The sequence below is a fragment of the Sciurus vulgaris genome (assembly GCF_902686455.1).
Source record: "Sciurus vulgaris genome assembly, chromosome: 13".
Classification (NCBI taxonomy): Eukaryota; Metazoa; Chordata; class Mammalia; order Rodentia; family Sciuridae; genus Sciurus; species Sciurus vulgaris.
The window spans coordinates 78,100,835-78,346,878 of NC_136474.1; the positions used below are offsets into that span (position 1 = coordinate 78,100,835).

Here is a 246,044-nt window from a genome sequence, read left to right on the forward strand (position 1 = left end):
GTGTGAGTGTGTGTGTGTGTGTGTGTGTGTGTGTATGTGTGTGTTCTACTGAAGATAAATGTGCCATTACACAGTATCACTAGAACTTCAGCATGCAAAGCAAGTGTCTGTCATGAGTTATCAAGCCACATCCTAGTTTTTAGTGCTGCATAGGCAATATGAAACTTCTAATACAAAAATAAAATGACTACAATTCATTGGGTATTTACTATTCTCCCAGTGCAATACTAAGAGTTTTTTTATGATTTAACTAATTTAATCCTTACCATATCCCTGGAAGAAAGTACTGTTAGCTTCTTTTTATAGATAAAGTCAGTGAACCTCTAAAAGTTTAAGTAACCCTAATCAAAGGTAGTAAGTGGTACAACTGGGTTTGAAACCTAACTTCAAATGATCTAATCATCTTTTAATTCTGATTTTTCTATAGAAAACACCATACTTCCTTAATTTATAGAAGCCAATAGTAAAAACTTCGTGAATCATTTGGAAAGAGGAGAGATGGAACAAGACATATGACCACCAGAAAATAGGTCCATCAACAACTAAAAGGTACATCTATACCCAATGAACATCCAACTGGGAAATAAAGTGTGCACGTCTCAAAATGGAGAACTAAAATCATTGTTCCTCATTTGGAGAGACTTTGATACTTTGATAAAATAGCTAACTCATGCCCAGCCCTCATTCAAATGTCCGACCTCAGAGATGGAAGGCTTGTTACTCAACCTCTTGATCCACTTATCATCAGCCACCCATCCCATGATCATAGCCAGAACAGCCCCCTCCAGAATCACTACCCCAGACAACTGTCTGATCCCACCTCTTCTCCATGTATCTGCTCCTCCTTCAACCTCCAGAGGATTGATCCATCTTCTCTTCCTGATCCATAAGCCCTCTATTTTCGAAACTTCCCTACTTACCTAGCTTAGATTACATTGCTTATCCCTTTGATAATACCCTTGAGAGGACTCAAGAAACCTTGCTTCTGTCTTCTATTGCATTCATCTGGCAAAATCCAATCCCGGATGAACACAAGTACCCGTTTTACCCGCACCTAGACCCAAACCCCTGAATGCTGGAGAAAAATCTTCCACCGCAAGGTGCATCAATTCCTCTATAAATTCATGATCACCAAACTCTAAAGCAATCTCAACTCTGCCCATCAATCCTATCATGTTACCCTTCAAAGTCCTATTTTGAAATTTCTTTGCTCACCTCAAAACTCTGAACTGGCCCTTCTTTGTTCTCACCTCCTACTCTATGGAGGAATTAGAAGCCATCCGCCAAGGATGCGCTCCTCATCCCCAGAGCAGATTTGCAAACTGGTCATAACCTCCCTCTCTTTTCCATTCTCCTCTCCAGCCCCCATCCCTGCTCCAACTTAGTTACAGCCACATCTCTATTGGATCCCATCCCCTACCACTTTCTCAGGAACTCCACATAATAATTTGTTTTATCCTTTATGTAGACGATTTCTCCCTTTATAATTAGATTCTCACCCATCCATTGGCTTTAAATACCTTCAGTTTTCTCCCATTAAAAAAAAAAAAAAAAAAAACTCACTACCATTATCACTTCCCCACCCCAACTCTTACCTTTGTTCTTTGCTTCAAACTCTCAAAATGATTCTCAGTCTTGCTAGCTCTATTTCTTCATCTCCCACCCACTCCTTAACCTGTGCCAATCTGACTTCAGTCCCACTACCCCATGGAAACATCTCACAAAGGCCATGTGACCACTTTTTCCTATTTTCTAAGCCTCCAAGCATCATTAAAGTCCTCCCTTGTTTAAGCACGGTTTCTTTGAGGAATGGAACACACACCTTTTCAGCTTTTCTCCTAATACTCTGGCCATCTCTTTTCTGTATTCTTCTCAGATTTTCCTCTCCCTGACCAAACAATATCTGTTTCTCAAGATGGCGTCCAGGTCTACGTTTTCTTCTTCCTGTATTTCCTCTGTGGGTGATCACATTCAAGTGCACGACTTTAATTACCATCTGCAGGCACAAAGTAATTCATTATTTTCTCTCTCTACCACCAAAGAAACTCTCCAGTGAGTCCCATACTGTATCTCTATATGCCAAATAGACATCGATACTTAAGTGTCTTAAAAGCGCGTCAGACTCAATTAAGTTCATGTACGTTCTCAATAAATCTTGAGTTTGTCCAGTGAATGTACAACCTGGCAATACCCATAGAAAATTCTCTTAGTGCAGGCAAATTAAGCCCAGAAGAGAGACAACATACTAAAAAAATTAACTGTTAAAGCAGGTGACCTCTGGGTGCAGAAATGAGGCTAGAGATTAAATTGAGTAATATATGCACACCTCAATTTTAACAATAACAAACTGATAATAAACATAATCTTTACTGTGATGTAAAGAGAAATGAATGTCTGAATAAAGAGCCTGAACCGAGAGCAAGTAACAGTGCCCAGTGAAAGATGGAACAGCTTACTGATGTTCATCAGTTGATAATCAAGAGTGAACAGCCAATTAATGTCAATCAACTAATCATGGCATCCCATACACTGATTAGAAACAATTTTCATAGTGTTTCATCTTTTTATAAAGTTAATAGAGCTTCCTCTTTCCTCTTCCCTTTTTCTCTGCTATTTGCTGAATGTGGCCAGAAGGATTTGGAGCCAAGTAAGAAAGACTGTCTGAGAAGGTGATATCTCCACATGATCAAGAGTTTGCTTACATGCAGCTGAACTGGTCAAATATGTGAATATGTTTAGGTTACTGAGAGCAAAATGCTTTGCTGTCAAAGAAGGCGGTTACAAATATGGAAATAAACCTTCTGGTGTTGAACTGAAACTGGAAGTAGTAAAGCAAACTCATGGTTTTCAATACATATAGAAAGATATAGAAATAAATATGGATATAGATACATATAATATATACATAAATGTTCTGACATGTGCTTAAGTTTTAAACCCACTCACACACACACATAAGTGAATGAGTAGTTTTAAAACATAAATGTGCATCATCAGAATCACTTGGAGAGCTTAATAAAACACAAATTGTTGGGCCCCACCTCCAGAGTTTCTGAGTCAGTAGGTCTGGCATGAAGTCTGAGAATTTGTGTTTCTGGTAAGTTCCCAGGTGGTTCTGATTTTGCTGATCTAGAGGCAATATAACCACTTACTGTGTACACAGACCCACATACACACACACATATGCAGATACACACATATATTCTCAAGCTCTATCCACAGAGAGGGCAAGAGTAAGAACACTAACTTTTCTAGTTCCCATATCTTGTTTTATTTAAAGATAATTCATCACTAAAAGGAATGGAGACTTCTTAAAGAAATGGCTGGCTTGGACATGAAAGCTAGGAAAATAAAAAAAAAAAAAGAACCCGGAACACTCTCTTATAGAAAAAAACAAGGAGGTGTGCTAAGAATGATGGGACATGTCAAAAGCACATAGAAGTCAGCCCAAAGGAGCTCCCACTGGCCAAAACTGGGACAATTTGAGCAAATAAACAATGATAGTAACTAATCATAACCTATTGAGCAATTTGGAACCCATGAGTATATACTGATACAGATCTATCTCATAGTTGAATCTAAGCTAATATCACTTACTTATTAACAAATATAAGGTACTTATTAATGAACTTCACAGTGGAGAAACATGAAAGATACCATCTTAACTAAAGGATAAAAGTTAACATCACCAGAAATTTAACACGGTGTCCCTGAAATTGTGTAAGATGGTCATATTTGAAGTGTTCCCTACAAACATGCATAACATGAGGAAATACCCGATGAACCCAAACTGAGGAACACAGTGGCCCTACTTCCTCTTCAAAAGAGGCAAAACCATGATAGGTAAGACCAAGCTTTTCTACACTGAGGAAGACTAAAAAGATATCATAGCTAAACGAAATGTATAAATCTGGATTGGATCCTGGACATCAATAGGACAAGTAGAAAAAGTTGCATGAGTTCTGCAGACTCTATGGTGAGAGTGTGCCAATGTAACTTCTGACTGATGGTTGTACTATGATAACATGGAATAACCTTTGTAGGAAATATTCCCCCAACATGGCCAAGGAGTAGCTGTGACTTATTCTCAAATGATTCAAGGAATAAGATGGTGATAAAATGTATATATGTTTCAAGAAAGAGCCAGAAGGATAAAGCAAACATAAAAATGACTACAGTCAAGAATCTAAGTGAGGACTATAGGTCACTAAGAGTTCTTCACAACCTTTCTGTAAGTATGAACCTTTCTGATTCTTTCAAAAAAAATCAGCCTACAAAATTGATATGAATAGAAATGTCAACCTCCAGTTTACTCCCAGATACATGGTCCTGTTCTTGAAGATATTGTGTTAAAAGACACATTAAGAGATAGAGCTAGGTTTGCGTGTGACCTTGACATTTCATGGAAGGTGTGAGTTTAAAGCAGAATCCTGATGCAAACTTAATTTCTTTTAATCACGGACTGATCTCTTCATACCTCGATTTATTTTCAGACAGAACTGTTATTGTCATTAACATTTAAATACTTACCCTTTCCAACTGTGAATTAAATTCGAAAGAAATTTTTCTTTCACACTTTTTCCCCTTATTAACAGTTTAGTTTTGTAGTTGAACATGAAACATGTTGCATACAGATGGAGAAGTCATTTCCACTGTAGGCAGAGAAAACACCTAATCTTCTCTCAATTTTGGCAATGTTATCATTTAGATTTTTCTTTCCCTTTGAGTAGAAATAAATATGTTTCTGAAAAACAACTAAAAAATGCACAAGCCGCCAACTCCTCTACATCTTGATGATTTGCTAGAGTTTTCTCCTAATCGTGTAGACGAATTTGTTCATTCTGCTTGCCAAAATATAGGTTTATTATGACTTGTAATGTAGTAACTTTCATGAAAAAAAAAATTTACAGTCCTACCTAACCATATATCTTTATGCACCAAGCAGCAACATTAATCAGTGTCTAGGGAACCACTGCACAAATAGAGATATTAACATACTGGGTCACAGATGCAATTGACTTAAATGTTCTTTGATCTGCCTTTTAGATCCTGCCCTCTTTCTTGTGCCCTTGTGTCTGTAGCTCACATTTCTAAAAATTTTACTTCATAGCATATACCCAAGAATAATATATACAGATGTATAATTATAATTTACTAGAATCACATGTCAGGTGAGAACATTTTTTCCATGGTGGTGGTGGCTGTTATTCTTAAGCTAATAGGAGTAAATGTTTTCATGGTACTTAATACACACTGAAAAGTCTCTATATCCCCAAACATTCTCCTCCTATGTCCTCAGTCTCAGCAAATTTTTCTAGTTGTCCATAAAGGAATTTGGGAGTTGCACGCATTTTCTTCCTCCCTCCCTGTTATGGTTTAGATGTGGTTTATCCCTGCCAAAATTCATGTTGAAATTTAATTGCCAGTGTAATAGTATTGAGAGATGCTGGGACTTTTTAAAGTATGGTCATGAAGTATCAACCTCATGAATGAATTAATGTCTTTTTCAAGGGTTTGCATTAACCTGGGAGTATGGCCTGGGCTGAGAAGAATTTGGCACGCACAAGGCACAGACAAAATATGGGACAGAGCTAGGGACTGTGCGAAGTCAAGAACCAGGAAACTGATAGAAGCCATTGGCCAGAGGCGGCCAAGACAGAAGCTTAAGGACAAAGGCTCCTCTTGGAATGGTAGCTCAATCCTGCCCAATACCTTGCCTCAAATATGCTTCACCTTCATGGAGCCAGGGAGCTAATCACCTTCAAGAAGAGAAACTTTAGCCAGGTGTGGTGGTGCATGCCTGTAATCCCAGCAACTGGGGAGGCTGAGGCAGGAGGATCGCAAGTTCAAACCCAGCCTCAGCAACTTAGCAAGGCCCTAAGCAACTCAGGGAGACCCTGTCTCTAAAAATATTTATATATAAAGGGCTGGGGACGTGGCTTGGTAGTTAAAAGACACTGGGTTCAATCCCTAGTGCACCAAAAAAAAAAAAAAAAGAATAGCAGCTTCACCCTTGGAAACTCTTCATGCTTTGATGATCTGATGTTTTTAAAATACAAAGTTATTCAATGCCAAGTCTAGTGAATGTGATGCATCACAAGTTTCACAGACACTTTGGACCAGAAACAAGGTATGATGATAAAAGACTAAGACTGATTTTCCTCTTTAGTGCTAACTCTAAAGGGATCCTCAAAAGAAAATTTCAAGAAAAGCATCCCAACATCTTAATATTTAGACTCACTGAAATGAATGAACAGCTTCCCAAGGTGACATCTTCCAATGGAAAAGAATATTGGGGATTTTTTCCCCTTGTTTTTATTGGTACATGACAGTTGTATACACTGATGGGATTTGTTGCTACATATTCATATATAACAATATAATTTTGTCAATATCACTCCCCAGCACTTCCCCTTTCCCTCCCCACATCCTACCCTGTGGTCCCTTTCCTCTGCTTATCTCCCTTTGATTTTCATGAGTTATGCCCCCACCTTGGAAACGAATATTTTTGAATACACATTTTATATGTTTGCTTAAAAATCAGTTGCATTACTGTTAGGATCTGCACCCAGCAAATATACAAAAGAACATTCACTCCATTGTATGGGTCAAAAAGAATGTTTCCCTGCACATATTTGTCTGGGAAACAATAATTTAAGTAAAGTCTCTTTCCTCGTGTTCTTTTCCTTGTCTTGTATATGCTGATGCACCTGGGACTCTTCCCATGAAACTAGGATGTTTAGTTGGTCATTTGATTCTTTCACAAAGCATTTCATAGGGCTGGAGCCCTGTAAGACACTTGTTAGTGAAGAACTCCTATAAAAGAGAAATGGTCTGTGTTCCATGTTTGTTTTAGTTAAGCAGCTTTCCAAAACCTAAGTCAAAATTAAGCACAAGGTTTACAAAAATTATTTAGCAAGCACATTACTCTGTGCCTTGTTTCCTTATTCAATAAGTGAAATAATAGCACCTGCATTGTGGGCATATTGATGTTTAAGTGAGCTGATGCACGCCAAGTACAGTGCCTGGCAGAGAGTAAGTGCTTAATAAATGTTAACTATTTTTATTTCTGCTGACAGTAAGGAGAGCAGAGGAGAGATTCAAGATTGAAGAACCAGAAGGTGAAAGAGAATGCACAATCATGCAAGGAGAAAAAACACGAATGAGAACACAAAGGTAAAGTGGAAAGAAGTAAGAGACATCAGCCCATCCTGTCCCGCTCATAGATCAAACAATGTTACAACAGGGCCAGAAAGCTAAATTACCTTCAGTAGGAGCATCTCCACCCTTGGACAGTCCTTTTCCAGATCACAGGCTTGGCTGCTGGCTCTTTTTCAGCTGATTGTGGAGATTAATGGAGATCAGTGTGAATTCTCTAACATTTCTAAGCAAAGCCTGCTGAACATAAAGGCATAATCAACATAGGTTAGCCACCAGTTAAAGGGAGATAAACCAAGGCCCACCCAAGCAACCAGGCAGCCCCTGGGGCCTGCCTTTGCAAATTGAATGCCTTCTCAGTTCGGAACTATTCCTTAAAAGTTAACCCACGGGGTGGGAGATATTCCATGGGTACAGAATTGTCAGTTTTATAAGATGGAAGAAATTTCAGGAATCTGTTGCGCAACAGGTATATGTAGTTAATGATACTGTACACTTAAAAATGACTAAGGCAATAAATTTTGTATTATGTGTTTTTCACCACAGTTAAAAAAGGAAGAATTTAACCCACAAGTATCCTCTGACATGTTCAGGCTGAGCCAAATGGGAAACCTGTGTTTGAAAAGAAGATGACTGAATGGAGAGAGAATAAGGGTGCACGCATGGCTCATTTTCCACTCAGAAGAAAGTTCCGTGGAGGAATCCGGGCAGCCAGAAGACCATGCAAGGCTGCTGGGAATGAGGAAGTGGGAAGGGTGGAAAGGCACTTGAAGGGAAGTGGCTAGGGGAGGGAAGGGGTGAGTGGGTTGGTACCTACCACCCTGTGGAGTTGGTTGACCTGTGAAGGTTCACTTCCTTCATCCGTCTTCAGATATGTTCTTGCCAAGCCTAGAGGCTAATTTCTAGTTTGGACCATCATTCTTCAGTCACAGTTAATGGAATAGCAATGCCCTGCTAGGACTTCCAAAGAAACCCATTTGTTTAAATCCACAGAGACATTTTTGGTTTTGTAAGTGCCATCTCTGTGTTCTGTGTTTTGTATACCTTAACTCACTAAATAACAGAATTATTATTATTTACATATTTAGATAAGGAACCAAGATCACAGAAGTTAGGTAAAACTATTCAGTATCACAGAGCTGAGAATTAAGTCCAAATATGTTTTTTTAAAAAGGCCAGAGTTCATTCCAAACACATTATCATTGGTTAAAAATGTTCATTACCTATGACCACAAAGTATTATACAAAGAAGCTTTGTCTTGTGGAGAAAACAAAGAGGCATAAATCAAGCTGAAATATGAGCTAGACACCCATAAGAAGATTGCTCCCACAAATTCAAACCAGTCATTGTTTCATTATGCATTGGCACATCCAGTTGCTTAACCCCAAAATGCAGTAGCCTCAGATGGTCGTCAAGTCTCTAGTTCACAAGAGTGTGAGAAGTGATGTGGACTGGTCAGCTGGGCTAACTCCCATGTCTGTCAGCCAGCATTTGGCCATTCTACAACAGCTTCTGCTGGGATGGCGGCCATCCTGGCCCCTCCTTCAGTCAGCTGCTGACAGTTCTCATGGTGAGAAGAAGGGAAGCAGAGAACCAAGACAGGAAATGAAAGCTCTTCCAAGCCTCTGTGACTTTCCCATTTGCCAAAGACAGTCACGTGACTGAAGTACAGAAGTGGGCTCCAGCTGTGGGTAAGAACGGAAGTCACTTGAGAAGAAGAGTGCAGAATGGAGGCCAGACGGGCCGCTGATGGACCGCAAGAGCCAGTGGTGGCTATAATAGAAGGTCTGAGCTTTTGTGGTGTCAGGGCACCATTCTAAGTTCTTCACACAGTCTCTTAAATAATTTTCAAAGCTATTCTATGAGGTAATAATTACTATCTGTATTTTATATGAGAAAACTGAGGCTGATAGAGGTTAATTACATAGCCTCTGTCAATAAACACCAGAGCCTAATTTAAACACTGGCATATCTAACTCCCAAGCTTTTTTGTTTCAGTTTAGACTTCAAAGAAAATTATTTAAGATACAGTTAAAAGGTCAACTCAAAATTAAGATCCAATTTGAAAAACAATGAAATTTTGTATGAACTCCAATCATAAGCTCTACATTTTCTAAAAAGATGCTCCACAGCTATTCCTTAATAATATTTGACAAACAGATCAAGCCATAGAATATTGTGTTGGGTGTTAATGCATTATCTGTTTGCCAAATTCTTCATATGAATTCATAAAAACAATAGGAAACCTAACATAAATGCCAATTTTTTTTTGGCCTGGCAGCTGGGGAGTTTTATGTTTAGCAAATGATTTTTTAAAAGTATCTGAGAAAATATGCTACCTAGTGTGGTTTTATAAGTAGAAAATCAAGAAGATAGTGTAACCTGAAAAATGAAATTAAAGCTTCTCATGTGGTCAGAACACCGTTGCATCAAATTTAGAAAACCTTAAGTGGTCAGTTGCAAGCCACGCTATTTGCCAACACAGTCCATTACACTTCATTCATTACTACGGTACATTTATTACCAAGAGCAATAAATCATTGAGAGGTACAGGGAAATCTGGCCTCTAAAACAGATGGAGTGGTACAATTCAGTCCATGATTTGATCAAGACAACCTCACACAGCTGAGAAATCGTAACCCACTTTGGGCACTAGTACATTTTGATTTCCTTTCCATCATTTTGTTCCTTCCAGCTCCTATCTGTGATTGTATCACTTAGTTTGTGTTATACTCCTCCAATCTATCTCGCAATAGGCTAGACAGGTGGGAAAAGAGGAAAGTTCTAAGAGCCATGAGTTACAGGCCTTGTACGAAGGGCTAAAGCCAAGAAGCTCCTAGGACCTTCAAGAAAGCAATTCCAGCATTGGTTTCCTGGTTGAATGTCTGCTTGGTAGCAGAAGGGTTGACATGCCACCATTTGGATAGCAGGAGAGAGACATTCTGCTAAAAGCAGCCAGCACTCCCAAGGTTTAGCCCAGCCAAGCGGTAAACAGACATGGTGGTAGTCAGAGTTTTCTTATCAGTACCACATCCAAGATGGATGGTCATCAGGCAAAGAGACCACACTGAAAGAGTCTGTGGAGCAGACCACCAGTTTTGATTGCTCCAAGAGCTGACTGCACGCAGCAAGGAGCAGTCCACAGCTGGGCCTCACAAAAATCTCACTAAATTCTCCAAAGAACTTAAGCATTTACTGCGAAGAACAAGCATTTGGTCACCTGTCACAGACATAGCATTGAACAACCACATCCACATAGGACTGCAATCCCATGCCATATTAAAATTAAAAAAAAAAAAAAGTCCTATTTCCTCTGCCATCAGTCCCAGAAGAGCTAGCCACCCAGCAGAGAGTGTGAGCCACAGCCGACTGCACTTTCTCCCCTGAGTCCTTCAGAAGGACGCCTGGTCCAGGTGAGAGGCAGAGAAGTGGTGAACAGTGAAGCTGAATGAAGACAATATTGGCCGAGACTGCACAGGAGCTGCCAGTAACCAAAAGTGACCAGAAAGCTATGGGATAAACCTGGGATGTCATGGAGGCAGAGAAAAGGGAGTTTCAGCTGAGCAGAGTTGAAAGCAATGATTGCAGAAAAATAGTACCGTTTCATCTCTGGTCCCTTCCTAAATCAGACTCTTCAATAAACCCATTACGTTTACCTGAGTCTCAATATTTTCTTCTGAAAATTGGAGCACTTGCACGTCTGACATTCTCTAAGAACCAGGCTCTCCGTCTCACTTGCCAGGTTTTTCAGGTGACAACTGGATATTCTAATAGTGTGCACCATGTGAAAAACAGCCACTTTCCATGTTCAATTTCAGGTTCTCCTATAGTTAAATAAAAAACACCAAAATTAATATTCAATACCATCAGAAATGAGTACTGAACTTTTACCAGCACTGACTTGATCATCCTGGACCTGACCCCCTTAGAGGGTGAGGCTCTAGTCTGGTGTGAAGCATGATTAGCTTTGGTTCTACTCTGGAAAAAAATTAAGTTCATTAGTTTCTCTCTCTTCCACCCAATATGGGCAGCCAGGCTTCTAGCTGTTGTTTTACAGATGTAGTGAAATTATGTAATATTCTGTTTACACAGCTAATAACACTTCCTGTACTGAGATTTTCTTTTGAGGGTGTTTTCAGTTTTTCATGGAAGGAAACAATAAGTCATTGGAGATGGCAGGAAGAATAGGACTTTTTTATTTTTTAATATGTCATGGGATTGCAGTCCTATGTGTGTGTGGTTGTTCAATTGGTGTCCCACTAGTAATTAACAAACAACTCGATCATTTCCTTATAACTATTTCTGCCTTTATTAAACAATGGTGGCAGAAACTTTGTTCTGAGTTGCAGTGGAAGCCTTTCACAGGTGAGAACATACAGCTTTTGTATAAGTGTCTAGAAAATTTATCCAAGAATCAAGTACATACATGCATGTATGTGATTAAAAGGAATCACATGTGAAATCACTTTATAAAGTAAACCATTCCTGGGTTATTTTCTTTCCTATAAATTCTATTTCTTAGTCATTAAACTGGCAAACAAATAAGCTCAGCTTTTTTATTTTTTGAATGCTTTGTTAGTGTTTGAGCTAAGTAATACCAACACCCCAACTGCAGAATGGGTTGTTATAAAAGCAGACACCTGCCCACACCCAAGGCTCTGGGTGGAGTAAATAGCATTGAAAGGATGAGCCTGAACTACATTTGCTCTCCCAAACTATCGGGAATCCATAGTACTTTGGAAGAGGGAAGTCTTTTGGGCAGATACTCTGTGAGCAAGAAGTAATTGAAAGAGGTGGCTTTAGTTAGTTAAGTGACCTAATAGTTCAGCCTCTCATCTAAGGCAGGTATCAAAGCATTACAGGGGCTACATCATAGAGGAACCCACAGAATGTGGGAATAAATGGGCCATTGCCTTTACTCAACCACAAGCAGGCTAGAGATCATATAGTATAAAATAACTGGTTTATAGGATGATGTGACTTTTTCTTCCCTACAATTCCTATCTTAATTATGCATGTTATATAAGTGGACACTGAACAAGTGATAATAATAAATGTAATGAACACTAAACAAGTGGCCATTTGAACACGTGATAATAATAGATAGACCCTCAGTATATTTTTATTGAATGAACAGTTCACCCAGTCCTGGACCCTGGACCCTGGACCCTAAAACTGTTTGCAATGGTAAATAATGAAAAGAACTGCTTTCCACAACTGTAGCTGCTGATAGCAGGGCTCCCAGGGGCTCACCCGGCACTCTCGAGGAAAGACTCTAACCCATCACAGAGCCCAAAAAATCCATGTGGCTCAGTGAGTTTTAAAAATATTCCAAACATGTAGCTGTGACAGATACAATACAGAAAGAAATAATAAGCTTAGTACTATGCTCATTACTAAAAAAGAGTTCGGGTACAGTAGGGGTTAAAAAAGCTCTCCAACCTGTACATGACCTGCGGTTTACTGTAGTAAGTTCTAAGGATGTTTTCATCCAAGAGCAGCAAAGGTTGTCAGCTCAAGGTTGTTCTCTGAATCTAAGTTTTCCTGGGTCAGGTTCAGGAACCACCTGGAGAGCATTAGCACCTCATTTAGCCTATGGTACCCAGGTGCTATCTTCCAATTACCATAGGTGACCATGTAGATTGGAGTCAGGTAGAGAGACAAGCAGAAAGAAAGGAGACAGACTGTGAACACAGGGTGAACCAAAAAGATGTTGTTCCCTAAAAAGTAACTTTTAAAATGATCAAGACAATATCACAGATCCTAAAAATTGATACAGCTGCTAAATGTCCACTAACATGCCATATTATTGCTTCTGAGACTGTGGCTATTAGATAATGAGACCGTGTCCACCACCGAAGTCACTTTTTTCTCTGAATGCAGCAACAGCCCCATCAAGTGGCCCTTCCTGCACACTGTTGGGCAATGGGATCCTTGCTTTCTGGAGTGGTGATGGCTGGGCCTGCCCCCAGGACAAGGGACCGGCTAGTCTCCTGGGCTCTCTCACTTCCCAGCTCAGAATGCTTCCATGCCATGACTATCCATCTCTGCAAACACATGTGTTATTTAAAACCAATTTTTCAAAGCTTCTCATTGATTTTTCAAAGTGAAACACAAAGAATAAGCAGTAAACCCATCATTTATCACTGGTGAAGCCTACAGGGAGTGTCACATTTAATCTGTGTGAAAGCTACACTTTAGTGGTGTCTGGTATGAGTTGCCAACAACATGGAATCAAGTTTTAGAGATGGAGGGAGCATCCACGTTTCACAGCTGAGAACCCTGTGCTTCACGGGGGTGAAGAGGTGCAGGCCACGAATGCATTGTACAACTAGAACTTGAATTTTGGCTTACATGCACCCACCTCCAAGTCCCTGGCCCCATTTCAGGCTGGCTCGTCCATGCTCAGGTTTCATCTACCTCCTGCTAGTGGAGATACTATTCCACGCCTTCACCCTGCCCTTAAGTATATACCGAGACCTCATAACAGGGTCACCCTCTCTCTCTCTCTCCATTCCCTATAGACATGTCTCCTTAAGGCTGTAGATCAGTACTGATGAGCTGAGATTCAAAGAAAGGTCATCCTTGATCTCAGCCCTCACACCTCATCTGACCTCACCAGATTTTCTCAGGGCTTTTTTGTTTTGTTTTGTTTTTAGCAATACTATCACACTATTTTTTCATTATACCTTGTCTTGTCTTGATTCTTGGATCCAATGAATAAGAATTCTTTTCCTAATTAGGAATCTGATTCCATAATGATATTTCAACAGGTTGCCTCAGGTAACACACCCTGACCTTATGTTGGACTCATCTACCTGATTTTCCTGATACATAGTTTGTGTTTGGTACCTACGAGAGTCGGAATATTTGTGTCTCCCCAGAACTCATGGTCTAAATTCTAACCTCCAAGTGATTTCATCAGGGTGGGATCTTCAGTAAATGATTAGTTCATGAGGCTGGAACCAGAAAACAGGCCCTCACCAGATACAGAGTCTACTAGAAACTTGATCTTGGACATACCAGCCTCCAAAACCATGTGAAACAAATTTCTATTGTTTCTAAGCCTCCCAGTTTATGGTATTTTGTTATAACAGCCCAAATAGACCAAGCTAGTATTGCATCCAGATTGTCTTTACTGGGCTGATCTACCCAATCCAGGTACTAGGAGTATTGGAAGTTGTTGCCTTGGCTGGATAATTACCTAAGAAGAGGAGCCATCTCACCCTTGAGGCAAAGCAGGGAAGAGGGCGAGTCAGTCCAGAGAGAGACTGATTCAGTGAGTGCATAAGGCTAGACCATTCGATTCAATAAAGAACAGCTATAATGCGTCATTTGGTTTATTTTCTTGGTATTCTCTCCTCCAAGGACCATGCCATTTTCCTGAGACCACATCTTACCTCAATCCCTTCTCCTCCTTCTCTTGCTCTTTTCCTGAAGGTGCTTCCTCATTAAATCACCTGCATCAGCATCTTGGATTTTGCATGTATAGAACTCAACCTCAGACACCTGTTCTTATGGATCAGTACTGGTCACTCACTGGAGGCACTAATTACTGGCACGTCAACGCATCATCAAGGGATTTTAATTCAAATTCAAATTCTAGGATTTACTAGATGCCTACATTGGCCGAGCTATTCAATACTTATAAGTTTCACTTTCATCATATCTAGAAGGACATACTACTAGAGAATTGTTGTGAAAATTAAGTTATTATGCTGCTAAAAGTTATTGGAGCAGTGCTGGAAAGCATTTCTTCTGATATGTTAACATTGGTAATAGTAATAGCAAATATTTTTTGGGCATTTACTCTGACCCAATTCTGTTAAGCATATTGCAGTCATTATTTTATTTAGTACTTTCATCAATCCTTTGAAGCAGGTTCTACTGTTACCCCACTTCACAGATAAAGAAACAGACTATAATTTAACCAAAGTCTCCTACTCTGTACATGACACTGCTCAGATTTAAACCCATGTATTCTGGCTCCAAATGACAGTGTTTTACTTCATCTCCAGCAGCATTATATCTGTTTTCCTGCAGCCACATCTTCCCTCTCACCTCCGTTCTAAACCCCTCAACTCCTGCTTCCCTTAGGATGCCTGCTCATTTGTAGCATTTCACAGTTAAATGCCCTCATGCTCTTGATCTCCACCCCCTAACAAAACTTCACGCTCTGGTGTCCAGCTCAGCATTAGCTGACTGATGACCCCGGGCTCATAAGACTGAAGGCAGTGGTTTTATGCACATCCAGCATAGAAAACCTTAGTTCTTTAAACCTGTCCTTCAGTGACATCTCTTCGAGAATTGCATAATGTCATAATTTCAGGCATCTTGTTGGGTCACTCAGAAAAAAATTATTTGTAGGTAAAATGTTTATTCCCAATATTTCACAAATTCTCTCACTTTGGTAATTGCCACCTTCTCTCTGTAAAACATTCTGAGTGGAACCCCTGTCTCAGAGGGATTACCCACCTGATCATTGGAGGATCAATTTTCCATTAGCTCAGCTGGACACGTCCTATTTGGTCATCCCTGCCATCATAAACATTATGTATTCCCTTTTTTAAAGGCAGAAAATATGTCACTGGTTCTGAAGAGCACCAGGGTCACTTCAACTTCTTCCTTACAAGTGGGGGAAAAAGAAAGAGAGAGATTGAAAACAAAGATTAGATCGTATCCTCTTTTCTATTTTGTCCCATTTTATTTTAGTTCACTGGCCCAATTATCTAGATTATGCTTAAGCAGGAAAGCTTCCTTCTTCGCAGCCTCTGCAGACTTTTGCATTAGGTAGAGGAAAGAAAGGTTTAGAAAAAGTTCCCCTGATCAAATGAGCTTTTAGACAGAAACTTTCATTAGGCACACAGTTCGCTGATTCTAATGGGAGAGATTCAAATCGGAGAGGGTCACACTTGACCTCAGCCCTCTTCCACTGAGGTAGAGAGTGGGAGCTCAGCCTGGCCCTCAATTTCTGAATATCAATTAGAGCAGAAATGTTCATAAGACATGCTTACATGGATTGTGCATAATGAAATTGGGCCTTTAAATCTCTTTTTCCTTTTCTACCCCCACAGGGAACCCAGCAAGTTTCCTTAATAATCAGAAAATATGCTTAGCAATTCAAAAAAGCATTACAGGATCACATTTCAGAAATAATGGCTCAAAATTATAGTAAATAAGCCAGAAAACAAGAGTTGCATAATGAAACAAAAGAAATCAGAAGTTAATCACCTTAGATCATTAACTAAAAAGAAAAAAAAAAAAGCAGCCCTACAAAACAGCATAATATATTATTGCATTTTGGTTTAAAAATATATTATCTGCACTAATAAAAGATCTGGAAAGGTAGACAATATAAGATTCCCCTTTTTAATAACTCAGTGGCTATCTCTGAATGGTAGATACATATTTTTTATTTTAACTGTGTCCCCAAAAAGGGTATGTCAAGATCCTAGCACTGGTATAGGCAGTGCAGGTTGTCGCAGACGTCATTCATTAAGATGAAGTCACAGCGGCACGCAGGGGACCTGACCTAGCGTGTCCACTCAGCAGACCTAAATCTAGCACGTCTGCTGTCCTCATAGGAAGAGAAAGAGAGACGGCCTCCAGAAGACTCAGACACACAGGGAGAATGTCATGAGATGACAGAGGTGGAGGCTGGAGAGGAGCAGCTGCCAGCGAGGACTGACAATGCCCATGAGGAGACAGGAAGAGAAAGGAGGGATCTTCCCAACAGGGATGCCACATTCACACGCTGACTGTGACCTTCTGGCTCTCAGGAATAAACCTCTGTTGGTTTAAGTCACCCAGTTTGCACTGCTTAGTCACTGAAACCTAGGAAACAAATACAATAATGCTTTTCAAACTTCTGTTTGTTGAGTTTTTACTTTCAACAAAGAGCATGTTCTAATTTTGTGATTTCAAAAGGGGTTGTTTCATAAAAAGAAGGAAGAGGAGAAGAAAGGAAAGGAAAGGAAGACAAGTTGTGAACAGTTTTTTTCTTATTGTTCAATACTTTGGATGGTGCCATAGAGGACAGTTAATAAAAGAGTAATAAAAATCATAGCTGATAGGAACATGAGATGCCCACCGCCAACTGCTAGAAAAGCACCTCCTGATCAGCTGCTCCCACACCCTCTCCTTCCATCAGTCAAGCCTTATCTATTCTCAGTCCCATTGTCCCAACGCCCTCTCTCTATGTGACATCCTTTTATTTATTCCTCCATCAGTCATTTACTGAGCACTACTCTGGGCCAGGCAACAAGTTGTAATGTAAAAATAAATAAGAACAGTCCTTACCCACACAGAGTTCGCAATCTGGCAGCCCAGAAAGTCGAGAAACAGATAGCTCACTAGAGTATAGGAAGTGACTGGATGTGAGCACCTTACAGGGGTGAGGAGAGGGTGCAGGGAGACCATGGAGCAAAGGTCCCTCACTCTCACTTGGAAGGGTGGGGCTAGGGAAGAAGCCAAATTCGAAGCACATGTAAGTGCCAGCCCAAGAAAAAAGGAGGGGGACTTACAGATAAAGGAATTAGCAGCCCTTGGCTGATCCAGAGAAGCAAGACACCCGTGGTAAACTTGGAGAAAACTTGGGATGTAACTGGGGGATGATGAGAGAACTCCTTGGATGGAAGCCAGGGGCCCAGAGCCCACAGAGCAACACAGGAGAGTCAGAGATGACAAGAGCTCTTGAACTTGACTCTGCAGGCAAGAAAAAGACACCAGCAAATGTTAGGGCAGCGTCACATGATCAGTCTCGGGTTGTAGGAAATATGGCACTGGAGCGGTGTGGGAGACTATTTGGAATTTCCAAGAATGGAGGCAGGTACTATCACTAGGACAGGGCAAGAGTGGGACAAGCTGAGCGACACTGACAGCAGGGCAGCAGGAGAGGACGGACTAGAACAGGAACATGCAGCACAGGGGCCGAGAGGGCACTTCTCTCCCACATCCCAGGCGTGGATCTTAGTTCTGCCACTTACTTTTTGGATAAAGTTGGGCAAAATTGAAGGATGTGAAAAATGACAACAACCAGGAAGAAAGGAGGGCAGTGTGACCTGGGAGGAGGGACAGGACAGAAGGCAAATATTTGTCCCTTCCCAGTGACAAGGGGTCCTGAAGGGAGGAGGCCAATCCTGAGCGCTGGGCAGTGGACGTTCACCCTTCCCCAGTGACGCGTCCTGGAGGGAGAAAGCGAACAGTGAGCTCTGGGTAACAGTGGGTTCCAGAGGAAGAAGATAACGTGGGCTCAGCTGGGCTCTGGATCCTCATCCCTACCCAGGAACAATGAGTTTTGGACTTTTACAATTTTTCCCTGACTGTCCAAACCGACACATTCTACTGCAGTCTCCAATTATTAATTCACCCTCACTGTAACCTATAAAACACAGTCCCCTTCTGTAACCAGCGACCTTTTTCTACCCCAAAAATGCACCCCTCTATGCCTGATGGATGGACTCTGCAGCTTAACAGACAGCGTCACAACAGACAGCGTCACTGAATCCCCTGAAGTCTGCTCCCATCCCAGTTATTTGTGCTTACAAAAATTATTGATCTTTTTGTGCCCCAGCTTTTTCTCCAATAAAAATGAGAACAATTACCAGATTTATCTCATTGGGGTGTGGTGCAGATTAAATAAGCTAATATGTGTCAGGTGCTTCAAAATTATCTGACATATTATGTCTTCAATAAACATCATTGTTATTATTCTTCATACACACACACACACACACACACACACACACACACACACACAAGAGCCAGCAGGACTTTGTAAAGGGAAAAGAGGAAAGAGAAAAAAAATTCCAATGCAATTCTACTTTTAATCTAGGCACTGGTGTCTACCTATTATACTGGCTAACTTCATTCAATCTCTTGTTTGACATGACTTCCTCCAGGAAGTCCCCCGATCACTCAATTCCAGATCAATTAGTTGTTCCATGAGCACCCTGCACTACCCTATCACAACGCTGACCTCATGACCATATGATGGTTCTTTCCCTGTCCAAACCAAGACCCCCTGTGGACTTCAAACTCCATGAGCACAGGGTCAATTCATGGTATTCATCACTGTATTCCCAATGCCCAACTTGTTACTGGTACTTAATATATTTATGATGTATGCATGAGTAAGTGAATAATCAATTAATTCAGATGAAGCAGAGAAAATGGTGAGGTCAGGTTTGAGCAGTCCACATGGAGTTCATTGTAGAATATTCAACTGAGTGTACGTCATAGGTGGTTGGAAACAGGTTTATGGAGCTCAAGGGCATATGTTTGAACTGAAGAGTGAGCATCATTAGCCTCCATAAGGCAACAGAACAATGAGAAGACCTAGAAAGAAATGGAAATCCTAGAAGAGAGTGAGCGAGTGAGTGAGAGATAGCAGGTAAGTGTGATGTCTTTGCTTTCTGAGCTGTAGCCTCACCATTTAGCAAAACCAAGAGCAAATCTTTGATGAATTATGGGAGTTTTCAGAAATTCTTTTTGGAACACTCAAAAAACACTACATGAGCAGCCATATACTCTAATTTCTCAGTCATTTTGGGGTGCTATAACAAAGCACCGCAGACTGGGTGGCTTATAAACAATAGAAATTTATTTCTCCCAGTTCTAGAGGTTAGAAGTCTAAGGTCATGGTGTCAGCATGATCAAGCTCTTGCGGGGTTCGTTTTAGGATACAGACTGCTGTCTTTTCATTGTGTATATAGCAAAAAGGAGGGTTAGAGAGTTCCTATGTCCCTTTTAGGAGCGCACTAATCTAATTCATGAGGGCTCCACCTCAGGACCTAGTTACCTTCCAAAGCCATGCCTCCTAACACCTTCAATACATTGAAGATTATTATTTCAACATATATTCATATTATGTTGAATACGTGTCAAAATGGAGAAACACAAACATTCAGTTCATTTTACTACCTACAGTCTATCTCTAATAGCTAATACTGACTGAGTGCTTACTCTGTACCAGGTTCTATTCCAAATGCTTTACAAGTATTATTTTATTTAATCCTCACAACAATACTATGAGGCAAGTTTCTCATCACCCCCCTTTCACGGATAAGGAAAGTGAGGCCCTGAGATATGGTCCATTATGACTTCCTCTCAGACTATGACGGTAGCTCTCTAGAACATTAGAAAATAAAATTATCTAGCTGCTAAAACCAATTGGTCAGAGGAAGAGGACAACTCATCCAAGTTGACAAGTTCCACATGGTTTGCCTATGAGATCTGAGGTTTTTATCCATTAGGAGCACTGCCCCATTCCCCCCAACCTTAATAAAAATGCCTTTTTTTTGACTGTTTGCTGGCAGGGTTTTCCTGGCACCTATTCCTGGCAGCTGATTGAAGATATTAAATCAGCCCACAGGAATAAGTCAAACTCTATTAGTCACTCTGTAAAAATGCTAAGTCTATTTATTTATTATGAGTTATTCATAAACATCAAGACTAGACTCTATAATTCAATACCACCTGCAATGATTCCTGAAAGTGGTAATATTTTACTACTATGATCTGATTAATTGACCTGTTCAAACAGAGCTCCAAATCAAGCATAACTTCCCTGTGACGAAGTGTATTCATCTTCATCTCAAAGCCAGTCTTCTTGAGTCATCAGGGAAGAACAAAACAGCTCATCAAAGGGAATCAATTAGAATTGTCTGAAGTAATATGAACATTCCACTCAAGAAATACTTATAAACTCTTAATAGTCCCTTTTAAAAAAAAAAAAAAATGAACAAATTGGTAGACATTTTATGATTTCAGTCATATATGCTCAAAAATAAATGTAATTCAAGGTGTCAGAAGTTAGAACAACAGTTTTCCTTGGTGGCAGAGACCGGGAGACCCAATACCTAGGAAAGGGTAAGGGTGGGCACACTGTAGTATCCTGGACATAGTCTGGGTACTGGTGTTGTGGCTGGGTTCACTTTGTGAAAATCCATCACATGCACACTTTTCTTTACATATGCTATATTTTTTTTAAAAACTTGCAAAAAATTTAGAAGGGTAAAATGAATAATTCATACTTGGACAACAATATCAGAATTTTAATTGAAGATGATTCTACCCTAAGTCTTCTGCTTCCTAGGTTCATTTGGAGGGCAAGTCATGTTATAAGCCTCAGCTCGCTCACTTATAAAATAAGAATAATACCTACTACACAAATGGGTTAAATATGACCATATATAAGAATATACATGTGTGTGTATGTGCATCTCTTAACAGAGATATGTCTGAGAAATGCATTGTTAGGAAATTTCATCATTGTGCAAATACCACAGCGTATGTACACAAACTAAGACAGTTATGATATTACTAGGCAATATAATCTTATGGGATCACTATCTTATATGTGATTCATCATTGATTAAAATATCATTATATAGTACATGATTGTCTATGTAAGATGTATATAAGAACCTGAGTAGAGAAGTTAAAATGTTGATCTTTTTTTTTAAAAAGGAAAACATTCCTATTGTTATCAGTCCTTGTAATAGTCAAAAAGTTATGCTAACAACAATTGTGCCACTCTTTCTAAGTCTTGAAATTCCATTGTCCACAGAATTCCCAGCTAAGGCCAGTCTTTTACCTGGACAAATTAGCAGTCCCTAGGCCTTGTCCTTAAATATTCCTGTGTAAGGTTTGGAAAATAGGATCCATTAACATCTCTTCTTTCTTTTTCTCCAGTGCTGGAGCTGGAATCTGGGCTTTGTGCATGCTAGGCAAGCGCACTACCACTGAGCTACAACCCCAGCCCCTGGGCCTTCTTTTAAAGTACTGAATTTTCCAGTCACTCACCAAGGAAGCAGGATCCTGGGTGAAAGGTTGCACAAAAAGGGGGTTTCTATCTCTTGACCATAGGATGCCCCCCTCCCGTTGTTTTTTGGGGGACTGACATTTTGTCCTTTCAGTTCCTAAGTCATTTCCACAGACAATTGCCCTCCGACTGGCCCTCTTTTGAGTGATCGTCATCGCAGTCAAGCAGTTGACATTCACCACCATTCATTCCAACAAGCATCAGCGCGCTGACGACTCTGCTGAGACAAAAGCATCTGCCTGGCACAGCCACTGCAAAAGCGTGGGTGGTGGTCAGTGTGGTACGAGCCGCCAGATCCTGTGGCGATGAGTAACTGTGCCCCTCCCTCTTTCCCCCTCGTGTCTCAGTCTCATCAGACACCTTTAACTCCGGAAGCCTGGGAAGCAGAGACATGGATAAGGGGACCGGGGTCCCCCGGGGCTTCTCGCAAGCAGCAGCATGCAAGTTTTGCGCTTTTGGACACAGAGGCCACAAGTTCACTGGAGCCAACGAGCCTTGAGGGCCCCACAGTGGCCCCACCTGCCTCACGTTCTGGGGCCAATAATAAGTAACTCCAAGAACTCAGGGAATAAAGACAGCAGAGAAGTCTGGAAGAGTCAGAAAGGCTGACTTAAAGGAAAAGAGGCTCCGGCTAGGTAAGTGGATTGTTTTTCTGACAGTTCACCTCAGAGGTCAAGGATGCGTCTTGGCTTTTGTTCTATTAAAACCTTCAGTGTAAACAAGCCAGGAACCAGCAGGCTCCCCAAGGACATGTTTGACCTGTATTGTAGGGAGGCCCTGACTGTCTTGGACCTTTCTAAAATGGAGCAGGAAACTGGGGGTTGAGGGGCTTGCAAAGGAGGGGGGGGTGTGCAAACAAATGTCCTCTATTTCATGACTTTACCTAAAGTTGACCTTGTGGACAAGGAAGTGGCCACTAGGACACTGGATTCCAGAGGGCTGGCCCAGCTCCCATGGTCCACACCCCAACCACGGAAAATAGTCCTCCTCTCTGCAAAATCCAGTTGGTTAAGTCAAGTATCCTGACAAAGCTCATAAAAAGGAAAGAGCTAATTCTTCCCTGGAAAGTACTATTTTCTTACTGAAATTGCTATTAAGCAATTCCAAGATCTTCCAAGATCTCTCATTAATCTACTTGAGGGTTTTCCTAACAGAGACCTTAAAAACTGTCTAGCCCAGAGCTTAAATAACTGTGGACTTCAACCTATGAGTGAATTCAGTGGTCTCCATTTGCCTCTACATGAGTCAGAATGGAATGGAATGGATTGGCAAATATCAGAACATCAAATACAGAAAGAAAAACTTTTTATGAAACTTTTCTTTATGCTTTTGGTATCTACTCATATGTACGTATTCTGGGTTATAATACAAAGTGTATGTCTTCCTGTGAGTTGTAGCCATATGGTTAAAAGGGAGTGGTGCAACTTAATACCCTCATTTTATAGATGGGCAAATGAAACTCAGAGAAGTAAAACAACTTTCCAAAAGATGCATAGTGAGTTAGTAGCAAAACGATAATTAGAATTTAGCTCCCCTGACTTCTTAGTCAGTGACGTTGACTTTATATCAACTATTCAAAACTAATATGACATCTCATTTCTACCTTTTAAAATAGCACACTCCTGCCTATAAGCCTTGTTTAAAGAGGTCTTTTCAATAACTCTCTATCCATTGTCTTAAACGAGACTCTAAACAAAATAGTAATATTAACCTTTGCTAAGATCTGTGCCAGAAAGACATGAAGCCAGGGCCAAATCTTATTTTTTGCCTTGGAAATTTCTTCACTAAATATAACAGAAGGGAACATAGCTGGAAGCACTGTGAAGTCTTATTAAAGAATGTATCTCTTAAATAGGTACTGCTTACAAAATAAATGATACAATCCCATTTTCTCCTTTATGATCTAATTTTCTTGTTGGCAGAGCTGAGATTTCTTTTTCTTAAAAAGAAAAACAAATCATTTCAGCTACACCGGTGACCTTACCCCCAACCAATGAGAGCTGTTATAAATAATAACAACGTGATCCTAAAGGTTTCTAATAGCCTTTAAATTGCATAGAATTCTCTCAAGGGATTTGAATCGGAGGGGAAAAAATGTAGCACTTTCAATTAGTCTGCACACTGGCAAATGTTGCCAGAGAAGAGAAAAACGGATGAGCGTTTTCTTTTTTGTTTCTTCTTCTTTAAATCTTTTACAAATAACTGTGCAAGGAATGTCAAGCTACTTAAATTGAACTCTGAGCCTGCAAAAAATAGTTATGCTCATGTTTCTGAAGATTAATTCTCTAAAACGATAACTGGCACACAGGAAAATATGTGCTGATGGGTGTTTCAAAGATAAGAAATTTTATTTTTGTTTTGTTTTTCACCCCAGGGCAAGTTTGTGAACCCTCCCACATTTTGAAAGAGACCCCTCCCTTTGAGGTGTTGCACATGCATGTTTAATATTAAAATAAAACTGGACTGGGATTGTAGCTCAGTGTTAGAAGTGCTTGCCTCACCTGTGTGAGACACTGGGTTTGATCCTCAGCACCACATAAAAAGATAAAGATATTGTGTTCATCTACAACTAGCATGACCCATGCGATCCTACAATATGTATAATCAGAAAAGTGAGATTACACTCCGTTTATACATGCTCTATCAAAATGTGTAAGTGCATTCTACTATCATGTACAACAAATTAGAACAAATAAGAAATTTTTTTTAATTTTTAATAAAACATATAGTTCCAAATGTGTACAAGGGAGAATGTGGACAGAATGGACCTTGATCAAGATCCCATGGTGCTATCTTAAGTGACAGGATGACTTTCCACTGAAGTGACCACAGGTAAAAGAACTGAGCACCTTAGTGCTCACCTCTCCCTGCTCTCTGGACCCACAGAGCAACCTGGTTGTTTAATATGTCAGAAAGGCTTTGTGTAAATCACTTATAAGGCCCTGACATAACTCCAATAAAAGCTCCAAAACCAACATGTGTGTTTCAAATATTTGCTTTGAATTCCATTATTTGCTGCTAGACTTCCATTTTCCATTAAAAAAAACAGTGTGACATTCATCATCATCATCACAGTTGAATATTCATGAAGTACTTCCCCATGCCTGTCATTCTTCTGATCGCTCTATGTTTTAACCCATTTGATTTTCACAGCAAGTAGATAAAACAAATGAAGATGAGTTCCAAGTGGGCAAAGATTTTTGTCTGTTTTGTCCACGATTCTATTTCCACCATTTAGAAGAGCGTCTGGTACATAAGAGGGCTCAGAATATGTGTGCTGTTGAAATCTCCAGGACACAAAGGAGAAAAGTGGGGCAGAGAGAGGGCTCCTGCCCAAGGTGAGGAAGGTCGGAGAGGTTCTAAAATGGTCTATGACCCACACTTATAGCTGGTAGTGTCATTCAGTGGTGACTTGCTACCGTTGATTTCTAAATGCAAGGTTTTCTAAAACATTCATTTTAAAAATATTCAGGCATTTCTAGTTTTAAAGTTTTCATCATAGAAAAATTCAAAGATATGACAAAATAAAAAATTGCCCTTCACCCCACTATTAAGATAAAAAAAAACAGCATTTCTTTCAGTTTTTCGTTATTATTTTACTGTATTGCATAATAGTGAATACACCAGATGACATTTTCTCAAATGGTACATGAGCCACATAGTAACAGTTCTGTTTGATTCTCCCAAGAATCTCAGTATCATCTGTCATTTGGAGGACTGAGTTTCTTAGGACATCTGTGATGCTCTGCATGAGGATATTGACAATGCCTTTTAGTAAAGAATATTTTGCTAAGTTTTTCTATCACGCATCCTTGCTCAAGGTTTTCACCTTTTTATTCTAATCTGCTTTTCAACACTTGATCATGTGCACAGGATCTGGTTGAGAGATAAGTTCTGTGTGTTCTTATGGGATGTCCACAGAAGGGCAACAGCATATTATCATCCTACCTTAGATGCCAAAGCCAGCTCTGCTTTATAATTATAGTCATCTGGAAAAGAAGAATATGTAGATTTACCACAAACACCAGATAAAACTCTGGTTTGGGACTGGAAATAAATGCTTCAAGATAGTTCTCTTTGATATCACCCATAGTGTCATAAGATGATTATCAAGTGATACGATAAAAGATGTTTTTAAAGAGAACCTGCCTTTGAAAACTGCTTCTAGGCACACCAATTTTTATTGCTGCACCAGACCACCATGTTGCTTCAATCCAGGTCCTACACGACACGACTCCACCCCAGTTAGCATTTTAGAGTACTTTGATATCTTTGACCAATTTGTATGTATTTCATTACTGGAGTGAAAGATGTGATCCCAAAAATTTGCATTCTGAACTTGGAATTGACATGACAGAGCATTCTGTCTGCATTAAAAAGTGAGAATATCTCGTTGTGGTTTTGACTTGTAATCCTCTGATGGTTAATGAAATCTGAGTGTTTTTTCATAAATCTGTTGGAATGGCTATTATCAAAAAGACAAAAAAATAAATGCTGGTGAGGATGTAGAGAAAGAGGAGCTCTTATAGATTGTTGTTGGGAACATAAATTAGTACAGGCACTATGGAGAACTGTAAAAAACTAAAAACAGATCTACCTATGACATAGCTAGTCCACTTCTTGGTGTATGTCTATTTGAATTTATCCTTTGAAGAGGTATCTGTTCATATCCTTTGCTCACTTTGTATTTGATTTATTTGGTTGATTTTTCTTGTTGAGTTTTTGAGTTCCTTATATATTCTGTCTATTAATCCTTTGTCATGTGAATAGCTTGCAAACATTTTTCCCATTCTTTAGGTTGCATCCCACTGTTGAGTATTGCCTTTGCTGTGCAGAAGTGTCTTAGTTTTATATAAACCCATTGGTCTATTTTTGCTTTTGCTTCCTATGCTTGAGTTCTTTTTTATTTTTCCAGCATGTACAACAGTTTATTTATCCAATCTCTCTCTCTTTTTTTTTTTTTTTTTTAGTTTGTCTTTGTTCTTTTTAGTTATGCAGGACAGTAGAATGTATTTTGACATATCATACACACGTGGAGTATAACTTCCCATTCTTGTAGTTGAACATGATGTGGAGTTATATGCTGGTCATGTATTCATATATAAACATAGGAAAGTTATGTCTGATTCATTCTACTATCTTTCCCATTCCCATCCCCCTCTCATTCCCCCATTCCCTCTGTTCAATTCGGTGAGCCTCCACTCTCCCCACCCCACTGTGAGTCAGCATCTGCATTTCAGAGAGAACATTCAGCATTTGGTTTTTGGAGATTGGCTTATTTCACTGCTTTGATTCTTATCCAAAAATATATATATTTTTTATATATACAAAATTATATGTATTAAATATATATAAAATATATAAATATATATTAAAATATAAATATATATTATTTGTATATATAAATATATATTTTATATATATAAAAATATGTATGTATATATATATATATATATATATATATATATCACTGATATACCAAGGTCTTGAGGTGTTATCCCCATTTCCTTCTAGTATTTTCATAGTTTCAGGTCTTACATTTATGCTATTGATGCATGTTGAGTTTTGTTTTTTTTTTTAATAAAGTGAGAGACAGGAGTCAAATTTCAATTTTCTGCATATAAACATCCATTTTTTTAAGAGGATATCCTTCTTAAACATATATTCTATCATCTTTGTCAAGAATCAGTTGGCTATAATGGCATGGGTTATTTTGGGGTGCTCTACTCTGTTCCATTGGTCAGTGTGCCTGTTCTTATGCTGATAACATGCCTTTTTTTTTTTATAACTGCAGTTTTGTTGTGTGTTTTGAAGTCAAATAGTGTGATATCTCAACCCAGTTGGAATAGCTATAATCAAAAACATGAGAAATGATAACTGCTGATGAGGATGTGAAGAAAGGGAACTCTCATACACTATTGGTTGAAATGTAAATTAGTATGCTCACTGTGGAGAACTGTAAGAAACTAAAACAGATCTACCATATGCTCCAGCTACCTTACTTCTGAGAACATATCCAAAGGACATATCAGGATTTCAAAGATTTTTCCTGTATGCCCATGTTTGTTGCTGCCCTATACACAATAACTAAGATATGGAATTAAGTTAAATGCCCTTGGACAAATGAATGGATAAAGAAAATGTGTCATATTTACACAGTGGAATATTATTTGGCCATAAAAAGAATATTCCTATCATTTACATTAAAATGTATGGAACTGAAAGAAACTACATTAAATAAGTCAAACACAGAAAGACAAACAGCACATTTTTCTTTCATATGTTCTCATCAAAATGAGAATTTTAAAAAAAATTTAAAGTTTATTAGAATAGAAAAGTATGATTATTTAGGCTGGGAAGGGTTGGGAAAAGGAAGGTTGTTGACCACCCTGATTTGATCATTAAACACATATGCATGGATCAAATTATCACAACATACCACATAAATTAATTAATTTTAAAAGGCAGTCAATGCCTTGATCAGGATGTTGAATAGATGTATAGTTGTCAATGGTTTGCTGAATGTTCATTTGTAAAAGCAAAGTTCTTTTCTCTTACTGTCAACGCAGTCTTTGAACAACTATTCATGGGTAGGAGCTGTTTTATACAATTATTTTTATATGGGAAAACTATTTTTTTTTTAGAAAATTCAAGTAATGTGGAAATGTTTTAAAGCCCTGAAGAAGGACCAAGAAGACCAGATAAAATAAAGAGATGCCTTACAGATGAGATCATACTGGAACACACTTTTTGACTCCAGATCCAATATTCCTTCCCTTCTGTATTGCTTCACATCAGTACAGGACCATAAGTGCACTAAGGGAATGGGGCATAGGTACATTTTGATGGGTATCAAAGAAGTCAAAAGTTCTAGAGCTTTGAGAAGGTTAATGAATGGCCAAAAACATGAGCAGAGGCCTGGGAAAGATTAAGGTAAAGAGGAGAGCCGAAGAGAACAGGGGAAATATATTGCTTTGTTTCTAAGCACTGATGTCCTGAGCAGGGACCTGAACGTACCTAGCAAATGAGTAGGATGCCAAAGTAACTCCCAAGGCAGAGACAGCACCATGCCACATAGTTCAACTGACAAGGGCCAACCTAAGGAAGAAGAACTGAAATTGATTGACCATGTAACAGGATTCAAATTACCTGGACATTAAGTCAATATCAAGATGGGCACCAAAATAAAAGAAATACATGACGATGTGCAAGATCAAATCACCTGGGACAAAATCAAACTCATGGTCTCCAGATTTCTTTTTTATTCTCCACTATCAGGAAAATGTTTTTCAGCACATCCTTCTAAATATAAGTATTTTTATTTTAATGTATATGTATGTATCATCGTATAATATAAACTCCATAATCCATATGTACAAAACAGATGCTTTTAATGAAATGAAATCAGTTTAAAAAGAAGCATTTGCCTATAAAAATCATTTTTCCTTAGAAGTAGATTTTAATATGAAAGGAAAATGAGGTATGAGCCCCTGATAATACAAAGAGAGAATGCTATAAATCTCCTCTAAATACCCCTCAAAAGAGGACAAAAATAAATAGAATGATGTCCTGTTGGTCAAGATAACATATTTCAAGAGGAGAAAGTTTCAAGATTATCAAATGCCCCAAAGTGATCTTGGAACCTAGCACGACCTTATTTCAGAGAGCTATCCTTGCCTTAAAAGCATCACCTTAATTTTGCTCTTGATAATTTTCAAATTACTTTTTTGTATATCTTTCTTATACATTACTTTAGAATCCTGTAATCAGAATCATTTTACAGAATAAGAAACCTGACAGTGTTACATTGTGTTATGACTTTAAGATACAAATACTGAACTACTCATTCAGAATTCATTACTTTTTCTACCACAATCAGTTGTATTTTACTTATAATGTTTAATAAATTTGCCTTTAGTTAAAATAAGTGATAATATTTTTTCCCAACTACCAATGGATCATTGCACACCCTGGATTATATTCCCCCTTCTATTGACTGATACAATGTGGGTGTGTGTTTTTGTTTTGTTTGTTTGGGTCAGAGCTGAGATTAAATCCAGGACTTCACATGTACTAGGCAAGAGCTCCACTACTGAGCTGTACTTCCAGTCTTTGTGTTTAGTTGTTATGCCTGCTTCTTTACAACTCATGCCATCTGTCTTAAGTGGCCTTATTCATGGTAGTAAGTGAAGTTTATTTTTCTTTTTTTCTGTTCACAACCTTGCATGCTCTAGAATTTTTTTCCACACAGAAGTAAATTAAAGAGCTGGAGACATAGCTCAGTTGGTAGAGTGCTTGCCTAGTATATACAAGTCCCTGGATTCAATCCCCAGCACTGCCACCAAAAAAAAAAAAAAAAAAAAAAAAAAAAAAAAAAAAAAAAAAAGTAAATAAAAGACAAATAATGCCCAAAGCACTGTGCTGGATTACAAGTTCATTTCATATCATTCCCCCTGCCCCCAAACAGGAGAAATTAAGAAATATTTTTTCTTTCACAAAGGAAAGAAATAAGTAATTAACTGCTGGTTCAAAGAGGCAAATCAAAAGAAAACCAGAAATAGTCAATCAAATTATGAAAAGAATAGCCAAAGCAATATTGAAAAAGAATAAAGTTGGATAACTCATATGTCCCAATTTTAAAACTTACTTTTATGCTACAGTAATTAAGAAGTGTGGTGCTGGACTAAAATAGAGGTACTAAGTATCTAACTAATGGAGTAGGACTAAGCATCCAGAAACAAACCCTTATGTTTATGGTCAATTAATTTTCGACAAGGGTGTGAAGACAATTCAATAGAGAAAGAACAAACTTTTCAACAACGAGTGTTGAGACTAGATGTTCACATCTCAAAGAGCAAATTTGGACCCCTCATACAAGATATGAAAATTAACTCAAAATGCATCAAAGTCTTAAATGTAAGAACCAAAATTATAAAAACCCTTTAAAATAATGAAAGGTGTTTAAAATTACTAATAATCAAAAAATAAAAGTCAAAATAAAGAGAAACCATTTATCAGATCTCTAGTTGATGAAAGAAATTCTAAAGATGGGGATGGGCTACAATAAGTAAAAATAAACTGAAGTACACTTGTGATCTTCATGTAAGTTGACTCCTTCTGGGAAAGTCTGGCAACATGAATCAGTATTGGAATGTGAATACACTTGACTCAATAATTCCACAAAAAGGAAATTGTCCTTAACAATAGATAAGGACAAGAACACAAGCAATAATAAGTGTTAGCGTGGATATGGGGAAAAAGGCACACTTCTACATTGCTGGTGGAGTTGCAAATTGGTGTAGCCACTCTGGAAAGCAGCATGGAGAATCCTCAGAAAACTTGGAATGGACCCACCATTTGATCCAGTTGTCCCACGCCTCGGTTTATACCCAAAGGACTTAAAATCAGCATGCTACAGTAGTGCAGTCACATCAATGTTTATAGCAGCTAAATTCACACTAGATAGATTGTGGAACCAATCTAGATGTCCTTCAACAGATTAATGGATAAAGAAACTGTGGTATATATACACAATGGAATATTATTCAGCCATAAAGAAGAATCAAATCATGTTTTTCAGGTAAATGGATAGAATTGGAGAATATCATCCTAAGTGAAATAAGACAATTTCAAAAAACCAAAGGCCAAATGATTTCCCTGATAAGTGCATGATGATACATAATGGGTATGGGGGTTGGGGGGCAAGAGAAGAATGGAGGAACTTTGGATTACACAGAGGGAAATTAAAGGGGGGAGGGGGCATGGGTGTGAAAGATGGTGAAATGAGATAGACATCATTATCCTATGTACATGTATGATTACACAAATGGTGTGAATCTACGTTGTGTACAACCATAGAAACAAAAAGTTGTACTCCATTTGTGTACAATGAATCAAAATGCAGTTTGTAAAAATAAAATGGATAAGGATAAAAAGTTGTATATATAAAATCTCCCATCTGAGTATTTTGAAGAAAAGCAGAAAAAATAAATGCCCATTAATTAGAGTTTGGTTAAAACAGATATATAATGGGTAATAATCAGAAATTTAAATTATTGATTTATATATATATATATATATATATATATATATATATATATATATTTTACTGCCATGAAAAAAGATTGAGAATTTATTAAGGCAAAAGAGTTAGGCCAAAAAATGGTACATTTTGTATAGACCCATGTTTATAAAATGACTGAATCTATCTAAAATCTCAATATGTTAAAAATGGTCACCTCTGGATATAACAATTAAAAGTAATCTCCACCCACCAACCTTGTGCTGAGAATCAAACCCAGGGCCTCATGCATGCTAGGCAAGTTCTCTACCACTGAGCTATATCCCCAATCCCTAAATTTTCTTCTTCTACACATCTTGCATTTATTTAAACGTATGTTTAAGTGTGTACATTTAAAAATACATATATACATACACACATATATATTATGTATACGTAAACACACAATATATATGTACATATGTATGGATGTCATTTGGAGAAAAATCAAGACCTTTCCTTAATAAATTGGTACACAGCTATACTATGTGTACATGTATGATAGACAGCTACTAATTCTTACTTGGTCCCATTTGCAAAACTAACATGTGATTGGAAATATCTCCCTAATATCAACTGAGCCTGAAATTTCTTTAGGAGGAGACAAGACCCTTGAGCTAGATATGAAAATAAAATTACATTTTCCCAGGAGAAGTAGCATATAACTCTTATTCCTACCCATCCCTCTTAAACTTTTTTCCTTATACTTTGTTCACTGATTATCTATTAAAGAAATTAACAAACTCAACCTCTATAATCAATTTTCTAAAAACTGATTTTAGTTGGAAAACATGGGCAGACTGCAAGGACATTGCATACCTAACACAAGAACAAAGAGAGACTCTGGCTGGGGTTGTGGCTCGGTGGTAGAGCACTTGCCTAGCACAGGTGAGGTGCTGGGTTTGATCCTCAGCACCACATAAAAATAAATAAATCAAATAAAGGTGTTGTGTCCATCTACAACTTGTAAGATCAGACAGGGGTAACTTAATCAGACGATGGTAACTGGAGAACAGACAGGTCAGATGTGAATCAAAAAGAAAAACTTTAATGGGACCAGTTCACCAGTCCACCAGGGTGCTGGGTTGGAGAAGTCACGCGTGGCCCCAAAAGGGCAGTGTTTTTATGACCTGGGGTGGGAGAGGGGAAGTTTGAGAACACCACGTCCTCCTAGGATTGGCTGGGAGCCTCAGGTTATTGCCAGGCACCATTAGGAGTCATGTGTCCGCGCCTGATTGGTTGCTCCTTTGGACATGCACTGGCTACGTTATTTCTCTGCGCATGCTCAGGCTGCTTGATGCCCTACCCCCATCCAGTTGCCTTGAACCGCCCTAACACAACAAAAATTTGTTGTTGTTGTTTTTTTAAAGGAAACAATAGAATATTCAGTATATGTTAAAATAATTAATGAATGTGTATATTTTATTGTGATTAAATGAAATGTCTACAACTTATTATTAGAGTTAAAAAAAAAAAAACTTAGAAATTCCCACGCAAGGGGAAATTAGCATGCAGTGGAAACATTGAGGTAATAAAGTTGAATTTTGTGTCCCTCTTTGCTTTTTCATGTATCAAACCTGTCTGTGTACTTTCTCCAATATGATACAGTTTTATTTTTCTCTTACAAATATTTCCAGGAAGTACATCATGTATTCCAATCAGTTCCTTGGATGGAAACAATCTGAACATGAAGACCAACAATTAAAGGCTAATTCAATAACTTTAGATTGGCCAGTAGATGTGGAAGAGTTGCAATGCATCATTACACAGTTTCTTCCTCCCGCTCTAGCCTGTGGCAAGAGGTTCTAATCTTTGGATAATTGGAATTGATGACCCTGAGTTATTGGATAATCCCAATGACTCTAAATCCTTCGATGCAAAAGAAATAATAGCCAACATTCTCAGCTAGCTGGTGGTAATCTTTTGTAGTATAAAACATGAACCAGAGAAATCCTTCCATGTCCACTCTTAGTTAGAACCCTCTGGAGATAGGGCCTTTCTGACCCAGAGAAGAGATATATTTATTCCTCCAAACAAGTTCCCTGGGGACAAGCATCTGTCAATGCAACTAAAGCCTAACTTACCCCAAATGGAGCAAAAATCAATAGCTTTTTTTCCTCTCTCCTTCAAGAGAGTGCTTAGAGCATTAAAACAGCCCATAAAAGATTAGAGATCAGCTATTTTATTACGTGTCAGCTGCTTGAGCTACATTTCATAATTATTTTGGTCACATTTCCAACAGTCACATAAAAAGGTCCCTAGATGTACCACATTATACAGGTGTCCAAAGGATCAGGCAGCTTGTAAAGCCTCAGACTTAAAAAAAAAAAAAAAATGCCAAGGACCCAGTCATCTGTCTCAAAGCTCCCCTTTCTTTCCCCTCCCCACTTAGGCTAAAGCAGGCTCTCTCACCAACTCTCCATCATCAGGGGAGCACAAAGGAATTGACGTTCCAGAGACTCAGTCAAGTTCACTTCTAAAATGCTCAGTTAGATGTAGCTGTAAATTCTTAAAATGAAAAATATTTTTGAAGCTTGAGTATAGTGAATATTCTCATTGTTTCAGTGGGCTTTTTCGCTGCTGTGACCAAAAGACCTGACAATAACCATTAGAGAAGGAAAAGTGATTTTGGCTCATGACTTCAGAGGTCTCAGTCCACAGACAGCTGACTCCATAATTCTGTGCCCAAAGGGAGGGTGGAGAAAGCGCTCAGGACATGGAAATCTGGAAGCAGAGGGATAGCTCCACTCACCAGGGACAAACTACAAAGGCATGTCCCCAGTGACCCACCTCCTCTTTTCACACCCTACCTGCCTGTAGTTACACCCAGTTAATTAATATCAGCAGACTAATGCACTGATTAGGTTAGAGCTCTCCTAACCTGATCATTTCACCCCCATATATCCTGCAACACCTGGCAAGTGGCATATATCCGAGCATCAGGCTTTTCCCAAGGTGGAAGAGGAAGACTGCTTGCCATGTAATTCCAAAAACCACTAATGAGGATGCCTCAGCATTCCATTCTGTCCCATGCATGAGAAATCTGGGGCTCCTAAGTCATTGCTTACACCAAGTTGATCATCTTCAAAGATTTGCTGCATGATATTTTACCTTCTTCTGTATTCTGCCCTTTAAAAATCCTTTTTTGCCACCAACTCTATTTTTGAAATCCAATGGGATATAAGGCATGGATTTTTTAAAAGAGAAGCACGACTTACCAACTGCAAGCCGGAGAGTGAAGTATTTAATAAAGTTGCAATGGAAGCACCTGGTACCAATGTTCTCTCTAACAGGGGATATCCTTTTTTAGCCCTGACTCTAATCACAAAGTCACTTTTTCTGTCAACAACGATGGACGTGAGGAGTATTTTATGAGGAAAAAAAAAGGCAACTAGCCAAAGTCTTCAGAACCCTGGAATAGAGGAGAAAAGAGCTATGGGAACAAATAGCCAGTTACCTGTTCTTGGGACGATGAAAATAAACAAGAGTCTTCAGAGCCTGCTGGAGGTCATAGGTTTCATTAAGAATATGATGGACACCAGGTAAAGAAGCAAGAAAGCAGCACCTATGAACTAGAAAGCAGACCCTCACCAGACACTCAGTCTGCTGGCACCTTTATCTTGAACTGCCAGACTCCAGAACAGTGAGATACACGTTTGTTATTTGTAAGTCAGGCAGTCGGTGGTGTTTTGTTGTTGTTGTTGTTGTTGTTAGAGAAGCACGAACAGATTAAGAACAGAAGAGCCCAGAGTCTATGTATATCTGTAGGTAGGAAACCGACCGTGGTTGCTGAGGAAGGAAAAGAGGGGACTTGCAGATGACTCCGGCTGATGACCACAGTTGAGAGGTAGAATGACAGTGAGATTTTCTGATATGGGACAGACAGGAGGCCTGGCAGGGTCAGCACCACAGAAGACAGCAAAGCAAGAACTCTGCCTCCAGAGTCCTGCGGCCCAATCTAATGACAACTGCTGACCCGTTCTGCAGCCCAAGAGTTCCCATCCTCACAGGACATCACCCCAATCGCTGCCCTCAAAACCAAAATCCCCAGGATGCTTAGAGGAAGAAGGGCCTTGGGTGGAAGCAGTGTTAGGAAGCAGCACATTATTAACCCAAATATCAATTTCCTCCTTCTATCTTTGTATATTGTTCAGACAATATTGTTCAAAGTACCTTATCTCCCTCTTACTCTATAATAACAGGGAGGAGGAGATACAGTCATCTCTCTGTACCTGTGGGTTCCACTTCCATGGAATCAACCAAACACCAAATAAAAATATTTGAGGGGAGCAGGACTGGGATTTTGGCTCAGTGGTAGAGTACTCACCTAGCATGTGTGATGCCCTGGTTTCCATCCTCAGAACCACATAAAAATGAAATAAAGGCATTGTGTCCACCTACAACTAAAATATATATCCATTACACACACACACACACACACACACACACACACATATATATATATATATATATATATGTTTATTTGGGGGGGAAATTACATTAAATTTGAACATGCACAGACTTTTTTCTCCTTGTCCCTATTCCCTGAAAAGGCGGCATAACTATGTAGCATTTACATTGTATTAGGCAGTGTAAGTAACCTAGAGATTGCTTAAACTACCTGGTGGGATGTGCATAGGTTATATGCAAATTCTACCTCCCTTTGTAAAAGGAAATCGAGATTTTGGTATTTGCAGGGTTCCTGGACCCAACCCCACAGATACTGAGGGAAGACTGTACCTCTACACAGTTTTCATTTGAAGATGGAAACAAAGCTACATATGGAAAGCACTTTTCAGAATGTCTACAATATGTTAGGTATTAAACATACATTGGATGTCATTCTTAGCATTTCTTTCTTTTTTCCTTTTTTGAGTAAATGTATTACCAGGCACCAATTTGCTGCTTATCCAGAGAATCTAGAAATAAGTTTTGCTTGTCTTTAGTTCAACAGACTAGGATTGTGTTGTAGAACTGTAATTATTCAGGTAAAGAAAAATTGTCCACCAGGAAAATAGGTATTCAACTGCATTTTGCCAAAGTACAAATGAAAATGAATGAAAACAAAACAAACAAAGAATATGGTGGAGTTAGACTGTAGGTGAAAGGATATTTCGCCTCTTTATAAACACAAAAACATAGTATTTTTTACCAACTGGGGCCATGATAAAAGCAAGTGAAATCTCCAGATACCACAGAATGAGGGAATTAAAACAGGTAAGAAATTCTTTAGGCTAACCATGCTTTTAATGGTGGAAAAAGAATGGCTGGCCTCCACCACAGCAGACCCTAATCTTTACTTGCAGTCATCAATTTCTTAAGAAGGAGGAGGCGTTTCTACCAGCACCCTAACCCATATCACCTTGGATTTGTTGTGTGTAGAAAACTTGTGTGGCTTTCATTCCAAAGTAGGAGTTTGATCACGCCAACTAGTAGGTCCTCAAGAATTTCTGAATTAAGGGCTGTCTTCAAATAGCATGGAAGGGAGACTTAAGAATATGGCAGACCCAAGCCTCAGGATTCTAGTGCCTACAGGGGAAGGTCCCAGCTACAAGTGGAGCATCACATCATTCTAGCATGTCACTCACCTCCTATTATGCTACCTGGGCAGGTTTTTATCTGTCTGCAATGACTCTGTGTTAAGGTTTTAGATGACAAAGATGGGATTCTTTTTAAGCAAAGCCTAGAAAAGGCTTTGTGTGTGTGTGTGTGTACTGGGGATCAAACCCAGGGGCACTCTACTACTGAGGTATATCCCTAGCCCTTTATATTTTATTTTGAGACAGGGTCTCCCTAAGTTGCTGAGGCTGGCCTCGAATTTGCAATCCTCCTGCCTCAGCCTCCCAAGTCACTGCAGTTACACCTGTGTGCCAGTGCACCCAGCAGTAGGGCCTATTTTTAAAAAATTGATCTGTCTGTGTTAACAAGCAATGTTTCCAGCAGAGCTGAGTTCTTTGTGCTGACCTAAGAAGTGACTCAATTTACAATCAGAGTCAGCCTTGGAGATAAATAAGACATACAATGAGACAGTCAAAGCATTGCAATGGAGCAGCCTTAGTTTTCTTTGTCCTCCTCCCCTTTCTCCTCCTCTCTTTTTTTTTAATATTCTTTTAGTCATCAATGGACCTTAATTTTATTTATTTAGTTATATGTGGTACTGAGACTCAAACCCAGTGCCTCACACATGCCAGGCAAGCGCTCTGCCGCTGAGCCACCACCCCAGCCCTCTTTCCTTTGTTCTCCTCTCCCTCTCCTCCTCTTCCTACTTTAGTGCTTCCAGTGCTTCATGGTTATTAATATTCAAATAAAGCCACATTTCCTCAGCCAAATACTAATTTTTCTATCTGATATTTTGGATGAACCCTGTTACCACGGCATCTGTGAACAGAGATAACAGATTGGTGTTTCACCAGCTTTTTGTAGCTGCTTTGCTCAGATGTCAGATTGCTGCACCTTTCTAAAAGGATCAGTAATTGTGCAGCAGAGTTCTAAATTTTCCAACAAGCTCGTGTGAAATGCTCTGAGGTACTCCGCCCTGGGTACGTGGAAATGAGGAAAGCTAAGTCCCTGCCCTCCACAAACCCTCGCAGAGGCAATCACAAGCACGGTTTGCATACGGAAATGGAAGTATTGTAACAGAAATAGGAGCAAAGGCCGTGGGACTGCAGAGGAGGTAACGACAGTAGCAGCTGTTCCCAGTGCATCAGTGATAGGTAATATCTGGGACCTAAGAAATTTTTCTGTCCTGTGACTCAGTGTTCTGTGAGAACATACCTACTTTCTCTGGCATGGTTGTCTTACCAGAGAGGATTTCACAGGCTCAAATCCAGCATAATACCACCCTTACTATTCATAAGGCTGAAGGGTCCTTTTACTTGAATTCGTCCTTAGATGTCTCCTTGGTTAATTCGAATTCTGTGAAGTCTTTGGCTTCATGGCTATGTGAAGTAACAGCATTAAATAGGTTGGTAGATGAATAAAAAGAAGTGATCCCAGATTGTAGACTTAGAAAGCCGAGGATGGAATGGGAAAAAGAAATGAGGAGGGTGGTCAAGAGCTCTTTCAGAACTGTATTAATAACGTGCCCAAAACTACTATCTGTGCAATTAATTTATGTGTTCTATACCTTATATGCCTTCTTAAAAATTGAACTGTGAATCAACATTTGAGTCAAAATTCTATTTCAAATGTACCCCAAGGCAATTTAAAGAAATAATTTAGGAATTTTTCCTGTAAGCCAGCTCTTTTATAATGTGAATAATCTCTTTCTCACTTTCTGTCTTGTAAGTTGGATTTTTATCATGTTTGCTTAATGAAAGGCAAACTGCACCTTATATTATATTAAAAAATAAGCAGTATTGAGAAAAGGGCAGTATGCTGGCTTACTTTATAGGTAGTTTATTCACTGAGTTCATGAGAAGAGTAATTCTAGTCTTGGATAACTTGCACCAGGTAGTCTAGTAGTCCAGAAAATAGCCAGGATTAGGAAGGGATGAACTCTGCTTCCTGGTTTAAAGAAATATGTATATCATCTAAGCTGACATTTCTCAAACTTTAACACACATGAATCACCTGGATTTTGTTAAAATACAGATTCTGATTCAGAGGGGGTGGGGTGAGGCATGAAGTTCTATCTTTCTAATAAATTCTTAGTTGATGGTCCCTGGACCATACTTTAAGCAGCCAGGATCTAAGATAAGGTGCTGAAATAGGTGGTTAGACGCAGGTATTGTACTGTGTGGTTTCTCAGCAACTTGAATGTCCAGGCAAAATGTCTATAAGGTCGCCAGGCACAGTGGCCGCACCTGTAATCCCAGTCAGTCGGGAGATTGAGGCAGGAGGATCACAAGTTCAAAGCCAGCCTCAGCAAAAGTGGGGCCCTAAGCCACTCAGTGAGAACCTGTTTCTAAATAAAATACAAAAATTATTTTTGTATTTTAGGGGGTGTGGCTTAGTGGTCAAGTGACCCTGAGTTCAATCCCTGGCACTCCCAAAATTGTCTTCGACATCTCCAAATCTTAACACTGAGGGGGGAAAGATAGAAAAAAAGAGGCTTTAGAGACAATATTCGTTGTTCTTCCTGTTTTCTCCTAAACATGCCCATCCCTACCCTGCCTTTGCTGGGAGGGCTGTTGGCGTGAGGAGTTGGCTCCCATACCATTTCTGGCACAGGCTTCGTATTTCATAACATCTGTGAAAAAGCAGGGGATACAGGGAATGGTCAAAGGTTTCAGCTTTGATCTCATGCAATATCGTGCCACTGAGCTATCCGTGCTCATTCTTCACAGTAAAATCAATGCAACGCCTTTTATTCTCTCTTTCCCTCTTGAGATGTCTCTAGAACAATAGTGAGGTGCCGGATATGTAAAGTTTTCCTTTGAACTGAGGCAAAGGGAGCATATGAGCCCCAGAGTACCTATGAGCTCTAAGCACTGTGTCAACTTTGAAACTATGAGACTCTAGTTCTGCATTTTTAGAAACACACATTTACAGAAAAATTGCGGATATGACATTGCAACAAAATTTTAAATGCCAGGCTGGGGTTGTGGCTCAGTGGTAGAGTGAGGCGCTGGGTTCAATCCTCAGCAGCACAATAAAAAATAAATTGTTACTTAAAAAATCTAAATGCCATGGCCTAAATTAAGGCACATGAAGAACTTTCCTTTTCCTGAGACTTGGCATAATGTCTATACCTTGGTTTTCTAAATAGTCTGAATAACCCATAATAGGTTGTACCTAACATTACCATTATAAGGTTTCCACTTCCACATGATTTAGAGAACTCCTTAAAGCCACAAATCAGCCATAACATTCACCATGATTTAGCTTCCAATCAACAGAAATCAGTCAGCAAAAAGAATATTCAAAATCAAAATATTTCTACTTAAAAATTGCACATAGCTCTTCTCCAAGCAAGGGAAGAAATCTTGAAGTGGGAAGAAAAAAAAAATCAGTGGATTCAAATTGTCCCTTTAAAGCTATATCAGGCAAAAGTAGCACATAAGGGAAAAATTTATTACAGATTAATTCTACATTTATTTCTTCTTAAAAATCCCCTTTTGTATGATAAACAGTTTTTTTCTTCAAAGGAAAGTGAGGATATAAAAAAGAATTTCTATTGCTAAATACCTTTCTGAATCCATAAACCCACCTTAAGGGAAAGTATAACTATTACAAGAACATATATATATATTTGCTTAGGATATTAATATTATGTATACTAATAAAATGTAGATGCTTTTAAGTATTAAAGCTATGCAGAGAAAAACACAGGAACATAATTTTTAGGTTCCACTTTTACTAATGTGGTCTTTATGTAGAACATACTCTGAGTGTATTGCAACAGACATTGCAATATCTGCCCTCCACTGGAAAGATGGGATTAGCATTTTGGGCTGGCTATTCAGGTTCCTGGAGAGAAATTTTCCTGCAAATGGAGGAACATCTCTGCCAAACTGGCAGAAGAGTATGATTCTTCCCTGACTGGAAATTACATTCATGCTAGAAAGAAGACTCACCCGGGTGTGTCTTTCAGGTTTATTGGGTAGACACTGCAGAGATAAAAGGTATCGGAGACAGAGGGAATGTAGAACACTTGGGTAAGAACTCATCCTCCAGGAAGTCACTGGGCCCATGTTTGGTTGCATGACGGTGTCCTAGAACTCACTGGGAGGGATAATTTTGAGTACTACGGGTACTGTCATCCAGACTTCCACAGACACCATCTTTCTGTACGCCTCACTCCAGCAGGCAAGTGGGAGGAAGAGCCCGCTGGGCGTTGCAGAGCACAGATCTACACTTCTAGACTCCAGACATCTTTATAGGGATTGGCCTGATACAAAAATATGACAAATAGTTTGTCATCAATGACGCTCATTCCCTCTTTCAGCACATCCGTTGCCTTCTTCATTATTGTCTTAATCAGCTTTTTTGCTGCTGTGACTAAACGACCTGACCACCAGCACTACTGTAGAGGAGGAAAAGTTTACTGGAGGGCTCACAGTTTCAGAGGTCCTACTCCATAGAACGCTGGCTCCATTCCTCAGGGCTCTAGGTGAGGCCGAACCCTGAACATCATGGCCGAAGAGTGTGGCAGAGGGAAACAGCTCACATGGTGATCAGAAAGCAGAGAGAGACTCCATCTCCAGATACAAAATATATACCCCATAGCCACGCCCCCAATGAACCGCTTCCTCCAGTCATCCACCTGCCTCCAGTTATCACTCAGTTAATCCCATCAAGAATTAATTCACTGATTAAGTTCAGGCTCTCAAAACCCAATCACTTCTCCTCTGAACCTTCTTGCATCGTCTCACATGTGGGCACCTCATATCAAAACCATAACAATTATCAAAATAATTAACGAATACATGCCGTGTGCTGGACACTAGGCAATTCCACCTTTGCCTCTAGGAACTTGGAATCAAGTGGCAAAAAGGACACCCAAATAATCAAGGTGTACACAACACACACTTTTGAGACATGTGTCATGTGCTAAGGGAACACCTGTTTTCGATCAGTCTGCTTGGATGAGTTGGGGAAGGTTTCCCAGAAGTGACATTGAACTGAATGACCCAACAGAGAAATAGGAAGGAAAGGTATGCCAAATAAAACCTCAAGAAAAATGCCCTGGAAACATCAACTAATTAACTGTGTACAGATCACGACAGTCAAGGCAGCTGGATGTGGGGGAAATGGAAAATACCTGGTTGGAAAGGTGGGAAAGGAGCGAGATAGAGTCTTGAATGACACGCTAAAAGGTTTGGACTTTACATTACGAACATGTAGAATTACAGGCTGGAAAGGGGGTGCTGGAATTGGGGCCTGTGTGCTTTGACTGAGAGACCTATCAGTGACGGGGGGCGGGCAGGACTGAGAGAGAGAAGGAGCAAGAAGGAGGAGCTGAAATGACCTCTGGGACAGGAGCCAGGCCCTCAGGAAATTCCTAGTGTCTCCTCTCCCACACACCGCAGTGTCACCCAGGAATCTCAACAGAATTCCCCATCCCTGCCTGCCATTTCAGCGAGTCCTGTGCTTTTATCCTTCTTTCTCACACACCTCCACACCAGGCCTAAAACTTAACTCCCCTTTGATAGCACAATGAAAGAAGTTAGGAACTTTCATATCTGAAAGACAAAGGCCGAAAGGGCCTAATGGGTAGGAAAAGAATTCATACGCCCCAAACCAAGGGCTCTAAAGGAAATGGAGAGAGGGTGCAGTTAGAGAGGTGAAATGACAGCAGGCCTTTGCCCACCCTAGGAGAACATTCTGGAAGGACAGTGGGAGGGGGCAACCTCTTAGGTTCAAACAGAAAAGGTAAAAAGCATATTTTAAAACAGCACTACAGTGCTAAATTTCAAATTAGAGCTGCCTTTGATTGCAAATGTTTTAAACTTATATTAAAGGGAAATGGCCATCAAGGGGATTGCTTCTGAAGCCAGGCTCAGCATGAAGTAATAGGACGGTTCCCTCATTAGAAAGAGATGGGGACAAAGCTGTGATTGAAACCTTAACAATCCAACTCTGGCCCTGAGCATTTGGCCATTTTTTGCACTGCACTGACCCCTAGAGGTACTCCCTTTCAGTCACAATTAGCTCTGCACTTGACCCAGGCGAAAATAAATAAAATCTGGGACAGTATGACTTCACCTTCTTACAATCAAAAGGAGTATGAAGAGGGAAACGCGATCCCAAGGCCAAGTGCCATCAATTAAAACCACCTTCATAGAAGCAAACTTGGTCCTGAATTCCTCAGGGTCCCAGAGCCAGCAGGAAAGCTTTTCACAATAGCGATCAGACAGACCGGAAGCAAGTGCTCGCTCGCATTTTGAATGTGAATCTTTGATTTCCTCCCTCATGCCACAGCTGAGACCCTAGGCCCGCTGCCAACACACCCAGGCCCCTCTGAACACAGGGAAAGCAGCGGGAAGTCACAGTCCTGTCTGAAGCCCAGGTGGCTTAAATTGCTTTTTCACCTGTCACCTTACTTCATTTCTTACCCAGAGGAGAAAGAGTCCCCAAAGTGCCCTGGGTCACATTAAGTTGAAACACAATGCTATGTGCATCACTGCTACAGGCTAGGGTCAGGTGGGCGTGATGTGTTAGGTCCAGTCCTCACGAGAATCTTAATGGCACACTCTGGCAATGAAAATCTTGATTTTTAACTCAGAGGCCAAACTTGGATCTGCCTCCACATAAAGAGAGAAGAGAAAATCAGGCACAGGGAAGCTGGGAAAGCTGGGACACCTGTCTGCAGGTGTGACTTGGGGGCAGTTTTGAGGGTGGATATCAGGGTTGCATAAAAGACAGTTCAGAGCAGAAAGCGGTCCAAAAGTTTCTGAGACATGTGCTCGAAAATTTAAATGGTCCACATTTATGGTCAGAGAGTCTGCACAACGTCACATACAGGGATGAAGGGAAAATGTAAAGGCCTTTGGAAACAAGAGCTCACCAACGATAGCTCTGTCACTCTCTAAATACCACATATCGCTATTTTTATCCTTGAAACAGCCAACCTGCCTAAAGAAGCCCAGTGCCCTTCCAGGACTATAGCTCTGGCTTTGGAGTGGCTTTGTTTGTCTGGTCCAGCATAGTGGCTCAGGGTTCCCTGAGTGGAACTGGATGAGTTGGCTGATGGTCACGGAAGAGACACCAAGGGCCATGAAGAGTTCACTAGAGTTAGTGGAGAAGCCAGCTGGTGTCTGGGCACCCCGTACCCAGATGGCCTCTGAAGAAGCAGGAGTTTGCTGAGATTCCTCATGGATTTTCCTCTGGGTAGTAACAATCTCACCTAAAAATAAAGCAACCCTAAAGCTACTTTCCTCTGTCATGGTAATCATTAAATCTCAAAGCCAGCTGGTAAGCCTGAAAAATACAAATTCGGGTAGATCTCTTTCTCTCGGTGGACTCTGGAAGAAGCATTTTTAAACCTGTACATGCATGGGTGAATATGCAGCATTTTAAAAGTGAATAATGATGAGGACAAGGAGTTCAGTCTAATCTAGACATTTGATTTGACACCAAAAGTAAAATCATGGAATGTAATTCAATCACTCAGTCCTGTGGCTAAACCAGTTACCTGTTTCATGAAAATTATAGCTGTGCCTTAGACACTGACCCAACAACAACTTCTCTGGAATTTTAGGCCATCTTTACTGCCAATAATCCAATCATTGATTGGGTGGTGATCTGATTTAATGGGTGAATTAGCTGAAATAATTGGATTGACAATTTCCATAGATGAGAAGTTCACTCATACACCATCTTTTGCCCATTAGGATGTCATGCATTACTCCTATAAATTCAAAGAGCATCATAATTATTCACAAAATATTCCAATTTCCAGCTGCAGTTGTCACTCAGAAAGTATGCCAAGACGCTAAGCAAAAGAAATTCATAAATATGTAAGCCCCTGTCAAATGATCCCCCTCACTGTTGGCAACTTCACCCTGAGGAGCTTCCATTTTCACTTACTTACGGAATTCTGATACAGTTCCAAAGCATATAGAGCTATTTATGCCTTCAAATAAATCTTTTCCCCCCACACACATACTGAGTTTCAAAAAAGTATCAAGACAAATACTGGTTGCAAATTGTAAGACTTCATGTCTACATATGTAATTTCCGAAAAACTAGGAGAATACAAATCTTTTCAAATTACAGAAACTTGCTACTTGTATTCACTTTTCTTTTCAGCTGGGTTTTGTTAGTTAAGCAATTTTGCCCAAGGGAATAAAATACTTCATGTTCTTCCTGGATTTGGAAGATAAAATTAAGTGGAGCGAAGGTGGCCCAGGAGCAGCATTAAGGCAAGCAATGACTGTCTAAGCACTGTCCCCACCCCGACCCAACACGAGGCAAGAGGAATTGCTCCTTCAATTTAATCATTTGATCTAGAAATGACAAAATGATCTATGTAAAGAAGTCCAATGACAATACTACACCAGCCCTCGGTATACAAGTGGGATTGATTTCAGGACCCTTATAGATACCAAAATCCAAGTTCAAGTCCCTTATACACAATGGCATAGTATTTGCATATAACCTATGCACACCTTCCTGTATAGTTAAAATCATCTCCAAAAACAAATAATACCAAATACAAGTAAATCCTATGTAAATAGTTGCTATACTGGATTGCTTAGGGATTAGTGACAAGAAACAATGTCCATACATGTTTAGTACAGACACAATTATCTTTCCCCAACATCTTTGATTCATTAGTATTTGAATTTACAGATGCAGAACCGCAGACGCAGAGAGGCCAGGGGAAAGCAAAAATTGTATTAAGAACTTATTTTGGGCTGGGGAGATAGCTTAGTCAGTAGAGTGCTTGCCTTGGAAGCACAAGGCCCTGGGTTCGATCCCCAGCACCAAAAAAAAAAAAAAAAAGAATTTACTTTATCCCCTTTGAGATTTTGCCCTTTGAGATTTTGGGTCAACAGAAAGTGGCTATGACATTATAGGAAGCCTGATAAAGTTTTAAAGATTGTTCTTTATATTATTAAAATGATTACTGGTTGTTATTCAATTTAGAAGCAATTACTATTGTCTATATTCTTAGTCAAGTGGAAGGGCTTAATTTTTTTTTAAAGGTACGATGGTGGAAACACACAACATTTTTGACTGAATGGAGACAGTAAGCATGACTTGCATACACTGCAAAGGTTTTTATTGAACTTTCAAATTCCTTCTCAATGTAAGTTTTGAGTAAAAATGTAAGTTATGTCAACAATAGTGAAGATCATTGATTCTATGGGTGTGAATAACTTGACTTGGAATTTTCATGCATAAGATGAGAAAGGAGAGTCAATGAAGGCTAGTGGTTAGTGCTCTTAAACACGATTACCTGGATATCAATTCTGGCTCTGCCATTTCCTAACACTATTTCCTAAGTTACTTAATCTTTGTATGCCTTGGTTTCTTCACCTGTAAATATTGTCTCCTTCACAGTGTCCACGTGAAGATCAAATGAGTTCACATTGTGAAGCACTTAAAATAGTGTCTAGTACATTGGAAGAACTGTGCAATGAGAGAGATGATAGACGTACACATGCACAGACACATTATGTTGAACACACTGACAAACATTGGAGTATTTTTTTTTTTTTTTTTTTTTTTTTGAGGTACTGGGGATCGAACTCAGGGCCTTGTGCTTGCAAGGCAAGCACTCGGAGTATTCATTATTTAAACAAAAGGCATTGCGAGATGAACAATAAGATAACACTTTACATCAGTATATTAGTCCATTTTCTGTTACTATAACAAAATACCTTAAGTTGGATACTCATAAAGAAAAGATGTTTCTTTAGCTCACAGATATGAAGGCCAGAAGTTCAAAGAACATGGTGCTAGCTCTTGCAGGAGTCCCTTGGCTGCATCATTTCACAGTTCACAATATCATGGAGGAAGCACATGTGGGAAGGTGAAATGGGCATGTATCCTCTTATTTCTTTCTTCTTTCTGCGTCAGCAATGTTCAATAATGGGGAATTCCCCCTCCAGACTTTTTCTAATCCTAAACACCTCTGATGATTACTCTGATGAAGACCCTACCCCCTTATACTTCACAATGGGAATTAAACTCCAACTTGAGTTTCTGAGAAGACAAACCATATTCAAGTCATTATAATCAACCATTAGAGGTTAACTTTTTTTTTTTCACTGCAAACCTGTGTTAGTTAGCTTTTCCTCACTGTGACTAAAAGAACCGACAAGAACAATGTAGAGGAGGAAACGTTTGTTTTGGTTCACAGTTTCAAAGGCTCAGTCTATAGTCAGCCAACTCCATTGCTCTGAGCGCGAGGTGAGGCAGAACATTGTGGCAGAAGGGCATGGTAGAGGAAAGCTCTCAGGACATGACAAGCAGGAAACAGAGACAAAATATAAACCCCAAAGGCACACCTCCAGTGACCTACCTCCTCCGGTCACACCCTGTCTACAGTTGCCACCCTCTCATAACCTGATCATATCACCTTTGAACATTCTTGCGTTGTCTCACACATGAGATCCTGGGGGACACCTCATACCCAGACCATAACAGAGCCCAGAGGAAAAGTAGGTAGCTCATTCCGTAGATAGAACACAGGAAGTCTGGGAGGCAACTTTGGCACGTTTGTGGACTCCAGGTAATCCACAGGCTCTAGATAAGAAGGCTGGCATTAAACTGAAATCCTACATGCAGTGCAAATATTCTGTCACAAGGAACTTGTATGTAAATTCCAACAAATGTCCACATCTAAGATGTGGTACCAAGTATTTAGGATGAGTCAAATTTTGGTTCCCCCAAAATTCATAAGTTGAAGTCCTAATCCCAGTAAGTGTGACTGTGTTTGGAGATATTTCATTTCTTGTGTCAGTGTAGGGATCAAACGCAGGACCTTGCACATGCTCGGCAAGTGCTCTACCACTGAGCTACCACCCACCCCCGGGCCCAGAGTTAGGATCTTTAAGGAGATAATTAAATAAAAATGAGGTCATTGTGCAGCCCTAATCTGATCTTAGAAGAAGAGATTAGGACGCAGACAGACACTAAGAGAAGATCATGTGAATCCCCAAGGAGAAGCCAAGGAAGGAGGCCTCAGAACAAGCCAGCCCTGCTGACCCCTTGATCCTGGGGTCAGGCCTCCAGAACCACGAGGAAATCCATTCCTGTTGCTAAGCCACCCTGGCATACCTCCTCAGGGCAGGCCTAGCAACTCGCGCCTTGAGTGGGAGCAAGGACGGACATGTGCCCAAGGGCTGAAGGGTACCGAAAGTGAGGATGGATGCTGTCCCTGTATGCTTGGAAGTGTAGATACTGGGGGGAAAGATAAGCAGTAAATTCTACTGAAATTGCTATTATGCATTTAACTGGGACTTTGCTTTAAAACACAACATCCTAAAATACCACACTACATTCCTAAAATATTAAAATGAGATAGATACCTTTGAGAATGTCCCAATAAGCCAACAATAAATACAAAGGTTTCCATCGCCTGATACAATCAACCACGGGAAAGACTTCACTGGCAAGTCCTCACAGCATGATCGATGACGTAGGCACTGAAAAGGGTGGCTGCCCTTTTGTTAAAAATACTAGTCAGTTTTGACCAGAAAGCAGAGATTGCCTTTCCCTGTACAATATATATATTTTTTTTAATTTGGATTGCCACAGGTAGCTGGGGGTAAAGGCGGGCTGCCCCTTCAGGCCGACAGCACAAGAATGTTAAGACCACATGTGGGATCAAGAAAATCATTACCTGATCCTGTGAGCCAACTCTGACTGCTGCGCCTCTCGGAACACGTTCTGGAAGGAAGCGATGCTGCCATGGTGCTGGCGGATGAGGGAAAACACAGGAGAGGAGAAAAGGAGAGAAAGAAGGAAGAAAGGGGAGGAGAAGGGAGGGGAGGAAGGAGGGGGAGGGGAGGGGAGGGGAGGGGAGGGGAGGGGAGGGGAGGAAGGAGGGGGAGGGGAGGGGAGGAAGAGCAACGCCACCACACAGGGGCTGCCCTTTGATTCCACCTGGCCAATAATCGCATCCCAGGTCAGAAAAAGCATCAGGACAAGATGTCTGAAAGACTGTGGTGAATTTAAATGGATCCTCAGAAGAGTTCTGTTAGAAATTCAGCAATGACTTTTTAATGGCTGCTTCTGGGAGCACATTTCATTTTTAAGTATTTCACGGACGTTGATGAATGAGTTCGCAATGCCCATCTTAAATTTTCTTGAATAAAAACAATTGAGAAACTAGCTTGCATACATTTATTTTATATTATTTTTAGGAAGAATGTAGCATTCAGGGAAGATATTAAATTGATGACTTATTCTCAAGAGTAGAGAAAGTTTCCCATTTGCCCTGCCTGGGTCATTACCTCAGCTTGGTCCGTCTGAACCTGAGCTACCCAGACAGCTGGTAAAAAATGAAGGTAATGGCTGCCTCTCCAAACGAAGTCGAGGCGTGAGCACTGCAGACACAGAGCAGGCCATCTAAGGGAAGGCGCAAAATGCTGAGGAAGCAATGTGGTCTGAATCATCTAAGTGTAGCCTCGTGCACCGTGGGACTACTGTCCCTGTTTTCTTTCCAACACTGACACAAGCTTTTTTCTTACATTTTATCGTTAAAAAGAAACATTTTCATTTCAAGTCACATTTTTCACCTTTCTCATTCTTTCTCATTCCTGGTTTCCTCCATTTGCCGTTGGCTGGAGATTACATTCTCTGAGTTCTGAGGTGTTTAGAAGAACAGTGCCCTGAAGGTCATTCTCACACTAACACAGCTCATCCCCCTGTAGGGTGACGGTGGTTCCCTCATGCAGTATTTTTCTGAATGTACTAACCTGAGCATGCAGAGACTGGGAGGGGAAGATGGGTCCTCCTGCATGGACCATCTTGATGGCCATGATGCCTGGGGCCAAGCCCTTGCTCTGCTGCCCACCAGCTGAGTGGCTCTAGGCAAGGTGCACTAGGACTCAGTGTTCCCATCTGCAAAGGGGACAGAATAACCCTCCTGTGTAGGGTTAGCATGAGTCTAAGTTGAGATCCTGTATCTGTCTGGCATTATGTCACAAGTCAGCCTTCCGAGGCTCTCCAGCTTGGTGAGAACTGACGAGCCTTTGCCATGGAAAGAAACATGAGAAGGAGCAGCACTCATCACCACATTCCATCTCTAGAACTTTTCATCGTCCTAAACTGAAACTCGGAACTCACCGAACACTAACTCTCTGTTAGCCCTTTCCCTCAGCCACTGGCAATCAGTTTCCTACTTTCTGTCTATACGAAATTGACCGCTCAAGATTCCCAAAAAAAGAAAGTGGAATCCTACAGTATTTGTATTTTTGTGGTTGTCTTATTTCATCTAACATTTAAAGTGCCACTTAAAAGTTAGAAATAAGTGCTTTTTGGTAGTGTTCTAGTCAGCTTTTTCACTGCTGTGACTAAAAGACATGACAAGAACAATTTTAAGGACAAAGTGTTTATTTGGGGGCTCATGGTTTCAGAGGTCTCACTCCATAGAAGGCTGGCTCCTTTCCTCAAGACACAAGGTGAGGCAGAACATCATGGCAGAAGAGTGTGCTAGAAGGAATCAGCTCAAACAGGAAGAGACTCCACTCACCAGATGTAAAATATATACCCCAAAGGCACACCCCCCATGACCTACCTTTTCCAACCACACCCTACCTGCCTTCAGTTAATCCCTGTAGAGGGATTAATTCACTGATTGGGTCAAAGCTCCCATAACACCGTCATTTCATTTCTGAATATTCTTGCATTGTCTCACACATGAGCTTTTGGGGGACACTTACTATCTAAACCACAACAGGTAATATCTGCTTACCATTCATTTAAAAAAAAATCTAGTTTCTCCTTTGCCAAGAACTACGTAAATAAAAATATGTTGTTTGGTCACTACAATCTGGTTATGCAAACGAGTCAAAGAGCTAGGAGTTGTAATGGGAACAAGACTGCATCGAATAACAACTTCAACAACCAGAATCGAAGCCACTAGTGTCATGAGTAGTACAGATAAGAAAAGACCAGAGTTGACTGGTTAAAATGCTAGCAATTCAGGAAGAAAGGCCTTAAAGAGTTGGTTAGTTCTCAGTAGAACCAAGATGGAGAGATTTGGGCCAAGGACTTGAGGAAAACCAGTGCAGATGTAAAGGCAAGAGGGAGAAAAGAGGAGCCTACTAGGGATGGAGGAGTGCAGATTACTCGGTACACCCTGTGCTCCCACCCTCCGTCTCTGCCCTGCCCGTGTCCCAGGACACCAGCCAGCATTTGGTTTTAACACTGGCGACATCCCTGCAAACAGTCCCTTCATTGAGTAATTTTTACTTAATCCCATTGAGGATGACACCAAGTTCCTGCCTGGCCCTTGGTGGTATGCTGGGATGTGTGTTGTACTTACAGAGTATTTTGTATTTTCTATGAAGGTGAGGGAATGCAACTCTCTAAAGCAAAATATAAAATGGTCAAATTGCTTTGCATGTGTATTTGACTTACACTGAATTTGGGGTTTCACAGTATAGAGAATATGAGGCTGCTCTTTTGTTTGGTCTTGTTAACAATAAACAAATCTTTTAAGATGCGTTGTGGTTATTGAGCTTCAATAGTAAACAAAACACGGTAAGGTCCTTTAACAGATGAATGGATAACAGTGAATAAACAAACATTCATAGCAGTGAAAGAATGAACTTATTCTCAAACATTGTGCTAAGTGCAAGAAGCAAAATACATAAGGCTATAACTGTATGGTTCCATTCACACAATATGACAGAAAAGGTAAAATTATAGGGACAGAGAACATATCAGTGACTGACAAGAAGGAAGGGGTTTATCACAAGGAATAGTACAAGGAAATTGGAGAGTGGACTAATTTCTGTAAATTTATGATAGACGATACATGACTCTACTCATTTGTCAACACTTAGAACAGTACACATAAAACACTGAATTTTAGTGCATATAATTTTTAAAAGACACATAACAGAATGGCATGTTGGCCTTCAGACATACAAGAACACTTTAGAGTTTTGTACCCCTCGTCCCCCATTCACCTCTAGTGACTGACATTTACAAAGAAAATAAAATCCTCAGAAATCTCCATATGGCCTTAAAACAACTACAACAACAACAACAATAACACCTCTTTCTTTAAAACAGAGTTTTGGCAATATTGACATTTATGAGGGATATCCCATGCAGTGTAGGATTTTAGCAGCATCTCTGGCCTTTACCCACTTGGTGTCAGTAGCAACTCCACTCCTCTACCTAATGGTGACAAAACTGATTCAATGTTGCCATGTTTCCCCCAGAGGGGAGGGAATATTGCCCTAGATTGAGAGTCACAACTTTAGACTAATTTGAGAATTACTTTGTAGAGTTATATATGCCAACCTATTTATGGTGTACTTTATAGGAGCTCAAGAGAATTTTCAAGAATAATGAAAATTCATTATTGAACAGAAACGAACAGAAAGAAAGGGAACAGAAAGAAAGGGAAAGGGATTTTTTTTTCACTTCTATGTTGAATTTGAAACCTCAGGACTCCCAAGATATGATGACTTCCTAAGTGTGAAGACTCATTCCCCTGTCCTAGAGCCCCATTAGGTTGGTTTATCCCTTTTATGAGTCATAAGATTAGAACCAAGAAAGTTTTAATGCAATGTAAGAATTGGATGGATTTGAAAGGTCTAAAAAGTATTAAAGATAGGGAAGACCTATTGCTTTGAAATTGTTACAATAATTAAGTATTATTGCCAAGGTTTAATGGAGATCATTGCTTTTTCTTACCAGGAGGTAAAGTGTTTGCGAAATTACTCAGTCTATGTCTTTGTTGTTTATTCTTAAACCATTTATCTGCTCCGGATTAAGAAAAAAGAAAGCAATTACATCTTAATTATCTTATATAATTTGTGGTAAAAGGGCAAGAGAGAGATTCTCTTGCTTATTTTATGTGATGTCTGCAAGGAAGTATTCCTGCATAGTAAGAGTAGATTGAAGAAAGTTTCAGTGGGATGACATTAAATGCTAACTGCTCTTTATGTTTCATTATTCTAGAATAGTTAATATGAATTTATTAATATTATTAGTTGATATTAATTAATTATTAATAGTTAATTATTAATATTAATAGTTAATATTAATTTGATTATCAACAGAATTTTGCTGAAGGCCCTAGTAATAGCCAAGTTTCTATCAAATACCAAGACTTATCATGACATGTATATTAGAGAATTTGGCCCAAGGAGAGTACTGGCCTTTGCCCTTGGCCTCTGGCTAGGTATTTTAGGTCATATCTCATAATGCAGTTCTTTTTAGGGTGAGGTCTGGTCACAGGGAATTTTAGAGAGGAGCCAACCATATCTGAAAGTAATAGGGTGGGAGCTGCCTGCTCCATAAAGACCAACCCCCTGATTTAGGTTGAGGGTTTTGGGTTAAGTGCTATTAGTCAAACTGGAGACTGAGATCAATCACTTGGACAATCAATCAATCACACCTACATAGTGAAGTCCAGTAAGAAAACAAACAAATCTCTGGATCGTGAAGCTCAGGTGAGCTTTCCGGGTTCACAAGACCCCACACATGGCCCACACTGGTGCCAGGAGGGCAGTGCTTTCTCATTCAACAGAGAGGACGGTGGATGTTTCCAGAAACCTCCCAGACTCTCCCTGCTATGTTTCTTCAGTGGATGCTAATCTGTATTCTTTCCCTTCAATAAACTGTAACCATAAATATAAGAGTTTTTAATGAATTCTTTGAGTTCTTATACCAAATTATCAAATCTGAGGATGGTTTTGGGAATTCCCTACACTTGACATCGGTGTCAAAGTGAGGGTGGTCTTGTGCCTCGAACTTTCAGTTGACTAATGCCAAGTACTAAGTGGACTAATTCATCCCCAAATTCATTCATTTTAAAAGTCACTGGTCATGTCCTGGAGGAACTTATACCTTAGTTAAGATGAGAAACATTTGAGGAACTGGCATTATGTAGCCATATACAATATGTCAGACTGTCTCATGCCACCAAGACGGGACAGACTGGAAGGAGGAAGGCATTTTACAAGCCCTTAGGAAAGAAATGTGATGTTCTTGAGCTTAAAAAAATATAGGATTTGAGTTTACTATGAGAAAAAGAAACCAGTTCTATACCAAAAAAAAAAAAAAAAAAAAAAGAAAGAAAGAAATTTTTAAAAAGAAAGAAAAGAAAACAGTTAAAGACAGAAGCAGCCACACCACTCCTGAGTGGTTCATCGGTACCACCGGGGGTGGGAATTCCAACCCCCTTTTCTGTGTCAGAAAATGACACAGAATGAGCATGTTATCCAATAGCCAATGAGTCCTGAGGGAGAGTGCTCAGGACAGGAAAGGTATATAAACCATCAGCCAGAACATCATTTGAAGAATTCAGACCTGGGGCTTTGGAAAAAAAACCCACTCTTAGTGTAACCCAGAAAATGAGGTAAAAGATATGGTGGCACTATACAAAATGGAACGAGGGTGGAGAAACTAAAGACAGTGAGAACAGATAGAAAACACTGCAGTTATCCAAGCAGGGGTCTTCAAAAGCCTGCACATGAGTAGTAACACATGAAACCACGATAATGAGGAAAAAAATCTCAACAGAACTTCCAGGGAATAACTGAATATTATTGTTCAACACTGAGTCTAAAGTTTGAGTATGTACCAATTAGCACTAGCTTAAATTTCAAAAAAAGACATGCATTCACCTATTGCTTATTTAGCAAACAGCAGAGAACTATTACTAAGATTTTAGTTCAAGAACTTAAGAAAGTCATTGAAACCTGAATTCTTGTTGGCTTTCTAATCCACCAGCCTGGCAAAATTGGCTTTTCAGCCTCAAGTTTTGTCTTTGATGTCACATAATGACTTTTGAAAATCCAAACTTCAGGTCTTCACTGGGAGTATTCAGATGAATCAGTACATCAGTGAGCTAACTACCTGTTATGTCTGCCATGTGCCAGATGGTTAAACAAGGAAATGGAAAGCTGAGGATGTAAGTCAGAGGTAGTGTCCTTGCCCCGTGTGTGCAAGGCCCTGGGTTCCATCCCCTCCCCATCACCACAAGAAAAAAACATAAAAAGCTAAACATGAGCTTCAATTTTTATTTGAAGGTATGAGTTTTTAGTTTTGTACATTTAATTAAAAAGAGAGCATTACGTGGGCATGTTTGTGGGAGTATAAAGTCCTTCATTCTTATATTTATTTTTTCCCCAAATCTCCTTTGACAACCTATTTCAAGGGAAAATCACCCTGAGAGAAGTTTGGATTATCTTCCTTATTTAACTCTTGCCCATATTTCTCTTGCTCTTCTACTGATGTTTAAGAATATGGCAATAGATCATATGGAACTTTCTCCTTTTAATCAGAAGCACAAACATTGTGACTCCTATGTTTTGCCTTTAGTGTCTTGCCCATATTTCTCTTGCTCTTCTACTGATGTTTAAGAATATGGCAATAGATCATATGGAACTTTCTCCTTTTAATCAGAAGCACAAACATTGTGACTCCTATGTTTTGCCTTTAGTGTCCCTAAAGCATATGTGTTCAAGGACTGGAGCCCTTGGCTCCATTAGGAGGTTGTGAAACCTTTAGGTGAGGCCTACAGGGAGGAAGTTAGGTCATTGTAGGGGGGAAGCATGTTCTTGAAGGGCATATCGAAACCCCAGCTCATTCCTGTCCCTTCTTGGTTTGCCTGCCACCTTAAGGTGAGCAACTTCCTGGGCCGCACACTCCCACCACTATATTCTGCCTTGCCACAGACCTCAAAGCAATGGGTCAACCAATCATGGACTGAAACCTCCAAAACTAAGCTTAAATAAACCTTTCCTCCTTATAAATTATCTCAGGTATTTTGTCACAGTGATATAGAGCTAACACAGTGAGAATTCCCTGAATAAATTTAAAGTTCCAGGAGAGTCAAGTTTGTTTTTACTTCATGAGTAACAATGTATTTTCCCCTCTCTTTATGTATTTTCAGTCTTAGGTGACTAATTCATCCCTTCTCCCAGGAGATTCTGATAAACCAAAATCTGTTGTTGTTTTTTTTCCCAAAAGTCACAATAGTTTTTTTAAAATGACAGTCACAGCTGCAAGGTTGTGGCTCCTTCATTTATGACTTTATACTAAGTGGCTCTGTTAGGAAGACAGGAGGGAAAGAGAAGTTTTTAAAGGCGTGAATGCCCATTAAAGACAGCACATTGTACCATGTTGCTATGTAAACTTCCTCTCAAGTTTCCTAGAAGTTGTTAAGTCTAAGGGTTTTGTATAAACCATACTGTGTCTCAGTCACCCTGAGAGCTTCCCATCAGCCTCTCCAACTCACACACAACTCCCCACTTTGGTTTTTAGTCCAAATAGCCATTCAGTCAGCAAAAATTAAGGCAACACCCCCAAAGCATATTCCAAATCCTAAAAAAGCATCAGGGTTTCTTTGTTTCATTTTGTTTTCTTCTTTGGTTTGGGGGTTATTTTGTTTCTTTAAGAAAGAGTTTGCTACCATTTATGAAATGTGTTATCACATGGGGGAACACTCAAGTTCCTTGTTAGCGTTGATTCCTTAAATCAAAATGGAAAGTCAAGCTACAGATGATCTTGATTCGTATGTGGCGGCCTAAGCCAGAATATGCCTTTGTGAACAAAGTGAAATAATTAGACCAGCCTTCAGTGACTTGTTCTTCCTTGAGACACATTCTCTGTTTAGAGTTTTACAGACATTCTGGGTACTATACTGGAGGAGGGCACATGATCACAAAATTTTGCATATAATGGCAAGAAGTTGGCAGGCTCCTTGATTTCAGGGCCACAAGGATCCAAGATGAGCAGTCCTGCATGGAAACAATGGTCTTTAAACTCTTTTGGTAATAAACCCTTTCGAAAACAAAAGCACAGGTCCTAAATTTATGGATATTTTTCTATAAATTATATATGTGGAGTACCCTACTAATATATGCCTAATAAAACACTTAAAAATTAAGGATGATGTTATGGTTTGGATATGAGGTGTCCCCCAAAAGCTCATGTTTGAAAAAATGCAGAAATGTTTAGAGGTGATGCATTAGATTATGAGAGCTGTAACCAAATCAATGGGTCAATCTATTTGACAGATTAATAACTTGATAGGGGATAACTGGAAGAAGTAGATCACTGGGGTATGCCCTACCAGGAAGCTCTCTGCTCTCTGGCAATCATGTCCTGAGCTGATTTCCTCTGCCATGCGCTTCCACCACGATGTTCTGCCTCATCTTAGACCCAGAACTATTGTCAGCAAACCCTGGACTGAACCTCTGAAACCATGAGCCAAAATACTTTTCCTCATCTAAGCTGTTCTTGTCAAGTCATTTGGTCATGGCAACACAACCTAACCAACACAGATGAGATGAAAACAAATATTAGAAGGTCAAGTATTTTCTTACTTCCAGTGAATGGGTGTATATCTCCCCTATACATAAGCACCTTATTTTGAATATTCTTTCCCAGGGCCTCTGGTCCAGTTGCATCTTGCTACGGTGCAGGGGCACAAAGTTAAAAGTACTAAAATGGAAAGAGGATGCTTAAATGTCCCCTCAAATAATTCCCACCATTCTGTGATTAGGAAAGTACACATGTTCCCACCTCTTACACAAAATAATCTTTGTAAAGGATTTCTCAGCCGAAAAGTTTGCCGGAAAAACTTTTGACTCTTCATACATAAAAAGACCAGGTCTCCTCTAAAGAATCATTCTGCCCTATTGAGGGTTTGAGGCCACAGCCATAATGTACTTGATCAACCAAACTGTGTTGCTCTCTGTACAGAAAAGCAGCTGAAGCCTGGGTGGGGGAGTATTGGCAGACATTCTAGAAACAGAAGACCTCTGCATTCAGATTCCCCTCTCTGCACCTTACTAGCTTGAATAGGTCTTTGGTTCCTTCACCTGTGAGGAGAAGAATATGTACTTATTGCATGGTTAAATTTCAAAGATGACATTAATGGTAAAAGTATTCTGAAAAGAGGATAATAAGGATATGTACATATTGCATAGTAAAATTCAAAGATGACATTAATGGAGGTAAAAGTGTCCTGTAAATTATAAAATAGTACATAAGAGGCTATGAAAGCTTTTATACTCCTGTCATAAAAATAAAGGTTATTGAAAAAGTAACTCTTACTATAAAAAATATATATAATCTCGTAGAGAAATCCATGTGCAAATTGAAGTTCACTCTGGATCCCTTGAGACACGATAGATTGATCCCCCACAGCTCCAAGCCCCAATCCCATCCCACAGTGGATCCTAGCTAATCCTGATGTAACTAACTGATGTAACCTGCCCTACATGGACTCTGGCAACTGAAGTATATTTTACATAGGGGTCACGTATGCATCCCAGAAGTGAATGTGGGCAGAAAGACAGTTATGATAGCCATGCTGGAGACTGGGGCCTCATGAGGTCTAGGGAAACCTCCCCCTGATTCTGTGGAGGACCCTTTCAGTTCTTTCTGTTCCTTAGGCTTGCCAGAAAAATGATTGAGCCACTGTCTCTGGATCAATAAAAGTAGTGTCAATGGATATGCTCTGAAGGCTTTTGGGTCCTGTCTACAGTCTCTTGGTTCTAGGAAAACCAGACCAAAAAGGTGCTTCATGAATTAAGTCACTGAAGATGACTTACACAAACATTTTTAAAGCTTCAAAATTTATTGCTGTACATTTTCTCATAGCATTTACTATGGAAATATTAATAGTGCAAATATTTATTTTGGATTTCGTAGCATTTAAGATCACAAAGCTTTTGATATCTTTTTGCAATCATTGATGAAGATCTATATTATTCAATTCATAGTATCTTTAAATTTAAACAAGTAATTTTATACTCAGAGATTACATAATGCTCTTTAGATCTCCTTTCTTGAGGAAAAAGTAAGAAAAAAAAAAAAAAATACCCTGGAAGCCACCGGGCACTCCCCTTAATAATACATACATCTTCCAACAGTTTTCCAACTGTTTGTTCAATCACAAATTCATTCAGCAAACACTTATCGACAAGCTATCATGTGCCAGGCACTGTGCAAGGTCCTGGGGAACATTAGGATGTAAAGATGAAATCTCAGCTTCCATGGTGCTTACAGTATCGTAGAAAACAGACATGCACAAAATTTACAATACAATACAATAAAGTGCTTCCACAGAGGTATTTACAAAGTGCAGTGGGAACTTGGAAGAGGGAAAAAGAACATCTGCCTTGGAGAAATTAGAGACAGCATCACAGAGGAGGTAGCCATTGAGCTGAGACTTGACCAATAATCAGGAATTTGCCATGGATGGGCAGGCAAAGGTTGTTTCAGGCAGTGGGAACAACAGGTACAAAGACACGGGGCCCAAGGGGAACTTCAAAGCACAAGTGATATGGCTCTTCTTGAGCCCAAAGTATAACAAGGATAGTGGCAGGATGAGGCTAAAAAGGCATTTATCAGACCATGAAGAGCCTTTTGCCCTAAGTTGAGTGCTTACTATGTGCCAGGCACCGGGCTGTGCACTGGAGCTCTGGACAAGACAGACACATCCTTGCTCTCATGGAGCTTACATTCTAGTAGAGAAACAGACAAAAAGTCAACAAATAAATAAAACACAGATTTAGAAATTTCTGACAAAGGAAATGCACAGGGTACTGAAAATAAAGTGGTATGAGTGTAGGGGTTGTTAAGTGTTATCAAGCCTCTTGGAAGTGACATAAAAATGGTATCTGCAGGGACAATAACAGCATTCTCCAATGTGTGAAACCACTGTGCTAAACACTTTATACACGGTATCTCATTGATCCTCACAACAACTCTCTGAGGTAGGCATTATTCCTATTTCACTGAGGAAGAACAGGCTCAAGGAGATTAAACTAACCTGACACATCACACAAATGGCAAAACCAGGATTCTGACACAGGTTCCTAATTTCAAAGTGTTTGCTCTTAAAAATTACTCTAAACTGCATACAAAGTGAGAAATCTTGAGTGGAGAAGGGATTTGATCGCATTTGCCTGTTTTGAGGATCACTCTGATGACTATATGGAGGAGACAAAAGAAAAATTGAGAGGGAAGGGGATGGAAAGGGGCAGTAGACAGGCCCAGTAAAGGAAGCTCCTGAAAGAGAGAAGAGGAGTCACATGAAGGCAGTGGTAGTGGGAGGCAGAAGGACCTACATGGGAGAGGTGTGGGAAAAAATGGAAGTTCGAGTGGGACTGACAGATACCTTGACAGGTATCTCCAGCAAGGGAAAGAACATCTGAGATCACTCCTGGGCTTCTGCCTTAGGCAACTGAGATGGTCTGCTTTGCCCAAGTTGGGGAATGCAAGATGGTGGTAGGTTTGTGGGGATGAGATGATGAATTTAACTTTGGACACACCCTGCAGATATATTGGGAACATCCCGGCTTCAAGGATGGTCCCCAGTAGAACACCATGTAATGGCTTCTTATCTCATTCTCAACCTGAGCAAAGTATACAAGGGGAAAAACACAAAGTTTTATACCATGTATATTGTGTTTTTGCTTTCATAAATCTGTTTAGAAAGCACATATATCTTGATTTAAGTATTATAAAAAGAGTATATGCTCATCAAGGTGAAAATACCCCATGCCTGATTGCAAATGAAGTCATGGGGTTGGGAGAGAAGGAAAAACACCTTTGGATATTCATTCTAACTAGTGTAATATTAGCTCTTAAAAATAAACTCATATTAACTCCTCACTCCCACCCCCCCTTGGGACACTCGGATGGCCCAGAGAAAGGATCCTCTGCCAACAGTCCTTCTAGAAACCGCCAATCTCTGTGCTTATGTACCAGCAGCACAAACTGTGGCCTAGGGATCAAACTCAAATATAAATCAGGAATTTCAATAAGTATTTACGTAGTTTGGCAATAAAGGTCTGGAAACAGCAGCCACATTTAGCAAGTCACATTGCTTTCATTAGCCTTCCTCTGTCCCTCCCTTGGGAATAGAGGTACTGATGATAAAATGTACAGGTGACACTGATGCAGAACTGGTGCTCACATCTTTGAACACATCAGTTTGGGTCTAAATTGTTTAATTTTTATTGAATTTATTTATTTACCTATTTTGTGATGCTAGAGATCAAACACAGGCAAGTGCTTTATCAGGTCTACTTTTAAACAAACTCAAGAGTTAAGAAGTACATATACAATGACAATGACTTCATATCTGCTCAATTTCTCATTGCTTTAATTTGCTTATAACCACTCCCTCCCTTCCTTGGCATTAGATTAATATAAATATGTTCTGATTTTAAAACTCACTGAATAATATAATGCCAGTTTTAGTAACCAGATATCAAGAAATTTAAGTGGTAATAAAAGTTTGGCTTATGAGCATCAACAGAAAAAATTCTTACTACTCTGGGGGCCACATAATGATTAGCAAAGTATCACAGCCTGGTTTATGAAGCAACTCTGCCTAGAACCTTCTTCTCACTATGGCCAAGCTTCTGACCTGTACCTGTTCACTCAGTAACCTAGTGGATGTTAGACACAGCCAAAATTCTAGCAAAAACAACAAACATGGACTTCAAGTAACACTGACAGGGCACCTGTATACCTAATGCATGCCAAAAGAAAGAAATAGCCTGGCTTTTATAGAACTATCAAAAGTACTAGTCAAAGGCAAGTAAAACATTGCACATGCTACCAACAGTGCAATGCTGCCGGTGAAAGCACCCCTTCGGAGGCAGTGCACTGCCCATGCACAAGCTGCTTTCCACCACCTCCAAACAAACCCAGGCCCAGGGATCAAGGCTGCGTGTCCGTCCGTAAAGGATGCTAATGAGGGGCTATTCACTGCGTGTGCTTTAACAGAAAAAAATTCCAATCAGTCTGTGAATATAATCATTTATTTGTCTTTACAGTGATGATGGAAGAATGTACATTGTCCTCTTTCAATAAAGTATAAAAATCTGTTTATATACAGTGAAGTCACAATAATCTTTAATTGGGAAATTTATTTGGTACTCCTGATCTGTTTATATTAAAACTGTGGGGAAACAAATATTTCAGTTAAGTGCTACATTTCCAGTAGATTGCACCTGGCATCAAAAGCTCAGCTTCATCTTAAGGGTCCTGCTTGATATTACAAAAGACTAATTTTAAGTCCTAGGACTCAAAATAAACATCATTTTTTGAATAATAGATATATACATCAAAAATACATCTAAAAAGGCATTGGTTAGTGCTATGAAAAAGCTCTATGTGCTCGGGTACACTTTTTCTTACAGGCAAAACCCAGTGGAAACGTTTTCATTCAATTTCTAGGAATTTGCTCTTGGGGAAAGTCAGTCGAAAGTTACCTGGAAGGAAAAACAAACAAACTTAAGTAATTCAATGCTTTCTCAGGTGAGAAGAAATTTGAAGTAATCAGAGCCTAAATTTCATTTAGTCATGTTTGTGAAGTCTCAATTAAGCATTTAGTTACAGTCCATTGTAAATAATGTTCAACATATTCCCTCATTATTTCAAATGTTTTATTTTGATGATACCCTTTAATACCCATTTCATTTTCAAAGAAAGTATACATATCCCTTTGCATACTTATGCAAATATTTTCTATCTGCAATTAATTAAATCAGCATAAAAAAGGAATTGAAAGAGCATACAAATGAAAAATCATAATAGCAGCCAAATCTAAGCATATTCTGAGAAAACTTCTACTTACAATGATTTATTCTACTTCACAATGATTGATTTTACTTTAGAGCAATTATAGATGATAGATATGTACTTTTTTATTATTTATCCTTTTATCCTGAGTGAGATGGTACTGTGCAACTGCAGACTGAACTATTTGTCTTTGATATATCATTCATTCATAACTAAATATTTTAATACCTTTGTTTTTATAGTTATTTTCTTGCAATCATTCCTAAAATGTTTGATAACCTAGGTACTTCTCTATTGTTGTAAATTTTAAATAGTAAATCTAAATCTATTACTTAACTAACAAGCTAAATAAATAAAAGAAAGAAAGAAAGGTATGGTGGTGCACACCTGTAATGCCAGCTACCCAAGAACCTGATGCAGGAGGATCCATAGGTTTGAGGCCAGTCTTGACAACTAAGGGAGATTCTGTCTCAAACTAAAATAAAAAGGGCTGGGGTTTTAGTTTCAGCTCAGGGGTAGAGTGCCCTCTGTTCAATCCCTGATACAGCTCAGGGGTAGACTGCCCTCTGCTCAATCCCTGATACTACCAAAAAAAAAAAAAAGAAAAAAGAAAAGAAAAAAAGAAAATAAATAAATAAATATATATATATATATATAAATAAATGCAAGTCCACCTAACAAGGAGCATTACAAAGAACTGTGGCATGATGCAGCTGACAGGCCTGAAGGGGAACCACAGGTTAAAAGACTCAGGGTCCATCTCTTACCACCCACAAACCATGTCAAGTTGGACATCTCCCACCCTGTGCCAAACTAAGTTCTACCTATTCCACATGTTATTATGAGCATCTAATTAAGTCATGTGGCAAATGCTCCAGTTTCTTAGCATTTAGGTATATATAGGGCTAAATGAGTGAGATAAATGTAATTTTGATAACTAAGAAGTACTTCTAAATCTTTCACAATCTATATATCTAATGGCCTGATCTAATAATATTATTCTCAAGTTTAGAATATGACATAACATATCATATCTCTCCCTACCTAACACACCAAAATAATTGCCAGTTTTAAGAATTATCAAAGCTCTAATCAATCAACAATTAGTTTATTACTGCTACTACGCATTTGTATAAGGCAACAAGCAGGTGCCAGCTTCTATAAATGGAAAGTGACTAAAACACACACTTGCTTACATAGATTTGAGTGCTGCCTTGATATCAAAATGCAAAGTACTTTGCAAAGAAAGCACAGGTTTAGCCTACAGCCATACCACCCTGAATGTGCCCATTTTCTTCTGACCTCAGAAGCATAGTTTTTAGTAAAGCCTAGACGATATGGACCTTGGTTATCCCAAACTGATGTCAGGAGAAAAGGCTGAGAAAAAACAAAAGCTAAAAGCATAAGAAGGCCTCCCGAGAGTCTGTTTTGACACAATGGTGCAGAACCTGGTACAGGTGCAACAGTGCAGATTCCCTCGCTGCACTCCAGAGACAACATGGTGGAGCCTCAGACAAAAGAAACCTGTTCAGACTTCTCTCTGACAAATTTCACAAATACTACATACGTTCATTAAAGCCCAAACAACATATCCTTGCCAGTTTGGAAAACAAAATACCAAGTGTAAACACAGTGCCTTCCTGTCCTCGTCAGGAAATTAAAAAGACCTAAAAACGGCTGAATTGAATTCAAACATTTCTGTATGATCAAAAAATTAGATGACAGAATGGTGCTGCTGTCACTGGACTTGCAGATGTAAGACACTGTATCTCTTACTTGGTTTAGTTATCATTGTGTCATGAGTCATTCCTGAATTAAAGAAATGTACTCATGCAAAGGGAGGGTGGTGTCAATGATCACACTCATGCCCCTGCCTCCCTCTGCTCCTCTATCACACAGGACTCCCTCTCTTCCAGACCGGGGAGCGGGGAATGACTCATCCTTTCCACTTTCTCAAGATTGCTCCTGATCAATCACCTGCTCACGCCAATTCTATCTTCAAATATATCTCAGATCTGCCCTTTCCTCCTCTCCTCCCTCCTCACTAACAACACCCTGGTCTTACTAGACTCACAGTAGCATCCTAGCTGGTTTCCCTGCTTCCAAACTGTCCATAATCTATGTTTTCCTGCAGCAGCCTTGGGGATCTTGTAAATAAATTTGATTATGCTATTGACCTTCAGTGGATTCCCATGGTATTAATGATCAAGTTCAAGGTCCTTAACCATGACCTACCAGCCCTCTGTGATCAGGTACACTGCCTATACACATTGCTCCTCCCTCTCCAGACATACAACATTCAGATTATGTTGATTTTTCTTTCTGCCTTAAAGAAACCAAGCTTCACCTTGCTGTCCCTTCTAAAAGGACTGCTGAAATTCCCCCAACATAATCCTACATATCTTTCAGATCTAATGTAAATGTCACTTCCTCAGAGAGGTTTTTTTGATCTTTCACACCATGTTAACTAACCTATCTCTTCTCAATTTGGGCTTCAAAGGAAACAAATAACTGGCTTATAAGCAGCAGAAATTAAAACAAGGGATGCCAAGATACAATATAGAAGTTGGGAAGCAAGATGCTACACTGAAGCCTTGAAAATTTGAGTGTAATCATCTAAAGAAAATATATACTAATGAAACACAGACCATGAACTTCATATGTGGATTTAGAGTAAGGTCAAAATTTGGATCATATGGTAAATTATGTATTATACTTGTCAATGTCCTTCTTGTTCTCCCAGCATAGGAGAGTCTATATTAAAGAAAGTCTAGAAAAAGTGAAGAATTTTTGTCTATATTGCTAACATAATTCTAAAGAGGGAACAACATACCCCAGAGGGCTAATGGGGTGAGGATGACAGCCACCTTCCTCTACTATAGCCATTCCTCCCTACCTGACACAGTCCTTTGCTTTTCCTCTACTTTTCTTAAATGATGCATTGGAGATTTTCCACATGATTTTAATAAAGGAAGCTAAAGGATCCTCTGGAGGTGGCTGCAGGGTTGTGAACATCCTCACAGAATGAGAACAAACAGATGTAATAACTTCTATGGCCCTTAAATACAGAGGGGCCAGACAGCAGCATATGCATAACCTATGCAAAGTAGCAGTTTTTTTCATTCACTGCTGAGGAGGCTGCAGACAAGAAAATAAACATTTGAGTTCCAAGTGTGTCTATGTCTGCGTTAGTTTACCTGATCATATTCTTAGGCTTCATCTCCACTGTCCATTTCAATATCCATCTCTTCTGTGTCAGCAGCCCGGGACAGGATGTCTGCCATCAGTGCTTCTTCCAATTTTTTGCGTACTTGTTGTACTCGCTCTTCCTGTTTCCTTTTCAAATACGGAAAAAAACACTAAAAATCTGGCATGTAATGAAAATATGAAATTGCTAAAAAAGTCCATCCCTACTTCAAAATCATTAAATTCCTCAGGAAAAAAATACACTTTCCTCTCCTCTGACTTTGCAAATGTTGCTTCTATACTCATGAACCAAATACACTATAGCCTTGCCAAAAAGAGGGATGGTCAGTTATCTTTTGTCTCAGAGAGAATTCTGGAGTCACTTTACTTTAGTGGCCTCTTCCTCAACTCCAACAATTTCAAATATGGGAAGATGTAGGTTTATTCCTATAAAGAATAATTAGAAATAATCTGGAGGCGGGGATAGAAGGAGGAGGCAACAAGAAGAATGAAGAAAACTGCCTTTCTAAATGAAGCACTGAGAAAGAAATGAAGCAGAGACCGGGTGCGTTGGGACTTGGTCTGGCATTCCCTGGCTACGTTGGGAGAGAGTGCTCTCCTGGGTTCCTAGGTCTGCAGGCAATGGGATCAGCATGAAAAAGCCAGCAATGCATAAGTCTGCATTACCAAGAGCAGACTAAAAGCACCACTTCAACCAAGAGAAACTGAGTACATGAAGAACATGCCACAGGTTTCTTCTGTGTCTTGGTGATTGCAAGGAGGTCTCAAAAGTGAGAGTTAATAAACAAGGCTCTGAACCATCATATAAAGAACAAAGACCAGGAGGAAAAGCTGTTAAAAGATACTTGGTCTTAAAAGCTCTGAGAGGGCAAGAGAGAAATTTACACCCAGAACCAAGTAGAAAGGCAAAAGTTGAAGAAATCCAAGGGAATAGTAAAGACTGGTAGGTAAAGGCCCTGATGAAAATAAGAAGTGAAGAGAGGTGAAAGCAGAGGTAAGTGTGTTAACTACCAATAGAGAACAGGTCAGGCCCTCTCCTGAGAGCAGAGGGAAAGATGGTCAGGATGGATGCAGAGTGGGAGAAGGAGCAGTGCAGTGACCAGGAAGACATAACAAGGAAAACAGGGTTCTACTGGCAAAAGTGATTTTCTAAACCAACAACTGAGGAAGACGGATTGTAGCACTGCCCATCTAGGACAGCAGAAAGGTCCGAGCAGCATGTCACAGAGGATCTCGTCCACAGTCACAGTGTCCTCGTTCCCTGGGGGCTCAGCCAGCTGTATTCACATATGCTGTCCTCCAGAGCACATTTCTCTGGGTTCACTGAGAATATGTCCACGACAGGAGGTGATAAGGCAACATATACTATGTAGCCAAAAAACTTTAGATATCTTTATTAAACTCCAAAATAGCACTGACTTCTACTTTTTTAAATAAATTTTCAGCTTAAGGGGCAGGCAGGGTGGTTACTGGTCAGTCGAAGCTCTATAGTTTCTGTCACATAACAAGAAACTGGAGGTGACAGATTTTTATGTAATGTGGAAGGATTAATATAACATATCTGTTTATTTCTTATATAGTCAGTCTCTTCAGGCCCACTGACTCAAAGCTTATGCTAAATGGCACATCGGTCTCACAGGCAGTGTCTCACTCTTCATAACAGACCACAAGAATATGTACAGCTACCCCGGAGCAATCCCATTAGGAAGACAGGGAAAATGGAACAAATGGTGCTTTTGGATGAAGAACTCTATCTCTTAAAAGCTAACAAAGACCACTGATTTTCTTTTACCTTAAGCATTACTTCTCAACTTTATGATAAACGTTGACCTTAGAATGCCCATCATGATAGGCTGAGTTCTAGGATGTTCCCCAAGCCCTCACCACTCCATATACAATGCCTACGTATTTTCTTCCCTGAAGATGGAGAGAACTTGCAGGTATGATGGGGTTACTAATCAAATGACCTTGTGTTTTAATCAGCTTTTTCCCTGCTGTGACTAAATGATCTGACCAGCACAATTATAGAGGAGAAAAAGTTTATTTGAGGGCTCACAGTTTCAGAGGTCTTAGTCCATAGATGGCCAGTTTCATTCCTCTGGGTTTGAGGTGAGGCTGAACATCATGGTAGAAGAGTGTGGCAGAGGTAAAGGGCTCACATTGTGCTCAGGAAGCAGAGAGAGACACCACTTTCCAGACACAAACTATATACCCCATAGTCATGATCCCAATGAACCACTCCCTCCAGCCACACCCCACCTGCCTCCAGTTACCACTCAGTTAATCCCATCAAGGATTAATTCACTGATTGGGTTAAGACTCTCAACATCCAATCATTTCTCCTCTGAACCTTCTTGCATTGTCTCACATGTGAGCTTCTGGGGGACACTTCATATCCAAACCATAACACCTTGAATTAATCAAAAGAAAGATTTATACAGTGGGTCTCACCTAATAAGAAGAGCCCTTAGTGAGGCTGAGTCTTTTCTGACAGATGCATTTAAGGACAAATGAAGGGGGCCATATGGCAAAGAATTTCAGGCCACCTTTAGGAGCTGAGAGTGGCCCATCTCCTATGCAACAAGAGAACATGGGTCTTAGCCCTTCAGCCACCAAGAGTGAATTCTGCAACAACTGATTTTAAGGAGAATCCTAAGCTCCAGAAGGGAAAGCAGTACAGCTAACACTGATTTTAGCCTTGTGAAACTAAGCAGAGAACCTAGGCTGCTGAACCACAGAACCATGAGCTAATAAATGGATCTTGCTTTAAGCTGCAAAATTTGTAAGCATTTGTTATCAAGTATTAGAAAGCAAGTACATGGGTGGATGAAAATATTATCAAATATACTGAAAAGATATATACTTATTATTAAGATCTTTAGTTGGAAGCTTAATATAAGCAGAATATTGGCTACACAAATCAAGGAAGAGTAACAATCATATTTGCTGTCATTTATTTCAAACTTATACTAATTCAACAAGGAATGTTTGCTTAGTAAGTTCTGCTTAATTATTGTTATGACAATTAAATCAAACGAGTAATTTGATAGATAAATTTGTCTGAAAAGGAAATCATCCAGACCTGGCTTGGAGATGGTGTCCTCTACTGTCAAATGATCTGATGTGGAAGCTGTAGTCATTCTCACGATACCACCTAGAGAACCTCAGTCTACACCCATGGATGATCTGGTAGAATCCCTGCTAACTTGTCCTCATTCCAAGATTGAAAAGAACTTATTTCCTTGAGTAGCTGCCTTCCTCAATGGTAAACAGTCCAAAAGCATGTTAATTACTCAACTTGATTTTATATTTTGTTATTTTAACTTCTTCCGAAATAAAGTTGTTCATAAATCCCATGCAATCAAGGCATATATATGACTAGAACTTTGAGTTGTTTTATACCTTTGCAAAGGGAATTACTTTAAAACTCAAGAGCTCTCCAATATAAATATAGCTAGACTCATGCATTTAGAAATATTTTTGTCAACTTTTTATGATTTAGAAAAAACAAAATACCAATAGAAAACATATTTTTAATTTTATGGTTCAAAAGTGCCATCTGCTGGTTTTGTCTAGGAATAATACTCCAGTAAAGTTCTGATTTACATTCTGAAGACAGAAATAGTGAAGTATACATACTATCATACTTTTAAAGCAAATATACTACAGTATCATTGTGATCATTATGTATCCTTAAGTAATGATGCCAAAGTTCATAAATATTAGACAAAAATTCCTTTGAGGTTTTACTATCCAGAATAGTTTTGTTTCTCCTAAGCAATAGTTTGCTCATGCTATCAATCTAAGTTAGAGGGTTTCCTTTTACTATTTGCTGCTAAAAAACCAATTTGTGGCACACTCTTAGAAACAGATGACTTAGAAAACGATGTTAACGGATGCAGCTAAGTCTCTTATTCCTGGCTCTATCTTCTTCTTTACTCTGCTCAGTTTTCTCGTGTGCTTCTCTTCTTGCTCTATTGTGTGTTTGTACATGTGTGTCTGTCTTTGGAGGCACCTTAAATCTTTACTGAAACAAAGTGAAACAGGTAAATAAAGTTCTAAATTGAGCATAAGTGAGGTAAATACAATCAAGATAACTAAATCATACTTTAAAAACACAATTTAGCTTAATGCAGCATGGCTATCATTTGCTTTAGAAAGACCCTTGTTTGCAGACAAACCAATGCACGAAGCAACCATAAAAGTTATGTCTGGGAGAATGGGGTTTGTCAGAGCAAAAATTCAGAAGCCCAAATTACAAAACTACAGATGATGTGTACAGGATGTCATTGTTCTGAAACCTGTCCTTTGGGCATGGTCATGATGATCCCCCTTCTACCTTTTACAAGCATGTATTTATTGTAACAGTACTTTATCATCATTTCCCATTAGTTTCAGAAAAGCTGTGTTAAGAAAGAAAGAGAGAAAGAGAAAAAGAAAGGACTGATTTTCTAGTGAATTAACTTACAAATTGAGGATCTTTGTTCTGAAATGCTTAGGACCAGAAGTATTTCAGACTTTTTTGATTTTGAAGTATTTGAATAGCATAATGAGATATCTTAGGTGTGGAACCCAAGCCTGAACACAAAATTCGTGTTTCATGTATAACTTATGTACATAGCCTGCAGGTCATTTTATACAACATGTTTTAATAACTTTGTAAATAAAATGAAGTTTCATGGTATGGATGTTTTCACTCATGTTAGAGCTCAGAAAGTTTTAGACTTTTGAGTACTTTGGATTTTAGATTTTTGGATTCAGGATGATCAACCTGTACTAGACGTGACACTGAACCTAATGGGCAACATAAAATTTATCCACAGGCAAAAATCAAGCTTTTTGGGTTATAATAAACTGACTTACCTAATGTCTTCATCTGTGACAATGAAAGCTTTGCAAAGGGGCTGAGATGTGTTAAGCCAAACAGCGGGGTTCTTTTCCACAGCAGCGGAGACTTGTCCCGTGATTGGTGCAGAGCTTGTGTGCAAAGCACTGGCAACAGCAGATAAAAGGGTCTCATCATTACTACCTGGACCAACTCCTGCAATCAGAAATAAGCAATACTTAAAGGAAAATTCTCAATGTGCTGAGAAAATTATGTGACCTGAAACAATCAACATTTTTGTGTTCATGCAGGATCATATGTTTAAAATCAACATGAACCAAAGCAGCAAAGGATGATATCACAAGGAACTGACATTAAAGACATAGTAACAAAAGAGTATAGCATTTTAATAAACTTTTAAAATACATTTTCTAAACTTTTGAAGAGATGGCTACATTTCCTCAGGTAAAGTCAATTATTTGAACAATCTAAGTTTTTTATGAAGGCATTGTATTATACTCAAGTATTCCTATTAATGTATCCTGGAATAATTTCTCCTTATAGCTTTTAACATTAATTTCTAGTAATATTACAATACTTATCTTCCTTGTTTCAGGACTTGAAAGAAAAAGTCAAAGCAAGCATGCTATATTTGCAGCTTTAATAGTTCTTTCAAATGTCTAACTAAATATCCAGATTTACAGAATTAATGACTACACACAACAAAATCAAAATGAATTGCTTTAAGCTCTAAAATTGTTAAAACAATTTTAGCTCTAAAATTAGTTAAAACAATAATTCCCAAGAACACAGAGACAAAAGTTCAACAATAAATTATGAGAATTTCTGAGTAACTCACAATCAAGATTCATAATCTGATTCTAACACTTGAAGGATAAAACTTCTCTCAAACGTGGAGTGGCCATGTGATCTGACAGGTAGATTGGCAACTGAGTTCTCCACCCACATGCCACTAGCTGGCAATACTGAACCAGCGTGCATGTTCTCCCACTGCTACTTACAGCAACAGTTTGGAAAGGGAGGGGCAGAAGAAGAGTTATTAGTTTTTCTTTTGGTAAGAGGATAAGAGAAAGAACAAATGTTGGGGCCCGATGCTGCTAGGAGCTAGAGGCTTGCGAAATCCTATTGCTCATCTGCACTCAGTACTAAACACAGCACATGTGTTAAATTAGATGAAGAACCCAATCTACAGCCAAAGCTTTTACACAGGAATAGAAAATCTAAAGTAATACACTCACAGAGGCATCCCTACAAGGTACAAGTCTTTCATGTATGTCCTCCCTGGATTTACTACAACATAAGGGGTATGCTGTCCATCCAGAGAGACACATGATCCCTTAAAGCAAAGACCTGGTATCATTCAATTCTGAATCCACAGCATCTAACACAGTGTCCGGCACACAGTAGGTACTTAATAAATATCTGCTCAACTAAACTTAGATAATACCTTGAAGACCTTTAGGTAGTTCCATGGTTTTTATAATTTGTTCTGTTACATCTGATGCACTAAGTCCTTGTAGCCTCTTCTCCCAGAAAAGCTGTAAGGCAAAATATCACTGTTAATAGATACATTCTTGAGACAAGAAAGTAGCGCATCGATGCTGTCGAATAATGAAATTTAAATCATGTTGATAGTTTCCTACAATTTTCTCATTTTTTCCTTACAACAAGCTAAATGATATTCTAAACATGAATTATTTCAACACATCATAATTCTTTCAGATCAACATTACTCAAAAAATGTTTTGTTATTTTATGCAAATTATTTATTTGTTAAATTATTATAGATCATTATACCCTGTATACTACATATATTTCTCTATAAGGTATCTTCCAAAGAATATAATTTCAATTTTTTAAAAATTCATTTGGCATGAAATTTTAATGTTAAAGCTTATCAGGGGAAAAAAACAAATAATATTATATATTAGCCCCTTTATTCAATATCATTAGGGGAAGAGCTACTCCACATAATTTTTCTAAGAACTGATGTTTATTTAGTCCTTTACCATATTTAAGGGGGGAAAAGACATTTTTTTAGTGGCTAAAATGTCTTGGTACCACCTTGGTTTTAAACTGGACATCACGTTTAAGAGTGACTTTCTTCCTATTGCACAGGGCCTGAATCACTATAGTCACTCAGTGGCCCCAGCACCATTCTGGGTAGCAGTAAGTATACTGAAAGGCTCTTCCTGCATTAGTGGGCCACTGAGGTATGCAACTGCTTATTCAAAGACTAACTGATCCCTGACAGTTATGCTCTTTTATTTAAATCCTTTTTTCCTTTAGTCTTTTTCCTGTTAGTTATTTCTCATCCATGTCATTCATCTTTTCAGCATATATTTATTGAGTTCCTACTATGTACTGTGGATGCATAGTCAGGAAGACAGACATTGGCCCTGTCCTTGAGCCTTATTTCTTTTCTAGTCTGCTTCATAATTTCATATTTACTGCAAAGAAAATAAGATTTTACAGGGCTCTCCACCTTTAATCCTGGATACCAGGGCCTTTCACATGGTACTGAAAAAATATTTGTGTTAATGCCCAAAAATGGGAAAAACTGGACTCAGCCTAAGGATGTGAAGGACACACACAAAGCTTTATCAAAATCCAACTTTCAACAACCAAGAAATATACGACCTTTGACGTATGCTATAACCTTTCAGAAGCTTCAGTTTCTTCCTCTGCAAATGTGGAACCAATGGGTACCACATTCAATTGGTGTGTTAATTAAATAAGGCAATATATATAAAGCACCTGTCTTAAAATACGCATACAGTTCAGTGTATTTACTTTTAACAAATTGTGCTCACTCTCAGAGCTTTGAGGGCTATATTCTCAATTCAGTGTATAGGTAAAGTATCAGATGACTGTCCTCCAGACACAGGAGAAGATATGGTAGTACAACTCTATTTAAGACAGAACAGTAACAGAATGCCTCTCTCCTCTGAAGACCTTCTTGGAACTTGGCAACAATTGCTATGTCTCCTACAAATCATAGCATTAGTAGAATACATGGCCAATATGAACAAGTCAACAACAATAATAATCATCATGGATATCAAGTAATTAGATGAGGTTAATAACTGGTGAATGTGATAAATGTCCCAAGAAACCCTGTTTGATTTCTATTTTCTCTGTAGTAGAAAAATATCATCTTTATTTTGAATATCATAGTTATAGTAAAAAGCAAAGAAAACAAAACTCAGTTAAATTTCTAATCAGTGCATGCAGAACCCACAGATATGTACAAGTGTGTTCATATACATACATATGTACATACATAGCTCTTTGTATCTCTGAATTCTGCACACACTGATCCAACCAACTAAAGATCAAAAATATTCAGAAAAAAAGTGTCTGAACTAAAAAGTTACAAAAAAATTTTTGCCATTGTTCCCTGACTAAAACAGAACAACTTATATAGTGTTTAAGAACAATTTATATAGTGTTTACACTGATATTTATAAGTAGCCTAGATGTGATTTTAAACATGAAGGAGAATGTGTATAGATTATATGCCAGTATTATACTATTTTATAAATGGGACTTGAGCATCTGTGAATTTTGGTATCAGAAGAGGATCTCAGAACCAATCACCTGAGAATACTAATGGATAACTCTGTGTGTGTATGTGTGTGTGTGTAAATATTTTTAATTTATAAAAATAAGTTAAAACTAGAAAAAATAAAGCATGGAAATTATGGCCAAATTCATTGCTAATTTTTTATATCTAAAAATTCTAATTTTTATATATTAAAAGATAATTTTTGAACCTATCATTTTTAATTCTTAACTTTTAAATTTCTATTTATAAGAAGGAGAACAACACCAAAAATTAGAAAGGAAAATTCTGGAAAATAAACCTTGGATTGACACATGGGTATATGGACCCAGATTACAAAAAGCCCTGGTTACACCACATGTCATCTGATAGTCCTCAATGTCAGCTGAAATCAGAATCTGATAAGCATGGACAAATTTGTACATGTTCTTTCAATGACAAAAGATATCATCTCCAGAATTCCAGGGCAGGAAAAAAAATTAAATGTGTATGCCATGAAAATGGATGTGTGTGTGTTTACCACACAGGATGGGAGGTAGTGAGTGGTCAAGGACACTTTCTCCCTATCTTTCCACCATTCACCCACTCCTTTCACTGAGAACTGACAGAGTCCTCTTAAAGTAAATGTCTATTCACATCTCGGTATGTTCCTAACTTATTTCTTTCCCATCAACCATCTTCTCAGATTCTTCCCTGTTTTGTTGTATTTAGGGTGGGGGTGGGGGTAGAGAATATTTGCATTTTAAAATGCACTTTAAATGTACATATAGCAGGCATTATGCTGAGTGGGAAAAGTTAGTCTTCTCCATACCATGTGATTCAACTGATAACAAAAGATAAAGCTATAGGGTACGGGGGGGGGGGGGGGGGGGGTTGGGGTGGAGGAGGGTCTGGCAACAAAGGGTCAGAACAAGGCAGTTCTTCAGAGTGTTGGAATTGTACTCTTTGGTTTTTAGTAAACAAACTTTATCCAGTCAATACAATGACCGTTGTCTTTTTCTTCCCATGCCCATTCCCAAGGAATGACCAACACACCATCTTCCTTCCTCCAGGGCCACTTCACTAAATCACCCCAACCCCCTTTCTATCCAGTTTCTTCTCAATCTATTCTAAAAGCTAGTCAGTTCTTCTCCCCACATTCTATGATCCTTTTCATTATCTTCGGCCACTTCATAGCCCTCAATGCTTTGGAGGGAGCAGGGAAAGGGAGAGGACATCCTCTGAATTTAAAATTTCCCAGCCTATATTATTTATCAACTCCAGATTTCCTAGGTGATTGTATTCACCTGGGGTTCCTTCCCACCCAACCAAAGCCCTAAGACAATAATATTCAAAAATGAGTCTCCAAACAACTACCATAGCTACCTAGTCTCTTCTAGCACACTTTATGAACACCACTGCTGTCATCAAATCCTAACCTACCTGTTGAAAATCTGACTTCACTTGCCTTATCTCATGGTTTTCTTAGCTTAATCTTCCTATGTGATGTGACATCAAATAGTCACTTAAAGTTTAAAAGTGACTTAATATTTAGAGAAAGCCCCTAAACATGCAATCATCCTCAGTTATTCCATGCCTCTCTAATCCCCACAACCAGATCCCTTAAGTTTCTCTAATATGCTTTTCTGTCACCCTCCAGAATATCAGAAAATTGGATAGCATCCACATGTGCATCGCCTTAAATTTTTTTTTTTATGTAGTGTTGGAGATTGAATCCAGGACCTCATACATGCTAGGCAAGCATCCTACCACTGAGCTACACCCACAACCCTGAATCACCTTTATTGCCAATGGCCCAGGCAATACCCTATCCAAGGACTCAGTTGATTAAAGGGAGAAGCATAGCATAGGCACCAAAGTGCCTAAAATGTCAGCAAGGGTGCAATGTAACTTTGAAGAAAACATGAGCTCAACTCTGTATCTTTTTCTCCCTCACTTTACTAGAAGTACATGTGGGACATCAGTAGAAGCACAATAGATGTATATCTATCTTAGCCTCCCTGAAGATAAGCATAAGCCATGTCACAAAAGTCGCTTTTTTAGTGAGAAAAGTGAGCAAATATATTTACTGGAAATACAACTAACACTGGACTGTAATTGTAGCATTTTTGCCTTTTAACTGCTGTGGATTTAACTTGGACTTTGGGGGATCTATTTACTTATTTTTTGAAGGATATCCAAGAATATGATAAGGAAGAACCAGGAATCACAGAAAAACTCATAGCCACTCCTATTCTGATGCTCTGGGAACTAAATTTGTTATTTTTTATTATTGTCTTCCATTACCCTGAGTTTATTAACACATACTCTGAACAGACTTGTTTTTTTTTCAAAATCAGAAGATAATTTACAAGGAAAAAGTAATTAAAGGATCAATTTCAATTCAATAATATTTTTTGTGTGCCCTTTATATGCAAAGTATTTTGCTGAACACTAGAGATGGTTGTTATTATAACTGGACATCACTGCCCTCCAGGAGCTTTCTATTTGCTGGAAAACAAGCAAAGCTCTTCGAGGCAGACTGCAATAAGGAAGACACAAAATTAACCTTGACTTGGAAAAATTTGGAAGGCTAAAGTCTTTGGAAAAGGTAGCTCTTAAAAAATATGTAATAGTCCATAAGCATGCAAAAGAGGAAAGACTATTCCTATTACATAAGCAAAGAACAGTTTTTCTAAATGATTTCTTATAGAACAGTAACCAAGGTGGCTTACTTAATTAACTGCATATCTGAAGCCTTGCCCTCAAATATTCTGTTTCCTAGGTCTGGGGTTAATTAGTTTTCTTTCTTTCTTTCTTTCTTTCTTTTTCTTTCTTTCTTTCTTTCTTTCTTTCTATTTTTTTTTAATAAGCATCTTAGGAGATTCAGATGCAGTTACAAGGATCCCAGTTTGAGTAAGACTGGCTTGGTTTGGGGAGAGTGAAAGATAGTGTATAATAGAGAAGTGGTATTAGTGATCACCAAGATCCCCAAGTTTTAATCCTAATTATAAGAGAAGATTAAAAATTATTATTCTATCATCTTCCTTGTGGAATACTGGAGCATAACATTTGCCTTCCTATTATTTCCCTGCAGGAGGACATGTGTTAGGTTTAAAAGTCTTCCTAATTGTTTAGGTGTAGAGAAAGGGCTTACCCAAAGTTCTGTGGGGAGGGGAAGGAGGAGGAGGTGGAGAATAAGTAGGACAACTACCACCTGGCCATCAGGGCTTTTCCATAAGCCTGCACAGTACAAGAATTCAGTTACTCTTTCCTACAGCCTTTTGGAATATTACTCCCCTTTCCAGGTAAGGAAACTGAACCTTAGAAAAGTTAAATAATTTACCAGAGATTACACAACTAGTCAGTAGCACAAGTGGAATTAAAATCAGTCAGGGTTATTACACATGCCTGGCTTAACAGGAAAAACTGAAAGAGCATTTACATGTTTGGTTCTGTTAGATCACATGGTACAGGCCTCAGACCCCTCTCTTCATGACATCAAAGGCTGATGATAGAGCAATAAATGCTAAGAAAACTATCAAGTTATCCTTAATCCATGTAAGGATAAGGATCCAATTAAGGAACTTATGTTCAAATCCTTGCTTTGTTACTAAGTAAAAAGTATCATGTAACTTGTCAATTGTAGACAATCTGTGCCTAGTGCCTGCCTTCTCCTCATGCAGGATTAAGAAGCCCAGGGTTGTGATACATTTAGCTAAAACTGGTGTAGATGTTTAAGAAGATACTAAACTGATTTGGGACAGTTCATTATGATACAAAGCAAAAAAATTGGTGTTACATGTATTCTCTGAAAATTAGCTTTCTTGGACTCCACAGCAAATGTCAGCCACATAAAACACCAAATTTTTATTCACTGGATGGAAATAAAAGATTCAGAACCCCCCCCCCCCCTTTCAAGAAAACACTTCCAGCTAAGTGACACTAACAATGTGCACAAGCATTTCATAAAATGGAAAAAGAGGGAGTGGCTTACTAAACATATGTAACAGGATTTTTGAATTTTGTTCTGTAAAAATAGTGTCATAGATTAACAGATTATATTAACAGCTACTTGTCATGACCACATTGAAAAGAATCTACATCAAATGTATCAGTTTTATTTTCATCTACTATTGCAATTCAATTCAAAAAGCACTGATATATCTGTAAAAAAATTTACTGGAGATAAAGATACTGACCTTCCATGTTTACTATTGACCTCAACTTGACAGTCATCTCCAAGGACAGAAATATACAAGTATCAGAGTGAATGGGACTGGCCTTAGACTCAGATCAGTCTATGTTCAAATACTTGTTGTGTCACTAGTTTATAAACTTGGACAACTATCTTAACCTCTATATAGATACCAGTTTCCTACCCTATGGAATGGGAAAATAAAAACAGTCTTAAAAGGTTATGGAAACTAAATGATAAAGTTTGTGTTTTTTTTTTTTTTTTGTTTTGTTTTGTTTTTTTTTTTTGTAGTTGTAGATGGACAGTACACCTTTATTTTATGTTTGTTTTTTTTTTTACTTTCTTTTGTTTTTACTTATTTTTACAGACTGCATTTTGATTCACTGTACACAAATGGGGTACAAGTTTTCATTTCAATGGTTGTACACAATGTAGATCCATACCACTTGTGTAATCATACATGTATATAGGGTAAAAATGTCTGTCTTAGTTCACTGTTTTATGCGGAGCTAGGGATCGAACCCAGTGCCTCACACATGTTAGGCAAGTGCTCTGCCACTGAGCTACATAAAGCCCCAGCCCCACAAGAAAGTTTTATAAATTCTTGTACATGCCAATACATAGCAACTATCAGAGTACTTTTTTATTTCACCTCTGGCTGGTAGCACACCATGGATCATACAACTGTACTGAATAAATAGCTGGTCATTCTAGTAAATTTATTTTAAGTACAAACAATGTGTTAATAATTGACTCTGAAAGGTATTAGCAAGTGAAGAGTCTGAGCACATGCACATGAATCTGCCCGTCTCTCCCAGATTTTCTGCTAGGGATTTCTTGCTATTCTAAGTATTTTGTAACTCTTCCTCTTCTCCCTCTTATCCAAGTAGACTGCCTCACAGCTGGGCTCAAAGTGGTTGGGAATAGTTTGGTAGCAGTACCAGCTACATAATTTGAAAGGCCAGTAGAAAATAAAAATGTGAGTACCCTTGCTTAAAAAGTATTAAGAAATTGAAAGGGACAACTGCAGAGGATTAAACCAGGTATAGGGTCCTTACTTCTATGTGAGGGCTTTTCTAAGCACCAGGTCCTCTGCAACTGCACAGTTCACATGCCTCTGCAGCTGGTGTCAATGGTACAGGACAACTTGGAAATGAGGGAAGAGTAGAGCTTAGGGAAATGCCATGACAGGGAAAATGATCACTGCCAAAGCTCCACAGTACTGGTAAGGAAGGAAGGGAAGCCCAGGGGATGGAAAAATCATCCTGGGGAATAATGAATTGAAGCCTAGAAAAGATCAGAATTTGTTCTATTTCAAGTTCAGTGGCTAACATGGATAGCTTTTAATTACGATTTCCCAAAGCTATAATTTTCTTGTTATTTTTAGCCTATTTTCATGTTGTGATGATAGTAAAGCCCTTAGAAAAAACCTCAAAAGGGCTCTGAGCTTGTTTCAAGAACAGACGATAGGAGAGAATCAGAGAAACAGACTATACTCTTCTGTGCTGTTGTGAATCAAGAAGGAAAAAAAAAAAAAAAACCCTAACCAGCCCCAGGGGCTTAAAGCAGGGTTTCTTAGTCTTGGCATTACTGACATTTGCAGAGTATTCTTAGCAGCATCTTTGGTTTGTGCATATTAGATGCTAATAGTACAATTCCAATTGTAACAATCAAAAAAAAAAAAAATGTGTCCGGACATTGCTAAATATCCTTGGGTGTTAGGAAGTAGGAGAGGCAAAAGCAGGTCTGCTTGAGAACTGCTAGTTCATAGAGTAAGAAGGAAGACAGGAGGGTGGGACATACATAATGGGAGAAGCCCAGACCTCACAACAGAAATAGAAAGGAGAGTCTTCCACTGTAATATGCCAACACTACAACCAGCTGTGCTCCCTTCTTTGAAGAGCCCCAACCCAGCTCCTCCTTTTTGGGTTCTGAGAGCCCCCTAAGTAGCCTGAACTTGATGCCTCTTTTCACTGCCAGACAAATAGGAACTGGAAGGGAATCCAACCAATTGGTCACTAAGGTAGACAGAATTGGGAGAAACATTTTTTACCTTAAATTGAAATTCAATGCATTTCCTGATAAAACAATAATTATTTATGATAATTCAGACATATTTTAAACAGTTATGGGAAATGAGAGGGATGGGGGTATGAAAAATCATGGAATAAGGCAGACATCATTACCCTATGTACATGTATGATTACACGAATGGTATGAATCTACATGGTATACAACAATGAAAGGAAATGATGTGCCCCATTTGTGTACAATGAATCAAAATGCAGTCTGTAAAAAATAAATAATTAATTAATTAATTAAAGAAAAAAAAATTTTAAAAGTTATAGGCTGGCCTAAGATGATAGAACCATATTGTTCCTATCAGAAGATGTAGAGTTCCAAATTCTGAAATATGAAATTTTATATCATAACCCCTAAGTTAGAAAGTGTCTTTATGTACATGCATACATTGGTCTATATGAATAGATTTTAGAAAAGGCTCTCTTATTTACCATAGGATTGGGGATTGTGCACATGTGCCAGTCTGGTTTTGACTACTGAGAAAGGCAGAGCCCTGTGTAGAATGGTCGTAGGTGTTCAAGCACAGGCAGAGCAACAAAGCAGAACTGATAAGCTGGCCTCAAACATGCTGATTCCATAAATGCTTAGCATGTTATCAGTAGGCCTGGCTACTTCCAATCAAAAATCCCAGAGAAAAAGCATCTAGCCAAACAGTCACATGAAAAAGCAAAACTTGCCTTAGCCTTCATAAATCACTTTTGAAATTAAAAACTCCATTAGAACAAAAATAAATTGACCACACAGAAACACACTGAAGTTCCATAATGAAGCTAAGTAAAATTTATCTAAAATTCCTATATAAACTTCTGTTTCTTTTTGTTCATTTTAAACACCATAAACTGAATATTAGCAAACCAACAGTCCATAATAATTGTTGCTAACTAGGAACACCAGATGCTAAAGATCCTGAGCCTGTACAAATCTTCCCCATTCCTCAACTGTCCTCCTACTGCAGGGAAATAAATATTCTGTTTTGCCAAGATTGTCCCCATATTCATGCTCTTGATTTCTCCTACTTCCTCCTCAGTTTCTTTAGTAATTCACAATTTCCATGTTCCCCCTTCTTCTCCTTGGGATTCTCCCCTTGAAGAGCCAAAGACACTTAAATACTGACCACCTAGAACATGTCCTTAATTGCATTACTTCTGCCTCAATCCATCTCTACCACTAGTAAAAATTCTGTCTTACTTCCCCACCTTCCATTCATTCTCTTCCTTTCAACCCAGTTTTAGTCCCTACTATTAAAGTAACACTGACCTTGCTCCAGGTTCCAGTAACCTTCTCATTACCAACTCTATCTAATTCCTGAGTCAAGCCTCCTCTGTCTTACTTCACTTCTGTATTCACTTGCTATGAGGAGACTTATGAAAATTTGCATTTTAGGTGGCTCTTTGTATATTTCAGTATTCTCTGCTACTGTTAAGCCACAAAGTGGAACATAGCACAGTAATTATCAGAGATAAGATCAGAAGCATTTTTACTTTCTAATGAAAAATACTTAAAATGCATAAATTAATTAAGGAAAAAAGTTAATACTTTGTAAAACAAAACAAAAGTGGTCTTTAAAATCTCATTAAGGAGGGGGACAGGAATAGGAAGGACAGTGGAATGATTCTGACTTAACTTTCCTATGTACATATATGAATACACCACAGTCAATTTCCACATCGTGTATAATCACAAGACTGGAATCCTAATTAGAATAAGAACAAAATTTAAAAAATTTTTAAATTTGTTTAAAAAAAATCTCAAGAGTTTTATTCTGAATAGTTTCTATCTTATCAAGATAGACAAAGATGGGCTGGGATTGTGGCTCAGTGGTAGAGCACATGTGAGACCCTGGGTTCGATTCTCAGCACCACATAAAAAAATAAAAGTATTGTGTCCACCTACAAATAAATATATACATATATATAAAAGAGACAAAGATGCTAAGGCAGTTGCTAGCACAGCAACTAGCACATAGCATAGATGCTAACATATAGTTTGCACTCAAATACTAGTGGAATACATTTGTGATTCAGTAGAGGAAGTACAGTATGATAGAAAGAGAACTAGTTTGGCAGCTAAATGCTTTGGTCCTGGCGCAACCAGTGTATAGCTTTGTTGTCTTAGGCAAGTCATCTTATCCATCTGGATATATTTTCACTAGTAAACTAGAAATACTAATAAATATCACATCTATCACTGAAAGTTATCAAAACACTAATAAACTATGAGGATGTTATTTCAAAATACAAATTTTATTAAGTTGCTCAGAATTTTTTTCTAATGTCAGTATTACATAAATTCAATGAATATCTTTTTCACTTTCCTAAGGCATTTACTAGATCTAATCAACAATAAAGAATCTTGGGCCCACAGATGTAACTCCATGGTATATGCCTGGCAAACACAAGGCCCTGAGTTTGAGCCTCAGCTATGTAGAGAAAAAAAAGAATAAAAAATCTTATCACATTCTTGTAGATAAAAGCAAATTCCAGGAAATGTGCATTTTACATTCACTGACTCTTGAAAAAAAAAATATGCAAGATACTAGGTTAGGGTATATAAATGAATGTTGTTTCTGCCCAGAGGGAATTCACTGTCCACTTTATAAACTGCTCTATTTCCAATCAACCCCAAATAATATCTTAGCTGTCTAGTTACAGTCAGCAAAACCAACTTAACTTAAATACCATGGAATGCAAACATCAAAGGTCAAACATGAGCAACCCTTTATTTTGTGCTGGTGTCCTAGAAAGAAAGGGCTAGATAATAACAAGAAAATTATGATGTAAAGCTAAGCAAAGCTTGATTCATGTGGCTGTGCAAATTACAATGTAATCTCTTAGTAAGGCAAAAGATAACAATTTGGACTAAAGAGATGGAGGAACAAAGAAAAAGGCAAAAGTTAGGGTTGATTAAGATGAAGGAGCAGTAACCACCTGCTGTACCTATTTGTCTAAATTTCACCATGAACACTCTGTAACTTACAAGTAGTGGCATACAATATTAGTTAAATGCCTGAAAAGGTACAATTATCTTAAGATGCCCAAGGTATAAGACTATATATAATTCACAGTGCCTAAATTTCTCATGTGTTACTCCCATAGAAAATGCTTCAATAACTTTTTATTAACATATTCGTTACACAGTCTACTTCATCTGCACTTTTCATTTACTTGTAACTTGTCAGCATACTTGGAATTATTTGTTTAGTGCTTGTTTTGTTTATCAGATTCAAATTTTTGTGAGGGTAGGGTGCAGGTCTGACTTCTTTATTTATACAGGATCTATAAAATAATCAGCAATGTATGCTGTTGAATTCATGAATTATTTCAAAACCCACTCATCTTCAGGAACTTGGACTTCTAATAGATAAAGATCTTTTATTAGCTATTTGTCAGAGAGGTGCCCATCACAAGAGCTTACATGAAACTAATTTCAGCTGAATTCATAAATTAATTCCTAACTTTTTAATAGTGGAATCCTAACAAAATATTAAAAACGGTATACAAAAACAGTGACGTAAGATCAAATAGATTTTAATGTCAATACTAGAGTGGTATCATCAATAAAAGAAAAAAAAAAAACCTTAGATCAGATCAGAAAAATAAAACTCAACCATTTTATCCAAGAAAATCTAACAGACTCAGCTAAAAATAAAAAGTAACAAAGAAACAGCAAGCAAATAGACATAAAAAGCAAAAATCCCAATATGCCTATAATTCAAGGCAATAAGTGTCAAGTCAAATTATAATCCGTTATAATAAAATAATTTCTATAACATAAACATTTTCTTATCAATAAGTTTCACAAAATTGGAATTTTCAAGGGCAAAATCACCTATATAAATTGAGTTTTAGCTAGGTCTAACATATCATTCCACCATTCAACATCAGATAAAAAAGTGTCACAACAGATACTAAAAACATTTTTAAAAATTACTAGAAAATATGTAAATGATCTTAAACCATCCATTAACCTGAAAATTATGAAATGCATAGATTTCTAGAAAAACACATTATAAGAAGAAATAGAAAATATAAATATTCATCTATGTACCTATTAAGTGAACTGAATCTATAATAGAAAACTTTCCCAATAAAATATTAGGAAGAGATGACGTCACATTTAATTTTTTCAAAGAAAAATACCAATTTTACCAAACTCTTACAGATAATATTTGGGGAAAAAAATCATCTCCTAGCTCATTTCATACGGTCAGGAAAACCTTGATACTAAGGTATGATTAGAAAAGAACAAGGGAAGAAAATTCAAGTCGATCTCCCTCATGAATAAAGAGGAAAAATATTCTTAAAAATAAAAACAAATCTAAACAAAGAAAACAATGATAATACATCCTAACCACACTGGATCCAGGAATTCAAAGTCTATTTAACATTCCAAAAAAACAAGTAGTAAGATTCATCTTATAAACCAATCACTACAATTAACTGTATTAACAGAATAAATACAAAAAAATTATTTGACCACTTAACTAGGTAGAAAAAAGTTGGTGATATTAAAAACCTATTCATGAAAAATATTTTAAAACTTGAATTAGAAGTTAATTTCCTTAAACATTAAAACATGGAGAAACATTAAAAATATTCTTTGGTATCATGAAACTAAGATACTTTTAACACCAATTCTATTCAAGATTATATTGGAAGTTTTAGTAAAAGAATAGGGAAAAATCAGAAAGTTAAGGATTGGTAAGAAATAAAATTTTCATTGGCAGATGACATGTTTATTAATGTATAACAGGATCACAAATGATTTACTAAGTGAATTTAGAAAGATAAATGAACACAGAGTCAATGTATATAACCAATAAAATCAATATATTTCTTCAGGAGAGAAATTTAAAAGTCTGAGAATCAAGCAAGAATAATGATGAAAACATCAGAACCTCTGGGAACCATGAAGGCAGTTCTAACAGAAACGTTTAAAGCTGTAAGTGCCTACCTAAGAAAATCAGAACGATCCCAAATAAACAACCTAATGATGAAGCTCAAGGCCTTTGAAAAAGAACAAACCAATTCCAAAACCAGGAGAAAGAAGGAAATAATTAAGATCAGAACCACAATCAACAAAACTGAGGATGAAAAAAAACAAAGGACTAATGAAACAAAAAACTGGTTCTTTGAAAAGATAAACAAGAATGATAAACCCTTAGCCAAATGAACCAAAAGGAAAAGAGAAAAGACCCAAAATAATAAAATTAAAGATGAAAAAGAAAAAAATCACCATAGACATCACAGAAATTCAGATAAGTAAGGAATATTTTGAAAACTTTTACTTCAATTAAGTGGAAAACCTAGAAGAAACATTTCTAGACACACGCAACCAGACAAAATTGAATCAAGAGAACAACAAAAACCACAAACCAATTAGCAGTAAGACAGAGGTAATTAAAAATAAAATAAAACCTTAACAACAAACAAAAGCCCAGAATCAGATGAATTCTCAGATGAATTCTACCAAACCTTTAAGGAAAAACTAATGCCAATGCTCCTCAAATTTTCCCATAAAATAGGAAAGTATGAAACACTTCCAAATTCATTTTATAAAGCCAGTATCACACTCACTAAAAAAAAAAAAAAAAGCAAATAAGAACCCATCAAGAAAACCAACTATAGACAGTATTTCTGATTAACTTAGATGCAAAAATCCTTAATAAAATATTAGCAGACAATATTCAACAACATATTAAGAATACTGTACATCATGATGGAGGTGGTTTTATCCCACAGATGCAAGGATGGCTGAACACACACTAATCAATAAATGTAATTCATCATATAAATAGAATAAGGACATAAATCAGTCATCTCAATAGATGTGGAGAAAGTCTCTGATAAACTTCTGCACCCATTCACGACAAAACAAACAAACAAAAAACACTCTGAAGAAGCTGGTATGGTGGTACACTCCTGTAATCCAGTGGCGCAGGAGGCTAAAGCAGGAGGACTCCAAGTTCAAACTCAGCCTCAGCAACTTACTAAGGCCCTAAGTAACTGAGCAAGAGACTTGTCTCAAAATTTAAAAAAATAAAATTAAAATAGCTGGGGATGTTGCTCAGTAGTTAAGTGCCCCTGGGTTTAATCCCTGGTATTTAAAAAAATAAATAAATAAAAATTAAAAAATAAAAAAAAAAATTAGGGATAGTAGGAATCTACAGCAACATCATAAAGATTATATGTGAAAAACCCAAAATCAAAAAAACGTACTGACTAGGGAAAAACCGAAAGCATTTCCTTTAAAATCTGGAGCAAGACAAAGATGTCCACTCTCACCACTCTTATTATAGTGCTAGAAACTTTAGTCAGAGCAATTAGGCAACAGAAGGAAAGAAAAGGAATAAAAATAGGAAAGGAAGAAGTCAAATTATCACTATTTGCAGATGAGCTAATAAGCTCAGTAAAGTATCAGGTTATGAAATCAATATACAAAAATCATAGCTTTTCCATATACCAATAATGAATCTGATGAGAAAGAAATCAGAACAACAATTTCATTCACAATCACCTTGAAAAATAAAATACCTAGGAATAAATTTAGCCAAGGAGATGAAAGATCTCTGCAATGAAAACTACAGAACATTTAAGAAAGAAACTGAAGAAGACACAAGATGAAAATATCTCTCATGTTCATGGATAGGCAGAATTAATTTGTTAAAATGGCCATACTACCAAAAGCAATATAAAGACTCAATGCAATCTCTGTCAAAATACCAATGACATTTTTCACAGAACTACAGAAAAACAGTCCTAAAATTCATTTGGAAGAATAAAAGACCCAGAATAGACAAAGCAATTCTAAGCAAAAAAAAAAAAAAATGCTGGAAGCATCACAATATCTGACTTTAAACTATAATACAGAGCTATGGTAACAAAAACTGCACAACGTTGGCATAAAAACAGATACATACACGAATGGTACAGAATAAGGACAAAGAGACAAACCCACTCAGACACATCATCTGATCCTTGACAAAGGTGCTAAAAACATACATTGGAGAAAAGACAACCTTTAAACAAATGGTGCTAGGGAAACTGGTTATCCATATAGAAAAATGAAAGTAGACCATTATCTCTCACCCTGCACAAAAGTCAACTCAAAATGGACCAAAAACCTAGGAATTAAGACCAGAAACTATGCAACCCTAGAAGGAAATGTTGTTCAACACTCCAATCTGTAGGCATTGGCAAAGACTTTCTCAACAGAACCCTTAAAGCAGGAAATAATGCCAAGAGTTAACGAATAGGATAGCATCAAATTATAATGCTTCTGCACAGCAAAGTAAATAAAATGTTAAGAGAGAATCTACAGAATAGGAAAAAATCTTTGTGAGTTACTCTTCTGACAAAGGATTAATATCCAAAATATACAAAGAACACAAAAAACTTAGTACCAAAAAAAATGAATTAAGTTATTAAGTGAGCAAATGAACTAAACAGATACTTCTCAAAGAAATACATATAGCCAACAAATACATGAAAAAATGTTGAACATCAATAGCAATTAGGGACATGCAAACCAAAACTACACCAAGATTTCATCTCACTCCAGTCAGAATGACAGTCATCAAGAATACAAACAATAACACATGCTGGAGGGGATGTAGATAAAAAGGAACACTTTTACACTGTTCATGGGATTGTAAATTAGTATAACCACTATGGAAATCAGTATGGAGTTTCCTCAAGAGTAGGAATGACCCAGCTGTATACCACACCTTGGTATTTATCCTAAAGAATTAAAGTCATCATACTACAGTAATACATGTACACCCATAATTATAGCAGCAGAATTCACAAAAAACTATGGAACCAGCATAGGTGTCCATCAACAAACAAAGATAGAGGAAAACATGGCATATATACACAATGGAGTTTATTCAGCCATAAAGAAAAATGAAATTATGTCATTTGCAGGAGACCATTATGTTAAGTAAAATAAGGCAGACTCAGAAGGTCAAGGGTTTTAAGTTTTCTCTTATATATAGAAGCTAGAGAGGAAAAAGGGAAAGAAAGGTGTGGGGTGAAGGGACACATCAGGAAGTAAGAAAAGTAGAGTAAAACAAAGGGACCAGAGGAGGGAGGAAGGGAGGGAAAGAGGAAATATTGGGGAATGATATTGGTCAAATTATATTGTTATATTGTGTGTAGGCACAAATACATAACAAATCCCATCAACATGTACAACTATAATGCACCTATAAAATATGGAAAGAAAAATTATTTCTAATATTGGCAAAAGATCATTAGAAAATAAAAATTTTATAACTTTGCCATTTATGGTAACATCAAAAACATCAAATATCTAGGAATCAATTAAAATGTCTAAGATCAGTACATTGAAAAGTATAAAACCTTAATAGACCAAAATTTGTAGATTATAAGTACAAGACTTAATGCTATAAAAATATTAACTCTCCCTAATTGGTCTAGATTCAAATCCTAGCAGGTTTTGTAAAATAAATGAGTCTAAAATTTAGGTGGAAAATGCAGACAGACAAGAATGATTAAGATAATCTTCAATCAGAATAGCAAACCTTCAAAACTTACACTACCAGACATTTAGACTTTTTGTAAAGCTGGAATAAGAAAGATGGTGCAGTGTTAGAAAAAGAATAAACTAACAGAATTTAACACAAGAGAAGAGAAACAGACTAACATGTACAAATAGATCAAAGGAAAAGAACAGGGAGGCAAAACATTGACTTTCACATACATAAGCATTTCATCTATGACAAAGTTAACAATATAAAGCAAAGGAAAAGAATATTCTTTTCAATAAATAGTTCTGGGTCTGTTGGATATCCTTATGGAAAAAATATAATTCCACACATCAAAAACAAAGGTCAATTCCACATGGATTGTAGATCTAAATGTAAAACAAGCATCCAGAAGATAACATAAGGGAGTATATTGAAAATCTTGGACTAAGCATACATTTCTTAAATGTGTCACAGAAAAACAAAGGAAGAGATCAATAAAATATGTTCTTTACCTTTTGCAAATCTTCATCACAATGTTGCATGCAAAAATGTGCAAAAAAAAGTGTACACAGCTCACTAAAGTTTCACAAATAACCATGCCTGTGTAACTACCACCCAAATCAGAAAAAAGAATATCTGTAGCACTCCAGAAGTTTCCTCACCCTCCCAGTCTCTGTCCCACCTCTCAATTTGCTTCAGATTATGAGATCATATTTACCAAAAGACAGCATTAAGAAAGTAAAAAGGTAATCTGCAAATTTGGAACAAGCATTAGGACTTATAACCAAACTACCCAGAGAACTCCCACAATCAAAGAGAAAAAGACAAATAACCTAATAGAAAAATACACGAAAACTTGAACAGAACTTCATAAAAAAGAACCTCTAGATGGTCAATATACATATAATTAGTATCATTAGTTACCAAGAAACTGCAAGCTAAAATAAAGAAATAACCCAAAACACATATTGGAATGTCAAAAATTTTAAAGACTCATAGGACATGAAGAATCCCCCAAAGACTCATGTGTTGAAGCCTGTTCTCAATGAAGCAATGTTCAGAGGTGGGGTTTTAGGGTAGTGATTGGATCATGAAAGCGCTGACCCCTCAATAGATTAATGTACTGATGGTTTAATAATCTGATGGCATTATGGGAGGTACTGGAAATTTGAAGAGGTGGGGCCTAATTGGAGGAAATAGGTCACTGGGGGCATGCCCTGGAAGGGTATTTCTTATGCTTGACCCTTCTCTCTCTCTCTCTCTCTCTCTCTCTCTGCCATGCCCTTTTGCCATGATGCTCTCCCTCACCTAAGGCCCAAAGCAATGCAGCCAACTGACCTTGGAATGAAACTTCTGAAACTGTGAGCCAAAATAAACCCTTCCATCTGTTTGTCTCAGGTGTTTGTCAAATGACAAAAGGCTAACACAAAGATTGAAGACAATACTGACAAAGATTTTAAGTAACCATATACTGCTGGTAGAAGTATAACTTCACATAATCAAGCAAAAAACTGGTAGTATCTAATACAGCTGGACATAAGCACACACTATGATCCAACAATTCTACTCCCAAGTGTAAACCCAAAATACGTGTTACAATGTTTTTACTGAAGCAATATCCTAATAGCCAATAGGACAGACAGAACCCAAAATAGTCAATGGAGAGAACAGGCAATAAACCTAACATCAAATAAAAACATCTTTGTAAGTAACACACAAAAAGAGTTAAGAGTTCATGTTAAATTCATTAAATGAGAACAGCACAATTTTACACATAAATACCATGAAAAAGTCACCAGAAATTTAAAATACAATCACTAAAATAAAAAATATGGAGAACTAGAAATTAAAAATCAAGACAATATCCCAGAAAGTGAAACAAGATGGGAAATACAAAAGCAGATAGGCAAATTAGAGAAAATTCTAAAATGATTAATACCAAATTACACAAAGAAAGAATGGAAAGTTAAGGTGTTCAAGAGAGAAGGGAATTATGAAAGAAAAGACACAAGAATTACCCAAACAAAGGACAGGAGTCATCCATATCACTCACTGAAACACTGAATGAAAAAGGATCTAAATACACACACCACTGAATTTTTTAAAATCATAAATATACTAACCACTCTCCCTGAAGGTAGAGGACAATGAAGCAAGGCCTTCAGAACTCTAGGGAAAATGATTTTCAACTAGATTTCCATCTCTAGACTTTTTTGTGCAAGGTAAATAAAGTCATTTTAATGTGTGCATTCTCAAAACCTTTGCCTCCTATTATATTAGTAAGCTACTGGAAGATACATAACTAATTTAGGAAATATACCAAGATGGAGGAAGACAGAAATCCAGAAAACAAACTCCAACACAGAAGGTCAGCAAAAGCAAATCCAGAGCTACAGCTGCATAGCAAGACCAGAGAACTAATCCAGACTAGGGTAGGAGCAAAGATGACTCCAGAGAAAGCATAAGGAGGAATTTCATAGATTTAAGCAAAAGGACCATATTGCTGATGGCAGGTGGCAGAAATTTTAAAGCACCAGGAAAGATTTACTATAATTATATAGACAACCTAGCATAAAATTAAGATTAAAAACAACAAAGAATCATGAGTGAATGGAGTGGTGACGACAGGGCATCACTTTTCCTACCCACGAATATTTTCAGTCACTAGACTATAAGCCCTGATTATCTAACCTATTTATCTAAAACTGATATAACTATGTTAGGAGCATGATGGCAGAGAGAGAAAAACCACATACAAGTCTACCATTGCAGGATCTCAAGAAATAATGCCTAGAAGTAACAAATTATGCATAGTCTAATAAATGTATCATTTAGAAATACAGAGGTAATTACAAAGGAATATAACTAAGAATAAATACTTTGAGGAAGCTTTAAAAAGACAAAAAAAAAAAACTGAAGTAGTATACTACCACTGTGAAAAATAAGTTTTCAATACATTTTTTTCATCTATATTACTTTTGCTCAGAGAAATAAAAATTTTTAAAAATTCATGGATTCTTCCACATGATAGTCATCATTTTAAAAATGGATTAGAAAAATACATGATGATTAGAGGTGACAATGAATGAATATACAATGGATGCCTTAATTTTTAAAAATCTACATACAATGTTTCCATTGTACCTCCATAAACCATCAGTTTATATCTTAAAATTCCCCCCCAACCCCCATTTGGGACTCCAATCCATCATCTTTTATACCTGGATATCCAACAATTAGTTTAAGAGTATAAATTTTCTAATACTGATTCATATTTTATTGTATTTTAAAAATACTCTTGAGGCAGGAGGATCACAAATGTGAGGCCAGACTCGGAAAGTTAGCAAGGCCCTAAACAAATCAGTGAGACCCTATCTCAAAAAAAATAAAGTGTCTCTGGGTTCAATTCCCAGTACCATAACAAAAACTGAGTGACCCTGAAGTTATTTGCATATTCCCGTCAAAAACAATAACATCATTCTTCCAGTCAACTCTTCACCTGGCCCTGTCAGCTAATTCTAGGATCCTACACAGAGATATAGTTGATCAACTAATATAGTTTGTCAATTATACCACCATAAAACAAGCCTCATAACTTCTGCTTTACTTTAACTTCCTAGAATAGTTTCTTTGATGATCTTCTAGCCCTAAGTCAGTCCTCCTACATACAATAGCCAGCTTAAGGCTTCTAGAATACTCTCCCCACACTTCTCTGCTTTTGAAACCATACTCTCTCATTCTTCCACTGCATTTATCACAACATGATACACTATAAATGCATTTGTCTGTCTCTCTCTCTCTCCCTAATGTAGCAGAGGGTAAATTCCTCGAGAGCAGAAACTGTTTTGTTCACTACAGCATCCCCATTGCTTAGGAAAGTGCCTGGCACAAGTGAAAGGCACAGTAACTGACACTTGGCTAAATGAATAAATTCATTCATTAATTCAAGAAATATATATGAACCCTGACATAGTGGAGAGACTATGCACAAAGAAATGAATAACTGTAATCAGAAAAGGAAAAAGAAGAACACTGAGGACGGTCTCCAAATCTGACTTGACAAATCAGAGGTTTTCTGAACAAAAATGGCATTTAAATTCAGTCTTCAAGGATGAGTAGGAAACAGTCAGTTGAAGATGAAAAACAGAACAGCATGAAATACAATCATGTTACGTAAGGATAAGGGGTGGGTATGAATAGCACATTGAAAAAGCTGAACAAGAGAGAAAGTGAGGTCAGAGAGAGAAGCAAAAACTAAAACAAGAAGGACTTAGTCATGTTAAAGTGTTCTGACTTTACCCTAAAATCTAACAGGAAACATCAAGGGTTTTTAACAGAGTATTAATATCAGGGTGTCATGTCAGAAGAGTGAGTGGCTGCAACATAAAGAAGGAAAACAGAAGGAAAAGAGAAAGATAAAAGTTAGTTACCTGGTGTAGGGATGGAAAAAGAATATTCGGGAGGTAGGGTCAACAGGACTCATTGGCTAAGTTAGCATGAGAAGATGGGAAGAATCAAGGATCACACTCAGATTCCTGGCTTGGGCCAGAACAACGTAGTGAACAGTAGCAATTTCCTGGAATAAAGCACAAAGAAGGTTTGACAAGATGCTGAAGGAGTTTAGGAAGATGAATTAGAGGTACTGATGACAGTTCCAAGACAGCAATATTGGCAGGTGGATTGATAGAAATAAATGAAACTCAGGATAAAGACACAGATTAGGCATCATTAACATAAGTGATAACTAAAGCCGTAGGAATGAAAGAAATCATCCATGGAGGGGTTATATTACAGAGAAGAAAGTATAATATAGTCAAGAAAAAGATAAAGAAAGAAGAACCCAAGATGGAGACTGAGAAAAACCAAGCACAGAGGAAAACCAGAGAGTAAAGAGTCACATTAAAAAAAAAAAGAAAGAAAGAAAAAAGGTGTTTCAGGAGTCTGGGTAGTCACAGCAGTGAATACTAATGCAGGCAGGTCTAATAATTTTAAAACTGAACTTTGTCCATTCAGTTTAACAAAGATCATCATCCATCTTGATGAGAACAATTTCAATGGCATAGTAAAAATAAAAGGTGTATTTCAGAGGTATCAAAATTGAGTAAGCCAGACACAGTGGTACATATTTTTAATCACAGCAACTTGGGAGGCAGAGGCAGGAGGACTGCAAGTTTGAAGTCAGTTTGGCAACTTATGTAGACCCTGCCTCAAAATAAAAAATTGGGCAGCTGAAGATATGAGCACCCCTGCGTTCGATCACTAGTACCACCAAAAACAATTTTTTTAAAAAATTAAAAATAAAATTAAAAATTGAATAAAAGGTAAATAGTAAGCACATACACACAATGCCAAGAAGTTCTGGCTATAAAAGGAAAAGAAGAATAAATCTAAAAGGAAGATGAGGAGTACAATGAATAAGTTTTTTAAAGATGGACAAGATTTAAATATAATTAAATGCTTTTAGGACAAAATCAGATTATAGAAGTTAAAGATAAAAGGTACTTGACTTAATCCATTGGGTGAGCTCTGTGAGAACATATAAAGGAATGCATCTGGGGAGCAGAGACAAGGGAATTAGCTGCAGGCCACGAGGAGATGCATTCAAGTTAAGTTCGAAGGGGTAATAAAAAACCTGCACCCTAGTTCGAAATTCTTTAAACATTTCTCATTTGCAAAGTTAAGCACAAATGTCTCAGTCTATTCAACTATACAAGTATTCACATAAATACAAATTTAAAATGAAACATTCATAAGCTATGGAGTCACAAAAAAAAGAGGACAACCAAAAAAGTATTGAGAATACACAATACCACAGAGGTAAATTGAAACTGGGATGCATGTAAATTGTTGGTAAATCTTTTAACGTGGTATAACCCTTTGGAAATCCACTTGATAGTATGTACCAAAAATGATACTCACAATAGTTACATTTCTTGAAATTTAATCCAAATAAACATTCTAAGATATAGAAAGAAACTTAGAGCATGAAGAAACTCACTGAGGGGTAGGAATGTAGCTCAGAGATAAAGTGCTGACCAAGCATGCATGAGGCCCTAAGTGCTATCCCCAGTATCACACAAAGAAAAAGAAAGAAAAAGCACCAAACTACCACCTAAAATAATTAAATGGTTAAGTAAATCATATGTTAACACAGTAAACAATTGTTGGCACAATATAGAGTATAGTTAACTTTAAAATTATATAAAACAGATAAAATGTGAATAATAAAATGTGGAGTCAAAGTTATTAAAACATATATACAGATAATTATTGTTGTTTCAGAAGAAGAAATACAACCAATCAACAAATAAATGAAAAAAAACGTTCAACAGCTCTAGCAATTAGAGAACTGCAAACCAAACTACACTGAAATTTCACCTCACTCCAGTCAGAATGGCAAGTATCAAGAACACAAGCAACAATAAATGTTGGTGAGGGTGTGGGGGAAAAGGTACACTCATACATTGCTGGTGGGACTGCAAATTCATGCAACCACTCTGGAAAGCAGTATGGAGATTCCTCAGAAAACTTGGAATGGAACCACTATTTGACCCAGCTATCCCACTCCTCAGTTTATACCCAAAGGACTTAAAATCAGCATACTACAGTGATGCAGCCACATCAATGTTTACAGCAGCTCAACTCACAATAGCCAAACTAGGAGTCCTTGAACAGATGAATGAATAAAGAAAATGTGATGTACACACACACACACACACACACACACACACACACACACACACACACACTGGAATATTACTCAGTCTTAAAGAAGAATGAAATCATGGCATTTGCCAGTAAATGCATGGAACTAGAGAATATCATGCTAAGTGAAATAAGCCAATCCCAAAGAACCAAAGGTCAAATGTTTACTCTGATATGTGCATGCTAATTCACAATAAGGGGGCAGGCAGGGGGCACCTAAGGAAGAATAGAGGTACTTTGGATTAAACCGAGGGAAGTGAAGGGAAGGGGGTTGCGGGGGTAGGAAGGACAGTGGGATTAATCGGACATTATTACCCTATGTGCATATATGATTACACAATTGGTTTAATTCTACATCATGTACAACCAGAAGAATGAGAAGTTATATACCATTTACACATGATGTGTCAAAATGCATTCTACTATCATATATAACTAATTAGAACAAATAAAAATAAAAATAATTATTGCTTAAAAATGCATTAAAATATTAAAGAAAACAAACAGTAAAAGAAAATATCATGATTTTATTAGAAAAATTAAAATAGGGGTAATTTTTTCTTTTGCCTATCCCAAATATTAAAGAAAGCAATACCAAAAAAATAAAATAAAGAAAAGCAAATGATAGCATTTTAAACTCTTCTAAAGACTGGCATTTAAAGAAACTTCAACAACATGAACCACACTCTCAACTCCCACAATTTCCCATAAAAACTCTTTCTTCCAGTCAGCTTGTCTCCTTCTTCTTTGCCAATTTCCTAGTAACAGTTCTGTGAAATCTACTCTCCCAAATTGAAACGTCCTCTCCCTCTCAATTGCTTTCCCAACTCCCCTCAATCTTCAAAGTCCAGCATGTGTCTCCTATCTTTTTTAAAGCTTATTCCAAACCTCCTAGCCACATTAACTTCGACTCCTACAGAACTTGTCTACACTATTTATTTGGTAATTTGTACAAGGCAGGTTCCCAACATTCTCCAGAGTAATGCTTTTAAGAAGCACAGGACATGTCATCTATTTTCTCTGCCCAAGCGGTCAAATTTTTCTGTCAAAAAAAAAAGGAGTATAATATCCTTCATGGGATTCTGTACTTGAGCTGATCTATTTCTCAATCATAAAACATTAGGATGAGACTATACTAGATATAACTGTCAGAAGTTAGAAAGAAGTAAAGGTGCTAGACGGCCTGGAATGAATAGTAATTTTCTCAGTTATAACAAGTACATACTGAAATATTTCACAGACTTTTCACATGCAATGTGTTTAAGGTTGCACATAGTTTTTAAATTCATCTTTCATCTGGAAAGTTTCTTCTAATATATTTTAAACCATTCTTTCTAAAAGAGAAGACTGACTTTGAAAGGGAGTAAAGGGAAGTTTCATGTCCTCTGGAACAAGGACTAGAAAACAAAATAAAAGGAAAAAAATCTAAGATCAAGAGGAAGATTCAAATAAGCTTTTTAACTGGCTTTAAATATTTACTCCTACAAAAAAAGAGAATATTTTAAGAAATGTAATTAATATTTGTAGATTATCAATAACATCAAGTCTATCAGCACCTTATATTTTAATAATTAAAAGGAAGAATAACTCAAAGATGAAATTTCTTTGATTTGAGGATAAGAATGAAAAAGAAGCAAACAAGAGTCTGAAAGGCATCAAAGATGACAGCATCGAAGAAATTAAAACCTGAAATGTTTTTCACATATTTAAGGAGGTAAGCCAGGAAAGCCACCCTTAATGCTCAAATCACAATTCAAGCACACTAAAATCTTGGGACATGTTTTAAGTATCTGAGTGAAGAGGAGATTTTAGTGATCCTATTGTTGGGAATAACAATCTGACAGCAGAATTCCATCTACTTCTTTTCAATCTAATGAAAAGATAGTATCAAATAAGCTGATACTTTATATAAAAATTATTAGCTATTTATCATAAGCAGGAGTTAAAATATAATTTATACTTCACAATTTTAATTATAGGCAGAAATCACTATTGAATTCTGTACAGAATTCTACTTAATGTACTTTTCATATACTCTAATTTACACTTTAAGAGATAAGACATTTTTAAAGAATCAATATGTTAAAAACTCATAATGTGTATAATTTACATTAGACTGCCACATAATACTGCCATATAATGACCTGGGCCTATGTGTCTATAAGACAACTACTTTTATGATTGCTTCTTATTTAAATCAATCACTTCAAACCTACTGAAGGTAGAATGTAGATTAAAATCCAGAAAACTAATTGCCGTTCTGGGTCACGAAATTCAACACATCTTCTGAGTGTGGTCCTGGGGACTGAACTCAGGGGCACTCTGCCACTGAGCTCTATTCCCAGCCCTTTTATTTTTAGCTCTCTCTTTTTTTTTTTTTTTTTTTTTTTTTCCTTCTTTTCTTTTGAGACAGTTGTCTCACTAAATTTCTGAGACTGGCTTCAAACTTGTGATCCTCCTGCTCCAGTCTCCTAAGGGGGTGAAAGTACTGGGGTGCACCACCACACCCAGCTTAATATTCAATACCCTTTGGGTGGGGGCAAGAGGTGTAAGGGCACTGAACTCAGGGGCACTGGAACACTGAGCCACGTCCCCATCCCTATTTTGTATCTTATTTAGAGACAGGGTCTCACTGAGTTGCTTAGCATCTCACTCTTGCTGAGGCTGGTTTTGAATTCATGATCCTCCTGCCTCAGCCTCCCAAGTCGCTGGAATTACAGGCGTAAGCCACCGCACTTGGCTTAAAATTTAACATTCTTAAAGGAATTACAATACCACTAACTGGAATATCTTATTAAAAGAATGTGATGTTATAGAATAAAATATCTGTAGGAACCTCAAGAATAGAAACCTCATTGTCTAATTAACTTACTGTATGATAAATATAACTTCACCAAATGGGACAGGCAACTTAAAATTTAAGTGATAGGGTAGCAAAATTGGAAGAATCATTTTTGCCTATGTATATTTTGCTACTAATGGTTGATTAGCTGTCATCTGCCATACGTGTCAAAATAAAATTAAAATTAACATCTTTCCTTTACTAACAAACCTGAGTCTAAACTGGAATAGTCAAGATGACAGATCATGATGTTAAAAGCATTAATACAAAAATTGTCTCTCTGCTACTTTCCTATACATTTTGGAATCCTACTGGTGACACAGTAGTCACATATTACCTTAATTTTTATGTTGAAGATAATGAAGGCAAAAGACAACCAATGTCTTAGTATAATCAAAGCATTCTATAAATACTGTCAGGTAAATATGAAGATAAAGTGAAAAACATCCCAAGCTTTTGGAGAAGTAATCTGCCTTCCTGTCTATGCAAGCTAAAAGGAAGACTAAACCTTCAAAGATCAGCATTAAAATGACATTCCCTTTTTTGCTAAGAGAAAAGGGAAGGGGCTTAGCTTTTGTGACACATTTTTCATTTGAGAATAATCTCATAAACCATAATAAGAGAAGGAAAACTCGAAACTATTTAATATACCAAAGAATAAGGAGCAATTATTCTGGCCTCTTCAGCTTTAATGTTCTAGGTTACCAATATCTCTATAGACAGCAACATATTAAGTAAATATAATTAGTATAGTTTTTAAAATCTGAGACTGAAATTAGATGCAGAAAACAAATTACTGTCAGAATGACCAGAAATTGCTATCCAACTGGTCTTTAAACAAAACATTTGGTTTTATAGAGCAGGCAAAGAAAAGATGAGGATAAAAATCTATTAAATGCTATCTAAGAAAACCCAAATTTCCAATGTAGAACAGTGTTACCAAAGATTATATTCTACCTTTACCTTTTGGGATTTTTGAAGCAAACTGTTTTACCCAATTATGTACTTTCAAAAATTTCAGTTAATAAAAATCTCTGTGAGGAAAATGATTTTTAAATCAACAAAAAGCAAAAAGACAAGATGTTCAAGACTTCAGACAGTATCTGAGAAAGAATACAACTAGGGAATGGCTTTACCTAGATGAGCAAAGTTCAGAATAGCAGAATTCCTTCCATGTTGTAATGAATATTCTGAAACTACCAGTTATTTGACAACTATCCTAGGTGCAGTAGTAAAACAGAAGGGAAAAGCCTCACACAGAAAGCTGAATGGCCCAAAGAAAACCTAAGTGGTGACAAGAACCTAAAGGCACATGCAGGTACGCATCTTTTATATTGGATGTGATACACTTACATGGCCCCTGTTGAATCTCTTGGGGACCAACAGTAAAGCAAGTTTAGAACTTCAAATCTTGAGACATCTATAGCAAGATGCTGATCCAATGTGGCTCCAATTATCTTCTGTTTTCCTGGCTCACCTGAAGAGGAAAAAACACTACAGAGGATGTGGGAACTGAATTTCTTTATGTAGATTCTTCTAGAGCAACTGTCTGAAAGTTTTGGCCCAGTCCTTTGTGAAGTCTGGAGATGAGACATTTGAAGGACTAGTGAAAAACAAAATCCAAATGAAAGGGTGGAGTGAGATATCTAAAAAGGGAGTATGAGAGCAAAAGATAATTGTTGTAGGTAACTCAGTGTTCCTCATCCTTAGGTGGGAGGAGGCAGAGAAAGGAGAGGAAAACAATGCACAGACACTTCTCCCTCCACTCCCTTACCCACTGTTATTGGAACTTCATGGAAATACCTAAGTTTTTGACCACAATTAGGGAGTGAATAAGCAACATTATGTAGAAGGTTTAGCATTTTGTCAAGTCTCCCTCCCCTGGCATTATATTCAGCAGGGAGGCCTTTCAGATAATACCATTTTTTTCTAAGAAAAGACTGGTGGAATACAGCTTGAAGCAATAAGAAAGAGAAAAATAAATTGAATTTGTACAAAAATGGAATTCACAAGACAAATACCATATTTACAAAATTTATCTGATTTTCAAAAAGGGTGGGATGGTTTTCATGAAATAAGAAATCAGAACCCCCTGCCAAAAATAGTAGTTTCCAAGTAACAGAAAATATTTTTTAACTAAGCAACACAGACTACATGCTTCATCCTTCTGTGCCATACTATCCCTAGAAAGATAATCTTTAAAAACTAAGATTAGCAGAACCAAGTCTGATATATTACCACACAAAAAGCATAATACTCTAGACCATGTTATTAATTAGATTCATTTTTAATAAACTTTTAAACTTTTTCCTTAAAATATTTACCTAAATCTTATAATAGTTATTCTCCTGCATTCATGTAATACCCTAGGGCATAAAATATTTTTTTCCACATACATTCCACTTTAACCAGAATTTTCTTGAACTATGTCTGGCAAAAATACCAGAATTTTCTGGAAAATGAGACTGGAGGAAAAATTAGGTCCTTACCTGGCGAGGCTGTTCGTTCATTCGTTGTGGGTCTGATTTCACTTTATTACTAGGATGGTTTGTGACTTTGGTTACTGGTTGTTTGAAAATCGACGCTGTTTGTCTAATTGGCAATGTTGTATTCAAGTCTGGTTTGCCCTGTGAATGAATATAAGTGTTTTCATTAATAAATATTATATATAAACATGATGATTTTTTCTAATTCAATGTTTATTACTTTAAGTCAAATTATTCTAAAATTCTCAGTCGAACTCAGCATTTTAAATACTCTGAAAGTGCACCTAAAATACTTTATGTTGTAAAACAGACATGAATTTTTTTCTCATAACAAATGAAAATCTTTTTGTATACTGGATTGAACCAGTACCACAAAACCACTGAACTAAATCCCCAGCAGTTTCTATTGTGAGACTGGTTCTTACAAAGTTAGGATCTCACTAAATTGCTAAAGCCTGGAACCTGTGATCTTCCTGCCTCCGTAGGTAACTCAGTGTTCCTCTTCTCCCCAGCTGCTGGGATTACAGGCACATACAGGTACATTTTTAAATGTAAGAAAATTCTGTGCATAAAATTCAAAATTAATTTGATATGTTAAGTATTAAGGGTTTTTTTTTTTTAAAGTTATTAAATCTGTTTGGGTTATACAAAAGGAAGGAGAACTTTAAGGACAACAATCATTGGAATAGCAATCATGTCTACATTCTAAGAATAGAGAAAAATATTGGCACTAAATATACTTGGGTATTAAAATATAAACAACCTGATCAACAATTAGGAAGCCACACATAAAATAACACAAATTAAGCTTCCTTTTATATAAAAATGAAATAATTCTTAATAGAATTCAATTAAGAAAAATATGATAAAATAAGGATATACGGGTTGAGCATGCCTAATTTAAATACTTAAAATTTGGGGGGTACCAATGTCATCATAAGTGGAAAATTCCGTACCTGACTGCAAGTGACAGGTCACTGTCAGAACACAGGTTCATTAAAAATATTTATAAAATTACCTTCAGGCTATGTGCAGTGAGCATACATAAAAAATAAATTTCATGTGTAGATGTGGGTCTCATTCCCAACTGACGTATCTCATGCATACATGCAAATATTCTAAAATCTGTAAAGAATGCAAATTCAAAACACTTCTAGTCTCAAGCATAGTGGATTAGGGATATTCAACCAGTATTCCTAAATTTTAACATATTCACATTTAGTCTTTTTACAGAGGAGATTTTAAATTGAAGCTTCAGAAAGTTACGTAACACATTCATCAAATTTTAACCAAGCAGTTAATAAAATGTGAGATGTGTTCTAGTGAGGTCAAAATGCAGCATAGGGTTGTTATTAAAATATTTTGCAATACCTCCCCCCCAAAAAGGGAGAAAAATGCAATTTAATGATTATGCTGATTTTGACCAAAAAAAATTTCATATATATACATACATATATATATACACACACGTACACACCTATACTTGACTATGTACCTTTAGTACATAGTCATTTAATGAAAATATGTACCCCACATATTTATGAAATATTATAGAAAAATGTATAGGATATTTGATGAGTTTTTTAACATGTCCACATAGAAACTATAATATCAACTTCATATTCCCAAACAATGATTCTCAAACCCAAACATGCATAGGACTTGTTAAAACAATGTGGACTGGGCCTGATCCTCAGAGATTCTGATTTAATAGAGCTGAGGTGGGATCTGGGAAATTGCATGTCTATGAAGGACTCCAATATGCTGATGCTGCTGATGCAGGGATCAAACTTGAAGAAGCAATACATCAAAACAAAGACTGCTAATTTGTGGTAGGTACACCAAATCTAAACGATGGATGTGTGTTGTTTACTTTTTGATACCTTCAGTACATTAAGCCAGCATCTAAAAACCTGGAGTCTTCATATAAAGTCCAGAATTCCAGATCCTCACAAACATGGAAAGGTATAGGAGAAATGCTAGACTTTGCTTGGCAACAGTAGGCCCTGACTGGCAATAGTTGCCCACCACAGATGTCAGGTTCACCTTTTGTAACATTTCTCAATAACTCTTATTACCTGCCTGAGCTCTATAAGCATGGAGTTTGTGACCACTGCTTAAAGATTATTAGCATCTAGGAAAGTATGGTAATTATTACAATTATAATATTTGGATCCATTATTAAATGTGCCCTCACCTCTTCCCCTCTATCCATAATACACCTTCTTCTTCTGAATGTATTGGACATTTTTGCCACTCCTTTATCTCAGTTTTCCCCCAATGTATGTGTTTTTATCTTTATATTCATCTCAAATTATTCTAACCATATTATTTCTCTGGTATATATCTTTATCTTGATGGACTTTTAAAAAAAAACAAATCATCTGCAAATTTGATTGATGGGGTACAGAACCACCACCAGAGAATGCATCTTTAAAAGACATGAGGAGCAAGAGTGTACATTTTTAAAAGGTCCCTGGTAATTCTGTATACCACAAAAGGTTTGGACATCTCTGATTTATGCATCTAGAGCACTGTGAAGCCCTTAACAAAGTCATACAACCTACAAAATGGTCAATATTCAGTCCTAAAGAAGCTTAACATAAAAATGCTTATGGGAAATTGTTTCTTTTGCTAATTAGATATAATCAGGTAATTGTTTCACTAAACAAATACCTTGCTTGGTTTTTACGTTTTCTGTTTTTTAATAAAGAACAATGTGCTCTGCTGGTGCTAGAAGAAAAGTAGTACCTGTTTGTAGGAGCAAACATATTGGAGCCTGAGATTATCATTGTTACCAAGGGTAACTGGAGGCAGCAGGGACCCTTCTAAACTGTTCTAAACCATGAACCCAATTCAACACAGGAAGTATGAACCACATAAAACTATTGATGAGTAAGGCTGATGTTTTTGCATTAACTTGTGCTTTTGGTGCACTAAAGAGAAATTAGGAAACTGGCTAAAAGGTTCAAGACATACAATTAACCTCTATTGTTCAATGAGACAGTTTATTCCCTGGTGGCAGAGAACAGGGGACATTATTCAAGCATGTAACATCATTCCTCTCTTAATCTCATTTGGGTTTTAACAATTGCTTCTCTCTTTTAACTGGCCTACAAGCTTGACAGAAATAATTTTTTACTAAATAACTTTATATTCAAAAAAAGTATGAAGTTGAGTCATCTATAAAGCTGAACTAACTGGTTTTCTCAGACTGTCACAAAAACAGTAAATTATATTATCACTCTCCCCTGAGGACTTGAGTCATCATTCACACCCAAATACATGTCAGAATTTCTCTAATTAATAACCAACAGGCCATAAACTTGGAAGTTAAAAAGTAAACTCTCTTGCATGGGACAAGTTTATAGCTGTCTGTATATTTGAAATCTCTTTCAATATTCAAAAAGAGTAAAGCAGTTCTTTACATTACAAAATTAAACTGGCAAATAAGCACATTGTAACATCAGAACTAAAAGTTTGCAAACTTTGTCAACTCTTGTCCCTATGTGGGCAGGTCCTTGAATCAAAGTTTAATGAATTTTATAATGTGTATACTAGACTGAAAGTATTTAAGTTTTTGAGGACCTATTTATCCTCGTTGCTGAGGGGAAAATAAATTTTTATTTTAAAAGAAATTTCTTCTCTTTCCATATATGTGAGGTGGTTCTTTGTATACTCATGAAGGACAGATGTGCAATAAATATTTAATTTTAAAAACGAGGAGGAAAAAAATTCCTTTTGAAAAAGTTAACAGTAATACTAGAGCTGAGTGTCAAATGTGGATCTGAACTTTCCAGGGGCCTAGACAAAAAGAAGCATTCAATCATATAGTTATCATGGTCAGAGAGGAGGAGGTATACAAGTTAATGAAGAAAATAAATGTCCTGGTGCTAAATATAGAAGAAAATCAATAAAGGCATTCAACATCACAACAAATATTAAACAGATTTTAAATGGGTTTGTCTTTTTCCCTTTTGTTCAATAACTTTTCATAAAAGCCAAGAACATAAGACTCTAAGGACAATTCAGTGAGGGTGATTCTGAAAAGGACTAAACCCCAGTAGGACCTCATTATTGTGTAATCTTTCAGTGACCTAACTTAATTACTGAATAACTAAAGGGGTGGAAAAAGATCACGTTTCATAAACCAATGCTTGTCTAATATTTTCTGTATTCCTACTCAAGAGAATTTTTAAAATATATATACTTCTCTCATATTTTAAAGTTGATTATCAGGAATATTTCATATTTTAATTTAAATTACAAATGATACTTACCACCAAGTATTTGAAATACTGACACTTTAATAATAAACTACCATATCACTCAATTAATACAGAAGCAAATCTTTTACTCTTTGAATTAATAATTCCATTCCTGCCAGGCACGATGGTACATGCCTATAATCCCAGCAACTGGGGAGGATCATATTCAAGACTAGCCTCAACAACTTGGTGAGGCTCTAAGCAACACAGCAAGATCCTGTCTCAAAACAAAAGAATTTAAAAAGGGCGAGGGATGTAGCTCAATGGTAAAGCACCCCTGGTTCAATCCCTAGTACCAAACATAATAATTCCATTCCCACAGTTATTTACTATTTTAACTTGAAATCTTTGATTATATTCATGAAAATTTCTAAAATTTTGTGACCATAAACCCTTAGTGATAAAATTTATTCCTGTTAGTATATAAACCACTAAAAATAATATATTACAAATTGTTAGTTTTTTAGAAAAAATATATATATATGTAAAAGGGTTTGTTTTGTTTTTGTTTTTGTTTTCATCCTGAGACAGTCTGTGTTGCCCAGGCTGATCTTGAACTCCTGGTCTGAAGTAACCCTCCTGCCTAAACCTCCCAAATAGCTGAAACTACAAGCATACATACGTCCACCATGCCTGGCCCAAAATAAATTTTTTCTCAAAATAACTTATGGTCTTAGACAAATATTTAGACAAAAATTAGCATCAACTTTATTCCTATTCTTCATTTTTTACAGATGTAGGACTAAACAACCTTGATCACATAAATGAGCAGAACTAATTTTACTGTCATTTATGCAGCTCCTTTTGAGTTATATGTTACAATATCAAAAAATGTTAATAATCAGGTGATGACCACATAAAGTCCTCCAAATTTTTTGAAAGCAAACAGTTGTACTTGAAAAAATTCACTGTTACAGAATGATTACGTTTCTCAACCCAATATTTCAAACTACCCCTTTATTGGTAAACAAATGTTTTGTACCACAGTAAGACAGCTGACAAATAAGAAGTGTGCTCATCTATACGATAGGAGATTGATAATGAAGAATTGAGAGGAAAAATAACAGATACCTTTATCTATAAAGGTACATTTGCAGAACAACTGAAGGAAAGAGTACACTGTATACAGAACTTAAAAGGTATTCTGAAATGGATTCCTTTAAAACTATCCAGGTCAAACTTTCACATGACATATTCTGAACACAAGGGGCTTGCTGTGTATTCTAAATACTGCTTATCTCAGACTGGCTTTGAAAAAAGCTGCATGAGACAGTTCAACATTGTACATATTCTATAACCAAGCTTAGAAAGCTTATTTTATCTTTAAAATTCATGCAAATTTTGCATTTCACTTTAAAAATTAGCCTTGTTTGTTTTAAGGTTAAAATGTTGTTCTACTTGGGCTTGGGTTGTAGCTCAGTGGTAGAGCACTTGCCTAGCACATGTGAAGCACTGGGCGCAATACTCAGCACCACATAAAAATAAATAAATAAAATAAAGATATTGTGTCCATCTGCAACTAAAAATATTAAAAAAAAAAAAAGTTCTACCTACCCAAAGTGTTCAAATAAAACTGACATTTCCAAATATCATTCAAGTATTATTTAATTCTGTGCTTTTATGTACACAACACAGATATATTCATGACCCAGTTTGAGAAGCAAAGACTTTATATCTCAAACATCAATTTCCTTATCTGAAAGGAGGATAACAACTCTTGCAAAGATTCTCATAGGGATCCAATAAAGTAGTGCACATGTAATGTTGTTGCTGCTGCTGCTACTGCTAATGCAGTTTTCAGTCAGTCACTGAACAAATACTGAGTGCCTATCAAATGCCAGGCATTGACTGCAAAATGAATACAGTCATGAAAAAACCAAAGTCAACAACAACAAAAACCCAACAACAAAATCCCTGCATCAGAGCTTTTAATTCTGGAGGTAAGAAAAAGACAACAATTAGAAAAACAGGTTTATGGTTATCGTGGCACATAAATTCTTTTTTAAAAAAAGTTCTCTCTTTCACATTAATTTCATATTGAGTATGCCTTTGAAATTTAGAAACTTAACCTGTTAGGCTTTCCCAGAAGGGAAGTCATCCCTTGGTTCACACACAGGTGTGCCCATGTAGTATCTTTAGATCAAATCAAGACTATTCTCAAAAAGCCATTTCAGACTTGCTCAAGAATACACATAGCAGCCAGAAGTGAACGCTATTCCACAAAACCAAATGTCTCAATGCAAAGTGCCTGACAATCTTTTGTAACCTTTTACAATTCAGATATAATTCACATACATAAAACTCACCATTTCAAAATGGACACTTCAGCAGTTTTTAGAGTATGCACAGGGTTGTGGAGCCTTCCTAAGTTTTTTGCAAAAAGTAAAGTATATCTATCATATCTATTATTTTGTATGGAAAATCCACTTACTCTAATATACTAAGTGAGGAATGAGATTTAAGGAGATCAATGGCATCATACTAAAAAAAATAATAATGGGTGAACTACATATTGAACTCATTTAAAAAGGTCTATATATCTAACAGAAAAGTGGAGGGCTGAAATTCACTGTCAAAAATACTTTTTGAAGAGTTCTGCTTGAAAAAAATAATTTCTTAGAGATTTAATTAATATAGTCATCAAAGGATGTATTGCAAAAGATGCCAATGACTTTCAACCAGATATTTAGCAGCCCTACTTAAACTATGGTTGCTATTGTATGGAACCGTCTCCTTCAGATCTAATTCAACACTAGCTATATGTATTTGTCAGTCAAGCCCAGACCCTCTCAAAAGGATCTATTAAACTAGGATACATTTGAGGCACTAATACTATGATAAACTAATGTCATAATACAGAACCAATTATTCTCATCAGCAAACCTATCTGCTAACATGGCTAAAGCTCTTCTGTTTACTTTTTGTTTCCTAGCAAACTTTATCCAATTACCTAAATACGTGGGTCAAATTAGTCAAAAAGATGGAACAGCACTATAAACTAATAACCTATTATCTTCATTTATTAAAGATGATTAGTCAAAGATAAATGTCCTTTATTTATTCATTTATAAGGATATTTCTGTATATTCCAGGAAACTGTAAGTTATTTGGACAAGAGAACACTAACTAGTTCTAGCGTCCTTTACTACATCTTACCCTTTCTACCTTTACTCATTCATTAAATGAACACTATGCAAGTCACCATCATACTGGACAAATACAATAGCCTCCTACCTGCCCCACCTACCCACCCACCAACTTCCACTTCTACACCTCTATCATGCATTCTTTACTTGCAGCCAAAGTAATCTTACTATCACCCGCTTTGTAAAGCCCTCAACCAGCATTCATACCATTCTTTAGGCTGGTCTGCTTATCTATTTTTTAACCTCACCTAATATCACTCTCTCCCTCACTGAACTCTAGCACCCTGGCCTTCTTTCTGTCATTTTATGAGTGCATTCTGCCTTGGGGGTTTTGCACTAGTTATTCCCTCTGCCTGGAAGGCTCTGCCCTCTGATTCCATGTCATTCAGAAATCAGCCTAAAAATTACCCTCACAGAAACTATTTCTAGTCACTCAATCTAAAACAGTCACCCAGTCACTTTCCATCATTCTTAGTTCAATGCATGGCATTTATTATTTTAAAGTGTTTCAGTTTGTCATCTCATTAAAATGTCATCTCCACAAACACAGAAACTTCCTCTACTGTATTCACGGAATTCAAAATAAAGCCTGAACACACAGAATGTGCTTTAAATTTCTGTGGAATAAGCAAATAAACAAAGTGCTATTACATGTTAGGTGCTGTGCCATGCAGCCCTGTCAGTCTCGTTTTCTGTCTTAAATTTACAGACACTAAGTGGTAGATATTATAATTAAATGTAGCCTTTTAGTCAAAATTATTAAGCCAAGAATGGAGTCATCTGTATTATCTGTCTCAAGCTTAATAATGTAAGAGAAATAATCTCTAAATTTGTTCCATAAATTACTATTTAACATTTAAAGTTATGCTTATAGGTAAACATGGCCAGCATATTCCTCTGAGTCACACAGCCAGCCCTGCACAAGCATCCCATGGGAAAATAATCCAGTCTCCAGATGGTGTTTTTGGCAGTCAGTGTCAACGATAGTGCTATTATATTATAAAATAATGGGAAATAAAGAGTACAAAGAATCTAAAGCTTAGCGGACTGACAACAAGATATTAAGACATCAAAACAAGCTCTTGGGCTGAGGAGATAGCTCAGCTGGTAGAGTGCTTGCCTCGCATGCACAAGGCCCTGGGTTCAATCCCCAGCACCGCAAAAAAACAAAACAAAACAAGTCTCTACATTGGCAGGAGGCATACTGAGTTGCTCCCTGGAAAGCCAAGGTTCATAAAATTGTGTTTCTCAATTCTGAATCTGAAAACTTAGATCATTTCATTGTAGGTAATAAATCATAGTAACTTACTGTCTGTATAACTAAGAAAATAACCCAAAATCTAGCACACTGATTCTACACAGAGGGAACTGGTATGAAGGTTAACATCTTGCTGAAAAATACAAAGTGTAAGGTCAACTAACACAATGACAGGGTTAAGTCATCAAGATGAAGTAGATTATTCCTTAGAGGAGTTGTACAGAAAGTTTAACTGGTAAAGATAATATCAACTTGGAGATAAACAAGGGCCAACCAACCCTGGATACTAATAAACTTTAAAGAGAATCAAGCTTGCCCAAATAGTCAACTATTCTCCTTTAGAGAATTAGCAAAGAAGTAAAAAGGAGCTCATCCTTCACTGAGTAGTTTTATTACAGATTACCATATAAAAAACTAAGAATTAAGGTTAAGAGCAAAGCCACAAAGTCAGTGTTAGTGGAGCTCAGTGTTCCAGACAAGTCCTAGTTACACTAAGAAAGGTTTGTGTACACCACTCTTACAGTTACCAAAACTAATTCCATCACACCTTACATCTGTCTACCCAATAACCAAATGACCACATTTCCTCATTTCTCAGATCATACATTATCACTCACCACTCATCCATAATATTCTATACATCTACCTCAGATTTCCATGCCTCTCGAATTTCCCCTCCCTGCTCCCATGGATATAGTTCACATCTAGGGCCTACTGCGAATCAGGTAAGTGTTCCACCAGTGAGTTATACCCTCAGCACTCCCTTTCTCTCTTGATCCATTATAACCACATATCTAAGGGTCAGGAAGTGGAAAAGGTTTCCTTCTTTCTCCCCATTACTACTTTCAAATCATTTCTCCATTCTTGCTCCTTCAAAACACCAGCTCTTTTAAAGTCCATAGCGTTTAGCTACCATCTGCCCCTCAGTTTTTTCCTTCATTCGTTAGACTTCTTTTCAGCCATCCAATTAATCCCAATTTTTGTCCTCAGAGACCTCAGTACTCATGTGGTCAGAAATCTTTTGACCTATTCCTCTATCCACCCTTGCTTACCTAACGTAGTCACAGGTTTGTCAATGCTAGTAACTATGCCATCTCAATTAAAGCACCCAACTCTGATTTCCACTTCCTTCCCTTGCAGCTCACTCAGGACTTTCATTTTTTGGCCCCTTCTACAGCTCTTGTCCATTGACTATCCTATTTTCTCACTGCTTTTTACCCCTTTCACATTTTTCCCTACCTAGCACAGGTTGCATGTTCACATTATGATCATAATACTGCAAACATGCTTGGCTTTCCTGACTTCCATGGTTTTTTCACTCATGCTATCCATTTAACCAGAGGTTAACCAAAGCAGCATCTCTTTCATCTACCATCTAGTACTCTTCCAGTGATTTTTTTCCTACTGAAAAAAATTTTACTGAAAGAATTGTCCAAATTAACCAATTTTATCTTCCATTTACTTTACCACCCAATCCAATCTGGCTTCTGTTCCCACCAAAACTGTTTCAAGGTAATTAATAAATTTCATGTTCTTAAACTCATGGATATTTCAGTCTTCCTCTAGTTAACCTTTCAACAGCTTTTTTTTTTTTTTTTTTTTTTTTTTAACATTCTCTCTCCACTTTGCTGATTTATTCTACTTTAACCAAATTCTTACATTTACTTCAGGACTTGGTCCTGGATCCTTTCCTGTAGCTGAGTGCTTTTCTCTAATCCATTGCTCAGAATACTATCTATGCCCTAATGACTTTCCAGCTCAGAACTCTCAGTTCTAATACAGTATACCCAACTGCATACATGACACCTCTACTTGGATATTTACTAGGCACCTCAAATTTGCACATTCAAAATTGGATTTTTATCCACCCATATGTAGTATTTTCCTACAGTGATCTCAGTAAATACCACACTAATCCACCCAATCTAAAAACAAAGAGCACTTTTGAATCTTTTGTAATGCTCCACACATAATTCCTTAGCATTTGCAAAAGAGATCTAAAATCTGTCCAATTCTATCTCCGCAGGCACTACAAGTGTCTAGGCCATCATTATTCCTCACTGGACAAGAGCAACTTCCTCTTCACATCTACTCTCTTCATTTCATATCAAATTAACAGAAACCTATACTCAATAGTGGTCCACACTTAACAGATGCCAGTAATCCCTGAGAAGACTTTCAAGGTCTACCAATGTTAAATTTATCACCTGTGATGTATTCACTTCCCTTTTTCACTTCCATGTAGAGAACAGAAGATGCTCCAATCAACAAGGCCTTAATAAACTGACGAGTAGAGCCCCTGTGTCTTCAGAAAATATTTCAACTACTTTACCCATTGGCCAGGAATGTTGGTAGAAGGAATGATGTCTTTCTATTCAGTTTGAATGGAAGACTACTAGGAAGGTAGACACCAAGAGGCAGTTCTTACCACAATATGCCCTACCAGGAGCTACTAATCATCATGTTCCTAACATAAGGCTCTTTAGTGGTGGCTAATTGGTCATGGTATTCCTCAGACAGATATAAGTCAGTCCACTATTTCAATAACTAAAGTCAGACTGGGGATGAAACTCAGTGGTAGATGACTTGGCTTGCCTAGAATATGCAAGGCCCCTGAGTTCAATCTCACCACCATCCCCCCCCCCCCACACACACACACACAAAAAAAAAAAAAAAAAAAAAACAGTAACAACCAAAAAAATACATAGTCAAACAAAGGCGTAATTTGACCTATTGCAAGTAATTTGGTTCCTTACCTATTCCCCCACATCATCTGTCAAAGCCTGTTCCTTCTACTTGAAAGTCAGTGGTTATTAAGTTTTTCAGCTAGATTCAATAAACTCCCTTAGAAAAACACAAACAAAAAATATTGCACACAATTCAAAGGTTCTTAAGAGGTCTTCCTGAGGCACGGACTTTTAGGTTGGAATCCCCATCACACACTTCTCTACTGGTTCCTTAAAATCTGACCTTTGAAGCTTTAAAAGAAAAAGAATAATGTTCCTTATTGTACATTCTCTTCTGAATATTGTCCTGTCTGTTCTACCTGTTGTTCAAGCTTCCTAAGAGGGTAACCTATTTTTATGGAAAAGGGTTTTAAAATTTTTTTATTTTTTTAAAAAAGCTCATGTATAACATGCTTGTAGCTGCATAGCTCTGAAAACAAAGAAACAAAATAACTCATTAACAGTAGTTTCCTTTAGGCAACAATACTTGTACTAAGAGACAGGAGGAAGAAAGACATTTTCCACTGAAAATCATTTTCACTATTTACATACAATACTTCACTAAATAATAAATCCAAATTTTAATACTCTTATAAAACCAAGGAACATTGGGTTTCTAATTTCTCATCTCCCAGAAACTTTCTGGCACCAAAAATATGATTACTGATCCCTTCAGTCTATTGAAGACTGGTTACACAAAGGTCACCTGCTCCTTTCTAATTCTGAAACCCCACTGATACTCAAAGTCTTTATCCTCCTTGATCTATCCATGGCATTTACCAAAAATCTTTTCTAGGATTTTTGTCATACCACATTTTCTTGATCACCTATCTTTCTGGAAGGTACTTTTCACTTTCCACAAGATTATTCATCCGTGAATACTTTTCTTCTATTTGCACCTACACTAGACAACCACAAAGATAAGAATTCTAAATCTCTGAGGATCCACAAGACCCTTTTAGAAATACAAAATACAAAATTATTTTAACCTAATCTTCCTCTCTCTATCCCCAAACTCATTCTTCTTCCTTTACCCTGATCCAACCCCACCTACAAGTGACTGACTTGATTAGTTGTGTGTTATTAAACAAAATACCCAAAGTCCAGTAAGTTATAAAATGAGATTTATTTGGCTCACAATTCTACTGGCTAGAGAATCCAAATAGCATGGTGTCAGCATACAGGTGAGGGCGCCCTGGCTGTATCACAATATAACAGAGCAGCAGTTCACAAGCAGAAGAACATGTGCAAACAAGGAAGCAAAGTACCAGGCAAGGGCCGGCATACTCCTTTAATAACACAGGCGTGTTGGTGCACACCTGTAATCCCAGCAGCTCAGGGGGCTGAGTCAAGAGGATCACAAGTTCAAAGCCATCCTCAGCAGCTTACCAAAGACCTGAGCCACTAAGCCAGATCCTGTCTCAAAATTTAAAAACAAAACAAAAAAGCAAGGGTTGGGGATGTGGCTTAGTAGTTAAGCACCCCTGGGTTCAATCCCTGTTACCAAAATAAATAAATACATACATACATACATACATAAAAACGACCCACTCTCCTGGGAATTAGGATAAGCTCCAACACATTCCACAAGACCAGCATTAATCCATTCATGAGGACAGAGTTCCATCACCTTATTACCTTCCACAAGGTCTCATCTTTTAAAGATTCTACTACCTCAACACCACTGTTCTGGGGACCAACCATCTAACACATGAACCTCTACAGAGAAAACCACATCCAAACCACAGAAGTGAACAAAATAAGAATTTTAGCAGATATTAGTAAAATTCCCTTTCTCTACAATCTTAGTCATCAGATACTTTGAGTCTCCTACTTCTACATCTGCTGCCACATTAATTCAAGCCATCATTACTTTTTTGAACTATAAGTCCAAGTCCCACTTCTAGTTTCATCCCTTCTCAAATAGTCTCAATAGTTCATCCCAGTCTGTATCCATTACTCAAATCTGATTTAATCACCAACTTTTTTTCAAACTGTACAGGTTTGCCCCCAAGATATATCTGAGTTCCCTATAAAATTTTCTTTTTATTACTTAGTGAAGATAATTAAAATAAGTATCTTCTAGATAAATGGTTGAGAACCTAAGATACAATCATATGTAATACACCTTAAATAAAGATAATTCATGAAAAAATGAATGAGATTTGAAAAATTGACTCGAGAATATGATGCTTTTTATTTCTAAATATCTATGATGAAAGAACTGTCTTCCAAGCTTGTTGTTCCAAGCTATTAGTAGGATTGTCAAGCCAAACTCAAATAAATTGTTCTATACCAAATTCATATCATAAGCAATTTTAATTTCTTCAGTTTTTGATAACCTTTATTTTATTTATTTATTTATATGTGGTGCTGAGAATCGAACCCAGTGCCTCACACATGCTAGGCAAGCACTCCGCCACTGAGCCACACCCCAGCCCTCATAAGCAATTTATAAAACACATCATGCGTCACACTAACATTAGAATACTTGAGTTATTAGTTTTGTCATTTTAATTTATAAAATTTTCATGTTGTCAAGATCTGGAGATGCGAGGAATTTGGTTTATATTTACACATCTGAAACATTAAAATAAGAATTTCTATCAATAAAACTAAATAACTTGAAGTTCCCCAAACTTGTCTTGACTCAGAACCACTGTACTCTTCTTTATACAATCCTGGAGTGTCTTCAATTAAATTTCCTTAGAAACTATCATTTTGCCTCTCATCTCCACTTTCTTCCTAAAATATCAAGAGTTGTATCTCTGAAACCTTGAAACATCTCCTCTTTGAAAGGTCAAACCCTACATAAATGCCTAAACATTATTTAGCTTTATTCACATTGAGAGGCAAAGCTCTAGAAGTGTTCTCTACAATACTGTTGCCAAGACACGTGGCTATTAAAGAAAAAACTAAAAATAACAGTTTTTCAGTCACACTAACAGTATATCAAGTGCTCAACAGTCATGTGTGGCTATTGTTACAAGATTTCCATCATCACAGAAAACTTCATTGGATATGACACTCTGTAACTTCTTCCTTAGAATGTGCTCTTAGAAAGCTGCTAGCAACTTAGAATATCAACTGAGTTGATGAGCTTGAAATCTTTCTGTAGTTTCTTCCATTAACCCAATGTAATACCTTTAGGAACTTACTTGATATTTTAACCCACTTTGTCAGATGGTGAGATGGGGGTTACCTAGAAATAATTATAGCTTTGGCAACAAGATCAATAAGATATAATAAAGAATGGAATTGATTTTCAGGGTAAGCTTGAGTTTCAGACTAGCAAAAATGGGTACTGAAAAACAATAATATCTATTAATCAAAAAGAATGCCCATTTCATCCCACCCACCCATTCTAAAATAATTTAAAACCACTTTGCAAGATCTTCAAAAGGTACCTTTCCAATCACACTTGAAAATATTATTAATCACCAGTAAACTCACCTTTGATAATGGAAGATAAAGACCCCAGTTTATAATTACTCAACATAAACTATAATTTAGACTGTTTCACAATTTAGTTGTTGACTACATCTCTAATTCTTTTAAAAATATAAAGAAAAAAAAACCTGAAAAACAACACAATTAATAATGTACTTTGGATAGGCTTACAACTATATAGGAAAACACTACCTCAGATCTCTGTTAATAACTTTAAATCTCCCAGTCTTCTTTATATTGTACTATCATAATTTAAAAAGACATTAGTTTATTTTGCTAAAAATATGTTTTCTGCTTTATAAAGATGTTTAACATTGGTGTTACTCCAAAAGAGAGCTTATTTTAAAAAATGAAAAACTCCATTTTATGACTACTTAACTAAAATAAATTCATATGCAAAAATAAGACTATGCTCAAAAAACTCACATAGGAAGTTTCAGAAAATAATGAAAATGAAAGGCATTTCCAAAATGATGTCTGGTACATTAATTTATTTAATACACATTTATTACCACTATAAACTTTTAGAATGAGGGAGATATTAAACAAACATCAAGCAACATTTATTAAGTACCTACCGTGTGCTAGGCTTTGGACTACATTTACAAAAACAAAAACAAAAACAGACATGGTCCCTGCCCTCATGGAGCTCACAGTCTAGTTGAAGCAGACAAAGTCACAAATACAATGGCAAAGCACCAGGAAAGCATTATGGAAGAAGGAACTGGTTCTGCCTGGAGGATGCAGGGCAGGCTTCCCAGAGATGGAGACAATGGAGCTGGGCCTTGGATGAGGAGTTCACCAGATGGAAGGGAAGGGGGAAGCGCATTCCAAGCAGAGGAAACAGCATATGAGCAAGCAGAATCTTGAAAGTGCATGCCATGGTGCAGGATGATGAGTGGTCCAGCGCAGCTAGAGCAGAAAGGTGCACACAAACTAAAGAGATGAATTAGTTTGGGTTTTTAATGAACCATAACTGTCAGGAAGTAAATCTTCATACTATACTAAGTGTAGCTAAACTGTGATTCTGGAAACAATAGGATAATTTGAAGACACTGTCTTCATTTCCTAAATATGTGAACCCCTTCCATAGTTTCTGTACTGTGGTTAGAATTTCCAAAAGGCAGTTTTAGAAATATAAATCTTATTTTCTTCTATAAATTTAAGAAGCTAAATAACCCCAGAATAAAGAATTTCATAAGCTGAAACCACAGTTTATAGGTAAATCACCTATATACATACATGGTCCCAACTTTTGCTGACTTGAGCTCCCTATAATCCTACCACTATCTTTCATCCTTATTAACACCTTCATAACTATTAACCCAATTAACCCCACAGTAAAGCAATGCAGAAACAACTTAGTCTTCCCTTCCCATTCTGCCTCTCTAAACAAGGTACCTGACAATCCTCTATGGAAATCAATGTAAGACTTCATATGAGGAGACAATGTATTCTGACCTCCATACCAATTTTAGAAATTAATTATAAAACAACTATTAGGCTGAATTATGAATAAAAATAAGTATGAAGCAGAGACCCCATACTCTTCAGAAAAAGTTAAAAATACAGAAGGAAGAGAGCTTAGGTCAGAAAGTTTACTACGCTTGACACCAGGTAACACTGTTTGCCAAGGTGGTTTAATGCTCAAGAAGATGGCAGCTTAGAGAATGGGCAATGGGGAAAGGAAAGGAATTAACATGGGTCAAATACTTGGCTAAATGTTTTTATACAAATGTCCACGTGTTTCTCACAATAATGCTAAGGGAAAACTTTCCTTACCTTGAATTTACAAATGAGAAATCTAAAGTCCTCAGAAGTTAAGAAAGTTACCTATGCCTTCTTATCTGCTAATAAGAAGCAGAGCCAGGGTATGTAAGTCCTTTCTACTCTAGTACACTGCTTCTGGATTCTTATAATGAATAGAGCACTTCCAAGAGTCATGCAGAGTTTTTATCAGTCACATCCAAAGAAAGTAAAACCTGACTTCTCCCTCCATTACTTGCATACCATTGGTGTGAGACAATGGTGATGGCAACAGACATACATACAGATCTCTAAAATTTATAGAAAAACAATTTAATAACTGATAATCAACTTATTAAAATAGTTCAACCATTTACAATGGTGACTTCAATTCCTGGCTCCATACTGATGGAAGTAATCTGGTTAAACAATTTCAGAAAAGGCTGGGGGTATCCTCAGTGATAAAGTGCTTCCCCAGCATGTGCAACAACACCCTGGGTCTGATCCCAGCACCACAAAAAATAAAACAAGAAAAACAATCTCATAAGCATTTACACAAGTCAATGGGTCACTTGTGGGTTATACATGTTTGTAGTTGCTCTTGGAGGAAAAGAAAGATATTGGGTATTTGAATATAATTAAACTGATATCATAATTCTACTGTTTACATTGCTATACAATAAACTATCAATCAAACAGCTCAATAAAATTCAGAGCTAATGGAAAAAAAATCTCCAATCACAGTACTAGGATGAGGATATTATGCCTAAAAGTCATCATCCTCAACATTGGAAGTAAAAATAAAAACTGCCCTTGCTCAAATTCTGAACCTGAAAATTACTAAGTAATTATAAAGTATATGGTAAGAATATTTCCAAACATTAAAACTTTGCCTCTTTTTAGGCAACAAGAAATTTACTGGGGATTTTTTTTGTTTTTATTTTTGCAGTACTAAGGACTGAACCCAGAGGTGCTCTGCCATTAGGCTACATCCTTATCCTTTTCTATTTTTTGAGACAAGGTCTCACAAGTTGCCTGAACTTGGAATCGTCTTGCCTAAGCCTCCTGAGTTGCTGGGATTACAGGTGTGGGCTACTATACCCAGTTAAAAGAAAAGAAAAAAAAAAAAAAAAAGGACAATACTAACAAAGAGATCTTCTGTAAACATAATCCAAATGGATCAAAAGGTGTGATATATATTGGCCTAGGGAAATACTGAAATGTTTTCTACTTTGCATAATGTACTCAGGTTGTCTCTCTGTAGGTTTTGCCAAATACCAGGAAAAAAATCAGATTTATAAGTCTAACAGTTTTGCTGGGAGAAAAGGGGACAAGTGTTCAGGTGGCCACAATTTCAGTGCCATAATTACAACATGAAATATTCTTTGGGGAGCATAACATATTTCCTTGAAATAGCTTATATATGCTATAATAAATTAACCAACCTTATTTTGATTGAGAGGATCATTCCGCAATCTCTGTTTGTTCTTCTGTAATTTACTAGGCATCATCTTTCCAGTTCTGAAGTCGAAACTACTGAGGTCAACAGTATTTCCCAGGTACCTTGCCAACTGAGGTTTGCTTCTGAACTTCTTACCACTTGGACTAGAAGAAAGATAAAGTTAATTGTACAAAGGCAGTAATAATACCCTAGATTTCTACATACATCTTTCCTTCATACTTTCCTTTCTGCCCCTCAACTGTTGCCACATTAAAAAAAAAAAAAAAAAAAAGTTTCTTGCAACTTTCTAACTTCACTATAAGAAGAGATAATGTGTCATCCTAATGTAACGCTCCCTTAGATGTACCACTGGAGCATATAACAGATGTTGCTAAAGATTATCCAGCTAGTCACTGACTCAGTAACTGTCAGAGAACCCAAACAAGCTGCATGTATAGCACAGCATGCACAATGCAAATGTCTTCAAAATTATAAACTTTTTTTTAACTTCTGAAAATTCTGGGATTTTTTTCCTATAAGTATTACATATATATGATGCCAAAAGTAATCAGAAAAAATTTCTGATCAAATTCTGAATTCAGTTACCCTTGTTGAACACCATTCACAACCTCAAGAACTCCATATTATCTGATTTTTGCTTGCAACATGTATAACAGAAAATCCTTGAATTTTGACATTTTAAATATTCCTCCTATAATTATTAAAATGAAAAAAAAAAAAACTCAGGCAAACATCTGTGAACCTGTTATACAATGCTAACATGAATTTTGCCAGCCAAACTCCTGCTTTGGGAGTAAGATATATTGCCAAAGCTGGAAAATTACAGAAGTGTCAGAATTATGAGGAGGCCGAAACTAATCATTTTTGAATAGTTTTTCTTATAAGGCATTAATTTGGAAGAAATGTTTTATAGAAATGCCCCACCAAAGACTTATCTAATAAATTTCCTGAACAAAATATGATAGAATAAACTGTTAAGAATCAGTGTGGTAAGTCACCAGAAAAAAATAGTGAGAATTCTAGTAAAACTCTGAAAGAAGCCAGCATGTCATATTTAAAACCTAACCTTGCACCAACTGATCACAATAAAATAAAAATAATTCAACAGAATGACAAAAAGAAAAAACCCTGGGAAACCAACAATAATTTATTCCCCTGGAAAAATAAAACTCTCCGGGTCAAGTCTAAACCAGTACACACTATTTGTCACATTCTATGATATTCTGTCATCACAAACTTTAAGACAAATGAAGATTTTTATGAACATTGCTTTTCCACAATCACATGACTATTCCTGATACCAAATTCAAGATATATAGAATTCAGTTAACAGGTAAAAGATAAGAAGGGCTGGGAGTGTATCTCAGCAGTAGAGCTCTTGCCTAACATGTAAGGTTCTGGGTTTAATCCCCAGAACTGCAAAATAAAAATAATACAAGTGGATGCAAATAACAACCAGAACATAATAGAAAAAAAAAAAAAAAAAAAAACACAGCAAGTAACAACCAAAACACACCAAGGGATAGAATATAGGATCATATATATTATAGCAAATCTCTAACAGATTTCTAATATGTTCAATACCACAAAATAACAGTTTTCAATATTGTCTAAAACTTGAATCTTCTCTGCCCACCACATACTTCCACCCCAAAACCTGATCTTCTGCATTCCCCAACTTTATTAGCAGTATCAATGTCCACCCAGTACCTAATCCTCCACTCTAGATGGCCACATCACAATCCTTCACTGCTCCATCCATCAGACACATATCCAGTACCAAATTTAAGTTCTAAACGTTCAGAGACTCCTCAGTGCTAACAAAAGTTTCACATTCTTAATAAGACTTAAAAGTTTTCAATCTAATATTTACTTCCCGGATTCTTTTCCCACCAGTCTTAGTCCCTGATTCTAACAAAGTCACCAAAATATTCCATATACCTTTGCTGTTCCAGTCACAACTTTCCAGATAGGAAGATGAGCACAATTAATATCCTGCTTGGCAAAGGACTACTGAGTCCTTCAGGCCCAGCTAACATGTCACTTCTCCTCAGAAGCCTTCTGTTATTCTCCAACTCAAAAAAATAAAAATAATTCTACTATCCTCTGCAATTCTTTTTTTTTTTTTTTTTTTTTTTAAAGTATCGGGGATTGAACCCAGGGGCACTCAATCACTGAGCCACATCCCCAGCCTTTTTTACATTTTATATAGAGACAGGGTCTCATTGAGTTGATTTGGGCCTCACTAAATTGTTGAAGTTGGCTTTGACTCACAATCCTCCTACTCCAGAGTCCTGAGCCACTGGGATTACAGGTGTGTGCCACCACACCCAGCTCACAAGTCTATTTCATTACAATTTCTATAAACTTCCTCCATGATTTCAACAACCAGAAATTATGATGCCACTTTTTAAAACCCTCAAATATCATACACAGGATAGTGCTGAAAAAAGGTAACTTTCTGAGAGCAAGAAACCATCAACTGAATAAGAAAGGATGTGGTTTTCATTTGCAGACACATAAATCCTATGCTTACTTAAACATTCTGCATGAAATTTAAAAAATTGAACTGGAAAACATTTTAATGGTATGTTATACTACATAAGAAATGAGATATTACTAAAGGATCCAAACTAATTAAAAAAGTTGGTGAAAATTACTCTGTTCTTAGGTCACTTACATAATTATAATTAATTTTAATTAAGCCAGAATTCTCATGTAGCCCTTATAAGCAGATGCTCAAGTTACCAGTAAAGAAGATTCTGATAAACTATTTGAAATGCTTTAAAAATGGGGGGAAAAAATCTCTCCACAAACTAAAATGACATTTCTTAATCAGGTTTCCCTCAAAAGATCTCTACAGTGCAATAAAAAGGTAAGCTCAGGAGTGGACCTTGATTCAACTGACAAATTTTCCAGAAAGAAACATTCAGGCAGCAACTTTTACCAAAAAGACAAGCACTAATGATTTTAGGATATAGCTGTAATAAGTAGTTTTTTATGTAACAGCTGAAATATCAAGTACCTACTGCATCCCAAAACCTACAAGAGTTTCACCACAACAACACTGCTCTATGGAACAAAAGTCACCTGAGACAATCCATTTTCGACACCTCTCCCTGAAGCCAAGAAAATGTAAATACCCAAGAACTCAAAGGCTATATTGGGTTGGAGACATAGCTCAGTGGTAACTTAGCACATGCAAGACCCTGGTTTGGATCTCCTAAATGAAAAAACAAAACAAAACAAAGGTTGTATTAATGAAATGTGATTCCATAAATTAATGGCCAAAATTAATAGTTTAACATGGTTTAAAATCATTCCTGTGTTTATTATTTTTAAAAATATCAAGGCATTATTTTTTTTTAAATGCCTGATATATTCACAAATTATCAATGAAGGGAAAAAGGTGCAAGTCAAGTTTTAACTACTGGCATATCCAAAAGCACTGGAAGTCTATGAAGCATTTGTATTGGACAGCTACAGTAACTTGTCATACATTAAACGCTGCCTTCAGAGAAAAACAGAACAAGCCAGGCATGGTGGCACATGCTTGTAATTCCAGCAACTCTGAAGGCTGGGGGAAAGGATCCCAAGTTTGAAGCAAGCCTCAGCAATTTAGCAAGACCCTGTCTCAAAAAATAAAAAGGACTGGGGATACAGTTCAGCAGTAAAACGCCCCTGTGCTCAATCATCCGCAGTACCAAAAAAAAAAAAAAAGAGAGAGAAAACAGAACTAACCATTGTCTATTCTATGACTACTATAACTTGTGTACAGTGCTTTAAAAAGAGTCAACCCCATTAATACTGACAACTCATGTTTTTATGTATCAGTTAAAACTGAATAAAAGAGAAAACAATTGGAAAAAATACAAGAAAAGTCAACCAAGAAATGTTAAAACCAGGGACCTTGCTCTGAAGGAGAAGAAGAGAAGCAATAGAATCACAAGGCTCAGGGAATAGTAAGAAATCTACCCATGGAACTGGGGATGTAGCTTAGTGGAAGAGCACTTGCTAGCACGTGTGAAGCATTGGGTTGGATTCTCAGCACCACATATAAATAAGATCCACTGACAATTAAAAAAATAAAAAAAAAAAAAAAGGAAGAAATCTACCCATGAGACAGACCACCTGCACAATGGCAAACTGACCCTGGAAGTGGCAAACTAAGGACACAAGCTCTGGTCTGACCCAGAATGACTAAGTTACCAACCAACTGCCCCCCAAAATGACTGGTCTATGTCACTTAACAACTGATTGTTACTTATTCTAAAAGTATCAACTCATAACTTGGGGAAATTATTTTGTTGTTGTTGTTTTTAACTCTAGGAGATTGGAGAAGGATATTAGTCATTTTTAGCTTTCTCTGCCCAAAGTGATTAGTTCTAATCCCAGTAATGAAATACTGTTTCACTTTCAACCACACAGAAAAATTCCCTGTCAACTGCCCTTTTGATATGCCATCCCTGAACTAACACCCTTGTGATCACACCTTTAATTTCTCCTATCCATTATTAAAATACCCTAAAGACAAGGACTAATTAAAAATCAAAACTGAGTTGTATTTTTTCAGTTCATATAACACTTGAACCTTGCCTCCTTTCATTTCAATTAAACTGCTTAAAGCAATTCTTAAACTCAACTCCATTTTAGAGATCTTTAAATATAAATTCTCAAAAAGCAATTTTATCTGATGTCAAACTTTCAGACCTAAAAAAAATGCAACTAAGACACCAGAATACTTAAACTAGTCCCCTAATTTAGTGGTATTCACACTTTTTATCACACTGTAGATTTACTGTCATCAGCACTGCCTGAGTTAGACAACTAAGCTTGCCAGTGTATGACATAAAAAGTGTATCTTTAGAAGACCAGCTTTATATATGTGAAATGACAGTCTTTTTATTAAATATTTCTAGTTGTAGATGGACACAATACTTTTATTTTATTTATTTATTTTTATGTGGTGTTGTGGATCAAATCCAGTGCCTCCTGCATGCTAGGCAAATGCTCTACCACTGAGCCACAACCCCAGCCTGAAATGACAGTCTTTTTTTTTTTTTTTTAATTTATTTATTTATTTACTTTTTGTAAACAAATGGGATACATGTTGTTTCTGTTTGTACATGGCGTAAAGGCATACCATTTGTGTAATCATAAATTTACATAGAACAATGTTGTTTGATTCATTCTGTTATTTTTTCCCTTCCCCCCACCCCTCCCACCCTTTTTCCCTCTATACAGTACTTCCTTCTTCCATACTTGCCCCCCTCCCTAACCCTAACTCTAACCCTAATACTAACCCTTCCCTCCCCCCCCATTATGTGTCATCCTCCACTTATTAGCGATATCATTCGTCCTTTGGCTTTTTAGATTGGTTTATCTCACTTAGCATGATATTCTCCAATTTCATCCATTTGCCTGCAAATGCCATAATTTTATCATTCTTTATGGCTGAGTAATATTCCATTGTATATATATACCACAGTTTCTTTATCCACTCATCAATTGAAGGGCATCTAGGTTGGTTCCACAGTCTGGCTATTGTGAATTGAGCAGCTATGAACATTGATGTGGCTGTATCTCTGTAGTATGCTGATTTTAAGTCCTTTGGGTATAGGCCAAGGAGTGGGATAGCTGGGTCAAATGGAGGATCCATTCCAAGTTTTCTAAGAAATGATTAAACCACTCCTTAAACATAGCAGAACACATTTTTCCACGTTACTTTGATAATATGAATAACCATGATGTTTAACAAACTATTATGAAGAACAAACACAAGTATATCTCAAAACCAATTTCTAAAAAGATGGAACTATGGGGGTGACAGTCTTTAGAGTAGAATGCTAGGCAGTGACCTGTGAAAGACAAAGGGCATCAAAGATGACAAAAGGTTAGTTTGTGGTAAAAGGTGTATCATGACCAATTAATATCAGGAAGTACTTTGTGGGAAATAATAAAAGTTCCACCCTAAAAATACAGCAGTCGCAAAGTCTGAGACTAAAGAAACATCAACTTTCTAAATTTTTTAACCTCTTTAAGTGTTAAACCTTACCTGTAGCTTACAAGTTAACTATTCAAAGAAAAGATTTCTCTAACTTTTAACTAATAGTTGTCTCCAGAAATCAAATTTTACATGTCATGAAAAATATGAAATTAAAATATTTTTGTACTTAAATATAAAACCTATAATCAGAAAACCATCAAATCAATAAAAGAATATATACCACTACTTCAAAACACACCCACAAAGAAAAAAAAAATTTAAAAGTCAGCTCCTCATTCCCCCTTCACAACTCTTTTCTTTCAAATGTATGGTTGACCTTTAAATGTATGGTTTTCCTAAAATAGACCATCCTAAGCCCTCTTTATAGAAGCCCTCCTTCTGACATATTTCTTTCTCTGTGTGTGTGTGGTGCTGGGGACTGCACCCAGGGCCTTGTGTATTTGAGGCAAGCACTCTACCAACTGAGCTATATCCCAGTCCTCTATCTATTCTTATATTTGTATGATTTATTTTATGTCATTTCTATCTTCTGTGTTGAATCAGTTATGAAATAATCACCTTTGAGCCCATCCTTCCTTTCTATTGCCACTGTCCAATGCAAGTCCTTATCATCTCAGGTCTAAATAAACCATGACAGACTAGCTGACTTGATATTTGCTAGACTCTTCACATTCTAAGCTATCCACATTGCTCTTCCTAAAATACCACTTTGACCATAGTTCCTCTTTAAAAAGACTTCAATATAAATTTGATTCTAAAAATACATGTATAATGTATGATTACACTACCGGTGTGACCCTGCACCATGTATAGCCAGAGGAATGTGAAGTTATGCTCCATTTGTTTCCACTGTGTCAAAATGCATTCACTGTCATGTATAACTAATTAGAACAAATAAAAATGTATGTATGATCTATTTGTAGTTTTTATATATCAGTTAAAATAAATTTAATTTTAAAATTAATAAAATAACCCTATAAGTATGTACAATTTTATATATTGATTAAAAATTAAATTAAAAAAATAGCCAGGCACAGTGGTGCACACCTATAATCACAGCAACTTGGGAAACTGAGGCAGAAGGATCACAAGTTCAAGATCAGCCTTAGCAACTTAGAGAGACCCTGTTTCAAAATAAGAAATTAAAAACAAAGCTGGGGATGTACTTCAGTGGTAGAACAACCCTGCGTTCAATCACCAGAATGGCAAATAAATAAATAAATACCTTCAACAAACTTTACCTCATTAGCAAAAGGAAGCCAAATATCTTAGCAATTCATCTGAGATCCTTTTCCATCTGGCCTCCTTTTCACCTTTCAACCCTACTTTCCACTACCTAGTGACCTTTGCTCCAGTCATACTGATTTTTTTATTCACTCTATCCTGAATAGGTTGAATGGTTTGTAATGGTCTTTAACACAGTCCACAATATATGACTTTACCTCCAATACCCAAGAATCCCAAAATACCAATCCGTCTAATATCCTATCTCTACCAAAAAGCCTTCACAGAAACAAACAATAGCAATTCTTCCTACAGTAGGCAAATGTTTTCTAGTTCTGCAATAGAGTTACATATGGTTACAAAACTTCCACAAGTTTAAATCTCATCTTCATAGCTATTGAAGTAATTTTTTATGAATGAAATTGTATGCTCAGATTTGCTTCGAATAATGAAGGCTGGGTTGGGTAGTGGATTACTGGGTGAGACAGGGATTCAGTAAGATTGGCCATGTGCTGACAAACAGGCTGGGTACAGTTCTACTCTGTACAGTTCTACTTTTAAATATACATTTGAAAAATTCTACAATAAAATGTTTAAATGTAAACTAAAAGCATGCAAGCTCTTTCCCCTGAAAATAGGAAAGCAGTTTTTAAAACTATCAAGACTTTGGACAAGTATATCTGATCATTAAACAATTTCCTTGGCTATGGTGATGGAGGTGGAGAAGTATAAATTATTAATAAGGAAAAATTTCTTTGGTGGCTAAGATGTGACAGCATTCCTCTTTTCCTTCAACATGGATGTTTAAGGAAGTCACAATTCTACAAGATATAAAAGGCTTATATAAACCAAATTCTGTATCAATATCATTTCAAAAAGTAGCACTTAATGTGACAAAAAAATTACACATAAACAATATATTATTGTAGCTATTTATGTTACTCTGCATCTGATATTAAGAAAGAAAACCAAAAGACCAAGGTGAGTAAAATGTGAAAAATGAATAAATCTAGAATTCTAACTAATTTTATCACACAGCTTTAAGGCTCTTGTTTTCTGAAAATAAAAAAGAAAAATACTGTTTATTTTGAATCTAGGATGAGACACTGCCATAGAAATGTCAGAAATTAAATGCGTTTGAGAATTATTTCAAAATATAGTTGGGGGTGGATAGAGATAAAACAAGATTGGCCAAGAGTTGATAACTGTTAAAACTGAATGATAAGCATAGGGAATTCATTATACTTTCCTGTCTACCTGTACCTATGTTTGAATTTTCCCAAAATTTAAAGCATGTGTCTGAAAACACACACACACACAAAATGCATACATATATGCACAGAAAAATGTACCTAAAAAAGTCTGAAAAACACTGTTGAAATATTAACAGTGGCTCTTTGGGGGAATAAGATGGTTGTCATTTTCTTCTCCAAATTATTTGACAATTTCACTATTTTCTACATGGAGCACAAATTACAACAAAAAAGTGTATTATTTTTTAAAGCCCTGATAAATGTTTATAACCTAGAATTTGCTTGAATCACAATCACACTTTAAAATATATAAAATACTATAAATATTCACATTATTACCAAATACATGTGTCTACTTAACTTGATGGGTTAAATTAAGTGAGGAAAAAGGAACTAACATTTTATTAACCTGACCATCTACCAAATGCCCTACATGTATTCATTTAATCTCAAAACTCCATGAGGTAGAATTTTTACCCTTAATTTATATTTGAGGAATCAGAAGTTTATAGAAAAATTAAAAACATGTTCATGTTAAAGCAGTAAAGAACAATTCAAGTCCCCCTCTTCCAATTCAAAAGTCCCCATTCTTTACTCTAAATCAGGGCTGATTGATGGTCCCCAAATAAGTACACAAGTGCAGGGGAAGCATTTAGAGACTGTGGTTAACTTGACAAGTAAACATATGACTGGAATCTAATAATAAAAAGTTGCAACATATATTTTGTATATCCACTTCTACATTTTTCTATCATTTTATTGTAGATCACTCCACTTTTAACATACTATAACCAATACCTTCACAATTATAGCAAAAGAAATATTATCCTCCCAAATAATTCAAAAGAAATTCTTGATGATAGAAGTTTTTTAAGCAAAGGATAAAAGAATGCTTTTCTAATATTAAAAAGGAAATCAGAAGTTCTATAACTCCCTTCAGGTCTAAAAATCTACATATATTGTATACCAATAAATACTACCTACACACAAATTTAAAGAAAAATAGTATTTACTTCAGCTAAACAATATCTGTATAGCTGACTTAGCACAAGGCAGATGCTATGTAGAGCAAGGGGACACAGGACAGCCTAGATAGTTTATGTAGTCATCTACAGCCAGCATTCACCACCAGTCTCTCAGATTTAATAGAGAAACATATTAATCATTTGCTTCATTCAGCAAGATATTACCAACCTTCCACATACCAGGGACCATGCTAGATAGAAGATACAAAATGAATCCGAACAAGACCCTACCCAAGGAGTTTCAGAATCTGGTAGATGACAAAGATCTGCTAACCAGTTGTTAAAGCAAATATAAGCATTAACAGAATTATACTCAAAATGCCATACGGGGAGCCTATTTCTCCTAATAGACTCTGGGAAAGACTTTTTAAAACGAACATATCCTGCTTAAAAAGAATTTTAAGGATATTCTTCCTTGCTTTATGGATTCTTGCAGTGTAAAAAGAACAAAGGGAAAAAAACACAACAAGAAACAGCATTCAAAATGAAAAAAAAAATCTTTAAAAGGGGATGTGGTTCATCATCTCACTTTTGTAAATCACTCATAATACTTCCTGACAAATGCTAGAGGCAGGCACAGTGGTGCACACCTGTAATCCCAGTCACTCAGGAGGCTGAGGCAAGAGGATCACAAGTTCCAGGTCAGCCTTAGTAATTTAGCCAGGCCCTCAGCAACTTAGTGAGACTTTGTCTCAAAATAAAAATCAGAAAGGACCAGAGATGGAGCTCAGTGTTATAAAATACCCCTGTGTTAAATCCCAGTACCAAAATTAATAAAAATAAATATGACATATGCTAATAAGTTTTTAAATCTAAGTTTAAATTTTATATGCATAGAGATTATGTATATTACATTCCCAAACTGAGTTTAAATTTATATTATAATGAGGAAGATCATAGCAAAATCATGATATCCACAGATAAATTTTATTCTACTCCATACTTTTTATTTTCCTTCATGGGAAATTTAATTTTGAGACGTTCTGATGAAATTAAATAAAAATCCACTTTACAATTTTCCTAGTCAATTCTCAGTAGAAATGGCTCAGGGCAATAAAAGAACAATAAGGAAGAACTACAGAGTATTAATTTCAGGCCAAACAACAAGTCCATAAAATAAGAGTTGCTGGTTTATTTTAATTTACCATGCAGGTCTTTAGAAATTCTCAAGCATGAATTTAAAAATTAAGAATTATTACTCCCACTAAATTTCTTCTAAAAAATCAGTTTCATTTTGCAAATCACCTGCTTGTTATGATAAATTATAAAAAAATTATGACTATATCTCAAAAATAAAATTTTTAAAGTAATTTTAAAAATCATCTATCAATTTCAGTTGAAGATTATTTTTAGAAAGTGTATGCATCAGTTCCTTTGAGCTATGTATTTCCTCTAATACAGGTATTGTGGGTATTGTGGCAGATAAGATTTTGCATGTCAGATTCTAAAAATCAGATGTAGGACAGGTGGCAATGTTGCATCTCAATGAAAATTCCTCTAGCATATCACAAAAGATGTGCTGGTACAGCCGATGGAGAAGCATTAGAGCATAATTCACACCACACTCCTTTCTTTCATTTATGGACCCAAGCCTCAATCACACAATATCAAGAGGAAAAGAACAAAAGCATGCCAAACTGTACATTATAAAACAAGCCTGTAACTAATATTTGATTCCTTTCCTTTTTCTAACTAAAGAACTTGTCTAAAAATTGGTTTTAGGCCAGGTGTGGTGGTGCATGCCTGTAATACCAGTGGCTTGGAAGGCTGAGGCAGGAGGATTGCAAACTCAAAGCCAGCCTTGGCAACTTACTGAGGCCCTGAGCAACTTAGTGAGACAGTGTTCAAAATAAAAAATAAAAGGGGCTGGGATGTGGCTCAGTTGTTAAGTACCCATTAAAAGATCTTTAGGGTACATTTCAACTTTATCTCAACTCTAAAAGCAGTAAATGAACTTCTTCAGCAACCATATAAAACTACTTCATAAGTTACATTTAGTCTACAAGTAACAATTTGGTTTCTTCTAATTTAAATGAAAGCTTTTGAAATGAAAACCTGCAGCTTGTTCTTTAGGGCATGTGTTGCCTATCTGAATATCTGAGAAATAATAGTGTTACTCCCGGGTTGAACATAAATCAGAGACAGAATATTTCTAAACAAACTGATCATACATATTACCCAAAGTATTTCTTTAATTATGTTAAAATACTACTAGTTTTCCATTTTTTTCCTCCAGTATTACATAGTTGGAAGGTAATCCTTTGGTACAATGGCTTCACTATCAAATTTTTAATTTGACATCTTCAGGATACAAGTATAATAGTAAATAATACATTATTCTAGCTGCACACCAAGCTCAATAAAGTAGATTGGACATGAGGTGTTCCAATGTTTGAGAATATGAGTCGAGAACTCTATTCTAGGAAGTACAGAAAAGTACTTAAGAATTCTGGGGTTAAAACACCTGTTTCAGGATTTTAACTCTGCATTTACCTACAGTACAACCTCCAGCATATTACTTCACTTCCCTGTGCCAACTTCCCATCTATAAAATGGAGGTAATTGTTCCCATGCCTTCTAGAGATACAAAGATCCAATATAATTCATGTAAAATGATTCTAATGAAAATACTAATTAATAGCTGACAAAAATTCACAGTGCAACACAGAATACATAAGAGCTAAGGCACACAAGACCCTATGGTATTATACTATACTATACAAACACTGATATTTTGTATCTGTGTACTCTGAATATCCTATTTGCCATTTTCACAATATTGCAAATATTTAAAATCCCAGAAAGAGACTCTGTCCTTATACTATACCCTCACATTAGTGATGAAAATTAGAAACTCAAAAATGTTAAGCCATAATCAAATTCCTCAAAAAATTTCAGCCCAACACCACAGGCAAAAACTAAGAAGTCATTTAAGGCTTATTTCACAAAATTTGAAGTGCAATATCAACAGGTAAACACTTATTTAGCATCTGTGCATTCAGCATCGTGTTTAGGAGGAAGGAACACAGCTATATGGAAAAGTCACAGGTTCCACGGTAACGAATAAGAAAGTAATCCAGTAAGTGCCAGGTTTAACTGTAAAGGAATAACCAGGAAGAATAAACTGGCTAGGCAGGCACAGTGGCACACACCTGTCATCACAGCGACTCAGAAGGCTAAGGCAGGGATGATCAACAAATTGGAAGCCAGCCTCAGAAATTTTGAGAGGCCTTAACCAACTTAGGGACACAGGCTCCCCACCCCCCACAAAAAAAAAAAAAAAAAAAAAGGTTTGAGGATGTAGCTCAGTGGTACAGCACCCCTGGGTTCAATCCCCAGTACTAAAACAAACAAACAAACGAAAGAATATATAGGCTCTTATCCAAAATGCTAAAGACAAAAGTATTTCCAATTTCAGATTTTTTCCGGTTTTGGAGTATTTGCATATACAATGATGACATATCTAAGGGATGAGACCCAAAGTCTAAACATAAAATTCATTTGTTTCATATACACTTTCTACATACAGCCTGAGGGTGATTTTATACAATGGTTTTAGTGCATTTTGACTGCAATCTATCATATGAGGTCAGGAGTGGAAATTTCCACTTATGCTGCCTTGTCTGCAATTTTCAGATTTGATACATTTCAAATTTCAGATTTTTGGATTAGAGATGTTCAATCTGTAATATGGGGAAGGACTTTTTACTGAAACCCAACATGATTTTAATAATAATATATAAGAATTATGACAATTTTCACATTCACTTCCCTGGTCCATTCAACCAGTTTTCTACAAATATTACCTAGAAGACTATTTGGATTTTTGTTTGTTTTTAAAGACAAAAGAAATGATGAAAGTTTTGGTTAGACTTTGACATCCTTGCTGTTTCACAATTTCAACCTTCTAAGCATCATACCAATCTTTAGAAACAAGTGGGATATACCTATACAATTTTTAAGCTTTTAACAGTCCATACAACTGGGGTTAGCTATTGAATTGTTTTCTTAATCAGTCCTTAAACATATCTAAACCTTCAAAAGATCTACAAATTTATATGAGGTACAGGTAACAATTATAGTCATCTTACAGTTATCAAAGGTGGCACCAGTTGTACCTGAGAAGTTAGAGTACCAACTCCACACCCTTTAAGCCCTAGGCTCTGCTGCCTTCCCTAGACTCCTACTTTTTTATTAAGATCACTCATGGGGCTGGGGTTGTGGCTCAGTGGAAAAGCACTTGCCTACCATATGCGAGGTACAGGTTCAATTCTCAGCACCACACACAAACAAAAAGTAAAGGTTCATCAACAACTAAAAATATATTTTAAAAAATCACTCATGATTATATAGATTTCAATCATATTTGCATCCTCTTTCCATATCAAGAAGGTGAAATCATTTTAATTTTTCTTCTTATGCCTGTGCTCCCTGCATTCATTTAATTCTCTGGTTCCACTGGACCTTTTTTTCCAGAGAAGTGATCTTGTACAAAGGCACCATAATTTTGGTAACATACTACTATGTTTTCAATATCCAACCAGATGATATTTTGTGACAGCAACCACAATAGTTTATTATGACCCCAGATCTTAATCCCAGTTACAATCCAGAGTCTAAAACACAAGTTAGGCTTGATTTTAAAAAGGCAAGAGAGAGCTATGCAAGGATTCTATGAAAAGGAAAATATTTCAAAGCTACCAATCAGCAAGTATTATACATGGAACCCAAAACTAGAAATGACAGGATCTAAGAGAACATTTAGAAAATTACTTTTCAAATGATGGGTTCAAATGATAGCAATGAACTTTTTCAGAAACTATAGCAACGGGCTCAATAATTTATCAAACCACACCTTTTTAAAAAACACTTTGGATGATATGTATGAACTGCCATAACACTATCAAGAATCCTGACAGAAGGCATTATTATATTGCTTAACTGCCAACCAGAGGTATGCCCTCCAATTAGAACTTGGCAATTTTAAGAAGCAGCCAAAAAATATTCTACCAAAATGTGAAGCTTTCTCCATGACTTAAATTCAGTCCAACTAACAAGTGTCAGCCACACCCTACATTAACAGGCAAAGATTAGTTTAAATTAATCTCCCCAGGGGCAGGTTAATTCAGGGTTAACATTATTAGAATCTGTGTGAAAAACTGGGTACAGGTAATTCACATTACCAACAACAGAGTTCACTTTTAATAGAGTTCATCTATTTAATATGGCAAGGGCTTTCTGATCTATTGTTTTTTTGTTTTTTTGTTTTTTTCCCAAGAGCGGGGTGCACATGGGTGGGGACACTAGTGTGCAAAGCATGAACACTGTGAGCTGAAAAATAATGTGTTGGGGATGGGATTGCAGCTCAGTGGTAAAGCACTTGCCTAGCACATGTGAGGCCCTGGGTTCAATCCTCCGCACCACATAAGAAAATAATTAAATAATATAAAGGTATCATGTCCATCTACAACAACAACAAAAAATTTTTTTTAAAAAAGAAAAAGAATTTGTCCTCTTTTAAAACAAATAGAGGGCCACCATCATTCATCACAGAAAGCTAAAGTTACAAGTAAAAGTAAAGTCACAAGTAAAAGTAATTATGGTACTGCTGTCATACCATGCTACATATTATCCTACTGTTTCAGAATGTAACCTCTCAGACAAAAATTAAGATAGGGTGTTGACAATTCTGCTGAGTGACTAAGACTTTGTAGACAGTCAATAAACTACAGACAACTCTCTGTCTAGCCCTGAACTAAACACAAGTGGCACAACTCTGTTCAATGGGTCCTTTCCATTTTGCATAAACAAGTAAAAAGCAAATCATTCTGCAGCACCTCATAAAAGACACTTGGAAGACTGGAGTTGTCACTCAGTGGTAGAGCACTTGCCTAGCACTACAATCAATCCTCAGCACTACATGAAAATAAATAAATAAAATAAAGGTATGTGTCGATCTTACAACTAAAAAAAGATTAAAAAAAAAAAAAAGACATTCGGTTTATACAGTAATTATCACTAAAATGGTTTTTGATTTGCCTTAAGATGAATTTGCTTAGAAAGTTTGTTTTAAATTGATTCAGATTTTTCTGCCATAAAATATTTACCAATTTTGTAAAAAAATTTTAATATTCAGCCAGGCAGGGGGCACATGCCTGTAATTTTCAGCTACTCTGGAGATTGAGCAGGAAAGTTCAAGGCCAGCCTGGGCAATTTAGCAAGATGCTGTCTCAAAATAAAAATAAAAATGGTTGGGGTGTACCTCAGAGGTAGATAGAGCCTTTGCCTACATGTTCAAGATACTGGGTTCAATACCCAGTGCCCCTCTCAAACCACCCCCCCCCCAATATTGACAACACATTCAGGAAATGTTTTAACCACAATTTGAAATGTGAACTAACAACCTTTTTATTTTCTTGCAGTGCTGGGAATCAAGCCCAGGGCCTTGAGCATGCTAGACAGCACTCTACCATGGAGCTATTCCCCTAGCCCCAAGTTCTAGTTGTGTTACTTTAGAGAAAAGGGTCTGGCTATGTTGCCCAGGATGGTCTTGAACTGCCTGGCTCAAAAGATCCTCTGTCTCAGCATCCCAAGTATCCCAAGAATCTGTGACTACAGGCATGTCACAGCACCCCCACAGAGGGCACTGGGAGGGAAGAGGAGGGGAGAGAAACACTGCAATAACCAAAAGTTAGTTTGAACAAATACGTCACCCCAAACCAAACAAACTACATCCCAGGAGAACTGCCACAGGAAGTGAAATTGAAAGTTTAAGATGCTCAACTGAGACTAGACCCATTCCTCATGGAGTTCAATTCCAAATACAGAATATTCTTGTCAAACATAATTGCCTACAAGACATCAGCCCACAGTTCACAGAAGGTTATGCAGACTGCCTACTTAGAAAATAGAATGTGCTATAAATGAAAGAACATGCAAAAATGAACAATTGTGAATAGCAATGGAGGAAACAAATGAACTTGGGAAAAGAAACTTTAACTACAAAAACTTCGCAGCATTAAATCAAATATTTAATCATAGGGAAATTCAAAATAATCACTTATATGCTTTAAAAATAAGTTTTTCATTTCATCATTTCAGACTTCAAGGTGAATGGTCTCAAAACAAGTTTTAGTGCAACATGACTTTTTAATTTTTTTTTAACTTAAAGGGGTGAAATAAATTTACAGAAATTACTCATCCATATATTTGACAGCCTTCAAGAATATGTTCAGGGACTGGGTAGACAGTTCACTTGCCTATAGACAGTTCACTTGCTGGGTTTGATCCCCAGCACCACAAAAAAAAAAAAAAAAGTTATCATTCTTGTATGTACATATGTATAGACATTTGTGTAATCTATTTTAAATCTGAGTATCTGCAATTCATAAACATTCTGTGTATACACACATATACACATTTTCCCAGAATGACAGAAGGGAAATTATTCATAACATTATTCTAATGGCTAACTGGCTCCAACCTCAATCACATTCCCTGAAAAAAGCTTCAGTCCATAAACACGGTCCTCCAAACCACTAGATACATGTTTATACCCTCTCCTATAAATGGAAAGTCTTAAAAGAAATTCCAAAAATTTGTTTATATGATAATTCCTCTGGTATCAATAACCACAGTTTTCTGAGTTTTCTGTTAGGCAAACTAAGGACATGAACATCATAACCACAGGACTGCAAGACTACATTAAGGTGGAAAACACAAGTATTCAAACCAGATTTGTCAACCTTACCCTGGTAACATTTGGGGGCAAATAACTCTTTATTGCGGGGGCTGTCCTATGTATTTTAGGACAGCATCTCTGGCCTCTATCCGCTAGATGCCAGTAGCAGCCCCTCCCCAGGTGTGAGAACCATAAATGTCTCCAGACATTGCCAAATGTTCCCTGAGGGGCAAATGCTGATCTAGGCGTCTAACAACTTAGTACAGTGTTTCCGTTGTCAAAAGAGAACACGTTCTGCAACACCACGCAGCTCAAAATAAAAAAGAAACTACAGTCATTCGAAATGGCTACTTCGTATGAAACTTTCCTGGATCCCACGAAGTAAATGAAACCTTGTTCCTATAGATAGCTAATTCTTCTACATGTGCATGATTAAACAACTCTTGTGATGATGAATCTAGGACAGGCTGGGACAAGAGCCAACGGTGACTGTTTTATAGTTTCGATGAATTACACCTTCTTTTAACCCTTCAATGCACTAACCATCCCTGCCAGAGTAACCCCTTCTTCAAAACTATCTTCCCTGACGCCTCGACATAAGACGTCCCTACCTTTCAGACACTGCTTCTCACTACGCTGGGGTCAAATCTCACCCAAGGGTCCAGACACTTTCCACTACCAGGCCTGTCTGTCCTTGCCACATACCCCTGGGGCCCCTGCTCCCATCTTGGCATCACCGGACCTGGCCAGCTCTTGACCCTTGACCCCGGCCTGACCCCGTCGCCCCCTCCCCGCCCTCAGGGGGGTACCTGAAGTAGTAGACATCGCTCTTGCCGGCACTGAGCCCAGATTTTCGGATCACTTCCTCCTTCTTCCATCCGGGGGGGAGGGCCGGGCAGTCCATCCTCTTCCCGCTCTCCGTTGCCCGGGGTCCCCTGGGCCCCGGCCCCGCGCTCCCCGACGGGAAAGGGACCGGCTCCCGCCGGGGGGCGCCGCCGCCACCGCTGCCGACGCCGCAGCCGCCGCCGCCGCCGTCGCCGCCAAGGCCGCTGCCGCCACTCGGGGGACGGCCGCGGCCCCGGCCCCGGCCCCGGCCCCGTCCACGGCCACGGCCCCGGCCCCGGCCACGGCCACAGACGCCGCCGCCCCGGCCCACCTGCTTCCACCGCCCCCGGCCACGGCCGCCGCCCCGAGCGCCTTCCCTGCGCACGCCGCTCACCGGGGACGGGGCGAGCGCGCTGCCCTGGCCCCCCTGCTCTATGGCGGAGTCGCCGCCAGCGCCGCTGCCGCCCGCCGCGCTCTCCCCCTCCTCCTGCTCCGGGCAGCAGCGGCCTCCCCCCGGGTGCGCGCGCATCCAGCCCCCTCCCCAGCCGGCGCTGCGCTTCTTCCGTAACCGAGCCCTTGGAATCCCGGAGACCCGCCCCGCCCGCAGCGCGGCGCGCGGGGGACGCGCGCAAGCATCATAGAGCGGGCGCGCACAGAGCGGCCCTCCCGCCCGGGGCGTGGCCCTGGCCACCGCCTCTTAGGTCCTCCAAGAGCTCGGGCGGCCATGTTGTCTCCGCCTCCTCGGGGACACGCCCCCGAGCCCCGCCCTCTCTGTCCCGGGCCGCGCCTTCCGGCCCCCGCCCCCACGAGGCTCGCGGAGCCCGGAAGGCGGGTCGCCGTAGTTACTAGTGACAGTGTCTGGAAGAGAGTGTTTCCAATACGATTAACCTCCCCCGTTGTTTGGTATTACCGGTGTTTGCTTCCCCATTAATGAACAACAAGCAAAATAGATCCTGCTTTGTATTTACTAACCCAGCTGTTCGTTTAACGGATACTACGGTCCTCTAAAGCCAAGGGTTCTCGGGGAACTCAGAATGAAAGAATGAGGAAGTGTCCTCCAGAGCCCGGCTTGAGGGCCCTTGACCGCTTCTCCTAGGATTTTATAAGTTCGTGGGAAGGAAAACGATAACTTGGAATATTCCCTCCAATCATGAGGTTTACCTCTAGTTTCTTACAATGACTAGCATTTCTGAATCCATCTAAAATTTACCAAATATTCTGGGATCTTAACTTAAAACTTCTTTGTCTTAACACAAAAATCAATGGCCTTTGACTTAGTAAATACTCCGATGTGTTGAAAGTCCAACTATCACCAGCCTTTAGGAATCTGTGTAGAATTCATCAGGGTTTGCTAACTCGTCATTCAGGAGTAGTTATTCAAGAGTAATGGCAAATAGATTAAGGAAACATTTAAAATTTACAGAATTTTAGAATTTTATTAATTTAATATTTGTAGAAATTACTGAAATTCAAGATATGAACTATTTGGAAGACTGAAAAGCATAAAACAATCAGATTAAGAATAAACAAGGGCTTCTTTACAGCTAGGAACTAAAAGTTGAAGACCAAGTTTAATGTATAGAAATAATTAGCTAAGGTAATGGAAAATTGAAATTTGATTTGTCTCTATAACATCTGGTAGGCACAAACTTGTCTGTCTTTGAGCAAGACATTCAGTGTCCTTGATTAGTGATTAATTGGGTGGGGGATATAGCTCAGAAGTGTGCACAAGGACAAAGGTTTGAGTCCCAGCAACACCCGCACACAAAAAAGGAACATTTATTAGAAATATAGTAAGAACTTTCTATAGGAAATCTGTCTGGAAACATGGTCAACAAAGAATTAGATGTTAAAGTCAAGTTATCAGGACAGAGGTTATAACTGGAAATGTGTGCATTTAGGAGTCGTTTATGAAAGTGACAAAGGAGAACTTGCAAGTAAATAAGCGCTCTAAAGAAAAGCTTGCATAATTAATTGTAATATAACCATAATAATAATAGAGGATAAAAAACCTGAATCTTAAGGAATAACAACATTTAAGGCTCAGGTGAAAGTATAAAACTTGGAGAAAAATGAAATGAGTACCCTGATTTCATTCTTAGTTAATATTGTAGACTAAGCATGAGCATAAAATCTTTGTAGAAACAATAGTTGAGACAACAGATGGGAAAAAGATACTTTTGGAAAATTTTACCATTCTATGTTGCATCTAACAAGGCTATATATCAAATATAGAGCAGATATAAGAGCATATTTGAAGGAATAAGTCACATGAATTTAAGGTCATTACTTTGACTTCTATTACTAGATTTCATTTGCCAAATCCAGTAAAGTTTGATGTTCCTCCTATTATGAAAAATCTCATTTAGGTATTTCAAAGCTTTTAGGTCACACTTGAATTTTTTTTGCTGCAACACCACAGAGCAAAGTATAAAAAGGCAGGGGGATGGTTTGATTTGTTCACCCATAAAAAAAGGAAATATAGAATGATTACCTAAAAGCATTGAGAACAGATGCTAAATGCCTAAGAGACAGGCCTCTTTGTTTTTCTTAAAACAACAAATAATAAATCTTTTCTAAGTCTAGGTAAATGCATTTTACATCACTTCTCAAAGCACAGCAACATTGTAAAGTTGTGACCAGATTTTTCAATTTATCTCACTTCCAATGGAAAAGGTCTTGCTGACTTATTTTATGGAAAAAGTGAAAGATAAAAGCAAGACAGGATTATGCATGAAATCTTGCCCATTAAACAAACAATGGAGATTTAACCTGATCGCTGCCTCCCAGAAAGACAGGTGCTAAAACACCAACTGTCATCCCTGAAAGATGATCCATTCTTTCAAGTATTTTTCCCTTCATTGCTTACCACATAAAGCTAAGCTTAAACCATTAAATAAAAGCCTTTTTCAAGAAAAATAGGTGTTGTATTTTTATTATGGAATTTAGAAAAGATTCAGGGAATAAAAGTTAGAAGATCTGTTAGGAGGCAATGGCTGTTTTTGAGATGTGCACATTTTATTGACTAATACATAACCTATCTTTGAGTCTTTGAGTGTAATAAAACACCCAATAAGAGAAAGATTTAAACATTGGGAAACCTTACTTTTTCCAATAAGTATATGTGCATCAAGTGATAACAGACATCTGTTACTGAGTCCAAATAATAGGGTCAGAATTTACCAAGACATGATATACGAGTGAGGACACAAGCAAAAAAAACATTTTCCAACTCTAATTAGCAGGTTTTATGGTTCACTGTTGGCCCAACTACTGTTCACCTAATTCCCAACTAAAAACAAAATTCTGCTGGCACAGCATGTCAATGGGCCAAATGACACTTTCAAGTACATGCAATATTAAAAAAAAATTATAACCTTCTACTTGGAATAACTACAGAGGAATCTTGTACTAAATAGCTCCGACTAAATAGAAGAGTTAATTATCTGAAAAGCAAGCAAATACAAGAAGAGGTAAGTTTTGAACCAATGGGATTCTTTTAAGAAGTGTTGGACTTTTCAAATTTCTGCTAGTTGTAATACTAGTTTAGTCATAAGTAAATATTTAGGTTTAAAAGATAACAGCGATGTTTACTTAATTCAACTCCTTAAAAATCAAAAACAAAATTCTACCAGTAGGGGTTGGGGGAAAAAAAAAAATAAAGTCTTTAGGTTTCAGAGCCCTAAGGTACCTCTTCATATGCTAAACAGTGGTTTTAAACCATAATCCTGACTGCAAAACGCCAAAATGTTAGGACACATGATCCCTGAGAATATGGGTAGACTATGACTGCTGTGCCCAAGCTGGGGGTCTTAGTAACAGGATAAGTCAGGAAACACATCTCACCAGAGTCTTTGTGCCTCTAAATGATGTTCCCATCATCTCTGTCTCACAAGGGGCAGAACTAAGTCCAGAGTCAAATCCTAACCCCATGTTCAGAACTTTGTCTTCTAGGCTGCTTGTGAAAGAATGGACATTTTTTTAAGCTGTCTGAGGTCACCCTCCCAGTTATCTTAACTCCCTAAGGTCACCCTCCCAGTCATCTCAACTCCCTAAGGTCACCCTCCCAGGAATGGGAACAAAGCCCTTAAAACTGTTCCAAGAAACAGCCCCAAACAGAGAATAAAAGGGTAAATTGAGCCAGATAGCCAGATAGTGATCAAACACAATGATTACCAGAAACTATTGACCAGAATCTACGCCCTATTGTAAAACATTGTGAAACATGTTGTATGTTATCAGCAAACCCAGACCCCCCTTTGAAATTTCCCGGCAGCTTTGTCCCCCCTTTTCCCTTTCATGTGTGACCCCTCCCGATGTGTGGTTTCTGCCTTTATAAACCTACAAGATTTTCTGCTAGGGACTCGACTCCTGGAGTTGGGTCCCAGCGCGCTGGAATAAACACCTCTTGCGGTTTGCATCAAGTGACGCCTCCTGCGGTTGATTGGGGTTGCCGTCCATCCATGGGACAGAGTTGGGGTTTCCTTTTTGGGGGGCCTTACATTTGGGGGCTCGTCCGGGATAAGATGGCCCCCCCTCATCCGCGGAGTCGACCTTGGAGGTAAGAAGGGGTACCCCGAAGTTGTCTGTCGTTGTCTTGTGTTTTGTTTTGTTAGTTGATCTGGTTCTGCGAGCGCGCTTTCGGTTTCGGTGGCAGCCGTTCGGTGACCCGTGAGGGTGGCCGAACAGTGGCCGGCAGACGTGCCTGGGGGGCCACAGGTTGCAGCCCTGGGGGACGCCCTAAGGGTGGAAGGAGAGCCAGGGACGCCTGGTAGTCTCCGTCGGTAAGGGCGCTGATGGGGTTCAATTGGTGGATCAGAGATTGGCGCCCGTCTGTATCTGGTTCTGGTTCTGTTGTGTGTTTGTAGCAGAGGTGGAGGAAGGGTTGGAACAACTGGGGGGTTCTCGGCCCGGGCTACTCTCGGGTGGACCCCAAAGGTTCCTTCTCTGGACTCCCGCTCCCAACAGCCCTGAAGGATAACTTAGCAAAGTAGCTTCAGTCTCAAAAGTATGTTGAGGATAAGATGAAAAGAAGCAAACAAGAGTCTGAAAGGCATCAAAGAACAGCATCGAAGAAATTAAAACCTGAAATGTTTTTCACATATTTAAGGAGGTAAGCCAGGAAAGCCACCCTTAATGCTCAAATCACAATTCAAGCACACTAAAATCTTGGGACATGTTTTAAGTATCTGAGTGAAGAGGAGATTTTAGTGATCCTATGTTGGGAATAACAATCTGACAGCAGAATTCCATCTACTTCTTTTCAATCTAATGAAAAGTATCAAATAAGCTGATACTTTATATAAAAATTATTAGCTATTTATCATAAGCAGGAGTTAAAATATAATTTATACTTCACAATTTTAATTATAGGCAGAAATCACTATTGAATTCTGTACAGAATTCTACTTAATGTACTTTTCATATACTCTAATTTACACTTTAAGAGTAAGACATTTTTAAAGAATCAATATGTTAAAAACTCATAATGTGTATAATTTACATTAGACTGCCACATAATACTGCCATATAATGACCTGGGCCTATGTGTCTATAAGACAACTACTTTTATGATTGCTTCTTATTTAAATCAATCACTTCAAACCTACTGAAGGTAGAATGTAGATTAAAATCCAGAAAACTAATTGCCGTTCTGGGTCACGAAATTCAACACATCTTCTGAGTGTGGTCCTGGGGACTGAACTCAGGGGCACTCTCCCACTGAGCTCTATTCCCAGCCCTTTTATTTTTAGCTTTTTTTTTTTTTTTTTTTTTTTTTTTTTTCCTTCTTTTCTTTTGAGACAGTTGTCTCACTAAATTTCTGAGACTGGCTTCAAACTTGTGATCCTCCTGCTCCAGTCTCCTAAGGGGGTGAAAGTACTGGGGTGCACCACCACACCCAGCTTAATATTCAATACCCTTTGGGTGGGGGCAAGAGGTGTAAGGGCACTGAACTCAGGGGCACTGGAACACTGAGCCACGTCCCCATCCCTATTTTGTATCTTATTTAGAGACAGGGTCTCACTGAGTTGCTTAGCATCTCACTCTTGCTGAGGCTGGTTTTGAATTCATGATCCTCCTGCCTCAGCCTCCCAAGTCACTGGAATTACAGGCGTAAGCCACCGCACTTGGCTTAAAATTTAACATTCTTAAAGGAATTACAATACCACTAACTGGAATATCTTATTAAAAGAATGTGATGTTATAGAATAAAATATCTGTAGGAACCTCAAGAATAGAAACCTCATTGTCTAATTAACTTACTGTATGATAATAAATATAACTTCACCAAATGGGACAGGCAACTTAAAATTTAAGTGATAGGGTAGCAAAATTGGAAGAATCATTTTTGCCTATGTATATTTTGCTACTAATGGTTGATTAGCTGTCATCTGCCATACGTGTCAAAATAAAATTAAAATTAACATCTTTCCTTTACTAACAAACCTGAGTCTAAACTGGAATAGTCAAGATGACAGATCATGATGTTAAAAGCATTAATACAAAAATTGTCTCTCTGCTACTTTCCTATACATTTTGGAATCCTACTGGTGACACAGTAGTCACATATTACCTTAATTTTTATGTTGAAGATAATGAAGGCAAAAGACAACCAATGTCTTAGTATAATCAAAGCATTCTATAAATATTGTCAGGTAAATATGAAGATAAAGTGAAAAACATCCCAAGCTTTTGGAGAAGTAATCTGCCTTCCTGTCTATGCAAGCTAAAAGGAAGACTAAACCTTCAAAGATCAGCATTAAAATGACATTCCTTTTTTGCTAAGAGAAAAGGGAAGGGGCTTAGCTTTTGTGACACATTTTTCATTTGAGAATAATCTCATAAACCATAATAAGAGAAGGAAAACTCGAAACTATTTAATATACCAAAGAATAAGGAGCAATTATTCTGGCCTCTTCAGTTTAATGTTCTAGGTTACCAATATCTCTATAGACAGCAACATATTAAGTAAATATAATTAGTATAGTTTTTAAAATCTGAGACTGAAATTAGATGCAGAAAACAAATTACTGTCAGAATGACCAGAAATTGCTATCCAACTGGTCTTTAAACAAAACATTTGGTTTTATAGAGCAGGCAAAGAAAGATGAGGATAAAAATCTATTAAATGCTATCTAAGAAAACCCAAATTTCCAATGTAGAACAGTGTTACCAAAGATTATATTCTACCTTTACCTTTTGGGATTTTTGAAGCAAACTGTTTTACCCAATTATGTACTTTCAAAAATTTCAGTTAATAAAAATCTCTGTGAGGAAAATGATTTTTAAATCAACAAAAGCAAAAAGACAAGATGTTCAAGACTTCAGACAGTATCTGAGAAAGAATACAACTAGGGAATGGCTTTACCTAGATGAGCAAAGTTCAGAATAGCAGAATTCCTTCCATGTTGTAATGAATATTCTGAAACTACCAGTTATTTGACAACTATCCTAGGTGCAGTAGTAAAACAGAAGGGAAAAGCCTCACACAGAAAGCTGAATGGCCCAAAGAAAACCTAAGTGGTGACAAGAACCTAAAGGCACATGCAGGTACGCATCTTTTATATTGGATGTGATACACTTACATGGCCCCTGTTGAATCTCTTGGGGACCAACAGTAAAGCAAGTTTAGAACTTCAAATCTTGAGACATCTATAGCAAGATGCTGATCCAATGTGGCTCCAATTATCTTCTGTTTTCCTGGCTCACCTGAAGAGGAAAAAACACTACAGAGGATGTGGGAACTGAATTTCTTTATGTAGATTCTTCTAGAGCAACTGTCTGAAAGTTTTGGCCCAGTCCTTTGTGAAGTCTGGAGATGAGACATTTGAAGGACTAGTGAAAAACAAAATCCAAATGAAAGGGTGGAGTGAGATATCTAAAAAGGGAGTATGAGAGCAAAAGATAATTGTTGTAGGTAACTCAGTGTTCCTCATCCTTAGGTGGGAGGAGGCAGAGAAAGGAGAGGAAAACAATGCACAGACACTTCTCCCTCCACTCCCTTACCCACTGTTATTGGAACTTCATGGAAATACCTAAGTTTTTGACCACAATTAGGGAGTGAATAAGCAACATTATGTAGAAGGTTTAGCATTTTGTCAAGTCTCCCTCCCCTGGCATTATATTCAGCAGGGAGGCCTTTCAGATAATACCATTTTTTTCTAAGAAAAGACTGGTGGAATACAGCTTGAAGCAATAAGAAAGAGAAAAATAAATTGAATTTGTACAAAAATGGAATTCACAAGACAAATACCATATTTACAAAATTTATCTGATTTTCAAAAAGGGTGGGATGGTTTTCATGAAATAAGAAATCAGAACCCCCTGCCAAAAATAGTAGTTTCCAAGTAACAGAAAATTTTTTAACTAAGCAACACAGACTACATGCTTCATCCTTCTGTGCCATACTATCCCTAGAAAGATAATCTTTAAAAACTAAGATTAGCAGAACCAAGTCTGATTTATTACCACACAAAAAGCATAATACTCTAGACCATGTTATTAATTAGATTCATTTTTAATAAACTTTTAAACTTTTTCCTTAAAATATTTACCTAAATCTTATAATAGTTATTCTCCTGCATTCATGTAATACCCTAGGGCATAAAATATTTTTTCCACATACATTCCACTTTAACCAGAATTTTCTTGAACTATGTCTGGCAAAAATACCAGAATTTTCTGGAAAATGAGACTGGAGGAAAATTAGGTCCTTACCTGGCGAGGCTGTTCGTTCATTCGTTGTGGGTCTGATTTCACTTTATTACTAGGATGGTTTGTGACTTTGGTTACTGGTTGTTTGAAAATCGACGCTGTTTTCTAATTGGCAATGTTGTATTCAAGTCTGGTTTGCCCTGTGAATGAATATAAGTGTTTTCATTAATAAATATTATATATAAACATGATGATTTTTTAATTCAATGTTTATTACTTTAAGTCAAATTATTCTAAAATTCTCAGTCGAACTCAGCATTTTAAATACTCTGAAAGTGCACCTAAAATACTTTATGTTGTAAAACAGACATGAATTTTTTCTCATAACAAATGAAAATCTTTTGTATACTGGATTGAACCAGTACCACAAAACCACTGAACTAAATCCCCAGCAGTTTCTATTGTGAGACTGGTTCTTACAAAGTTAGGATCTCACTAAATTGCTAAAGCCTGGAACCTGTGATCTTCCTGCCTCCGTAGGTAACTCAGTGTTCCTCTTCTCCCCAGCTGCTGGGATTACAGGCACATGCAGGTACATTTTTAAATGTAAGAAAATTCTGTGCATAAAATTCAAAATTAATTTGATATGTTAAGTATTAAGGGTTTTTTTTTTTAAAGTTATTAAATCTGTTTGGGTTATACAAAAGGAAGGAGAACTTTAAGGACAACAATCATTGGAATAGCAATCATGTCTACATTCTAAGAATAGAGAAAAATATTGGCACTAAATACTTGGGTATTAAAATATAAACAACCTGATCAACAATTAGGAAGCCACACATAAAATAACACAAATTAAGCTTCCTTTTATATAAAAATGAAATAATTCTTAATAGAATTCAATTAAGAAAAATATGATAAAATAAGGATATACGGGTTGAGCATGCCTAATTTAAATACTTAAAATTTGGGGGGTACCAATGTCATCATAAGTGGAAAATTCCGTACCTGACTGCAAGTGACAGGTCACTGTCAGAACACAGGTTCATTAAAAATATTTATAAAATTACCTTCAGGCTATGTGCAGTGAGCATACATAAAAAATAAATTTCATGTGTAGATGTGGGTCTCATTCCCAACTGACGTATCTCATGCATACATGCAAATATTCTAAAATCTGTAAAGAATGCAAATTCAAAACACTTCTGGTCTCAAGCATAGTGGATTAGGGATATTCAACCAGTATTCCTAAATTTTAACATATTCACATTTAGTCTTTTTACAGAGGAGATTTTAAATTGAAGCTTCAGAAAGTTACGTAACACATTCATCAAATTTTAACCAAGCAGTTAATAAAATGTGAGATGTGTTCTAGTGAGGTCAAAATGCAGCATAGGGTTGTTATTAAAATATTTTGCAATACCTCCCCCCAAAAAAGGGAGAAAAATGCAATTTAATGATTATGCTGATTTTGACCAAAAAAAATTTCATATATATACATACATATATATATACACACACGTACACACCTATACTTGACTATGTACCTTTAGTACATAGTCATTTAATGAAAATATGTACCCCACATATTTATGAAATATTATAGAAAATGTATAGGATATTTGATGAGTTTTTTAACATGTCCACATAGAAACTATAATATCAACTTCATATTCCCAAACAATGATTCTCAAACCCAAACATGCATAGGACTTGTTAAAACAATGTGGACTGGGCCTGATCCTCAGAGATTCTGATTTAATAGAGCTGAGGTGGGATCTGGGAAATTGCATGTCTATGAAGGACTCCAATATGCTGATGCTGCTGCAGGGATCAAACTTGAAGAAGCAATACATCAAAACAAAGACTGCTAATTTGTGGTAGGTACACCAAATCTAAACGATGGATGTGTTTGTTTACTTTTTGATACCTTCAGTACATTAAGCCAGCATCTAAAAACCTGGAGTCTTCATATAAAGTCCAGAATTCCAGATCCTCACAAACATGGAAAGGTATAGGAGAAATGCTAGACTTTGCTTGGCAACAGTAGGCCCTGACTGGCAATAGTTGCCCACCACAGATGTCAGGTTCACCTTTTGTAACATTTCTCAATAACTCTTATTACCTGCCTGAGCTCTATAAGCATGGAGTTTGTGACCACTGCTTAAAGATTATTAGCATCTAGGAAAGTATGGTAATTATTACAATTATAATATTTGGATCCATTATTAAATGTGCCCTCACCTCTTCCCCTCTATCCATAATACACCTTCTTCTTCTGAATGTATTGGACATTTTTGCCACTCCTTTATCTCAGTTTTCCCCCAATGTATGTGTTTTTATCTTTATATTCATCTCAAATTATTCTAACCATATTATTTCTCTGGTATATATCTTTATCTTGATGGACTTTTAAAAAAAAACAAATCATCTGCAAATTTGATTGATGGGGTACAGAACCACCACCAGAGAATGCATCTTTAAAAGACATGAGGAGCAAGAGTGTACATTTTTAAAAGGTCCCTGGTAATTCTGTATACCACAAAAGGTTTGGACATCTCTGATTTATGCATCCAGAGCACTGTGAAGCCCTTAACAAAGTCATACAACCTACAAAATGGTCAATATTCAGTCCTAAAGAAGCTTAACATAAAAATGCTTATGGGAAATTGTTTCTTTTGCTAATTAGATATAATCAGGTAATTGTTTCACTAAACAAATACCTTGCTTGGTTTTTACGTTTTCTGTTTTTTAATAAAGAACAATGTGCTCTGCTGGTGCTAGAAGAAAAGTAGTACCTGTTTGTAGGAGCAAACATATTGGAGCCTGAGATTATCATTGTTACCAAGGGTAACTGGAGGCAGCAGGGACCCTTCTAAACTGTTCTAAACCATGAACCCAATTCAACACAGGAAGTATGAACCACATAAAACTATTGATGAGTAAGGCTGATGTTTTTGCATTAACTTGTGCTTTTGGTGCACTAAAGAGAAATTAGGAAACTGGCTAAAAGGTTCAAGACATACAATTAACCTCTATTGTTCAATGAGACAGTTTATTCCCTGGTGGCAGAGAACAGGGGACATTATTCAAGCATGTAACATCATTCCTCTCTTAATCTCATTTGGGTTTTAACAATTGCTTCTCTCTTTTAACTGGCCTACAAGCTTGACAGAAATAATTTTTTACTAAATAACTTTATATTCAAAAAAAGTATGAAGTTGAGTCATCTATAAAGCTGAACTAACTGGTTTTCTCAGACTGTCACAAAACAGTAAATTATATTATCACTCTCCCCTGAGGACTTGAGTCATCATTCACACCCAAATACATGTCAGAATTTCTCTAATTAATAACCAACAGGCCATAAACTTGGAAGTTAAAAAGTAAACTCTCTTGCATGGGACAAGTTTATAGCTGTCTGTATATTTGAAATCTCTTTCAATATTCAAAAAGAGTAAAGCAGTTCTTTACATTACAAAATTAAACTGGCAAATAAGCACATTGTAACATCAGAACTAAAAGTTTGCAAACTTTGTCAACTCTTGTCCCTATGTGGGCAGGTCCTTGAATCAAAGTTTAATGAATTTTATATGTGTATACTAGACTGAAAGTATTTAAGTTTTTGAGGACCTATTTATCCTCGTTGCTGAGGGGAAAATAAATTTTTATTTAAAAAGAAATTTCTTCTCTTTCCATATATGTGAGGTGGTTCTTTGTATACTCATGAAGGACAGATGTGCAATAAATATTTAATTTTAAAAACGAGGAGGAAAAAAATTCCTTTTGAAAAAGTTAACAGTAATACTAGAGCTGAGTGTCAAATGTGGATCTGAACTTTCCAGGGGCCTAGACAAAAGAAGCATTCAATCATATAGTTATCATGGTCAGAGAGGAGGAGGTATACAAGTTAATGAAGAAAATAAATGTCCTGGTGCTAAATATAGAAGAAAATCAATAAAGGCATTCAACATCACAACAAATATTAAACAGATTTTAAATGGGTTTGTCTTTTTCCCTTTTGTTCAATAACTTTTCATAAAAGCCAAGAACATAAGACTCTAAGGACAATTCAGTGAGGGTGATTCTGAAAAGGACTAAACCCCAGTAGGACCTCATTATTGTGTAATCTTTCAGTGACCTAACTTAATTACTGAATAACTAAAGGGGTGGAAAAAGATCACGTTTCATAAAACCAATGCTTGTCTAATATTTTCTGTATTCCTACTCAAGAGAATTTTTAAAATATATACTTCTCTCATATTTAAAGTTGATTATCAGGAATATTTCATATTTTAATTTAAATTACAAATGATACTTACCACCAAGTATTTGAAATACTGACACTTTAATAATAAACTACCATATCACTCAATTAATACAGAAGCAAATCTTTTACTCTTTGAATTAATAATTCCATTCCTGCCAGGCACGATGGTACATGCCTATAATCCCAGCAACTGGGGAGGATCATATTCAAGACTAGCCTCAACAACTTGGTGAGGCTCTAAGCAACAGCAAGATCCTGTCTCAAAACAAAAGAATTTAAAAAGGGCGAGGGATGTAGCTCAATGGTAAAGCACCCCTGGTTCAATCCCTAGTACCAAACATAATAATTCCATTCCCACAGTTATTTACTATTTTAACTTGAAATCTTTGATTATATTCATGAAAATTTCTAAAATTTTGTGACCATAAACCCTTAGTGATAAAATTTATTCCTGTTAGTATATAAACCACTAAAAATAATATATTACAAATTGTTAGTTTTTTAGAAAAAATATATATATTGTAAAAGGGTTTGTTTTGTTTTGTTTTGTTTTCATCCTGAGACAGTCTGTGTTGCCCAGGCTGATCTTGAACTCCTGGTCTGAAGTAACCCTCCTGCCTAAACCTCCCAAATAGCTGAAACTACAAGCATACATACGTCCACCATGCCTGGCCCAAAATAAATTTTTTCTCAAAATAACTTATGGTCTTAGACAAATATTTAGACAAAAATTAGCATCAACTTTATTCCTATTCTTCATTTTTTACAGATGTAGGACTAAACAACCTTGATCACATAAATGAGCAGAACTAATTTTACTGTCATTTATGCAGCTCCTTTTGAGTTATATGTTACAATATCAAAAAATGTTAATAATCAGGTGATGACCACATAAAGTCCTCCAAATTTTTTGAAAGCAAACAGTTGTACTTGAAAAAATTCACTGTTACAGAATGATTACGTTTCTCAACCCAATATTTCAAACTACCCCTTTATTGGTAAACAAATGTTTTGTACCACAGTAAGACAGCTGACAAATAAGTGTGCTCATCTATACGATAGGAGATTGATAATGAAGAATTGAGAGGAAAAATAACAGATACCTTTATCTATAAAGGTACATTTGCAGAACAACTGAAGGAAAGAGTACACTGTATACAGAACTTAAAAGGTATTCTGAAATGGATTCCTTTAAAACTATCCAGGTCAAACTTTCACATGACATATTCTGAACACAAGGGGCTTGCTGTGTATTCTAAATACTGCTTATCTCAGACTGGCTTTGAAAAAAGCTGCATGAGACAGTTCAACATTGTACATATTCTATAACCAAGCTTAGAAAGCTTATTTTATCTTTAAAATTCATGCAAATTTTGCATTTCACTTTAAAAATTAGCCTTGTTTGTTTTAAGGTTAAAATGTTGTTCTACTTGGGCTTGGGTTGTAGCTCAGTGGTAGAGCACTTGCCTAGCACATGTGAAGCCTGGGCGCAATACTCAGCACCACATAAAAATAAATAAATAAAATAAAGATATTGTGTCCATCTGCAACTAAAAATATTAAAAAAAAAAAAAGTTCTACCTACCCAAAGTGTTCAAATAAAACTGACATTTCCAAATCATTCAAGTATTATTTAATTCTGTGCTTTTATGTACACAACACAGATATATTCATGACCCAGTTTGAGAAGCAAAGACTTTATATCTCAAACATCAATTTCCTTATCTGAAAGGAGGATAACAACTCTTGCAAAGATTCTCATAGGGATCCAATAAAGTAGTGCACATGTAATGTTGTTGCTGCTGCTACTGCTAATGCAGTTTTCAGTCAGTCACTGAACAAATACTGAGTGCCTATCAAATGCCAGGCATTGACTGCAAAATGAATACAGTCATGAAAAAACCAAAGTCAACAACAACAAAAACCCAACAACAAAATCCCTGCATCAGAGCTTTTAATTCTGGGGTAAGAAAAAGACAACAATTAGAAAAACAGGTTTATGGTTATCTTGGCACATAAATTCTTTTTTAAAAAAAGTTCTCTCTTTCACATTAATTTCATATTGAGTATGCCTTTGAAATTTAGAAACTTAACCTGTTAGGCTTTCCCAGAAGGGAAGTCATCCCTTGGTTCACACACAGGTGTGCCCATGTAGTATCTTTAGATCAAATCAAGACTATTCTCAAAAAGCCATTTCAGACTTGCTCAAGAATACACATAGCAGCCAGAAGTGAACGCTATTCCACAAAACCAAATGTCTCAATGCAAAGTGCCTGACAATCTTTTGTAACCTTTTACAATTCAGATATAATTCACATACATAAAACTCACCATTTCAAAATGGACACTTCAGCAGTTTTTAGAGTATGCACAGGGTTGTGGAGCCTTCCTAAGTTTTTTGCAAAAAGTAAAGTATATCTATCATATCTATTATTTTATGGAAAATCCACTTACTCTAATATACTAAGTGAGGAATGAGATTTAAGGAGATCAATGGCATCATACTAAAAAAATAATAATGGGTGAACTACATATTGAACTCATTTAAAAAGGTCTATATATCTAACAGAAAAGTGGAGGGCTGAAATTCACTGTCAAAAATACTTTTTGAAGAGTTCTGCTTGAAAAAAATAATTTCTTAGAGATTTAATTAATATAGTCATCAAAGGATATTGCAAAAGATGCCAATGACTTTCAACCAGATATTTAGCAGCCCTACTTAAACTATGGTTGCTATTGTATGGAACCGTCTCCTTCAGATCTAATTCAACACTAGCTATATGTATTTGTCAGTCAAGCCCAGACCCTCTCAAAAGGATCTATTAAACTAGGATACATTTGAGGCACTAATACTATGATAAACTAATGTCATAATACAGAACCAATTATTCTCATCAGCAAACCTATCTGCTAACATGGCTAAAGCTCTTCTGTTTACTTTTTGTTTCCTAGCAAACTTTATCCAATTACCTAAATACGTGGGTCAAATTAGTCAAAAAGATGGAACAGCACTATAAACTAATAACCTATTATCTTCATTTATTAAAGATGATTAGTCAAAGATAAATGTCCTTTATTTATTCATTTATAGGATATTTCTGTATATTCCAGGAAACTGTAAGTTATTTGGACAAGAGAACACTAACTAGTTCTAGCGTCCTTTACTACATCTTACCCTTTCTACCTTTACTCATTCATTAAATGAACACTATGCAAGTCACCATCATACTGGACAAATACAATAGCCTCCTACCTGCCCCACCTACCCACCCACCAACTTCCACTTCTACACCTCTATCATGCATTCTTTACTTGCAGCCAAAGTAATCTTACTATCACCCGCTTTGTAAAGCCCTCAACCAGCATTCATACCATTCTTTAGGCTGGTCTGCTTATCTATTTTTTAACCTCACCTAATATCACTCTCTCCCTCACTGAACTCTAGCACCCTGGCCTTCTTTCTGTCATTTTATGAGTGCATTCTGCCTTGGGGGTTTTGCACTAGTTATTCCCTCTGCCTGGAAGGCTCTGCCCTCTGATTCCATGTCATTCAGAAATCAGCCTAAAAATTACCCTCACAGAAACTATTTCTAGTCACTCAATCTAAAACAGTCACCCAGTCACTTTCCATCATTCTTAGTTCAATGCATGGCATTTATTATTTTAAAGTGTTTCAGTTTGTCATCTCATTAAAATGTCATCTCCACAAACACAGAAACTTCCTCTACTGTATTCACGGAATTCAAAATAAAGCCTGAACACACAGAATGTGCTTTAAATTTCTGTGGAATAAGCAAATAAACAAAGTGCTATTACATGTTAGGTGCTGTGCCATGCAGCCCTGTCAGTCTCGTTTTCTGTCTTAAATTTACAGACACTAAGTGGTAGATATTATAATTAAATGTAGCCTTTTAGTCAAAATTATTAAGCCAAGAATGGAGTCATCTGTATTATCTGTCTCAAGCTTAATAATGTAAGAGAAATAATCTCTAAATTTGTTCCATAAATTACTATTTAACATTTAAAGTTATGCTTATAGGTAAACATGGCCAGCATATTCCTCTGAGTCACACAGCCAGCCCTGCACAAGCATCCCATGGGAAAATAATCCAGTCTCCAGATGGTGTTTTTGGCAGTCAGTGTCAACGATAGTGCTATTATATTATAAAATAATGGGAAATAAAGAGTACAAAGAATCTAAAGCTTAGCGGACTGACAACAAGATATTAAGACATCAAAACAAGCTCTTGGGCTGAGGAGATAGCTCAGCTGGTAGAGTGCTTGCCTCGCATGCACAAGGCCCTGGGTTCAATCCCCAGCACCGCAAAAAAACAAAACAAAACAAGTCTCTACATTGGCAGGAGGCATACTGAGTTGCTCCCTGGAAAGCCAAGGTTCATAAAATTGTGTTTCTCAATTCTGAATCTGAAAACTTAGATCATTTCATTGTAGGTAATAAATCATAGTAACTTACTGTCTGTATAACTAAGAAAATAATCCAAAATCTAGCACACTGATTCTACACAGAGGGAACTGGTATGAAGGTTAACATCTTGCTGAAAAATACAAAGTGTAAGGTCAACTAACACAATGACAGGGTTAAGTCATCAAGATGAAGTAGATTATTCCTTAGAGGAGTTGTACAGAAAGTTTAACTGGTAAAGATAATATCAACTTGGAGATAAACAAGGGCCAACCAACCCTGGATACTAATAAACTTTAAAGAGAATCAAGCTTGCCCAAATAGTCAACTATTCTCCTTTAGAGAATTAGCAAAGAAGTAAAAAGGAGCTCATCCTTCACTGAGTAGTTTTATTACAGATTACCATATAAAAACTAAGAATTAAGGTTAAGAGCAAAGCCACAAAGTCAGTGTTAGTGGAGCTCAGTGTTCCAGACAAGTCCTAGTTACACTAAGAAAGGTTTGTGTACACCACTCTTACAGTTACCAAAACTAATTCCATCACACCTTACATCTGTCTACCCAATAACCAAATGACCACATTTCCTCATTTCTCAGATCATACATTATCTCACCACTCATCCATAATATTCTATATCTACCTCAGATTTCCATGCCTCTCGAATTTCCCCTCCCTGCTCCCATGGATATAGTTCACATCTAGGGCCTACTGCGAATCAGGTAAGTGTTCCACCAGTGAGTTATACCCTCAGCACTCCCTTTCTCTCTTGATCCATTATAACCACATATCTAAGGGTCAGGAAGTGGAAAAGTTTCCTTCTTTCTCCCCATTACTACTTTCAAATCATTTCTCCATTCTTGCTCCTTCAAAACACCAGCTCTTTTAAAGTCCATAGCGTTTAGCTACCATCTGCCCCTCAGTTTTTTCCTTCATTCGTTAGACTTCTTTTCAGCCATCCAATTAATCCCAATTTTTCCTCAGAGACTCAGTACTCATGTGGTCAGAATCTTTTGACCTATTCCTCTATCCACCCTTGCTTACCTAACGTAGTCACAGGTTTGTCAATGCTAGTAACTATGCCATCTCAATTAAAGCACCCAACTCTGATTTCCACTTCCTTCCCTTGCAGCTCACTCAGGACTTTCATTTTTTGGCCCCTTCTACAGCTCTTGTCCATTGACTATCCTATTTTCTCACTGCTTTTTACCCCTTTCACATTTTTCCCTACCTAGCACAGGTTGCATGTTCACATTATGATCATAATACTGCAAACATGCTTGGCTTTCCTGACTTCCATGGTTTTTTTCACTCATGCTATCCATTTAACCAGAGGTTAACCAAAGCAGCATCTCTTTCATCTACCATCTAGTACTCTTCCAGTGATTTTTTTCCTACTGAAAAAAATTTACTGAAAGAATTGTCCAAATTAACCAATTTTATCTTCCATTTACTTTACCACCCAATCCAATCTGGCTTCTGTTCCCACCAAAACTGTTTCAAGGTAATTAATAAATTTCATGTTCTTAAACTCATGGATATTTCAGTCTTCCTCTAGTTAACCTTTCAACAGCTTTTTTTTTTTTTTTTTTTTTTAACATTCTCTCTCCACTTTGCTGATTTATTCTACTTTAACCAAATTCTTACATTTACTTCAGGACTTGGTCCTGGATCCTTTCCTGTAGCTGAGTGCTTTTCTCTAATCCATTGCTCAGAATACTATCTATGCCCTAATGACTTTCCAGCTCAGAACTCTCAGTTCTAATACAGTATACCCAACTGCATACATGACACCTCTACTTGGATATTTACTAGGCACCTCAAATTTGCACATTCAAAATTGGATTTTTATCCACCCATATGTAGTATTTTCCTACAGTGATCTCAGTAAATACCACACTAATCCACCCAATCTAAAAACAAAGAGCACTTTTGAATCTTTTGTAATGCTCCACACATAATTCCTTAGCATTTGCAAAAGAGATCTAAAATCTGTCCAATTCTATCTCCGCAGGCACTACAAGTGTCTAGGCCATCATTATTCCTCACTGGACAAGAGCAACTTCCTCTTCACATCTACTCTCTTCATTTCATATCAAATTAACAGAAACCTATACTCAATAGTGGTCCACACTTAACAGATGCCAGTAATCCCTGAGAAGACTTTCAAGGTCTACCAATGTTAAATTTATCACCTGTGATGTATTCACTTCCCTTTTTCACTTCCATGTAGAGAACAGAAGATGCTCCAATCAACAAGGCCTTAATAAACTGACGAGTAGAGCCCCTGTGTCTTCAGAAAATATTTCAACTACTTTACCCATTGGCCAGGAATGTTGGTAGAAGGAATGATGTCTTTCTATTCAGTTTGAATGGAAGACTACTAGGAAGGTAGACACCAAGAGGCAGTTCTTACCACAATATGCCCTACCAGGAGCTACTAATCATCATGTTCCTAACATAAGGCTCTTTAGTGGTGGCTAATTGGTCATGGTATTCCTCAGACAGATATAAGTCAGTCCACTATTTCAATAACTAAAGTCAGACTGGGGATGAAACTCAGTGGTAGATGACTTGGCTTGCCTAGAATATGCAAGGCCCCTGAGTTCAATCTCACCACCATCCCCCCCCCCCACACACACACACACAAAAAAAAAAAAAAAAAAACAGTAACAACCAAAAAAATACATAGTCAAACAAAGGCGTAATTTGACCTATTGCAAGTAATTTGGTTCCTTACCTATTCCCCCACATCATCTGTCAAAGCCTGTTCCTTCTACTTGAAAGTCAGTGGTTATTAAGTTTTTCAGCTAGATTCAATAAACTCCCTTAGAAAAACACAAACAAAAAATATTGCACACAATTCAAAGGTTCTTAAGAGGTCTTCCTGAGGCACGGACTTTTAGGTTGGAATCCCCATCACACACTTCTCTACTGGTTCCTTAAAATCTGACCTTTGAAGCTTTAAAAGAAAAAGAATGTTCCTTATTGTACATTCTCTTCTGAATATTGTCCTGTCTGTTCTACCTGTTGTTCAAGCTTCCTAAGAGGGTAACCTATTTTTATGGAAAAGGGTTTTAAAATTTTTTTATTTTTTTAAAAAAGCTCATGTATAACATGCTTGTAGCTGCATAGCTCTGAAAACAAAGAAACAAAATAACTCATTAACAGTAGTTTCCTTTAGGCAACAATACTTGTACTAAGAGACAGGAGGAAGAAAATTTTCCACTGAAAATCATTTTCACTATTTACATACAATACTTCACTAAATAATAAATCCAAATTTTAATACTCTTATAAAACCAAGGAACATTGGGTTTCTAATTTCTCATCTCCCAGAAACTTTCTGGCACCAAAAATATGATTACTGATCCCTTCAGTCTATTGAAGACTGGTTACACAAAGGTCACCTGCTCCTTTCTAATTCTGAAACCCCACTGATACTCAAAGTCTTTATCCTCCTTGATCTATCCATGGCATTTACCAAAAATCTTTTCTAGGATTTTTGTCATACCACATTTTCTTGATCACCTATCTTTCTGGAAGGTACTTTTCACTTTCCACAAGATTTATTCATCCGTGAATACTTTTCTTCTATTTGCACCTACACTAGACAACCACAAAGATAAGAATTCTAAATCTCTGAGGATCCACAAGACCCTTTTAGAAATACAAAATACAAAATTATTTTAACCTAATCTTCCTCTCTCTATCCCCAAACTCATTCTTCTTCCTTTACCCTGATCCAACCCCACCTACAAGTGACTGACTTGATTAGTTGTGTGTTATTAAACAAATACCCAAAGTCCAGTAAGTTATAAAATGAGATTTATTTGGCTCACAATTCTACTGGCTAGAGAATCCAAATAGCATGGTGTCAGCATACAGGTGAGGGCGCCCTGGCTGTATCACAATATAACAGAGCAGCAGTTCACAAGCAGAAGAACATGTGCAAACAAGGAAGCAAAGTACCAGGCAAGGGCCGGCATACTCCTTTAATAACACAGGCGTGTTGGTGCACACCTGTAATCCCAGCAGCTCAGGGGGCTGAGTCAAGAGGATCACAAGTTCAAAGCCATCCTCAGCAGCTTACCAAAGACCTGAGCCACTAAGCCAGATCCTGTCTCAAAATTTAAAAACAAAACAAAAAAGCAAGGGTTGGGGATGTGGCTTAGTAGTTAAGCACCCCTGGGTTCAATCCCTGTTACCAAAAATAAATAAATACATACATACATACATACATAAAACGACCCACTCTCCTGGGAATTAGGATAAGCTCCAACACATTCCACAAGACCAGCATTAATCCATTCATGAGGACAGAGTTCCATCACCTTATTACCTTCCACAAGGTCTCATCTTTTAAAGATTCTACTACCTCAACACCACTGTTCTGGGGACCAACCATCTAACACTGAACCTCTACAGAGAAAACCACATCCAAACCACAGAAGTGAACAAAATAAGAATTTTAGCAGATATTAGTAAAATTCCCTTTCTCTACAATCTTAGTCATCAGATACTTTGAGTCTCCTACTTCTACATCTGCTGCCACATTAATTCAAGCCATCATTACTTTTTTGAACTATAAGTCCAAGTCCCACTTCTAGTTTCATCCCTTCTCAAATAGTCTCAATAGTTCATCCCAGTCTGTATCCATTACTCAAATCTGATTTAATCACCAACTTTTTTTCAAACTGTACAGGTTTGCCCCCAAGATATATCTGAGTTCCCTATAAAATTTTCTTTTTATTACTTAGTGAAGATAATTAAGTATCTTCTAGATAAATGGTTGAGAACCTAAGATACAATCATATGTAATACACCTTAAATAAAGATAATTCATGAAAAAATGAATGAGATTTGAAAAATTGACTCGAGAATATGATGCTTTTTATTCTAAATATCTATGATGAAAGAACTGTCTTCCAAGCTTGTTGTTCCAAGCTATTAGTAGGATTGTCAAGCCAAACTCAAATAAATTGTTCTATACCAAATTCATATCATAAGCAATTTTAATTTCTTCAGTTTTTGATAACCTTTATTTTATTTATTTATTTATATGTGGTGCTGAGAATCGAACCCAGTGCCTCACACATGCTAGGCAAGCACTCCGCCACTGAGCCACACCCCAGCCCTCATAAGCAATTTATAAACACATCATGCGTCACACTAACATTAGAATACTTGAGTTATTAGTTTTGTCATTTTAATTTATAAAATTTTCATGTTGTCAAGATCTGGAGATGCGAGGAATTTGGTTTATATTTACACATCTGAAACATTAAAATAAGAATTTCTATCAATAAAATAAATAACTTGAAGTTCCCCAAACTTGTCTTGACTCAGAACCACTGTACTCTTCTTTATACAATCCTGGAGTGTCTTCAATTAAATTTCCTTAGAAACTATCATTTTGCCTCTCATCTCCACTTTCTTCCTAAAATATCAAGAGTTGTATCTCTGAAACCTTGAAACATCTCCTCTTTGAAAGGTCAAACCCTACATAAATGCCTAAACATTATTTAGCTTTATTCACATTGAGAGGCAAAGCTCTAGAAGTGTTCTCTACAATACTGTTGCCAAGACACGTGGCTATTAAAGAAAAAACTAAAAATAACAGTTTTTCAGTCACACTAACAGTATATCAAGTACTCAACAGTCATGTGTGGCTATTGTTACAAGATTTCATCATCACAGAAAACTTCATTGGATATGACACTCTGTAACTTCTTCCTGAATGTGCTCTTAGAAAGCTGCTAGCAACTTAGAATATCAACTGAGTTGATGAGCTTGAAATCTTTCTGTAGTTTCTTCCATTAACCCAATGTAATACCTTTAGGAACTTACTTGATATTTTAACCCACTTTGTCAGATGGTGAGATGGGGGTTACCTAGAAATAATTATAGCTTTGGCAACAAGATCAATAAGATATAATAAAGAATGGAATTGATTTTCAGGGTAAGCTTGAGTTTCAGACTAGCAAAAATGGGTACTGAAAACAATAATATCTATTAATCAAAAAGAATGCCCATTTCATCCCACCCACCCATTCTAAAATAATTTAAAACCACTTTGCAAGATCTTCAAAAGGTACCTTTCCAATCACACTTGAAAATATTATTAATCACCAGTAAACTCACCTTTGATAATGGAAGATAAAGACCCCAGTTTATAATTACTCAACATAAACTATAATTTAGACTGTTTCACAATTTAGTTGTTGACTACATCTCTAATTCTTTTAAAATATAAAGAAAAAAAACCTGAAAAACAACACAATTAATATTGTACTTTGGATAGGCTTACAACTATATAGGAAAACACTACCTCAGATCTCTGTTAATAACTTTAAATCTCCCAGTCTTCTTTATATTGTACTATCATAATTTAAAAAGACATTAGTTTATTTTGCTAAAAATATGTTTTCTGCTTTATAAAGATGTTTAACATTGGTGTTACTCCAAAAGAGAGCTTATTTTAAAAAATGAAAAACTCCATTTTATGACTACTTAACTAAAATAATTCATATGCAAAATAACTATGCTCAAAAACTCACATAGGAAGTTTCAGAAAATAATGAAAATGAAAGGCATTTCCAAAATGATGTCTGGTACATTAATTTATTTAATACACATTTATTACCACTATAAACTTTTAGAATGAGGGAGATATTAAACAACATCAAACAACATTTATTAAGTACCTACCGTGTGCTAGGCTTTGGACTACATTTACAAAAACAAAAACAAAAACAGACATGGTCCCTGCCCTCATGGAGCTCACAGTCTAGTTGAAGCAGACAAAGTCACAAATACAATGGCAAAGCACCAGGAAAGCATTATGGAAGAAGGAACTGGTTCTGCCTGGAGGATGCAGGGCAGGCTTCCCAGAGATGGAGACAATGGAGCTGGGCCTTGGATGAGGAGTTCACCAGATGGAAGGGAAGGGGGAAGCGCATTCCAAGCAGAGGAAACAGCATATGAGCAAGCAGAATCTTGAAAGTGCATGCCATGGTGCAGGATGATGAGTGGTCCAGCGCAGCTAGAGCAGAAAGGTGCACACAAACTAAAGAGATGAATTAGTTTTGGGTTTTTAATGAACCATAACTGTCAGGAAGTAAATCTTCATACTATACTAAGTGTAGCTAAACTGTGATTCTGGAAACAATAGGATAATTTGAAGACACTGTCTTCATTTCCTAAATATGTGAACCCCTTCCATAGTTTCTGTACTGTGGTTAGAATTTCCAAAAGGCAGTTTTAGAAATATAAATCTTATTTTCTTCTATAAATTTAAGAAGCTAAATAACCCCAGAATAAAGAATTTCATAAGCTGAAACCACAGTTTATAGGTAAATCACCTATATACATACATGGTCCCAACTTTTGCTGACTTGAGCTCCCTATAATCCTACCACTATCTTTCATCCTTATTAACACCTTCATAACTATTAACCCAATTAACCCCACAGTAAAGCAATGCAGAAACAACTTAGTCTTCCCTTCCCATTCTGCCTCTCTAAACAAGGTACCTGACAATCCTCTATGGAAATCAATGTAAGACTTCATATGAGGAGACAATGTATTCTGACCTCCATACCAATTTTTAGAAATTAATTATAAAACAAACTATTAGGCTGAATTATGAATAAAAATAAGTATGAAGCAGAGACCCCATACTCTTCAGAAAAAGTTAAAAATACAGAAGGAAGAGAGCTTAGGTCAGAAAGTTTACTACGCTTGACACCAGGTAACACTGTTTGCCAAGGTGGTTTAATGCTCAAGAAGATGGCAGCTTAGAGAATGGGCAATGGGGAAAGGAAAGGAATTAACATGGGTCAAATACTTGGCTAAATGTTTTTATACAAATGTCCACGTGTTTCTCACAATAATGCTAAGGGAAAACTTTCCTTACCTTGAATTTACAAATGAGAAATCTAAAGTCCTCAGAAGTTAAGAAAGTTACCTATGCCTTCTTATCTGCTAATAAGAAGCAGAGCCAGGGTATGTAAGTCCTTTCTACTCTAGTACACTGCTTCTGGATTCTTATAATGAATAGAGCACTTCCAAGAGTCATGCAGAGTTTTTATCAGTCACATCCAAAGAAAGTAAAACCTGACTTCTCCCTCCATTACTTGCATACCATTGGTGTGAGACAATGGTGATGGCAACAGACATACATACAGATCTCTAAAATTTATAGAAAAACAATTTAATAACTGATAATCAACTTATTAAAATAGTTCAACCATTTACAATGGTGACTTCAATTCCTGGCTCCATACTGATGGAAGTAATCTGGTTAAACAATTTCAGAAAAGGCTGGGGGTATCCTCAGTGATAAAGTGCTTCCCCAGCATGTGCAACAACACCCTGGGTCTGATCCCAGCACCACAAAAAATAAAACAAGAAAAACAATCTCATAAGCATTTACACAAGTCAATGGGTCACTTGTGGGTTATACATGTTTGTAGTTGCTCTTGGAGGAAAAGAAAGATATTGGGTATTTGAATATAATTAAACTGATATCATAATTCTACTGTTTACATTGCTATACAATAAACTATCAATCAAACAGCTCAATAAAATTCAGAGCTAATGGAAAAAAAATCTCCAATCACAGTACTAGGATGAGGATATTATGCCTAAAAGTCATCATCCTCAACATTGGAAGTAAAAATAAAAACTGCCCTTGCTCAAATTCTGAACCTGAAAATTACTAAGTAATTATAAAGTATATGGTAAGAATATTTCCAAACATTAAAACTTTGCCTCTTTTTATGCAACAAGAAATTTACTGGGGATTTTTTTTGTTTTTATTTTGCAGTACTAAGGACTGAACCCAGAGGTGCTCTGCCATTAGGCTACATCCTTATCCTTTTCTATTTTTGAGACAAGGTCTCACAAGTTGCCTGAACTTGGAATCGTCTTGCCTAAGCCTCCTGAGTTGCTGGGATTACAGGTGTGGGCTACTATACCCAGTTAAAAGAAAAGAAAAAAAAAAAAAAAAAGGACAATACTAACAAGAGATCTTCGTAAACATAATCCAAATGGATCAAAAGGTGTGATATATATTGGCCTAGGGAAATACTGAAATGTTTTCTACTTTGCATAATGTACTCAGGTTGTCTCTCTGTAGGTTTTGCCCAATACCAGGAAAAAAATCAGATTTGTAAGTCTACAGTTTTGCTGGGAGAAAAGGGGACAAGTGTTCAGGTGGCCACAATTTCAGTGCCATAATTACAACATGAAATATTCTTTGGGGAGCATAACATATTTCCTGAAATAGCTATATATATGCTATAATAAATTAACCAACCTTATTTTGATTGAGAGGATCATTCCGCAATCTCTGTTTGTTCTTCTGTAATTTACTAGGCATCATCTTTCCAGTTCTGAAGTCGAAACTACTGAGGTCAACAGTATTTCCCCAGGTACCTTGCCAACTGAGGTTTGCTTCTGAACTTCTTACCACTTGGACTAGAAGAAAGATAAAGTTAATTGTACAAGGCAGTAATAATACCCTAGATTTCTACATACATCTTTCCTTCATACTTTCCTTTCTGCCCTCAACTGTTGCCACATTAAAAAAAAAAAAAAAAAAGTTGTCTTGCAACTTTCTAACTTCACTATAAGAAGAGATAATGTGTCATCCTAATGTAACGCTCCCTTAGATGTACCACTGGAGCATATAACAGATGTTGCTAAAGATTATCCAGCTAGTCACTGACTCAGTAACTGTCAGAGAACCCAAACAAGCTGCATGTATAGCACAGCATGCACAATGCAAATGTCTTCAAAATTATAAACTTTTTTTTAACTTCTGAAATTCTGGGATTTTTTTCCTATAAGTATTACATATATATGATGCCAAAAGTAATCAGAAAAAATTTCTGATCAAATTCTGAATTCAGTTACCCTTGTTGAACACCATTCACAACCTCAAGAACTCCATATTATCTGATTTTTGCTTGCAACATGTATAACAGAAAATCCTTGAATTTTGACATTTTAATATTCCTCCTATAATTATTAAAATGAAAAAAAAAAAAACTCAGGCAAACATCTGTGAACCTGTTATACAATGCTAACATGAATTTTGCCAGCCAAACTCCTGCTTTGGGAGTAAGATATATTGCCAAAGCTGGAAAACTACAGAAGTGTCAGAATTATGAGGAGGCCGAAACTAATCATTTTTGAATAGTTTTTCTTATAAGGCATTAATTTGGAAGAAATGTTTTATAGAATGCCCCACCAAAGACTTATCTAATAAATTTCCTGAACAAAATATGATAGAATAAACTGTTAAGAATCAGTGTGGTAAGTCACCAGAAAAAAATAGTGAGAATTCTAGTAAACTCTGAAAGAAGCCAGCATGTCATATTTAAAACCTAACCTTGCACCAACTGATCACAATAAAATAAAAATAATTCAACAGAATGACAAAAAGAAAAAACCCTGGGAAACCAACAATAATTTATTCCCCTGGAAAAATAAAACTCTCCGGGTCAGTCTAAACCAGTACACACTATTTGTCACATTCTATGATATTCTGTCATCCAAACTTTAAGACAAATGAAGATTTTTATGAACATTGCTTTTCCACAATCACATGACTATTCCTGATACCAAATTCAAGATATATAGAATTCAGTTAACAGGTAAAAGATAAGAAGGGCTGGGAGTGTATCTCAGCAGTAGAGCTCTTGCCTAACATGTAAGGTTCTGGGTTTAATCCCAGAACTGCAAAATAAAAATAATACAAGTGGATGCAAATAACAACCAGAACATAATAGAAAAAAAAAAAAAAAAAAAAAACACAGCAAGTAACAACCAAAACACACCAAGGGATAGAATATAGGATCATATATATTATAGCAAATCTCTAACAGATTTCTAATATGTTCAATACCACAAAATAACAGTTTTCAATATTGTCTAAAACTTGAATCTTCTCTGCCCACCACATACTTCCACCCCCAAAACCTGATCTTCTGCATTCCCCAACTTTATTAGCAGTATCAATGTCCACCCAGTACCTAATCCTCCACTCTAGATGGCCACATCACAATCCTTCACTGCTCCATCCATCAGACACATATCCAGTACCAAATTTAAGTTCTTAAACGTTCAGAGACTCCTCAGTGCTAACAAAAGTTTCACATTCTTAATAAGACTTAAAGTTTTCAATCTAATATTTACTTCCCGGATTCTTTTCCCACCAGTCTTAGTCCCTGATTCTAACAAAGTCACCAAAATATTCCATATACCTTTGCTGTTCCAGTCACAACTTTCCAGATAGGAAGATGAGCACAATTAATATCCTGCTTGGCAAAGGACTACTGAGTCCTTCAGGCCCAGCTAACATGTCACTTCTCCTCAGAAGCCTTCTGTTATTCTCCAACTCAAAAAAATAAAAATAATTCTACTATCCTCTGCAATTCTTTTTTTTTTTTTTTTTTTTTTAAAGTATCGGGGATTGAACCCAGGGGCACTCAATCACTGAGCCACATCCCCAGCCTTTTTTACATTTTATATAGAGACAGGGTCTCATTGAGTTGATTTGGGCCTCACTAAATTGTTGAAGTTGGCTTTGACTCACAATCCTCCTACTCCAGAGTCCTGAGCCACTGGGATTACAGGTGTGTGCCACCAACACCCAGCTCACAAGTCTATTTCATTACAATTTCTATAAACTTCCTCCATGATTTCAACAACCAGAAATTATGATGCCACTTTTTAAAACCCTCAAATATCATACACAGGATAGTGCTGAAAAAAGGTAACTTTCTGAGAGCAAGAAACCATCAACTGAATAAGAAAGGATGTGGTTTTCATTTGCAGACACATAAATCCTATGCTTACTTAAACATTCTGCATGAAATTTAAAAATTGAACTGGAAAACATTTTAATGGTATGTTATACTACATAAGAAATGAGATATTACTAAAGGATCCAAACTAATTAAAAGTTGGTGAAAATTACTCTGTTCTTAGGTCACTTACATAATTATAATTAATTTTAATTAAGCCAGAATTCTCATGGAGCCCTTATAAGCAGATGCTCAAGTTACCAGTAAAGAAGATTCTGATAAACTATTTGAAATGCTTTAAAAATAGGGGGGAAAAAATCTCTCCACAAACTAAAATGACATTTCTTAATCAGGTTTCCCTCAAAAGATCTCTACAGTGCAATAAAAAGGTAAGCTCAGGAGTGGACCTTGATTCAACTGACAAATTTTCCAGAAAGAAACATTCAGGCAGCAACTTTTACCAAAAAGACAAGCACTAATGATTTTAGGATATAGCTGTAATAAGTAGTTTTTTATGTAACAGCTGAAATTCAAGTACCTACTGCATCCCCAAAACCTACTAGAGTTTCACCACAACAACACTGCTCTATGGAACAAAAGTCACCTGAGACAATCCATTTTCGACACCTCTCCCTGAAGCCAAGAAAATGTAAATACCCAAGAACTCAAAGGCTATATTGGGTTGGAGACATAGCTCAGTGGTAACTTAGCACATGCAAGACCCTGGTTTGGATCTCCTAAATGAAAAAACAAAACAAAACAAAGGTTGTATTAATGAAATGTGATTCCATAATTAATGGCCAAAATTAATAGTTTAACATGGTTTAAAATCATTCCTGTGTTTATTATTTTTAAAAATATCAAGGCATTATTTTTTTTTAAATGCCTGATATATTCACAAATTATCAATGAAGGGAAAAAGGTGCAAGTCAAGTTTTAACTACTGGCATATCCAAAGCACTGGAAGTCTATGAAGCATTTGTATTGGACAGCTACAGTAACTTGTCATACATTAAACGCTGCCTTCAGAGAAAAACAGAACAAGCCAGGCATGGTGGCACATGCTTGTAATTCCAGCAACTCTGAAGGCTGGGGGAAAGGATCCCAAGTTTGAAGCAAGCCTCAGCAATTTAGCAAGACCCTGTCTCAAAAAATAAAAAGGACTGGGGATACAGTTCAGCAGTAAAACGCCCCTGTGCTCAATCATCCGCAGTACCAAAAAAAAAAAAAAGAGAGAGAGAAAACAGAACTAACCATTGTCTATTCTATGACTACTATAACTTGTGTACAGTGCTTTAAAAAGAGTCAACCCCATTAATACTGACAACTCATGTTTTTATGTATCAGTTAAAACTGAATAAAAGAGAAAACAATTGGAAAAAATACAAGAAAAGTCAACCAAGAAATGTTAAAACCAGGGACCTTGCTCTGAAGGAGAAGAAGAGAAGCAATAGAATCACAAGGCTCAGGGAATAGTAAGAAATCTACCCATGGAACTGGGGATGTAGCTTAGTGGAAGAGCACTTGCTAGCATGTGTGAAGCATTGGGTTGGATTCTCAGCACCACATATAAATAAGATCCACTGACAATTAAAAAAATAAAAAAAAAAAAAAAAGGAAGAAATCTACCCATGAGACAGACCACCTGCACAATGGCAAACTGACCCTGGAAGTGGCAAACTAAGGACACAAGCTCTGGTCTGACCCAGAATGACTAAGTTACCAACCAACTGCCCCCCAAAATGACTGGTCTATGTCACTTAACAACTGATTGTTACTTATTCTAAAAGTATCAACTCATAACTTGGGGAAATTATTTTGTTGTTGTTGTTTTTAACTCTAGGAGATTGGAGAAGGATATTAGTCATTTTTAGCTTTCTCTGCCCAAAGTGATTAGTTCTAATCCCAGTAATGAAATACTGTTTCACTTTCAACCACACAGAAAAATTCCCTGTCAACTGCCCTTTTGATATGCCATCCCTGAACTAACACCCTTGTGATCACACCTTTAATTTCTCCTATCCATTATTAAAATACCCTAAAGACAAGGACTAATTAAAAATCAAAACTGAGTTGTATTTTTTCAGTTCATATAACACTTGAACCTTGCCTCCTTTCATTTCAATTAAACTGCTTAAAGCAATTCTTAAACTCAACTCCATTTTAGAGATCTTTAAATATAAATTCTCAAAAAGCAATTTTATCTGATGTCAAACTTTCAGACCTAAAAAAAATGCAACTAAGACACCAGAATACTTAAACTAGTCCCTAATTTAGTGGTATTCACACTTTTTATCACACTGTAGATTTACTGTCATCAGCACTGCCTGAGTTAGACAACTAAGCTTGCCAGTGTATGACATAAAAAGTGTATCTTTAGAAGACCAGCTTATATATGTGAAATGACAGTCTTTTTATTAAATATTTCTAGTTGTAGATGGACACAATACTTTTATTTATTTATTTATTTTTATGTGGTGTTGTGGATCAAATCCAGTGCCTCCTGCATGCTAGGCAAATGCTCTACCACTGAGCCACAACCCCAGCCTGAAATGACAGTCTTTTTTTTTTTTTTTAATTTATTTATTTATTTATTTTTTGTAAACAAATGGGATACATGTTGTTTCTGTTTGTACATGGCGTAAAGGCATACCATTTGTGTAATCATAAATTTACATAGAACAATGTTGTTTGATTCATTCTGTTATTTTTTCCCTTCCCCCCACCCCTCCCACCCTTTTTCCCTCTATACAGTACTTCCTTCTTCCATACTTGCCCCCCTCCCTAACCCTAACTCTAACCCTAATACTAACCCTTCCCTCCCCCCCATTATGTGTCATCCTCCACTTATTAGCGATATCATTCGTCCTTTGGCTTTTTAGATTGGTTTATCTCACTTAGCATGATATTCTCCAATTTCATCCATTTGCCTGCAAATGCCATAATTTTATCATTCTTTATGGCTGAGTAATATTCCATTGTATATATATACCACAGTTTCTTTATCCACTCATCAATTGAAGGGCATCTAGGTTGGTTCCACAGTCTGGCTATTGTGAATTGAGCAGCTATGAACATTGATGTGGCTGTATCTCTGTAGTATGCTGATTTTAAGTCCTTTGGGTATAGGCCAAGGAGTGGGATAGCTGGGTCAAATGGAGGATCCATTCCAAGTTTTCTAAGAAATGATTAAACCACTCCTTAAACATAGCAGAACACATTTTTCCACGTTACTTTGATAATATGAATAACCATGATGTTTAACAAACTATTATGAAGAACAAACACAAGTATATCTCAAAACCAATTTCTAAAAAGATGGAACTATGGGGGTGACAGTCTTTAGAGTAGAATGCTAGGCAGTGACCTGTGAAAGACAAAGGGCATCAAAGATGACAAAAGGTTAGTTTGTGGTAAAAGGTGTATCATGACCAATTAATATCAGGAAGTACTTTGTGGGAAATAATAAAAGTTCCACCCTAAAAATACAGCAGTCGCAAAGTCTGAGACTAAAGAAACATCAACTTTCTAAATTTTTTAACCTCTTTAAGTGTTAAACCTTACCTGTAGCTTACAAGTTAACTATTCAAAGAAAAGATTTCTCTAACTTTTAACTAATAGTTGTCTCCAGAAATCAAATTTTACATGTCATGAAAAATATGAAATTAAAATATTTTTGTACTTAAATATAAAACCTATAATCAGAAAACCATCAAATCAATAAAAGAATATATACCACTACTTCAAAACACACCCACAAAGAAAAAAAAAATTTAAAAGTCAGCTCCTCATTCCCCTTCACAACTCTTTTCTTTCAAATGTATGGTTGACCTTTAAATGTATGGTTTTCCTAAAATAGACCATCCTAAGCCCTCTTTATAGAAGCCCTCCTTCTGACATATTTCTTTCTCTGTGTGTGTGTGGTGCTGGGGACTGCACCCAGGGCCTTGTGTATTTGAGGCAAGCACTCTACCAACTGAGCTATATCCCAGTCCTCTATCTATTCTTATATTTGTATGATTTATTTTATGTCATTTCTATCTCCTGTGTTGAATCAGTTATGAAATAATCACCTTTGAGCCCATCCTTCCTTTCTATTGCCACTGTCCAATGCAAGTCCTTATCATCTCAGGTCTAAATAAACCATGACAGACTAGCTGACTTGATATTTGCTAGACTCTTCACATTCTAAGCTATCCACATTGCTCTTCCTAAAATACCACTTTGACCATAGTTCCTCTTTAAAAAGACTTCAATATAAATTTGATTCTAAAAATACATGTATAATGTATGATTACACTACCGGTGTGACCCTGCACCATGTATAGCCAGAGGAATGTGAAGTTATGCTCCATTTGTTTCCACTGTGTCAAAATGCATTCACTGTCATGTATAACTAATTAGAACAAATAAAAATGTATGTATGATCTATTTGTAGTTTTTATATATCAGTTAAAATAAATTTAATTTTAAAATTAATAAAATAACCCTATAAGTATGTACAATTTTATATATTGATTAAAAATTAAATTAAAAAAATAGCCAGGCACAGTGGTGCACACCTATAATCACAGCAACTTGGGAAACTGAGGCAGAAGGATCACAAGTTCAAGATCAGCCTTAGCAACTTAGAGAGACCCTGTTTCAAAATAAGAAATTAAAAACAAAGCTGGGGATGTACTTCAGTGGTAGAACAACCCTGCGTTCAATCATCAGAATGGCAAATAAATAAATAAATACCTTCAACAAACTTTACCTCATTAGCAAAAGGAAGCCAAATATCTTAGCAATTCATCTGAGATCCTTTTCCATCTGGCCTCCTTTTCACCTTTCAACCCTACTTTCCACTACCTAGTGACCTTTGCTCCAGTCATACTGATTTTTTTATTCACTCTATCCTGAATAGGTTGAATGGTTTGTAATGGTCTTTAACACAGTCCACAATATATGACTTTACCTCCAATACCCAAGAATCCCAAAATACCAATCCATCTAATATCCTATCTCTACCAAAAAGCCTTCACAGAAACAAACAATAGCAATTCTTCCTACAGTAGGCAAATGTTTTCTAGTTCTGCAATAGAGTTACATATGGTTACAAAACTTCCACAAGTTTAAATCTCATCTTCATAGCTATTGAAGTAATTTTTTATGAATGAAATTGTATGCTCAGATTTGCTTCGAATAATGAAGGCTGGGTTGGGTAGTGGATTACTGGGTGAGACAGGGATTCAGTAAGATTGGCCATGTGCTGACAAACAGGCTGGGTACAGTTCTACTCTGTACAGTTCTACTTTTAAATATACATTTGAAAAATTCTACAATAAAATGTTTAAATGTAAACTAAAAGCATGCAAGCTCTTTCCCCTGAAAATAGGAAAGCAGTTTTTAAAACTATCAAGACTTTGGACAAGTATATCTGATCATTAAACAATTTCCTTGGCTATGGTGATGGAGGTGGAGAAGTATAAATTATTAATAAGGAAAAATTTCTTTGGTGGCTAAGATGTGACAGCATTCCTCTTTTCCTTCAACATGGATGTTTAAGGAAGTCACAATTCTACAAGATATAAAAGGCTTATATAAACCAAATTCTGTATCAATATCATTTCAAAAAGTAGCACTTAATGTGACAAAAAAATTACACATAAACAATATATTATTGTAGCTATTTATGTTACTCTGCATCTGATATTAAGAAAGAAAACCAAAAGACCAAGGTGAGTAAAATGTGAAAAATGATAAATCTAGAATTCTAACTAATTTTATCACACAGCTTTAAGGCTCTTGTTTTCTGAAAATAAAAAAGAAAAATACTGTTTATTTGAATCTAGGATGAGACACTGCCATAGAAATGTCAGAAATTAAATGCGTTTGAGAATTATTTCAAAATATAGTTGGGGGTGGATAGAGATAAAACAAGATTGGCCAAGAGTTGATAACTGTTAAAACTGAATGATAAGCATAGGGAATTCATTATACTTTCCTGTCTACCTGTACCTATGTTTGAATTTTTCCCAAAATTTAAAGCATGTGTCTGAAAACACACACACACACAAAATGCATACATATATGCACAGAAAAATGTACCTAAAAAAGTCTGAAAAACACTGTTGAAATATTAACAGTGGCTCTTTGGGGGAATAAGATGGTTGTCATTTTCTTCTCCAAATTATTTGACAATTTCACTATTTTCTACATGGAGCACAAATTACAACAAAAAAGTGTATTATTTTTAAAGCCCTGATAAATGTTTATAACCTAGAATTTGCTTGAATCACAATCACACTTTAAAATATATAAAATACTATAAATATTCACATTATTACCAAATACATGTGTCTACTTAACTTGATGGGTTAAATTAAGTGAGGAAAAAGGAACTAACATTTTATTAACCTGACCATCTACCAATGCCCTACATGTATTCATTTAATCTCAAAACTCCATGAGGTAGAATTTTTACCCTTAATTTATATTTGAGGAATCAGAAGTTTATAGAAAAATTAAAAACATGTTCATGTTAAAGCAGTAAAGAACAATTCAAGTCCCCCTCTTCCAATTCAAAAGTCCCCATTCTTTACTCTAAATCAGGGCTGATTGATGGTCCCCAAATAAGTACACAAGTGCAGGGGAAGCATTTAGAGACTGTGGTTAACTTGACAAGTAAACATATGACTGGAATCTAATAATAAAAAGTTGCAACATATATTTTGTATATCCACTTCTACATTTTTCTATCATTTTATTGTAGATCACTCCACTTTTAACATACTATAACCAATACCTTCACAATTATAGCAAAAGAAATATTATCCTCCCAAATAATTCAAAAGAAATTCTTGATGATAGAAGTTTTTTTAAGCAAAGGATAAAAGAATGCTTTTCTAATATTAAAAAGGAAATCAGAAGTTCTATAACTCCCTTCAGGTCTAAAAATCTACATATATTGTATACCAATAAATACTACCTACACACAAATTTAAAGAAAAATAGTATTTACTTCAGCTAAACAATATCTGTATAGCTGACTTAGCACAAGGCAGATGCTATGTAGAGCAAGGGGACACAGGACAGCCTAGATAGTTTATGTAGTCATCTACAGCCAGCATTCACCACCAGTCTCTCAGATTTAATAGAGAAACATATTAATCATTTGCTTCATTCAGCAAGATATTACCAACCTTCCACATACCAGGGACCATGCTAGATAGAAGATACAAAATGAATCCGAACAAGACCCTACCCAAGGAGTTTCAGAATCTGGTAGATGACAAAGATCTGCTAACCAGTTGTTAAAGCAAATATAAGCATTAACAGAATTATACTCAAAATGCCATACGGGGAGCCTATTTCTCCTAATAGACTCTGGGAAAGACTTTTTAAAACGAACATATCCTGCTTAAAAGAATTTTAAGGATATTCTTCCTTGCTTTATGGATTCTTGCAGTGTAAAAAGAACAAAGGGAAAAAAACACAACAAGAAACAGCATTCAAAATGAAAAAAAAAATCTTTAAAAGGGGATGTGGTTCATCATCTCACTTTGTAAATCACTCATAATACTTCCTGACAAATGCTAGAGGCAGGCACAGTGGTGCACACCTGTAATCCCAGTCACTCAGGAGGCTGAGGCAAGAGGATCACAAGTTCCAGGTCAGCCTTAGTAATTTAGCCAGGCCCTCAGCAACTTAGTGAGACTTTGTCTCAAAATAAAAATCAGAAAGGACCAGAGATGGAGCTCAGTGTTATAAAATACCCCTGTGTTAAATCCCAGTACCAAAATTAATAAAAATAAATATGACATATGCTAATAAGTTTTTAAATCTAAGTTTAAATTTTATATGCATAGAGTTTATGTATATTACATTCCCAAACTGAGTTTAAATTTATATTATAATGAGGAAGATCATAGCAAAATCATGATATCCACAGATAAATTTTATTCTACTCCATACTTTTTATTTTCCTTCATGGGAAATTTAATTTTGAGACGTTCTGATGAAATTAAATAAAAATCCACTTTACAATTTTCCTAGTCAATTCTCAGTAGAAATGGCTCAGGGCAATAAAAGAACAATAAGGAAGAACTACAGAGTATTAATTTCAGGCCAAACAACAAGTCCATAAAATAAGAGTTGCTGGTTTATTTTAATTTACCATGCAGGTCTTTAGAAATTCTCAAGCATGAATTTAAAATTTAAGAATTATTACTCCCACTAAATTTCTTCTAAAAAATCAGTTTCATTTTGCAAATCACCTGCCTGTTATGATAAATTATAAAAAAATTATGACTATATCTCAAAAATAAAATTTTTAAAGTAATTTTAAAAATCATCTATCAATTTCAGTTGAAGATTATTTTTAGAAAGTGTATGCATCAGTTCCTTTGAGCTATGTATTTCCTCTAATACAGGTATTGTGGGTATTGTGGCAGATAAGATTTTGCATGTCAGATTCTAAAAATCAGATGTAGGACAGGTGGCAATGTTGCATCTCAATGAAAATTCCTCTAGCATATCACAAAAAGATGTGCTGGTACAGCCGATGGAGAAGCATTAGAGCATAATTCACACCACACTCCTTTCTTTCATTTATGGACCCAAGCCTCAATCACACAATATCAAGAGGAAAAGAACAAAAGCATGCCAAACTGTACATTATAAAACAAGCCTGTAACTAATATTTGATTCCTTTCCTTTTTCTAACTAAAGAACTTGTCTAAAAATTGGTTTTAGGCCAGGTGTGGTGGTGCATGCCTGTAATACCAGTGGCTTGGAAGGCTGAGGCAGGAGGATTGCAAACTCAAAGCCAGCCTTGGCAACTTACTGAGGCCCTGAGCAACTTAGTGAGACAGTGTTCAAAATAAAAAATAAAAGGGGCTGGGATGTGGCTCAGTTGTTAAGTACCCATTAAAAGATCTTTAGGGTACATTTCAACTTTATCTCAACTCTAAAAGCAGTAAATGAACTTCTTCAGCAACCATATAAAACTACTTCATAAGTTACATTTAGTCTACAAGTAACAATTTGGTTTCTTCTAATTTAAATGAAAGCTTTTGAAATGAAAACCTGCAGCTTGTTCTTTAGGGCATGTGTTGCCTATCTGAATATCTGAGAAATAATAGTGTTACTCCCGGGTTGAACATAAATCAGAGACAGAATATTTCTAAACAAACTGATCATACATATTACCCAAAGTATTTCTTTAATTATGTTAAAATACTACTAGTTTTCCATTTTTTTCCTCCAGTATTACATAGTTGGAAGGTAATCCTTTGGTACAATGGCTTCACTATCAAATTTTTAATTTGACATCTTCAGGATACAAGTATAATAGTAAATAATACATTATTCTAGCTGCACACCAAGCTCAATAAAGTAGATTGGACATGAGGTGTTCCAATGTTTGAGAATATGAGTCGAGAACTCTATTCTAGGAAGTACAGAAAAGTACTTAAGAATTCTGGGGTTAAAACACCTGTTTCAGGATTTTAACTCTGCATTTACCTACAGTACAACCTCCAGCATATTACTTCACTTCCCTGTGCCAACTTCCCATCTATAAAATGGAGGTAATTGTTCCCATGCCTTCTAGAGATACAAAGATCCAATATAATTCATGTAAAATGATTCTAATGAAAATACTAATTAATAGCTGACAAAAATTCACAGTGCAACACAGAATACATAAGAGCTAAGGCACACAAGACCCTATGGTATTATACTATACTATACAAACACTGATATTTTGTATCTGTGTACTCTGAATATCCTATTTGCCATTTTCACAATATTGCAAATATTTAAAATCCCAGAAAGAGACTCTGTCCTTATACTATACCCTCACATTAGTGATGAAAATTAGAAACTCAAAAATGTTAAGCCATAATCAAATTCCTCAAAAAATTTCAGCCCAACACCACAGGCAAAAACTAAGAAGTCATTTAAGGCTTATTTCACAAAATTTGAAGTGCAATATCAACAGGTAAACACTTATTTAGCATCTGTGCATTCAGCATCGTGTTTAGGAGGAAGGAACACAGCTATATGGAAAAGTCACAGGTTCCACGGTAACGAATAAGAAAGTAATCCAGTAAGTGCCAGGTTTAACTGTAAAGGAATAACCAGGAAGAATAAACTGGCTAGGCAGGCACAGTGGCACACACCTGTCATCACAGCGACTCAGAAGGCTAAGGCAGGGATGATCAACAAATTGGAAGCCAGCCTCAGAAATTTTGAGAGGCCTTAACCAACTTAGGGACACAGGCTCCCCACCCCCCACAAAAAAAAAAAAAAAAAAAAAGGTTTGAGGATGTAGCTCAGTGGTACAGCACCCCTGGGTTCAATCCCCAGTACTAAAAACAAACAAACAAACGAAAGAATATATAGGCTCTTATCCAAAATGCTAAAGACAAAAAGTATTTCCAATTTCAGATTTTTTCCGGTTTTGGAGTATTTGCATATACAATGATGACATATCTAAGGGATGAGACCCAAAGTCTAAACATAAAATTCATTTGTTTCATATACACTTTCTACATACAGCCTGAGGGTGATTTTATACAATGGTTTTAGTGCATTTTGACTGCAATCTATCATATGAGGTCAGGAGTGGAAATTTCCACTTATGCTGCCTTGTCTGCAATTTTCAGATTTTGATACATTTCAAATTTCAGATTTTTGGATTAGAGATGTTCAATCTGTAATATGGGGAAGGACTTTTTACTGAAACCCAACATGATTTTAATAATAATATATAAGAATTATGACAATTTTCACATTCACTTCCCTGGTCCATTCAACCAGTTTTCTACAAATATTACCTAGAAGACTATTTGGATTTTTGTTTTGTTTTTAAAGACAAAAGAAATGATGAAAGTTTTGGTTAGACTTTGACATCCTTGCTGTTTCACAATTTCAACCTTCTAAGCATCATACCAATCTTTAGAAACAAGTGGGATATACCTATACAATTTTTAAGCTTTTAACAGTCCATACAACTGGGGTTAGCTATTGAATTGTTTTCTTAATCAGTCCTTAAACATATCTAAACCTTCAAAAGATCTACAAATTTATATGAGGTACAGGTAACAATTATAGTCATCTTACAGTTATCAAAGGTGGCACCAGTTGTACCTGAGAAGTTAGAGTACCAACTCCACACCCTTTAAGCCCTAGGCTCTGCTGCCTTCCCTAGACTCCTACTTTTTTATTAAGATCACTCATGGGGCTGGGGTTGTGGCTCAGTGGAAAAGCACTTGCCTACCATATGCGAGGTACAAGTTCAATTCTCAGCACCACACACAAACAAAAAGTAAAGGTTCATCAACAACTAAAAATATATTTTAAAAAATCACTCATGATTATATAGATTTCAATCATATTTGCATCCTCTTTCCATATCAAGAAGGTGAAATCATTTTAATTTTTCTTCTTATGCCTGTGCTCCCTGCATTCATTTAATTCTCTGGTTCCACTGGACCTTTTTTTCCAGAGAAGTGATCTTGTACAAAGGCACCATAATTTTGGTAACATACTACTATGTTTTCAATATCCAACCAGATGATATTTTGTGACAGCAACCACAATAGTTTATTATGACCCCAGATCTTTAATCCCAGTTACAATCCAGAGTCTAAAACACAAGTTAGGCTTGATTTTAAAAAAGGCAAGAGAGAGCTATGCAAGGATTCTATGAAAAGGAAAATATTTCAAAGCTACCAATCAGCAAGTATTATACATGGAACCCAAAACTAGAAATGACAGGATCTAAGAGAACATTTAGAAAATTACTTTTCAAATGATGGGTTCAAATGATAGCAATGAACTTTTTTCAGAAACTATAGCAACGGGCTCAATAATTTATCAAACCACACCTTTTTAAAAAACACTTTGGATGATATGTATGAACTGCCATAACACTATCAAGAATCCTGACAGAAGGCATTATTATATTGCTTAACTGCCAACCAGAGGTATGCCCTCCAATTAGAACTTGGCAATTTTAAGAAGCAGCCAAAAAATATTCTACCAAAATGTGAAGCTTTCTCCATGACTTAAATTCAGTCCAACTAACAAGTGTCAGCCACACCCTACATTAACAGGCAAAGATTAGTTTAAATTAATCTCCCCAGGGGCAGGTTAATTCAGGGTTAACATTATTAGAATCTGTGTGAAAAACTGGGTACAGGTAATTCACATTACCAACAACAGAGTTCACTTTTAATAGAGTTCATCTATTTAATATGGCAAGGGCTTTCTGATCTATTGTTTTTTTGTTTTTTGTTTTTTTCCCAAGAGCGGGGTGCACATGGGTGGGGACACTAGTGTGCAAAGCATGAACACTGTGAGCTGAAAAATAATGTGTTGGGGATGGGATTGCAGCTCAGTGGTAAAGCACTTGCCTAGCACGTGTGAGGCCCTGGGTTCAATCCTCCGCACCACATAAGAAAATAATTAAATAATATAAAGGTATCATGTCCATCTACAACAACAACAAAAAATTTTTTTTAAAAAAGAAAAAGAATTTGTCCTCTTTTAAAACAAATAGAGGGCCACCATCATTCATCACAGAAAGCTAAAGTTACAAGTAAAAGTAAAGTCACAAGTAAAAGTAATTATGGTACTGCTGTCATACCATGCTACATATTATCCTACTGTTTCAGAATGTAACCTCTCAGACAAAAATTAAGATAGGGTGTTGACAATTCTGCTGAGTGACTAAGACTTTGTAGACAGTCAATAAACTACAGACAACTCTCTGTCTAGCCCTGAACTAAACACAAGTGGCACAACTCTGTTCAATGGGTCCTTTCCATTTTGCATAAACAAGTAAAAAGCAAATCATTCTGCAGCACCTCATAAAAGACACTTGGAAGACTGGAGTTGTCACTCAGTGGTAGAGCACTTGCCTAGCACTACAATCAATCCTCAGCACTACATGAAAATAAATAAATAAAATAAAGGTATGTGTCGATCTTACAACTAAAAAAAGATTAAAAAAAAAAAAAAAGACATTCGGTTTATACAGTAATTATCACTAAAATGGTTTTTGATTTGCCTTAAGATGAATTTGCTTAGAAAGTTTGTTTTAAATTGATTCAGATTTTTCTGCCATAAAATATTTACCAATTTTGTAAAAAAATTTTAATATTCAGCCAGGCAGGGGGCACATGCCTGTAATTTTCAGCTACTCTGGAGATTGAGCAGGAAAGTTCAAGGCCAGCCTGGGCAATTTAGCAAGATGCTGTCTCAAAATAAAAATAAAAATGGTTGGGGTGTACCTCAGAGGTAGATAGAGCCTTTGCCTACATGTTCAAGATACTGGGTTCAATCCCCAGTGCCCCTCTCAAACCACCCCCCCCCAATATTGACAACACATTCAGGAAATGTTTTAACCACAATTTGAAATGTGAACTAACAACCTTTTTATTTTCTTGCAGTGCTGGGAATCAAGCCCAGGGCCTTGAGCATGCTAGACAGCACTCTACCATGGAGCTATTCCCCTAGCCCCAAGTTCTAGTTGTGTTACTTTAGAGAAAAGGGTCTGGCTATGTTGCCCAGGATGGTCTTGAACTGCCTGGCTCAAAAGATCCTCTGTCTCAGCATCCCAAGTATCCCAAGAATCTGTGACTACAGGCATGTCACAGCACCCCCACAGAGGGCACTGGGAGGGAAGAGGAGGGGAGAGAAACACTGCAATAACCAAAAGTTAGTTTGAACAAATACGTCACCCCAAACCAAACAAACTACATCCCAGGAGAACTGCCACAGGAAGTGAAATTGAAAGTTTAAGATGCTCAACTGAGACTAGACCCATTCCTCATGGAGTTCAATTCCAAATACAGAATATTCTTGTCAAACATAATTGCCTACAAGACATCAGCCCACAGTTCACAGAAGGTTATGCAGACTGCCTACTTAGAAAATAGAATGTGCTATAAATGAAAGAACATGCAAAAATGAACAATTGTGAATAGCAATGGAGGAAACAAATGAACTTGGGAAAAGAAACTTTAACTACAAAAACTTCGCAGCATTAAATCAAATATTTAATCATAGGGAAATTCAAAATAATCACTTATATGCTTTAAAAATAAGTTTTTCATTTCATCATTTCAGACTTCAAGGTGAATGGTCTCAAATTAAAACAAGTTTTAGTGCAACATGACTTTTTAATTTTTTTTTAACTTAAAGGGGTGAAATAAATTTACAGAAATTACTCATCCATATATTTGACAGCCTTCAAGAATATGTTCAGGGACTGGGTAGACAGTTCACTTGCCTATAGACAGTTCACTTGCTGGGTTTGATCCCCAGCACCACAAAAAAAAAAAAAAAAAGTTATCATTCTTGTATGTACATATGTATAGACATTTGTGTAATCTATTTTAAATCTGAGTATCTGCAATTCATAAACATTCTGTGTATACACACATATACACATTTTCCCAGAATGACAGAAGGGAAATTATTCATAATATTATTCTAATGGCTAACTGGCTCCAACCTCAATCACATTCCCTGAAAAAAGCTTCAGTCCATAAACACGGTCCTCCAAACCACTAGATACATGTTTATACCCTCTCCTATAAATGGAAAGTCTTAAAAGAAATTCCAAAAATTTGTTTATATGATAATTCCTCTGGTATCAATAACCACAGTTTTCTGAGTTTTCTGTTAGGCAAACTAAGGACATGAACATCATAACCACAGGACTGCAAGACTACATTAAGGTGGAAAACACAAGTATTCAAACCAGATTTGTCAACCTTACCCTGGTAACATTTGGGGGCAAATAACTCTTTATTGCGGGGGCTGTCCTATGTATTTTAGGACAGCATCTCTGGCCTCTATCCGCTAGATGCCAGTAGCAGCCCCTCCCCAGGTGTGAGAACCATAAATGTCTCCAGACATTGCCAAATGTTCCCTGAGGGGCAAATGCTGATCTAGGCGTCTAACAACTTAGTACAGTGTTTCCGTTGTCAAAAGAGAACACGTTCTGCAACACCACGGAGCTCAAAATAAAAAAGAAACTACAGTCATTCGAAATGGCTACTTCGTATGAAACTTTCCTGGATCCCACGAAGTAAATGAAACCTTGTTCCTATAGATAGCTAATTCTTCTACATGTGCATGATTAAACAACTCTTGTGATGATGAATCTAGGACAGGCTGGGACAAGAGCCAACGGTGACTGTTTTATAGTTTCGATGAATTACACCTTCTTTTTAACCCTTCAATGCACTAACCATCCCTGCCAGAGTAACCCCTTCTTCAAAACTATCTTCCCTGACGCCTCGACATAAGACGTCCCTACCTTTCAGACACTGCTTCTCACTACGCTGGGGTCAAATCTCACCCAAGGGTCCAGACACTTTCCACTACCAGGCCTGTCTGTCCTTGCCACATACCCCTGGGGCCCCTGCTCCCATCTTGGCATCACCGGACCTGGCCAGCTCTTGACCCTTGACCCCGGCCTGACCCCGTCGCCCCCTCCCCGCCCTCAGGGGGGTACCTGAAGTAGTAGACATCGCTCTTGCCGGCACTGAGCCCAGATTTTCGGATCACTTCCTCCTTCTTCCATCCGGGGGGGAGGGCCGGGCAGTCCATCCTCTTCCCGCTCTCCGTTGCCCGGGGTCCCCTGGGCCCCGGCCCCGCGCTCCCCGACGGGAAAGGGACCGGCTCCCGCCGGGGGGCGCCGCCGCCACCGCTGCCGACGCCGCAGCCGCCGCCGCCGCCGTCGCCGCCAAGGCCGCTGCCGCCACTCGGGGGACGGCCGCGGCCCCGGCCCCGGCCCCGGCCCCGTCCACGGCCACGGCCCCGGCCCCGGCCACGGCCACAGACGCCGCCGCCCCGGCCCACCTGCTTCCACCGCCCCCGGCCACGGCCGCCGCCCCGAGCGCCTTCCCTGCGCACGCCGCTCACCGGGGACGGGGCGAGCGCGCTGCCCTGGCCCCCCTGCTCTATGGCGGAGTCGCCGCCAGCGCCGCTGCCGCCCGCCGCGCTCTCCCCCTCCTCCTGCTCCGGGCAGCAGCGGCCTCCCCCCGGGTGCGCGCGCATCCAGCCCCCTCCCCAGCCGGCGCTGCGCTTCTTCCGTAACCGAGCCCTTGGAATCCCGGAGACCCGCCCCGCCCGCAGCGCGGCGCGCGGGGGACGCGCGCAAGCATCATAGAGCGGGCGCGCACAGAGCGGCCCTCCCGCCCGGGGCGTGGCCCTGGCCACCGCCTCTTAGGTCCTCCAAGAGCTCGGGCGGCCATGTTGTCTCCGCCTCCTCGGGGACACGCCCCCGAGCCCCGCCCTCTCTGTCCCGGGCCGCGCCCTTCCGGCCCCCGCCCCCACGAGGCTCGCGGAGCCCGGAAGGCGGGTCGCCGTAGTTACTAGTGACAGTGTCTGGAAGAGAGTGTTTCCAATACGATTAACCTCCCCCGTTGTTTGGTATTACCGGTGTTTGCTTCCCCATTAATGAACAACAAGCAAAATAGATCCTGCTTTGTATTTACTAACCCAGCTGTTCGTTTAACGGATACTACGGTCCTCTAAAGCCAAGGGTTCTCGGGGAACTCAGAATGAAAGAATGAGGAAGTGTCCTCCAGAGCCCGGCTTGAGGGCCCTTGACCGCTTCTCCTAGGATTTTATAAGTTCGTGGGAAGGAAAACGATAACTTGGAATATTCCCTCCAATCACGAGGTTTACCTCTAGTTTCTTACAATGACTAGCATTTCTGAATCCATCTAAAATTTACCAAATATTCTGGGATCTTAACTTAAAACTTCTTTGTCTTAACACAAAAATCAATGGCCTTTGACTTAGTAAATACTCCGATGTGTTGAAAGTCCAACTATCACCAGCCTTTAGGAATCTGTGTAGAATTCATCAGGGTTTGCTAACTCGTCATTCAGGAGTAGTTATTCAAGAGTAATGGCAAATAGATTAAGGAAACATTTAAAATTTACAGAATTTTAGAATTTTATTAATTTAATATTTGTAGAAATTACTGAAATTCAAGATATGAACTATTTGGAAGACTGAAAAGCATAAAACAATCAGATTAAGAATAAACAAGGGCTTCTTTACAGCTAGGAACTAAAAGTTGAAGACCAAGTTTAATGTATAGAAATAATTAGCTAAGGTAATGGAAAATTGAAATTTGATTTGTCTCTATAACATCTGGTAGGCACAAACTTGTCTGTCTTTGAGCAAGACATTCAGTGTCCTTGATTAGTGATTAATTGGGTGGGGGATATAGCTCAGAAGTGTGCACAAGGACAAAGGTTTGAGTCCCAGCAACACCCGCACACAAAAAAGGAACATTTATTAGAAATATAGTAAGAACTTTCTATAGGAAATCTGTCTGGAAACATGGTCAACAAAGAATTAGATGTTAAAGTCAAGTTATCAGGACAGAGGTTATAACTGGAAATGTGTGCATTTAGGAGTCGTTTATGAAAGTGACAAAGGAGAACTTGCAAGTAAATAAGCGCTCTAAAGAAAAGCTTGCATAATTAATTGTAATATAACCATAATAATAATAGAGGATTAAAAAACCTGAATCTTAAGGAATAACAACATTTAAGGCTCAGGTGAAAGTATAAAACTTGGAGAAAAATGAAATGAGTACCCTGATTTCATTCTTAGTTAATATTGTAGACTAAGCATGAGCATAAAATCTTTGTAGAAACAATAGTTGAGACAACAGATGGGAAAAAGATACTTTTGGAAAATTTTACCATTCTATGTTGCATCTAACAAGGCTATATATCAAATATAGAGCAGATATAAGAGCATATTTGAAGGAATAAGTCACATGAATTTAAGGTCATTACTTTGACTTCTATTACTAGATTTCATTTGCCAAATCCAGTAAAGTTTGATGTTCCTTCTATTATGAAAAATCTCATTTAGGTATTTCAAAGCTTTTAGGTCACACTTGAATTTTTTTTGCTGCAACACCACAGAGCAAAGTATAAAAAGGCAGGGGGATGGTTTGATTTGTTCACCCATAAAAAAAGGAAATATAGAATGATTACCTAAAAGCATTGAGAACAGATGCTAAATGCCTAAGAGACAGGCCTCTTTGTTTTTCTTAAAACAACAAATAATAAATCTTTTCTAAGTCTAGGTAAATGCATTTTACATCACTTCTCAAAGCACAGCAACATTGTAAAGTTGTGACCAGATTTTTCAATTTATCTCACTTCCAATGGAAAAGGTCTTGCTGACTTATTTTATGGAAAAAGTGAAAGATAAAAGCAAGACAGGATTATGCATGAAATCTTGCCCATTAAACAAACAATGGAGATTTAACCTGATCGCTGCCTCCCAGAAAGACAGGTGCTAAAACACCAACTGTCATCCCTGAAAGATGATCCATTCTTTCAAGTATTTTTCCCTTCATTGCTTACCACAAAAAGCTAAGCTTAAACCATTAAATAAAAGCCTTTTTCAAGAAAAATAGGTGTTGTATTTTATTATGGAATTTAGAAAAGATTCAGGGAATAAAAGTTAGAAGATCTGTTAGGAGGCAATGGCTGTTTTTGAGATGTGCACATTTTATTGACTAATACATAACCTATCTTTGAGTCTTTGAGTGTAATAAAACACCCAATAAGAGAAAGATTTAAACATTGGGAAACCTTACTTTTTCCAATAAGTATATGTGCATCAAGTGATAACAGACATCTGTTACTGAGTCCAAATAATAGGGTCAGAATTTACCAAGACATGATATACGAGTGAGGACACAAGCAAAAAAAAAACATTTTCCAACTCTAATTAGCAGGTTTTATGGTTCACTGTTGGCCCAACTACTGTTCACCTAATTCCCAACTAAAAACAAAATTCTGCTGGCACAGCATGTCAATGGGCCAAATGACACTTTCAAGTACATGCAATATTAAAAAAAAATTATAACCTTCTACTTGGAATAACTACAGAGGAATCTTGTACTAAATAGCTCCGACTAAATAGAAGAGTTAATTATCTGAAAAGCAAGCAAATACAAGAAGAGGTAAGTTTTGAACCAATGGGATTCTTTTAAGAAGTGTTGGACTTTTCAAATTTCTGCTAGTTGTAATACTAGTTTAGTCATAAGTAAATATTTAGGTTTAAAAGATAACAGCGATGTTTACTTAATTCAACTCCTTAAAAATCAAAAACAAAATTCTACCAGTAGGGGTTGGGGGAAAAAAAAAAATAAAGTCTTTAGGTTTCAGAGCCCTAAGGTACCTCTTCATATGCTAAACAGTGGTTTTAAACCATAATCCTGACTGCAAAACGCCAAAATGTTAGGACACATGATCCCTGAGAATATGGGTAGACTATGACTGCTGTGCCCAAGCTGGGGGTCTTAGTAACAGGATAAGTCAGGAAACACATCTCACCAGAGTCTTTGTGCCTCTAAATGATGTTCCCATCATCTCTGTCTCACAAGGGGCAGAACTAAGTCCAGAGTCAAATCCTAACCCCATGTTCAGAACTTTGTCTTCTAGGCTGCTTGAAAGGGCCCTACTTTCTTTCTCTGGTTTCTTCACCCTCACACTTTATGCCACCTAAGATGAACAAAAGCTTGTCTGTTTTCACCCCGGCCTTGGTCCCAATGCCCTCTGTTAGGTGATTCTTGCTTATCCTTCCCATCTCACCTTAAACATTTCTTCATCCAAGGAATCTTCCCTAACCAACATCCCTAGCCCCCCAACTCCTGCACCAACACCCCAGGTATTTGTGCCGCACTATAGTCAGGTATTTTCTCCGTCCATTATTGTGCTTTATTATGGTTAGTTAATTATCTTTTATATCCTACCAGCCCATAAGGCCCTTCTTCACTTTCACCATTGCACCCCCAGTACCTGTTGTTAGACCTGCTCGGTAAATGGGGAAGATTTTTTAGATACCCGATGAATAACTCAAATTAATACATCTTGTAAAAATTGTCTAGTCTCGAAATAATGCATGGCATAAAATATGTATGGCATATTTACTTTTCAATGTGCCATGGATGACATAAAATTAGAAAATGCAAGTGGGGCAGCAACTTGGGAGACTGAGGCAGAAGGATTGCCAAGTTTTAGGCCTGCCTTGGCAACTTTATGAGACTGTCTTGAAAATTAAAAAAAAAAAAAGAAAGAAAAGAAAGGGCTGGGAATGCATCTCAGTGGTAAAGCACCCCTGGATTCAATTCCTAGTACAAAAAAAGAAAGAAAGAAAGTAAGTTGTGGATCGGTTTTCATGCCCCAATAAATATTTAACAAATAATTTGATTTAATCGTAAGTAAAAATGAGACTTAAATTCAACTTACAAATCATTGATTATAAGACATGTTTTCTTTAATCTTTTCCACATCAACTTTAACTTGAATTGTTCATCGGTCCCTCAAAAATATTGTAGAATATATATCCTAAAAAACACACATAAAATGAAACTACTTTAATTAATTGTTCCTGAATTCAGATATTTGCATCTGTGTTTCTACTTTTTTGACTTCAAATAATTTGAGTCCCTCCTTTTTAAAAAATATTTTTTTAGTTGAAGGTGGGCACAATACCTTTATTTTATTTGTTTATTTTTTAAATGTGGTGCTGAGGATTGAACCCAGTGCTTCACACGTGCTAGGTAAGCACTCTGCCACTGAGTCCTGAGTCCTTCTATTCTCTAAAATTATGTACAAATATCTATTTCAACATCTTTTGATTTTGGAATTTCTTACAAATGTCTTCTGAGTATTTCTTTTCTGGCTTGGCTAACTTCTAATTTAACCTTCATCTGCAGTGCTTTTTAGCGTCACTTAGAAAGCAATAGCTCCTACTTTGGTTCAATGTTCCCACTTGGAAACACTTTCCGACCTTACATCTCTTTCACCTATCTCAAGGCTCCCCAACAAGTTAATCACAACTGTACATTTGTACACAATTATACACAGTTGCTTCTTTCCAGGCCTCTGTCTTCATTGTCACGTATTCTTCCGTGTAGCTTGGCAGTCTGTCCTCTGAGATGGAGGATGGGAACAACAGTGATTCAGCAACTCTGTCACCATCTGTGGCAGACATGTTGCTTGGCATAACCTAAAACCCACTACCAATCAAGTCTCCCTTGCTACCTCACTATAAGTACTAGAAAATGGAAACACTCTCCCAGTGTAGCTTAGGTGAGGACAGAGGAGAGGTGGGAATGGATCCAAGAAAGCATTTACTTTTTATTAAAAAAAAAAAAAAAAAAAAAAGACATGATTGGCATTGGCACTACCCTCTTTCCTTTGTTCCTCATGGAACATGGACTTGATTTTTTTAACACTGTGATAGTCATCTTGCAACTATGAAGCAAAGAACACAAGATAAAAGGCCAGCATTCTAAGAATAGCAAAACCAGCAGATGAAGAGCCTATGACATTATTGAACAGGGTATTAAAACTATAAATCTCCAGACTTCTTATGCTCTGAAAACCAGACCATTTTGGATTAAATCACTGTTGGGTTTTTTGGATACTTGCAGCAGAAAGCATTCTTTGCTGAGATACAATTCCTTACCCATTGAACTGTATAAATTTTGCTAGAATTCAGGCACCTTTCAGGCTTGAGACCCTTGCATAAAAGACTGCAGAGGGAGTAAGGGAGAAATTAAAAGAGAGCAATGCAGAGTGGTCAGGAGGCTTTTTCCCTGGCCCTTGCCAACCAGGAGAGGTCTCCCTTTCACACCCTGATAGAAGGAAAAGCATTCCAAGAGACCACCTCTGCTCTTCTCTAATCCCCTCGCTTGGCACAGTGAAAACTCCAATTCCAAAGCATATGGTCCACTAAATTATCTTTGAATTTGATTATTTCACAGCCGCTGTCCTATTCTCTGAATAACAGGTATGGGGAAAGAGAGCCTCGATCATTGTTTCTACAGTTGAGATATTTGTACTCAGTTTGCCAATTCACTACCAAAAATTTTAACCTGAAATTTTCATTACAATAAGAATGCTATTTGGTTCACAATTCCTAACATAATGGACTGCCTGCATAATCATCTGCTATCCGAGTCATGCCACATTAGTACACTGCCCAAGCTTGATCTAGTTAGTAACAAGCATGCTACTTTAAATGATATTGACTAATGAATGATAAAAGAAGATAATATGTAAATAATAAAGTTGTGCCAGGTGAAGATCAAATATGTTTAGGTAGGGCACCTTGAACAAAAATTTTGCAAATATTCAATCAGAGAAAAGTGGTGGGAAAACTTAGTCATCCATAGAAAACAGTGGAATTTTTAGGCTAAATCCCAATCAACTACTGGCAATTTAGATCATATTAATTTTGGGATCAGTTATTTGGTTTCTTGGATGAAATCATCCATATCAGAAAAGTTGCTTAATTTGACTACTATTTGATAATTTTACTTATACCTAACTTCTGAATTTGTTCAATATTCATGATTATTTAAGAGCCATAAACTTAATGAGGTCAAAACTAGTTTTATGCTTTCACATACTTAAGAAACATCAGAATAATAATTTTACTCAACACTGGGAGAGGGGGTCTTGGATAACTATTTTTCTTGTAAAAGGGGTATGTACTTTTCTCAAATTTGAGGAACAGTGCCCTAATTTGTACTCTCACCCTCAAATCCTTCCTTTGTAAGGAATGAGAATTCTGAGAAATTAATATTGTGGCCCTTACATCTCAGAATGTTTTCCTTTCTTTTCTTATGAGACATTATTCTCTTCTGATTCTACTTCACCACATCCCTCTCTGTCCTCCATTATTTTTCAGTTGTCTTTGGTCTACCTTCTTTCTGGGGTAGTTCCTCAAATGATAATGCTCTTCCAAGCTCCATCTTTAGGGTCCTGGTCTTCTCATGCCACATGGTCTCTCTTGGCAATGCCACCTTCTCACCAGATCTAGCCACAGGAACAGCCTCCTGCCTCCTGGTGGCAACGTGGCTTAGGTAACCTTGGCGAGATCATACTTTTGTAGGCACCTTATAGCGATGTCTCAGATAAAAAAAGACAACCACATTCATTGGCTACTGTTGAAGTCTTGAGGGAGTCCAAAGTCTAGTACCCTTCTCTCCCTCTTGAGCAGTGAATCTAAGATGTAAAGAAAGGAATAAGAAAAATGCCATCCAAAATAACTCCATCATTGAGAAAGGCTAGGTTAGGGACTATCACACAGTGAGAGCTAAGTGGGCTTGTCATGGAATTGCAGTATTTAATGGACTAACCTATCTGATTAGGACTAGACTATGATCTCTCCACTCACCTCCAGGGTAGGGGTAGGGCAACCTTTACTCTTAAGTTTTGTAACATACTTATACTCAAGAATAATCATAAACAAATGGGCTGGGCAAGCAGGAAAATGCCTGAAAGGAAGAGAAGAGAAGGGATCGAGCTACAAAGATCCTTTCTTTCCCAAATTTACCACTCTTCAGAGTTGAGTATTAACTGGGAATATGAAGAAGGAAAAAGAGTTCTATGTTTAGAAACAAAAGAAAAGAGACATTCCCCTCTAACAGTATCAGTTGTGAGCACTGAAAATTGTCCCTTTAAATGTTATGTTTCAAAATCATCTTTAGCCAAGTGTGATGGTGCACAACTGCAATCCCAGCAAACTTGGGAGGCTGAGGCAGGAGGATCGTGAGTTCAAAGCCAGCCTCAGCAATGGCGAGTTGCTAAGCAACTCAGTGAGACCCTGTCTCTAAACAAAATACAAAATAGGGCTGGAAATGTGGCTCAGTGGTTGAGTGCTCCTGAGTTCAATCCCCAGTATCTACTCCCCGACACCGCCAAAAAAAAAAATCTGTTAAAGGGCTGTGGTGTGTGTGTGTGTGTGTGTGTGTGTGTGTGTGTGTGTATGAGAGAGAGAGAGAGAGAGAGAGAGAGAGAGAGAGAGAGAGAGAGAGAGAGAGAGAGAGAGAGAGAAGGGTTTGGAAAACAGATAGTACTAAACTAGAAAAAACAGATGATAATGTCTGAATGGTACCATAAAATAGAAGGACAAGATACTGCCATAACATTTCAGTATAAAGAAGTGGGTTTCAATATGTCTATTGCAATGTCTAGGGGAACATAAGGAAAGTCAGTAATGTGATTTAAAATAAATATAATTTTACTTGAGTCTAGTTTTTTCCCAACTTTGCTTTAGAATGAGGCGGTTGAGATAAGGGAATAATCTCTGAACATGCTTTCAAAGGGGATCCTCTTGACAAAGTAGAAATTTTCTTCACATAGGAAATATTGTTTTAGAGTATGTGCTGTTCAATCTTTTCAGATCCACCTAAAAGGAGCCCTTACCTGGACAACAGGCCCAGAGAACAATATTCTACATAGGAGGCACACCTCTTAGGGGGAAAAAAAAAAATAGATGATTGAGTATCTATTCTAATGGCTATGCAGAAAATCATATTTAAAAACTCTTAGAGGAAAATCAGTGATAATTAACAGAACAATAAAATTATTTTTAAAGAAATCATCCTTAACTTCAGCAGGAAAAAAGGAAGGAACTATAATCATGGTCATAATATTGTGATACTTTGTAATATGTAATATGTATTAATAATTGAGTGATTTAACCCAAAATTGGGAAGATGAATCTACACTAGAGGAAGTAGTTAAAGAAGCAGAAATTTGTCACTTTTAGGAAGTAATGCAGAAAAATAGAGATGGGCCAGGTATCACAAAATTTCCTTTAAGTTTTTAGTATTATTTAACTTTCTAAACCATGTGCACATGTTATTTTAATAAAATATCACAATTTTTTTAAATATAATGTGGCTTTCCTTTTGGCACCTTCTCTCAACAACCTCATGATGTTAAGGATAGTTACTGTTTTGTCCCTAAGTGCCTATTACATGCCACCTCTTGTACTGGACACTTTTCCTGCATTATATTCAATCATCACAACACCCTGCAAAATAAATATGATTATTGTCAATTTACAGACAAGGATACCAAGACATTGAAAGGTTTAATTACCCATTAGAGTTTACACAATTGGTAAATAAAGCTGGAATTGCGCCTAGGTTCATTTCATTTTATTTGTGTGTGTGTGTGTGTGTGTGTGTGTGTGTGTGTGTTTTATACTGGGGATTGAACCCAGGGGGGCTAACCACTGAGCCACAACCTCACCCCTTTTTATTTTGAGACAGCGTTTCACTAAGTTGGTTAGGAACTCCCTAAGTCGCCATGGCTGGCTTGGAACTTGTCATCCTCCTGCCTCAGCCTCCCAAGTTACTGGGATTACAGGTGTACACCTCTACACCTGGTGTCCATCTGATTTTAAAACCTGGCTTTAAAACTTGAACTCTTTTGATTATACAATGTACTAAAATGCAGCTCTAGTTTTGTTAATATGTAATTTTAATGTTGACATATATTAACTAATTATTCCCTGTGGGGGTATTGTGTGTGTTTGGGTCAGTTTTGTCTATTAGGCTGTTATTCCTTAAATTGACCTTTTCAGCATTTAGCTTTCTAACTTCCTAAGGTTCCTAGAATATAATCTGAAAGGGCTCTTCATATATATATATATATATATATTTTTTTTTTTTTTTTTTTTTTTTTAATTTAGCTGGACTATGTTTGAGAGATTGTTCTCAGCTGTGATTCTGAACTTACAGGGAAAGAAAAGTTCAGCCCTGAATGATAGCCCTCAACTGTTCACAGTAATTTTGCATAAGTCTGATGTGCAGGGAGAAGTGTGAGTAGGAAAAGGTGATTTGCATTGACAAAAAGCAGAGTTTCTGTAGGTCAGTGACCAAAGAGCCAAAGATTACAACTGCAGCCCCAGGAGAGAGAACAAAGCAAGCCTGTTCCTTGAGTGACAGTTAGTCCTCAGTCCTTTCCCTTCATCTTTTAATCAGGGGGTAATTATTTCAATGTAGAAGTTTCATGAGAATAGCAAGTAATGAAAAGATAAATGTCCAAATTTTTAATGGGAAATATTTTTCTTCAAAAGACATAGACATAAATATTTATAAATTTTTCTAAATATGTAATTTGTCTAGAGTTATTAATATATGTATATGAAGAAAACACTTTTTGGAATCTAGTAACAATGAAAATAAATGATATTTGTATATCTAATAAACATTAAATGACATTTGTACATCTAAAACGGATTTGCTGTTAGCCATTACAACTTATAGTAATATAGTTGTAATATAGTAATTAGTCGATCCTGAATAATAAGTAGCACTCAATGGTGCACAAGGAAATTCAAACTAATTTTAGAGAGAAATGTAGAATTAATAAACAGATGAACATATGAAAAGAGACATTTGTATTTATTTTAACCAATATCTTCTGGGTACCTTTCAGAGTCTATGATTATGCAAATCACAATTGATCACAAAAGAAACAAATGGTTAGTGAAACCACAAATTTAAAAAAAGGTAAATTTTAATTTTTAAGATGAATAGGAAAAATTGTGTGGTTGCCATATAAATGAGATCATTTTCCTAGCATTGTTATGTATTATGAGAAAAAGCAGAACAGAATTACTTCTGTGGGAATTACTTCTGTGGTTACCTAAATGCATAATTTTTTAAAGTCCAAATAGTAGTTTGTATTTGTTTACTTTTTTTTTTTTTTTTAATCTTTTTCCGTACTGGGGATTGAACCCAGGGACACTTAACCGCTATCTCACAGCCCCAGTCCTTTTTGTTTTTTATTTTGAGACAGAGTCTTGCTGAGTGGCTTAGGACTTCAATAAATGGGTGAGGATAGCCTCAAACGTGCAGAACTCCTGCCTGTTCCTCCAGAATCCCTGGGATTATAGGCACACACCACCATACTCACCCTTTTACTTCTTATTTTAAAACCATCTCAAACTTCCAGAAAGATTGCAGTAGCATCTTTCCCCTCATCATTTTAAAGTAAAATTCCCAATATGATGTACTACCCTGCCAAAGACTTCAGTGTGTATTTCTTACAAACAAGGACATTCTCCTCCTCAGCAGCTGCAGTGCAGCCATCAGCATCCAAGAAGTAACACTGAGATATTAACACAAGCCTCAGCCCCCATTCAAGTTCTGCCAATGGTCCCAGCATTGTCTTTTTCAGCAAAAGGATCTGGCCCGTCTATTTAGTGTCCTTCAATTATGGAACACTTTTTTTTTTTTTTTTAAAGTTTTTCTTGCCTTTGATGACCTGGAAATGTTCAAGAGGTTACAGGGGAGTTATTTTGCAGAATGCCCTTTGATTTGAAACTGTCTGATGTTTCCTCATGATTATATTCAGTTTTACATCTTTGGCAGGAGCAATGCACTCCTCTCATTACATCTTTTTCATTGACACAGGATTTCAATTTTTTTCATTACTGGTGATATTAATTTCCATCACCTGATCAAGGTGGTGTCCCCCCCCACCACTGTAAACTTACATGTCTCATCTTTGAAATGTATTAGTATTTAAGCATATAGTTTTTAAAATTAAAAAGTTAAAAATGCATGCTAATAGAGTATAAATCAATTTTTAAGTCATTTTATATTGCTACTTTAATATCTGTAGAGAGCTTTAATATATGGTTACAACCTCAGGCTCTTAGTGGATAATGTTGAATAACTTATGTTGTTCTTTTCACTAGTTGACCTGAATTTTAGAGATTCCTCTCGGCTATAATTATGAGCTTAAGGAAATTTTAACACTGAGTGATAGCCCTGAACTACTCATTGTTCATTTGCCTAGGAATAGGCTTCTGTTTAGTTTTCTAAACAGCACAAAGTTAGCAGCTTAAAGTGGCATACATTTATTATCACACAATTTCAGCTGGTCAAGAAAGTGAGCATGGCTTAGTTGGGTCCTTTGCTAATGGTCTTAGCTCTGAATCCTCTGCTCTTGTGTGTATTCAAGGCGTTGACAGGGTCTAGGGTCTCATCTGAGACTCAGGGCCCTCTTCCGAGTTCATATACTTGTTAGCAGTGTTCATTGCTTGCATCTGTACAGTTCTCAGTGGTTTGTGTCTTCAAGAAGGGCAGGAGAGTCTCAGATTTCTTTTTTATTTTTCCCTATATTTTTCATTAATGCATTATGGTTGTACATAATGGTGGGATTTGTTGTAACATACTCACACATGCACATGAAGAGTCTCAGATTTCTTGAGTTCCTTTTTTAAAGGGTTCATTTGATTAAGTTAGGCTCACCAAGGATAATCTGCCTTTTGACTAACTTAAGGCCAACTAATCAGGGACCTTAATTACATCTGTACCTTTACCATCTGATATAGCATAATTATCAAAATGACAGCTCATCACCTTTGTTGCATTATATTGGCAAAAAGTAATTTAAAAGTTCTTCCCACACTCAAAAGAGAGGGGATTATACAAGACCATAGATCTTTTAGGGGTCACTTTATAGATCCTGACTACCACAACTTTTCTGCCATCTGGATTAGTATACTTAAACTTCTTGTATTACTTCATTGGTTATTGAATCTGTTCTGACTCAGATTTTTTTTTTTTTTTTTCCTTCTCTCAGTATTGAGAGAAGGAAAGGTTTTTACATGTCTGGACACAATCGTCAAGTAAAAACACCATTACAACATGTATTGCTTTGTTGTAAAATATCAGGCAAAGCACAGGTATGTCTGCATATCAGGGAGTAAAAAGTTCATAAGGAATGAAATTAGCTTTGAGATATTATTAGTAATTTAACTTGGAAGTAAACACTTATTACCATCCTCTCAAACTTCTGGGTCAGTTTAATTGGTGAGTGCCGTATCTATTTCCTGCCACTCCGACACTGGCCACGGTTCTGTTGGAGTAGAGGACTCAACACTTGACACGGTTCTGTTGATCATCCTCCCTTTTGGGGGCCATAGGCATGGCATGTCTCCATGTGTAGTTGCTTTTTAATATTACTAATCAATATATCATTAGAAACTTATTGGAAAAACATTGGGAAGGTTTTACTGTACTGGGACACAAAATAATACACAATATAAATTTAGTAATAATACATAGATAAAATATATGAAAATAAACAATTGTAGCTATGCTCGAGTTAAAAGGAACCTATGATTGCTTTAGTATAATAATTTCTAAATATAGATGGATAAAGAGGCATTCCTCTGAGCCTGGATGTGGTGTTTAACCTTTGTTGCTTTCCTAGTTTTAATAGTTGATTCTAGAAATACTTTACATAATAAAAATATTTAGGTTAGTCATAAATATAATTTGTGTTTTTCCTATGTTTAGTCTAATTCTTTGAGAATCAAAATAAGATTGTAGTCTGCCATTAAACGAAAAAGAATAGACTAAATATTAACTGTAAGTTGATTTCTTTGCCCTTTGTTAATAACAGTAAAAGCTTTTTACTGTTAAACCCTGGAGTTTATGGTGGGGGTGGGTTTCTCAGAAAATCTAGTGATGTGTTTGTTCTGAAGGTCGAAGGCTGGCAGATCATGGTGCCCTCAGTTTAGCTGGGGGACAAGGTTGTTTTACTCTAGCTGGGAAATAAGGTTGCTTTGGTCTGGGCTGTCATACAGAGGGAATGTGTGCTTTGAGAAGAAGCATAGATTGTACTTTTGAAGGTTTTTCTTATTTTAAACTAACCATAAAATGATATAATCATTACTAAAGAAAAATATCTATAAAAAGGCTGGCAGAAAAATAAAGACAGATTCAGCCTCAGAACACTTGGTGTCTCTGTGCGCTGTTTCTCCAGGGCGCCAACGCCTCCCATCCACCTAGGACCCGCGACGCCTACTAGGGCTGGACCCCCGCAGATGAGCACACTCACTTTCCGCAGAGCTCTGATTTTAAAACAACACCAATTGGGAGCTGAAGGTGTAGCTCAGTGGTAGAGTACTTGGCTGCCGTTCACCAGACCCTAGGTTCAATCCTCAGCACCACAAATACGAATTAACAACAACAACAAAAAAAAAAAACATTTGAAACAGCTTGTCTGTGTGATCCAGAATTTCCAAAGAACACGATCCAAACAAGACGTAGAAAAGGGTCCTAGCTGGGTGCAGTGGCATGTGGTAGTGGTCAGTGGAATGCCTGTAATCTCAGCAGCTCAGGAGGCTGAGGCAGAAGGATCACAAGTTCAAAGCCAGCCTCAGCAATTTAGTGAGGGCCTTAGCAACTTGGTGAGAACTTGCCTCTAAATAAAGTATAAAGAAAGGGCTATGGATATGGCTTGATGGTTAAGTCTCCCTGGGTTTCAGTCGCTGGTACCCAAGAAAAGGAAAGGATGCTGACGCTAATATATCACCAACCATCATTCATAGACCCTATTTGACAAATCCTGTAGTCAATATTCTCTAGTTGCATATTCTTTTTGATTATGACTTGAAAAGTAAACTAAAGCAGGGTGCAGTGGCACACGCCTGTCATCATGAGATTCTACTTTTATTTGCAGCTAAGGTAGTAATTAAGACGGGTGTGTTTGAATGAGATGTTGCTTAATTAAACGGTTTATTTTTTTTTTTTAAAGTTTGAAATTCACAAAAGAATTTGAACAATAACATTGAGAAGCATGGGTCTGCAGCTAATTAATAAGTCTAGGAAATTCAGGAGCCTCATCTGGCAATAAACTAATTCTTCCTTTAATGGAACTTATAGAGCTATCTTATAATTTGATCCTATCCACCAAGTCTGATAATAGGATTTTTCTTTTTCCTGTACTGGGTATGAAACCCAAGGCCTCAGGCACATGCTAGGCAAGTGCTTTGCCACTGAACTACATCCCCAGCCCTGTAACAAAACTGTTGACCTTACTTCTTTGAGTTAAGAGTTCATTGCACCCTCTTGACTTCTGTGCTCTTCTACTATTATATATATGATAACCCATTTTGTGATAGGTCAAGTCATGTATCTGAATCAATAACTCCCCTACCACTAAGATCTGGCTATATTTTTTCTGACAGTTTAAATTATAGTTAACTGTAGGCCTCATGAGGTCCATGAAATAGTTTTCTAAACACAGATTTCTTAATATTCATATACTTCATAAGAAATAGATTGCTTTCTTGGAATGGGGGCAGGAAAGAACCTAAATCTAAAAAAACTTTAGTGTTATATTTTTCAATATGCTCCCCCCAATCATATCAAAGTATAATCAAAGTATATCAAATTACACATCTTTAAAGAGCACGATTTGATCAGTCTTCACATATGTACATACCACAGTCAAGATAACAAACATTTTCACCACTCTCAAACGTTTTCTTTGCTCCTTGGTAATTCCTCCTTGCCTTCGACCCTTTCCCCAGAGAACCAACTCTCTGCTTTCAGGCACCAGATGCTGTGAACATTTTCTGAACTTCTGTATTAACAGAATTAATATGATATGTACCTGACTCCTTTTGTCTCACTTCTTTCATTCAGCAACTTATTCATTCATGTTGGTGAGTGGTGAAAATCAATAGTCTGTTCCTTTTTTTGTTGCTAATAGTATTCTATTACACAAATGTACCACAATTTGTTTATTCATTCACATGTTGATTGACATTGGGATTGTTTTCTATTACAAATAAGCCCTCATGAAAATTATATACATTCAAATCCTCAGCACCACAAAAAAAAATTATATACAAGGCTTTAAATACCTAATAAATACCCAAGAAAGGAATAACATATAGTAGGTGTATGTTGAACATTTTAAGAAACTGCCAAACTGCTTCCCACCCATATTCATTCCCACCAAGAGGGTATACTTCACATTCACATTTTCACTTGTCATGGTCAGCTTTTTAAAATCTTTATAAGCCTTTCTTATATGTGTAGTAGTATACTAGTAGTGTAGCAACATCTCATTGTGGTTTTAAGTTACATTTCCCTGATGAGTAATGCTTTCATGAATCTTTTTATGTATTAGAAGGCTTTCACATACTTTGTATCCCTTAACCTTGTACTGTTCCAGAGACCATCACTATCTTCATTCATGGATGAAGAGAAGCAGAATAAGAAAGACTAAATTGCCAGGTGCAGTGGCACACACCTGTAATCCCAGTGGCTCAGAAGGCTGAGATGGGAAGATCACAATTTCAAAGCTAGCCTCAGCAATTTAGTGAGACCCAAAGCAACTTAGTGAGACTCTGCCTCAAAATAAACAATAAAAGGGAACTTCTGGAAAACGGGTTAAAAACACTGTAGAAAAGGTGTTATCCACACACTGGAAGAGCCACATATTTGTGTCAGAAACACAAATAGAGTCCTTTTTCTGCACTGCTTCAGCCAAAACTGATTTACTGATTGACAGACTCATGGGAAGGAGGATAAAGACTTATATGGTACCTTCCCATCCCTTGTGATGCTGGCAATAAATTAATTACACCTTAAAAATAAGAATCTTTTGTGTGTTTATCGGCCATTTGTATATCTTCTTTTATTAAGTCTCTGTTCAAATCTTGTCTACTTTCTTATTTTGAATGAATGTCTGAGAAAGACTTGATCTTCAGAAAACCCATATCCTCATGTTGAAAGTTTTCACTCAGGAAAAAGCCAACCATTTTGGTTTTGTTGTTGTTGTTGTTGTTGTTGTTGTTTTACTGCCCATCCCCCCAACTCCGCTGGTCCCCTCAGTCCCTGCTGTACAATCCAAAGTTCTTTCATTTTTCCTTACTCTCCCACCATGGATCAGCATTTGCTTATCAGAGAAAACATTCAAAGCCAACCACTTTGATCTCTACCAAATCAAGATGACTATACAAAAAAATACCTTGTATATTGCTCAATCTATTCTGTAACAATTCAGTGCCCTCTTTATTGTTGGATGTTACTATATCTAATATCTGTGGTAGAAACCATTGTGAAAGACATGCGCATTAGAACTGGTACAGGGGCTATCAAGTGCCTGATTAGAATCAAAGAATGGATTTTTGTGTGAGTGTGTTTTATTTTTATGGGTGATCCTTTTATGGGAAATATGCCAACTTAAATGGAATACTTTTCTCTAAATGTATCATTAAATGCAACAAGAAAGATATTGCTGATAGAAATCTAAGGGAAACCTATTTACTTTTAGACATAGTATAATCTACTCAATACAAGAAAGGTTAATTTAAAGATGATTAAACATTGTTCGCTCCCATCTTTAGGATACATACTTTGGACCCAATAGAGAGTAACTAATAGCCCCTCGCTCTGAATCTTGAATAGCTGTCTCCAAGCTGAATTGTAAGCATAACTGGATGTTGAAATCAATACTTTTTGATGAAACAAAATGAAAAGATGGAATCACATCCAAAATACTAGTGGTTATTTCTTTTTCCAGCTATTGTGGGTATAGGAGGTGGAGGAGCTTTAGACTGCTGGTCTTTAACTTTTTAATAATGAAGAGGAATTCTGCTGCAATCTCCCTGAGGCACAGCATTTACTTTCTTTCTCTCTTGTCTCTTCATCTCCTCTTTGTTCTTCCCCAAGGCAAGAGCAGATATTTGTTTAAATAGGAGAGCCCGACAATCAAAAGGCTATGTGGGGTTAATGGCACTGTGGCCCAGCCTTGAGAACCCTTCTGCTGGCCTCCCCCAGGGCATTGTGGGCTCACTGTGCATTCAGGTTCTAATCAGAGAACTGGCAGGTGTGTTCAGCCTTCCACAGGCCCCAACAGGCCTCTGTTCTCTCAGAACCATTTCTCACCCCACTGCTGGGTGGAAAAGTCGTTGGCTGTTCACATGGGGCTCTTTATATTCAGTTTGCAGTGGGTAGGGCTGTGAGGCTGGTAGGGAAGAGCCTTCAGAGGTTTCTTTTTCTTTCCAAATGAATTTGACCACTAATGAAATTTAGAATAAAAAATATCTTGTACCCTCTTGGACCTATTTCTGAATTAGTAGAACATGGAGAGGGAGTTGAGCTATGGGCTTTGGGATTTAAAAAAGCAAAGCACAACTGAGATTGAGTTAAGCATATGCATGAAATCGTTCTGTTCCCTCATGGAAGCTTTGTTTAGTTCAGAGGTGTCGTTCATGGAGAACTTGGGTTTTTGCTCCAACCTTTCTGCACATGCCTTCCACACCAGCCTCCCTTCATTCCCTTCCAATACTTAAGAATCGAGATGCCTTGTAAAAAGTTCAGGTGCTACAAAAGACTTTGCCGAGACTTGCAAGAAATGGGAAAGCATAAGTAAAGGAACAGTAAATTTCAAGGCAGAAAGGACTGATCCAAAAGCAATTGAATTATTGTCTGACAGCATGATGCTAACATGAGAAACTACCTCAGCACTTTTTCCTGAAAAATTGATAAAGGTGACTCAGGAGAAGGTTGACCTGCTAAAACTGGTGTTTAATGTTAACAAAACTGGTTTATTTCAAGAGCAGAAGCTTTTTATTTTCATTTACTGAGTTGAAAACACAGAATACTTTTATAGCATGCATTTTCCCTGAAGTCTATATATTTTTTTGAGATCTTAACAGCCCTAGTTCTGCCTACCACAGTACTGTTCAGGAATATAACATTACAGTTTGTGCATGTTGCTTTTACATTTGGGGAAAGATTGTTAAGGAGAAAAATAAATAAATACATAAATAAATGTTCTAATAAAAAATCTTGATCTTTCAAAGTACTTCGATTATTCATAAAATTTGTCTCAAATATTTATAAATAGATCTCCATTACAATCCTAAAACTGACTTTATCCTTAGGGTTAAGAGTCCATGATTGATTTGTTAGCTAGAGGCACGAACTTGGATAAGACTATCTGGGAACTCGATCATTTTTAGTTTAATTATAAATGTATTAGCTATTAAATGTCAAATCCTGGATCTGGCCATTCAAACCTTCGCTGAGGATAATAGGATAACTCTGGTGTATGAGATTATGCAGAGCCTAGAACTGGCAGAAATTTTGGAGGCCTGTTAAGCTGAGTTGTCCTAGGGCAATTGTACTGAACTTTGTAGATTGCAATCTTTTCTCTCTTTCAAACCAGTACTACTCCCTCTTGAATTAAAAGTTTGAATTAAATAAGGTGCATAGTGAAGTTCTGGTATCAGAACAGTTCAATAACCTTTTGAGACCGATGAGTTCCAAGTCTTTCCCTTTTTGCCTTTGCATATTCAATCGATGAGGTCTATTCAAATGAGTAGCTTCAACCCAGTGTCAGAGAGGTACTCTTTTAACACCCCATACAATAGACAAATTAATTTGCTGCCTATTTCTTCTGAAAGTATCTTCAAGTCTTAAGACTTATAAGTCCTAATTTTCAGACCAAAATTGAATTGGGCTTCAGGCAGGACTATTAACCTGTTATACTTTTTTTCCATCTTACAATTAAATTCATTGAAAAATTGTAAGATTATTGGCAGCTTTTACTGGCCATTTATTGACCTTGAACTAGGGGCTAATCTGCAGAAACTTGATATAGGTTCTGGTTGTTAACAGCTTTATAAAATCTGCACCTTGGTGGGTAAGAATGATTTCCTGACACTTTTCAAATTATGACAGTCACAGTCCAATTCATCCATATTCCTTGTGCATTTTCTTTAAATTATCTACCTCTTTCTAAACTTGCATAATGATTTAAACTTTGCACAACTGCTTTCGTGGTTGTGTTTTTTACATTAAACCATGACATGGAGCGGCAACCTTGAGCAATCTGAGAAGTAGAATCTATCTAGGAAGAGTTTGCTGAGGTTAAAAATGCTCTGGTCTCAGAACCAGGAAACTTGGTTCTGCCAAGTAGTTCAGTGACCATGAACAAGTTAGTCAATCTTTCTGGTTTTTAGTTTCCCCATCTGTAAAATAACCCGCTTGACTTGAGTAATCTCCACGTTCCCTCTCACACTGTGGATACTTGGATGTCCTTTGTTTCTAAATCCTTTGGCATTTCTTATAAGGCACTTTCACTAACGTTTTATAATTTTATCCTCACAAATCCCTGAAACAACAAGGCATGACTTTAGTGTACAGATAGATAAGTATCATTTTAGACATGGTTACTAAGTTTAGGGGAGATTAAGTGATTGGTGAAGATTATCTGATACATAGCAGAAGTGGAACATGAACTGAGATCTTTCAACCAGAGCAAATTTCTATGTAGCCCACACAGAAACACACAAGCAGAACTGCTTGGAATAATTAGTTATAGGTAAGAGTTGCTTCTTCTAGCAATTTGTTCCTTATTACTCAAACCACCCTGAATTCAAACTCAAAATATCTAACAGAAATAAAAGTAATAAAATGAACCTTGCTATATTGTAATATGAGTAAGGGAGGAATTACAAAGGATTGAAAAATAATAGCAGAGCTTTCGTGGGTGGTAGGTATGAGGGTACAATGTGGAGCAAAGCAATGACTCAGTTATGGCCCGTCCTTACAGAAAAAAGAGATAAGGTGGGGGAAGAATGGAGGATCAAAATTATGAGGAAATAGGAGTTGGAAAAAATTAAAGGGGACACTTATAGATGAAGACTATTTGAAATATATGAAAACCATATTACTGTGAACTATGTTGGAAGAAAATAAGAATATGAAAAAATATCAACTTGTTGTTTAGATTGCATTTTTTTTAAAACAAAAGTTCTTGTGTACAGAATTACATGCTCAAAGTAGTGACAGGACACAGAAAATACATGCAAAAATATTCATGGGTAAAAGGCATGATGTATGAATGCTATTCCTAAATAGTTTAAAAAAAAATGTGTGTGTGTGTGTGTGAGAGAGAGAGAGACAGACAGAGAGAGAGAGAGACAGAGAGAGAGAGACAGAGAGAGACAGAGAGAGAGAGAGAGAGAAGAGAGAGAGAAGGAGATGAATCTGAGTAAAGGATATATGATAGTACTTTCTACTATTCTTAAAATTCTCCAGAGGTCTGAATTGTTCCAAAATTATATGTAAAAGAAAAAGATGGTAGGAGCACAATGAGCCATTGAACAATGTAACAAGTTTCTTAAAAGAGCTGAGAGACTTCACAATGTGTTTCACCCACATTCTGAGTCTACAGATTAGGACTTCAACATATAAATTTTGGGTGTGGGGTACAATTCAACCCATGACAAATGATGGTTTGTTTTGTAAATTTATATACAAAGCCTATTTCTTGAAGACCTAATTTTTAGATGACCCATTATTTTTGGTGAAAGTTTATTTTTTTCAGTTTCTGCTGCTGAATCTATCTTATTGAAATGGAGAAGAAAAATAGACAAACTTACCCTTCACATTATTATAAAAGGTGGACTCTGAACGTAAAAACAGCATATGAAATTCTAGACATACTCAACTTGGAATGCCAGTCTTTCAATATACACATCTTTCCCCAAGGACTTAGGAACAATAGGTTAAAATGCACCTTTTCATTTTCTGCAAGACCATTTAAAAAATAGATGAAGGCATGTTGCTGGTTTAGCAACAGAATACAGAATGAACAGAAGCCTCTGAGAATGGGTATTCACTAGTGTTAAAGAGAAAATCAAAAAGAATATTCTTAAGAGGAATATATTAGTGGTAGAACAAATACAAATCTCAATGGATTCTGTTGGGGCACAAATGAGATATGGAAGACTTTCTTTCTATGGTTAAAATATAGACAAATCCAAGAATTAGTCATTTATTTGTTTTAAAACATAAAATTAAATTTACTTGCTGTTTTAATAATAACATTCCAGCTAAAATACTAATTGTAGCAGCCAGTCTTTTCCTTTGTTCCCTGAGTGCACCCCTTAAATTTTCAAATATAACCTTCATTTTTCTTTGTCATGTATTAACATGTGCTGTACATATTAATGCAGGTAATTACTGAAAATGTCTTTGATGCAGTAAGACAGGTTCTACCTATTTCTCCTCTTCTGACTCCTCAGGGTTCAATGGTAAACTTTAAAGATTAAAAAATAAACAAGTAGGAAAACCTAAGACCTTCTGAAGAGGCCTTCCCTAAATTTTTATCCAAACAGTGGTCACTTTAATTATTAGCTATTGGCCTGCCATGCTAGCAACAATTCCTAATGGTAAAGGAAGCTTTGTAGGTAACTGTCAGTGAAGCACAGACGAGAAGCTCCACAGTCATTCTTAGAAAAAAACGAAAAATTCTCCGGAGCTTGCGGCCTGCAGCAGTGTGTGGGAACAAAGGTCTGAGTGAAATCCTCAGAGTTACCTTTTGCAGCTGCCTGATTTCCTGTGCATGCGTATGTTTGCTTATGAATGCGGTTCGCAGTATGAGAGCTCAAAACGCACCCCATGGACTTAAACCAACAGAAAGTGGTGATGAGAGAAAAACCCCGGCTGAACTTCGATTGGTACAAGGATCATGAGAGGAAAGAATCCAGCCTTTCCTGAACACTTGCTCACTGACTAGGGCAGTGCCTCTCCGACTCTAGGACACCAGTGAGTCATCCAAAGAATCAAAATAACAGGCAGATTCTGATTCACTGGGTTTAGAGCAAGACCCGAGATTTCGCATTTTCAACACGTTTTCAAGGACTGTTGGATGCTCATTTCCCCAATCACACTTGGTGAAGCAAGAGCCGGGATCCTTCACATCTAGCCTTTACAATAAATTTTAGAGCTAGACATTATTACCATCTTTTAAAACAGACACTGTCGTGCATGGTGGCTCAGGCCTGTAATCCCAGTGGATCAGGAGGCTGAGACAGGAGAATCACAAGTTTGAGGCCAGCCTCAGCAATTCTGCCAGGTCCTCTGCAACTTAGACCCTGTTTCAAAATGAAAAAGAAAAGGGGTGGGGGGGAGCTGGGAATGTGGCTCAGTGGGTAAGAGCCCCTGTGTTCAATTCCCCTTGCCAAAAATAAAAAATTAGCTGGATGCGGCAGTGCACCCCTGTAATCCCAGTGGATCAGGAGGCTGAAACAGGAGGATCTGGAGTTCAAAGTCAGTCTCAGGAAAGGTGAGGAGCTAAGCAACTCAGTAAGACACTGTCTCCAAATAAAATACAAAATAGAGCCAGGGATGTGGCGCAGTAGTTGAGTGCCCCTGAATCAATCTCCAGTACCCTCCCCCAAATAAATTAATTAATTAAAAATTTAAAAAATACAAAATAAAACACACACTGAAAGAGAGGCTTAATAATTTGTCCATGGGGAAATCTGGTTTGTCTAATTAACATACTCTTCCCAGTACCCTAAATAATACCCCACAGGACTAATAGCTGCTTTGTTTTATTTTATTTTTTTAAAAATTTGAGACCAGTGTGTCTCAAATATATCCATATGCCATTCATCTAAAATTCAAATTTTTGGGTTGGGGGTGTAGCTCAGTGATAGAGCATTTTCCAACCAAGTGTGAGGCCCTGGTTTCAATACTGCACTTCAACAAATAAACAAAAAAACACAAAATTCTGATCCCCAGGGCTCACCTCAATCTATTAAATCAGAGTTTCTAGATGAGTGCCTAGGAAAAGGTATTTTTAACCTGTACCAAGGTGATTCGTGTGATCAGAAACTTTCAGGAAATGATCATCCAGGTTACCCTATAGTTTTGAAAGTCTGGTAAGAACTTGATGGTGTTTTGAGTTTTTTTTCAGAGTTTTTTTGTTTTGGTTGTAGAGAGCTTTGAGACAATACTGTCTGCTCCAAAAAGAGGATCTGAGGGCCCCTAACGCACTTTGGCTTCATGGAGAGGGTATCTACTGGGGCACACAAGATGAAACTTGTTGGTTTCATGATGTCAGGGAGAGGTTTCAACCTGTATCTTATAACAGGGTGCTAAAGCACAGTGTCTAATTATGTCACTTTTAATTGTAAGGTGAAAGCAACAATAGCCACAAAATTTTCTCTCCCTCTTTATCAGGTAAATATGATCTTTGTCTACTGATCCAATTATATACAGCACATGTATTGCAGAATAAAAAGATCAACTGGAAAATATTTTCCAAATCCAAAGTTCATAATTAAAATTTTTATTAGGAATCCTCAATGAGATCAGAGTAAGGGTAATTATTTATCTCTGCTTTGGAAGGGGTAACTTTCAGCAAAGGAGATTACCCATACATTTTTCACTGTTGTTCTGAATGGTAAATAAAAGGCCAAGGGTTTACCACTTTCGAAGCACACATTAAAACTTACTTCTTTTACATCATTGAAATTTTTTAAACTTTGAAAAAATACATTTAGTTTACTGCAATACTAGAACTCTTTAAAAGGCCCTCTGGAATCTTGATATAGTTAATGTACTAATGAAATACACAATTTATTAGTTTAATATACACTGCTATTTATTCATAGAATCTAATAATTTAGTTAAGGCTTTTAATATCTTGAGTTTTCTTATATATTTCTATATTTTGAAGCAAATAATTAAATGTGACTTTTCTAATGATTATCATAGTTAATATTAACATTAAGATTTTCAAGTACATAAAAAGACTTACATACTGAAATCTCACTATGGTACAACTCACCAAGAGTAGAGTTTTTGCAGGTTAGGTCAACCACTACAAATAGTTAGGTATTTAGAGGTAGCCCAATCTGAATTTGAAGCCCACATTGGGATAGGTATTTAACTTTTCTGAGCCTCCATTTCTCATCTGTAAGGAAATAGGACATTTCCTCACTGAGTTTTGTTGTGAGTTAAAACGGTATAATTGTTGAAGTGCCAAATGGACCTCCTTTGTAAATGATTGTCATTTACAAAGTAATTTCAAAAACTCAATCTCCAATTGTCCATTTAGCAAATTTCCTTTGTATTTATTTCCTCTGTTGGATTACAGTGGTCACATGATATCTACAATTGACTTATACACAATCATATGCACTTGACAAGAAAGAAAAAGTAGAATTAATTTTAAATTATCTAGATAATTTGGCTTAATATTGTACTCAATAAGCAAATAACCTGACATAAACATTAATGAGAAATGCAAATCATTCAGTGGGCTTCGTAAAGTGTGAACATCTCAGTGTACAGAGTATAATTTTGGTATTTAGAAATATGTATTTTTGCACAAAATATTCCTAATGCCAACCACTTCATTTTATCTGCTGTTCCACTGAAGAAACAATGTTCTATTTCAAAGCTGAAGGAAAAACTGGTTTTGCTGGAAATATTGAGAAATATTATTTATCACTTTGAAGAAGCAACTTCCTGAGAAATTTTTTAATGCAATTTTTTCTATTTATTTTGAATTAATTTTTTACTCACTATTTTGCAAAAAAAATTGCCAAAATAGTTCAGGAAATTGTTATCTACTCTTTAGTTTCCCTTAATGTTAACAATTTAATAAGGTAAACATTGATATAAAACTATTAACTAAACTACAGACCTTATTCACATCTCTCTGGTTTTTCTCCTAATGTCCTTTTTCTGTCCCAAGATTTGATCCTCGATCCCACCTTTCATTTATTTTTCATATTTTCTTAATCTGTTCCAATTTGTAAGTTTTTTCAGACTTTGTCTTTTCATGACTTTTGATTTGTGATTCTATGAAGATAAAGAAAAACTAATTGTTCCAAATATATTTTTAATATCTTAAGTATTAATTTCCAGGTAATTCTGTATAAATCCCAAACCAGGATATTTTCCACAATGGATCATTTATTATTAATTTATCATTACTCAAATGAATGTAATAGAGGGCATTATCCCAGTTGAATTTAACTGCCTGATTGACAAAAAAAAAAAAAAAAAAGAACAAAGTACTCTCATTCTTCTGTAGTTACTACCTTCTAGAAGGAGCCATTTCAGATACTGGCAGAAAAATCTATTGATGTCTTTTGAATTCTAACACCTTGGATGGATAGGAGACTGCAATTCTGACTTCAAGTATCATTCATTTCTTAATAGTCTTTTGGCTTTTATATAAATGAAAAAAAATGTTAAGCTTATGGACAAATGAGAATCAGTTCATGTAGAAACTCTTAATGATTGATTTCAATGGCAATAGTTATCTGTTTAGTTCCAGTATGCTAAAAAGAACACTTCAACTATAGACCTTAAGTGGGCACTGACTGCAATGATAGCATCTTTCAGAGATTTTTAAAATTTGGTAAAAAATGAAAAAGAATAGTTGAGATGTAGAATATTTTTAAAAAAATTTAAATGCCAGCAGCAATGAGTGATTAATCTATAGAGGACTTTGTGATTTCACTTTTTAGCTCTTTTATTTGTGAAGATTAAAAATACATATATTGTAGTAGCTCATTTAGATTCTGGTATGTGATTGGCTTAATTTTTTTTTTTTTTAATTGGCTTTGTTTTGGATATTTTTCTTTTTTGCAGTGCTGGGGATTAAATTCAGGGCCTTGTGAATGCTAGGCACGTACTCTACTACTGAGCTACACCTCCAGCCCATAAATTTATTTTGTTGTTTTTGGTACTAGGGATTGAACCCAGAGGCACTTAACTATTTACTACATCCCCTGGGCTGCATCCCCCGCCCTTTTCTTTTTTATTCAAAGACAGGGTCTCACTCAGTTGCTTGGGGCCTCAATAAAATTGCTGAGGCTGGTCTTGAACTTGGGATCCTCCTGCTTCAGCCTCTGTAGCCACTAGGATTACAGGTATGCACCACACACCCGTCTTCATAAAATAAAAAAAAAATCTTTTTTAGTTGTAGGTGGACATAATACCTTTCTATTATTATTTTTATGTGGTGCTGATGATCAAACCCATGGCCTCACACATGCTAGGCGAGCACTCTACCACTGAGCCACAACCCCAGCCCTCCATAAATGTTTATATTGGAAAAAAATAACATTTATAGAAAAGTTACAAAGATTAGAGTTCACATAAACTTCTCACCAGTTTCCCTGTTGGTTAACCTCTTGAATACCATAATGCATAGCTCAAAACTAAGAAACTAACATTGATGTTCTTTTCTATACAAGAGATTTTACTCACTTTTCACCAGTTTTTCCATTAAAGTTCTCTTTCTGTTCCAGAACCCAGAGTGCCATGTTGCATTCAGTTATGTCTCCTGTGTCTCCATCAATCTGGGACAGTTCCTTAGCCTTTTCTTTGATAATCTTGACTCTTTTGATTATCACTGGTGAATTATTTTGTTTCTTTCATGATCATGACTCTTTTGATGAATGTTGGTAAATTATTTTGATGAATATAGGTGAATCATTTCAGTTTGGGTTCATCTGATATTTTATTATGATTTGATTGAAGTTATACATTTTCAGCAAGCATTTCACAGAAGTGATGCTGTGCTCTTTTGAGTGTAGGGTTGGTGGTATTCAACCTTATTCTTTGGTAGCAAGTCAGTATGTCTGGTTCACCAGCAAAAGTGGCAGATTAAGCTTTATTCTCTGGAGCAGGACTTAGCTGTACATGTTGTCTGGAATTCTTCAGTAAGGAAGATTTGTCTATAAGACTTTTAAAATCTAACATTATGCAGTTGTCCAATTCTTCCACTGATGTTGAAATAATAGTTTACTTACTACACACGTTTTTGGTGGATTCCAATAAACTACAAAGCATTCAAAGTCCCCACCTTAAAATAATTTATATTAAGAGGGAAGTGAGAAAGAGAGAGTAGAAGAGAGAGAGAGATTAAAAATGAACTAATAGTAAATAATTAAAGTACACATTGGGATAAGTGTCAGAAATGAAACTCGGTAAGATGTGAGAAGATGTGTTTAACTCTGGGAGAGGGATCTGAGAGAGCACTATTTGGAAAGATCAGCCTGAGGTGTTGACATTTAATAGAGAATTTAAAAAAGAGAAAAGCCAATTTTGTGAAATTATGGAATGGTCTAGAGGCAGGAAGTGGTCCTGTGATGGTTAATTCATTTGTCAACTTGACAAGACCCTGGGGAACCCAGATATTCAGGGCATATCTTTGTGAGTGTTTCTAGATGAGATTAACATTTCAATCAGTAGACTGAGAAAAGCAAATTGCCTTCGCCAGTATGGGTGGGCATGATCCAATCCATTGAAGATCTAAAAACAACAGAAAGGCTGAATTTGGGAGTTAAGTGGGGATTTGCACTCTCTTTCTGATCAGCTTTGAGCTGGGACACTGTTGTTCTCCTGTGTTTTTTGACTTGAGTTGAAGTTTACAAATCAGTTATCCTGCTTCTCAGGCCTCCTGGTTCAGACTAGAATTACTATCAACTCTCCTGAGTCTTCAGTGTGCTGACTGCTGACTAATACATGTCCCCAGAACAGAAAGGTTTGGGTATAGTTTAAGTGTGACAAAATCCCTCCAAGGTTCATTTGCTGGAGGCTTAGTCCCTGGGGAGGTAGTATTGGGCAATGGTTTGGACTTTTAGGACTTGGGACCTTATAGAAGGCCATTAAGTCAGTGGAGGTGTACCTTGGAAGAAATTGAGATATTTCTCATAGGACCACGGTTAGTTCTCAGAGGGTTTTTGTAGAAACCTAAGCCCGACCCTTAAGCCTCTCTGACTTCCTGTCCGGCAGTGTGGTTGTTGGCTGTCACATGCTTTCTCAGCATTGTCATCTGCCATGAGGTGACAGAGCCAAGGAGGGAGTACTCTTGCCAAAGCTGGTGAACTTGGGAACTAAATAAACTCATGAGCTAAACAAAGTTTTTCTTCATAATTAGCCTGTCTCAGGTATTTTATTATAGCAAGGAACAGTGGATTAAGTATAGGGTTGGTGTGGAACAAATGCAGAGAAAGAGGGTCAATGGCTATGCAGTTATTTTCTTTTTTTTGCACTGAAAAAAGGAGATGTTCAAGACATTGTAAGTGAAAAGGCTAGTATGAATAATATGCATGGTGATATACCATTATTGCAAATTAGAAATGGTTATCATTGAATCTACCTATTTTAAGTATTATAAATAATGTTTAAAATACAAATTTATCAAATTCTGTTAATTGTGGTCAATGCAGGGTACAGTGGGAATTATGTGGATTTTCACTTTATACTTACACTTTTTTTTTTTTGATACTGGGGATTGAATCTGGGGTGTGGAGTGCTTTACCACTGACTTACATCCCCAGTCCTTTTTAATTTTTTATTTTAAGACAGGCTCTTACTAAGTTGCCCAGGATGGTCTCAAACTTGCTGAGGCCGGCCTGGAACTTATGATCCTCCTGCCTTAGCATCATGAGTCACTGGGAAACTTACACTTTGTTTGTCTTAATTTCTTAAACAATAGATGAGAAGAAAGACAATTTTTTTTTTTTTTTTTTTTTTAAGCAGAGGTACAAGAAATAGTTTTAGGATTGAAACTTTGAATAAATGTTAGGAAATAAGTCCTATACAGACAGATTATTTTCCTTAATAGAGGTTTTATATTCATCTCAAACCAGGAAAATGGAAATGATTATTGATTAAGTTGAAATTATTAACATTCTAAGATGATGTTGAAAATATCTTTGTTCATTTTCTTCAAACTAATATTAAAAACAAGTAAGTGGGTAAAATTATTTCTACATTATTTATTTAAACAATGTATCTACAATGGTTTTCATGGTTTGGTGAAGAAATAGATACACAAACTCATTTGTAAAATAAAGCAAAAAGTTTCATATTTAAGTTGTGCTTTATGGCAGGACTAGTGAAGTACGGTTATCTTTGGGCACCAAGATTATGGATTGTTATGGTCTATGTGCATTTTCTTCTTAGCTCCTTTCTATATTTTCCAAATGCTTCATAATAATCGTGTTACTTTTGTTATCAGATTAGGTTCTTTTAAAAAAATTGTTACATTAAATGTCTATAATTTAGCACAGTAAACCTGTTCTCTGTCAATCTACTTACGCTTTCTATATGATATCAAGTAGTTCTCTTCCAATGACTAAGCCTTGCAGGTTTTTATTTATACACTAGAACCAAATGATTTACAGTGTGATCACATTGGTCCTTACCGCTCTCCCTCCAAAATGACAAGACTGGGCCCGTGGAGCATACTTTGGCAAGAAACATTAAAAATGTCATTACCAGAATGACTATGCAGGTTTTCATCAGACTTGACAGAACCACAATGAAAGGTCAAAGCAAGGAGAAGCTGACTGTTAGAAAAACTCCAGCCTTTTACACCTTCTCTTGGCCCCCAAATACTTTCAAGTTACACAGAGAAAGTTTGAAATTGCAATGTGATATCAAAAAAGAGAGGTTTTCTTTATGACAATTGAAGTTTTTATGCCAAGGATGTGAGACCCTTGGATGAAAGTTATTAAGCAAATGCTCCACGACATGCACATTGTCCAACGGCCAGCATAGCGTAATTATAGTTTGCTTCCCATCACCCAAAGCCTTTCTGTGTTTTCTGGTTTGGGCTTCTTAACCTTTTAAATTAGTTCTGAGTCATTAGGCTTTCACCCTAGAGGCAACTCACACGCTCCATAAAAGAGCAGATATTTTTCTTAAATATCTTTGCAAGTCAAAATACCTGTTTTTTAGACAAAGAATGTAAATTCCCATGGTTAAAGAAACGAAATATTTGTTTTTCCTTTCTTAGTCTTCATTTTCTAAAGTGTCTTATTTATAACACAACAAAACTTAAAAGAAACTACAATTTATAATTAAAAGCTAATGAGGGCTGGGGAGATAGCTCAGTTGGTAGAGTGCTTGCCTTGCAAGCATCAAGGCCCTGGGTTTAATCCCCAGCACCGCAAAAAAAAAAAAAAAAAAAAAAAAAAAGCTAACTGAAGGCCGATTATTCATTACAACTGGAGAGCCGAATGTGAAGCGGGTAATTGGGAGCAAGGTGGTACAGATACTACTAGGGTCCCAAACTTGGACCAAATGACATTTTGGGTTGAATAATTGTTGTGGGGGGATATCCAGTCCCTTACAGGATGTTCGGCAACATCCCTGACCTTTTCCATTAGATGGCAGTAGCACAGAGTTCCAAACACCAAATAGGACAACCAAAAATATCTCCAGACACGGCTAAATGTCCTTTAGGGTACAAAATCCTTCTCCGCTGAGAGCCACTGCACTAGGCCAAAGAACTTACAAAACCAATCCTCTTGTGCCTTTGTCATGAAAAAGAGACACTCACATAACCCCTCATATTCCTTTCTTCTTCACCTGGTGGTACTGGGGATTGAACCCAGTCCCTCATGCATGAAAGGCAAGCACTCTACCAATGAACTATATCCCCAGCCCTATTCCCCTCACATTCTTCATGTTAAAGCTTTTGAATATTGTCTAGGCTTCTTCATCTCAGTCATATGGGCCAATTTGGCTAGGAGAAAAGCAGCTACTGTTCACATCCTTCACTGAGATAACTGGACATTCTTATCACTTTTACTGTCCTTAATGTTCATAATGTCTTGATTTCTAATACTCTGAACTATCCCCAGCTGCTGCTGCTTCTTTAAGAGATGGGAGAGAATTTGAGATGTCCAGGCTGGTCTCGGATTTCTGGGTTCAAGGGATCCTCCTGTCTCAGCTTCTGAAGTAGCTGGGACTATAGGTATGTGTTACCACACTTACGTATCCTCAGTGTCTTCATCCATGAGCCATGCTCTGCAGTCCCATGTTCCCCCATGAATATTGCTTCAACCATAATTTTATTTAATTAACAATATTTATTCTGCCTCACAAGTGTTTTTCTCATTTGGCTCTTAAATACACAATTATGATCTAAGTTCAAGATATTTATTTCCTGAAATCATCCTAGATTATAACTTATTAGTTAAAACCATGGGGAGAGATTTACAGAATTAGAAAGAAAATCTATTTCTAAAACATTCAATAGGGCAACACATGTTAACTCATATAACTTTTATTTTTACGCATCCTAATATACTTGAGGGATGTTTATTCTCCCCACTATAAGTCATCTTGTATTTGAACACCAAGGAAAATGACCAGAGTGAACTGATTTCTTCTATGGAAAAATATCATTAAGTGATTCTTCCTTGTGGAAAACTCTGAAAAGTGGACCCATTACTGAATTCATAAACTCATGCAAGCACCTTCATTTCTCCTAATTTCTTTCATGTTTGGTAAAATGAGAACAATGATACCTACCAGAGTTATTATATTGAAAGAAATGACCTGTTCAAGCTCTAAGCTCTGTGTTTGATATACAGGTATTTTATAAAAGTGCCATTTTCTATGTAGCTTCCCTTCCTTGTTCCCAATACTGGCTGAATAATTCAAGGGGCTCAGTGCAGATTAAAAATGAAGGCTCTCTTGTTTAAACATCTCAAGACAATAGCAGAACTTTAAATCAAGCGTGGGACCCTTCTAACTGTGGGGCCCTGTGTGACCGCCTAGGTTATATACTCATAAAGCTGGCACTGCTTTGCTTGCTCTTCTGTGTTTTCTTAGGGTCCACCTGTCTACACTTCCACTACATGAAATGCCACTCTTCAAAACTGACAACTGACCAGGAAATAAACGCAACTGACTAAAGAGGGCTTGAATATCTGTGTGGTTTTTCAGTGTTGGCCTAGGGCTCTTCTAAACGGACTGTTTTCATCTGCCAGGACATTGCAGAGGTTTGCATCATCTGGAAGAATTAAAAAAAAAAAAAAAAAAAAAAAGCCCTGTTTACAAGTAACAGGACCCTTGATTTATAGCCCCATGAGGCACTTGATTCTAAAGGACTCTATTTAGACTTCTCAAACAGCATGCACAAAGAATGCAGTCTATCTCTTAACAGGTGATTTAGATCCAATGCAGACATTTAGGGAACTGCTCCGGATGTCTAAGAATTACATGCGTAAAGAGGAAGACTGGGTCTCCAAAACACTGAGACCAAGTTCTCTATTCCTTCTTCTTTATGGATGCATCAAGCATGTCCTTTTTAGGATTTCTCAAGGTTCTTGCATCCTGTCTGATAAGAAACAATGATGTAAAAAACAGAATGTTAAAACAGGTATTAACACAAACACATGTGGGTACATATATATATACATATAAATTTATATGTATATATTAAAATTGTTGACATAAAATAAGAATTCTTTATCTAGCATGCATGAGATCCTAGGTTTAATTCCTAGTATCAAGAGAGAAAAGCAAAACCAAAACAAAAATCTTCTACTTTAAAGGAAATAAGAAAATAGCTTCTTCTGAGTCAAATATGATTGACCATGGCCTGGGAACATGGATCCAAGTTACCCTTAAGGACAGTTCCAAAATGAAAGAGGTTACATAAAGAAAGTCATAAATCAATACAATTGATGAATACATTGGAGAAGTGGGCGACAGCAAAGCTCGAAAATCTCTCCTGTAGGCTCCACATGTTATAGCATTCAATGAAGGTTAGTGGCCTGCTAAATTTAACAATTCAGTCCAAGTTTACCTAACTGACAGAGAATGTTAGGTCTGATACAAAGGTTAAAAGTAAATGGTTATAAGGCCTACAGTAGTCGAAGAGAATTTTGGCTTTTGACCTGCAACATTCCATTTCTCCATAATCACCATGTTTTCAGTCAAGGTTGAGAGAGAGAGAGAGAGAGAGAGAGAGGAGAGAGAGAGAGAGAGAGAGAGAGAAGAGAGAGAGAGAGAGAGAGAGAGAGAGAGAGAAGAAGAGAGAGAGAGAGAGAGAGAGAGAGAGAGAGAGAGAGAGAAGAGAGAGAGAGAGAGAGAGAGAGAGAGAGAGAGAAGAGGAGAGGAGAGAGAGAGAGGAGAGAGAGAGAGGAGAGAAGAGAGGAGAGGAGAGAGAGAGAGGAGAGAGAGAGAGAGAGAGAGAGAGAGAGAGAGAGAGAGAGAGGAAGAGAGAGAGGAGAGAGGGAGAGAGAGAGAGAGAGAGAGGAGAGGAGAGAGAGAGAGAGAGAGGATAGAAGGAGAGAAGAGAGAGAGAGAGAGAGAGGAGGGAGAGAAGAGAGGAGAGAGAGAGAGGAGAAAGAGAGAGAGAGAGGAGAGAGAGAGAGAGAGAGAGAGAGAGAGAGAGAGGAGAGAGAGAGAGAGAGAGAGATTGAGATTGATTTGAGACTGATTTGTCCTCTTTTGGAAGAAATACACGCAAAAAATACCAACACACGGAGACACACGTCATCCTCATAGGCGGCGAAGAACTAACTTTGAACCTGCCTCCTATGTTCCAGGTGCTTTATATACATTGGAATGTTAAACTATTTTGTTTTTTATTCAACCATTTTTTTTTTAAATTGTGGAGCAACTGGAGCTCAGAGATGTTGCTTAACCCGCTCAAATTCCCACAGTTAGCAAAACGCAGATGAGAGATTTTATCTGATTCCAAGATTCACGTATCAAAGTCCTATTCCGTTTTGATGTAAAAAATTCAGGTGTCCAATATATTACGGTCTCTAAGTAAACCCAACATAACTTACAATACTTGCTAATCATGTTAGTTTACATAACTACCTTGTTTTTACCTTAATTTACATCCTTTCCTCATTCCCATCACCAAGAATCAATCAAGTTTAGGGGCTAGCAATCTTGGTAGTAAGTGATGGGGTGAGCAGAGCAAAGTTAAAAAAACTAAAATTTGTGTTGTGTGCCTAACACCAAAACCCTCAAGGGAAAAAAAAAAAAAAAAGAAAGCTACTCGGAATCTCACGCCCTTACTTCCGGCCTCGACTGGGCTGCGGAAAAGTCCTGCACGCCTGCCTGCGCTCACTCCGGGCAGCACGCTGGTCGGCCCGGATCAGAGCGGCAGGTCGCGGTCGGCCCGCGGTTTCCTTGGCGACCGGGCGGAAGCCGGAAGCTGCGCTGCGGTTGGCCTCTGCGGCGCGGGGAAGCTGGGGGCGGAGCCTAAGGAGGAAGGCCGCGGCTGCGAGGAAGCGGACCCGGCCCGGGCCATGGAGCTGGCGGAGGCGGGGGCGGCAGGCTGCTCGCAGGGTGCGCCAGGGCCTGTGGAACTCGGCGGCGCCGCCGGCTGTAAATGAGAAGGTTGGGGCGGGATGGGCGGAGGCCGCCCGGGCGGCGGCCGTTGGGACGCGACGGTCCCTGCCCTGCCTGGCCCTGTTCGTCTTCCCCGCCAAGAATGCTGCCCTTCTCTGCCTCGAGTTTGGCGGCTAGAGGCTCGAGAGGGATGGCTTCACCCCGTAGGAGTAGGGTAGGGCGCGTCGGTCCTAGAAATGCGTGTCCAGGGCGTTATCTGTACCGCCCTCTATCCCAGTGAGGGGAGAGGCTGGCTGGGATCCCACAACCAGCCCGACGAAAACTGCAGGTGCTCCCTGGAGGTGTGAGGTTGGAGAAGCTGCGGACTGGTCGCTCCCTTAGCAGAGGTTAAGTTCTGGTCTCAGCCCAGGTAGGAAGGGGTGGCTCGGACCCGGCACGTCGACTGTAGAGTGCCCTCTGGTGACCCCCCTCCAGGCCCTGGTCCCTGTCCTGTACCGCCAGACTCCAGGTCTGAAGGCAAAGGTGCGGTTCTCATCCACCCCGCCCCCCTACCCCCCCTTTTTTTTTGGCTGAGGGGAGGAGAGTAGATTTACAGAAAAGTGTGAGATTGTTCTAACGTTAATATCTCGCATGACCATGATGCATTTGTTAAAGCTAAGAATTTGGGCTGGGGTTGTAGCTCAGCGGTGGAGCGCTTGCCTAACACGTGTGAAGCACTGGGTTGGATCCTCAGTGTAAGCTCGAGGGCGAGGGCAGACGGCTTAAATCCCGACCTCACACTAAGCACCACGTTAAAATAAATAAAAATAAATAAAGTTTGTGTGTCCATCGCCTACCAAAAAAGATATTTAAAAAACTAAGAAATTTGATATACTGCCCACTGAGGGACACACTATATTCAGATTTTGCCAGTTTTCCCAGCGCTTTTCTTTTTCTGTTCAGGACCCAAAGTGTAATACCACATTACATTGATTGTGGTACTGGAGATTTAACCCAGGAGCACTCTACCACTGAGCTGCACCCTCCCCCAACCCCAGCTCTGTTTTTATTTTGAGACTTGATTTTACTGAGTTGCCCACGCTGGCCTTGAATTTGACAATCCTCCTGCCACAGCCTCATCAATCGCTGGGATTACAGATAAGTACCACTAGCATCTGGCCCAGCCCCTACTTTTAAGAAATCTAGAAAATGATCTTTCAACTTTGTGAATATTTATTGGTAGTCTGTTTACCCAAGACGTGGCTCTAGGCAGTGGAGTTTTAGTATTCAAACAGGCAATCCTGAACTATGGAAGCTAAATAGAGTTCACTGGAACCCACCCATTGTCTTTTGCTACTTTGTATTTCAGATTTTTTCTTTCTTTTTTTAAATTTAGGGACAGGTCACTTAGAATCATTTTTAAGTTGGTAGAAAATTAACATTGTTTCAACTTTTCTGCCTTTTCTGGTTTACTCTAAAATTTACTAAGTGATAGCATTGCCTTTTGCATCTTCCATTGATCAATTTTTTTTTCCATCAAATTATCCTGTGAAAAATGTAGTGCACAAAGATAATGCTAGTTGAGTAAACAGGATTGAAGATCCTGCTGTAGTTTCATGTCCTTGTAATTTGTAGGTGCTTTGACATATCATAAATCCAGGAAAAAAAACTTAAAACTACTTCATGAATTCTTTCCCAGATAAAATGTTTTAAGAAAATGTCAGTTGCTCAAAAGATGATATGTAGCCTGAATATATGTATTTATTTCTTTGCATATTGTTCAGCAGTTCACGATCAAGTGGTGCCAACCCGAAATTCTTCATCCAGAGTCATAATACATGTGGATCTGGATTGCTTTTATGCACAAGTAGAAATGATCTCAAACCCCGAATTAAAGGACAAACCTTTAGGTAATTCTTCACATTGATAATATTTTTGTTGTATAACAATAAAATTGACTACTCTTTATGTCATTGTATTCTGATTTATTAACTATATTAAGAAAGATTTTTGGAAGCCTTTTTTTTTTTTTGTACTATGGATTGAACCCCAGGGGCACTTTATCACTGAACTACATCCCCAGTCCTTTTAAAAAAATTCTTTTTTAAATTTGAGACAGGATCTTGATAAGTTGCTAAGACTTGCCTGGAACTTGGACTCCTCCTGCCCCAGCTTCCGGAATTGCTGGGATTACAGGTGTGTGTCACCATGCCTACCTGAAAGCCATTCTTAAGGTGCTTTATAGGCAGTTAATCTTTGCTTCTCTACCAAGTATAAACCTCAGAAATCTTATTTAAGAAATGGTGAATCTGAGACTAGTATAACTAACTGAAAAAATTAACAGAAAACAGCATAAGGTTTTGGTATTCTACGTTAATATATTCTATGTTACTAACTTAGTTCTCTAGGCAGATTTCTTCTTATTTTGCTTTTTTTTTTGCAGTACTGGATATCAAACCCTGGGACTCTTTACTGCTAAGCTATATCCCTAGTCTTTTTACTTTTTATTTTGAGACAGAGTCTGGTTAAATTGTTCAGGCTGTCCTCAAACTTGTGATCCTCCTGCCTCAGCTTACCAAGTATCTAGAATTACAGGTGTGTACCACCATGCCTGTCAGATTGCTTTTACTCAGCATTTGAAACATTATAAGTCTTGGATCTCAAAAACAACCTTTTGATTTTTATTACATTTTAGTGGAATTTTCATCTATCCTCCTCTTGAAAATTAATTGTATGTATTAATTGAATTGCAACGTCCAACCAAATAGTTGAATTTTAAGCAGAATCCTTAATGTTAAGACAGAGCAAGCTTTCCATGATAACACAAGCATCTTTTTAAATAATGGCAAGGAGAAATTTTGCATTGAGGATTTACTTACTGATATTCTGGCATGTATTATTGACATTTTTGTTGTACCTTAAATTGGGAAAGCAGAGATTTTTCTTTCATGCTTGCACGAAGGATCGTTTAATATAAACTTAAAAAGAATTTGGTTCTCTTGCTGCTATCCTCTTGTGCCTAGATTGGCTTAATAAATCCCAATCTAGTTTTATTGGTTTACTAAAGAACAAAGGGATGACTAGTTTTTGTTATGCCAAAGTGAAGCTAGTATTTTTGTGTGTGACACTGGAGATTGAACCTGGTTGAACTCAGGGAGACTCCACCACTTAACTGTATCCCCTGGCCTTGAATTTGAATCCTCCTGCCTTGGGCTCTTGAGTAGCTGGGATTACAGGCCTGCCACCATCCTAGGCAAAGAGGCCAAGATCCTTAAACTTTCTTAAGAGTGTCAAAGTTTTAGGGTTAGAGGACCTAAATATTTTCTCCTGAAGGCATTTCTAGTTAGTAGCATTATAACACAATGTACTTTGTAGATAATGCTTAATAAAAAGTTTTGTGTGGTTAAAAAGTAAAAATCTTTGCCATGAAGTGAAGCTGAAGTTTCTTGAGTGTTTCCTTTATTCTAATCAAATATATGACCAACCCAGGTTGTGACATGCAGTAAGGAGTCCATATAGTGCAATCTGCATTAAAAGACTTTAGTTGCCTGGCATGTAATCCCAGTGGCTTGGAAGGCAGGAGGATCCCAAGTTCAAAGCCAGCCTCAGTGATTTAGTGAGGCCAAAAGCTACTTAGCAAGAGTCTGTCTCAAATAAAAAATAAAAAAGTTTAAAAAAAATGACTTTTTATTTAAGTCTGATTTTTTCATATAGTTCACTGATGAATCTTTTATTTGACATGGTCATATTTGGGGGCATAATCTAAGAAAACTTTATGTGCAAATAATATTTCTTTGTCTTCTTTGTAATACCCCCAATTTAAAAATAGATGTGTAATGCAAATGGGTATAACTATTGTTTTTCTACATGTTTGCATTTTACATTTCTTTGTGTGTGCTGGAGATGCATTTTACGTATTTTTGATAAACATTACTTTTATACTGGCATAAAGTAATCAACTTGTTTAAAAAGAGAAAAACAATTTTAGCAATCTTAAGTCACCAATAAACTAGAATTTTTATGTAGTCTGTAGATAATCATAATGTACTCATTTTGTTAGGGAACTCCTAATGCCCTACCAAATCATCAGCAGATCATTATAAAGAACAGTTCAGTAACTAGGATATTTACTGGGGAGATACCCCTAACAGTTGCTGAAGCTTGGCACTTGTAACAGAACATTGCTTACATTCATTGGCAGACAATTGAGTTTTTCTAGTAGCAACCAGTATTTAATTGTACCCAATTATTTTCAGCTGGCTTATTTTTTGGTGCAACGTGCCCTAGAGCTATAGCTATGGCAATATAAATCAATCAGATTTTGTACTGTCTGAAAACATTTTAAGAAGAATTTGATATTTATCTTATCACTGATAATTCCATAGACTATGTTGATTGATTTATGGTAATTTTTGCTAAATTTGAGAAATATACACAGCTTGTTTTGTTGTATAAAAAATTGATCCACATTCTCAGGTGATTTATAGTGCTTTTAAGTTTTGTTTTCTTATTTAATAATAACTTTCTTCTTCCCCAAGTAGACAAATAACCAAAGATCAAAAGTAGGATCCGAGAAAATACGTTATTTTGTATTGGTGATACTTGTCAAAAGTAGGAGATAGCTCAGAAACCTGATTCTTTGTAGAATTTTAATGAACAGAGGCTACTTTTCAAAACTGAGACACCTTTTTATCCTTGATAAAGCACATTACATTTTAGCTCATATAATTACAGTGTGGAATTAGTAAAATTATATTTTAAAATGTTTGTACAATCCTGCTTGATTTTTCTCACAGAGTTTTTATTTTTTTAGGTGTACAGCAGAAATATTTGGTGGTTACTTGCAACTATGAAGCCAGGAAACTTGGAGTTAGGAAACTTATGAATGTCAGAGATGCAAAAGAAAAATGTCCACAACTGGTATTGGTTAATGGAGAAGACTTGACCCGTTACAGGGAGATGTCTTATAAGGTTACAGGTACAAATTACAGGAAATATATTTTTAGCATTGATTTTTTTACATAGGATGCCTATTCACTGTATAAATCTTAATAAAGTGCCATAAACCAGGTTCCTTTTTATTATGGGTATTTTCCCCTTTAAAAATTATATAAGAGAGTGACTCTCCATGCTATGAATAATGGTGCTAAGTAATTCGAATTCTCTCATGACTAGTGTTTACGTAAATAACAGAAAATATAAAGTTTAAAAGTGATAAAATCAGAAGATATTCTATAAAGGAAGATATATTTTAAATTTTAAGTATACCTGAATTTTGAGGAAGTACATTGTTTTCTAATGCACTGATGATAGTTCAAAGAGGCTTCTATGTTTGGGTAGCATAATTAAAAACTGATTTCTTAAATATTAACAAAAATAATAAGTGTATTAGTCTTTTTATATATATATATAATATATAGGGTGTGTATATATATATATATATATATATATACACATACTAAATATTATGTTGTAGCCACTGAACTCTCTTATGCTAAAGTTTGAGTTTGAAGCTTTGTGTTTTAGTAAGTTAGAGGAAACAGGAAAATGCCTGTACATTGGTGTATTACAAATATATCACTTAAAAATATCTAAGAATCGACCAATTATTATCATCATTGTCATTAACCCAGGGGCACTCTACCACTGAGTTATATCCCCATCCCTTTTTAAATATTTAGACAGGGTCTTACTAAGTTACTGAGGCTGGTGATCCTCCTTCCTCAGCCTCCTGAGTTCCTGGGATTACAGGCATGCCCCACTGTATCTGGCTTATACTATCTTTTTAATTATCTTTTGCTAGTTTTTCTTTTGTTAATTGTAGCAGTTTTCATACATAAAGGGTTAATATCTATACTATATAGAGAGCTGTTACAACTTAAGAAAAAAACCTAATAAAACAAAGAATGTGAATAAGTAGTTGACAAAGAAGAGCAAACTCAATATCTTAACAATTGTATGGAAAAAATGCTCAAATTTATTACTGGCTAAGGAACCTTGAATTAATAAGACATTATTTTATATTGGTGATACTTGTCAAAAAATGTGAGAAAAAGTAGAAATATAAGGTATTACAGCCTTTTAAAAAAGCAATCAAGAAACATTTTTTAAAGATAAAAGTTGGGGATATAGCTCAGTGGTAGTTTGCCTAGCATGTGTGAAGTCCTGGATTTAATCCTTAATAACACACACACACACACACACACACACACACACACAAAGAAACTAAAGATTAATATTCTTCAAACCAGTGATCTCGTTGCTGAATGTTCGTCAATAGAAATAAAATTATAAAAACATGAAGAAATGTGTAGAAAAAGATTTATTTTAGCCTGGTTCATAATTGATAGAAAAAAGATTAACTTCAGGAATGGGATAGTTAAGTGATTTGTCACTGTAACCCAGGAATAGAAGAATATGTAATCAATATTTAGTGGTTGAGCTGGGCACAGTGATGCATGCCTGTAATCCCAGTGACTGGGAGACTGAGGCAAGAGGATCTAGAGTTGAAAGCCAGCCTCAGCAAAAGTGAGGCACCAAGCAACTCGGTGAGACCCTGTCTCTAAATAAAATACAAACTAGGGCCGGGAATGTGACTCAGTGGCCGAGTGCCCCTCAGTTCAATCCCTGGTGCAAAAAAAAAAAAAAAATTAGTGGTTCACCGCTTTGTGCATTACTTTGTATTTGACTTATTTTTCTGCTTAAAACTTTGATTTTTTTTTGTTTTTTCTATATTGTATTCTTTCAGTAAAAGGTTTTCTATGTGATTTTTGGATGTCAGGTAGATACTTTTGAAAAATTTGCAGAAATTGATGAACAAAGTACAAGACAATCTTACATAATCAGATATATTGTCAGTTTCTCCTCAAAGGAGATAATAGCTTTCTCTGTGTAGGCTGGAGTTATTTTTGGTGTTCACAAGTCACATTGTTTTTAATTTTTCTGTTTTTTTTTTATTTTTTATTTATTTATTTTTTTTATTCTGTGCTGGGGTTTGAACCCAGGACCTTGTACATGCTAGGTAAACACTTTACCACTGAGCTATACCCAAGCCCCACATTATTATCTTTACTGTTTTCCCTTTAATATCTGTGTTAGTAAAACAAAATAATTTTTAGTATTTTTGAAAAAAGTTAACAGTGAGGAATGATTTAGTCCTTTTATTTGAGTCTTCACATTATGGGACCTTAAAAAAAGAAAAAGACTTCAGTACTGAAATCATATGGCTCTTTTATTGTGTCATTATTCCCTAAAATATAGCACAACAACTATTTACATTATGTGAATGATTTAAAATATATAGGAGAATATGCATAGTATATATGTAAGTACCATGCCATTTTATATAAGGGTCTTGAGCATTTTCAGATTTTGGTATCCTTGGGCCCTGGAACCAATCCTATGAATATTGAAGAACTAATTACTATTTTCTGGCATCTAGCTGGTCTCAATAGAAGATGATTCAGAGAGAAGTAAATAATTCTTCTAATGGTTTCAAAGTTATTATTAGTTAATTCTTGCATATGAGAATTGATAGTCCTTTTGAATTTATTGTACATCTTGGTTCAATTCAGTTTAGTAAACATTTGACTTAAGGACTAGGTAGTTTGCAGATGCTGGACATGTGAATAGCTGGAAATTGTGGTCCATTTCTGCCATTTTATTCTTATAGAACATGCTTGGGAATGGCCAATCACAATACTGTTATATATTGTTAAGTGATTTTTCTGTTTGACTCAGTAAGAAGTGGAAGTTTTTTTTGTTTGTTTTTTGTTTTTTTTGTTTTTGGGTACTGGGGATTGAACTCAGAGGCACTGGCCACTGAGTCACATCCCCAGTCCTATTTTGTATTTTATTTAGAGACAGGGTGTCACTGAGTTGCTTAGCACCTTGCTTTTGCTGAGGCTGGCTTTGAACTCACGATCCTCCTGTCCCAGCCTTTCAAGCTGTTGGGATTACAGGCATGTGCCACCACGCCTGGCTAATAAGTGGAAGTTTCAAATTTTGTTTTGCCTAAACTGTTGTGGAGAATATAGATAAAATATATTATTACTTGTTTTTACTTTCCTAAGCAAACTGTAATTTATTCTTTGACATAGTACTTCAAGATTATAATTAACTATAATCATTGGTATTTAATGTACTACAGATATAGAAAGTTTAGATATAGAAGATTGAGCTAAAAATGTATTTGCTATGAGTAACTGCTCTGGGAATGTCATTTTTGGACTTGTTTTGTTGGAAAATATTGCCTCTACTCAAAATATGGTACAGAAAAGAAAGATAATAGTTAACTGAGACTTTTTATTAAAGATATTGTGCATCTGTGAATATATATGAAACCTTTATGTATTTGATGTATTTTTAAGCAGTAAATCTTTTCTACTTGAAATTTTAATTACACCTATGTGCCAATATTATTTGATTTAGAATTGTTGGAAGAATTTAGTCCAGTTGTTGAGAGACTTGGATTTGATGAAAATTTTGTGGATTTAACAGAAATAGTTGAGAAGAAACTCCAGCAGCTTCAAAGTGATGAACTTTCTGAAGTGACTGTGTCAGGTCATGTATACAATAATCAGTGTGAGTGTTACTCATTCCACTTATTAACTGAAAGTTTGTGTGTGTGTGTGTGTATGTGTGTGTGTGTGTGTGTGTGTGTGTAAAAATATTCAGTGAGTTCATTGTGACATTCTGTTAGATCTATGACTTTTTTTGGAGGTATAGCCATATTTAGTCAGTAATCTGTCTAAGTATCTAAAATTAGATATTGCTATTCCATATTAACTATGCAGAAAATAAGATTCTGATGACATGTGGCTCAGTGCTCTGTGCAATTTTCATCTCTGACATAGTATACCTACTCACATTTTAAGAGTCATACCTCTTTAGGTCACCCTTAAATTATAGGAGTTGACTTGTTACTGTTTTTTAGAATAATTTTTTATTCTTCTCAAACCATCTCTAAGCAAAATTTTGAGGTAGGCTGAATTTCCCTTCTGTTCCTTTGGGGCTCTCAGACTCTCATGGTGCTCTTCTGGCTTTTCAAGCTACCACCCATGGAATCTTATTCAGGCCTGCCTGTCACTGGCCTATCTGCTGTTACAGGGCAAGGGTCTGCTGTGGAGCTAAGGCAGCCACGGAAGTCCTTTCTCACTGGTTCTTGTGATCATGCCAGAAGTATTTCAGACATGTCACTCTGAGTAGCAGGTATGAGTTTATTTAAGGTGTAAGAAGAGGGAAAAGGAAACACTCTGAAGAAAAAGAGTTGGTCCCCTCAGAGAGAAGGATGACATGCCCCTCATACCCTCTAGTTTTTTCTGGGTCGGGCCCAGGGAAAGTTTCCTTAGAGTCTTGCTCATGTCTTCCTCTTAACTTTTGACTGACAGTGCAGGGTGCCATTAGACTTTGAAGTCCCCACAGTAGCATTATATCTCTGGGTCACTTTGGCTCTTGCTGACCCATTCTAATTGGAATCTGTTCTTACAGATTGTATGGTTAGGGGGAATTATCTTTATCTCCCTAATTTCTGGGATCTGATCTGTGTACAGTTCACAAAAGTCCTCATCCCCCCACCCTTCAGAGTAAATTGTGTTCTTCTTATCAGCATTTCAGGCCTGCATTTCTCCTGCAGACAACAGGTTGTTTGCTGAGAAATGTAATATAGTGTATTTACTTAAGCCAGGCAGGGCCGCAGGTAAATTTCTTTTTAAAAGAAAGCTTGTGGAAGTCAGCACAGTGGGTCCAGTATATGGAATTTTTTCCTTAACCTCATGTTCCCACCCCTCACATCTGTTTGTCCCCTATCATGTCTGTTTACTGTTATCTGCCATGTGTTTGTATCTTCTCCAAGCTCCTATTTAATTAGCTCAAATAATCATTACCAACTGCCCCCTTTCTTCACATAGTAAGCCATGAATGACTGGTGGTATTTCCAGGAATATTCGCATTTGAAAATAAGCTTTAGCAGGTGCCGATGAATATTTAATTAGACTTTCATACATCTTGTGGTTCTGCTGGTAACTTCCATATTATACCATATTATACTTTGCTTTTGTACAAGAGTTGCCTGATCCTTTTGGTTATAGTTCTTAGCTTGTGTTCCTTGTATCCCAGCTGTTTTGAGGCCTGGTCATCATTCTTAAGTATAGTTCTCTGCAGAAGAAAAGGGGTAGAGATACGTTTCTAGAAGAAATGAAGCTTCTTGTGTGTCTTTTGTGCTGGTACTCTTTTCTTTTAAAAAAATACAAGGGCTAGCAAGAATATTCTGGACATAATTCTATATAATTTTTAAAGCAAATTCAAACTTTATTAGTTGAAACATATCACTGAACAGAGAGCTAGATTTTTATCTCAAATAGAAAATGTCTATTTATTAGTTTCTGTTCTATACAAACTTTTATTAAAAAGTTTTCAAATGTACAGGAAAGTTGATAGAATCATACAGTAAGCACCTAGGTACATTCTTATAGATAAACCAGTTTTCATTTTGCCACATTTATTTTGCAGTCTTTGTGGAAAGGTTGATTGATGAGTGAGCCATTTGGAAGTAAATTGCAGACACCATGACACTTCATCCCTAAATCCTTCTAGCCTGAGTCCTGAAGATAAGAATGGTCCCATGTGAATCTTTTACACCTGAGAAAATTTGTTTTTATGTAATTTCCCTACATTTTTCATAAAAAATCTTAAACTATGTATAGGCCAGAAATTATTTTTAGCAACACATATAGCTAATATGTAAAGTGTAGATTTAGGTTTGTAAAGCTGTATCGGTAGCATTTTTCTAACAACTTTTATGCATACTTATAGGTGAGTGTGAATGAAAGTTTCATTAATATCCCTAGAAATTTTTGTGGGGGGGGGTACTGGGGATTGAACTCAGGGGCACTCAACCACTGAGCCACATCCCCAGCCCTGTTTTATATTTTACTTAGAGACAGGGTCTCACTGAGTTGCTTAGCACCTCACGGTTGCTGAGGCTGGCTTTGAACTCGAAATCCTCCTGACTCAGCCTTCTGATCTGCTGGGATTACAGGCATGTGCTACCGCACCTGGCCCTAGAAATTTTTTATGATATCATTTTTCATAATCTGTTAATCATTGAGCACTCCCAGTATACTCACATCACAGACCCTTGGAATTCACTTGTGTTATTTACTTTACAGTATTCCTATGAACTAAAGAAATAAGTCAAATGGATGATAGGGTGATAGTAGTGGTGATAGGAGGGTTTGGATATAAATTAAACCCTGTGCCTTTTAAAAACTCCTTTGTAAAAAAGAAAACAAAATTTTTTGTGACATTTAACAATATCATTTTTATAGCCATAAACCTGCATGACATCATGCACATCAGACTGCTAGTTGGATCTCAGATTGCAGCAGAGATGCGGGAAGCCATGTATAATCAGTTGGGGCTGACTGGATGCGCTGGAGTGGCTTGTAATAAACTACTGGCAAAATTAGTTTCTGGTGTTTTTAAACCAAATCAACAAACAGTCTTGTTACCTGAAAGTTGTCAAGATCTCATTCATAGCTTGAACCATGTTAAGGAAATGCCTGGTAAGACAAAAATAATTGAATAATATGTATTGTATTTGTGTATCTTTTATTGTATTTCTTTAATCTTAAAAATTATAGATATAAGTAATTAATTTCTAGAGGTATATCCTTAGTTGTTGGAGAAAACCATAAAAACTACATAGTGTTTTCTGGAGCAAATCTGTGTGAGGAAATATGTGAAAGTACTTTTATACTTATGATCATAAAAGTGATAACCTGGAAATGTAAGGTCCTTTATTTACAGTCCCTGGTTCATATTCTTACACTGTACATTGCATCTAGAGGGGATTATTAATTCTCTTTAGTTTTTATCTATTAAATATTAGGGCTATAATGAATCTTCCAGAGCTTCTAAACAAAGTACCTCATTCTAAAGATAAGGGAATGGATTTCTTTGAGGGATTCACTGATCTGTTCACTTCATAGGGTAAATTTGTATCTTTTTTTTTTTTTTTTTTAAATTTGTATCTTTGATAATCAAATAACCTGCATTTTTATATACCATCAATAATATGTTGAACTTTACTTAAAGAAATAACCCTTTTTGTATTGTTAGGGAATAGGATATAATAAAAGCCTTCTGTGGAAGTGAATTTCTAAGACAACTGAAACTTAACTCTTCAGATGTTATAGTTTCCCCATTTTTAACTTAGGCATGTATGATTCCAAAATATATTGTATACCACCTTGCCTTCCTTAATGTAATATAATTATAACTTGAGATTTTGGGTCTGTGTTCTGAAGAACAATGTCAGATCATAATAAATTGACTATATACTGAAGCAAAACATTCTTAACTTGCTTTACTGTTTGAATTATTGCATCTGTTTTTACAGGCTTTCTACTTTGTCCCTCATTTCCAATTGCCAGGCCTCCTTTTTTTTGCTATAAAAATACCTGTCAGTATATTTTAATATTTCCTCCTACATGCTTGTCTTCACTGATTTACTGCTTTTGCTCTGCAAGGAAACCAGATAACTGTAGAATTATTTTTTAAGTGAAAGAAATAAAGAGGCTTTAAATGACCTGAGTATTTCTCTTATGAAGAAAGTATAACCAAGTTTTAGTGCAAGAACTTTGTGGTAGGAGTTTTGTTAGTTTTTATGTCTCCTTACTCGTGTATGTTCTGGGTGGTAAATATTGCTAGATAATGTGATTTGTGAAATCAGGTTAGCTAATAAGCATACATTAATCAATTTTGATTGTTCTTTTTTTACATTAATAATAAACATGATTCTGAGGTATTCTACAGTATTATATAACAGGTGGTAAAAGTTTGATTTTATCAAGACAGTTTACTGACTGTCTCTATATTTATTGTAAATAGCACATGTTATAAGTGCTTCAAGGAACTACATATTACTCAGGGACCCTGAAGGTAAGAATAATAATCTAATTTGCAATTGAATTTGATCTTAGCAAAGTATTAAATGTGGAACTTAAGATGTGATTGATGTATTCTTAATATTTTTATTATCTTTATTTTAAGGAAGAAAGCTAGTATAGCACTGTGTATACTTCTTTTTGTTCAGGTATTGGCTATAAAACTGCCAAACGTCTTGAAGCACTGGGAATCAGTAGTGTGCATGATCTCCAAACCTTTTCATCTAAAATATTGGAAAAGGAATTAGGAATTTCAGTTGCTCAGCGGATCCAGAAGCTCAGTTTTGGAGAGGATAACTCTCCTGTGACACCTTCAGGACCACCTCAGGTACATGATAGTGATATTTATATTTAGTGTACTACTTATATTTAGTGTACTAGTTGTTACATTATTAGGATAAAGATTTCCAGTTTTATCTATTCATAATATTGTACTTTGCTTTTCATGATCCCTTTCCTATGACAAGGCTGGTTTATTAGATTAGATTAATAAATATTCTTAGGTTGAAACTTGAACATTAATACTTTTATTATTTATTTATTTATTTATTTTGGTAGTGGGGATTGGCCCAAAGCCATGCTCATGCTAGGCAAGCACTCTGACACAGAGCTACATCTACAGCTCCCTTTTTAAAATTTTTATTTTGAGACAGGTCTCACTAAGTATGTTACTCAGCTTTTGTTGCTGCAGCCAGAGTAATGGACAAGTACAACCTAGAGCAGGAAAAGTTCACTTTGGGCTCACAGTTTCAGAGGTCTCAGTCCATGGTTGGCCATTTACTCTGGGCCTGTGGTGAGGCAAAACATTGTGGCTGTCGGGTGTGGTAGAGGAAAGCTGCTCAACTCATGGCAGCTGGAAGGAGAGAGGGAGGAACCAGGACAAGATATGTTCCCCAAGGGCACACCTCCAATTACCTACTTCCTTCAGCCACATCCAACTGCCTGTAATTACCATCCAGTATTCCATTCAAATTAATCCATTTAGTGGATTAATTCCCTGATGGGGTTATAGCTCTCATAATCCAGTCTTTTCACCTCTGAACATTTTTGCACTGACTAACATGAACTTTTGGGAGAACATTCCAAATCAAAACCATTATGCTGAATTGCCCAGGCTGGCCTCATGCCTCAGCTTCCTTAGTAATTGGAATTATAGGCAGGAACTACCACACTTAGTGAGCATTAATACTTTTAAATCTCAACTTAGCTACTTTGATTGAATACAACTTAATTTTAATAGCTCATAATGTATATATGAGGCAAAGTATTTTAATCCTTTAAAAATCTTGCTTTCAAAATAGTCCAATGATTTAACAAATGGGAAGAGGGGTAATCACCCAGTTAAAATAAATTGGCTTTTCCCCCACCCCGTGTGAAAAGCACTTTACTAAGTGCTTTTTGTTCATTAGTCCATTTAAAAACCCTGGAGGTGGGCAGTAGTATTGTTTGTGTGTTCCACCCTCCCTTCTTTCCTTCTTTTCTTTCTCTTTTTCTGTTAAGATGAGGATGCTATACTTTAGAAAGCCTAAATAATTTATCCAAAGATAAACTCAGATTCTAGTCCTAGGGCATTAAGAGCCTCACATTAGTCATACAGTAAAACTTGAAATTGATACTAGAACTTTGTCATTTTCTTGACTTTCAGTTTATTTTCTAGCAGAGTACAATAACTTGCAAATAAAATGAGTTAATGTAAAAGTGAACTAAATGATTCAAATTAAGAGGTAAAGTTAGTAAAGAGTGTGTTAAATATACATTTGACAAATTCATTGGATATATTTATTTGAGTTTACATTAATCCTCACGCTTCTTTGGTAGTCCTTTAGTGAAGAAGATTCATTTAAAAAATGTTCATCAGAAGTCGAAGCTAAAAAAAAGATTGAAGAACTACTTGCTAGCCTTTTGAAGAGGTAATTTTTAATCCACTTTTCCAAAGCATGCTATGTACATTCTTTAAACAGTACATATATGTAAAAAGTTCTTGACGTGTCTTGGATCTTACAGATTAACTTGGAGACTAAGCAGTGTTTAAACCAATCCAAGATAGATCTTTTTTCACTGATTTCTCTGTATTTTAAACTATTGCAAAGACATTATTATGTGCTCTTAACCAATTTAATACATCTATTTCCATTAGTTTGACTACTAGTATCACAGTTACTACAGTTATTCTGTGTATCTTAAGCTGCAGATTATTACCAAAAGGGATTTTGTGGTTCTCTCTAATATTCCTAACCTATTCTAGTCCTCAGGTGAGGAGGAAGAAGAAGTTTTAATTTTTCCTAGTGGCAATTGTGAACCTTTGCTTTTAACTTAGTATTACTTGCTTTTTCATAAAAGGAAATATGCAGAGAGGAACAATAATTCTTCAACAATTCTAAAACTTCTTATATAGGAGTAGTTTGTGATGGTTGAGGACAGGAAGTTATCGGAACAATAATAATGGAGCAAGCAGGAGAAGCCTTGGATTTTCTTTGTCTTAGACTGTGTAAACGAAAATGGACTTAAAGAAAGGAATAGTTAAATGGGACCATGTATGACTGATTGCAAGTGTGTTCAGGGATTCTGATCTGCAAGTTGAGTTAATATGTTAATTGGGATTATGAATATATACAAAGAGCATAACATAAGCTGAGCAAGGAAATTTAGTTTTCTATTGATCCTTAATAGGTATCATACACATACTTCTCTTTACTTCACAGAAGAGTATTAATCTCTTTTTCTTTCATTTCTTTGATTCTCTTTTTGTTGTTAGAAATTTCTGAATTGGGGTGTCAGAGATCCAACAGTTTAGAGTAGACATGCTTCTGCAGTGATCCTAGGAGGGCTAACTATCTAAAGTAAACAGTTCCTGGGATGATTCTAAGTCTCAGAAAACTGATGAAGTGATATTTCTTACACCTCTGCTGTCACGTGCAGTGTGGCATGCATGTGTGCAGCAGAGCCATGCAAGCTCATTGTTTGCTTCGTGGGAAGTGTGCTAGTGAAATTGGGTCATCTGCTCATCTTCAGCTAGGTGTAAGACTTCTGAAATGCCTGCCCATTGCAAACAGTTCTACACATAGAGAAATTCCAAGAAGTGTTAAGTTTTATAGCTTCTCTTGTTTGAAGAATTAACCCAAATGTGAAACTAGGTGATCTAAATCTGTGAGATAGCAGGTTTACCTGTATCTCTTCTTGACAATTCTCTTACTGCACACCAGGGCCCCTTAATTCAATGACTGAATAACAATAGCATTTAAGTAGCTGGTACCTGTGTGTATGTGTGAGTAATTACTTATTTTTTTTTTCCTTCTGGAATGTATGATGGTTGATTCAATAGATATGAAAGAAGTATAACATCATATAATTTTTTAAAAATATTTTTTTAGTTGTAGATGGATACAATACTTTTATTTTATTTATTTATTTTTATGTGGTACTGAGGATTGAACCCAGTGCCTCACATGTGCTAGGCAAGTGCCCTACCACTGTGCTCCAACTCTAGCCCCAACAGCATTTTTAATTCATTCTTTAGCTTAAAATAAAATAGTATTTAACCTTTCTTTAATTAGCATATCACACTCTTTGAATTGTATAATTACTTAAAAGAACAAATTTAACTAGAAGATATTTAAGCAAGTAACATATTTACAGGAATGACTCGTGACATTTTATTATCTTAGTTAAGCAGCCATCAAAAAGTTTTCTGAAAAGCAGTAAGAGAAAGAAAAAAATTATTTGTTACAAAACTAGTTTTTCCACTTCAGAATTGTCATTTTGAGCGTGTTTAACATGGTGTAATATTTGCATTTCATGTTTGTGATTTGATTGTCTTTATATCTTGCTGTGCAAATAAAAAGGAAAATATGCTTTAGTGACATCTGTTTCCAATAATTAAATGTTTTTACTCTTAAAGTGAATTTTCCTTACCATGAAAAGTTTTGTTTTAACACCAAAATCAAGACCATTTGCATATGACTTATCTTTCTAAATAAAGTATGTAACTGATCTTTCAAACTATTGCTTTAAAATTTCAACATATTGGGGCTGGGGCTGTAGCCCAGTAGCGGAGCACTTGCCTAGCGCATGCGAGGCATTGGGTTCGATCCTTAGCACCACATAGAGATAAACAAATAGAATAAAGGCTCTCCATCCACAGCTATCAAAATAAAAAATAAAAAACTTTAAAAAGAAAAATTCCAACATATTATGGCAATATTACTGGCTCTCTTGGATCTATTTGCAGAAAGCCCTTTCTTTAACAGAGGTAATCTTGTTTTATTAAAAAATTTTTTGCAAACATTTTTTCTCTAGTAATTTTTCAAATATTTGCTTGTGTCAGATTTCCTGCTGGTGATAATAGTCTGCTTTTAGTTGTGCTTTAGATTTGGATTATAAAACAACTTGTTATGATTATATATTTCTGTCCTACTTCTGACAGCATTCAATTCTGAGTAAGGCCCAAGAACCTTTCATTTACAATTTCAGAACTTTAGTGCATAAACTGAGATATTTATTTGGGTATTCTGGAACCTTTATTGTTTACTGTTTACCTACTGCATGTATAATTCTGATAGTTACTCAATATGATACCTTTCAATAAATGAGGCATGCCATTTAAAAAATTGTCATTAGTTTTTCTAATTCTTTATTTCCATTTTAGAATATCCCAAGATGGAAGGAAACCCCATACTATAAGATTAGTAATCCGTCGGTATTCATCAGAGAAGTATTGTTGTCGTGAGAGTCGTCAGTGCCCTATTCCATCCCATGTAATTCAGAAGTTAGGGGCAGGTGTGACTCATTTTTTAAGAATTTAATTGACTTTGAATTCTTTAAAAAGCAAACTTTTGAATTAGAAATATGCTCCCCCAAGGGAGGGTGGGTCTTTGTGTGGAGTTAGCTAGCATGCAATTGTTTACTTTAATTCTATCAGGAATTCTCACTAGAAAATGTTTTTAAGTAGATAATAAAAGTAAATATTTAATCATTTTTCCCAAATCCTGTAATCCCTGCTACCAGGGAGGCTGAGGCAGGAGGATTGCAATTTTGCTGTCAATTTGGGTATGGTACTGTAGTGAGACACTGTTTCAAAATTAAAAAAAAATAAAGTTGGGGATGTAGCTCAGTGGTAGAGCTAAAGGTTCAATCCCCAGAACCGCCAAATTAAAAAAAAAAAAACAAAAAACAACAACAAAAAAAACCAGTCCCTTAAATTCAAAGGGAATTAGTGATAATTATATAGTATAAGCTTAGTAAATAATGTCAAAATGCCAGTTAGGATTTTTATTTTTCATTTTAAATAAGTTACACTAATCTCTTAGCGTTACTTATAAGTGTTTAGATACTGTTCTCTTAAAAACATTTTTTTCAGGAAATTATGATGTGATGACCCCAATGGTTGATATACTTATGAAACTTTTTCGAAATATGGTGAATGTGAAAATGCCATTTCACCTTACCCTTTTAAGTGTGTGCTTCTGCAACCTGAAAGCACTAAATACCACTAAGAAAGGGCCCATGGATTATTATTTAGCATCATCATTATCAACAACATCATGCTCTGGCAAGCGCAGTTTTGTGAGTACACTCTTTTTTTGTTCAGTTTTCTAAGTACAGTCTTACTGGATTTGTGTGGACAAATGACAAAAGTTTATGTTAGAGATTCTTTTGGGTGATATTTCTTTGATGGTTTAGTTGTTTATACTGCCTATCACACAATGGTTGCTGGTTTCAAATATATTGTGATCTAAGAAAAAGTATATTGAATTAAAGAAGAAATCATTATGAAGTTTCTCTGTCTTGGAAGTATAGATGCATTGTCTAACAGCATCCAGGAATATGATGGATTGCTCCTAAATACGAAGATATTTCATCAATTAGAAATGAAATCTTTTCATGTGTTAATTTTTATATAAGCTACAAGCTCTGTTTGCATAGTATTGTAAGTATTTAAATTTTCTTAGTTTTGAAATTTAATTGGATTACAATAGCAACATTAGAGATTGCTACTAATTTTACATTTGTAAAAGTTATTTGTGTGTCAGTAGAGGCAGAAGTCAGTCACATTTTCAAGTGACTAAAGCACAATCTCCAAAGAGGCAAACCTCCATTTTAGTAAATGTGGATGCTTTAAAAAGTACACTTTTTCTGAGTTTTTAATGTTTATAATTAACTCTTTTTTTTTTTTTTTTTGTGGTGCTGAGGATTGAACCCAGGGCCTCGTGCTTGTGAGGCAAGCACTCTACCAGCTGAGCTGTATCCCCAGCCCTATAATTAACTCTTTTTAAAATTTTTTTTAGTTGTCAATGGACCTTTATTTTTAATTATTTATTTATATGTGGTGGTGAGAATCAAACACAGTGCCTGACACATGCTAAGCAAGTGTTCTACCACTGCACTACAACCCCATCCCCTATACTTAACTCTTGATTTAAGATATTATTTTAAATTTTTAATCAGTATAATTTTAGTAATATTTTTATTTCTGCTTTAGTTTAAAATGAGAATGGAATAGTGTTGTGAAAATAGTGAACCTAATGCCCTCTTCAGATTGATTACTTTATTCGGTGACCATTTTTTATTCCATTTATTAACTAGAAATTTAAAAGGAATTTTAATTAATCCATAGAATGGAAATTAAAGGTCCCTAATTTATAGTGGCATTAGTGAAGTCAATGGAAGTGAAAGTACCTTGTATATATCTGGCATAAAGTAGATGCTCAATAAACATAGTTGTCTGAATCTCTTCTACTCCTTTTACTTCTTGAAGTTTACTAAGCTATTAGATTTGTATATACATTTTTATTTTGCTTAAACTAGAAAGGAAATTCAAGTGAAAAAACTTTATAGAAAAATTGTGCAAATTAGAATTGAAAGTATTTTAAAATTTTATGTAAATGTAAAATGTCATATTGTAAAAATTATGTTGGACTTTTACCATAGAAACACTTTTTTCTTTCTGTTAAATGTTACCCTTTTGTTATTGTTGTTATTTGGGTTTTGGTAGTGGGGATTAAACTCAAGGGACTTTACCACCGAGCCACATCCCCAGCCCTTTTGATTTGAGACAGAGTCTCACTAAGTTGTAGAGGCTGTCCTTGAACTAAGAATCCTCCTTAGTTCAAGTCTCAGCCCCCAGGAGTTGCAGAGATTATAGGTGTGCCTCACCACCTATAATGTTAAATGTTATCTGCTAAATGTTATCTTTCAGAACAGTAATCTTTGCAAAACCATTCATTGAATCTCTATGCATGTATTTTTTAAAAAAATACCTTTAAGTGAATTACTCTTTCTAGGCCATCATTCTTTTGTTTACAGAATTGGACCTTTAAATACATGACCGTTGAGGTCCTTTCCAGATCTTTAAAATGCACATTTACCTCTGGTTCAGTGCTGTGTAGGAAGGAAACCTCTTCCTGGAATAATGAGTAAAGATCTACACAATAGTGTGACTAATTGTGATAGATTAAACATCTCTAGTTGTTTGAAACTGGCCATAGAAGATTGAAAGTACTGAATGGGTTTGACACATTTTTTTTCAGATAATAGCTACAAGCATACTTCTGTAGCAGGGATGTTTGTTTATTATATTAACAACTTTATTTACAGACCATAAAATTCATCTATTTTAAATGTGCAGTTCAACTATTTTAGTTTAGTTTGCAAGGGTGAATTTTGGTATCCTGGGGAAGACCTGGAGTCAGTCCCCCATGGATATGTAGGTATGACTACAAGTGGAATAGTACAATGTGTTCTTTTGTATCTGGCTTCTTCCATTCCATAATGGTTTGGAGGCTCACCCTTGTTGTACAGACCTGTATCAGAACTTCATCAAACACTTAACTTTTATTGAATTCTAGCAGCATGGTTAACGGCTATTTAAAAAGGTATCAGATATCTAAATTATTGTTATTTTTGTATTCTAGAAAATAAAAGACAGTCATATGGAAGATATTTCCAAAGACAAAGAAACAAACTGGGATTTTCTACCAAGTGCAAGAATTGAAAGTATAAGAACTGGCGAGTCTCCAATAGATACTTTAGATTTCTCTAAAGAAAAAGACAAGAATGAATTTCCACTCTGTTCACTTCCTGAGGATGTTGACCAAGAAGTCTTCAAGCAGCTTCCAGCAGATATTCAGGAAGAAATCCTTTCTGGAAAATTTAGAGAAAAATTTCAAGGGAAAGGAAGTTTAAGTTATCCATTACATGCCTCCAAAGGAGTGTTATCTTTCTTTTCTACAAAACAATTGCAAGATAGATCCTTAAATCCTAGAGATAATTTATCCAATAACAAGCAGATACACTCTGTGTCTCCTTGTGAACCAGGAACATCAGGCTTAAGTAGCAGTAGTTCCTCTCATCTGTCTAGCCCCAAAGATTATTCATATTATATAGATAATCGATTAAAAGATGAACAAATGAGTCAAGGACCTAAAGAATCTGAAGGTTTCTACTTCTCCAATACAAACCCTGCTGTTTCTGTTTTCCATTCATTTCCCAATTTGCATAGTGATCAACTTTTTTCCAAAAACTGTGCTACAGATAGTCATAAGCAAACAAGGGCAACAACCTCTTGTCAAGGACTCACAGAAAATAAAGAGCAAGATTCTGCTGATGAGAAGATTATTTTTCCATCTGGCATCGATCCTCAAGTGTTCTATGAACTTCCAGAAGAGGTACAAAAAGAACTGTTGGCTGAGTGGAGGAGACCTGGATCAGATTTCCACATTGTACATAAGTAAGCACAATCAGAGAAAGGTCTAGAAAGCAAAGAAAGTATCATTGTCCTCAGATTAGCAGTTTATTAAGCTCTTCTAAATTAAACACTAATAATAATGTAGAAATCCAATGTAAAATGTTCAGGTAAAGCAAGAGTGGTTACAGGAAGTAAATTCCAGCACAAAGCATAAAAATCCTCATAACAGAAGAATAATGTAAAAATTTTGTCCTTCTCTTATTTCTACAGCTATTTTATGTTGCTTTTCAATAAAAGGAATATTATGGTCGGTACAAGTACATTTTCTATAAATTGGGGAGAAGACATATGCGCTTGCATATAAAATATGGGCTCGCATATGAAATATGGGCTCATCAAATCATTGTCATGCTAGAGTAAGGAACAGAGTTTTTTGTTTGTTTTTTGTCCCCCCTACCCCGTGAAAAATGGAATGCCTCAAGAAATTTAATATATTAGGATGTAGTCAAATAGGAGCTCCTGCCAACTAACATTTTGAAAATATAAATATCTTTGTTTAGAGTACTGTGTACCATTTAATAAATTGACTAGTAGAATAGCATAGAATAGAACACTCTCCATGCAAGTGTTTTAAGGGAAAGATGGATATCAGAAATGCCAGATGTGTGGCATGTATCTGTAATTTCAACTATAGCAGGTGGGGGCTGAGACAGGATCTCAACATTTCAAGTTTAAGTATGGCCTGGGCAATTAAGCAAGACACTGTCTTAAAACAAACAAACAAACAAACAAAAAAGGCCAGGTGGTGGAAAACTAGTAACAGAAGAAATCCATTACCTTCTAGCCAATTTGTATGATCTAAAAGAATGCATTTGATTTTTTTTTTAATATCTGCATTGGGTCATGATTGTATGGATATCTTATCGAGAACAAATACACCTTTGCTAATTTGGCAGTTGGAGGAGTCCTGGTCTCAAGTTTGTAATTTTTACAGCTATAATCTAAATAAAAGATATTAAAGGCTGGAGTTGTGGCTCAGTGGTGGAGCACTTGCCTAGCATGTGTAAGGCACTGGGTTCAATTCTCAACACCACATACAAAAGGTCCATCAACAAAAACCAAAAACAAAAAACATGAAAAGTAAAGCACGTGGACTGGGGTTGTGGCTCAGTGGTAGAGTGCTTGCCTAACGTGTGAAGCACTGGGTTCCATTCTCAACACCATATATAAATATAAGTAAATAAAAAATAAATGTCCATCAACAACTAATGAAAATATTTTTTTTTAAAAAAGTACGAAAATGTTAATGATGCCTAAAAGATACTTTTTTCCAGGTCAGAAATTTTAGCCAAGTTTCAGATTTCTTGTGATTTGAAAGTTCACCAATCATTAAGAAATTTTAGCAGGTATTTTGGAATATGGTTTGGGCCAGTTTAAAAACTGAAGATGAAATAGTAGTTAAAAGTACAGTTTCTGGAGTAAAAATGCAAGAGTTGTATCAGTTCTACTTATTTTATAGTCTTAACTTAGTCTTTCAATGTCTTTGGGCTTCACAATCAGATTGTTAGGTTATCTTTTCTCGCTGCTTTTAAAATTATCTCCCTCCCATCCCTGCCCCTTGGTGCTCTGTAGATTTACTATGTTTGGAACTACAATTTCTTTTAATTTATTATTTTTAGTACATTATGGCTTCCTGTATCTTTCAATTCATATTTTGTAGTATTCTCACTCACTAACTCTTCAAATATTGCTTTTCCTGGATTCTAGGACTGATTGCAAAAACTCTGTCATCATGTTACATAATTGTGACATAATAGGCATAATTTCATCTATTTTTCATCCTCTTGTTTTCTCTTTGCTGCATTTTGGATGATTTCATCAGTTGTCTTCCTCTTCACTAATTTATTTTCCAGTAGCCTTTCACTTGCTATTTAAAACATTACTGATGACTTTTTAATTTCTATAGTGTTTTTTCACTTATTTCTTTTTTAATCTTTTTTTTTAATTCATTTTTATTGTAAACAAATGGGATACATCTCTGTTTGTACATGAAGTAGAGGCATACCATTTGTGTAATCATACATTTACCTAGGGTAATAGTTTTAGATTTATTCTGTTATTCCCCCCCACCCCTATTATCCCTCTATAGAGTCCCTCCTTCCTCCATTCTTGCCCCATATGTGACATCATCCGCTTATCAGTGAGATCATTTGTCCTTTGATTTTTTTCAGAAATCTTGTTTATTCATTACAGTCTCTTGTAAATCTGTTAATGGGGACCCTTTAAAATTATAAAATTTAAAATAAGCCTCAAATTGTTTTGTGTGTGTGTGTGTGTGTGTGTGTGTGTTTTCTCTAACCTGTAAGCTATTTTCTCTATCTGAGCTTCCTATAGGCAATAATTTCATGCTGAGAATGGAAACTGAAACTGCCCAGAGCATCCCCAGAGTCCTGGCCCTTGGACGATGTTTCCTCTCTGCTAGCAGAGCCTGGCTGAATCTACATAAACATCGGTCTTGACTTTTGTTCTCCATACATGCTCTCTCCTTTAAAATGTAGTTTCTGTGTGTTGGAGGAGCACTGAAGACAGTTCTTCTCAGTTTGGGCTAAACTGATTATTCCTTTTTGTTATCATTTTCTTCTTTTTTGTTTTTATTTTGTTTTAATTTTTCTTTTTTTTAGTTGTAGATGTACACAATGTATTTCATTTATGTGGTGCTGAGGAGTGAACTCAGTGCCCTACACTTGTGAGGCAAGCACTCTACCACTGAGCCTCAACCCCAGCTCATCATTTTCTTTTTGATGAAGGTGGGCAACCAAATCCAGTTAGTTGGTACCCCAGATTCAGGACTCTGAATTCAATTAAAAATCCATATCTGATGTTTTTAAAAATTCAGATATGCTGTATTCCATTTCTGGTTGAGAATTTTAAGGCTTTATAAGCCTAAATTTGTAGTTATTGTGTACCATTTGTGATTAGTTTTCTTGAGTATGTGGCTTAGTTTTATCTGTGGAACATCAGAGAACCTAAGTGGTGGATGCTTTCTTTCAGCTAATGATTTGCATCTGCTGCTTCTCTGAGTGACGTGGTAAGAATCCCAACCCCTTGGTACCACTTCAGCCCCTTCAGGGCTCCTGTCTGAATACTGTTGTCTGTTTCAGCTCCCTAGACTTGGCTACTGTCCTAAAGATTTGTCTCTAGAAGTTAAGTCCAGGATGCCATCAGCATTTGTCTTCAGGGCAAATTCTACCTTTCAAGCCTCCTCCTGGCCTTGGTGCTTGCTGCTTCCTGCTCCTTTCCTGCTTTTGTTTCAGCTCAATTTTTTTTTTTTTTTTTTCCTGTGTTGACTGAAGAGGGATTAGGCCTGGAGATTTCCCTATGAGTTTAAATGAGTTTAAAAGTCTGCTTTCCCCAGGATCTAGAGTTTTGTATTAAGAGAACACTTCATGGATCTGTTCCACCATAGTGCCAAAGTTTGGATTTATTTTTGCTGTCTTATTTCATGCTATCTTTTTCTGTGCTATGCTTTTCCCCACCTCTTGTCATCATTTGTGATGGGTTGCGTTTTCCATTTATCACATATTTTCTGTTTATTTGAAATGTGAACATACTATTACAAGTCCTTTTTGATTACCCTTAAAAATATACCATGCTTGAACATACGTAAATGCTGTTTCTGTGCATTTACACACAAAGATGTTGAAATACTTTAATTCTAATCAAATTCCTCTAGTTCTTTAATCTCCAGATTAGAATATTGTGTTTTATATAATCAATGTTTGTTTATATTTATCATTTTTTTCGGCAGCTCAGGCATTCTAAGTACAATTCTTTTCACTTTCTAAAATAGTCTGATAACTATGAACTTAGAACTGACTTTTCTTGGCCTGTTCTAACATAGTCTCTTTTATCTTTGGCGCTTTCTAGTTATTATATATCTTGGTTTAGATTTTTTTAAATCATGCTTAGAATTTAGGACTTTCTTGGTCTTTCATCAAATATGGATTTTTTTAATATTAAAAACTGTGAAATCTGTATGAAGAAGAGTGCAAACATAAATGGATGTGTTAATAAGTAGTGAAGCAACAACTACAACTATCCAAGCCAAGAAATAAAACATCAAGTAATAAGACCGGTATTTTAAAACTTTTCAATTAGAAGCAGTGTAGAATGGAGGTAATTAGTACACAGAATCTATCAAATATGTATATGTTTGCAAATATTTACGGTATGTATATATGTGAAGAAATTACTGCATTTTTAAAAGTGGTACTTCATAGTAGTAATTTTTGTTTGAAATCACAAACTTGCAATAAAATTAAACATGCCATTGATTTATCTAGACCAAACTTATTTGGATACATATCAAGTAGCCATACTATAGTGTTCCTGTTTAGTCTTCTGTTTTTTGATGTGACAAAAAAGAATTTGGAGGCATGCACTTCCATTATCTGTATATATTTACTAAAGTGTTCAGTTCTAACCTTGGTGTTCAGCCAAATCAATTATTTGGTTTTAGATGGCCAAATAATCAGATACATATTTTAGCATCATGTGTGACATTCCATGAAACTGTACCTGAAATTATGTGATCATGTAAGTTGCTATCATATCTAACTACTGTTGTGATTCCAGTCTTAACAGATTTCACATTTAGATTTATTAATATCTGAATATTCATTTTCCAAATAATAGCTAAACATTCTGGATATTATCTAATAAAAATCACATGAGCCAGGTGCAATGGTATACACATATAATTCCAGTGATTTGTGAGGCTGAGACAGGAGGATTACAAATTGGAGACCAGCCTCAGCAGTTTAGTGAGGCCCTAGGCCACTTAGTGAGACTCTTGTTTGAAAATTTTAGAAAAGGCTGAGGATGTGGTTCAGTGGTTAAGCACCCCTGGGTTATCCCCAGTACCGAAAAAATTAATGAAATTAAATCTCCTGAACTTTTCTGCTGTAATTTCATCAAAATTGTGATTATTATTCCAAAGTAAAAAAAGTTGAACTAACAATCGTGAAGTCTTAATTTTATTTATTAACAGTTTTCAAATTACTGAACAGGGAAAGATTAAGTTAATATCAACACCAAGAAAGTTCCCTAGATCAGTTGTAATGAAGCAAATATTTATGAGTCACACACACAAAAGAAGTGATTTTGAGGCATTATTTCAGTAATAGATTAACTGCTACAAAGGTTGGTACATGGAAGTACGGGGCTGCACAACAAGGACAGAAAATATGTGGTATTTAGGATTTGGGGCACCTGGGAGTTTAGAAAACTGTTGGTAAAGATTGGGATAGTGTTGAGGAAACTTCTTTAAGAAGTTATGAAATATTTGGTTAAACAGCTGCCTGTGATTCCCTGGAAAACAACATATCTAATAACATTTGACTTTGGCCTAGGCTCTCTCCAGGCAAAATGTAGAGAGTGCCACCTGGTGGAATTTAGCTCATAGAATTAAAAGTTGAGGTTTTTTGTTGTTGTTGTTGTTATTGTTTTACGCCCACCAGTTTATAAGCAAAACTATCATCTTTTATCCAGATTCTCCAATTAGCAAAAGTCTCAGAGACATGACCACAAGTCAAACATCAAATCAAGGCTGTGACTCTCAGACATTTTAAGCTCCCAGGAGTTACAGTTCTGCATAGGTCTGAGGTGGACAAAGCTTAAGGGTGTGGCCCTACAGAAGCCTAATCCGCAAGTAGCAGCGGAAGTCCAGAAAACATGTTGGTACCAGTTGCCTATGTGGCTTTGGGTGTGTGGTGGACACAGAAAGCTCAAAAGTTTTAAAGGCAATAGCATAGCTCAAAACACCAAATGCCTGTAATAAAAGATAGTTCAAGCTATAAAAATGTCTCTGGGCCCCAGGTTTTCTTTGGCTTAGGAAGCAGCTAACAATAATCACTTCTTTAGAAATAATAGATGAGGGTGATGAGAAAAGGGGGACATTTCACTATAACCAAAAGCTATGGAGAATTGAGTCAGAACAACTCCCAGTGCCAGAATAGTGGGCCAATGGGTTATCAGAACTGTTAGGAACCAGTGACTATGCGGGTCCCATTCTCTCCCATTTCCAAAGTATTTGTGGTTGTCCTTTTCCTTATTTATCATTGTAGATCGTGTGTGTGCTGAGGCAGGGGGCAGGTACTTTTTTCATTTCATGACTGTAGATCAAGAAGAACTGCATCTGAACCTGATATGGATTGCAAAACCCTAAACTTGAAAACTAATATTCTAGGGTTTTAGGATTTAGTGTATTTTGTATGTTGAAGGAATTGTGATTACAGCCAGGGGATGAAATACGGTGGATGAATTGAATTAATACTTTCAGTTCTTCTCTTTGTATCCATACCCTTTTACAAACATGACTTTGCAATTTTACTAAAAGAGTAAATTCTATTTCTTTGCTCATTGAACATGAGTTTGCCATGTGACTTTGCCATGGGATGTCAGACTTGAAACAGTACTTATACTTTCTTCCCTAGTCATTTCATGAGAACACACCCAGGCTAGGCTGCTGTGGAATGAGAAACTTGAAGCAGAGATAAATCACCCCAGCCACTGTAACACATACCACCCTTGATCAGCAATCCACGACCAGTTGCCAGGCATGTAAGTGAGCCCAGCTGGTCCCACAAAAATCACTGACCCACAGACTTAAGAGATAAATAAGTTTTATTGTTCTGTGCCCAAGATGTTTTAATTGTTGCACAACATTATTGTAGCCATTAATAGTCATACAATCATAAGATACATGAAAAAGAGCATATGAAGAAAGTGTTAGTGAAAAAAATTTTGTTCTGACCAATTAAATCCCAAAACACCTTCTTTAAAGCTAGGATAAAATTTAAAAATAGAATTTATTATCATAATGATTTCTTGCAAACTACCAGTTTTGGTAGTTGCAGATCAAGAAATTTTGTTATTTGGCAAATCTGTGAATCCTAGATCAGCTAATTCTGAAAATCATATGACTGAAAAACTCTTCAGATTTTTTCGTCCACATCATTAACATAATTGCTTCTCTTCAACCTAAGTGCTTTATAGTATTGAAAATA

General features: G+C 36.8%; 2 protein-coding genes, 1 long non-coding RNA gene and 1 pseudogene across 18 annotated transcripts; 1 reads left to right on the plus strand and 3 right to left on the minus strand.

The window, feature by feature from the left end:
- Nucleotides 1-6,743: 6,743 nt before the first annotated feature.
- LOC306643170 lies at nt 6,744-15,910 on the minus strand. Its single transcript, XR_013758832.1, has 3 exons — nt 15,635-15,910; nt 10,759-10,983; nt 6,744-7,395 (listed from the first exon to the last, which is right to left on the minus strand). It is a non-coding gene; the product is annotated as an uncharacterized lncRNA (long non-coding RNA).
- Nucleotides 15,911-62,399: 46,489 nt separating this feature from the next.
- MBD2 (methyl-CpG binding domain protein 2) lies at nt 62,400-138,286 on the minus strand. Of its 4 annotated transcripts, XM_079109120.1 has the most exons (7): nt 137,637-138,270; nt 119,621-119,780; nt 101,585-101,722; nt 72,681-72,771; nt 71,251-71,428; nt 66,378-66,516; nt 62,400-62,870 (listed from the first exon to the last, which is right to left on the minus strand). In XM_079109120.1, the coding sequence occupies exons 1-6, from the start codon at nt 138,179-138,181 to the stop codon at nt 66,390-66,392; spliced, it is 1,239 nt and encodes a 412-aa protein (XP_078965246.1). In that variant the 5' UTR covers nt 138,182-138,270; the 3' UTR covers nt 62,400-62,870; nt 66,378-66,389. The 4 variants fall into 4 exon arrangements, 1 of the variants encoding a protein (XP_078965246.1); XR_013758828.1 differs by lacking the exon at nt 72,681-72,771 and having other exon boundaries at nt 137,637-138,277; XR_013758829.1 differs by lacking the exons at nt 62,400-62,870; nt 66,378-66,516 and adding an exon at nt 100,449-100,572 and having other exon boundaries at nt 71,379-71,428; nt 137,637-138,286.
- A 4,853-nt stretch (nt 138,287-143,139) lies between these two features.
- On the minus strand, nt 143,140-183,019 carry LOC306643167 (methyl-CpG-binding domain protein 2-like; annotated as a pseudogene). Its single transcript, XR_013766873.1, has 4 exons — nt 182,332-183,019; nt 164,321-164,481; nt 146,371-146,507; nt 143,140-145,362 (listed from the first exon to the last, which is right to left on the minus strand). The product of XR_013766873.1 is annotated as a methyl-CpG-binding domain protein 2-like (transcript).
- A 34,227-nt stretch (nt 183,020-217,246) lies between these two features.
- Nucleotides 217,247-240,004, plus strand: POLI (DNA polymerase iota). Of its 12 annotated transcripts, none has more exons than XM_079109103.1 (10): nt 217,247-217,365; nt 219,135-219,257; nt 222,161-222,325; nt 225,778-225,930; nt 228,675-228,911; nt 230,444-230,622; nt 232,113-232,204; nt 234,940-235,070; nt 235,651-235,856; nt 238,205-240,004. In XM_079109103.1, the coding sequence occupies exons 1-10, from the start codon at nt 217,326-217,328 to the stop codon at nt 239,021-239,023; spliced, it is 2,145 nt and encodes a 714-aa protein (XP_078965229.1). In that variant the 5' UTR covers nt 217,247-217,325; the 3' UTR covers nt 239,024-240,004. The 12 variants fall into 12 exon arrangements, with proteins under 12 accessions (XP_078965229.1, XP_078965228.1, XP_078965230.1 ...); XM_079109102.1 differs by having other exon boundaries at nt 217,268-217,365; nt 219,132-219,257; XM_079109098.1 differs by having other exon boundaries at nt 217,318-217,416; nt 219,132-219,257.
- Nucleotides 240,005-246,044: the final 6,040 nt, after the last annotated feature.

Excerpts from the sequence above, each read along its gene's own strand:
- MBD2 (XM_079109120.1), bottom strand. The coding sequence starts at position 138,181 with ATGCGCGCGCACCCGGGGGGAGGCCGCTGCTGCCCGGAGCAGGAGGAG. Across the intron at positions 119,781-137,636 it reads AGCGATGTCTACTACTTCAG|TCCAAGTGGTAAGAAGTTCA; the intron begins GTACCCCCCTGA and ends TCTTTCTTCTAG. Across the intron at positions 101,723-119,620 it reads ATCCTCTCAATCAAAATAAG|GGCAAACCAGACTTGAATAC; the intron begins GTTGGTTAATTT and ends ATTCATTCACAG.
- POLI (XM_079109097.1), top strand. The coding sequence starts at position 219,065 with ATGTCAGTTGCTCAAAAGATGATATGTAGCCTGAATATATGTATTTAT. Across the intron at positions 222,326-225,777 it reads GATGTCTTATAAGGTTACAG|AATTGTTGGAAGAATTTAGT; the intron begins GTACAAATTACA and ends TATTTGATTTAG. Across the intron at positions 228,912-230,443 it reads CCATGTTAAGGAAATGCCTG|GTATTGGCTATAAAACTGCC; the intron begins GTAAGACAAAAA and ends CTTTTTGTTCAG.